The sequence below is a fragment of the Schistocerca nitens genome, chromosome 9 (genome assembly GCF_023898315.1).
Source record: "Schistocerca nitens isolate TAMUIC-IGC-003100 chromosome 9, iqSchNite1.1, whole genome shotgun sequence".
In the NCBI taxonomy this organism is placed as follows: Eukaryota; Metazoa; Arthropoda; class Insecta; order Orthoptera; family Acrididae; genus Schistocerca; species Schistocerca nitens.
In genome coordinates, this window is record NC_064622.1 from 38,706,531 (window position 1) to 38,994,888 (window position 288,358).

Here is a 288,358-nt window from a genome sequence, read left to right on the forward strand (position 1 = left end):
AATCTACATCCTTCTATATCTGCTTAGTGTATTCATCTCTTGGTATCCCTCTACGATTTTTTCCCCTCCACGCTGCCCTCCAGTGCTAAATTTGATATCTCCTGATGCCTCATAAGATGTCCTACCAATCGGTCCTTTCTTCTTGTCGAGTTTTGCCACAAACTCCTCTTCTCCCCAATTCTGTTCAATACCTCCTCATTAGTTGTGTGATCTACCCATCTAATCTTCAGCATTCTTCTGTAGCACCACATTTCAAAAGCTTCTATTCTCTTCTTGTCCAAACTATTTATCGTCCATGTTTCACTTCAATACATGGCTACACTCCATACAAATACGACTTCCTGACACTTAAATCTATACTCGATGTTAACAAATTTCTCTTCTTCAGAAACGCTTTGCTTGCCATTGCCAGTCTACATTTTATATCCTCTCTACTTCGACCATCTTCAGTTATTTTGCTCCCCAAATAGCAATAGTCCTGTACTACTTCAGTGTCTCATTTCCTAATCTAATTCCCTCAGCATCACCCGACTTAATTCGACTACATTCCATTATCCTCGTTTTGCTTTTGTTGATGTTCATCTTATATCCTCCTTTCAAGACACTGTCCATTCCGTTCAACTGTTCTTCCAAGTGCTTTGCTGTCTCTGACAGAATTACAGTGTCATCGGCGAACCTCAAAGTTTTTATTTCTTCTCCATGGATTTTAATACCTACTCCGAACTATTCTTAAGTTTCCTTTACTGCTTGCTTAATATACAGATTGAATAGCATCGGGGATAGGATACAACCCTGTCTCACTCACTTCCCAACCACTGCTTCCCTTTCATGCCCCTCGATTCTTATAACTGCCATCTGGTTTCTGTACAAACTGTAAATAGCCTTTCCCTCCCTGTATTTGACCCCTGCCACCTTCGGAATTTGAAAGAGAGTATTTCATTCAACATTGTCAAAAGCTTTCTCTAAGTGTACAAATCTTAGAAACGTAGGTTTGCCTTTCCTTAATCTTTCTTCTAAGATAAGTTGTAGGGTCAGTATTGCCTCACGTGTTCCAACATTTCTACGGAATCCAAACTAATCTTCCCCGAGGTCGGCTTCTATCAGTTTTTCCATTCGTCTGTAAAGAATTCGCTTTAGTATTTTGCAGCTGTGACTTATTAAACTGATAGTTCGGTAATTTTCACATCTGTCAACACCTGCTTTCTTTGGGATTGGAATTATTATATTCTTCTTGAAGTCTGAGGGTATTTCGCCTGTCTCATACATCTTGCTCACCAGATGGTAGAGTTTTGTCAGGACTGGCTCTCCCAAGGCCGTCAGTAGTTCTAATGGAATGTTGTCTACTCCCGGGGCCTTGTTTCGACTCAGGTCTTTCAATGCTCTGTCAAACTCTTCACGCAGTATCTTATCTCCCATTTCATCTTCATCTACATTCTCTTCCATTTCTATAATATTGTCCTAAAGAACATCGCCCTTTTACAGACCTTCTATGTACTTCATCCACCTTTCTGCTTTCCCTTCTTTGCTTAGTACTTGGTTTCCATCTGTGCTCTTGATATTCATGCAAGTCGTCCTCTTTTCTCGAAAGGTCTCTTTAATTTTCCTGTAGGCAGTATCTATCTTACCGTTAGTGATACGTGCCTCTACATCCTTACATTTGTCCTCTACCCATCCCTGCTTAGCTATTTTGCACTTCCTGTCGATCTCATTTTTGAGAAGTTTGTATTCCTTTTTGACTGCTTCATTTACTGCATTTTTGTATTTACTCCTTGCACCAATTAAATTCATTACGCCTTCTGTTACCCGAGGATTTCTATTACTTGTTATGTATCCCACAAAATTAAAAAAAAAATGATACGACTGTTCTAAGTCGAATGTTTGTGTGGTGGTACACATCACGTAGACGACGACATTGAAAATGCTTCTTGCTGCTAACCTTAATGATAAAGCGTAAGATTGTCATTAGTGCCTTCTGTGTGCTGTCTCCCCATAACCTTATAATTCTCAAGGTCGTGGATCGTAGCTATAAGAGAGTCAGCTTGGTGACGCCTGACAGTATAGCTGTTACGACTGATGCAAAAGAATCAGCTTTACGTGAAGATAATGGCTGCAATCGGACTTCGTAATTTTATAGACTCTATGCTCGGATGATGTGCATGTAATTTGGAAACGATACCACTCTAATGGCAGGAGATCGTCACGCCACCCAACAACCGACTTCCAACTGGCTTAATATGCTGAAATCACATAAAATATTTTGACTTAGTAGCGCAGGACATTCGTTAAACTCCTTTGAAATAAAACAGAACGCAATTTTTAATAATGTATAATTAATTCATTGTCAGAAACGGTGCATCGTTTTCTCAATCTCAGATCGATAAGAGATAGAGAGAGAGTTATGTAACAAGCGTTCAGGGCAAGCTTTAATAAACGAGTTGACACTTGAGTACGTCAATTTTTAAAACAGATGATTCACGAAATTTGCGTAGAGATGTACTCTCTGGAGAACAATTACGTCTTTATCTTGTCATTGCTCTCTGGAGAATACACTACTGACCATTAAAATTGCTACACCAAGAAGATGACGTGATACAGACGCGAAATTTAACCGACAGGAAGAAGATGCTGTGACATGCAAATGATTAGCTTTTCAGAGGATTCACTGAAGGTTGGAGCTGGTGGCGACACCTACAACGTGCTGGCATGAGGAAGTTACCAACCGATTTCTCATACACAAACAGCAGCTGACCGGCGTTCCCTGGAGAAACGTTGTTTTAATGCCTCGTGTAAGGAGGAGAACCGCGTACCATCACGTTTCCGACTTTGATAAAGGTCGGATTGTAGCCTATCGCGATTGCGGTTTATCGTGTCGCGACACTGCTGCTCGCGTTGGTCGAGATCCAATGACTGTTAGCAGAATATGGAATCGGTGGGCTGCAGTCATGGACTGTGCGGCTGGTCCCGTCGGAGGTTCGAGTCCTCCCTCGGGCATGGGTGTGTATGTTTGTCCTTGGGATAGTTTAGGTTAAGTACTTTGTAAGCTTAGGGACTAACGACCTCAGCAGTTAAGTCCCATAAGATTTCACACACATTTGAACTTTTTTTTTTTTTTTTTTTTTTTATTTTGAATCAGTGGCTTCAGGAGAGTAATACGGAACGCCGTGCTGGACCCCAACGGCCTCGTATCACTAGCAGTCGAGATGACAGGCACCTTATCCGCATGGCAGTAACGGATTGTGCAGCCATGTCTCGATACCGAGTCAACAGATATGGACGTTTGCAAGGCAACAATCATCTGCACGAACAGTTCGACGACGTTTGCAGCAGCATGGACTATCACCTCGGAGACCATGGCTACCGTTACCCTTGACGCTGCTTCACAGACAGGAGCCCCTGCGATGCTGTACTCAACGACGAACCTGGGTGCACGAATGGCAAAACGTCATTTTTTCGGATGAATCCAGGTTCTGTTTACAGCATCATGATGGTCACATCCGTGTTTGGCGACATCGCGGTGAACGCACATTGGAAGCGTGTATTCGTCATCGCCATACTGGCGTATCACCCGGCGTGATGGTATGAGGTGCCATTGGTTACACGTCTCGATCACCTCTTGTTCGCATTGACGGCACTTTGAACAGTGGACGTTACATTTCAGATGTGTTACGACCCGTGGCTGTACCCTTCATTCGATCCCTGCGAAACCCTACATTTTAGCAGGATAATGCACGACCGCATCTTGCAGGCCCTGTGCGGGCCTTTCTGGATACAGAAAATGTTCGACTGCTGCCCTGACCAGCACATTCTGCAGATCTCTCACCAATTGAAAACGTATCGTCAATGGTGGCCGGGAAACTGACTCGTCACAATACGCCAGTCACTACTCTTTATGAACTGTGGTATCGTGTTGAAGCTGCATGGGCAGCTGTACCTGTACACGCCATCCAAGCTCTGTTTGACTCAATATCCAAGTGTATCAAGGCCGTTATTACAGGCAGAGGTGGTTGTTCTGGGTACTCATTTCTCAGGATCTATGCACCCAAATTGCGTGAAAATATAATCACATGTCAGTTCTAGTATAATACATTTGTCTAATGAATACCCGTTTAACATATGCGTTTCTTCTCGGTGTAGCAATTTTAATGGCCAGTAGTGTAATTACGTCTTTACCTTGACATTACGTTATAGTGATTTCCTTCAAGCTCTTCACGCTACTGTATCCTCCGTATGTCTCTTCATCCCTGCATAACTGCAGCACCCTACAACCGTCTGATTCTGCGTAGTACATCACAGCTTTGGTCTCCTTCCCCACACTTCCCTTCATATCTCAGTACGCATCCTACCGAATCATGTCTTCCTTTACTTGAGTCGTCCCTTAAATTTCTGTTCTTCACACACCCATTCAGTGCGTCTCCGTTATTATAAATGAAAAATGCAATATTTTCTATGTGATGCACCCTCAACTTATTTCATTAACCCTTTTTAGCCTTCCAAGTCCATCATCGAACTTCAACTGATTGTCGTCGTCAGAGTGCGTACCATACCGATGAGCAACCCAGATGAAGATGATTCACACGGAGAATGAGGAGCAATCACAGAGTAAATGTTCTCTTTGCAAATACAGTAAATGCGTAATTGAAAATTTTAAAGTTAAAAGTTAACAGAGATAAAGGGAACAAATTGGAAGAACACTAGCACTGTTGCTGTTGTGGTCTTCAGTTCGAAGACTGTTTTGATGCATCTCTCCATACTACTCTATCTTGCGCAAGCCTCTTCATCTCCGAATAATTACTACAACCTACTTCTTTCTGAATCTGCTTGGAGCATTCATCTGAGTCTCCCTCCACGACTTTTTCTCAGCACAACTAGCTCAAATAGTAAACTGATGATCCCTTTATGTCGCAGAATGCGTCGTATCTACCGATCCCTTCTTTTGCTCAAGTTATGCCACAAATCTCTTGTCTCCACGATTCTATTCGGTACTTCTTCATTAGTTACACATCGACCCACCTAACCATCAATATTCTTCTCTAGCACAAGGTTTCGAAATCTTCTACTTTCTTTTTGTCTACAATTTTTATCGTCCGTGTATCGCTTCCGTACATGGATACACTTCCGACCGTCAGAAAAGAGTTCCTAATACCTAAATCTATATTCAATGTTAACAGATTTCTCTTCTTCAGAAATGCTTTTCTTGTCATTGCCACTCTGCCTTTTTTTCCCCCCTCTATCTCGGCCTTCATCGGTTATTTTGTTGCCTAGACAGCAAAGCTCGTCTAGTGTTTTAAGTGTCTCGTTTCCTAATCCGACTGTCTTTGCATCACCTGATTTACTTCGACTCTATTTCATTATCCTTGTTTTGGTTTTTTTTATGTTCATCTCATATCAAATGGCTCTGAGCACTGTGGGACATCCGTGGTCATCAGTCGTCTAGAACTTAGATGTACTTATACCTAACTAACCTAAGGACATCACACACGTCCGTGCCCGAGGCAGGATTCCAACCTGCGACCGTAGCAGTCACGCGGTTCCAGACTGAAGCGCCTAGAACCGCACGGCCACACCGGCCGACATCTCATATCCTCTTTTCAAAATAGTCATTTTTTTATATACTGGATATTCAGTGTACAGATTGAATAACGTCGAGGATAAGCTACAATCATCTCTCACTCCCTCCTCAACTACTGCTTCTCTTTCATGTCACTCGACTCGTATAATTATCGTCTGGTTTCCGTACAAGTTGTAAATAGCCTTTCGCTCCCTCTATTTTACCCCTGATACCTTCAGAATTTCAAAAAGTGTTTTCCAGTCAACATTGTCGAAAGCTTCCTCTAAGTTCACAAATGCTATAAATGTAGGTTTTCCTCTCCTTAACCTATCTTCTAAAATGAGTCGTAGGGTCAATATTACCTCACGTGTCCCTATATTTCTTCGGAATTCAAACCGATCTTCTCTGAGTTGTGGTTCTTCCAGTTTATACATTCTTCTGTAAAGAATTCCTGTTAGCATGTTTCAGCTGTGACTTATTAGACTGATAGTTCAGTAATTTTCACACCTGCAGCAGCTGCTTTCCTTGGAACTGGAATTACCACCTTCATCTTGAAGTCTGAGGGTATTTCGTCTCTGTCATACATCTTGCACACCAGTTGGAAGAGTAGTGTCATGGTTCTTCCACTTTTCAGGTTTCCCTTCTTAGCTTAGTACTGGTTCACCATCTGAGCTCTTGATATTCATATAGCAGCTACTCTTTTCCCCATAAGCTTTTTTTAATTTTCCCCTAGTGAAATACGCTTCTAAATCCTTACATTTGCCCTCTAGCCATTCCAGCTTACAAAGGAACCTCCCCATCGCACCCCCCTCAGATTTAGTTATGAGTTGGCACAGTGGATAGGTCTTGAAAAACTGAACACAGATCAATCGAGAAAACAGGAATAAGTTGTGTGGAGCTATGAACAAAATAAGTAAAATATAGAAACTGAGCAGTCCATGCGCAAGATAGCCAACATGAAGGATAGTGTGAGGTCACCAGCGCCGTGTTCCCGTGGTTAGCGTGAGCATCTGCGGAATGAGAGGTCCTTGGTTCAGGTCTTCCCTCAAGTGAAAATTTTACTTTCTTTATTTTCGCAAAGTTATGATATGTCCGTTCGTTCATTGACGTCTCTGTTCACTGTAGTAAGTTTACTGTCTGTGTTTTGCGACCGCACCGCAAAACCGTGCGATTGGTAGACGAAAGGACGTGCCTCTCCAATGGCAACCGAAAACATTTGATCGCAAGGTCATAGGTCAACCGATTCCTCCACAGGAAACACGTCTGATATATTCTATACGACACTGGTGGCGGCATGTGCGTCACATGACAGGAATATGTTGTCGACCCACCTAACTTGTACACTTGGCGAATGGGTAAAAAGATTCTTCTACCTTGCCCTATTTAGGTTTTCTTGTGGATGTGATAATCACTCCCAAAAAAGTGATCGCATCGGACGGACGGACAGATAATAATTGTCTGAAAATAAAAAATTAAACTTTTCACTCGGGGGAAGACTTGAACCAAGGACCTCACGTTCCCCAGCTGCTCACGCTAACCACGGGACCACAGGGCTCCTTAGGTCTCACTTTCCTTGATGTTGTTATTTTCAGCATGGACTACTCAGTTTCTATATTTTGCTTATTTTTTGTATAGTTCCACACAACGTCTTCCTGTTTTCTCGATTGTTCTGTGTTCAGTTTTTCAAGGCCTATCCACTGTGCCAACTTAGAACTAAATCTGATGGGGGTGCGAAGGGGAGGTTCCCTTGTTAGCAATTTCGCACTTCCGGTCAATCTTATTATTTAGATGTTTATATTCCCTTTCACCTGCGTCATTTGCTGCGTTTTTCAATGTTCTCCATTCATCAATTAAGTTCAATGTTTCTTGTGTTATCCAAGGATATCTACCACGCCTTGTCTTTTTGCCTATTTGAACCTCTGCTGCCTTCACTATTCCATCTTTTAAAGTTAACCATTCGTTTTCTACTGTACTCCTTTCCCCCGTTCTAGTCAACCGTTGCTTGATGCTCCCTCTGAAGCTCTAAACAGTCTCTGGTTCTTTCAACTAATCCAGGCCGCATCTCCTACTTTTTCCAATTTCTTCTGTTTTAATCTATAGTTAATAACCAATAAATTGTGATCAGAGTAAAAGTCTTACAATTTAAAATCTGGTTCCTAAATCTCTGTCGAACCATTATAGAGACAATCTGAAACCTTCCGGTGTCTGCTGGTCTCTTCCATGTATACAAGCTTCGTTATCATTCTTAAACCAAGTGTTAACGATGATTAAATTTTGTTCTGTGCAAAAAAACTGCCAGGCTGCTTCCTCTTTCATTCCTTTCCATCAGTCCATATTCACATATATTTCCTTCCCTTCCTTTTCCTACTATCGAATTCCAGTCACCCGACACAATTAAATTTTCGTCTCCTTTAACTATCTGAATAATTTATTTTACCTCACCATACATTTCTACAATCCCTTCGTCATCTGCGGAGCTAATTGATAGGTAAACATGTACTACAGTGGTAGGCGAGGGCTTCATGTCTATCTTGGCTACGATAATGCACTCACTATGCAGTTCATAGTAGCTTACCCACATTCCTGTTTTCTTAATCATTATTAAACCCACTCATGCATTACGCTCACTTGGCTTTTGTATTTATAGCCCCGCATTCACCTCACCACAGATCCTGTTCCTCCCGCCACTGAACTTCACTAATCCCCACTATATCAACATCTAGCTGCCCATTTCCCTTTTTAAATTTTCTAACGTACCTGCCTGATTAAGGGATCTAAAATTTCACGCTCCGATCCGTAGAATGCAAAATTTGTTTCTCCTGATGACGACACCCTACTGAGTAGTCCCTACCTGGAGATCAGGATGGAGGACCATTTTACCGCAGAATATTTCACGCAAGAGGACGCCATCGTCATTTAGCCATACAGCAGAGCTGCAGGTCCTCAGGAAAAATTAGAGCTGTAGTCTTCTCTGGCTTTCAGCTTTCCGCAGTACTATCACAGCAAAGCTGGTTTGGTTGATGTTACAGAGCCAGATCAATCAATCATCCAGACTGTTGCTTTTGAAACTACTGAAAAGGCTGCTGCCCCTATTCAGAAACCACACGTTCCTCTGACCTCTTCAATACATACCCCTCCGTTGCGGTTGTACGTACGGTACGGCTATCTGTATCGCTGAGGCACGCAAGCCACCCCACCAACGGCAAGGTCCACCAAAACTCGGGAAAAAAGTGTGTGTGTGTGTGTGTGTGTGTGTGTGTGTGTGTGTGTGTGTGTCTGTGGGTTTGTGAGCAGAATTAGATTCAATGGCGATACGGTAATACAACTTAATAGCCTATACAACAATGTACATTAAATTAACCATCACAATAAAATAAAATTTAAGCGATACAAGAATAAAAAAGAACGTTTGAAGAGTTATTAGCTTTTTACGTATGGGAGCTGATGGACCAATGGAGTAAAATGCAAAATTGGCAGTTACAACAGGAAATACAAAAGCTAAATTACTTATCAGTGGTATGAACAATTTCTCTCATTGTACGAAAAATGTAGCTACAGATAAACTCGTTAACACCTCTTCATTACTTTTCCGATCTACCCATATAATTATCAGCATTCTACTGTATCTGTACATTCAAAAAACTTTAATTCTCCTCTTCTCTGTATTGTTTATCTTCCAATTTCCACTTCCGTCCAAGTTGCCTCCACAAGCAAATATCATTAGAAAGGACTTATTTTTCAGAAATCCTTTTCTTGCTGTTTCCAGTCTCCATTTTATATCCTCCCTGTTTCGTCTATCGTCAATAATCTTTCCGCTCCAATAACAAAATTCATCTACCACTTGTAGCGTCCCATTTCGTAATCTATTGCCTTCAGTAACGCATCTACACCTTATCTCTTTTGAACACACTTTCTGTTCCGTTAAAATGGTCTTCGAAATCTTTTGCCATCTATAACAGAAACGACAAACCTCAAAATTTTTGCTTCTTGTCCCTGAACTTTATTCCCTTCAGATGTTCCTCCTTGTTCAACTTCACAGTAAACCTAATGTACAAACTGAATAAAATCGGGAAAGGCAACAATTCTGTCAAGTATCATGTGCATCAAAAATACTTACAAGAACACAAGGCTATTACAACTGATGGAAACGATTTCACAGATTTGCTGCAACTATATCATTTGTTATATTGTCACAGGGCTTTGCACACGCATAGGGAACTCAGAAAGCTTATTTGACATATTAAAAACGCTCCATATGTGTCCCCTACTGATTCTGCAGATATCAAGTCGATAATCAAGTTCTTCCCACGTTCGGCGTAACGTTTGTGTTCAGATGCGTTGTTGATGAGAACTCGCAGTTGTAGTAGGTTTGTTGACAGAAGAGGCCTAAACACTGAAACTTTCACCTAAATGCACACAAAACACTCTCATAGGGTTTGATACGGAGAGTTTGGAGTCCATGAGCTCAATTGCTGTTCATCAACCCACCAAGACCGATCCATCGGTTTCTCAATTTCCTACTTAAGAGTTCACGAACATCATGATGGAAGTGGAATGGAGAACCACCGTAATGGTAGACGAAGTCCTCCCTGTCGGTCTCCAGTTGTGACATCAGCCAATTTCCCAGCACGTTCAGATACAAGTGTCCTGTAACGGTCTTTTGACAGAACAAAATGTTACTGTAACACTGCACAGAACACATTAACTTTTGCTAAATCGCGAACGTGCAGGATGAGAGCTTGGGTATTCTCTGTCCCCCAGATTCGCACATTCTGCCTGCTCACTGCACCACTCACAAAAAAATTTTGCTTCATCATCGAAGATGAGTTTCTCACTAAAGCCATCCTCTTCCATAATCTGTTGCAAATTTGCCGAAAATTCAAAGCGTCGAACTTTGTTATCGGAAGTCAGGACTTGTAACAAATGCAAGCAAGCATTAAGGTTTCAGATTCAGTCATTCCCATAATTTCTTCCAAGCAATCGTTTATGGTACGTTGGGCTCTCTACTTGCTCTGTTTGTCGACTTCTGCGGGCTGGCTGTGAAACTCACCCGCGTGCGATCAACCGTTTTTTCACTCGCTGAGGACCGATCCGTCGACTTCCCTATACAGAGGCATCGTGAAGCTTTAAATTACGCATACTGTCGCTGAATGGAGCTGTCAGTTGGTAGAACTTTTTGAACTTCTTTCTGGAGTCGTTACAGTGTTACGGCAGACTGAGTGGAATCCAACTCTAGCGCAAAATACGCTTTCTCTGAACCTGGCGCCGTCTTGCCAAACTGCTCATTGCTGCGCTTTCGTGGCAGAAAATTGAAGTGCAGCTGCAAGAATATATATCTTTCAGAGTTTTTCTATATGAATGTTTAATTTTGTGACAATGTGTCAATTAATGTACCTAGAATGAATTTATGAAAGAGCTTCAATTATTTATAAGACTCCTGTACCTTATCGAAGAACGAAAGACAAAATCAAAAGTAGATTATGTAAAAAGTATTCTGGATTTAGGCGTAGTAAGGACACTCCAGGAGCGCTATGGCTAACAACATAATGCTGTCTTAGCTAAAAAGACGGAATCACACACTCAAAGTTTTCATTTAGGTGCTTAGGATCACAAAGTCTGTTCAGTTGTTACTAGTTCCGAAATTTTTCATTTGGCTATTTGGCATCAGAGAGTGCGAAATACAAGAACAATCACTCTTCCTTCCGATCTACCCTTGGGTGCTTTCCTCCTAATACTGAAGACGAACTCAAAGTAGTTTCATGACGTAATCACTTGTTCTTTTACTAGCAAGCCTGAAACGCTCTGATTCTGGGGGCATCTTTCGGCGTGAAGCACCATACATGGGACAAAGGTGACGAACCAGATTTCTGGAACAGAAAACGTCCTCCGGTTTCATTCATTACGAAAAATGACCAGTGGAACTTGACTGTTTGTAGAGCTCTATACTTAACAGCCAAATCGCAGTGAAGTGGAAGTGGGGTGGAGGGGTTCCCAACTGCCCATGCAAGGAAGGTAGTTACAAGCTCTGACAAGTTAAAACCGAGGGATACTTCGCAAAATTGATTGGAATCAGGTGATCTCAGCTACTTTTAACTAATGTAGGCAGTTATAAGAGTCGAGGGGCATGAAAGGGAAGCAGTGGTTGGGAAGGGAGTGAGACAGGGTTGTAGCCTCTCCCCGATGCTATTCAATCTGTATATTGAGCAAGCAGTAAAGGAAACAAGAGAAAAATTCGGAGTAGAAATTAAAACCCATGGAGAAGAAATAAAAACTTTGAGGTTCGCCGATGACATTGTAATTCTGTCAGAGACAGCAAAGCACTTGGAAGAACAGTTCAACGGAATGGACAGTGTCTTGAAAGGAGGATATAAGATGAACATCAACAAAAGCAAAACGAGGATAATGGCATGTAGTCGAATTAAGTCGGGTGATGCTGAGGGAATTAGATTAGGAAATGAGACACTTAAAGTAGTAAAGGAGTTTTGCTATTTGCGGAGCAAAATAATTGATGATGGTCGAAGTAGAGAGGATATAAAATGTAGACTGGCAATGGCAAGGAAAGCGTTTCTGAGGAAGAGAAATTTGTTAACATCGAGTATAGATTTGTCAGGAAGTCGTATTTGTATGGAGTGTAGCAATGTATTGAAGTGAAACATGGACGATAAATAGTTTGGACAAGAAGAGAATAGAAGCTATTGAAATGTGGTGCTACAGAAGAATGCTGAAGATTAGATGGGTTGATCACATAACTAATGAGGAGGCATTGAACAGAATATGGGAGAAGAGGATTTTGTGGCACAACTTCACTAGAAGAAGGGACCGGTTGGTAGGAAATGTTATAAGGCATCAAGGGATCAAAAATTTAGCATTGGAGGGCAGCGTGGAGGGTAAAAATCGTAGAGAGTGACCAAGAGATGAATACACTAAGCAGATTCAGAAGGATGTAGGTTGAAGTAAGTACTGGGAGATGAAAAAGCTTGCACGGGATAGAATAGCATGGAGAGCTGCATCAAACTAGTGTCAGGACTGAAGACCACAACAACAACAACAACAACAAGACTTCCATCACCGGTATCAGTTTCAGTACGATTCAACTGAGTATACTGGCGTGTCAGTGTATAAAATATTTAAAATACTAAAATCACTGACACTTTGGCGGTACTGGAGCCACTTTGCTAAGGACTATTTTTCACGATAGTACACAGAAAAGCATTTTCATATTTCAGTTTGTTCCTGGAGGTATATTTGCCAGTCAAAAATATAAAGCCTGTCCTTGAAACTATATTTGTTTTGTGTGCACCGCACAAAATATGAAAGGCACTAACCGAGCTTAAGAAATCTTTTGGCTGTCGCATTAATCTACATCGGATCGATTGACTGAGAAGTGGATTTCTCCCTTTGAATTCTGGTTCTAAGATGAATATGTGCCACAATGGAATAACGATATAAATAGGTTTGCCCTAGCAAATGAGTCCTGGCTGTTGGCTCTTTCGGAATGCACTAAAATTGTATAAAGAAATATGTGTGCAGATTGACGTCAATTTATTACAATATTCTCTGTGGTCACATACATGAACAGGAACCAAAATTAAAAACAAGTAATCGTGATTGATGAAACACAAAACAAAGAAAACAGCAATTTGCAAATATAGAGCAATTCTTAATTCTAAACTAACGATAAGTTGATTCTTGACAAAGTCCAAGAACAGTAGGTGAGAAGAAAATGATCGTCATCTCACAAGTCATTCCTACAGAGACCTAATCGCGAATGGAATGTACAATGGTTGCTGTGATTGTGTTAGAAAAGCTTACGTTAACTACGGGCAAGTAATGTAAACTGACCATTTTCTGATGAGCCCTCGGCTGACTATCCACATGTAAAAAGTCGCCGAACCTATCAAAAACAAAACCGCGTGCCTACAATCACCTAACAAGTCGGATTCACGGATCGTCCGTGCTGCAAGTTCTCACTCACATTCACGGGTTGAGGTGTCGAACACTGCTTGCGGATTTGTCGGCTGGCCATAGCTACACATCAGCAATTGAATACTGTGCTCTGTCTCCCGGAAACCAATCTATCTCCCACTGCATCTCCAAGCCGGAAGTTGGAGTTAGTCATCCAAATCTGAAGTCCGCAGTGGAGGATCGGCAGGTCTGAAGGGAAGACCGAAGTGAAGTGCTCTAAAATTTGCTATCTCGTCTCTGTTCCACGTAAAGTGCACAAAAACTTCGCCAATCAGAAGGTTCCACCGATTGTTGTCCCAACGAAATTATAACTGCAAAACTGTTGATTTCTCCTCTTAGGAAAAGCTTAATACTCCCGCATTTACAGTTCTGAGAATTTGCCAGCATAACTCGCACAGTCTCATACTTTTTTTTAGATCAACCAATGAATTACTCCTCCTCCCCCCCCCCCCCCACCCACCCTTCTAAGAAAAGACTGGCCTGACTCGAACTGGAGTGCCTCTGGCAGACACAACTGTGTCCCCAAGAATTATCAGATTCAGAACTTAAATACGTTCTGAATCAGGACTGGATAAAAAAGGAGAAAAAACGGATGGGTCAGTTTATGTTTGGCGCTCATTTAATAGAAAGTGATACAATCAGTACAAGTGAGAAGTGAGACACCTTTTCGTGCTGAGAGAATATCTCTTATTAATATGTGTAGTTTCTAAATTTCCGTTTCCTTACCTTTCAATTTTGTTTTGGTCAACCAACCCACCAGCATGTCGTAAAAGGACAGGCACTCACCGTTTATAGTGAGAATACAAAATTAACCTTTTGCAAGTTGAGCTAGGTTATCACTTAGAACACGAAATGCCGGTACATCAAACGATGCACGTTGATCACATAAGTACAATTAAATTTTCTAGTTAAAATATTTCCCTAAAGAACACCATGTAGTTGCGGTATGTTTCTACGCTTCATATACTGCTTGATGGTCGCCGTCCTTCCATAGTTTTGGCACTGTCATGCCCAAAAGTATTCGAACGACCGGCTGGGTGTTCAGCTCTCTTACTGGTCCTCTGGTCTCTTTTCGGTACAGTCGTCACAGTACTGTACCAAATCGATCCTGATGTAAATTATACTACGATATTGCAAATATCAGCAAAAACATTATCTGAGATGAGATAGATGTTAACGCCGGTAAACTCGAACTTATTGTAGTAAGCAACATTTAAAAAATTTCCCACTCTCATTTTTATCAGATAAAACTAATATCCTAACTCCGTCACAAAAATCATTTTGTAGTCAAAATTAGGTGTTTTTGTGAATAAGAGATTTTGTAACAAGATATGGATTTCCACAGTTCTATGATAATGAGATATATGTATCGTCTCTAGTCGTTCGTGTGGTGAGCAGTTTTGCTTAAAATGGATAACGACCTAATCAGTTACATAAACCGTGATTAACAGCGTCCAGCACTCTATGCAATCCTCAATTTCAGAACTGTATCACTAGTAATTTCACTGTACTCATGAGAATACTCGGATCTATGCACACTTGGAAATTCACCTATTGCCCCTCTTCTCTGGCATGAAGTGACAGTAATATCTATTCATGATCAACTAGGTTTCTTTTTTCAAAGCTGACACTCAAAGCATTGCTAAAAAAATACCACCGTGCCTCAGTCAGACTCGAACAGCGATCACCAGTGTCACGTAACAGTTCTGGGCAGGAATGTACGTGATAAAAACCTTTGCACTGAATCGCGATCCCAATCCAGCAACTAGTGTCACAACTGCCGCTCGTCATTGGTTCTGTTACGGTAAATTTTATAAACATAGCACCAAAACCTTCGGTAAGACAAGTCACCTCCCCAGAGAATGAGTGTGTTTCACTTTCGCACCATCTTTAATTAGCTAGTGGGCTAAAGCACAAGTGTGTTTTTTGCATTTTGAACTTCCTTCATAGGGCCGCCGACTCGGATTGTTCAAGATGGCCGGTATCATTTAAACATAGCTCAGCTCAACTAGTATTTTAATCTACCCCCATAGAACGCTGTTTTGGAGTTTTCAAGATGGCTGCCATCATTTTAACTTGACAAAGAACAACCATTTTTTTTTTAAATTTCCTGTCGTTAAACTCCATCTTGGATTTTTCGGAATGATCACTAAGACGTTAAAGGAGAAAGTAGGCGACGGGGTGTTGTGCCAGGACTGGCGAGCTATGACTACTGTTATTTATGTGTACATAACGTTTTTTCGTTAACTAATTCTCTTGTAGTATCATAAAATTATGTTGCCAATCAATCTTTCTGCTAATATCTAAAGGTAACTAAACTCCACTTCACTGAAGAATAATTTCACAATTATTTCGTTCTATTTTTTTACGGGTGACTAACTGTTTTGGCTGTTTCGGTGTAAGACTTTAGCGGTGTATATGAGCTACCGTGCCGGCATCATCTGAGCTACCAAAGCACGACTCACGCCCCGTCCTCACAGCTTTACTTCTGCCAGTATCTCGTCTCCTACCTTCCAGACTTTACAGAACCTTGCAGAAGTAGCACTCCTGGAAGAAAGGATACTGCTGTGACGACGAGGCGCGAGTCATGCTTGGGTTGCTCAGATGGTGAAAGGCAAAGTTCCCGAGTTCGAGTCTCGGTCCAGCACACAGTATTAATCTGCCAGGAAGTTTCTCTATCTAGATTAAGTTCCAAAGACAACGTACTAATAATGCACATAAAAACGATCAGCGTTCCTTGAACACTGCATTCAGAATCCCTGGATGCAATGATAAACTCCTAGACCACTTTTAAGGCGATTGCTCCATCATGATTTTGTGCTCATGATGTTCGACATCTGCGATTTCTTGCACTTTACAACGCAATTGACTGCCTTCCCGAAAGCCGACGATCTAAAACTTGTGGCCTTAAATGCTGCAACGACCGCTATTAGCGTCCCGGACGCAGCAGCGTGTGTTGAGATCAGCGCCACTTGTTGGCTGCAACGGTCTGGTGTCGCTCCGCCACTCCCGAGCCAAGAGCTTACCTCACGCTAGCTTCCCACGCCCACACACTTGGCTGCTCGTGAACGATACGATGTCAGACCTCCTGTCGTCATCTCCACTTTCTATGCTGGAAACTCGCCGAACGCCGAATACCACTTTGAGTTTTCTTTCGCAGTACAAATTTCTTGGTTGCTACGATCACTTAAACTACAGATTGGCGTATCTGACTCAGCAACAAATAGTCTTTGTTGTGCAATATACAACTAATCATCACATCAGTCTGAGTCAATCGAACAGAAAAGACCATTATAAGTCCAGAAATTGAACTATGTTCACCATATCTTTCGTTGAGCCATCCGAGCTTCTAATGGTACTTGAATTACGTAACCATTATGGCACCTCACCTCAACCTCTCGATACCGGCAATATTCTACTGTGTTTCTGTAAAATAATTAACATATTTCTGTGACAACATTCAGATTTGATTTCATTAATGTAGAGGTACTTTGATACATCGATATGTTTATATTGCAATGATATTATTCTTATGCGTATTCTTTCTTTTGTCACTGTGATCTTTGACGTACTTGTAACTCCGATTTTTGGGCGCGTAAGCGGTTATTAGAGAGTCAAGTCTTGGTCGTCATGTTGAAAAGACATAAATTGTCGTCAGTTTATGAAATGTGAACTTTAACATTGAGGAAGATATTTTCAAGTATGTTTTATATTGTGAAGTGATGTTGCAACAGAAGCAATAAAAAAGAAGTGTAACTTAAATTCGGAGTGCTGATTACTATTTTACATCACGATTGTCCTAACTTGCAAAAGTTTCATCTTCAAGAATCGTTTATGAAACACATCTATAAAACTTTTGAATATCGCAGAATAACGCCTAGGCCTCTTTGCATCCGAGCTTGGAATCATCACTACCTAGATTTTCGACGATTGACCCATGAGTTCACAACGAGACGAGAGTGGGAAACACGAAAATATGAGTGCCTAGTTTATCCATTATTTCATGAAATGACTTTATTAACTGTGCTCTAATGACACCTGCACATAATATAACTTTGTTGTTGCCCGAAAATGCAATAGTTAACGGCGTGAGCAACACTACAATTATAATTAATTTTTGACCTTCGTTGTGGTAGGGTTGTTAGAAGCTTCCACAGTTCTCACTAAATTGTCATATTTCATCTCCATCAGAGAAATATTAATGTTCTAAATATAATTTTAACTCATTTGGCATCTGCTAGTCCTATAAACGGCTTTCTTGAACTTATTCAATCGCTATGCATGCGGAACTCTTCGGGAATGATCTTCACTGATTGCTGACATTTAGATCTGTTGTTGTTTGAGTCATAAGTGCTAAGGTTAGTTCGATGTAGTTGTCCATTAATGTCACTCGTAACGAATTTGGGTCTAGTAAATATGGCGACCCTAGGTTTGTACCGCTTTGTCTGCTGGGTACATACGCTAAATGGTCTGTAGATCACTTAGGGAATCAGAGGAGACGAGAAAATTATTTTTTCAGTTGCACCTCGTCAGTGCCTCGAGTATCGCATGATTACGATAAGTAGCTTCTTATTACGAGCTGTCTCGTTCCTTCCTTTATATATGAGTGTGTGTACTTCGCAAAGTGTCATATAGTGTCTCGTCGAATGCACACCGTTAACAGGTATCATTTTACCACTTTCTCATTTGATGCCCTGTTGCCGCACTGCAAACCTTTACTTGTGTGTTCCACAGATCTTAATTAGGAAAACTGTTATGTGAAACAAACGCTGCATATACTTCTTACAGTACTGTATTTCTATGCCTGCATGATATCCATTTGGTGATTAGCATCAGACTTCTGATTTAGGTTCAACAATTCCTCTACACAGAGTAGAGAAAGCTGGAAAGAAGAAAACTTGTAATTGGATTTGAAGCATAGCTTTTTTCAGTCACATGAACCATGGACCTTGCCGTTGGTGGGGAGGCTTGCGTGCCTCAGCGATACAGATAGCCGTACCGTAGGTACAACCACAACGGAGGGGTATCTGTTGAGAGGCCAGACAAACGTGTGGTTCCTGAAGAGGGGCAGCAGCCTTTTCAGTACTTGCAAGGGCAACAGTCTGGATGATTGACTGATCTGGCCATGTAACAACAACCAAAACGGCCTTGCTGTGCTGGTACTGCGAACGGCTGAAAGCAAGGGGAAACTACGGCCGTAATTTTTCCCGAGGGCATGCAGCTTTACTGTATGATTAAATGATGATGGCGTCCTCTTGGGTAAAATATTCCGGAGGTAAAATAGTCCCCCATTCGGATCTCCGGGCGGGGACTACTCATGAGGATGTCGTTATCAGGAGAAAGAAAACTGGCGTTCTACGGATCGGAGCGTGGAATGTCAGGTCCCTTAATCGGGCAGGTAGGTTAGAAAATTTGAAAAGGGAAATGGATAGGTTAAAGTTAGATATAGTGGGAATTAGTGAAGTTCGGTGGAAGGAGGAACAAGACTTCTGGTCAGGTGACTACAGGGTTATAAACACAAAGTCAAATAGGGGTAATGCAGGAGTAGGTTTAATAATGAATAGGAAAATAGGAACGCGGGTAAGCTACTACAAACAGCTTAGTGAACGCATTATTGTGGCCAAGATAGATACGAAGCCCACACCTACTACAGTAGTACAAGTTTATATGCCAACTAGCTCTGCAGATGACGAAGAAATTGAAGAAATGTATGATGAAATAAAAGAAATTATTCAGATAGTGAAGGGAGACGAAAATTTAATAGTGATGGGTGACTGGAATTCGAGTGTAGGGAAAGGGAGAGAAGGAAACGTAGTAGGTGAATATGGATTGGGGCTAAGAAATGAAAGAGGAAGCCGCCTGGTAGAATTTTGCACAGAGCACAACTTAATCATAGCTAATACTTGGTTTAAGAATCATGATAGAAGGTTGTATACATGGAAGAACCCTGGAGATACTAAAAGGTATCAGATAGATTATATAATGGTAAGACAGAGATTTAGGAACCAGGTTTTAAATTGTAAGACATTTCCAGGGGCAGATGTGGACTCTGACCACAATCTATTGGTTATGACCTGTAGATTAAAACTGAAGAAACTGCAAAAAGGTGGGAATTTAAGGAGATGGGACCTGGATAAACTGAAAGAACCAGAGGTTGTACAGAGTTTCAGGGAGAGCATAAGGGAACAATTGACGGGAATGGGGAAAAGAAATACAGTAGAAGAAGAATGGGTAGCTTTGAGGGATGAAGTAGTGAAGGCAGCAGAGGATCAAGTAGGTAAAAAGACGAGGGCTAGTAGAAATCCTTGGGTAACAGAAGAAATATTGAATTTAATTGATGAAAGGAGAATATATAAAAATGCAGTAAATGAAGCAGGCAAAAAGGAATACAAACGTCTCAAAAATGAGATCGACAGGAAGTGCAAAATGGCTAAGCAGGGATGGCTAGAGGACAAATGTAAGGATGTAGAGGCTTATCTCACTAGGGGTAAGATAGATACTGCCTACAGGAAAATTAAAGAGACCTTTGGAGATAAGAGAACCACTTGTATGAACATCAAGAGCTCAGATGGAAACCCAGTTCTAAGCAAAGAAGGGAAAGCAGAAAGGTGGAAGGAGTATATAGAGGGTCTATACAAGGGCGATGTACTTGAGGACAATATTATGGAAATGGAAGAGGATGTAGATGAAGATGAAATGGGAGATACGATACTGCGTGAAGAATTTGACAGAGCACTGAAAGACCTGAGTCGAAACAAGGCCCCCGGAGTAGACAACATTCCATTGGAACTACTGACGGCTTTGGGAGAGCCAGCCCTGACGAAACTCTACCATCTGGTAAGCAAGATGTATGAAACTGGCGAAATACCCTCAGACTTCAAAAAGAATATAATAATTCCAATCCCAAAGAAAGCAGGTGTTGACAGATGTGAGAATTACCGAACTATCAGTTTAATAAGCCACAGCTGCAAAATACTAACACGAATTCTTTACAGACGAATGGAAAAACTAGTAGAAGCCGACCTCGGGGAAGATCAGTTTGGATTCCGTAGAAATACTGGAACACGTGAGGCAATACTGACCTTACGACTTATCTTAGAAGAAAGATTAAGGAAAGGCAAACCTACGTTTCTAGCATTTGTAGACTTAGAGAAAGCTTTTGACAATGTTGACTGGAATACTCTCTTTCAAATTCTAAAGGTGGCAGGGGTAAAATACAGGGAGCGAAAGGCTATTTACAATTTGTACAGAAACCAGATGGCAGTTATAAGAGTCGAGGGGCATGAAAGGGAAGCAGTGGTTGGGAAGGGAGTAAGACAGGGTTGTAGCCTCTCCCCGATGTTATTCAATCTGTATATTGAGCAAGCAGTAAAGGAAACAAAAGAAAAATTCGGAGTAGGTATTAAAATCCATGGAGAAGAAATAAAAACTTTGAGGTTCGCCGATGACATTGTAATTCTGTCAGAGACAGCAAAGGACTTGGAAGAGCAGTTGAACGGAATGGACAGTGTCTTGAAAGGAGGGTATAAGATGAACATCAACAAAAGCAAAACGAGGATAATGGAATGTAGTCGAATTAAGTCGGGTGATGTTGAAGGTATTAGATTAGGAAATGAGACACTTAAAGTAGTAAAGGAGTTTTGCTATTTGGGGAGCAAAATAACTGATGATGGTCGAAGTAGAGAGGATATAAAATGTAGACTGGCAATGGCAAGGAAAGCGTTTCTGAAGAAGAGAAATTTGTTAACATCGAGTATAGATTTAAGTGTCAGGAAGTCTTTTCTGAAAGTATTTGTATGGAGTGTAGCCATGTATGGAAGTGAAACATGGACGATAAATAGTTTGGACAAGAAGAGAATAGAAGCTTTCGAAATGTGGTGCTACAGAAGAATGCTGAAGATTAGATGGGTAGATCACATAACTAATGAGGAGATACTGAATAGGATTGGGGAGAAGAGGAGTTTGTGGCACAACTTGACCAGAAGAAGGGATCGGTTGGTAGGACATGTTCTGAGGCATGAAGGGATCACCAATTTAGTATTGGAGGGCAGCGTGGAGGGTAAAAATCGTAGGGGGAGACCAAGAGATGCATACACTAAGCAGATTCAGAAGGATGTAGGTTGCAGTAGGTACTGGGAGATGAAGAAGTTTGCACAGGATAGAGTAGCATGGAGAGCTGCATCAAACCAGTCTCAGGACTGAAGACCACAACAACAACAACATGTATTGAGGTTGCATAATCAAAATGTTTTATACCTCTGTATGAAACATCTTTTCTTTACCAAAGCTGGACTCACTAGAAGGTAATCCTACTATATTTGTGAACGTATCTGTTACTTCCAGACTTAAAATGTTTGTCGCTAGCGAATTTCATCCATCAATAAATACATTATGAACATGATGTTACTGTCTCCAACTACTTAAACGAGTATATATGAAGTGTATATGCATGAACCTCAAGGATAACTGTAACCACTTTTTTCCTTTTATGAATACTTTCACCAAAACGAGGAGTTACCGCAAAATATTTTCTCATGCAACGTCAGTGTTGGAAAAAATGGAAAATACAACCATGTTTCCTTCGTTTCAGCGTAACTGCTGTAACTTACAGCGTCAACTTAAATAGTAATGATTAACCTAATTTGCCGTAGTAATAGTAAAGCGTGGTACTTTTTCCTGACGACAAAACAAACAAAATTGGTGCGTTAGTGGTACGTTTTTCCTAATAAATGGAATAGCAGTTCAGTGTTTCCACAGTTTTCGTCCACAGTCCTTTGCTTTTCGCCACATTAGCAGCGAGGTCACAGTGGCACGAAAACCGAAATTCGTGATAACCAAAGACAACGAAAACCGAGATGTTACTATATTTGCAGAAGACAGTGCCACTCGCTGTCCGTTAACTTTAATATTGTTTATAAATAGTCTTTCAATACCGGTAGGCCCACATCGAATTTCAGGGTTATTTAAGTTCCTCATACTCGATATGTTCCCGATGTCTGGACACAGACTCCGAAGTTATCATACGGTACAATCATTAACTAGGTCAAATAAAACAAGGAATGTGACTGTGTTTTCAAATGTCTAGATCCAGTTAACATATTCAATTCACTTGACAGCTTCCAGTTGTAATAGATGACATCAACAGGTACAGTAAATTAGCATACAGGAGAAAGCGAGACACCACACTCCCCCCGCCGGACTTTACTCGCTACTGAGAAGAACACACATGTTGCACGAATTCTTTACCGTCCTTGGCTCAGTATTCCCAAGACTGAAAGCGTGCACATCTCGAAAACGTATGAACTCTGTCCTGCATCTATCGTGTTTTGAATGTGCGCGTGTTTTATTGGTGAGGTGGACTTTAGGAGGCGGATTGGCATTTTTTATATCACATGTGAGAACATGCTAAGAACCACGCCCAAATTGGATGGTGCAGCCTACCATACTGACGACCGTTATGCTGGCGTACTGCAACTATCATGTCCGACTCACCTTGCTGGGCGAGATGTGTTCTACACGCTTTGCAAAGCGGGAAGCCATAAATGTAATTATTGTAAAATAAAATAATGATTTATTACACAGACTGTTCACCATAACTGAATTTTTCCATACTGGTCAATGAACGTAATCTGAAACTATTGGTTGGCTTCAGATATAACGAAAATTAAATGTGCTAAGAAGTGAGTACAAGGAAACGGAAGGGTCTCTGATGTGTCAGTGTCTCATGCTTCTCCCTATGAATGTGTATGTAGAACAGTAGATAACACTCTTTTTCCGTCAGTGACGTAGAACGTTTCTACGCTACAGGCCGCCTGTTTATTTACATCGTGAATTCACTGACGACTGATACACTGCCATTATTCGGTTGAGTTGCATGCCTGATCTGAACTAACTTACCGGTTCTTATATGTTTAAACACCAACCAGTTATCCCAATACTTAATCCGGTCTTATCCATTACCGGCCCATGTGAGCTCTGTAACTTAATACTCCATCATGTTTCTGGAGTGCACCTGGGACAGTAATATTTCTGCTCGTGATAACCCTACAGCCATCTTCGATATTAGTCGGTGACTAAATTAAAACCGCCTGATACTATGATGTACTGTGCGGTAAATGAGCATCCGACAGATGTAAGTCAGCACAAGAGCGCCAGTCATAGATAAAACTTTTGTGTCTAAGCATAAAACAGAACACGTGCTTAGTCAGCCAGTCCACTGCAATTACTAATTATGTAGTTAATTATCGAAACGGATTGTAAGTGTTGGAATACCACGCAGTGAAGACTCAGAACAGCAACTCCCCTTCTAGAGCAGACGCGAAATGATGGATTTCCGTGGGATGTCGATCTGGTTGAGCACGTTGTTTACTCTTTGTGTTTTCACGGCGTTCTTGGCCACTGGATGCCAATAGGACGAGACAGTATCTAGTGTCTTCACTCTTCCGAAATCAATGGAAACACAAGTGGAATTATAACGTTCATTTACTCCATATTTGTCGAGGAGAGTGTCGTTGATGTTCGATGCAACGTTCTTGTGCAGTGCGTAATGTTCGCCCGATGTACCTTTTAACATACTTACAAGGAAAGGAATCAGCACCCCCCTGTCTTACAGGCAGATCATCTTTCGTGGACGTCATCTTTGGTTTGTGATGGCGCTAGTGTTCAAAGCATGTGAAAGTGATACTTTTCCGTAGTTTCTCTGCACAAAACGCGCTTGCTGCAGTTTTGCCTTGAAACTAGCAGGGTGTGATCCTTTCGAAATATCGGCGGTTATTGATAACGACATGTGGCTGCATTCCCGTAAGTTGTTCGAAGATTGTATACACTGGCGAAAATTCAGGTCTCAATCTACTATTATATCTTCCTTAAATTTGCCGCGAAGTAATTACCCTGTAAGAAAGGTGGAAGCGACGTGAAAGGTAACGAGTCATCTGGAACTGTTTAGTTTTAAAGTAATTACCCATAAACTGTCTCACCTATGAGGCTCAATATTTGGCCACCAATAGGTTACTCACTATTTGTATAAAAGTCAACGCCTTTCACACGTGCTCCAATTAGCAGACAACTTGCTGGACCGAGACACGTGTTCCCCGCTTTAGAGCTCATTGAAACCACTCAAAACACGTCTGCGCTCTGAGAACAATTATTGTTGTTAGTTTTCACTGGCTGGCGTTCCTCTATTATAATATTTAACCGTATAATACTATTCCCTCTATTTTAATAATTAACCATATAATACGTAAACACTATGGACCATTGACATGCCGCTTGTGTTGTGTCCTTATTAATAGTCGCCAGCGACAAGCAGGAGCATGAGATTTGCAACGTATTTTAGGTGAACATGGTTCAAATAGTGACTAGACGAAACTTCATTCGTCCCACCATAAATATCAATTCTTTAGGTGCTCTGTCAGATGAAACTCATGAAATACTAGTTCACTTCACTACATTAATGAGTAAAAGCTATACTTAACTTTAACACACTTCGTTGCCATAGGATAATCGAAATTTACAACTGTCATTGTCTAGCAAAGTATCATCTGATGCAATAATTAACAAAACGTACCTCATTAAATATTGTTCACCTTATTACATTAATGAATTAAAGATTTACTTAATTCCGACACATGTCTTTGCCACAGGAGTGCCAGATAATGTACGACTGTCATTGACTAGCAAAGCATCACTTGATGCGCTAATTAACAAACTGTTCTCTTGATGTACAATGTTCACCATTTACTAAAGCACAAGTTCATCAGAAACCTTAACAACTCGTTGGTTCTACATTATGATCTTGTCTGCTTTAGCTGAGATTTATTTCTCTTCGTCTGCTCCTTTTAAAGGCATCCATTGTGTTGTCAATCTCCTCCGCCTCTCATCAAAACTCCTCTTGATATGTTCCGCCGTTTGCCATTTTAGAGTTTTAGCCTGGATCAGAGCATCGTTACTCCTGTCTCGTTTTCTTAAAATCTGTTTCTATGTTCCTTCGTGGTATGTTTAATACACTACACTGCAGCGTTTCCTGTGTTCTTCTGATTTTATTCGCCGTATGTTTGTGAAATACTTGGCCTAAAACTGATAGAGAAGGATGGGATGTGGTGTTAAAGTTCCTGATCACTATACTCTCCGGTAATGTCCTGGACTAAGTTGCAAATCTCTCCATAGTGTTTTATAGAATGACGGCAGATGATATTTAATGGTGATCATCGTCAGATGGGAACATTACGCCCAGTGGACCCCTTGATTCTCATCAACAGAAGTAGACTTTACGTCGGCTCTGCGTTTTATACATCCCTTCTCTCATCATCATATACACAAACTTTACACCACACTGCACCCAAATTCACTACCGTCACGTACTCTCAACAGATGCCCTTAAGACACAAGTCTCAGACATCACGAGGTAAGGGTGTGCGCACACGAACAGAAGCCTTTCCGATTAGGAGGGTGAACCTACCCCTCGTGGTCTCCTGCCAACAAGGCTGTACGATTCTTTCCTTTGGTACATTAATTGAAGATTTTTTTTCATTTTACAAATTCCAGTAGGTCTCTGTCTATTACAGATCTGTCACCAATAATTTCTGCATCTACTCTTAGTATGGGTACCATTTAGCACTTACTGAGCGTTGTCCACTGAGAGAACTTGTTACGTACATGCCACGTGTATTAAGGTCGGGTGTTCCTTACCTCTATCAGCGGTTCTTCCAGGTCATTAATCATGCTCTTTGCCTACAAATGGTTAATTTGTTGGTCAGCTTGATTACTCACTTCGCTGAGTTCTTTTAGCCCCTTCTGCAGTTTATCTGAGTGATCTACAAAGAGCACTATGTTATTTGCAAATCTTAAGCAGATGAATTTCTTACTTGCAATTGTAATTCCTTTGCCCAAGCACACACTAAAATTCCAAAAGCAAGTTGTAAAATTTGATATAATTATTTTTGGTGTGATCGTACCTTCATTTCTGATTATTCTTCCAATGTTAAATTTTTCATCTATTATCTTGCACTTTTCTCTTGAAATGCACATACTTTATTTTATACCTTCTCGTTTTAAGTTTTGAAACCTGATTTTATCAAATAAATAGTCAAAAACCTTTCCATAATCAACGACGGCTATGCATAATGTTATTTGGTTATAGTTTGTACAGTAATCAGCACCCGAAATACTTTTTCTCAATTTTGCTTGTTGTTAAGTTTTCGTCTGTGACACTGTTGAAGCTACCCTGTTTTACTTTACTATACAATTTATGATCTTGTGAGATCTGATTGATTGAGTGGTATGCTGTAGGGTCAGATTTATATCCATTTCATCTTGAAACGTTATGTGAGACGAGAGCCATTCAAATGGTAGTGTGGTAGTAGTCGTTATAATTTCGTTGAATTAGACTTTTAGATAAGGGGCACATTACTGTGTGGCCTGCTTTAATCATTTCTGATGTCATACCACGCAGATCAGGGCTTCCGTTACTTTGAAGCTATTCCGTGCGTTTCTGATTTCTTTGAGTGTCGTTGAGAATAACACGAAGTGGTAACAAAAGCTCATAGTCAAGAACAAAGCAAAAATAAGGAAAAAAGAGGAAGAAGATGAGAGTTTTGTCGACTGTGATGAGCTATTGCTACATGAGAACTAAGGCACTTAAACTAGTTGTCGTTTATAATAAGTATTAATGTGGCAAATAAACAAATCACTTGTTGCTTGGAGCAAACGTCTTTGTTTGAAGGCAACTGGGCGATTTGCGTGTTGATGTCGCTCCTTGTCGGCCCTTGCCTTGATACTGAGTTTCTCTCTCTGCCACTAAGTACCGCAAGAAGAGAGATGTAATGATTATGGTTTTCTAAAGCAGAATCTTAATGATTTTTACTACATTCACTTGTGTTGCATCAATATCTACTCTACGAAACCCACAAGACGCTGTGTTGTGGAGGGTCTATTCCTGAATGTTGTGTGGGGAGAAACGACTGTCGTTAAACCTCCACATATTCTCTAAACCTTGATTTTCTACCCCCGCGCATTTCACGAGACACATGAGCGACGAAGTAATATGTTACCAGACTCATCTTTCGGAATTTTAACAGCAAATCTCTCGGTGATACACAACACCGCATTTGTAGCGTCTACCAATAAAGCTTGTTGAGTGTTTCTGCAATGCTCTCGTGGCGACTAAGTGATTTCCAAATGAAACGTGTGGCCGTTCGTTGAATCTTCACTATCTTTCGTATTAAGACAATCCGGTAAGGATCCCAGATTGACAGGGAGTACTCAAGTATCGGTTTTACAACTTCTTTGCAAGACAATTCTTTCATGGATAAATTGCATTTCCTTTAGGTCTTTCATTGAATCTTAGCCTGGCGTCAGCTTTCCCTACAATTAGTCTTATGTGGCCAGACCACCAGAAGTAGCAGGGTTTCTCAGAGGTTTTTTTACAGCTGTTACTGTTTCCAGTGGTTTTTTGCCAATATCATAGCTGAACAGCAATAGTTCTCTTGATCTATTTATGTGCAATGGGCCTACATAACGTTTATTTACTTTCAGGTTCAACTGTCAATCGCTGCTCCGATCTTCGATTCTGTGCTGGTCTTCCTGCATTTCGCTGCAGTGTTCTGGTGTTGCAACAGGTTAGCTTACGGACAATGGGACTTCCGACGGTATCAACTACTTCATTAATTTATATATCAAGTAGTAACGGAAGTTAGGATGATTTCAAAATTAGCTTGACATCTATTGATTCGACCCATTAAGAACAATGTGTTAAGTTCTGTCAACTACGAATTCCTAAATGCGTTATAAATCTGACCTGATGGTCGACATTTTTTTTTCCATCAAACCAAAGTGTGGCACCATGTAGAATGCCATATTACATGAGATTAGACGAGATCTGCTTCTCGTTCCACAGATCCATAGTAAGGAGGGCATCAAGTATATGGCACCTGTCATAAACTACACTCATGCTCATAAATTAAGGATAATGCTGATACATGGTGAAACAACGCTCTGGTGGGCGGTTTGCGGGTTTGAATCACCTCGGTGTATGACCATGCGGTGCATTTGACCTGCGGTCTTCGCACGGTGGCGCTGACAGCAGTCCACATATGCACAGGTGTGTTGGTGCATGTCAGAGTACGGTGCACCGAGTAAGTGTGCAGACGTTTTCAGACATGCTAAAGGTGACTGTGCGTTGAAAATGGCTCAAAGAGCACACATTGATGACGTCATGAGGATTAGAATAATTGTGTAACTGGAGGCCCGTCAAACAGCAGTTCGTAGAACGGGCCCATCGTCTGCCACAAAGTGTGATCTCAAGATTATGGCAACGATTCCAGCAGACAGGAAACGTGTCCAGGTGCTACAGTATGGGATGTCCACAGTGTACAACACCACAAGAAGACCGATATCTCATAATCAGTGCCCACAGACGGCCACGGAGTACTGCAAATTCAAAAATGGTTCAAATGGCTCTGAGCACTATGCGACTTAACATCTATGGTCATCAGTCCCCTAGAACTTAGAACTACTTAAACGTAACTAACCTAAGGACATCACAAAACACCCAGTCATTACGAGGCAGAGAAAATCCCTGATCCCGCCGGGAATCGAACACGGGAACCCGGGCGCGGGAAGCGAGAACGCTACCGCACGACCACGAGCTGCGGACGGAGTACTGCAGGTAGCCTTGCTCGGGACCTTACTGCGGCCACTGGAACAGCTGTCTCCAGACACGCAGTCTACAGACGACTGAACAGACATGGTTTATTCGCCCGGAGACCTGCAAGGTGCATTCCACTCACCCGTCGTCACAGGTGAGCCTGTAAAGCCTGGTGTCAAGAACACAGTACATGGTCATTGGAACAGTGGTCCCAGGTTATGTTCACGGACGAGTCCAGGTATAGTCTGAACAGTGATTCTCGCCGGGTTTTCATCTGCCGTGAACCAGGAACCAGATACCAACCCCTTAATGTCCTTGAAAGGGACCTGTATGGAGGTCATGATTTGATGGTGTGAGGTGGGACTATGATTGGTGCACGTACACCCCTGCATGTCTTTGACAGAGGAACAGGTCAAGTGTATCGGGACATCATTTTGCACCAGTATGACCGCCTTTTCAGGGGTACAGTGGGTCCCACCTTCCTCCTGATGGATGATAACGCACGGCCCCACCGAGCTGTCATCGTGAAGGAGTACCTTGAAACAGAAGATATCAGGCGAATTGAGCGGCCTACCTGTTCTTCGGACCTAAATCCCATCGAGCACGTCTGGGATGCTCTCGGTCGACGTATCGCTGCAAGTCTTTATACCCCTAGGACACTTCAGGAGCTCCGACAGGCGCTGGTGCAACAATGGGAGGCTATACCCCACCAGCTACTCGACCACCTGATCCAGAGTATGACAACCCGTTGTGTGGCCTGTGTACGTGTGCATGGTGATCATATCCCATCTTGATGTCGGGGTACATGCGCAGGAAACAGTGGCCTTTTGTAGCACATGTGTTTCGGGACGGTTTTCTCAACTTATCACCAATACCGTGGGCTTACAGATCTGTGTCGTGTGTGTCGTTGTTGTGGTCTTCAGTCCAGAGGCTGGTTTGATGAAACTGTCCATTCTACTCTATTCTGTGCAAGCCCCTTCATCTCTGAATACCTAGTGTAACCTACATCCTTCTGAATCTGCTTAATTTATTCTTCTCTTGGTCTCCCTCTCAGCCTAAATTGGTTGTCCCTTGATGCCTCAGAACGTGTGCTACCAACTGATCCCTTCTTCTAATCAAGTTGTCCCACAAATACCCCTTTTTCACAATTCTATTCTGTAGCTCCTTATTAGTTACGTGCTCTATGCATCTAATCTTCAGCATTCTTCCGTAACACCACATTTCGTAATCTTCTATACTCTTCTTGTCTAAACTATTCATTGTCCATATTTCACTTCCATATATGGCTACACTCCAAATACCTTCTGAATGGACTTCCTGAGACTTAAATCTTCTTCAGAAACGCTTTCCTTACCACAGCCAGTCTACATTTTATATCCTGTCTGCTTCGACCATCATCAGTTATTTTGCTCCGCAAATAACAAAACTGTTCTACTACTTCAAGTGTCTCATTTCCTAATCTAATTGCCTCAGCATTACGTGATTAAGTGGACTACATTCCATTATCCTCGTTTTGCTTTTGTTGATGTTCATCTTATATCCTCCTTTTAAGACACTGTTCATTTCGTTCAGCTGCTCTTCTAGGTCCTTTGCTGTCTCTGACAGAATTAAAATTTCGTCGGCAAACCTCAAAGATTTTATTTCTTCTCCATGGATTTTAATTCCTACTCTAAACTTTTCTTTTGTTTCCTTTACTGCTTGCTCAACATACAGATTGAATAACGTCAGGGATAGGCTACATCCTTGTCTCACTCCCTTCTCAATCACTGCTTCCCTTTCGTGCCCCTAAGTCAAAAAAATCATTAGAAAAGTATTAACGAACTTGTCACAGGACCATTCAAGTGTACAATGCACTGAGATGCATGTGATAATTTTTATGCAATTGGAGCCACACATCACCAGAAAGATAATCACAACATTTATTTACCACATTATTTCATATACAGGTCAGATTTTACGTAATACTTACATTATTCGATATTATTAACAATAAACCGACGCAAAAATGTCGCAACAGCAAAAGGAGTAGCGCCGCGTAATCGGAAGCTGGTACGCAGGTTTCTACATCGGAAAGATGATGTCTATTTAGATTTCGAGCCAGTTGCGAAAGAGTGGCGTTAATACAGCCACTATGGGGATACAAATCAGGTATGCTTCAAACACACGCTGTAATGGTCGTGATCATTAGTTAGCTTTGAGACTGAACGTGGTGACTTGATGTCAGTCAAGAATACCATTACCATCCCCTCCCTGAGTTTCTACGAGGTCGCGAAATAGGACTACATAGGGCTGGATGTTCCTTCTATGATACGGCAGAAGGAATAAGAAGGAATGTAGCCACTGTACATCCCGGCTGATAGCGGTGGTCACGGGAAAGTATCGTCGCAAGAAGACCGGGCTTTACGCGACTACGTGGCACTACTGTGAGGAAAGACAACAGTGGTCGGCGTGTGGCTGCGACGCATCGTACTACGCAACAGCAATTTCATCAGCGGTTGACACCACAGTGACACAACGAACTGTTACAGATCGGTTACTTGGCTAAAAATGGCTCTGAGCACTATGGGACTCAACTGCTGTGGTCATAAATCCCCTAGAACTTAGACCTACTTAAACCTAACTAACCTAAGGACGTCACACACATCCATGCCCGAGGCAGGATTCGAACCTGCGACCGTAGCGGTCTTGCGGTTCCAGACTGTAGCGCCTTTAACCGCTCGGCCAGATCGGTTACTTCAAGGATAGCTTCGAGGCAGATGGCCGGTAGCGTACATTCCTTTGATACCAAATCACCGCCATTTGAGACTTCACTGGTGTCAAGCGAGAGCTCATTGCAGGGTGGGGTGGACGTGTGTCATGTTTGCTGATGAAAGGTCGTTCTGCCTCGGTGCCAGTGATGGACGTGCATTGGTTAGAGGCCTACTGAGGGCCTGCAAACAACCTGTCTGCATGATAGACACACTGGACCTGTACTTGAAGTTATCGTGTGGAGTGCGGTTTTGTATGATAGCAGGAGCACTCCCACGCCTATCCCAAGCACCCTAACACCTCATATGTACGTCAGTCTGGTGATTTTACCAGTTGTGGTGCCATTCATGAACAGAATATCGGGAGGTCTTTTCCACCGTCATAACGCCCGCCCACACACCGCTGTTGTAACCAGACATACAGCACAGGGTGTCAACACGTTACATTGTGCTACTCGACCACCACCACTGTCTCCAATCGAGCACATGCGGGACATCACCGGTCGGCAACTACAGCGTCATCCACAATCAGCGTTAATCGACACTACACTGACAGACCAAGTGCAACAGGCATGGAACTACATCCCAAAAACTGACATCTGATACCTGTACAACACAATACATGCGCGTTTGCATACTTGAGTTCAATATTTTGGCGGCTGCACCGGTTATTAATGTACCATACTTTCACGTTTGCAATGGCTTATCTCCTGCTTACGTTAACCTGTGATGTTACAAAGTTAATCACTTAAATACACTACTGGCCATTGAAATTGCTACATCAAGAAGAAATGCAGATAATAAACTGGATTTCATTGGACAAATATATTATACTAGAACTGACATGTGATTACATTTTCACGCAATTTGGGTGCATAGAACCTGAGAAACAGTACCCAGAACAACCACCTCTGGCCGTAATAACGGTCTTGATAGGCCTGGGCATTGAGTCAAACAGAGCTTGGATGGCGTGTACAGGTACAGCTGTTCGTGCAGCTTCAACACGATACCACAGTTCATCAACAGTAGTGATTGGCGTATTGTGACGAGCTAGTTGCTCGGCCACCATTGACCAGACGTTTTCAATTGGTGAGAGATCTGGAGAATGTGCTGACCAGGGCAGCAGTCGAACATTTTCTGTATCCTGAAAGGCCCGTAGACGACCTGCAACATACAGTCGTGCATTATCCTGCTAAAATGTAGGGTTTCGCAGGGATCGAATGAAGGGTAGAGCCACTGGTCGTAACACACCTGAAATGTAACGTCCACTGTTCAAAGAGCCGTCAATGCGAACAAGAGGTGACCGAGACGTGTAACCAATGACACCCCATACCATCACGCTGGGTAATAAGCCCATATGGTGATGACGAATACACGCTTCCAATTTGCGTTCATCGCGATGTCGCCAAACACGAATGCGACCATCATGATGCTGTAAGAAGAACCAGGATTCATCCGAAAAAATTACGTTTTGCTATTCGTGCACCCTGGTTCGTCGTTAAGTACGCCATCGCAGGCGCTCCTGTCTGTGATGCAGAGTCAAGGGTAACCGCAACCATGGTCTCCGAGCTGATAGTCCATGCTGCTGCAAACATCGTCGAACTGTTCGTGCAGATGGTTGTTGTCTGTTGACTCAGGGATCGAGGCGTGGCTGGAGGATCACTTACAGCCATGCGGATAAGATGCCTGTCATCGCGACTGCTAGTGATACGAGGCAGTTGGGATCCAGCACGGCGTTCCGTACTACCCTCCTGAACCCACCGATTCCATATTCTGCTAACAGTCATTGAATCTCGACCAACGCGAGCAGTTATGTCGCGATACGATAAACCGCAATCGCGATAGGCTACAATCCGACCTTTATCAAAGTCGGAAACGCGATGGTACGCATTTCTCCTCCTTACACGAGGCATCACAACAACGTTTCACCAGACAACGCCGATCAACTGCTGTTTGAGTATGAGAAATCGGTTGGAAACTTTGCTCATGTCAGCATGTTGTAGGTGTCGCCACCGGCGCCAACCTTGTGTGAATGCTCTGAAAAGCTAATCATTTGCATATCACAGCATCTTCTTCCTGTCGGTTAAATTTCGCGTCTGTAGCACGTCATTCCAAATTTTCATGGCTCTACCTTAATTACTTTTTTCTGTTGCGATTTTATTCCGTCATTATGCATACACATCAGTTAGGTCTACTAACGAATTCGTTAATGGAGTAAGGGTGTTGGCCATCAATAATTCCCTTAGTCTGCTCTTAAACTGGATTTTATGTGTAGCTGAACTCCTTATGACTGCTGTAAAGCTATTGAAAATGTGTTTTCCTTTATAAGGCGCACATTGCCAGACCTAAGTAAGGGATCTTAAACATTTGTCAGTAATGTTTTTATTTCTAGTATTGATTCCATGAACCGAGCTGACTGAAAAGACATGTATTGCTTATGACACATTTCGTTAAGGAATACATATATTAGGAAGAAGTAAGTGGTATCCCATTTCCTTGAACCTCTACAGGACGTTCTTGAGTTGGCACCACAAATAATTCGTATTTTGTGCTTGTGGACGTCCAGAACCTTAGCTTGACTTAAAACTGGGTGGTTTTGTCAACGGTACTCTTCATGTATGAAGAGGGCGAAGTGCGCTTGACAATTTCTCTGTTAACAAATCTATGTAGATGTTTACACTGAGGATTTTAGTTGTCCAAGTTTGCCATTCATGTTCTGTAATTCTACAAAAGCCTGAAGTCAGGGTGAAACCTTCCCGTCTCCTCTACATATCTCTTTTGTTACGCAACCTTCCCTTCTACAACAACTTATGAAACCTTCCCCTAGGAGTTCTATCTCTTGCTTCATAATAACAGATGAAATCTTCCCTTTGAAATTAATTCTCTTTCTCAATCTTCGCATACAAATGTAAATGATTTCGATGAAACATAGACTGTGTCGTCGCCATGGCTCTGTCATTACCTGCAATAACCCAAAACGGTTCCTTACCTTTTTTACTGTTACTGGATCGCCATCTGACTGCTACATCGAACTGCGACATGAATATACTTACTCTGTTTTACTATACTCTATTATCTGCTGGTGATCTGTCATAATAAGTGGCTGTATTTATTATCAAAGCTGACGTTATTCTTTAATAGCAAAACTGACGTTATTGTTTAATTAATTTGACTGAAGTTACGTAATTCATAGTTGAACTTTTTCTTGACAACAGCCGGCCGGAGTGGCCGTGCGGTTCTAGGCGCTACAGTCTGGAGCCGAGCGTCCAACACGGTCGCAGGTTCGAATCCGGCCTCGGGCATGGGTGTGTGTGATGTCCTTAGGTTAGTTAGGTTTAATTAGTTCTAAGTTCTAGGCGACTGATGACGTCAGAAGTTAAGTCGCATAGTGCTCAGAGCCATTTTCTTGACAACAATAAAATTTTGCAAAGTTTTACGTTGATGGTTTTTGGGATGGATTATAATATGTAATGCAATATTGCTGACAAAAATTAATTATATTCTGAATGAAATGATTTTACAAACGTTCAAATGGAGACTTACATTTTCAAGAATCTTACAACTAGCATTGCGCAAACATACCTTCACTAGTCTTGAGTTTCTCAAAACAATAATTCAATAATATTAGTACCTCTTATGATAATAGTTAGCTGATGTCTCTGTACATCAGTTTATAATCTCTTCTAAATCATAGCTGGTGGCAGGCACACCGCTCCTCTCAACCTCTCGCTTCAGACCTGCTACCGACTCGCTTCACATCTCGCTTACTACTTACTTCCTACGAACGCTTAAGTGCGGTCTCTCCCTCCAACAATGCTTTCTGGTGCAGACAATCCCTGCTACCATTACAAAATGTATCAGTGCGCGGTCTTTCCCGCTCTTTTCTTAAAATGTACCCACACGCGGTCTCTACCGCCCTTTTTAAAATTTTATCATTGTGCGGTCTCTCCTGCCAACATTACTTTGGTGCTGACATTCCCTGCTACCACAATTATTTCCAACATGACAAATATTAATTATTCCTATTTAGTCTATTAAAAAAATATAAACATCTTTCATAAATTGTGGCTTGACAATATACATTAGAAATACACACGTCTTACAAGGGTAGGTGTGTACTTGAAAGCAATTTGTTTGAGAATGCTGCCGCAGACAATTAACTGCAGCGCACGTTGCCAACGTCATTCGCGGCACGTATGTGGAGGCGTGCGTGTTGGGTGGATGCTCAGCAGAGATCTACCGGCGCATCTCTGGCGTCGGCCCCCGGCGTGTCGAAATGCGCGACCGGAGTCTTCCCTGAGACTTTTGTGAGCGGCGGAGACGCAGGTGCGTGGATGCCCAGACAGAGCCGGTAATGGCCGAGGGCCCCCAGCCGACAGTGGGCGGCCGCCCTCGCGTGTCGCAATGCCGCGCCGCGGCTGCCAGGGGCTCGACTACAGACGTCGCGCCGCTGTCGAAACAAACTCCTTTCGCGAAATTGCCGCCCACTCCTTAAGCGTCGAGGTGCGCAAGTTCCACCGATCACGGCTGCCAAAACTACACACCTGGAAATGGAAAAAAGAACACATTGACACCGGTGTGTCAGACCCACCATACTTGCTCCGGACACTGCGAGAGGGCTGTACAAGCAATGATCACACGCACGGCACAGCGGACACACCAGGAACCGCGGTGTTGGCCGTCGAATGGCGCTAGCTGCGCAGCATTTGTGCACCGCCGCCGTCAGTGTCAGCCAGTTTGCCGTGGCATACGGAGCTCCATCGCAGTCTTTAACACTGGTAGCATGCCGCGACAGCGTGGACGTGAACCGTATGTGCAGTTGACGGACTTTGAGCGAGGGCGTATAGTGGGCATGCGGGAGGCCGGGTGGACGTACCGCCGAATTGCTCAACACGTGGGGCGTGAGGTCTCCACAGTACATCGATGTTGTCGCCAGTGGTCGGCGGAAGGTGCACGTGCCCGTCGACCTGGGACCGGACCGCAGCGACGCACGGATGCACGCCAAGACCCTAGGATCCTACGCAGTGCCGTAGGGGACCGCACCGCCACTTCCCAGCAAATTAGGGACACTGTTGCTCCTGGGGTATCGGCGAGGACCATTCGCAACCGTCTCCATGAAGCTGGGCTACGGTCCCGCACACCGTTAGGCCGTCTTCCGCTCACGCCCCAACATCGTCCAGCCCGCCTCCAGTGGTGTCGCGACAGGCGTGAATGGAGGGACGAATGGAGACGTGTCGTCTTCAGCGATGAGAGTCGCTTCTGCCTTGGTGCCAATGATGGTCGTATGCGTGTTTGGCGCCGTGCAGGTGAGCGCCACAATCAGGACTGCATACGACCGAGGCACACAGGGCCAACACCCGGCATCATGGTGTGGGGAGCGATCTCCTACACTGGCCGTACACCACTGGTGATCGTCGAGGGGACACTGAATAGTGCACGGTACATCCAAACCGTCATCGAACCCATCGTTCTACCATTCCTAGACCGGCAAGGGAACTTGCTGTTCCAACAGGACAATCCACGTCCGCATGTATCCCGTGCCACCCAACGTGCTCTAGAAGGTGTTAGTCAACTACCCTGGCCAGCAAGATCTCCGGATCTGTCCCCCATTGAGCATGTTTGGGACTGGATGAAGCGTCGTCTCACGCGGTCTGCACGTCCAGCACGAACGCTGGTCCAACTGAGGCGCCAGGTGGAAACGGCATGGCAAGCCGTTCCACAGGACTACATCCAGCATCTCTACGATCGTCTCCATGGGAGAATAGCAGCCTGCATTGCTGCGAAAGGTGGATATACACCGTACTAGTGCCGACATTGTGCATGCTCTGTTGCCTGTGTCTATGTGCCTGTGGTTCTGCCAGTGTGATCATGTGATGTATGTGACCCCAGGAATGTGTCAATAAAGTTTCCCCTTCCTGGGACAATGAATTCACGGTGTTCATATTTCAAGTTCCAGGAGTGTATTTATTAGTATGCCGACAGTCACTGAAACCGATTCATTTCTTTAGATGCGTGTGTGCAGCATGCAATTCGGGAAGGCAGAGCCATTGGTCAGCCTACTACTGTTCGGCGTCTTTCAAAAATATGATGGGCACAGGGTTGTGAGGGGCGTTACTGCTCAAGTTATGTGCCAGAGGAACCAAAATTGCAATTTAACCACAGCTACTCAAAGGAGATAGGAAGCTATGGATCTATGCCGATCAACACACTTGTGGTTGGTACAGAATTTTAATTTCAACTAAAGAACAAATATCATTATTACACTACTGGCCATTAAAATTACTTCACCAAGAAGATGACGTACTACAGACGCCAAATATAACCGACAGAAAGAAGATGTTGTGATATGCAAATGATTAGCTTTTCACAGCATTCACACAAGGTTAGCGCCGTTGGCGACACCTACAACGTGCTGACATGAGGAAAGTTTCCTACCGATTTCTCACACACAATCAGCAGTTGACCGGCGTTGCCTGGTGAAACGCTGTTGTGATGCCTCGTGTAAGGAGGAGAAACGCGTACCACCACGTTTCCGACTTTGATAAAGGTCGGATTGTAGCCTATCGCGATTGCGGTTTATCGTATCGCCACATTGCTGCTCGCGTTGGTCGAGATCCAATGACTGTTAGCAGAAGATGGAATCGGTGGGTTCAGGAGGGTAATACGGAACGCCGTGCTGGATCCCAACGGCCTCGTATCATTAGCAGTCGAGATGACGGGCATCTTATCCGCATGGCTGGAACGGATCGTGCAACCACGTCTCGATCCCTGAGTCAACAGATGGGGACGTTTGCAAGACGACAACCATCTGCACTAACAGTTCGACGACGTTTGCAGCAGCATGGACTATCAGCTCGGAGACCATGGCTGCGGTTACCCTTGACGCCGTATCACAGACAGGAGCACCTGCGATGGTGTACTCAACGACGAACCTGAATGCACGAATGGCAAAACGTTATTTTTTTGAATGAATCCAGGTTCTGTTTACAGCATCATGATGGTCGCATCCGTGTTTGGCGATATCGCGGTGAACGCAATTTGGAAGTGTGTATTCGTCATCTCCATACTGGCTTATCACCCGGCGTGATGGAATAGGGTGCCATTGGTTACACGTCTCGGTCACCTCTTGTTCGCATTGACGGCACTTTGAACAGTGGACGTTACTTTTCAGATGTGTTTCGACCCGTGGCTCTACCCTTCACTGCGAAACCCTACATTTCAGCAGGATAATGCTCGACCGCATGTTGCATGTCCTGTACGGGCCTTTCTGGACACAGAAAATGTTCGACTGCTGCCCTGGCCAGCACATTCTCCAGATCTCTCACCAATTGGAAACGTCTGGTCAATGGTGGCCGAGCAACTGGCTCATCACAATACACCAGTCACTTCTGTTGATGAACTGTGGTATCGTGTAGAAGCTGCATAGGCCGGTGTACCTGTACACGTCATCCAGACTCTGTTTGCCTCAATGCCCAGGCGTATCAAGGCCGTTATTACGGCCAGAGGTGGTTGTTCTGGCTGCAGATTTCTCAGGATCTATGCACCCACATTGCGTGAAAATGTAATCACATGTCAGTTCTACTATAATATTATTTGTCCAATGAATACCCGTTTATCACCTGCATTTCTTCTTGGTGTAGCAATTATAATGGCCAGTAGTGTATCATTCAGTTCCTTTTGACGGAAAACCAGAGCATCTCAGATATTCATACGAGCTTGTAGAATGTCTGGGAGACCTGGTAGTGATCCAAAGCACGGTGAGTCGTTGCTCGAGGCGTCAGTTATCGTACCATCGTAACAATGTCGCGCAAACCTCTGCGGTCTCCCGCGTATCGGCCGGCCGCGTGCAGCTGTGACTCCTGCAGTGTCGGAAGGTGTGGACACACTTATTCGAGGTATTAGACGGATCAGTATCAATCACCTCTCTTCACAGCTGGACGTCTCTGTTGGTACTGATGACACACTCGTCCATCAGTTTGGGTACTCAAAGGTTCTTCGTCCCGTAACAGAAGACGAAGGACCATCTATGCGGAACTGTTTGCGCGTTACGAGGCTGTTCGGGACGATATTTCGCGAACACGTCACAGGCGATGAAGCACGGCTTCATCGTTTCGAAGCGAAAAACAACCGCATTTCATGGAGTGGTGAAGCTCTTCCGAAGAAAAAGTTCGAAGTCGTACCGTTAGCTGGCAAAGTTATGGCAACGGTCTTCTGGGACTCTGAAAGAGCTATTCTGTTTGATCTCTTCCCTGACGGTGCAACCATCAAAAATCAAATGTATTGTGCTACCCTCAGGACATTGAAGAAACGACTTCAGCGTGTTCGTAACCTCAAAAATGTAGACGAACTTCTCCTCTCCATGACAACGCAAGGCATCACACAAGTCCGCGCATCCGAGGGGAGCTCATAAAACTTAATTACACTGTTCGTCATGTTCCCCCCTTCAGTCCGGATCTCGCACCTTGCAGCTCCAACTGTTTGGCCCAATGAAGGATGCACTCCACGGGAAGCAGTATGTGGGTGACAGTGAGGTTACTGGTGCAGCAAGACGATGGCGTAGATGTCGAACAGCAGAGTGGTACCATGCGAGCGTACAGGCTCTCTCAGTACGGGAGGCGTAAGGCCGTAACACCGAACGGAGATTATTTTAAAAAATAAGGTTTTGTAGCCAAAAGAGTAGAAAATAACATGGTTAGTTGGAATACCGAATAAAAGCAACTTGATTTCAGGAGAAAGATACGTTACTTACTGAACGCCACTCGTTCTTGATCCGTTTCGGATCAATGAGAGTCCATGAACTGTCTCTCAACTACAGCTCAAAAGCTCGCATTAAGACTTAGTCCTTGAAGCTGCAAATGTTCTGGGATGTTGTGCCTGCTCGAAATAGCTGAAACTAGTTGCACAGCGTGTCGGCAGCTCGACTACGCGTCGATGGTATCTCTTCTAACAATACCACCACTTGCAAAGTAGGTTAGAAATCAGATTAATAATTTTGCTGACGCAGCATATGTTCGCATCATTGGGCAACAACAAAGTTATTGACTGTGGATGATATCGTCAGAATGAAAGTAATGAAGTCACTGTAAAAAAGACATGAATTTAGCACTTATCGTGAATGGATTCCCACGTAGATTTCGTCGAAGTTGTTATGGCTCATCTTGTTGATTCTAGGGTGATTCCCCTTTGACTGCTAGAAGGTCCAGATCTGTATTTTAGCAATATTTGAAGACCTAACAAATGTCTTCAACTTTTGTGGTCCTGTCCTCCTCAGTTGCGCGTAATACTACGGTATATTGATAATTTTCACTTATGTACCGTCTGACAGCAACTGAATACAATTTTAGTGCCATACGCGTTTCGCCTTTATTTTCTGCAAGGCATCATAAGTGGCAGGTTGCGTAGACAGTTTCTTACATATTACGCTCCTGTTGCATTTTTGGTGTTGTTCTTCTTCCTATGAGCGCCAATTTGCTATTTTTTCCACATTCCACAGCACTATGCACTGAACGCTTGTTTTAATGCAATGTTTTCAGTTGCTGTCAGACGGTACATAAGTGAAAATTATCAATATACCGTAGTACCTAACAAATGTGTTTTTCAGGAAACACTAAATGATCAAACAATCCCAGATCAGAAAAATGGTACGGTAGAAATAATTTTTGACTTGGTGTTTACGATTCACATTTTTATTAAACTTCTTGTAAATTCACATATACTTCTTCTTAATTGTCACATCATCAAGAAAACAGTTTTGTATCATTCTTCATATATTTAATTTCCACTTCAACCAAACACAAGACTTGACTGTTCTTTTACAAAGCGAAGTAAGAACTTAACTTCTGCAAAGTGAAACAAAGACTGCGCTGTGCGCATTCGCGCCAAAACGGATCGAATAAGTCAAAGATTATGACAGTCGCACAGAAATGAATATACACAAGAACCATATCATTGTAATATATCGATACATCGGAGTACCTATACATTAATAAAACCAAATGTGAATATTGTCACAAAAATATGTCTGTTACTTCACAGAAAAGTAGTACGCTATTACTGGTATCGAGAACTGGGGTTTGAGTGCCGTAATGGTCACGTAAATAAAGAACCATTACACTCTGAAATCTCTTGGAAAACGTGAGAGGTACTTACCTCGCTCGGTACCATTGGTCACCGCTGTCCTATTCCAGTGGGCGCCACACGAACTTACGTGTTCAGCAAAAGGTGCGAGCAGTGATGATCTTTCTTGTCTTAAATAGGTGCATACTATTCGCTTCCAATGGGATCTTATAACTTCTTTATTACCCTGCAGTCTTCTGACAGTCTCACGCTGTCTGTCATGAATTCCTCACTTGTGCCAATCTCTCTGTCTTAAGCAGCCTGTATATGATTAATAATATAATCCATTATTATTGCCGCTCTACATCGACTCCTCGAAAATGCTGTCAATTATATTGTCAGTAGCATTCTGCAATAATAATGTGGTTCGAAATATTGGACGATAAAAACACTGCTGCGATGATAATTGCAAGCAGAAAAAAGTTGGATGATAAACTGGTTAATGGAGCATCAAAGATCATTCACGAAAACTTGTTGAAAGAACTGAGGATGAACCAAAAAAAGTTATCATAAATTTTTGTGTGTTGATGGTCCAGCATTTGACATATTAATGGAAATGGTTCTCCCCATATACAGGTACTTCTGCCGACTTCCATGCCCCATCATCAAAAAATAAAATGGGAGACCAAATTCCACCAAGTCAGCGCTTACCTGTTACTCCACGATACTAATACTGGTAATTTCCCTCAGGGGCTCAGCATTCATTTGCTGAGCACGGGCTTGGCTACCTCTTGGTTATTGAGTTGGGGACTGGTAAGCGCCACCAGTCCCCTGTCGCCGTAAATTCTGATATTCAGCGACCATCGTGCAGCGCGACGGTGGAACGTTGTGTGTCACTTGCAACAGGTATCTCTGTTTGCCTGCCCAGATCGCGACAATGGTGAAAACCTCTGTAATAAAACCTCAGTCTTAAGATGTGGTGAGCGCCGATGAGATGCATGTCTGTTGAGTTGGAACACTCGTTAGTGGGCAACCTCTGGGGAACCTGCCACACCTCATTTGCATAAGGCTTATCTAGGCACGCGGGGGTCTTTCAAGGTCGACTTTTATTTCCTTAGCTGCTCGTGGGACGAGACTGATCCTTCCAAGTTTTCTCTTCCACCTCCCAGCGGAATGCGTGGGCCGCTGGTAGGTACTAACACCCAAACAAGTAAGAGAGCTCCTGTAGCCAGTTCTGTAGACTCTGGGATATTAAAGAATACAAGTGGGTTTAATAACTAATGCTTGCTAGTTGCCAGAGTGTGTTTTTATTGATTAAACGGAAAGATGGGAGTTCTGAAAGAGTCTCACCTTCTTACATACAAAAGGGTTTAGAGGGAATTGCAGGTACTTTCAAATCAGTTACGTGGTTACAAAATGGGTCACTTTTGCTGGAAACATCAGGTTCCCAACAAGTAACAAACCTGCAGAATGCCAGGACCCTTGCGGAATGTGACATTGAGAGTGAGCTCCACGTCACATTAACCTACAGTAAAGAAATTGTGACCTGCAGAGATCTGGTGGACATCCCCAAAGAAGACCTTGAAGTTCAATGGTCCCAAGAAGGCATTGTAGATGTGCAGGATATTATGAGACGGGTGGAAGGCGATATGATGAAATCTGACTCTTTCATGTTAGCTCTTAATAACACAAAACTGTCCGGAGCCGCGCGACTGCTACGGTCGCAGGTTCGAATCCTGCCTCGGGCATGGATGTGTGTGATGTCCTTAGGTTAGTTAGGTTTAAGTAGTTCTAAGTTATAGGGGACTGATGACCACAGATGTTGAGTCCCATAGTGCTCAGAGCCATTTGAACCATTTTTTTAACACAAAACTCTCAGAACATATTAGGACTGGTTTTCTTCGCTTAACCTGTGGCCCTATGTCCCCAGTCCAATGCACTTTTTCAATTGCCAATGATTTGGGCACACCACACTTGGATGTAAGGGAGATGCCATTTGTGGCAAATGTGGTAAGGCTACCCATGAAAGAGTCGGATGTTCATCCTCTCGAATGTATGTGAACTGCTCTGGGGCTCATCCTACCTGGAGCAGGGACTGCTGTGTCTTCCTTGAAAAACAGAATATACGGGGATTAAAACCACACGATGGTGAGGCCAAGAAGATTTATGAGACTATGCAGCCCCGACGATCGCTATATCTTTTGCGTCAGTTGTCAAACAGCCAGTAGCGAAATCTGATGCAGCTACACAAATGGAGGTAGGTAGTGTTAGCACTAGTAACTTTGCTTGTCAGTGTACTTGTGCTGCTGCAATTACTTGGCAACCTATACTTCCTCCCAAAACATCGGAAAAGTCTGTGGTCGGTAACGTTGTGGAGCACACTGTGTCCCAGAGGGTTCAGTATGGTCCATTGTTCAGCGCTGCCGCTACGATTAACGTGTTTGTGGCTCTGAAGCCTACCCACTGCAAAAAATCAGATGCCAAGCGTCCCCCACTGACGGGGATGGGGAAGCAAACAGTCCTACGATGTCGAAGTCGTACTACCTGACGTCTCTCTTGACTCTTTGGTAGAGCTAATGGAGCTCTATGTCGAACTGGGGCAATCATCTCGCCTCAAGACTGAGCCTTTACCCATTACAGGCTCCCCTCCCAAACGGAAAGACAGGATGATAGTGCAGCCCCAAAGACAAAATGGTTCCCATAATTCTGCGGAATCTTAATGGGTTCACGGCACATACAGTGCAACTGAAACTGCTTGTGCAGGGATGGCCCCTGTACCTGTGTTTACAATAAACTCATTTTAAAGCCACTGACAATCCTGTGCTACAGGGCTATACCCTTCACCAAAAGGATGGCCTGACTGGAAACAAGGCCAAGGGAGGGGTTGCTGTGTTTGTCAATAACACGAATCACTCCTCCGCTCTTCCTGTGGCTACTGACCTGCAAGCAGTTGCTGTCGAAATTCATGGGTCACTGTTTGCTCGCTGTATCTACTTCCGATAGTTGCAATAGACTCTGAGGCTCTCATAGATCTTTTGAAACAACTCCAGCGCCCATTTCTTCTACTGGAAGACTTCAATGCCCATCATACCTTGTGGCGCTCGACCTCTACTTGCCCTCAGGATCGAGTTCTGGAGAGCCTGATGAGTCTCACGAGTTGTGAACCTTCAACACAGGTACTCACCCTCATTTCTGCACTGCTACTGGCTCATACGCAGCCATTGACCTCTCTCTCTCTGCTCTCTGTCCCTCCATACTCTGGTCAGCGAGAGGTCACTGACGACATTCATTCCAGTGACCACTTCCCACTCCACATTCACCTACTGGATGGAGCACTACCTGAAGAGAAGCCACCAACCTGGATGGTCAAGAGGGCTAACTGGATGCTGTTCAGCTAGCGTTTGAACATCACGCCAGCGTCCAGGAATGGGAGGACAACATCACGTGAGTGATCCATCATGCCACTGAATTATCCAGCTCAAAGTCCTTAGGTCATCTTAGGAGACTACGTGTGCCTTGGTAGCCAGATGAGTGCCGTTCAGCCATCCGGGACAGGCATGCGGCCCTTCGACGATTCAAATGTCGCCCTACAGCAGAGAACCTTGTTAAAGCAATTATGGTATAAAGCAACAGAGCAGTGTTACCCTCTGGGTGGAATTTTGTTATGTTGACTGTGTTGTACCTAACGGGGGTGAGTTATCGGAAATAAAAGTCAGAATTACGTAAATATTCGAACAGTAACAAACAATATGTTTGCCTAGCTATATTGTTTAAAGAATAAGGAAAACGGTCGCCAGCCTAATTAGGCAAGAGAATGATTAACGTTCTCGTTTAAGAAAGTAGTATGAGTAACTTTAACGGACAAACACAACCTTGACTTGGCCACACGCCAGTGCAATAAACTCTGACACATACATATGTTCAGGGTAAGATTGAAGCTAACAGCTAGAGCAGCACAAACTATTTGCATAAATATAACAAATAACGAAACACAGTATTACTTTCAGTGCTTATTCAAACTGAATGGTCTTTATAACGTTATTATTACTATTCACTGCAGAATCATTAATTGGACATAGGTTCAGTATTATTGTTCAAATATTTTTCTAGCTGACATAAAATTATAAATGGAATTCCTGCATTTTTATGAACTGGTTACAGGTTAAATATCTCTCAACTAAATACTATTCTATTTAGAACGAAAGTTAATTCAAATTCACCAACAGGTTACTTCTCACTGTCTTTGGAATAAATAAATTATGGTTTTCATAAATAGTGGTCTTCCCGTTACTTGTTACCTAGCATTAGCACAACAGACAAACTGTGGATCCTGTTATACTATTAATACGCACTTCCAATACACAAGAGAGACAAACACTTAGCAAACATGAACATATAACTTTCCACAACTGCAGTTTCCATTTTGACTACAATGAGACACAAAATTAACATATTTGCAAGATACTGACTCACCATCTCCGATTTACAACAGGCAGTAATGTGATCAGTTACTAAGCAAAACTTTATAAGCCTCAGTTTTAAGGATTTTAATTTTTAAAAGAAATTGCAAATTATCTTTATTACCACAGTTTTCTACTTTCAAGTAAATGATTAAATAGGTGACTGAAACTTCACAAGACTACATTTACTGCTTCCCACAATTTCACTAAATCCACAGTAAACCTGAATATTCCCTTCTCATCAAAGATCAAACAACGTTATGTAATTAACTGTCTAACTTTGAGGCTTTCATTTTATCCACAAAATAGGACACTCGGTAATCATAGTTTAAATGGAGAAGAACCTGAGAGGTGTTGTGATAGGGAAAAAATCAAGGTAGGTACATAAATTCAGTTATAAGTTACCTCATATTTGTGCACACTAAAACACTCGTTAAGCTGATCCTTCACTGTACATCATTATAGTATTACGTTGCAATGATTGCGCAATGTGGTGGTAACTGCATGTTGGTAGGTGGATTTGCAGGCTGAATTGCTGGACTCTGGCCCTTCTTGGTGGCGATGATGGATAGCAATTCTAGAATCGTTCCAGCTATTTATCCATCCATCCGAGGCACTGGACAGTGGCAGAAAAAGCCTCTCTCGGAACCAGCACAATATACAACTTTAACATGGGCAGTGCTCAGTTTGGTAGCTCGTCCCCGACTGACTGTTGTTCCACCTTTTCTACCTAGGCGAACCACAATTTGCGCACGCTACACAGTTCCGTTCCCGAGGGGGACCACTACACCTTTTACATACAAACTAACTAAGAACCCTAAGTGAAGATCAGCAGTTTACATAACAGCAAACAAATACAATAAATAAAACAGAACATTTGCACATATTGACATTTCTACCAAAAATTATTCACACAAAATTTCAATTATATACAGTAAGTTTTGTTCCCTCCAAATGGGACAAAGAATTTAAATGACAGATATACTACATTGCATAGAATCAAACCACGACATGAGTATACAATTTTATGTTATCGATTCAAACACATTTACAGATACTCAATGTTATAACATTAAACCAAAGCAAAAGGCAAAATAAATCCGTACAGCATTAGAGCTATGGTGTTACAATGTGTCCCTGGACTCTTATCAACTGTTCCACTTGTTCTTCAAAAATGTTGAAAGCCATCAGGAGGTTCTCTGGTAAACGCAACCCTTTACCAATAGCAGCAGTGCTGAAACAGCAATGTCGCCAAACAGCGTCCAGAGACATCGCTCAGAAGCTGGCACAGAATTCTGCACAAACTGCTGCCAGTGACAGCTAGGATCTGGCGTTTCGTCGCTGCCGTGCGACTGTAAATAGGGAGTAACTGAATTTGTTTCCAGCACTTCTGAGACTTCTCCATGTGGGAGCTGGAATCAGCGCAGTCTAAGACTCGTAATGTTGCACCTGGTCACAACCAAATCTGGTACTGCATGCTACGACATTTGCCAGCTACGTAAAAGGAAATCCTCTTACATGGCAGACAGGTAACTTTCTCCAATTCTGGGAGAGAGGCACTTTTGATACGTCACTTCAAACTAGGAAAGTACTGCACATGTCCCTGTAGCTACTGAAGTATCGGCTTCAAGACCGGTGTAGGCAAGACCCTGGAGCGAAGCTTAACCATCGTCTTGTTTGGTTGTTACAGGCCAGGCAACTAACTCCTTGGCTTCTCTCAGTGTGGATCCCAGAGATTTCTCTACACTGTCGACAACCTGACCCTGCTAGATGTGGCTAATCAGCAGGCTTCGTGCATAAACATCACTGCATCAGCATTTCCTTCAATATCATTAATGCATATGATATTACTTGGAGACACTGTACTCTCACACAACACGAACGCAAATAAATTTAACATATTGCGTATATACAGGGTGTTACAAAAAGGTACGGCCAAACTTTCAGGAAACGTTCCTCACAGACAAATAAAGAAAAGATGTTATGTGGACATGTGTCCGGAAGCGCTTAATTTCATGTTAGAGCTCATTTTAGTTTCGTCAGTATGTACTGCACTTCCTCGATTCACCGCCAGTTGGCCCAATTGAAGGAAGGTTATGTTGACTTCGGTGCTTGTGTTGACATGCGACTCATTGCTCTACAGTACTAGCGTCAAGCACATCAGTACGTAGCGTCAACAGGTTAGTGTTCGTCACGAACGTGGATTTGCAGTCAGTGCAATGTTTACAAATGCGGAGTTGCCAGATGCCCGTTTGATGTATGGATCAGCACGGGGCAATAGCCGTGGCGCGGTACGTTTGTATCGAGACAGATTTCCAGAACGAAGGTGTCCCGACAGGAAGACGTTCGAAGCAATTGATCGGCGTCATAGGGAGCACGGAACATTCCAGCCTATGACTCGCGACTGGGGAAGACCTAGAACGACGAGGACACCTGCAATGGACGAAGCAATTCTTCGTGCAGTTGACGATAACCCTAATGTCAGCGTCAGAGAAGTTGCTGCTGTACAAGGTAACGTTGACCACGTAACTGTATGGAGAGTGCTACGGGAGAACCCGTTGTTTCCGTACCATGTACAGCGTGTGCAGGCACTATCAGCAGCTGATTAGCCTCCACGAGTACACTTCTGCGAATGGTTCATCCAACAATGTGTCAATCCTCATTTCAGTGAAAATGTTCTCTTTACGGATGAGGCTTCATTCCAACGTGATCAAATTGTAAATTTTCACAATCAACATGTGTGGGCTGACGAGAATGCGCACGTAATTGTGCAATCACTTCATCAACACAGATTTTCTGTGAACGTTTGGGCAAGCATTGTTGGTGATGTCTTGATTGGGCCCCACGTTCCTCCACCTACGCTCAATGGAGCACGTTATCATGATTTCATACTGGATACTCTACCTGTGCTGCTAGAACATGTGCCTTTACAAGTACGACACAACATGTGGTTCATGCACGATGGAGCTCCTGCACATTTCAGTCGAAGTGTTCGTACGCTGCCGGCCGAAGTGGCCGCGCGGTTCTGGCGCTGCAGTCTGGAGCCGCGAGACCGCTACGGTCGCAGGTTCGAATCCTGCCTCGGGCATGGATGTGTGTGATGTCCTTAGGTTAGTTAGGTTTAACTAGTTCTAAGTTCTAGGGGACTAATGACCTCAGCAGTTGAGTCCCATAGTGCTCAGAGCCATTTGAACCATTTTTTTTGTTCGTACGCTTCTCAACAACAGATTCGGTGACCGATGGATTGGTAGAGGCGGACCAATTCCATTACCTCCACGCTCTCCTGTCCTCAACCCTCTTGACTTTCATTTGTGGGGGCATTTGAAAGCTCTTGTCTACGCAACCCCGGTACCAAATGTAGAGACTCTTCGTGCTCCTGTTGTGGACGGCTGTGATACAATACGCCATTCTCCAGGGCTGCATGAGTGCATCAGGGATTCCATGCGACGGAGGGTGGATGCATGTATCCTCGCTAATGGAGGACATTTTGAACATTTCCTGTAACAAAGTGTTTGAAGTCACGCTGGTACGTTCTGTTGCTGTGTGTTTCCATTCCATGATTAATGCGGTTCGAAGAGGAGTAATAAAATGAGCTCTAACATGGAAAGTAAGCGTTTCCGGACACATGTCCACATAACATATTTTCTTTCTTTGTGTGTGAGGAATGTTTCCTGAAAGTTTGGCCGTACCTATTTGTAACACCCTGTATAGGAAAACAAATCCATTATTGTATAATTACACTATTGATGGAAAACTGTTGTAACAGTATCTACTGTAAAATATCTAGGAGTCACTATCCGGAGCGACCTTAAGTGGAATGACCATATAAAAAAAAACAGTATGAATAGCAGATGCCAAACTGAATTTCATAGGAATAACCTTACGGAAATGTAACTTCTTCACTAAGGAAGTGGCTTAATAGGAGCTTGTTCGACTGATTATTGAGTAATTTTCATCAATCTGGGACCGTTACCAGGTAGGAATGACAGAAGAGGTATAAAAGATCCAACGAAGAGCGGCGTGTTTTGTCAGCGGACCGTTTTGTCGACGCCAGAGCATTACAGAGATGTTCGGATAACTCCACTGGCAGACGCTAAAAAAGGAGCATTGCGCATCACAGAGGTGGTTGCTTTTCAGATTTCGAGGGAGTACTTTCCGGGAAGAGTCGAACAGCATATTACTTCCTCCCACATACATCTCGCGAAATGACTGCGACCAGAGAATTCGAAAAATTGGACCTAATAAAGAGGCTTACCGATAATGTACACTGAAGAGCCAAAGAAAGTAGTACACCTGACTAATATCGTGTGGGGACCCCGCGAGCACGCAAAAGTGCCGCAACACGACGTGGCATGGACTTGACTAATGTCTAAAGTAGTGCTGGAGGTAACTGCCACGTTGCAAGACATCTCAGATATGTTCAATAATGTTCATTTCCGGGGTGTTTGGTGGCCTGCGGAAGTGTTTAAACAAAGGTTAATGCTCCTGGAGCCACTCCGTAGCAATTCTGGACGTGTGGGTTGTCGCATTGCCCTGCTGGGACTGCCCAAGCCCGTCGGAATGCACAAGGGACATGAATAGAGGCAGATGATTAGACAGGGTGCTTACGTAGGTCTCACCTGTCAGAGTCGTATTTAGAGGTATCAGGGGTCCCATATCACTCCAACTACATATGCCCCACGCCATATCAGAGCCTCCATTAGCTTGAAGAGTCCCCTGCTGACATGAAGGGTCCATGCATTCATGAGGTAGTCTTCATACCCGTACACGTCCATCCACACGATATAATTTGAAACAAGACTCTTCCGACCAGTCAACATGTTTCCAGTCATAAACAATCCAGTGTCGGTGTTGACGGGTCCAGACGAGACGTAAAGCTTTGTGCCGTGAGTCATTGAGGGTACACAAGTGGGCCTTCGGCTCCGAAAGTCTGTATCGATGATATTTCTTTGAATGGTTCGCACGCTGACATTTAAAGTTAAAATCTTCTGGGTTATTAGGCCGCGTCATGTTTCTTCTAAAATGTTCGACGTTTCCACCCCTCTGCTGGGATCTTCCTCAGGATCTTTTGCTGTCCACTACTGCTAGAACACTGTCAGAGACGAGTGTGGCGCCCACATATAAAGGGGGAACTTTCTGGCGTTCGTGCTGGAGAAATGATAGTATTGGTTAAAATACATGTGGCTAACATTGGTGGGCCATAGTCATAGGCTAACACAGACGAAGGGGCGTTGGTAGCTCATCTTCTGTGGATACCATTGGCGGTCATCGTCATTGGATAGAAAGGCACTGTTCCACACTTATGCTGGAGAAAGGTTATTGGTTGAAATGCCTGCTACCGCTATTGGTTGGTCGTCATCAGTGGCTAGATTCGAAACGGACAGAGCAAGAGAGGGGGAATGTTTACCCAAAATATTATTGTCCGCCGAGGTAACTTGCAGCGCGTTGTTTATGCCGCTCACACACCGTGGCAACGTATTTACTTCCTTGATGGCGGGGAGCCACGATGCCGGAAGCCTATAGCCGTCCTCTCTATTGAAATTAGATGAATTCTTAGAAATTTCAACCGCTTCTCGGAACTTTCTTCTATAAATGTTTGTTTCTTTAGCCAGTACACGTACCTTATTAAATTCGATGTCAGAGCCACAGTTCTTGTCATGTTCCGCTACTGCCGATTTTGCACTTTGATTTAGCCGCATGTGCCGTTCTTGTTCCTTAATACGTTCTTTGACAGTTCTTCCCGTTTCACCTATATACACTTTGCCGCAGCCACATGACACTTGATAGACGCCTGCATTGTGGAGGTAATCAGATGCGTCCGTTTCCCGTAGGAAAAGGTCTTTTATTTTGTTTTGACTACAGAAATATGTCTGAATACCATTTTTCTTTAAAATTAACCCAGAAGATTTTAGCTTTAGTGACAACGGCCACGAGAGCCTGCAGACTTATATAAAAAGCTGACATTTGTTGATGCCTCAACATTGAAATCTGCAGCAATCTGCGGAACGGTTGCCCTTCTGTCACTTTGAACGATTCACTTCAGTCGTCGTTGGTCCCGTTCTTGCAGAATGTTTTTGCTGCCACAGCGATGTCGTAGATTTGATGTCTTGGGGAGAGCTGATTGTCACGATACACTCGTGAAATGGTCGTATGGGAAACTGCCCACTTGGTCGCTACCTCGGAGAGGCTGTGTCCCACCACGCGTGCGCCGACTGTAACACCATGTACAAACTCACTTGAATCTTGATAACCTGCCATTTTAGCAGCAGTAACCGATCTAACAACTGCACCAGACACTTGTCGTCTTATACAGGCGTTGCCGACCGCAACGCCATATTCTGCCTGTTTACAAATCTCTGTATTTGAATACGCATTCCTGTACTAGTTCCTTTGGCGCTTCAGTGTACATTCCAACGCATCCTTCCCGTGTGGATCAGGGAACATGGTATCAGTCGATGGCACTAGATGTACTTCCTGCCACTCACCGTCAGCTGGCAGGTGGATTATTGATGTAGAATTGCTACAGGCAACAAATTGTAGAGTTCGGCGAATACGTTCTGGGCACGGAGATGGAAGATAACAATTCATTTTCACGTTTTACGTTCGCTGATGTGGCTACGCTCCAGTGGAAAACGGAACCGTCACAAAGTAAGAACATGAGAAACGCATGTGTCGCATAGACGCATACCACAGTCGAGCACGAAAGGGAAACTCGAAAACTTCATATGTTTAGCGTCGTTTCCCGAAATAATATTAATGTTCCGTTGGTTTTATCAGAAAATACTGTCACAGAAATCAAGGTTGGGACGATTTGGACTTTCATCTGCATGTTTGTTGTGGCCCGGTGGCCGACCATTTGTTAAAGGTAAAGGAAAATTTTGATACCATTCATAAATGTCAAGAGTACACCTACGCTGCATGTAAATTTGAAAACGATAACTTTTTAGTCTCATTCGTAAGTTCAAGCTGACTCAAAGATTCCGTCTTTATTGACGTTGAAGATGTAATGTTGTGAAACTGGATGATTTTTTTGATACACCTTGTAGTTTATAAAGAGCATGGCGTCACTGCAGTGACCGGAGAAGAAGGCTACTGCTTTCTATCCGTGTCGTACTCCTCCCGAGTCGGCTGATTTTATTCAAGAAGGTGAAAACGGAGACAGGCGTCACGTAAAGTCGGCTCAAGAAATGCGCGGAATCGGGGATCGTTCGTCGTTGGCGTCCTCCCTCAGTGAATCACCTTCTCGTGGAAAGCCCCCCTATCTCGTTAGAAAACATGGCGACTGGCGGCGCGGAAGATCTGCTGGGGGCGCACCTCCGCGCCAGCTGAGTCAGTCTCTTTCGGTGCGCCCAGCCGAATTATACAAGAGGGCCTTCTCCGAACCAGCCGGCGGGCTTTCTATAGAGTCGAGCTGCATGCCGATGGACGCTGGGCATTGTCTGCCGTTTCCGGTGTCGGGACGCGCGCTGCGAGTCGTCGCCTCCTAATACATCGATATCTACGCGAGTACTCTGCAACCTGCAGTACAGTACGCGGTGGATGGTACTACGTACCACTATTAGCAACTACGGTTATATTCCATTCACGTACTGAGCAAGCAGAAATGACTGTCCACAGGACTCGGTATGCGTCCTAATATCCATTATTCTCGGGTCCCTAGGCGAAGCATACGATTGTGGTGGCGGCAGCAGAATTTTCCCACTATGTACCTCGAATTGCACTTCTCTAAATTTGCGGAACACTTTTATCTTGAGAAAAAAGATCGTCTTCCTCCCAAAGACGCCGAATGCAGTTTCCCGAGCATCTCAGTTCCCTTTTCATATGACTATACGGACTAGATAGGAACCTACAGCGCGTATTTGAATTCATCCGATGTCATCTATTACACCTGTTTGATAAGCACTTCGAATGCTCTACAATGAACTCAAATGATGCCCCGTACTTTCCCAGAACCCATCCAACAAATATAAAGAGTTTTGTGCATCTTCCCTAGTACTGATTTTACGTGTTCCACGCATTTTGTTTCGCTTAATACTTCTAACAACAAATATATGTATGAAGTTATTTATATACACTACTGCCCATTAAAATTGTACACCAATAAGAAATGCAGATGATAAACAGGTATTCATCGGAGAAATACATTATAATAGAACTGACATGTGATTAAATTTACACGCAATTTGGGTGCATACATCCTGAGAAACAGTACCCAGAACAACTAACTCTCGCCGTAATAACGGCCTTGATACGCCTCGGCATTGAGTCAAACAGAGCTTGGATGGCGTGTACAGGTACAGCTGTTCGTGCAGCTTCAACACGATACCACAGTTCATCAAGAGTAGTGACTGCCGTATTGTGACGAGTCAGTTGCACGGCCACCATTAACCAGACGTTTTCAATTGGTGAGAGATCTGGAGAATGTGCTGGCCAGGGCAGTAGTCGAACATTTTCTGTATCCTGAAAGGCCCGAACAGGACGTGCAACATGCGGTCGTGCATTATCCTGCTGAAATATAGGGTTTCGTAGAGATCGAATGAAGGGTAGAACCACGGGTTGTAACACATCTGAAATGTAACGACCACCGTTCGAAGTGGCGTCAATGCGAACAAGAGGTGACCGAGACGTGTAACCAATGGCACCCCATACCATCACGCCGGGTGATACGCCAGTATGGCGATGACGAATACACGCTTCCAATGTGCGTTCACCGCGATGACGCCAAACACGGATGCGACCATCATGATGCTGTAAACAGAACCTGGATTCATCCGAAAAAAATGACGTTTTGCCATTCGTGCACCCAGGTTCTTCGCTGGGTATACCATCGCAGGCGCTCCTGTCTCTGATGCAGCGTCAAGGGTAACCGCAGCCATGGTCTCCGAGCTGATAGTCCATGCTGCTGCAAACGTCGTCGAACTGATCGTGCAGATGGTTGTTGTCTTGCAAACGTCCCCAGCTCTTGACTCAGGAATGATGTAGCTGCACGATCCGTTACAGCTATGTGGATAAGATGCCTGTCATCTCGACTGCTAGTGATACGAGGCCGTTGGGACCCAGCACGGCGTTACGTATTACCCTCCTGAATCCACCGATTCCATATTCTGCTAACAGTCATTGGATCTCGACCAAAGCGAGCAGCAATGTCGCGATACGATAAACCGCAATCGCGATAGGCTTCAATCCGACCTTTATCAAAGTCGGAAACGTGATGGTACGCATTTCTCCTCCTTACACGAGGCATCACAACAACGTTTCACCAGGCAACGATGGTCAACTGCTGTTTATGTATGAGAAATCCGTTGGAGGTTTTCCTTATGCGAGCACGTTGTAGGTGTCGCCACCGGCGCCATGTTGTGTGAATGCTCTGAAAGGCTACTCACCTGCTAATCACAGCATCTTCTTCCTGTCGGTTAAATTTCGCGTCTTTAGCACGTCATCTCCGTGGTGTAGCAATTTTAATGGCCATTAGTGTATGAAGAGTTCTGTGCATCTTCCCTAATACTGATTTTACGTGTTAGACGCATTTTGTATCGCTTATTACTTCTAACAACAAATATATCTATTAAGTTATTTATATATTCATCGTAGGGTGAGAAGAGAAATACTAGACAGTTATTTACAGCAGGTACACACAATTTCAAGTTCGTATTGCGTTCATAGCTCTATGTCCAGCTTTTAAATCCACTCAGAAGTCCGTGCAGATGAATTCCGAGGGAGCATTCAAATGTTATGTGATGAACTGTTAGCTGCTCCTTCTTGCAGTCACATTCAGGGGCGAACTTCCATCCCCACTGGTGCAGCAGTGCTCCACGTCTGCCCCGGTCAGATCTGGTCCGATTCAGTATGCACCAGTGTCGTTGGTTCAAATGGCTCTGAGCACTTTGGGACTTAACATCTGTGGTCATCAGTCCCCTAGAACTTAGAACTACTTAAACCTAACCAACCTAAGGACATCACACACATCCATGCCCGAGGCAGGATTCGAATCTGCGACCGTAGCGGTCACGCGGTTCCAGTCTGAAGCGCCTAGAACCGCACGGCCACACCGGCCGGCAGTGTCGTTGGGTTGGATTAAAACCTGCTGTTCATTGCCAGGTAGTTTTGATTAGATGGTGTTTCTTCAGGAAAGATTATTTCTGCCATTGGTTTTTCCAGGCTTCTTCTATGTTGTAGCTTCAGGCTGATTGCTGAGCGCCGCAATGGTTTTCTAGACCGCAGTCACTGTGATTCTGATGATTTAATTCCCAAATTAAATGGGAATTCTGGGTTGTATTTTTATTCTTGTCCACACAATAAGCAATGACTTTAAACTTCTTATAGAGCGTCGTGGAATATTAGTAAGGATCGGATGCCAGTGCGTGTTTGTGTGACGAATACACCCTCCGACGAGGCGCATTGCTTGACTGAGCTGTGTGTCGATTATTTTAGTGTTAGCGTTGTTTATTCAGGTAGAACAGAAATATTCTGCGAGTGAGTACCAGAGCTAGAGCTGAAAATGTTGTCCTGATACCCCACGCGATTTCTGTTAACTTCTTGAGTACAGTGCTCCGAACTTTGATTTTAACTGTCCTAGTCCGAAGATACAGGGTGTTTCAAAAATGACCGGTATATTTGAAACGGCAATAAAAACTAAACGAGCAGCGATAGAAATACACCGTTTGTTGCAATATGCTTGGGACAACAGTACATTTTCAGGCGGACAAACTTTCGAAATTACAGTAGTTACAATTTTCAACAACAGATGGCGCTGCAAGTGATGTGAAAGATATAGAATACAACGCAATCTGTGGGTGCGCCATTCTGTACGTCGTCTTTCTGCTGTAAGCGTGTGCTGTTCACAACGTGCACGTGTGCTGTAGACAACATGGTTTATTCCTTAGAACAGAGGATTTTTCTGGTGTTGGAATTCCACCGCCTAGAACACAGTGTTGTTGCAACAAGACGAAGTTTTCAACGGAGGTTTAATGTAACCAAAGGACCGAAAAGCGATACAATAAAGGATCTGTTTGAAAAATTTCAACGGACTGGGAACGTGACGGATGAACGTGCTGGAAAGGTAGGGCGACCGCGTACGGCAACCACAGAGGGCAACGCGCAGCTAGTGCAGCAGGTGATCCAACAGCGGCATCGGGTTTCCGTTCGCCGTGTTGCAGCTGCGGTCCAAATGACGCCAACGTCCACGTATCGTCTCATGCGCCAGAGTTTACACCTCTATCCATACAAAATTCAAACGCGGCAACCCCTCAGCGCCGCTACCATTGCTGCACGAGAGACATTCGCTAATGATATAGTGCACAGGATTGATGATGGCGATATGCATGTGGGCAGCATTTGGTTTACTGACGAAGCTTATTTTTACCTGGACGGCTTCGTCAATAAACAGAACTGGCGCATATGGGGAACCGAAAAGCCCCATGTTGCAGTCCCATCGTCCCTGCATCCTCAAAAAGTACTGGTCTGGGCCGCCATTTCTTCCAAAGGAATCATTGGCCCATTTTTCAGATCCGAAACGATTACTGCATCACGCTATCTGGACATTCTTCGTGAATTTGTGGCGGTACAAACTGCCTTAGACGACACTGCGAACACCTCGTGGTTTATGCAAGATGGTGCCCGGCCACATCGCACGGCCGACGTCTTTAATTTCCTGAATGAATATTTCGATGATCGTGTGATTGCTTTGGGCTATCCGAAACATACAGGAGGCGGCGTGGATTGGCCTCCCTATTCGCCAGACATGAACCCCTGTGACGTCTTTCTGTGGGGACACTTGAAAGACCAGGTGTACCGCCAGAATCCAGAAACAATTGAACAGCTGAAGCAGTACATCTCATCTGCATGTGAAGCCATTCCGCCAGACACGTTGTCAAAGGTTTCGGGTAATTTCATTCAGAGACTACGCCATATTATTGCTACGCATGGTGGATATGTGGAAAATATCGTACTATAGAGTTTCCAAGACCGCAGCGCCATCTGTTGTTGAAAATTGTAACTACTGTAATTTCGAAAGTTTGTCCGCCTGAAAATGTACTGTTGTCCCAAGCATATTGCAACAAACGGTGTATTTCTATCGCTGCTCGTTTAGTTTTTATTGCCGTTTCAAATATACCGGTCATTTTTGAAACACCCTGTATATAGGAGATGGCGAACTGCGGATATTCATTAATAATTTCGTGGTCAGATCCTTTGTCTCTGATGTGGACATTATCTTCCATTTATTCTCGTTTTAAAGACAACTGCCACTCATTATAACCAACTGTATATTTTTCTTTGTCTTTCTGCACAGGAAGTTTCGAGGTCGATCCATCAAACGTCTAGGGGCAATGGAAAACAACTTTTCTTAGAGACAAATGTTCGCCAACGCTTCTGGGCGATGATAGGCGTCTTTTTAAGGTTCCATACCTCAATCGGAGTAAACGGAATCCGAACAGCATCAGTGTTTTGTCCGTCTGTCTACACGTGTCTCTCTGCCTGTCCCACCGTTAAAACGCTTTTTCTCTGGAACAAGTATACGTGTAAAGTTGTAATCTATTGCACACATTTAGGTTTACGATTCCTTGGCACTGTAAAAAATTGAAGACCCTACGTCAACGCAATCAAAATATACGACCAGTTATGTCACATAATTTGGTGCTCGCAAAATTACTCGTCAAACCTTCGTGTGCTTTCCTTAGTCGTAGAAACTTGAAATTTGGCAAAAACCAAGGTTTAACAGTACAACCAAAGGAAAAACTCCATTAACGTAAATTTGTAATTACGTCACACTCTCACACGATCTTTTTTTATGATTTATTATCTGACCATCTGTCTGTAGACGGGTAGACGTTTCAAATAGAAATTTGTGACATTTATGACACATACTTAAGTCTATGGCCCTTGGTAACGTAATAAATGTGAGCTTCTAAGTCGGTGCAACCAAAACATACGGCCATTTTGGTCATATAATTAGATACTCGCGAGCTCACTCACCAAAACCTATACAGTACTTCCCACTGGCTATAGTCATGAAATTCGGAAGAGGCAAGGTTTCACAGTACAACCAAAGGGAAAAATCTGAAAACTGTAAATTTGTAATTATATCACACACAAAATTATTTTGTCGTTTGTTACCCGACGTCAAACGTGAAATTAAAACGATCAGTAGTTCTGAATTCAGGTTAAGTGGGACGCAATGGTAAAAGTCAAACATCAGGCAAGGAATGACTTTATTGCTCATATAGCGCGTTTCGGAATTTATCAGTGATCGTTTATCTAGGAGAGATTATTGCGCGTGAATATGGCGTTTCCTGTTGAATGCGGAACAAACATTCAGACTAGTTAGACTTTTACCATTGCGACCCAGTCAGCCTTAATGGAGAACTACTGATTATTAAAATAACTGTCCACTGCTTCATGCATGATTTTATGCTACATTTATATTATTGAAATTAAAACGTTCTCGAAAATCTTGGAGATCCTGGGACCGATATCTCGCCATTATCAATGTCGATAACAGGCAAAACTGGTCTAGATTCTCGAGTCGCGGAACGGATGAACTGTCTGTATACACATAATTAAGTTTGCACGGAACAGTGAGTGCGCGAGTCCTCATTGTACCTCTGGCCAATCTTTATTCACTTCGTTGGCCCTGGGACGACGGGATGTCACCAGACTAGAACGGTCTAGTACACAGCCGTGCTCATCTGCATACTGGCTACCGCAATAAACTGACAGAGTCATTTTCAACAAGAAAATCTTAACGATGAGTTTCTCTAAACAGAAGCTAATCACGAAACTGCCGTACATCCCTTCACGCCGAGAAGATGGCTAGATTACAGATACTACTCCTTGCAGCATGCCTACACCCTGCCACCTCTCAAGGGAATAAACAATATTAAAAGACATGCGAGACTTTCTAGCAAAAGTCTTTCCCCACGACATGATCTACGTAGCACCCATAGGCATTTCACGGAAAGACATTGAAACACCCTGTACATTTTTACGATCGTCCAGCCATGGTAATTTTCTGTAAACTGTGGACAGCACCGTAACCTGTGTACGTCTGATGCGGCTGCAGGCCTTATATGATAAATCGTTAATTCACACTGAGAAATTAGCGGTCCTATTGGGGCATACGCTATCTCATTTTCTATGCTGAACATTCGCCGTCCATTACGACGTACTGGGTTGTATTATTTGTAAATTCATCTATACAATCCCATATTTGTGAACATACTACATACGATCGCATATTCGTTAGTCGTTGACAATATATCGCACAGTCGCACGCCTTTAGGCAATCTTTACCAGCCTCTGTCATTTGGAAGATGAATAAAACAAGCCCTGATTTACTCGATCGATTTTTCTTGAACACATGCAAATTCTTTGACAGAACCTTCCTTTTACTCCAAGAAAATATTAACGTTTTAACTTATTATGTATTCTAGTGTCCTACAGCAGACAGACGTAGTGATATTCGTGTCTAATGTTCTTCCTTTACTTTAGCCTGTCTGTTAATAGGAGTAACTTGTATATTTTCACTCACACGGAACTGTTCACTCTGTGAGTGTGTGGGTTTCATTTTGTCAAGTTGCGCAATGGATTGATCCAACAAGTACCCTTTGGCTCCTGCAAGAAACAATTTCCACCTCACACTACTACAGAAGTCAGACAGACGCTCCTGATGTACCAACAAGAACTGCTTGAAAAACATTCAGCAACAAATATCTTCTGGAGTCATCCGCTGTAAGGAAAAGACACAAAAATATTCTATATATTCTTACGTAACTAGTGGAATGTTTGGGTACAGGAGTATTGCTAGTTAGTGTAAGAAAAACATTAAACGAACGAAAAATATTATTTATTACAAAAAATTCTGAGAACTCAAGTGAAACTTTTTCTTATAAAATAATAACAAATTTCCGGGTTCTTTTAGGAACAGTGGATTGCCTCTTATGGATAGGAATGCTATTATTTTACAAAGTATGGGAAGGTTCTTTTCTCCCTTTTCTTTATGAATGTTATTTACTTGGCAGAATGGCTGAGAGCCGCACATACACAACTTGAATAACTTTTCTAGATACGGTCAAGGCTGTCGCATGAGAAATGTAATAGAGTGTACTGTTATGAAGGACAGATGGGGCTCGCATACGCTGTACCCCACAATACCGTGAGCTGCGACGACTGCAGCCTGTGTCGCTCGCTGCTGACAAATAACACAACCATCTCCTTCTGTCTGGATTGACCTTCACCAATCAAACTTTCGCTTCGCCTTGATGAAGTCAAAGACTCCTATCCGCCCCTAGTCTAACTATTGGCATGGTACACCAGTCATATAACCAATCCATCACGATGCCACTCAATACTCATTCACAGGCGTTTAACTAGTGCTCTGTCGGCGTTCACACCACACAATAAGTGTGGCGGCCAACACAGTGAACAATGCTTAATCGCAAGGACTCAATATAGAGTCGCACTCCGACTCGCTAATGACAGAGGTGCTCTCCCAGTCAAGTACTGAGGAGAGACTTTGTTCCTCGATCTTTGCATACATGTACGAGCGCACTCGCTCTCGTTGCGTGTTCCCACTCCAAGAGCGACAACGGAATGGCCCCTTTTTCTGGAAAAGTTGCAAGGGTATATCATTTGCTGTCTTCCCTCTCTCCTCTGGCTATTTGCGTCAGAAATATTCCGCCAATCAGCATTGCTCTTTTAAACGGGAGAATGACGTTTCGTTTGAGTCGACCAATGCGGAAATCTGTAGCATCTCCGTTAGGCATATTCTGTCCTCCTGTGAGAACTCCGTAACTACGCAGTTGGTCCGTGAAAAAATGCGTCTTCTGGGCGCTCCCACACAATGTAGCGGAATTTGCTTTTATGTCGAACACGGGGGTCGTTATCCCTTTGCTTGGGCAAAAGCTGTCTTCTGTCTGGGCAGTCGCTTTGGCCAAAGCAGGTATGTTGTTGACCCAGCCCTCCCCTGAAGGGATGGTCTTCACAGCGGGCTGGTTTCCTCTTTAGAATGAAAATTCCTGGGGCCATCATGTTGTGTACCCGAGCCTCGACTTTTACAACCTCGGTGTGCACTTGCGATTTACTTATTAGATTTGCATATTGCTTACGTGAATTCATACAAAATTGGCTCTACCTTATCGAGTATGGGTTCGAATGAAGCGTCTTGATGTGCAGAGTACGATTGTGAGGTCGAAATATGTAAGAAATGAAGGTCAGGGTTCCACGCCACCTTACAACTGCTTAAGAAATTCACCATATAACTGACCTAGGAGAAGATAACTGGGAAACGTATTCATTGTAAAAAGCAATTGGAGTTCAACCAGTTCTTGATGTCTCTTAACTTTGAGTAGTCTTGATCTCAGTGTTGAGGATGTTTACTTCAATAGCTCTCCTTTGTGAGAGAATATGGTGGCCAAACATTGGCAGTTAATGAATGTTCAGTTTTGACTGCACATTTCTTTCAAAATTCTAATCACCGAACATCTACACATGACACATTTCAGTAACCATCATCAGATCTGTGACATAAAAGAAAGAAAAGTACATTCGACTGAGGTTGCTTGATTTGACCTACTGAATATCAGAAGCATAAAGGTGAAGAAAGGTAGCATAAATTATGCAAAAATTCTCAAGAAATAGATACCCACAGTCTCTTCATTATGTACTTCCTTGTGCAAACGTAATGCAAAACTGACTACAATAAGAAGATCCTACCGCTGGTGACAAATGGCGTCGTAACTATCTGAGAGATGGATTCTCAGGTTGGGGCAGGATAAGGTTATGATTGTGGATGGGGTGGTAATCAGTTACTCTCGGTTGCACAACAAATACGTAAACCTTATTTAAAGAAATTAAAATTTTAAAACAATCTCTTAAAAAAACACAATTGACTGTATGACTTCTGAAGGCCTTATCACAGAAAAAATATTCCACAATTTAGGGCTGAAGGCCACCAACAATAACCTCAAACAACAAACGGCTGAAGGCATGAAATAGAAGTCAGGAAAACAGTTCCAAATAGCACTTTTAAAATAAATCCCTTGCTTTTAAAACAAATTAGCTTAAAAAACTTACTCTTACACGGCTGAAGGCCTCATCACCAAAGAAGTGAAATTATTGCTCGGCTTAAGGCCACACCAACAATAATTAGAAAATTACAAATGTCCTTGAAACAAACATCACACTCTAGGGAATCCAGACAAGCGGTTTTCAGCAAGTGGCACAAGGGTCGGCCTGGGAAGGTAACTCAAACATAAGATAAGGTGAGACAGGCAGCCAAGAGTTGCACTCACGTAACACGATGGCAGCTCAAACTAGGGGGAGCTTAAGCGCCGGCCGACCGACTAACCAATCCGCCTAACGTCCGACCACCGGTACAACGATGGAATATTTTTAGGCAAGGGCGAAGAGACAGACAGCACTACGTCTTCAGAAAACACCCAAGGCCGAAGAAAACATTATAACCAAGGTAGACCTCCCCAAAAAAAATCCACTGTACAATACAAGAGGCTAACGAACTATACGCCGTATCGGACAGCATCAACACGACGAGGAGAGGTACGCTGCCGGAAAAGTACTTCATTAACCTCCAGGGCAGGTAAGTGGGGCGTTAGCGGCCGCAAGGTAGAAAATACCGCTGGTTGCACTTCACTAATAAGACTAATACTAAATGCAATGATGAATAACCAATAGAGAAAGACGGCTCGAAACACTTCACTCGTTGCCGCCACGCTCAGTGGCCCTGGGAGCAACAACCCGCCAACCAAAGGCGAGGTCTCAGAACAGTCGAGGTTGCATTATCATTTAACTCTTCACTCAGCTTAAACGTCCAGGGTTCGGCGTGCAACGAAGTCGTCGCTCTCGCAGTTGTCTCTCCTAGATCCGGCAGCGGCAGCACGCTGCCAGCGCCCCAGCTTGCCCTCGCGCTGCACGTACCTGCTCAGTGCTGCGCCCCCAACCGACCTCATCTCCGTTCGCAACTGCCCACTACACACAACGCGGCCCGGAAATACTAGCGGTAACTCAAAAGATAGTACCACAGTACTCGTATGGATAAGCGCTGCTGCTGCCACTCATGGGCAGGCAAGCCAGCAACTTAGTGACGCCAGAAAGTCGAATAAGAAACGAGATGCCATAACCGCAATGACAAGATGCCAAGCAGTAAACGGCATCAACACGAGCCACGCACGGCTCACTAACAATAACTCAATTGAAAAATAACTTTTAACAAAAAAAAATGGTTCAAATGGCTCTGAGCACTATGCTACTTAACTTCTGAGGTCATCAGTCCCCTAGAACTTAGAACTACTTAAACCTACCTAACGTAAGGACATCACACTCAACCATGCCAGAGGCAGGATTCGAACCCGCGACCGTAGCGGTCGCGCGGTTCCAGACTGTAGTGCCTAGAACCGCTCGGCCACCCCGGAAGGCTACTTTTAATAGATAAGAACATATTATGTTTTTATAAATTGATACTGTGAAGTGTTTTCTTAATTAATGTACATTCTTTGAAATGTAAAACTCTAATCAGAAGACGATGTCTGCCACAGTAGCAAATAAAGGAATCGGATACATACACGTCAGAAAAGATTTAGAAGAAATCTGTATAGAACTGGAAGACGGAAAAATCCGAGATCTCTTCAAACCAGCTGTAGTGGCGTTTGGGACTTTCGCAGATGAGAAACGAACAACCGGTGCCAATAAACACATGAACGCTGTGCTACACACAGTACAACGGTGGAAAAGAGCTGTCTTAAAAGAAAAACGAAAAGCTGGTAGCAACTGCCATTGTAAGGTTATCGTGTGGTCCTTAAATGATCGACTTAATAAACGTACATTCATACAAATGGAAAAATGGAAAAAGAAAACTATATGAAGCTCAATAAATCATACGGTAAAAAATATCCATGTGCAGTAAAATATCTTACAGCTCCAAAACAATAGTACATACGTTAGCTGTGACAGAAGTGCAACAATAATAGGTATAAAATATCATGTGATGCCAACGCATGTTGCAGTGTCTGACCTCAATATAAAAGAATGGGAATTAAAATATAATATGCATAAAATATTTGAACTTCAAACTATTAATTTATACCAATCTCAATAGTGCGGATAATGCTTTATTTATGATTTTGAAACTGACGTTCTGTTAGTTGTGACGCGATCTGGTGCCAGTAGTGCCTTCTTCAAACTGTAACTGCTCAATGTAGTCAGAGTGGATGTTACGTTTTTACAAGGAAGCGTTGTTTTCCAAATAGGGTATATTTATTTGAGGGACATTTTATTTCATTTTTCATATTACTTTATTCATTTGTCTCTTAGTTTTTAATATTCACCAGAACAAGACAAAAATGACAAAAATGGGTCAAATGGCTTTGAGCACTATGGGACTCAACATCTGAGGTCATCAGTCCCCTAGAACTTAGAGCTACTTAAACCTAGCTAACCTAAGGACATCACACACATCCATGCCCGAGGCAGGATTCGAACTTGCGACCGTAGCGGTCGCGCGGTTACAGACTGAAGCGCCTAGAACCGCTCGGCCACACTGGCCGACCTAAAATGACAAGCTTGATTCGATTGAATTTGCTCCTTTTTATATATTTAGTGTAAATATATTCGGAAAAGGATCGTGTGCAATTGAAATATCTTCACAACTTTTAGGCCTTCAATAAAGTAATCGACAGGTGCTGACAAATGGCTCTGAGCACTATGGGACTCCACTGCTGTGGTCATCAGTCCCCTAGAACTTAGAACTACTTAAACCTAACTAACCTAAGGACAGCACACACATCCATGCCCGAGGCAGGATTCGAACCTGCGACCGTAGCAGTCGCACGGTTCCGGACTGCGCGCCTAGAACCGCGAGACGACCGTGGCCGGCCACAGGTGCTGACAGACAATTGCATACGATCCCGGAAAAGTCGTGTTTACTATCGTCTGCAGTTTGTTTATTTGAACGAAGCCATTGATGGGGATACACTCCTCCGACACACGCAGTACGAAGGTAAATAAAAGTGACTGATTACAGTCATTTCTGTTTTTCAGTTGCCTCTACAACTTATTTAAAAATAACTTCGATATATTATTAAGGAAACAAGATTTCTCAATCACATTTCTGTGCTGTTAATATTCCTAGGTCAAGTTTCGTTAGTATTACTGTGACCGCAGTCAACGCTTCATGAACGTTTACAGCTTGTATTTCTTGTGGGACGTTAACATCTTGTAAAGCAATGACCACGTTGTTCTGCTTGATTTAACATGTTAATTGCGCAGTTGACTGCATAAAAGTCATCACCCTAGTCAATTAGATTGTTGTGAAAAACTAGCAGAAATAGGGAAAAATCAGAAACATTCGCGCGGGCCTTGCATTCTAGCTGCTGTTACGTCCTGTGTTTAGTGAGTACAAAGCGCGACAACTTGGCTTTCTTCCAGGAGAGGAATACAGAATTTCCGTTTAGCAACGCATTATGTAATCTCGCGTTATACATCGGATTCGTGCGTCTGCCCCTCACTTCATGTATCACCAGACGGTGACTAGGGACTTTCTTCTCTGAAGCAATATGGGACTGGCCGTACGAACATGAGCGGCATGCTTAATATATTCGCCGTTCATGCTGTATCTAAAGAGGAAGCGTGTGTAATGTCCAAATAAAGTTTAGTTCGGACTGTTCTTTGAGTAACAATGAATCGCTACTATCGAGCAAATGCGATTACTTCCTCTACGAAAGATAGTCATGAAGTTTTAATTATCACCTCGAAAACAAAATGCTGCGACCATGTAACTTGACTTTACTTGCTCTGTTTACTGTTACGGTTCGCATATGGCGACCGTCAGTACGTAATTTTTAACCCCATGTACACAATAGAGACCGGAGATTTTATCGATCGATGTAGGTGAGCGAAGAAGCGAAATTACCAGTGGGGAATTTAATTTATGAAACTTCCTGGCAGATTAAAACTGTGTGTCGGATCGAGACTCGAATTGGGGATCTTTGCCTTTCGCGGGCAAGTACTCTACCATCTGAGCTACCCAAGCACGACTCACGCCCCATCCCCACAGCTTTACTTCTGCCAGTATCTCGTCTCCTATCTTCCAATCTTTACAACAGCTCTCCTGCGAAACTTGCAGAACTAGCACTCCTGAAAGATAGGATGTAGCGGAGACATGGCCTGGGGGATGTTTCCAGAATGAGATTTCCACACTGCAGCGGAGTGTGCGCCGATATGAAACTTCCTGGCAGATGAAAACTGTGTGCCGGACCGAGACTCGAACTCGGGACATTTGCCTTTCGCGTGCATGTGCTCTACCAGAAGTAAAGCTGTGGGGAGGGGGCGTGAGTCGTGCTTGGGTAGCTCAGATGGTAGAGCACTTGCTCGCGAAAGGCAAGGGTCTCGAGTTCGAGTCTCGGTCCGGCACACAGTTTTAATCTGCCAGGAAGTTTCATATCAGCGCACACTCCGCTGCAGAGTGGAAATCTCATCCTGTAATTTAATTTATGTTAATTTTTGCAAAAAATTATTGCAGAAACTGTTCATTGTAATAAAGCCACGCAATGCCTAGAGGCGCTAGGCAAGATGAAATTACCTGGGACTCGCCACTCGGCTGCGTTAGCGATGACAGCGGGGAGATAATATAGCGACAGTCAAAGAACGTCGGGCTGCTACTTCTGCAGAACGTGGAAACGATGTTAATAATCCCATATCGAAATTTTCACTCTACATCGGAGACTGCGCTGACCTGTGACTTTCTGGCAGGTTAAAACTGTGTGCCGCGTCGGGTCTCGAACCAGTGATCTGTGCCTTTCGCGGAGTAAGTACTCATTGACTGAGCTACCCAAGCACGACTCACGACCCATCCTCGCAGCTTTACTTCCTCCATTACCTCGTATCTTTCCTTCCAGATTCGATAGTTCTCTTCATTTGCCCGCAGAAGGCAAAGGTCCAAGATTCGAGACCTCGTCCAGTATACAGTTTTAATCCGCCAGGGAGTTTCACAACAACGCACACTCAGCTGACTGAAAAATTAATTCTGGGAAAAGCCAGGCTATTGCTAAGCCACATCTCCACAACATTCTTTCTTTCAAGAGTGCTTCTACTGCAAGGTGTAAAGGAGAACTTGTATGAAGTTTGGAAGGTAGGAGATGAGATACTGGCGGAAGTAAAGCTGTGAGGATGGGTGCTGAGTTGTGCCTGGGTAGCTTTGTCAGTAGCGCACTTGCCCGCGAAAAGAAAGGATCGGAAGTTCGAGTACCAGTCGGGCACATAGTGTTAATACGTCAGGAAGTTTCGGTATTAATACCGTTGTACGGCAGTCTTGCTCATATATTCTTAATCGACTGCCGTACTACTACATTTTTTTCCAGGCCAGATTCTGACGACTAATATTGCCACCGAATTTCTACAATTTACTTTAAAATAGTGAGGGAATATATTGCGCATCTTATATTTTAAAGAATATTTGCAAAAATTATTTACAGCATTTATATTCTTATGATTGCTAGTTTTGTGTTACTGAAGCGATAATGCTCGCAGTAATTCTTGATTTGAAGTTCGGAATTGATGTTGTTGTTGTGGTCTTCAGTCCTGAGACTGGTTTGATGCAGCTCTCCATGCGACTCTATCCTGTGCAAGCTTCTTCATCTCCCAGTACCTACTGCAGCCTACATCCTTCTGAATCTGCTTAGTGTATTCATCTCTTGGTCTCCCTCTACGATTTTTACCCTCCACGTTGCCCTCCAGTACTAAATTGGTGATCCCTTGATGCCTCAGAACATGTCCTACCAACCGATCCCTTCTTCTAGTCAAGTTGTGCCACAAACTCCTCTTCTCCCCAATTCTATTCAATATCTCCTCATTAGTTATGTGATCTACCCATCTAATCTTCAGCATTATTCTGCAGCACCACATTTCGAAAGCTTCTATTCTCTTCTTGTCTAAACTATTTATCGTCCACGTTTCACTTACATACATGGCTACACTCCATACAAATACTATCAGAAACGACTTCCTGACACTTAAATCAATATTCGATGTTAACAAATTTCTCTTCTTCAGAAACGCTTTCCTTCCCATTGCCAATCTACATTTTATATCCTCTCTACTTCGACCATCATCAGTTATTTTGCTCCCCAAATAGCAAAACTCCTTTACTACTTTAAGCGTCTCATTTCCTAATCTAATTCCCTAAGCATCACCCGACTTCATCCGACTACATTCCATTATCCTCGTTTTGCTTTTGTTGATGTTCATCTTATACCCCCTTTCAAGACACTGTCCATTCCGTTCAATCACTCTTCCAAGTCCTTTGCTGTCTCTGACAGAATTACAATGTCACCGGTGAACGTCAAAGTTTTTATTTCTTCTCCATGGATTTCAATACCTACTGCGAATTTATCTTTTGTTTCCTTTACTGCTTGCTCAATATACAGATTGAATAGCATCGGGGACAGGCTACAACCCTGTCTCACTCCCTTCCCAACCACTGCTTCCCTTTCATGTCCCTCGACTCTTATAACTGCCATCTGTTTTCTGTACAAATTGTAAATAGCCTTTCGCTCCCTGTATTTTACCCCTGCCACCTTCAGAATTTGAAAGAGAGTTTTCCAGTCAACACTGTCAAAAGCTTTCTCTAAGTCTACAAATGCTAGAAACCTAGGTTTGCCTTTCCTTAATGTTTCTTCTAAGATAAGTCGTAGCGTAGGTATCGCCTCACGTGTTCCAACATTTCTACGGAATCCAAACTGATCTTCCCCGAGGTCAACTTCTACCAGTTTTTCCATTCGTCTGTAAAGAATTTGCGTTAGTATTTTGCAGCTCTGACTTATTAAACTGATAGTTCGGTAATTTTCACATTTGTCAACACCTGCTTTCTTTGGGATTGGAATTGATAAGCTGTAGTTAATTCAGTGTGGAGAAATAATTAAGAACAGTGCTAAATGCGCGTTGTTTCGAACTGATAAACATTTTTAGAGAATTAAAACTTTTGTATTCATGGTACAGGAGCGAGCTTTAATTCTACAGAGTCAGATGCAAAACGTTTTAGTAAGGGTCGTCATTTTAATTAACCATTGTGTATTCGCAGGGGATCTATTTTACGCCTATACTACGGGTGATCTCAGCTGGACGAAAAGTAATATTCTTTGCTACTCCAGGATCTGGAGTGTTTGAAGCTAGACAGAGAGTGTAGGAACGTTCAATATTGACCACCCGATAGGCAGACCAGCACAGAAGTCACCCTCCAATGTGACAGATTTTCCCCGTGACAGATTTTCCCCGCCGATGTAAGACTTGGCGGAGCTACACATGGCTGTATTTTGGTTAGTTAGAGACCTACCTCGAAAGTTACCTCGTCGTTCTGGAAACACTTGCGCCAAAGTTGTTGCTAATCCGCGGAAAGAGAAACCGTAGCTGGATGCCATGTCAGTAGATGGGACGGCGGGATTGGGGGCCAAAATTTGACAGGCCAAAGATGCAGCTTATCTCACTTTGTCCTGTGCAGAATGAGCTGGGATTTTGTCGTGGAACAGAAGCAACCCACAGGACAGCTTCCTGTGGCGCTGCGTCTGGACAGCGTCCCGTAACCCTGTGTGATTTCGGCCGTATACTCCGGTGACAGCTTTTCCTCATGCAGGGATAATCTGTTTACGCCACATCAAGGTGGTCCGAAAAAAACAGGCGACTGTATCGTTCAGCGCTGAAAGAATATGGTACTGGCATGAGGATCTCCAATTCATCTCAGGACAACATCCCCTACACCGCCTGACTGAACGGTAGTTCATTGGTCAAGCGAGGTGCTTGCCCTCGTGTTGTTTACAGTGTACGCGAAACCTCGTGTCTGCGAGCAGGAATATCTTCTTTGTATCTGCGTCCAAAGCCATTCTGAATTTCATAAATAAAGTCAGTTTCCAGCTTGGTATGTTGTATTATTTTGAAGTAAACGTTTTCTTCCATTATTAACAATTAGCTAATTTTGCTCCCTTTGGGGCATTGTCTAGGTATCTGGCGGTAAAAAAAGAACAAAATTTATGGTCAGCTTCAAGTAAAACAAGATATAATAAAAACGAAACCTTAGGCAAAAACACAGGAGTGCAAGTGGCAGCTACTTACATAACAACAATAGCAATAATACCTATATCAGCTTAGATCCACAGAGAATTGCCTGAAAAAGCAAACATTTTCTTGTTTAACAACTATTCACGTTACACCATCCTCCTACTGCAGGCAGGCTCACTGCGAAGAAATTACCGCTCTTCAGGCATTACACTACACTACCGGCCATTAAAATTGCTACACCACGAAGGAGACGTGCTATAGACGTGAAATGTAACCGATAGGAAGAAGATGCTGTGATATCCAAATGATTAGCTTTTCAGAGCATTCATACAAGGTTGGCGCCGGTGGCGACACCGACAACGTGCTGACATGACGAAAGTTTCCAAGCGATTTCTCATACACAAACAGCACTTGACCGGCGCTGCCTGGTGAAACGTTGTTGTGATGCCTCGTGTGAGGAGAAGATTCGCGCCCTTCCATCGGCATGATGAAGATATCGGGATTTACCAGACCATTCAATGCTCTGCCACTGCCCCAACGTCCGGAGCTCGTGGTCAATTGCCCATTCCAGTCGTAGTTGCAGATTTCGTCTTGTTAACATCGGCACATGCACGAGTATGCGAGCACGGAGGCGCATCGGTAGGAATGTTCAGTGCACTGTGTGTTCAGACACACTTGTACTCTGCCCAGCATTAAATTCTGATGTTGGATGCTCCACAGTTAGCCGTCTGTCCTGTTTTACCAGTCTGCCCAGCATACGACGTCTGACATATGTAATGACGGGTGCTCGCCCAACCCCACAATGTCTGAACATGGATTCACCTTGGTTTCGCCACGTGTTGAAGACACTCACCACACCACTCCTTGAACATCCGACAAAGCCGTGCGGTTTCTGAAACGCTCGTGCTGAGCCGCCGGACCATCACAATCTGACCTTGACCACAATCAGATAAATCGTGATCCTTCCCGATTCTGCACACAGACAGCATGCTCACTGATACCACATAGACCGCAACGTATGTCTGATTAGCAGTCATTACTCATCAGGTGACACTGCTATCACCTGGATGGGTTGTATCGACAGATGGTCGGAGTTCAAAAATCTTCTGGCTATCCGGTGCATATTAGGCCGCATTTCCCATAGAGACCTCATACACGGAAAACTAGCTGATTGTAACACTGAACAGCTTTGTGGAATAGAAAATAGGAAGACTAAAATTTATCTATCAGTTCTTGACAAGATATGTACAAGGCATCCTCGTCATATAACACTATACGACACAATCCGTTTTACTTTAGGCCCATCGTTGTGGAGTTTGAAGGTAACTGCAACTGGTAGAGATTTATTCAGAAGACACTTAAGTTAACACTGTGGCGTCATCGAAGCAAAGAAGTCCACACCAGTCCACTTGACACAGTTGAAGAACTGGAGCAGCAAACTGTAGTCTATTGAAGATCTACGAGATCATCTGGAGGTGTCTGACAGAATTCGTAACTTACTCCTGGGACGAATGCAGCATTAGATCCAAATAAATTTACAAGAGTACAGTTATGAGAGTACAGTAAACTATAACATGTAACGTCATAAGGTGCCATTGTATTTCTTGTTAAAGTGGTCAAAAAATGAAATCAGAGCACAGTTAGAAGGTCACTTGTTGGAAACATTACATTTCAAGTGCATTTATTCTACACTGAGGCGCCAAAAAAACTGGTTTAGGCATGTGTATTCAAATACAGAGATATGTAAACAGGCAGAATACTGCGCTGTGGTCGGCAACGCCTGTATAAGACAGTGAGTGTCTGGCGCAGTAGTTAGATCGGTTACTGCTGCTACAGTGGCAGGTTATCAAGATTTAAGTAAGTTCGAACGTGGTTTTATAGTCAGCGCATGAGCGATGGGACGCAAAATGTCCGAGGTAGCGGTGAAGTGGGGATTTTCCCGTACGACGATTACACGAGTGTACCGTGAATATCAGGAATCCCGTAAAACATCAAATCTCAAACATCGCTGCCACCGGTAAAGGATCCTGTAAGAACGGGACCGACGACAACTGAAGAGAATCGCCGAAAGTGACAGAAGTGCAACCCTTCCGCAAATTGCTGCAGTTTTCAATGCTGACCCAGCAACAAATGTCAGTGTACCCTTGATGACTGCACGACACAAACTTTACCCCTCGCCTGGGCCCCTCCAACACCGACGTTGGACTTTTTATGACCGGAAACATGTTGCCTGGTCGGATAAGTCTCGTTTCAAATTGTATCGAGCGGATGGACGTGTACGGGTATTGAGACAACCTCATGAATCCATGGACCCTGCTGAGCAGTGCACTGCTCAAGCTGGTGGAGGCTCTGTAATGGCGTGGGGCGCGCGCAGTTGGAGTGATATGGGACACCTGATACGTCTAGGCACGATTCTGACAAGTGACACATACGTAAGCATCCTGTCTGATCACCTGCATCCATTCATGTCCATTGTCCATCCTGGATGACTTGGGCAACTCCAGCAGGAAAATGCGACACCCCACGTGGCCCGAATTGCTACAGAGTGGCTCCAGGAACACTCGTCTGAGTTTAAACACTTTCGCTATTCCTCAGACATGAACATTATATACTGTATCTGGGATGCCTTGCAACTTGCTGTTCAGAAGAGATCTCAAACCCCTGGTACTCTTACGGATTTATGGACAGCTCTGTAGGATTCAGGGTTGAATTCCCTCCGGCACTAATTCAGACATCAGTCGGGTTTATGCCATGCTGTATTGCTGCACTTCTACGTGCTCGGGGGTTGGTAAGACATGATTGTAGAATTTTGGAGCACGTATTGTAACACCCCGCCCGTCACTTACCTGGTTTTGGCGTGTGTTCACCCAAGCTAATTGACAAAGAGATCAACAGAGAGTGCAAAACTACCGCAATATCGATTACGCAAAGAAACTAATAAGGCCCTGTGATTCCTGACTGAACTGTGGTGGCAGTGTTGACATTAATTGATTCAGAATTGATCACTTTTAATTAAAAAGGGGTGCACATTGATGTTATATGCAGCTATTGAACACCAGATGCAAATGTTGAACATAAAATTAATTAAGAACGTGACTTGGGATTTCCACTACTTGATTGAAAGCACAAATTTATTTTAACACATGACCTTCAATCATCACATTACATGACTCTCCTACCAGGCAGTGGTAATAAATTGCGTTTGCGTGAAGTAAAGCTCAATAACTCAAAAGTAATTCCTATCGACTGGCCCAGGCATAATGTGAAGTGCGAGAAGAATTCTATACACGGCCCATGAAACCCTCGTGGAAACTTTGACGACGTGATCCAACAAATTAGTCAGTGGCCAGAGCGGGCGCAATATCACTGAATTCAGCGTGGCAGAGTGGCGTCGTTGTGTGGACGTCGGCCAACCTCGTGGTGCTGCAAGGCTGCGCTCATCTATTCACACCTAGCTATCTTGCTCAGTACATAGCTGAACCAAAACTTTCTATCTCCAAGCTCAATCGTTCCCTTTGCTAAGTCCTAAACTGCAGAGATGCTCACTCTTTCTCAGGCAAGCTGAGTCAAGAACGCCATGTTTGCACTCTAGGCAAGCTGGGAACGGAAGACCTCTACTTAGACTTCTGCCAGTCTGCTCCTCGCCTCGGTTTTTCCTCCAGCAAAATCACTTTCGCCAATTGCAGCACAAGTCGCGTTAATTATGCGTCGCTTCCCAGCGCTGACCAATGCCTGCTCTGGGAAGTGAACAAATTCCCACAAAATTTCCCTTCCTCTCAACTTCTATTTAGCTCCCCCCCAGGCCACCAATCAAGGTTAGCGTCTGCACAAACACCAAGTTTTCCGGAATTCTGACTCCCAGGAGAGTACTTCAAATTCCTTGGTCCTACGTTCCCATCGGAGGCCAGTGTATTTCATGCTGTCGCTCTTCACCTGATTTACTTCAGGCTCTGCGGACCATGAATTCACCATGGAGTTGCTATAGTCATGAATATGCATATTTTGTCCTCTGTTGACCGCTCCACTGTAGCTTTGCGCGGCTTCCTCGCATGTTTCACAGAAAATGGGACAACGGACATTTATCAACAGGCGTAAAATTCTCCATCTGTTTCCCTGTACAGCAGCATGGAGTCGGGGTCAACCACCCACTCAATGTCACTCATCTTAAGGCAGCTGGAGGCCGCACATCGTTACCGCTTTCTTAGAGCTTGAGCCGCCCTAAGTTGCCTATTGTTGCTTCCCTTTTCAGGTGTGCCGCAGGGGAGTGTAATAGGACCGTTGCTATTCACAATATACATAAATGACCTTGTGGATGACATCGGAAGTTCACTGAGGCTTTTTGCGGATGATGCTGTGGTGTATCGAGAGGTTGTAACAATGGGAAATTGTACTGAAATGCAGAAAGATCTGCAGTGAATTGACGCATGTTGTAGGGAATGGCAATTGAATCTCAATGTAGACAAGTGTAATGTGCTGCGAATACATAGTAAGATAGATCCCTTATCATTTAGCTACAAAATAGCAGGTCAGCAACGGGGAGCAGTTAATTGCATAAATTATATGGGAGTACGCATTAGGATTGATTTAAAATGGAATGACCATAAAAAATTAATCGTGGGTAAATCAGATGCTAGACTGAGATTCATTGGAAGAATCCTAAGGAAATGCAATCCGAAAACAAAGGAAGTTGGTTACAGTACGCTTGTTCGCCCACTGCTTGAATACTGCTCAGCAGTGTGGGATCCGTACCAGATAGGGTTGATAGAAGAGATAGAGAAGATCCAACGAAGAGCAGCGCGCTTCGTTACAGGATCATTTAGTAATCGCGAAAGTGTTACAGAGATGATAGAGAAACTCCAGTGGAAGACTCTGCAGGAGAGGCGCTCAGTAGCTCGGTACGGGCTTTTGTTGACGTTTTGAGAACATACCTTCACCGAGGCGTCAAGCAGTATATTGCTCCCTCCTATGTATATCTCGCGAAGAGACCATGAGGATAAAATCAGAGAGACTAGAGCCCACACAGAGGCATACCGACAATCCTTCTTTCCACGAAGAATACGAAACTGGAATAGAAGGGAGAACCGATAGAGGTACTCAAGGCACCCTCCGCCACACGCCGTCAGGTGCCTTGCGGAGTATGGATGTAGATGTAGATGTAGCAGCAGCGTGGTTCCACCGGACTGAAGCGCCTAGAACCGCGCGGCCACAACGGCCGGCTAGTGAAATTAGTGCTCCATTAGATGGCCAGTTGTGGGAAACCTTACATATCGAGTACATTTATTATAAATAGGAAAATATTTGACAGTCAAGTCAGTGGTAGTTCATAACTAAACATTCGCTAGTGATTAATAGCTCTTTTGCAGATTCATGTATACTGGATCGTTTTCGCTTAAATTATCGTAAACTTTCAACCATGCCTGTTTTCAATATTAATTATCATACAGCTTCTACTTGTTGATATGAATTTTGGAGAAATAAAGATCGAATTTGAAGTTAACTTTGAGGGGAGAGGGAGGTGGGTAAGGCACAGTTTCTGTTGCCCTGGAGAGCTTAGTGCTTAGTCTACCCCTGTGGGAGTCTGCTGAGCAGGAATCGTTAGCGCTAGGATTTCACCCGCACTTGTAGTGAATGTTAAATTAATATCTTGCTAGGTCTTAAATTTTGCCACATAGTTAAAAGACACGTCACAAAAAACGTGCACAATTTGCCTCAGCTGTGCCAGGTACTTCCACAGCAAACACAAGAGAAAACAATTTAGCACTGAATTCTTTAAATACGAGAACTCAGTATTCAGATGAATAGCCTGTGAAGAAACATACTTCTATGTGAGAAAAAGCACCCAAAGCTACAACAGGAGAAACCTACCCTCAAAGAATAATTTGCTTGGAGAAAGAGGAACCACAGTATACTTCACACTTAAGTTTCAGAACTCAGACAGTATATGTGAAACAAGCACCAATGTTCACTATACTTCCAGATGGCATCAAAATTACTTTGTTCTTGCTAGATCGATCCAAGCTGTTATTCACTGAATAGTTTTGCTGAAAAGTTTTAGGGGTGCCGGCCGCGGTGGTCTCGCGGTACTAGGCGCGCAGTCCGGAAACGTGCGACTGCTACGGTCGCAGGTTCGAATCCTGCCTCGGGCATGGATGTGTGTGATGTCCTTAGGTTAGTTAGGTTTAAGTAGTTCTAAGTTCTAGGGGACTGATAACCACAGCAGTTGAGTCCCATAGTGCTCAGAGCCATTTGAACCATTTTTAGGGGTGGAAGAAGAACTAGCACAGCATGAAGGACTTTTTACAGCTGTGAAACACTGCAGCATTTATTTCCTCCATAACTGCTCTGTGACAAACATACACGTCATCATTATTATTATTTTTTAAAAATGGTTTGAATGACATTTACGAAATTAATAAATCTTTAGGTTAAAAGCAGATAGGACAAAGAATTGACAGATTATTTTTCTGAGACGTTTGCAACAGCATATATGCCACTAATCACACAGAAACAGCCACAATTCATTATAACCTGGTTTATAATGCGGAGGTATGGCATTGGAGGAATTTACAAGTTAAAATTCACCCATTACCCATGCTAATACTACGAAATACGGCATATAAGCAAATATCTTACTGCTTTCATTAGGCATTTCTACTTTATGGCATTCTTATACTCATTAATTTTCGTGAGGTACTATGAGGGCCTACATAAACAAAACGATTTTCACTTATTTCTATATAACGCTGATTTTAGACAACAGAGTTAGTCGACTGCATCCGTGGCTTTACTACCGACATGACGGATTCAAGACCACTGTTTCCGTACTGTATGCTTGCTCTGCTGTTTCCCTCAAATAAACGTGTGATAATAAGTGAATTAGTTAATGAAAATTTGTCGTTATTGCCCTTAAATAACATCACGTTATTTTTTGTTTTCTATTGCTGGCGATGCTTTCAATTCACTGTAAATACTTTTATATCTTTAATAATGCACATTCATATTATACACTCCTGGAAATTGAAATAAGAACACCGTGAATTCATTGTCCCAGGAAGGGGAAACTTTATTGACACATTCCTGGGGTCAGATACATTACATGATCACACTGACAGAACCACAGGCACATAGACACAGGCAACAGAGCATGCACAATGTCGGCACTAGTACAGTGTATATCCACCTTTCGCAGCAATGCAGGCTGCTATTCTCCCATGGAGACGATCGTAGAGATGCTGGATGTAGTCCTCTGGAACGGCTTGCCATGCCATTTCCACCTGGCGCCTCAGTTGGACCAGCGTTCGTGCTGGACGTGCAGACCGCGTGAGACGACGCTTCATCCAGTCCCAAACATGCTCAATGGGGGACAGATCCGGAGATCTTGCTGGCCAGGGTATTTGACTTACACCTTCTAGAGCACGTTGGGTGGCACGGGATACATGCGGACGTGCATTGTCTTGTTGGAACAGCAAGTTCCCTTGCCGGTCTAGGAATGGTAGAACGATGGGTTCGATGACGGTTTGGATGTACCGTGCACTATTCAGTGTCCCCTCGACGATCACCAGTGGTGTACGGCCAGTGTAGGAGATCGCTCCCCACACCATGATGCCGGGTGTTGGCCCTGTGTGCCTCGGTCGTATGCAGTCCTGATTGTGGCGCTCACCTGCACGGCGCCAAACACGCATACGACCATCATTGGCACCAAGGCAGAAGCGACTCTCATCGCTGAAGACGACACGTCTCCATTCGTCCCTCCATTCACGCCTGTCGCGACACCACTGGAGGCGGGCTGCACGATGTTGGGGCGTGAGCGGAAGACGGCCTAACGGTGTGCGGAACCGTAGCCCAGCTTCATGGAGACGGTTGCGAATGGTCCTCGCCGATACCCCAGGAGCAACAGTGTCCCTAATTTGCTGGGAAGTGGCGGTGCGGTCCCCTACGGCACTGCGTAGGATCCTACGGTCTTGGCGTGCATCCGTGCGTCGCTGCGGTCCGGTCCCAGGTCGACGGGCACGTGCACCTTCCGCCGACCACTGGCGACAACATCGATGTACTGTGGAGACCTCACGCCCCACGTGTTGAGCAATTCGGCGGTACGTCCACCCGCATGCCCACTATACGCCCTCGCTCAAAGTCCGTCAACTGCACATACGGTTCACGTCCACGCTGTCGCGGCATGCTACCAGTGTTAAAGACTGCGATGGAGCTCCGTATGCCACGGCAAACTGGCTGACACTGACGGCGGCGGTGCACAAATGCTGCGCAGCTAGCGCCATTCGACGGCCAACACCGCGGTTCCTGGTGTGTCCGCTGTGCCGTGCGTGTGATCATTGCTTGTACAGCCCTCTCGCAGTGTCCGGAGCAAGTATGGTGGGTCTGACACACCGGTGTCAATGTGTTCTTTTTTCCATTTCCAGGAGTGTATTACTATCCAGATAAACTTAAGTATCTTATCATTACTGAATCTCATCACAGTGTAACATGGACTGTGACGATAACAACTTTGATGTAGCTTCCAGTTTGTGGAACTGGCGGCTGTTTAGGGGAGGGCCTTACACTATGGACGGGCGTGGAGGGGGGTGAATGGGCGGCACTTGTTCCGGGTGAAATCCTAGCGCTAAGGACACGTCTGCCGAGCCCCTTTGCACACGTGAGTTGCGGAAGGCCGCCGGTAGCAGCTGTGCACTCCTTAGCGGCTGCCGGCGAACGCCTGCGTCAGCGCCGGGTTGAATAACCGCCGCTGGCTGCCGGCAACAGTGGGTGTCAAGGCAACGCTCCCCCTCCCCCTCCTCACTGGTGTGAGGCCCGCTGCAGCGACGATGCGGTGTGGGGAGCGAGAGGTGGGCGCGCCCACCGGCACCTGCTAGCAGAGGAGGAGGAGGAGGAGGAGGAGGAGGAGGTAGGCAGTGAAGAGCAAGACGGAGCGAGGCGCGCGGAACCGCGAGGGAGTGAGACGGAGAGGCCGCAGCGATCCTTCCCACCCCCTCCCGCCCTCCGCAGCACCCACTGCCCTGCGGCGCCTTGTTACTCTTGTTTTACGAAACGGCGAACCGAGGAACGGGTTTTAAAAGCTTTAGGCCAGCCGTCGCGCTAGACACAATATTGGCGTGCGGTCTGCGAGCAGGATCTCCGACCAGCAAGGACTTCGCACACCACTACAGCGCACGAGCTTTGCTGTCCGCAGGACCAAGGACGACAAGGAGCACATTCCCGTAGAGGGTACACGTTGCCATGGGGATACAGGTAAGGGCTCCCTTCCTTACTCGTCAGTATATCTCACTGTGTTTATTCCATATATGACTCTACAGAAAGCATCTAAGATTCCTAATGTGGCACACAAGTAGTGAAATATTTAAAGTTTGTTACGAACTTCTAACAAAAGTAATTAAACAACGTAATCGCTCTAAGAACGATGAATTTCCTTCTTTGCTTTTCAGACGATGCGTAACAATATTGCTGATGACCTATCAGTGTAGTGAAACCTTTTATTTTAGTTTATAATTTGTGGGTAAGCCCATCGCTAAATAAATTAACCGCATTTGCACATTTGGCAAGACAGTTGTTTACAATGTATTGTTTTCTTTGCGGTAGCTGCATTCATTTGTCCATACATCACACGAAACCAGCTGATCACGGCTTCTGTGTACATATTCGGATGATTAAATTGACATAGAGAAATATAAGGTGGCTCACTGAAACATGTATATTTTGTTTACGAGTTATAGCTAAATAAAGCAAACTCACGTCACTTGTTATTTTTATACAGGTTCAAAGTCCCACTTCGAAGAAATTGTCATAAAATTTCTCAACTACAAAAATAGCAATATTTCTTGATATTGGCTGGTTCAAATGGCTCTGAGCACTATGGGTCTTAACATCTTAGGTCATCAGTCCCCTAGAACTTGGAACTACTTAAACCTAACTAACCTAAGGACATCACACACATCAATGGTCGACGCAGGATTCGAGCCTGCTACCGTAGCGGTCGCGCGGTTCCAGACTGAAGCGCCTAGAACCGCTCGGCCACTTCGGCCGGCTTTCTTGACATTTCAGAGACGTATTTAGACTCCCATATACAATCTCTTACCTACATACAACACGTTAATGTTGTTACTTGGCAAACTGGCTTTTGCAACACAAGCACAGCTGCTTCCATCTCATTGGATACTTAGCATTTTTCTATCTTCGGAAAACATGGTCACCACGTGAATATACAGTATTACACTTTTCCTGTCGCCACCCTTAAAAAGTACTAATATTATATATTTTTCACTCATTAGAATTGAAATTTTGCACTAGAAATTATAATAATTACAGAGCTTTAAACTTGTTTAAAAATATAATTTTAAATCATAGCACATGACATCAGTTGACATTTTTAATAATTTTAATATTCTTCACAGGAAAGATATCTATCCAGCTTCTCTTCAAGCGTAGTAAGCTAGCTTCCAATGTCAAATGGCTTTGAGCACTATGCGACTTAACTTCTGAGGTCATCAGTCGCCTAGAACTTAGAACTAATTAAACCTAACTAACCTAAGGACATCATACACATCCATGCCCGAGGCAGGATTCGAACCTGCGACCGTAGCGGTCACGCGGTTCCAGACTGAAGCGCCTTTAACCGCACGGCCACACCGGCCGGCTACTTCCAATGTCAGATTACTTTTGTGGGTAATCTGAGGGACTTTTTTAAATGTCATGCTCACTACGATAAGAACGTTAACGTAAATATGAAAATATTCTTGGTAGTTCGTAGTATGGTTCAGTATACTTCCCCCTGTCCACCTCCAGTTAAGTGGTTTGTCTGTCTTTAATGACAGCTCTCGACAAAACAATAAACTTGCCTTCCTGATCACAAATATTTTCACGTCTTTGTAGCTGCAGGGTAACGGACAGTAACTATACTCATAGATAATAAATAAATAACAATGAAAAATAAGCACCACGAAGGAATTATGCGAATGGGAAGGAAATCGGTACATGTACAGACAAATAAATGATTACAATTGAGAAAAATTGGGTGACTCATTCGTGAGAAAGAGCTTCCAAACTTGAGGACGTCAGTAAGCGTTGGTCCACCTCTGGATCTCATGCAAGCTGTTACTCGGCGTGGCACTGATTGACAGCCGGCCGAAGTGGCCGTGCGGTTAAAGGCGCTGCAGTCTGGAACCGCAAGACCGCTACGGTCGCAGGTTCGAATCCTGCCTCGGGCATGGATGTTTGTGATGTCCTTAGGTTAGTTAGGTTTATCTAGTTCTAAGTTCTAGGGGACTAATGACCTCAGCAGTTGAGTCCCATAGTGCTCAGAGCCATTTGAACCATTTGAACTGATTGACAGAGTTGTTGGACGTCCTCCAGAGAGATTTCGTGCCGAATTCTGTCCAATTGGCACATTAAATCGTCAAAATCTGATTGGTAGGCCTTGCCCATAATGCTCCAAACGTTCTCAATTACGGAGAGATCTGGCAACCTTGCTGGCCAGGGTAAGGTTTGGCAAGCAAGCTAGAGACCCTCGCTGTGTGCAGGCGGGCATTATCTTGCTGAAATGTAGTCCAAGATGGCTTGCCACGAAGGGCAACAAAACGGGGCGTAGAATATCGTCGACGTACCGCTCTGCTGTAAGGTTGTCGCGGATGCCAACCAAATGGGTGCTGCTATGAAATGAAAGTATACTCCAGACTACCATTTCTGGTTGTCCCGTATGGTGAACGACAGTTAGGCTGCTATCCCACTGCTGTCTGGGGTGGCTCCAGATATGTCTTCCCTGGTCATCGGAACTCAATTAGAACTGGCACTCGTCAATGAAGACAAGTCTACTCCAGTCCATAAGATTCCAGGCCGAATGTGGTCGACACCACTGTAAACGTACTTGTCGGTGTACATAGGTCAATGGTAGTAGGCGCAAGGATAGCCGTGTGTTCAGCCCTTTTTCTCTGAGCCATCTATTAATGGTCCTTGTGGTCAGTAAAGCGCCAGCTGCACGTAGGATCGACGATAATGATGAATCTGGGGCTCTGATTTCCTCTCTGACGAATGCTCTGTCTTCACTCTCTGCCGTCGCCCGCTTCCTTTTGATGCTGTGTTCGGCCATGGTTCAGGCTTCCCTGACAGCACTATCAAATGGTTCAAATGGCTCTGAGCACTATGGGACTTAACATCTGTGGTCATCAGTCCCCTAGAACTTAGAACTACTTAAACCTAACTAACCTAAGGACATCACACACATCCATGCCCGAGGCAGGATTCGAACCTGCGACCGTAGATGTCGCGCTGTTCCGGACTCAGCGCCTAGAACCGCTAGACCACCGCGGCCGGCGACAGCACTATCGAATAGTGGCATCTTTCCTTTTCAAATGTCGAGCGTTTCGCCGATCACTCCAGCCGGCTTCTTTAGTCCCAACTACACGACGTTGCTTCTGTTGTGTTGGCTGAAGAGCCAACACCGTGTTACGAATGGAGGCCGAAATGCACGCGTTTTATCTCACGCAGGCTGTCGTGAGGTTAGAAGATACATACTGACGTGAGGTCTGGAACATGACAAGGAATTAGAATTCAGAAAGCGGACGTAATTAGTTTGATACTTAACTCTAATACATTAATGATGAACGTCGCTCTTGACGGTACATGATTCACAACATTGTGTGTTCAGAATTCATTCTAATTACTGAATATGGCGCCTTGCTAGATCGTAGCAAATGACGTAGCTGAGGGCTATGCTAAACTATCGTCTCTGCAAATGAGAGCGTATGTAGGCAGTGAACCATCGGTAGCAAAGTCGGTTGTACAACTGGCGAGTGCTAGGGAGTCACTCTAGACTAGACCTGCGGTGTGGCGGCGCTCGGTCTGCAATTACTGATAGTGGCGACACGCGGGTCCGACGTATACTAACGGACCGCGGCCGATTTAAAGGCTACCACCTAGCAAGTGTGGTGTCTGGCGGTGACACCACAGCTCCCTCTTCCGTTCATCTTTGCTACATGCCCAAATTATTGACACTGTGGCTTTACGAGTTCTGATGAATTAGGGAAAATCTCATTGAAACTACATTCTCACTATGCGAATCCAAACACTTTCTTTTCGCCGGCCGTTATGTCACCGAATGAGCAGTCAAGGAACATCTCGTTTCTCGCTTTTAAGCGTCAACGTCTTCCTCGAACTCCGAGTTCATTAAGACAAACTGGAGAAACTCTTTGGAGTATGGAATCTAGGAGGAAGGTACTGGCAAAGCAAAAAATTGATGTGTTTCTCGACAGGTCACTCTGTAGGATTGAGACCACTTAAAAGAAAGTGTTTGTGTTTGGCTCCCGACCGCTCGCCTTCTGTTAATCACGGACTTTCATGAAAAGAAGCGGTTCTAGGCGCGCAGTCCGGAACCGCGCGACTGCTACGGTCGCAGGTTCGAATCCTGCCTCGGGCATGGATGTGTGTGATGTTCTTAGGTTAGTTAGGTTTAAGTAGTTCTAAGTTCTAGGGGACTGATGACCACAGATGTTAAGTCCCATAGTGCTCAGAGCCATGAAAAGAAGTACTGTTCAGGAATGTGGCTCCTTCAGTGATATTAAAGCTTCCACTGTGTGGGCTTGAGTATCTTGTGTCCCCAGAGAGTTAGTATCCTTGCAGGGAAGCTACATTTGAGATAGTTACCCAAAAGCCTCGCTTCATAAGTACGGTGATATCATCTTCATAATTGTCAGCAAATGCGATTTCCGTGTAGCGGCATCTTGTAAAATAAAGTTTTCAGCTGTAAGTACAGATTAACAACGAAATCATATAACCAGTTTACCGGTTTCTGTAATTACCATAATTGAATACAACAATTCTGTGCATGAGAAAAGAATTAAAGGATGAAAGTGACCTATTGTACTTTCTGTAACTAAATATGGTTTCCGAAACAAAGACAAACTTGTAACCTGTGTGTATTTCACGTTTTGATTTATGAACGTGCAAAATAAGATGTTAATTCGAAGTCAACTCAAAAACTGAGTCTTCGTCGAGGAGTGAGTTAAAGATTCATGCTGATAATTAGTAGGCGAATATGGAAAACAAGTTTATGTACAAGGGAACAAGCTCCACTGAAAGATATTAATATGACCGAAATGAGAAGGAAACTGAAATGGTCGGGATGTGAAGCCAGGTGGAAGTAAGTTAGACGCATCAAGGAAGTTCTGTGGTAGATTTAAAGAGGTAAGAAAAAATAACGAGACGGGAACCTGACGGCAGGTGAGTATATGACTTTAGAAAAATAACGCTGGAGCAACGTGAGTGCTTACGGCACAAGAATGAAAAGTATTGAAAATGCTAAGGCAGGCGTTTCTTCATCTGCACTATCTGATCACCCTTATGTAATGCGATATTTCTCACTAGATGTTAGGAGAGTCGTATCCGCCAGTACAAAAGGAGCGGGAGAGAATTTTGTTGTCAGTAGAGAAGACGTAGCAGCAGATTGGGACGGACAGGAGAGCTCACTGCCTTCGAACGTGGACTACTCAATGGATGTCACCAGGTAACAAATACTCCATGAATATTTCAACCCTTCTAGAACCGCACTAGTCGACTGTTGGTGACGTGACGGGGGCGTGGGAACGCGAAGGTACAACCGTAGCTAAACCAAGACCTGACCTCACGTACTGACATACGTGGGCCGTCGAGTATGTCAGAAGGTTGTTTGTACACTACTGGCCATTAAAATTGCTACACCAACAAGAAATGCAGGTGATAAACGGGTATTCATTGGACAAATAAATTATACTAGAACTGACATGTGATTGCATTTTCAAGCAATTTGGGTGCATAGATCCTGAGAAATCAGTACCCAGAACAACCACCTCTGGCCGTAATAACGGGCTTGATACGCCTGGGCATTGAGTCAAACAGAGCTTGGATGACGTGTACAGGTACAGCTGCCCATGCACCTTCAACACGATACCACAGTTCGTCAAGAGTAGTGACTGGCGTATTGTGACGAGCCAGTTGCTAGGCCACCACTGACCAGACGTTTGCAGTTGGTGAGAGATCTGGAGAATGCGCTGGCCAGGGCAGCAATCGAACATTTTCTCTATACAGAAAGGCCAGTACAGGACCTGCAACATGCGGTCGTGCATTATCCTGCTGAAATGTAGGATTTCGCAGGGCTCGAATGAAGGGTAGAGACACGGGTCGTACCGCATCTGAAATGTAACGTCCACTGTGCAAAGTGCGTCAATGCGAACAAGAGGTGACCGAGACGTGTAACCAATGGCACCCCATACCATCACGCCGGGTGATACTCCAGTATGGCGATGACGAATACACGCTTCCAATGTGGGTTCACCGCGACGTCGCCAAACACGGATGCGATCACCATGACGCTGTAAACAGAACCTGGATTCATCCGAAAAAATTACGTTTTGCCATTCGTGACCCAGGTTTGTCGTTGAGTACACCATCGCAGGCGCTCCTGCCTGTGATGCAGCGTCAAGGGTAACCGCAGGCATGGTCTCCGAGTTGATAGTCCATGGTGCTGCAAACTTCGTCGAACTGTTCGTGCAGATGGTTGTTGTCTTGCAAACGTCCCCATCCGTTGACTCAGGGATCGAGACGTGGGTGCACGATCCGTTACAGCCATGCGGATAAGATGAGTCATACGAGGCCGTTGGGATCCAGCACGGCGTTCCGTATTACCCTCCTGAACCCACAGATTCCATATTCTGCTAACAGTCATTGGATCTCGACCAGCGCGAGCAGCAATGTCGCGATACGATAAACCACAATCGCGATAGGCTACAATCCGACATTTATCAAAGTCGGAAACGTGGTGGTACGCATTTCTCCTCCTTACACGAGGCATCACAACAACGTTTCACCAGGGAACGCCGGTCAAGTGCTGTTTGTGTATGAGAAATCGGTTGGAAACTTTCCTCATGTCAGCACGTTTTAGGTGGGTGTCGCCAAAGGCGCCAACCTTGTGTGAACGCTCTGAAAAGCTAATCATTTGTATATCGCAGCATCTTCTTCCTGTCGGTTAAATTTCACGTCTTTAGTACGTCATCTTCGTGGTGTAACAATTTTAATGGCCAGTAGTGTAAAAATCGCATGAAACCAGCGGAAGGAATCACTCGTCAGCTCCAAAGTCCTAGCAAGACACCTGCTAACACTATGACTGTCCTTAGAGGTACAATGGTCGCACAGTTCCTCATAAGCCACACATTTCTGTAGACAGTACTAAGTGACCCCAGAGGTCGTGTAAAGACTGACGCCACTCGACAGTGGATAACTGGAAACGAGTGGTCTGGAGTCACGAATCACGCTATAGCCTGTGAGAATCCGATATAACTGTTTGCAATTGATGAGTGCTTCAAGAACGGCAGCTGCCGTCAAGCACAGTGCCAAGAATGAAGCACAGAGGTGGTTCTGCTAACGTAATGAGGTCTTTTAAATGGTCAGATGTAAACCACATACTGAGCTTAAGGTAAAAGAAACGAACGCTAAATGTGTAATGATATGAACACATTTTACTGCATTAAGTACTATGTACAGTAGAGAAACAATTCGAAGTCGACAACTGTCTCAATATGACAATTCAACCTGTCATAAACGAACATCTGTGACTCAAGGTTTTTGGACAACAATATTCTTAAAATGGACTGGCCTTCCCAGATACCCTAGAACCCAATCGAATGCCTTTGGCATCGATTTTCCTCCATACTCTAAGGTACAACGTCAGTACGTACTCTGGTTTAGACTTGATGAAGACTGTGTTGCCATTCCTCCAGATACTTACAGACACCTCCCAGCAGAGTTCAGGCCGTAATAAGGCCGAGGGGAGGGCTCACCATATTAATGTCCACTTATAGGTCTCTCAACACTTTTGATCAGGTGATGTAAATCTATACTCTGCAAGCCACCTTACAGTGAACGGTGGATGGAACTTGTGGTACACAGCAGTGTATGTCGAATTTCTGCGTCTGCTACTGATGATGACAATGGTGATGCTTCTAAAAACCTCCGATGCTATGCTGTATAGCTAAAAGTCAAACCCAGCGAAGTATCATTCTCCATGGCTATCCGCGGAGAGACTCAAGCAGCATTCATTGTAACACTTCATTACAGTTACATAAGCTAAAAAAAAGTGATGACGCTGAAGTTCTCACGACGGAGAAAGCACTGTTGAATAGGAGAAATGCATCGTCACTGGTGGATTTGGCCTGATAAGAGAGGTGCGAGTAGAGTTATTTATGCACAGAGTGTGTTTACCAGTATGTTCACTCCACTAATCTGGGTGGACTGTGGAATATTAGGGTGTAATGTCCCGGCAACGACGGAGTCATTAGGGACAGAGTACAAACTTGCCTAGAGGAATGAAGTCGGCTTTCTCTTTCAGCTTGGAGCACGACGGTATTTGCCGTGAGCGATCGTGGGAAATGCCGAAAAGCGCAAGCGTTTTGGACGAAAGGGGATCTGAATGGCCGCCGTGCTGATTGCGGATATAAGGAAATAAGGTGCGCCGATATAGATCCTGCCTTGAGGACACGACATTGTGGTCCATATAGTTTCTTTCAAGAAATGTGTGTTGTGTGCGCTGTTTCATCCATAGTAACGTTAATTTACCTTTTCGTGTCCAGAAACCAGTCATAGTCTTTCGGCCCAGCATTGGACTACTTCCAGGGCATCTTTCTTGTCCAGCGATATATCGTCGAGGATGATTCTGTAGGGACAGTTTTGACGGGCCAGGTGTTACATATCTTGCACAGCACCACAGTCGCACTTGGCGTCTTTCACGTTACCCTGACCCCACCCGATCACGTTTGTTTCTACTGGGGCCACTCCTGTTCTCATGCAGTTCAGTTTGTTGTGCTGCCACCAGGCACTACCTATGTGTTGGATAGTCATGTGTTGGTTCTTCAATGGCCTTATTTAAGAATCTTGTACGAGATCTGAGTCGTCCAGTCTCGCGCGTAGTGCCAAAGAGAGGACTTGATCATCATTTTGTACTGCATGGTAGACTGTATCGATCTGAAACTCATCCCTCAACAAGCTGGTTTCAGACCTTGCAAGTGATGTACCAGTCAAATCCTGTAACTAACAGAAGAAAAAAACTTTCAAATGTGTGTGAAATCTTATGGGATTTAACTGCTAAGGTCATCAGTCCCTAAGCTTACACACTACTTAACCTAAATTATCCTAAGGACAAACACACACACCCATGCCCGAGGGAGGACTCGAACCTCCGCCGGGACCAACTGAAAGAACATAATAACACCAAAATGATATTATGCTAATCATGTGCACATTGAACGCTGACTGGCTGTACACCTTTGCATTTGACGTGTTAAGCGAAGCCAAAAAAGTCGTCAGTGGCTCCTTACCGAACGAGCTATTTGGAGCCTCAAGCGATATTCACCTAATGTGATAACACAATGCGTTTATTTTATTCGTCCGTCAGACTAGCGTTTTCTATTAACCCGAGGAACTACTCTTTTCGGCATCAGACGTGGTTCACTCCATTATAGTTATTTCAAGCTCAGTTCAAAGACGTTACATCACACGTAAAATACAATTCAGCCAATGAGCGGCTGCACAAGAATGTAACTGCGTCACGTGAAGTAAGCAACAATGTGTCAGTTACAATTAATAAAACGTTACGGGCTATTACGCCGTGGTAGACCGCAGCCCGTGGTCGTGCGGTAGCGTTCTCGCTTCCCATGTCCGAGTTCCCGGGTTCGATTCCCGGCGGGGTCAGGGATTCTCTCTGCCTCGTGATGACTGGGTGTTGTGTGATGTCCTTAGGTTAGTCAGGTTTAAGTAGTCCTAAGTTCTAGGGAGCTGATGACCATAGATGTTAAGCCCCATAGTGATCAGATCCATTTCAACCATTTTTTACGCCGTGGTCGAATGTATTTCAGTTTAAAACCTGACTTTTCGCATCAATCTGCGGAAGACATTTTCAAGGGGGATCGTAGCTTTATTGAATGTCCGATTCACACCCTGGCTTGCTACTGACTACAGTAAAAATCCGCTTCCGCGAACTTCCGCACAGTGGCGTGACGTCAAATGTTTTGAATACACGAGGTTGGTCGTTGTCGACTGCCGTCGTCCGCTATTGCTATTATCCCATAGTGGAGAACTGGTACACATCTTCTTCAACACCGGAAACCAAATGTCATTCAATTTCACGCTCTCCTCCTTCCTACTGAAATTTCCGGCCGTTGTGGCCGAGCGGTTCTAGACGCTTCAGTCCGGAACCGCGCTGCTGCTGCGGTCGCAGGTTCGAATCCTGCCTCGGGTATGGATGTGTGTGATGTCCTTAGGTTAGTTAGTTTTAAATAGTTCTAAGTCTAGGGGACTGCTGACCTCAGATGTTAAGTCCCATAGTGCTTAGAGCCATCTGAACCTACTGAAATTCCTCGGGTGTTTTGCAATCTTCTTGGCATCTCTGTATAGCCTCTCAGGGTAAGAGATTGCAAAACACCTCAGGAATTTCTGTAGGAAGGAGGAGGGCGTGAAACTGAATGACAATGGGATTCCGGTGCTGAAGAAGATGTGTACCAGTTTTCTACCATGGGACGATAGCAACAGCGGATGATAACAGTCGACAACGTCCGATTGCGCTCACGTATTCGAAATATGTGACATCACGCCACCGCGCAGAAGCTCCCGGAAGCAGAATTTTGCTGTAGTCAATAGCCAGACAAGGTGTGAATCGGACAATCAACAAAGCTACGATCCCCCTTGAAAATGTCCTCCGCAGCTGGAAACGAAGGGTCGGGTTTCAAAGTGAAATCTATTCCACCACAGCACAATAGCCCAGAAAATTTTGTTAATTATAACATGTCCGGCCATGAAAGTTTACATTTTACAGTGAGTCAGTTGCATCTTAAATGTAGCTACGCTGTGGTTAATTTACTGAACATACGTTTTAGCCATTCGACAAGAGCCCACTGACCCCCGCAGATAAAATAATTTTGGTGGGTAGTCAACTACTTGAGATGTCAATCATTGAATCTACAGGCCAGTTGTCCCTGTGGTAAACTGCGGTTTCGTATTGTAGACAAATCCTTTACAATTCTTTTCCCAGCCAACTTGATTTGGGTTTCCCGGTTAGTAGCACAGGCGAATTCCGAATGAGTCTTTCGGCAATTCGGTAAGCATAGCTTCCCACAAATTTATCATATTGAGCTACTATACTTCTCCCACTACACCTCTGTCTAAGCAAAGCTATACACGAGAAAAACTTGATGGAAGCTTTCTCCACTGTTGAAAGATCTAACATTCTTTTATTTAACAATATCCTACATCTTTAAGAAAAAAAAAACACTCCGTCTACAGACCACAAGTGGCTCATCGGGACCATCCGACCGCCGTGTCATCCTCAGTGGAGGATGCGGGTAGGAGTGGCGTGGAGTCAGCACACCGCTCTCCCGGTCGTTATGATGATATTCTTGACCGAAGCCACTACTATTCGGTCGAGTAGCTCCTCAATTGGCATCACGAGGCTGAGTGCACCCCGAAAAATGGGAACGCGCATGGTGGCCTGGATGGTCACCCATCCAAGTGCCGACCACGCCCGACAGCGCTTAACTTCGGTGATCTCACGGGAACCGGTGTAGCCACTGCGGCAAGGTCGTTGCCGACATCTTTATGAAACATCCTTTAATTTTTTCTGCAAAGGACGGATTTCCAGCGCTATTAGGGAGAGTCTTTAATGCAAGTTAGCGCCACTTCATCCTGTTATCCTACACGATCTAAACCAACACATACTGCTAGCATCCAGTGCAATTATCATTATAGAATCAATGTAAATTGACACTCTTGGCGCAGAATCATACTACGACTTCACTGGCGGCTAATTGCTGCCTGTCGACGGTATTGTCATTCGTGCCCCTCCATTCATTAATCACTGACAATCACTGGAATATCAGAAGCAGCCATAGGACCTTCTCTAATTGCCATTAATTGTACAGTAGTTAATTTAGTTCTTTTGCAAAGCCATGTAGAGCTGTTTTGGACACTGTATCTGCTGTGATTTGAAGTATGGTCCATTTATCTTTAACTCTGTTTCAACTTCGTTTCTACCTGCTTGTGATCCTACAGGTGACAAATGGATATATACATGGCACTCAAATTTACGTGATCGGGAGTTCCTTTTGGAAAATCATACAAGCAAGCTAGTCAGAGAAACACAGCATAGAGCTTGTTCAGTTTAAGGACAGGTTGCTTAATATCAAAAAATGGAACGGCACAACAGTGGAAAAAGTGAAATATTTCTCCTACCCAGGAAGTAAGGCGTAGCGGGGAGGCCGAAAATGCAATGTGTACCTATCAGATGTAGATTAGCCCGGCCGAAGGATATTTTCTTGAATAAAATGGCTCCATTGATATCAGATATGAGTATGGATATCATTAACAATTTCCTGAAATTGTGCATCTGGAGCAAAGCGTGAAGGTGAAAGCTCGTCCTTCGTAAAGCTGAAGAAGAAACGGAAGCATTTGAAATGTAGTATTGTTTCGAATTGTTACACATTAATCGGACAGATAAATTAAGAAACGAGGAATAACTGTAAGGGACATCTGAGGAAAGAAGTGTTTGGAAGATCCTTACCACAAGAAGGGACAACTTAGTGTGGCATCCTATACATCATCCAGAAATAATTAACTTGGTCTTGCAATGAGAAGTAGAGGGGAAAAAAATATTAAAGACAGACCAAGAACAAACTAAACAAAACAAATTGTAGATGACTATACATACGACAGCACAAGTTGGAGATAAGAACCAAAACAGTCGAAAGAACAATGACTGTATCAAACATGATTCAAGAGCATTTTCGCCAGATGCTGCTGAACACGAATAAGCGAGCGACGAGATCCGTTACTGTTCCACTACGCTACTGGCGATAAATCACTAGGAATAGTAAGAACCATCAAATATCTGGGAATAACCGTCCGAAGAGACGTTAAGTGCAATGAACACATAAAAACAGGTGTAAGAAAGAACATGTTGGGTTGAGATTCTAACAATACCACCATTTGCAAAGTGGGTTAGAAATTACATTAATAATGTTGCTCACGCAGCTTACGTTCGCTTTATCGTGCAACAACAAAGTTATTGACTGTGGATGGTATCGTCTGAATGGAAATAATGATGTCACTGTAAAAAAGTCATTAATTTCGGCACTTATCTTGAATGGATTCCCACGTAGAATTCGTCGAAGTTGTTGTGGCTCATCTTGTTGATTCTAGGGTGATTCCACTTTCACTGATAGGAGGTCCAGATCTGTATTTTAGCAATATTTGAAGACCTAACAAATGTGTTTTTCAGGAAATTCTTAATGATCAAAGAATCCCAGATCAGAACAATGGTATGGTAGAAATAATTTTTGACTTGCTGTTCACGATCCACATTTTTATTAAACTCTTGTAAATTCACATATACTTGTTCTTAATTGTCACATCATCAAGAAAACAGTTTTGTATCAATCTTCATACATCTAATTTCCACTTTAACCAAACACAAGACTTAAGTGTTCTTTTACAAAGCGAAATAACAACTTCTGCAAAGTGAAGCAAAGACTGCTCTGTGTGCATTCGCCCCAAAACGGTTACAAGTAAGTCAAAGATTATGACAGTCTCACAGAAATGAATACACACAAGAACCATATCACTGTAATATATCGATACATCGGAGTACCTACACATTAACAAAACCAAATGTGAATATTGTCATAAAAATATTTCTGTTACTTCGCAGTAAAGTATTAGGATATTACTGGTTTTGAAAACTGGGGTTGGAGTGCCGCAATTGTCACGTAAATAAAGAACCATTACAAGATTCACTGGAAGAATCTTAAGAAAATGTATTTCATCCTCAAAAGAACAGGCTTAGAAAATATATGTACAACAGATTGCTGAGTATTGCTCATTAGGCAGAGATACATGCTGGGTAGCCTTAATGGAAGAGATAGAGAAGATTCGAAGAAGAGCGATACATTTCGTCACGGCATCGTTAAGTAAGTGCGAGGGCGTTACGGAGATGTTCTATTGACAGACGCTACAAGTGAGGTGTTCTGCGTCACGGAGAGGTTCGCTCTCGCAAGAAGAGTCGGACGGGCAACATATTGCTTTCTCCCGCACTGATCTTGCGAAATGAAAACGACAAAAAAATCACAGAAATTGGAGTTCCTAGGGAGATTTATCGACACCATTCGCCAGTGGAACACGGAATGAGGGAAAAAGCAGTGGTGCCACAAGTAACCTCCGCCACACACTATAAGGTCACTAGCAGGGTGTAGGCTTACATGAGGACGTGAACTGCAAGTGGTAAGTAGTTTGTTGTTTTTGTGGTCTTCAGTCCTGAGACTGGTTTGATGCAGCTCTCCATGCTACTTTATCCTGTGCAAGCTTCTTCATCTCCCAGTACGTACTGCAGCCTACATCCTTCTGAATCTGCTTAGTGTATTCATCTCTTGGTCTCCCTCTACGATTTTTACCCTCCATGCTGCCCTACATTGCTAAATTTGTGATCCCTTGATGTCTCAGAACATGTCCTACCAACCGGTCCCTTCTTCTTCTTCTGAAGTTGTGCCACAAACCCCTCTTCTCTCCAATTCTATTCAATACCTCCTCATTAGTTACGTGATCTACCCATCTAATCTTCAGCATTCTTCTGTAGCACCACATTTCGAAAGCTTGTATTCTCTTCTCGTCCAAACTATTTATCGTCCACGTTTCACTTTCTTTCAAGACACTGTCCATTCCGTTCAACTGCTCTTCCAAGTCCTTTGCAGTCTCTGACAGAATTACAATGTCATCGGCGAACCTCAAAGTTTTTATTTCTTCTCCATGGGTTTTAATACCTACTCCGAACTTTTCTTTTGTTTCCTTCACTGCTTGCTCAATATACAGATTGAATAACATCGGGAAGAGGGTAAGTAGTACCCACCGCAAATGATGAGACTCCGTACAGATGTGTTGGTCAGTCTCTAGTATGCCAATAAATAGCGTCACGTCGCTCTCCTTAGTTCTAAGACCACAGTGAGCGCGTAAAGATGCTTAGGAAGTAATGTACCCCACCAAGTATGTATGGTGGTAAGAGATTTCGCCTGATTTCATACAATCCCGCATAACATATGTGTCATGCGTTCCTTCTTCGTGATAACTCTCGGCCGCACACTGTAGAGGCAATAAAGAACCTCCTACAGCGTTTTAGATGCCAAGTGTTCGATGACCCACCATAAAGCCCCGACTTGGCTCTTTCAGAGTTCATCTCTTTGGAAATTAACCGCTGTCTATGAAGATAATATTTTGGGACAGACAACGAGATACAGTCCAGCGTAGATAATTGTCGGAAATCACAGGAGGCTGCCTTCTATGACGAGGGTACTGAAAAGTTGGTACAACGCTACGATAAATGTCTAAGTCGAAGCGGCGACTATACAGAGAAGTATCAGGGAGGTGTAGCTAACTGTTGCAAATAAAACAGTTTTGATTTTCACTGGTGTTTCCTTTTCCCGATCGATCGTTCCTTACTTTCAGAATAGCCCTGCTAAGTTTTGTCGTCACATGACGCCGCTTATGGCATTTGCCGCTATGGGGGCGAATAAGCCGTAGCGGAGTGTGGCAACTGTTCTCCGTGGGCGTGCTGCTATGTTTTGGCTGCGCCGCTGCCGGGTTGGGCAACCGCGCCGTGCGTCTCGAGTTGGCCCCCGTTCGTCAGTCTGCAGACGGTCCGCACGCGCGACTGCACGCGTTTACGCAACTCGGATTGCTGGGCCACCCTTCAACCGGCTTCCTTGAGTGTGATGTCGGACGTTACGTGTTGGCTGAGAGCCCTAGGAGGTTCTTACCCTGGCTGCCTCTACTGCTGCGAACGTATCGCCCGCAGAATTTTTCACGAGGCACAGATTGTACAACGTGTTGTAAAAGCAATCATCCTGCTTCATAAGTCAGTATCTCCCACATGAATGAAGTTTTAAAGTTGGGCTGAATTTTAGATTCTGCAGCGAAACTAAACCCTTACTTAGGCGTAACATGTAAGTAGCCTGTTCACATTGTTGCCAGTAGGCGTCTTCATATTGCTGCTGGCTCACTTTCGGTACCCAGGATGCATCCAGTCAGTACGGTGACATCAGTGCGACAAAAACAGTTTCCCAACCAGTGTCTTGAAACTCCTGGTGCCATTGTCGAACGCCTTGAACTATATCAGGTACTGTGTCTATACACTGGACTCCGGGTAATCGTAACTGAATGCCACCTGCAGAAATAGAGAACGCAAAATGTCACTGCTAGTTGTCTTACGGTTATCTCGACTCGACACTTGGGTAATGAACTAGGGAGCAAGCGAAATAGCAGGAAACGGAGCCTCTAGCGGCAAGCACATGAACCGGGAACATATACCTAACACGAAGGTGAAACTATGTCGTCGATTCATAAGCTAAAATTTATCGCAAGTCTATATCTTCATTCATACAGAAGATAAACTCATATGAAACAGAGCGAATCTTTTTTTGGAAATTTGTGGTAAGGTACCATGGGACCCTAGGCTTACAAACTACTTAACCTTACTTAAACTAACTTACGTTAAGGACAACACACACATACACCCATGCCCGAGGCAGGACTCGAACCTCCGACGGGGGCAGCCTCGCGAACCGTGACTAGGTGCCTAGACCGCACGGCTACCCCGCGCGGCCGAAGCATTTTGAAATATCCTTTGGCTATTCCCTATATATACCATTACCACCTAGAATTGGCGACTGCTACGTATCTTTTACTCGTTATCATGTACCTAATGAAGAATTCAGTCTCTTAAATTGTGAGTAACTCGTATAACGGTTCCTATGGACTCTACACGTAATACAGTGAAGAGCCAAAGATACTGGTACATGTACCTAACATCGTGTAGGCCCCAAGCGAGCACGCAGAAGTACCGCAACACGACGTGGCATGGACTAGACTAATGTCTGAAGTAGTGCTGGAGGGAACTGACACCATGAATCCTGCAGGGCTGACCATAAATCCTTAAGAGTATGGAGAGGGAGGGGGTGGAGCCCTCTTCTGAACAGCACTTTGAAAACATGGGGAGTTTGGTGGCCAGCGGAAGTACTTAAACTCAGAAGTGTGTTCCTGGAGCCATTCTGGACTTGTGGGGTGTCGCATTGTCCTGCTGGAATTGCCCAAGTCTATCGGAATGCGCAATGGACATGAATGGAGGCGGCTGGTTAGACAGCATGATTACGCACCTATCAAGTGTCAAGTCGTATCTACCCGTATCAGGAGTCCCATATCACTCCAACTGCACACGCCCCACACCATTACAGAGCCTCCACCAGCTTCAACAGTCCCCTGCTGACATGCAGTGTCCATGGACTCATGAGGTTGTCTCCATATTCGTACACGTCCATCCGCACGATACAATTTGAAGCGAGACTCCTCCAACCAGGCAACATGTTTTCAGTGATCAACAATCCAATATCGATGTTGACGGGCCCAGGCGAAGCGTAAAGCTTTGTGCCGTGAGTCATCAAGGGTACACGAGTCACCCTTCGGCTCCGAAAGTCTACATCGATGATGTTTCGTTGAATGGTTCGCACCCTGACGTTTCCTGATGGCTCAACATTGAAATCTGCAGCAATTTGCGGAACGGTTTCCCTTCTGTCACTTTGAACGATTCTCTTCAGCGTCGTTGGTCCCGTTCTTGCAGGATTTTTTTCCGGTCGCACCGATGTCGTAGATTTGATGTTTTACCGGATTCCTGTTACTCACGGTACACTCGGGAAATGAAAGAAATAGCGTGAACCCGCGAAAGCATTCATTCACGAGTTTCCTAAATGCTACGATCAGTCCTGCTAGCACAATGACTGTGTCTAGGGAGTTATAAAGAATGGATTACAACGATATAGCCATTCGTGATAACTCACATATTTCTCTAGCCAAAGCTGAGTGACAGTGAGATGTTGCAGAGAGTGACACCACTTGACAGGGAAAGATTGGAAACGGGTGTTTTGGAGTGATGGATCACACTATATCCAGTGGCATTCCGCTGGGAGGGTTTTGGTTTGGCAAATGCCTGGATAGTGTTGCCTGAGGTCATGTGCGGTGCCAACAGTGAAGTACGGAGGTATTCTTACGGTATGGAGCCCTTTTTTCATGTTTATGTAGCTGTCCCTCATGGCGCTTAAGGAAACGTCAATGCGGAAAGGTAGTAACACGTTTACAGCACTCTGAACTGCGTAGAGTAGAGTAAAAGTTCGAAGACTATCATTCTTTGCATCAGCATGACAATGCACCGTGTCATAAAGCAGCATCTGTGAGGCAGTGGTTTGTGGATAAAAACATTCCGAAAATCGACTATCCTGCCCAGAATCTTGGCCAGAACTTAATGGAATATCTCTGCGATGAGATCGAGTGTCAACTTCGGTCCAGACACCAGAGTGCGACATCACTCACTCCTCTGGTTTCTGCTGTTGAGGAAGAATAGGCCGCCATTCCCCCACAGACATTCAGACACCTCACTGAAAGTGTCCCCAGCCGAGCTGAAGCCGTTATAAAGGAGAAGTGTGGGCACAGTCCACATTAGTGTCCACTAATAGGCGTCCGGATACTTCAGAGCAGATAGTGTATACTTGCACTGCCACTACAGTATAGTGGCGCGGTGCATCTCGAGCCACACAGTGCGCCTTGTGTCCAGTTTTCTGGCTGTCAAAATGCCTCGATGGATCTTTCACAGCTTAAACTACGCGCGAATTTTCACTTTACGGCAATAAGCGCCGACAATGCACAGTTGCGCATCGCAATGGGGTACATTGCAGTCGAGTCACTCGAACACTCAGACGTTATCAAATGGTTCAAATGGCTCTGAGCACTATGGGACTTAACTTCTGAGATCATCAGTCCCCTAGAACTTAGAACTACTTAAACCTAACTCACCTAAGGACACCACACACATCCATGCCAGAGGCAGGATTCGAACCTGCGACCGTAGCGGTCTCGCGGTTCCAGACTGTAGCGCCTAGAACCGCTCGGCCACTCCGGCCGGCTCAGACGTTATCGCCAGACACGAAAAAATGAGTATTGTCGTAGCGCTCGTGCATACTCTAAAATACCAACTGATGGCAAATAGGTAAAAATAATGGCTCGCAGATATAGGCAACAGAGCTGCGTACTATCTTTTTGGAGACAGTTACGAGGGCTACGCCAACCTAGAAAGTACGCAGTCGCCTTCGAACGATCAATTTGGCCTCTATGAGTTCATTTCGACCAACGGTACAAATCACCTTCAACAGTGGTTCAAAATGGCTCTGAGCACTATGGAACTTAACTTCTGAGGTCATCAGTCCCCTAGAACTTAGAACTACTTAAACCTAACTCACCTAAGGACACCACACACATCCATGCCAGAGGCAGGATTCGAACCTGCGACCGTAGCGGTCTCGCGGTTCCAGACTATAGCGCCTAGAAACGCTCGGCCACTCCGGCCGGCTCAGACGTTATCGCCAGACTCGAAACAATGAGTATTGTCGTAGCGCTCGTGCATACTCTAAAATACCAACTGATGGCAAATAGGTAAAAATAATGGCTCGCAGATATAGGCAACAGAGCTGCGTACTATCTTTTTGGAGACAGTTACGAGGGCTACGCCAACCTAGAAAGTACGCAGTCGCCTTCGAACGATCAATTTGGCCTCTATGAGTTCATTTCGACCAACGGTACAAATCACCTTCAACAGTGGTTCAAAATGGCTCTGAGCACTATGGAACTTAACTTCTGAGTTCATCAGTCCCCTAGAACTTAGAACTACTTAAACCTAACTAACCTAAGAACATCACACACATCCATGCCCGAGGCAGGATTCGAACCTGCGGCCGTGGCGGTCTCGCGGTTCCAGACTGTAGCGCCTAGAACCGCTCGGCCACTCCGGCCGGCCCTTCAACAGTGGTGCGCGAATAACGTTGGTAAGGAAAGACCTAGACTAGAACTTGGATTATTGGCATCCGGTTATCTTCACTGAAAGTGCTGGATTTATTTGATGCCTGATTACTGTTGTAGGAGGAAGATCCAAGCACATGATAATGAGCGGTATCTCGTTAGGTTTTTATTTTACAGAAACATGTTTCTAGTATCGCACCGTCTCGAATATTTTACAGAAGAATGTAAAGGCTGATTCGAACGGCTTCGAGGAAGGTCAGTTAGGGTTCCGAAAAAATGCAAGAACACGCGAGTTCATATTGAACCTACGATATTTCGCAGAAGTGTGATTGATGAAACGAAAACCTACGATTATTGCATTTGTAGAAGAGAAAAAGGTTTTGGCACTGTTGACTCCAATACTGTCTTTGAAATAGTCCAGGTAGCACGGGTAAAATACAGGGAAGGATACATTATCTACAAAATGTACAGAAACCAGACTGCAGTTTCAAGAGTTAGATGGTATAAAATCAAAGGTGTAAGAGATGGATGTAGCCTTTCCCTGATGCTATTCAATATGTAGGTTGAGCATTCGGTATAGAACGTCGAGAAGAAATTTAAAATTCAAGGAGAAGACGTAAAACCATTGCGCTTTGCTGGTGAAATTGTAATTCTGCCAAAGACGGCAAAAGACTTGGAAGAGCAGCTTAAGGGGATGGACAGTGTCTTGAAAAGAGGTTATAAGATGAAAAGCAATGAAAATAAAACAAAAGAAATCTAATGTAACCGAACTGAATCAGCTGATGCTGATAGAATTATGCCAGGAAATGAGACACTGAAAGCAGTCCATGAGTCCGCACTATTTGGGCAGTAATATAAATTATGGTGAGAAAAGTATGGAGGATATACGTGGGTAGTCCCAAAAGTAAGGTCTCATATTTCTCTTATAAGTACATAGACATGTTTATTTCTACAGCGGTTTACATCAGTTTACAACTTGAACATTTAGCTATTTTTCGACATAATCACCATTTCTGTCGATGCGTTTTTGTAGACGCTGTGGCAGTTTTTGTATGCCCATGTCATACCAGCTCACAGCCATGCTGTTCAGAACGTTATGAACCTCTTCTTTCACCTCGTCGTCGGAGCTGAAACGCTGGGGCCACAATTATCGCTGACAGGTACTGTGAGACTGAAAAAACTCAAATGGGGAATTCAGAACTGTAGAAGGGGAATGTTGAGCAAGGCCGTACACATTCTCCATGACAACGCTCGCCCACACATCGCTCGGCAAACCGTTTCTCTCCTGCAACAGTTTCAGTGGAACATAATCACTCTATATTCGTGGCTTGGCTCCCAGTGACTATCACCTGTTCCATAGGTTAAAAGAACATTTGGCCGGAAAGCGATTCAGCTCCGACGACGAGGTGAAAGAAGTGGTTCATAACTTTTTCTGAACAGCATGGTGGCGAGCTGGTACGACATGGGCATACAAAAACTGCCACAGCGTGTACAAAAATGCTTCGACAGAAATGGTGATTATGTCGAAAAATAACTAAATGTCCAAGCCGTAAACTGATATAAACCATTGTAGGAATAAACAGGTCTACGTACTTATAAAAAAATAGGAGACCTTGGGGGATTACCCTCGTAAAATTCAGACTGAGAACAGTAAGAAAATCGTTTATAATGAAGAAAAATTTGTTAACATAGAATACAAATTTGAATGTTAAGAAGTTTTCATGAAAATATTTAGAGTGTAGTCTTGAAAGGAACTGAAACGTGGGCGATACGCGGTTCTGACGAGAAGAGGACAGAAGGCTCAGAAATGTGGTGTTACAGAATAATGTTGAAAATTAGGTTGGTAGATCGAATAACTAATGGGGAAGTACTGAATCAAATTGGAGGGTTAAGAAATGTGTGGCACAACTTGATTAACATAAGATATTTGTTGATAGAACATATTGTGAGCCATCAAGGGATCAGTAATTTGGCACTGGAGGCAAGTGTGGAATACCAAGGCTGGAAAATGCAATGTAGTTTGCATTATTCATGCGGAGATTAAGAACCTTGCACAGTACAGACTATCGTCGAGTGCTGATGAAACCAGTGTTCGAATTGAAGAACGCAGCGAAAACAAGATTTATTCTTGCAGCCCCTAGTCCACACGAGATAGCAGATAAGAAAGAGCCGCAAAACTTTCATGAGCTGTTTGGAAATCCGCGAATTCATAAAGGCAAGACGAGGCGTGGTTGATTATTACCATGAAAGTCACGAACAGTTGCTGAAAAAGAGAGAGTTGCGCCTTGTATGACAGCAGGGCGTTTGTGAGTCCCGTTCAACAGAAAGGGACGTCCACCTTTCTGTTTGGAGGCAGGAAAAGTTCACTTTCGCTCTCGTTTCTGGCAGAGATGCAGCATCAGCCGCGCGTCCTGGCTCTCTACTGGAGTCGATGCGCTGCTATCCAGGCGCGTTGAACATCATTTCACAAAACCATTACCGATATCTTTCTTGATTTTTAAAGAGTAATTTTGGCAGCTAATATTCTGTGGACGAATTTTTAATCACAGGCTGTCCGCTAGTTCTAATTGAATGACGATAGACAACAGTTTGTGTTACACACATATCTTTCAGCTGTGTAATCTGTAACTGCATGAAAAGTTCGTACAGAACCACCTTCGCTCCCTTTTCTCAAAATGCCTCTACCGTCTACGGATGAACGAAGAACATAACTGAGCTTTGCTTTTAGCCGAAACTAAACGCTCCTGACGACACTTTCAAATCCAAGCAAGAAATTACGCGTGAAGGGAACTGCCTATATTATTATTAGCAATGAATGACACACATGTAGCATTCTTGGTCTACTTTGTTTTCTTTATGTAGTAGTGATGACTTATGTAAAGGTGCTTTTAAATTACCGATACCAGTCACAAACTTTGACAACTATTCTGTTATTTATTTAGCACATGTTTCGGGGGAATACCTCATCTTCAGGCTAAATGGCATTACAAAAACAACTTTACAATAGGGTCATACTTATGTTACATAGTCTTTTATATAAAAGCTGTGGACATGCTTTGGAATAAGAGGAAACTTAGTAAGAGGTGATGTCACTTTGGAAGCTGGACTGATGTTTGCACTAAATGTTATGTAATGGTCACTAACTTTGTTCCTCTGACGTGGCAGTCTCGTTGTGAGGCGCTGACGTGTTTCCATTTCCGTGGCTGTCTTGACTTTCTTGGTAACTGTTCGCAAATTTTCACTAACATAACAGTAACGTGGAAACACAATCACAAAACTGTAGTGCAGTGGACAAGATGGCGGTCGAATACAGTTGGTTTCGATTTGACTATCTATTCATGGATCTATGTGGTGTCAGATGTATATTTATCTTCTGCACGTCTTGTTATCGTATTACAGACGTGCAGAAGATATATAAACACGCGTCAGTGCATTGTGGTTCAGATGGCTCTAAGCATTATGGGACTTAACTTCTGAGGTCACCAGTCCCCTAGAACTTAGAACTACTTAAACCTAACTAACCTAAGGACATCACACATATCTGTGCCCGAGGCAGGATTCGAACCTGCCACGGTAGCGGTCGCGTGGTTCCTGACTCTAGCACCTAGAACCACTCGGTCACTCTGGGCGACAGCGCATTGTCAATGGATGTGCGAACATTACGGAAGGCTAACTGCTCGCTGTTGAGAGGAATGTCGTTACACGTATTGCCAAATGCATTGAGGTTGACGGACATAATTTTGCGCATTTATTGCATTAATGTGGTTTTTACAGGTAATCACGTTGTAACAGCGTGCGTTCTCAGAAATGATAATTTCACAAAGGTACATGTATCACATTGGAACAACCGAAACAAAATGTTGAAACTTGCCTACACTGTGTATTTTAATTAAAAAAAACCTACCTGTTACCAACCGTTAATCTAAAATTGTGAGCCATATGTTTGGGACTATTACAGCGCCATCTATCAAAAAGCGGAAAAAAGTAGTCCAACTAAAACATTCATATTTCTTTACGTACTACACGAATATGTAATAAAAATGGGGGTTCCTATTTAGAAAAACGCAGTTGATATCCGTTTGACCCACGGCAGCGCCATCTAGCGGGCCAACCATAGCGCCATCTGGTTTCCCCCTTGAAGCTAGTCAAGTTTCGTTCTTTGCAGTTCTTTCGTTTGGCGCTTATGTCGTGAGATATTTGCCCCAGTCACAATCAATGTAGCACCCTTTATTTCAGTAGACCACCCAGATTCAGTTTCCCATTTTTCTCTGAAATCGCTTAAAGCGAATGTCACATGACCGTCTTATCAAAAGAATTATTTCCTTCCCCTTTTTTCCCAATGTGATGTCCTACACAGTCCTTCTCCTTTTCCTTGAACACATCCGCACACTATGTATTGTCTGCCGCCTTGATCCCCCTCACCCCCTGGTGTCTCACTTCCTCTCCACCCCCAACCAGTTGCCGCGCCTTTACCGTTGTGTCCCACCCTCTCTCCATCTTCACACCCTCCGCCGCCTTTCCCAACACAACTTCCACCGTCTACCCCTCCCGGATGATGAGCTTCGCCCTGACATCTAACCTTCCTACCAACTCTAACCAAATCTTCCTGCCTCCTCCTCAGGGCTCCCTCTCCTCCCCCTCCCTCCTCCTGAGCGGCTTTCCCCTCCTACTCCCCCTCCATCCCTTGTGCCTCCTTTCAGTGTCTCTGCGCTCCCTCCTGCCCTGTCTTCCCTCTTCCTCTCCCGCCCCACGTGTATCCTGCCTCTTCGTGAACCCACTGATGCCCCTCCTCTCTTCATCCCGCCGCTTCCCCAGCTGCCCCATGCTCTCCTCTCCTTTTCCATCCTCTCTGACCTTTTCCCTCGGTACGTCTCACCTGGCAGTTTTATTCTTCGTCGTGTGTGCTCCATGTGGGTTTTAAGTGTGTTGTTCCGGAGTGTTTTTACTACTGTGGCCGACTTTTATCCTGTGCCTGTGCATTCCGTGTCTTCTCTGTGTTTTAAGAATCGCCAACTGTGTTTTTCTTTTTTCTTTAACTTTCTGGTGACTTTTTTAACTGTCCCCCATGAACGTCTCCATGTCAGTCTATTTTTACCTCCATTTTCTGCCATTGCTCTGTTTTATGTTCCCCTTTTTTATCGCCTTCTGTATGTAACATTTTATTCTTACTTTATTTGCCATGTCACTCGACTGAAGAGCGGCGGATTGTGCCGCTGACAGCCCTCCCCTGCCCATATGGGGCAGGGGAATGAAGTCACAATAAGGGAAAAAAAATCCTACGCAGTCCGAAATTAATGGTTCAAATGGCTCTGAGCACTATGGGACTTAACTTCTGAGGTCATCAGTCCCCTAGAACTTAGAACTACTTAAACCTAACTAACCTAAGGACATCACACACATCCATGCCAAAGGCAGCATTCGAACCTGCAACAATAGCGGTCGCGCGGTTCCAGACTGTAGCGCCTAGAACCGCTCGGCCACTCCGGTCGGCTCTGAAATTACTTAGTCGTAGATGGGACGTTAAACCATAATCTTTCTCCCTTTTGAAAGTAGGGAAAAGGGATAGGTGTCAGAATAGTGAGTAGGTATGTTGTGACGCGGTGGGCAGCGCTGCACCAGCACAGAGTATCGGGATGCAGCACGGCGCGCTTCCGCTGCCACCGGCAAAGTTCCGCGAACCGGCCGCGGCGCCCTCGCGTGCGGCGGTTGCCGGGATACCAGCAGACGACCAGCATCGCCTGCCAATGCGGCCGCCGCCTGCCTGCAGGAAGCGGGACCTCGGCGTGACACAGCGATCCACTGTCCAGGGCAGACGCGCCCCCTACCGTACGTCTACGTACGAACTCCGCCAGCCACCACACGGTGCATACCGGACGCTCCCATGTGCCACCGTGATATGTACCACCTTCCTTACGTAAGAATTCATAGTAGTCTCCTCGGATAGAATGGGTAGCTCTGAGGGATGAAGTAGTGAAGGCAGCAGAGGTTCAAGTAGGTAAAAAGACGAGGGCTAGTAGAAACCCTTGGGTAACAGAAGATATATTGAATTTAACTGATGAAACGAGAAAATATAAAAATGCAGTAAATGCAGCAGCAAAAAGGAATACAAACGTCTCAAACATGAGATCGACAGAAAGTGCAAAATGGCTAAGCAGGGATGGATAGAGGACAAATGTAAGGCCGTAGAGGCTTGTCTCACTAGGGGTAAGATAGATACTGCCTACAGGAAAATTAAAGAGACCTTTGGAGAAACCAGAACCACTTCTAGGAATATCAAGAGCTCAGATGGAAGCCCAGTTCTAAGCAAAGAATGGAAATCAGAAAGGTGGAAGGAGTATATAGAGGGTCCGTACAAGGGCGATGTACTTGAGGACAATATTATGGAAATGGAAGAGGATGTAGATGAAGATGAAATGGGAGATATGATACTGCGTGAAGAGTCTGACAGAGCACTGAAAGACCTGAGTCGAAACAAGGTCCCGGGAGTAGACAACATTCCATTAGAACTACTGACGGGCTTCGGAGAGCCGGTCCTGACAAAACTCTACCATCTGGTGAGCAAGATGTATGAGACAGGCGAAATACCCACAGACTTCAAGAAGAATATAATAATTCCAATCCCAAAGAAAGCAGGTGTTGACAGATGTGAAAATTACCGAACTATCAGTTTAATAAGTCACAGCTGCAAAATACTAACACGAATTCTTTACAGACGAATGGAAAAACTGGTAGAAGCCGACCTCGGGGAAGATCGGTTTGTATTCCGTAGAAGTATTGGAACACGTGAGTCAATACTGACCTTACGACCTATCTTACAAGAATTATTAAGGAAAGGCAAACCTACGTTTCTAGCGTTTGTAGACTTGGAGAAAGCTTTTGACAATGTTGACTGGAATACTCTCTTTCAAATTCTAAAAGTGGCAGGTGTAAAATACAAGGAGCGAAAGGCTATTTATATTTTGTACAGAAACCAGATGGCAGTTATAAGAGTCGAGGGGCATGAAAGGGAAGCAGTGGTTGGGAAGGGAGTGAGCCAGAAGCTATTTGAACAAGTGATTTATGTATTGCAGTAATACATTGTAGAGCATACTACTGAGTTCGTCTTCAGGTAGTGTCCGCGATTGTTATCTGTGTATATCTGTCGAAATTCAGTCTCTAGATCGCTTTCCCTTATTTACACAAGACAGGTTCGGCGTTCAGCTGCCCATCGCTCTTCAGATAATTTTTTAAGTGGGATAGTAACCCGCCGGATACGGAACTGAAACTTCACGGTCGTAACTACACTACTGGCCATTAAAATTGCAACACCAAGAAGAAATGCAGATGATAAACGGGTAATCATTGGACAAATATATTATACTAGAATTGACATGTGATTACATTTTCACGCAATTTGGGTGCATAGATCCTGAGAAATCAGTACCCAGAACAACCACCTCTGGCCGTAATAACGGCCTTGATACGCCTGGGCATTGAGTCAAACAGAGCTATACTAGAACTGACATGTGATTACATTTTCACGCAATTTCGGTGCATAGATCCTGAGAGATCGGTACCCAGAACAACCACCTCTGGCCGTAATAACGGCCTTGATACGCTTGGGCATTGAGTCAAACAGAGCTTGGATGGCGTGTACAGGTACAGCTGCCCATGTAGCTTCAACACGATAACACAGTTCACCAAGAGTAGTGACTGGCGTATTGTAACGAGCCAGTTGCTCGGCCACCATTGACCAGACGTTCTCAATTGGTGAGAGATCTGGAGAATGTGGTGGCCAGGGCTGCAGTCGAACATTTTCTGTATTCAGAAAGGCCCATACAGGACCTGCAGCATGCGGTCTTGCATTATCCTGCTGAAATTTAGGGATTCGCGGGGATCGAATGAAGGGTCGTAACACATCTTAAATGTAACGTCCACTTTTCAAAGGGCCGTCAATGCGAACAAGAGTTGACCGAGACGTGTAACCAATGGCATCCCATACCATCATGCCGAGTGATACTCCAGTATGGCGATGACGATTACACGCTTCCAATGTGCGTTCACCGCGATGTCGCCAAACACGGATGCGACCATCATGATGCTGTAAACAGAACCTGGATTCATCCGAAAAAATTACGTTTTGCCGTTGGTGACCCAAGTTCGTCGTTCAGTACACCATCGCAGGTGCTCCTGTCTGTGATGCAGCGTCAAGGGCAACTGCAGCCATGGTCTCCGAGCTGATTGTCCATGCTGCTGCAAACGCCATCGAACTGTTCGTGCAGATGGTTGTTGTCTTGCAAACGTCCCCATCTGTAGACTCATGGATCGGGATGTGGCTGCACGATCCGTTACATCCATGCGGATATGATGCCTGTCATCTCGACTGCTAGTGATACGAGGCCGTTGGGATCCAGCACGGCGTTCCGTATTACCCTCCTGAACCCACCGATTCCATATACTGCTAACAGTCATTGGATCTCGACCAACGCGAGCAGAATGTCGCGATACGATAAACCGCAATCGCGATAGGCTACAATCTGACCTTTATCAAAGTCGGAAACGTGATGGTACGCATTTCCCCGCCTTACACGAGGCATCACAACAACGTTTCACCAGCAACGCCGATCAACTGCTGTTTGTGTATGAGAAATCGGTTGGAAACTTTCCTCACGTCAGCACGTTGTAGGTGTCTCCACAGGCGCCAACCTTGTGTGAATGCTCTAAAAAGCCAATCATTTGCATATCACAGCATCTTCTTCCTGTCGGTTAAATTTCTCGTCTGTAGCACGTCATCTTCGTGGTGTAGCAATTTCAATGGCCAGTAGTGTAGGTTCGACGGGTATTGTGGAAACAAAAGAGAGCAACCAGGAGACAGTTTGGACAGTTTCGCCGGCCGAAGTGGTCGTGCGGTTAAAGGCGCTGCAGTCTGGAACCGCAAGACCGCTACGGTCGCTGGTTCGAATCCTGCCTCGGGCATGGATGTTTGTGATGTCCTTAGGTTAGTTAGGTTTAACTAGTTCTAAGTTCTAGGGGACTAATGACCTCAGCAGTTGAGTCCTATAGTGCTCAGAGCCATTTGAACCATTTCTTTTGGACGGTTTCATTTGAACAAAGGAGTGTCGATTTATCGAGTGTACCAAAACGCACAGGACTGTTTCAAGTTTTATAAAGTTTTTCCAAAGGACGTAACAACAGGTTCGATTTATCGTGAAAATCGAATTAGCGAAGTTCGTATGAGCAGGAGTCACTCCAGGACCTTGTATCGTTTCTACTATGCTTACAGCCCAATGTGAGCCTGCGTTATCCGCGATGTACCGGAACAGCGGTAGAGGGCGCGTCCTCTGGTTCTCCGTTCTGCCGCTGACTAAAAACGCGTCCTTGGGCATCGGGCACAGCCGTTAGCAGCAGAAGCGCGGATGCGGAGCGGTGAGCCGTGGCGTTCACCTGCGGGGAATGCGGCCGTTGCGCCGGCCTTGGCGAGGGTCGAACTCCTGGGTCGGTGACCGAGCCTCGTGCTAATGGCGCGAGGCGAAGCGAGAGCAGTTGATGGTCGACTCTGCAGCTGCTGCCTGCCCCAGCAGCGCATGGTTATCTCAAGAAGCGAACTGCAATATATGCGCAGTAAACCACTGCCAAGAAACAGCGAACCTCCCCAGACAACATGTTGGTCACCCCATTAAGGGGGGTAGGACGTCTAACGGGCCATCTTGGAGTACGCCACAGGACATTTTAGTTTCCACTGTCTATACTTTCATAAAACTTTGTCAGCATGACCAGGAAGGATTCAGGACTCACAATCATAGAAGTGGAAGTTCAAAAAAATTACAATAGAATTTTTTTTACATTTGGAAGTTCATCATTTTTTCACTTCTATTGGCTCCGTTTGTTGCTATAGGTACACGTTTCTTCATAAGTAAGAGAGTTTCTTCGATGAATTTTGCACAGCATACAAGCCATACTTGCAGGTGTATGAAACCCTAGAAATTATTTAATTTATGAAAAAATGAATGTGCTGTTACATTTTAAACTTCATGCTTAGAAAAAACTCAAATTTTATAGTTAATTATCTCCATTTTTACCACAGTTTTTAATAGTTTTGGAAAATTCTCGAGTTTCATACACCTGTAAGTATGGTTTGCATGCTGTACAAAATTCATCGAAGAATGTCCCTTACTTATGAAGAAAAGTGTACCTATAGCAACAAATGCAGCCAATGGTAAGTGAACAAAAGGTGAAATACAAATAAAAATTTTCTTATATTTTTGAACTTCCACCACTATAAGGGTAAATCCTGAATCCTTTCTGATTATTCTGACAAAGTTTTATCAATTTATTTTTAAAAGTATAGACAGTGGAAATTGAAAATTCCTGTGGTGTCTCTCCTGCTCCAAGTCATCCCGTTTGACGTCCTACCCGCCTTAAAGAGTCCATTATTCGCTTGCTAACATTGTAAATAGTACAGCACTGGTGCCATGCTGTATGAGAAGCTATACTGCTGAGGCAAGTCATAGTGCTGTGGCTGTGTCAGTCGGTTGAATGGATTCAGCGCAGTAACGTGGGTCGGTATGACGGTGAGACAGAGGAGCAAAAATGAGACTACAATATTATGTAAAGGACAGTTGCTACTCAGCATTATGGCGGATATGCTGAGTCGCAGAAAGACACAACAACAAAAATTGCCACAAAATGAGCTTTCGGCCAACAAAACCTTTGTCGAAAAAGACAACAGACAGACATACAGACAGACAAAACACACACACACACACACACACACACGCACATACATACACACATGCGCGCACGCGTACGCAAACGCAACGCTTCAGCTGACAAAGACTGTGGTCGTGTGTGGTGGTGTGCGTTTGAGTGTGTGTGTATGTGTGTGTGTGTCTGTGTGTGTCGTCTTTTTCCGACAAAAGCTTTGTTGTGCCCATCTGCGACTCAGCGTTTCCGCTATATGGTGAGTAGCAACTACCCTTTTCATAATACTGTTATATTCGTTCCCGCATTTTCCATCGTTTGATTAATAATTCTTGACATTATAAGAAGCGGCGAAAGCGATCTTAATGTAATTTGTTGAATTTTAAAAAATTCAAAAATCTTTTAATTTTTAGATGTGGATTGCAGAGTTCCTAGATAACGGAACGCAGCATGTCATGCTCAGTGGAGAGAAGTCTTCTGAAGTAAGAGTGATTTCAGGTGTGCCGCGGGGTAGTCTCGTAGGACCGCTGCTATTCACAATGTATACAGGGTGTTACAAAAAGGTACGGCCAAACTTTCAGGAAACATTCCTCACACACAAATAAAGAAAAGATGTTATGTGGACATGTATCCGGAAACGCTTAATTTCCATGTTAGAACTCATTTTCGTTTCGTCCATCTACGCTCAATGGAGCACGTTATCATGATTTCATACGGGATACTCTACCTGTGCTGCTAGAACATGTGCCTTTACAAGTACGGCAAAGCATGTGGTTCATGCACGATGGAGCTCCTGCACATTTCAGTCGAAGTGCTCGTACGCTTCTCAACAACAGATTCGGTGAGCGATGGATTGGTAGAGCCGGACCAATTCCATGGCCTCCACGCTCTCCTGACCTCAACCCTCTCGACTTTCATTTATGGGGGCATTTGAAAGCTCTTGTCTACGCAACCCCGGTACCAAATGTAGAGACTCTTCGTGCTCGTATTGTGGACGGCTGTGATACAGTACGCCATTCTCCAGGGCTGCATCAGCGCATCAGGAATTCCACGCGACGGAGGGTGGATGCATGTATCCTCGCTAACGGAGGACATTTTGAACATTTCCTGTAACAAAGTGTTTGAAGTCACGCTGGTACGTCCTGTTGCTGTGTGTTTCCTTTCCATGATCAATGTGATTTGAAGAGAAGTAATAAAATGAGCTCTAACGTGGAAAGCAAGCGTTTCCTGACACATGTCCACATAACATATTTTCTTTCTTTGTGTGTGAGGAATATTTCCTGAAAGTTTGGCCGTACCTTTTTGTAACACCCTGTATAAATGACCTTGTGGATAACATCGGAAGTTCACTGAGGCGTTTTGCGGATATTGCTGTAGTATATCGGGAGGGCCGCCCATTGTGGCCGAGCGGTTCTAGGCACTTCAGTATGGAACCGCGCGACCGCTACGGTCGCACGTTCTAAGCCTGCCTCGGGCATGCATGTGTGTGATGTCCTTAGGTTTAAGTAGTTCTAAGTTGTAGGGGACTGATGACCTCAGATGATAAGTCTCATAGTGCTCAGAGCCATTTGAACCATATATCGAGAAGTTGTAACAATGCAAAATTGTACTGAAATGCAGAATGATCTGCAACGAATTGACACATGGTGCAGGGAATGACAATTGTATCTCAATGTTGACAAGTGTAATGTGCTGCGAATACATAGAAAGAAAGATCCTTTATCATTTAGCTACAATATAGCATATCAGCAACTGGAAGCAGTTAATTCCATAAACTGTCTGGGAGTATGCATTACGAGTGATTTAAAATGGAATGACCAGATAAAACTAATCGTCGGTAAAGCAGATGCCGGACTGATAGTCATTGGAAGAATGTTAAAGAAATGCAGTCCGAAAACAAAGGAAGTAAGTTACTGTACACATGTTCGCCCACTGCTTGAATACTGCTCACCGGTGTGGGATCCGTACCAGATAGGGTTGATAGAAGAGATGGAGATGATCCAACGGAGAGCAGCTTGCTTCGTTACTGGATCATTTAGTAATCACGAAAGCGTTACGGAGATGATAGATAAACTCCAGTGGAAGACTCTGCAGGAGAGTCGCTCAGTAGCTCGGTACGGGCTTTTGTTGAAGTTTCGAGAACATACCTTCACCGAGGAGTCAAGCAGTATATTGCTCCGTCCTACGTATATCTCGTGAAGAGACCATGAGGATAAAATCAGAGGGATTAGAGCCCACACAGAGGCATACCGACAATCTTTCTTTCCACGAACAATACGAGACTGGAATAGAAGGGAGAACCGATAGAGGTACTCAAGGTACCCTCCGCCACACACCTTCAGGTGGGCTGCGGAGTATGGATGTAGATGTAGATGTAGATGGTTTTACACAAGACGATGCCTAGCTACTTTTGGTTGTAAGCAACAACCATTTTCTGGTCTGTAAACGAGCGAAATACAGAAAGTCGCCTTACAACCTCTTTAAAAAGTAATATTCAAAATAGCAATGTTCGAAGAAATTCCAAAACACAAAAGTGAAACCTACTAATCTGGTTAAATGGCAGAACATAAGAACGTAAGTAAAAAGCGTATATATGCAGGTTGATCTAAAATTACGTGCACACTATTTCAGAGAAAGCATTTACTCAGAGTTTTCGTTACGCAGAGTCTCAACGTGACCACCACCACGATTAACGCTCTCAAACTAACGTTCAACTGTAGAATATAGTGCCAGAAAACACACAGTTTTGTGGAAATGTTGGATATCACGCCTCTTATTCTATCCTTGACTTCTTTGAGGTCTCTCACTTTTGTATTACACACGCGATCCTTTGTCATACTCCATAAGCGAAAGTCATAGGTTGTGAGATCCGGAGATTGGAGAGGCCATAACAATCATCTGTCGTGACCAATCCAACACTTTGGGAACGTCTGATCAAGACAAGAACGAACGGAAAGAGCTAAAAGGGGCGGTGTACCATCATGTTGGAAATAGTCTTGGAGGAGGAGCTCATGGCGAAGCAAAACCGAGGTTTTCATCTTTAACTACCCTTCTCGTCTAAGATGTTGGTGCATGTTATCGATGGCAAACTCTTCCAGCATTTGCAAGTAGTCACGTGCATTCACCTATGGGACTGTAAAGAAAAATCGGCCAAGTACAACGGTAGGGGTCACGGCACAGCACACATTTACCTTCGGCGATGTACGTTCATGATCACTAACGATGAACGGTACGTGTATTTTAAATGCCGCAGAAAATTGTGTTATGACGATTGTTATTACCACTGGTATGAAAGGTAGCTTCGTGAGTGACAATAATTCGTCTAACAATGCCTTGCTGCATCGCATTGTCCGCTGTGGAATCCCTCTTTCCAGACTGCAACGTCTCGTCGATTCTGATGGACTCCGTAGCGTGGCCTCCTGCACTTAACCAATGTATGCTTCACTTCTTCCAGCTTCTTGTCGACCCACATTTCAGTAATAACTGGCTGCTGCTGACCCAGCTGCTACAAACTTCTGGTAAATGCGAAAAATTCCTAAATGAGTTGGTGGCCGTCTATCTGGAAATCGTTCCACAAACGTTAATCGCAGTTCTGCTGCCGACTGCACAGCTTCCATAATTTTGCAATCACTCTTCTCTGCTCCATTGTAAGTCTGTCAGCCTCGGATTTTAACAATTTGGAATAAAAATGTTGGTATAAATTTGACTCGCCCCATTTTACAGTCGGCTATACAATGTTACAACAACAACAACAAAATTTGAGCTTTCGGTATAACATACCATGCTCATACTAAACAAAAGAATGAACGCAAGTTGGATGTCCCAATGTGCCAGTAACAATCACCATGCGGTGACTTGCATTTCTGTGGAACGCAACGACAAAGTTGAGCCTGGCTGTACACTGTAGGAATACACGAGAACAAGCAAATATTCTAACAATTTTTTTACATGCAAGTAAAATTAAAAATTTTAAAATGAATGGGGGGAACAAAGCTAGAAACCTATCTCTCATCGTGAAAATGTCAACGTGTCACCTACGGAACTAATATACGATGGAACTGTTATCTGTAAATGAATACAAAGATTCCACTGTTGCTCTGAAAATTTAAGAGCATATCATCCTCATATAAGATGCAGACCTGAGAAACTGGTTGTACAACGAAAAATCACATCAAGCATTAACTCGCAAATTTTATGGAAGGAAAGTTCAGTGAGAAAACTTTTATGCACTAGTGCAAATACTGAAAATGTTTCTACGTACACCTTTGTGTCGTTAATATTACTTTGTAAAGAGGTTGTCTACAGATATGTAGATGGCTCTTATTTGCAACTAATTTTAATTTTCTTATGTAAATTCGATCCAGTCATTAAAAAGAGTTTTTTCAAATCAAATTTTAACAGGAGCTAACATGTTTGGAAGTGTTCAGGGCCACACCGTGAATGAATTTGCCCGATATGTTGGTGAATCAACTCAGACTGTCCAAAGCTTCTACTCGGAATGGGGTACCGCTCTCAGAAATGTAACGCGGTAGAAGATTAATAGTCGTAAAAAGTACTTAACAGACAGGGACCAGAGGAATTGTCAGTAAAACCCTCTCTGGAACCAGACAGGAACTGGTGCTGTCAGAGAACCCAGCACATGTCTATGTGAATCAGCTCCAGAGCGAACATTGCAAATGGAACGCAATGCAATGGACATTCGCCGGCCACTGTGGCCGAGCGGTTCTAGGCGCTTCAGTCCGGAACCGCCCTGCTGCTACGGTCGCAGGTTCGAATCCTGCCTCGGGCACAGATGTGTGTGATGTCATTAGGTTAGTTAGGTTTAGGTAGTTGTAAGTCTAGGGGACTGTTGACCTCAGATGATAAGTACCATAGTGCTTAGAGCTATTTGAACCATTTTGAGCAATGGACATTCGCAGTCGGATATCTCGCGAAAGGCTATTGCTCACAGTGATACATATAAGTGCACGGTTTCAGTGGGCTCAACAACTCAACAACTCGTCAGTTGCTGATTGGATGCGTTCATTGGATCCAGCAAGTCATGATTTTGCATCTGTTCAAACGTTGCAACGCGTGCAGTCCAGCGACGTACCAGTAATACGTTTACCCCACAATGTCTGAAGCTTTCTTTTCATGTGCGTCAGCAAACTAATAAAGAAACATCACACAAACGACAATGAAAGATTTTTTGATGGTTCACTAAGCCATAATTGGAGGTCTACGTAAGTGGGCGTCAAGTCTCACTTTTCGTGAGACCGTGCTTGTCCTTGCTTCGTATATTCTCTCCCCCCCCCCCCCTTCTTCATTAAAAACATTTTTTCAGCAATGCATTTATTTTATTTGAAATAGTAAACTGTATGTGCCAATGCACACAGGAATAGCATTATTAATATTAATATTCTTGAGATATATGATTTCTATTACAGGTTTTTGCTAATACTCTAAAACAACTTCATAAATACAAGAAAATGTTAGTCATATAATAATTTCTGGCAAGTAATAATTTACTACTCTCAGTAAATAATTCTTTACGGTGCGTTTTATCATAAGCTTCAAAACAATTATTTTTCACAATTCATGAATACCTTCCACATTTGACCGACATGCCCCTATCTTGAAACTTCGGACAGGTTTCCTTTATTTTGAGGTATTTATTGATTCGACAAATTTTGGAAGTTGGCCAACCTAACTTCTGTAAATGGCTGCAGCACAGCTTTTCTTGGCCTTTTTTTCACATTTTCTTCATCATCTACATCGTCACTGTCAGAGGAATTCAATGTAGAAGGATATCCTAGCTAATGGTGCGACACCTTAACGCTCTTAATGTATACAAGGCAGTTTCTTCAAGCTCAGTAGGACAATCTTCAGTCAAAAACGAGAATTCGCTATCTTCCTAATCAGATAATTCCATATTGCTATCATTGAAAAGAGCTTCTAATTGCTCATCAGTTAATATTTTATGCATTTTTGTTGAGTGTAAAAGAAACAGTTATTTCAGTATTCCATTACCGAAGACCAAATTCAAATTATTAAAAATGCATTGTGACCTGCGGTCCACATATGAGGGTCTTCGAAAATGGGTTATTTCATGGCAACGAACAAAATGAATAGAAATCTGAACTAATTCTCAATATCTAGAAAAGTCAGCGTACGTTAGGAAAAAATTTAGATTGTCGGTCTAATATTTAGGCACAGTAATTACTTACATACTTTTTCGATTTGTACAAGTAACCATCGTCTGCACACGAAAAGCTGTAAACTAACTTTCCAAGGTTCTCCGCTTTGGTTTTAAAACTAAAAACTGGATGTCGATACTCTCTAACCATCGGTCTATAAGCGTAAAAGTACATCTGTATACAGAGGCAAGAAAAAGAGCAAAATTCCACGGATATGGACTGAGAGAGCGAAGAAGTTAGGCCAGAGGTGGTTCTATGATTTTTGTGGGTGCTTTTCGAACCATGACTTGGACTCATTAATTCAGGTTACCGCACTCATGAACCACAATTTTTATATTTGCATTATCGTTGTCGAAGTGTTGCTCCTCTCTTCTATATCGTCATGATGCTGTAGGCACGCTTGTCCTCTAAGACGAGAACAGCCGTCTTTAGTGGGCTGCAGGCATACGCTCCTTGTTTGACAAACAGTCATCCAGTCACGCGTCGACTGGTTCACTAGCTCACCCGATCGGAATCCCATTGGAGCAGCTGGTGAAAAGTAGTAATCAACAAACCCAACATTTTGTGGCTGTACGGAATCCAATCATCAATGTGTGGCTTTAGCGGAATATGGTAAACCGAGAGAAATTTGTCAACTCCGCTTCGCCGAATTTAGACCGTTATCATAGCTAGCCAGTGTGTTACTCAGTACTTGAGTAATGTCTCCGGAAGGTGGTTAATTTTTCGTTCGATGTGTTCATCGATGGATCTTAGAAATGTTATGGTTCTTCCTTTCTTTCCTTCTTTCGCTGGCGCCTTGTCCCGCAGTTTCGCAGGATTGGCACGGTTAGTCTGCGAGTCGTGTAACTGAGGCGGAACGTGGGGACCAGCCCGGTATTCACCTAGCGGGATGTGGAAAACCGCCTAAAAACAACATCCAGGCTGGCCAACGCACCGGCTGACGTCGGTAATCCACCGGGCGGGTTCTATTCGGGGCCAGCGCGCCTACCCGAGTCGTAGCATAGCAAGCGAGCACGTATGTCAAACAAACAAAGCGACAGCGCCGTAGTGGAGTCCGATAGGTGCTGAAACACCACTCTATGGCTGCCAGTGCCGTTATATTAACGGCAGCTTACAACTTAATGAATGGCGGAAGTGGAAAATCTGTTCATTCTTTACTAACAAAGAGAGAGGAGATCATAGTGCGACACTGGAAGCTTCTCATTCGCTTGGAAGCTGCTTTACATTATGAGTACCCAACCATCTAAACCGTATTTGCTGTCAATACCTGTCCACTTCCTTTAGCTCTAGCTCTGGTGTCCCAGGGACGATCTACGATGTTTATTCCTGTAGCCTCTGTCGCCCACATGAAATATATAGCCAGATAGCAACATGTTATCGAGGCAGGCTGATGGTGCAGAACGTGTTACTTTAATGTCCAAGTAACAGGTACGCAGCATTTAATGCGACTGGAGTCGATACTCATTTATATTTTTTGATTTCCTTCAGTGTGGGTGGAGTGCTGAGGAGAAGGACCGTTCTTCAGTCAAAATTGTTTTGACTATTACAATGATGTTAAAATATGGAATAAAATTATTGCTTTAAATCTGTACATGGAAGAAACGTTTAACATTTTCAATATGTTAATGTGTTAAAAAAAAGACTAAGAAGACTGGTAATTTGTACACTAGTTAAAATCTTGTAGTGAAAATGATATGAATCCTGGTCTGAAATTGTGTTTTTGATCATGTATGGAAAAATAACAAGTTTATGATATAGGTGAAAAGACGATTCTGTAATGGGGCAATAAAAAAACCGTAAGGGGCATCTCAAAGTGATTTGAAGGGACGTTGTAGATTATAACTGCTAAGAAAAGTATAAGTTCGGACATACTAAATGGTTTTAAAATGGAAGTTATCTGATGTTTCGGTTGAAGAGAATGGGCAATCATCCAGGACCATTACAGATGTGATATGGGTGTAATGGCGCAGCTGGGTACCTAGGTTAGAGACGCAGGATATACGAGTCGTGTTTTTTAAGTAAGTACCGCTTTGAAATTAAAAAAAGATGTGCTAAGATATCGCAATAATTTTCTTTTTACATGAAAGCCTGTACCTTAATCTACGCACTGACGCCATTACAGTCTGATTCTTCCTTGTTTACGTTGTGTACTGACTGTTTAAGATGCCTCCGATACTCCCCTGAGTTCCGCCGACTGTGAAGTATGGGGCTGTTATAAGATTTCTTAGTGCTAAAGGCCTAAAAGCGATCATATTCATAATGAGATCTGTGCAGTTTACGGAGAAAACATTACTGTTGATGGAATGGTAAGAAAGTGGGTGAGAGCATTTAAAGATGGCCGCACAAATGTGCGTGATGAACAACGGAGTGGGCGCCCTTCGGTCGTTAATGAATGTTTGGTGCAGGAAGTGGACAATAAGGTGAGAGAAAACAGACGCTTTACGATTTCCTCCTTGCGGGATGACTTTCCTAATGTTTCTCGTAGTGTTTTGAATGGCTTTGTGACCGAGCACTTGAATTACCGAAAATTGTGCGCACGTGGGGTTGATGAATGTGCATGATTTCCTAAGCCAAATTGTTACGGGCGATGACATATGGGTGACCTACGCCACACTAGAATCAAAGCAACAGTCCATAGAAGTTGAGCAAGGGCATCGTTTTGCTGCAAGACAGCCGGCCGGAGTGGCCAAGAAGGTTCTAGGCGCTACAGTCTGGAACCACTCGGCCGCTACGGTCGCAGGTTCGAATCCTGCCTCGGGCATGGATGTGTGTGATGTCCTTAGGATAGTTAGGTTTAAGTAGTTCTAAGTTCTAGGGGACTGATGACCTCAGAAGTTAAGTCCCATAGTGCTCAGAGCCATTTGCTGCAAGACAATGCCCGTCCGCATGTGGCAAATCAGACCAAAGATCTCATCAGATCTTTTCGATGGGAAACTCTAGATCATCCTCCGTACACCCCTGATCCTGCGCCCAGTGACTACCATCTGTTCCTGCACTTGAAGAAACACCTGGGCGATCAGCGTCTTCAGGACGATAACGAAGTCAAAACAGTGATGGTGCAGTGATTAACAAGTTAGGCGGCAGACTTCTATGAGGACGGTATTCAAAAACTGGTACGACAGTGTGACAAGTGCGTCAGTATTGATGGAAATTATGTAGAAAAGTAAAAAGTGGTTCAAATGGCTCTCAACACTATGGGACTTAACATCTGTGGTCATCAGTCCCCTTGAACTTAGAACTACTTAAACCGAACTAACCTAAGGACATCACACACATCCATGTCCGAGGCAGGATTCGAACCTGCGACCGTAGCGATCACGCGGTTCCAGACTGAAGCGCCTAGAACCGCACGGCCACACCGGCCGGCTGTAGAAAAGTAGATTAAGTTACCGGCTTTCATGTAAAAATAAAATTATTTGGTTATCTTAGCACGTCTTTTTTTAATTTCAAAACGGTACTTATTTAACAAACACGCTTCGCATAATGCTGGAATTGGATTCTATAGTTCACATGCTGGGTTCGGAAGCATTCTGTACGGAGGACGTGTCCCGCTGGGTGCTTTGGCATAGGGTGCGAATCGAGGAAGACAATCGAGTTCAGAATGCAAGGCCGACTGCATGTCTCTCGAGAATTTCAAGGAACTGGAAAATTTTGGAGGGGGAAACGTCTAGCCAACACTGACGTAGGGTATGATGGGACAGATGAGGAATTAAGAAAAAAATGGTTCAAATGGCTCTGAGCACTATGGGACTCAACTGCTGAGGTCATTAGTCCCCTAGACCTTAGAACTAGTTAAACCTAACTAACCTAAGGACATCACAAACATCCATGCCCGAGGCAGGATTCGAACCTGCGACCGTATCGGTCTTGCGGTTCCAGACTGCAGCGCCTTTAACCGCACTGCCACTTCGGCCGGCCGAGGAATTAAGAGTTGAGGATGACAGAAGGATGTAGGCACCAGGTGTTAGTAATTGTAGTACTTTTTGTGCTTTATGGTACATGGTGAGGAAGTATGAATCAACAAAAAAATGGTTCAAATGGCTCTGAGGACTATGGGACTTAACTTCTGAGGTCATCAGTCCCCTAGAACTTAAAACTACTTAAACCTAACTAACCTAAGGACATCACACACATCCATGCCCGAGGCAGGATTCGAACCTGCGACCGTAGCGGTCGCGCTGTTCCAGACTGTAGCGCATAGAACAGCTCGGCCACCCCGGCCGGCCTATGAATTAACAGTTTAGTTCTAACTACTTTACTGTGCAAGTTAAGGGAGTGGTATGGCTGGAGATGGAAAGATGGAATTCGGGACAATGGAATCGTCGAGTGTTGCGGCCAAAGATGGCGGCTTTTCTTTTCTTCTCTATAGCTGTTACACAACTCAAACAGGAGAGTCAGGTGAACTTGGAAAGATGCATTTGCCAAGTGCGAGGATGTGCAGAAGTCGAAACTGTTAATGGGTACATTTTTTATATGTGTACATACAGTTTTTCGATGAAAGCACTGCCAGATATATATTTATTGTATTCTTTTAAGAAGTGCCACATCTTGTTCGATGAAGACGACAGAACAGTGTTGACAATGTGACGTGTTTGTTGTAGCGATGGTTACTGTTGGCGCTGGTGGCTGTGGCGGCGGTGGGGGCCCGACCCGCGGAGGACGCTGCTGAAGAGCCGGAGCCTTCCACAAGGACCGCCAGAGCGCAGTACGGCAGCCTCAAGTAAGCGCTCCCTCAAGCGGACGATGGACGAACTAACTGTACTAACCCACGGCCGGTGACGGTTAGTCTGGGGGCGGTAGGCTGCCAATACTTGTTGGAATTATACGCTGCTAGTCGACTACTCCCGGTACAGTATGATCTGAGATAGTAGAATATAAATTGCTTGAACTGATGCTTCCAGGAGTACAGGAGGTAACAGTGTAACCCACGTGTATTAACTTACTGGATCGATGATTGCAGAACCACACGTACCATAAATCTCGATGTGATTACGTAGGCTTTCCAGGCGTAATAAGTCTTGAAAGTCTCTTCAGGTTTTGCTGCCGGATCCTAAAATCAACTTGACTCGACGTTTCGGCGATCCAACTGGTCGCCATCTTCAGGAAAATGCTTCCTCTGCTGATGAGTCCCGCTGAGAACTGACGCCAGGTAGCAAATCGACGTCCTATATAGGCCACCGTTCAGTACACGGCGCATGCGCCGCCTATCACGGTTTCTGGCTTCCAAAACAGGGAGGTGGCGCCGTCCTTAGTGAAACACTGCTGGCAACGATATATCGCAATCAAGGCCGCACCGAAGAACGTTCAGTTTTGGTGCGAGGTAACACAGGATTCCACGTCTTGCTAACAAGGGAACCTCCCCATCGCACCCCTCTCAGATGTAGTTATAAGATGGCACAGTGGATAGGCCTTGAAAAACTGAACACAGATCAAATCGAGAAAACAGGAAGAAGTTGTGTGGAACTATTAAAAAATAAGCAAAATATACAAACTGAATAGTCTATGTGCAAGATAAGGAACATCAAGGAGCACATGAGCTTGTAGCGCCGCGGTCCCGTGGTTAGCGTGAGCATCTGCGGAACTAGAGGTCCTTCGTTCAAGTCAAGATCATACTTCACAGGATCATTTCTGTAGTATGTCTTCAACTCTCTCTAGTTCAAAGCTTCAAGTCTTCCCTCCAGAGAAAATTTTATAGCCGACACGGTAGCTCAGCGTGTTTGGTAATAAAAAAAACTGAGTTAATTGATCATCAACGAACTTAAACGGATGTTTTACGACGTCCGCCCTGAGCAGATGCAACGAACGAAGCGAAGAAAATGAGATTATAAAGAAAAAAAAAAGTCCTCTCTCAGATGAAAAATTTTTTTCGGTTTATGTGACAAACTCTTATGTTTTCATCACTTTTTAGTAGTGATTATCACATCCACAAGAAAACCTAAATCGAACGAGGTAGAAGAATCTTTTTACCCATTCGCCAAGTGTACAAGTTAGGTGGGTCGACAACATATTCCTGTCATGTGACGCACATGCCGTCACCAGTGTCGTATAGAATATATCAGACGTGTTTTCCTGTGGAGGAATCGGTTGACCTATGACCTTTCGATCAAACGTTTTTGGTTCCCATTGGAGAGACACGTCCTTTCGTCTACTAATCGCACGGTTTTGTGGTGCGATCGCAAAACACAGACACTAAACTTATTACAGTGAACAGAGACGTCAATAAACGAACGGACAGATCTTAACTTTGCGAAAATAAAGAAAATAAATTTTTAACTCGAGGGAAGACATGAACCATAGACCTCTCGTTCCACTGCTGCTCACGCTAACCACGGGACCACGCCGCTCCTGAACTCGCAGTAGCATTGATGTTGCATATCTCAAGCATGGACTATATTTTGCTTATTTTTTCATAGTTCCACACAACTTCTTCCTGTTTTCTAGATTGATCTGTGTTCAGTTTTTCAAGGCCTATCCACTGTGCCAACTTATAACTACATCTGAAGGGGGTGCGATGGGGAGGTTCCCTTGTAAGAGGAAACCCATTGTCTCTGTTGATTAAATTGTCGGCCAACCTAATTTCAATCGCCTCTTTATAGACACTGTTGCAAAAACCTGAAACGTTGGCAACCACAACAGTTTCCTCAAATTTCATATTGTGTCCCTCATTTAGGCAGTGTTCTGCTACCGCCGATTTTTCCGGCTGCTGTAGCCTTGTATGACGGCGATGTTCCACACACCTGTCTTACATTGGCGTACATTGGCCGTTCTATTCGCACAGTGTGTGGAACATCGCCGTCATACGAGGCTACAACAGCCGGAAAAATCGGCGGTAGCAGAACACTGCCTAAATGAGGGACACAATATGAAATTTGAGGAAACTGTTGTGGTTGCCAACATTTCCGGTTTTTGGAACAGTGTCTACACTCCTGGAAATTGAAATAAGAACACCGTGAATTCATTGTCCCAGGAAGGGGAAACTTTATTGACACATTCCTGGGGTCAGATACATCACATGATCACACTGACAGAACCACAGGCACATAGACACAGGCAACAGAGCATGCACACTGTCGGCACTAGTACAGTGTATATCCACCTTTCGCAGCAATGCAGGCTGCTATTCTCCCATGGAGACGATCGTAGAGATGCTGGATGTAGTCCTGTGGAACGGCTTGCCATGCCATTTCCACTTGGCGCCTCAGTTGGACCAGCGTTCGTGCTGGACGTGCAGACCGCGTGAGACGACGCTTCATCCAGTCCCAAACATGCTCAATGGGGGACAGATCCGGAGATCTTGCTGGCCAGGGTAGTTGACTTACACCTTCTAGAGCACGTTGGGTGGCACGGGATACATGCGGACGTGCATTGTCCTGTTGGAACAGCAAGTTCCCTTGCCGGTCTAGGAATGGTAGAACGATGGGTTCGATGACGGTTTGGATGTACCGTGCACTATTCAGTGTCCCCTCGACGATCACCAGTGGTGTACGGCCAGTGTAGGAGATCGCTCCCCACACCATGATGCCGGGTGTTGGCCCTGTGTGCCTCGGTCGTATGCAGTCCTGATTGTGGCGCTCACCTGCACGGCGCCAAACACGCATACGACCATCATCGGCACCAAGGCAGAAGCGACTCTCATCGCTGAAGACGACACGTCTCCATTCGTCCCTCCATTCACGCCTGCCGCGACACCACTGGAGGCGGGCTGCACGATGTTGGGGCGTGAGCGGAAGACGGCCTAACGGTGTGCGGGACCGTAGCCCAGCTTCATGGAGACGGTTGCGAATGGTCCTCGCCGATACCCCAGGAGCAACAGTGTCCCTAATTTGCTGGGAAGTGGCGGTGCGGTCCCCTACGGCACTGCGTAGGATCCTACGGTCTTGGCGTGCATCCGTGCGTCGCTGCGGTCCGGTCCCAGGTCGACGGGCACGTGCACCTTCCCCTTCCGCCGACCACTGGCGACACATCGATGTACTGTGGAGACCTCACGCCCCACGTGTTGAGCAATTCGGCGGTACGTCCACTCGGCCTCCCGCATGCCCACTATACGCCCTCGCTCAAAGTCCGTCAACTGCACATACGGTTCACGTCCACGCTGTCGCGGCATGCTACCAGTGTTAAAGACTGCGATGGAGCTCCGTATGCCACGGCAAACTGGCTGACACTGACGGCGGCGGTGCACAAATGCTGCGCAGCTAGCGCCATTCGACGGCCAACACCGCGGTTCCTGGTGTGTCCGCTGTGCCGTGCGTGTGATCATTGCTTGTACAGCCCTCTCGCAGTGTCCGGAGCAAGTATGGTGGGTCTGACACACCGGTGTCAATGTGTTCTTTTTTCCATTTCCAGGAGTGTATAAAGAGGCGATTGATTTTAGGTTGGCTGATAATTTAATCAACGAAGACAATGGGTTTCCTCTTAGCAAAATGTGGAATCCTGTGTTACCTCACACCAAAACTGAACGTTCTTCGGTGCGGCCTTGATTGCGATATGTCGTTGCCAGCAGTGTTTCACTAAGGGCGGCGCCACCTCCCTGTTTTGGAAGGCAGAAACCGTGATGGGCGGCGCATGCGCCGTCTACTGAACGGTGGCCTATATGGGACGTCGATTTGCAACCTGGCGTCAGTTCTCAGCGGGACTCATCAGCAGAGGCAGCATTTTCCTGAAGATGGCGACCAGTTGGATCGCCGAAATGTCGAGTCAAGTTGATTTTAGGATCCGGCAGCAAACCCGAAGAGACCTTCAAGACCATAAATCTTTCGTCACACATTTTATAGCATTAATGGATTTGACTGACTTTAAGACACATGATGTGTGTAACAATCACACCAATTCAGCAGCTTGGCTCGAAGACATAGGCCCATAAAAAACTCTGATGACTGCACGAAATGTCATTACTTTTTTCCTAATTTTTATTATTTGAAACAGCAATTCAAACTAAATTCATAAGCTTATCGTGTCAAAGCCGTTTTGTCTATAGGACGCGTGTATATAAAAATATGAAATTATCTCTCACATTGAAAAGAGACATTCAGTTTCCTCGTTCTCCTGTAAAATGTACAAACACGGACTTACTTCATTTCTGCAATCAGCGTTTCAGATATTTGGTTATTGGGATGTATCTACTGAATATTCTGTCCTAAAACTTACTAAGTGAATATAATTACCATTAACAATGTCCTTGATGAAAGAAAAAACAAAACTGAAGCATTGTCCTTTCCATACACTCATAAAATGTTCATAGAATCGCGTATTTTTTTCTACAGTTTGTTCACAGGATTATTTGAACGAATCATTGATTAAAAATACCAGATAGCAATAAAAAATAGACAATCGATGTAACACTTTTTAATTGAATACAGGAACGAACAGACGACCGGATAATGCTCTTGTTTATCGAGTAAACTGCATGCACGCTGTTGACACACATTTTCGCCGGTTTTCTCGAACGAGTACCGGAGGAAAGTGAATGGCACAACAGATTTTTTTCTGTCGGAGTTCACTGGGGCTGCTCTTCGAGATGACGTTACACAACGACAAATTTTGTTTCTGTCGCTGACCATACACATCCAGTAACACACCAGGGTATCGGTCGACACGGAAGATCTTTAACACTAAAGGTGAGTTGTGGTTGACGTTTGCATTAATTTTAACATCTAACTTTCACGCAGAACTAACAGAAATTCGGAGAACTGTCTCTTACTTCTTATTTCTCTACATTTTGGGGTTTTCCTTATGAAATACGTCCATTTGCATCACCAGTCATGCATCAGGTAGTAGCTGATAATGACTACCATTAACGAAATAAACTTCCAAATACTTATCGAGTAAGAATCTTTCATATTAGGAAGGCAGATCTTTGTTGATGATCCTACATGAAAATGGTTACATGTATTTCACCATACTGCCTCAGGTGATCGACCCAATTCGTTTACAAGTTTAGTATTCACTAGATACAGAGTATAACACAAAGAAAGGTAGAGGTAAAATTAAGTGGTACTCTTACCCGCTTAGACAACGAACCGCGAGCGTAGTTTTCTTGCATCTGTACTGCAACATCATACAAGCTAGAATTTGCAACAAGGCACAGTTTCTAAACTGATACCTTATATGGGATATTGCACTTTATTGCCATAGCGATACCATTTCAAGCGAATATACATAAACTGTAACGTCACCCAGTATATAGACCACATGTTTTTAGCCAGACGAGCGTTCGTCGAGATCTCATTGTAAACGCATGGCAGAACCGTACAATTTATTACAGTCGAGTTAGTGTAGGTAATGAATTGATCGCACGTACAGTAGATGCTTTTATTCACCGAAGCTACTTACTGCACCCATTAGTGCCCGTCACCATTCAAGATATGCGTAATTCAGACAACAAACAAGTTATCGGTAAGAATCTGTTCAAATTAAGGTCCTATTCTACTTCATAACTTATGAAAGAAATGCCCTTGATGAGTCTTCATTTACCGAGAAACTTCGACTAGTTAAAAAGGATTGTTTGTTGCGTGTTTTGATGTGAGGAACTCTTGCTGTCGATCGTTACCATAAAAATGCACATACGTCAATTTTTGTTTTCGTTCGTTCAAAGTGTTTCGAATTTTCCACAAATTATTTCATTTAGATTCGAATCCATATGATGCCGTTGTGCGCAAAACCAGTTGTAATCGTGATCCGTTGCAATAAAACGATGGATTTCACGATCGATTGCTGTTCTTTTCTTCATGCCTGTAAATAATTTCTCCAGTAAGACATGTTCGAGCAGCGAAAAATTCGAAGCACTGAATTAAAAGATTGGGAAGCCAAGCATAACAAAATTAAAATCAGTAATTTGTTACATCTGCCGACGTTATTGTGCTATTTCCAAGCCGCTCAAACATACTGAGCATACAGATCACTTCCTCAGATACCTTATACGCTAAAAGTCGTAAATCTTTAACACGCAAAACAGAAATTACTTGTTTGACAGACAGATGATGTATCGGCCTACAGCAGTCCTCCACTCTTCAGGTTTTAGTTCAAAATGTGTGTGAATTCTTTATGGCACTTAACTGCTTAGGTCATCAATCTCTAAGCTTACACACTACTTAACCTAAATTATCCCAAGGACAAACACACACACCCATGCCCGAGGGAGGACTCGAACCTCCTCCGGTCAGGTTTTAGTCTACCTTATGTTATTCCAATAAGGTAGTAGATCTTTTTTTTACTCTTCTAACTATGCTTGTGTCGCTGTCAAGTTCCAAATCTCAAAAGGTTCTCATTTTTCCCGTAAAAGAACTTTGTTACTTTCACGACTTGGAGCTCACACGTCAGAAGCAAACCTCAGAACTTTACATTTGAGTACCAAACAATCAGGAGAAGTACTACGAAAGAAGAAGAGCCCTCCTTCGGCAGCAGAACTAACATGCACTATATGAATTTGTGTATGTTGTTTTCTTTTCTGCCAATCTTTACGTTTTCCACGAAGCAAAAATTCTTTTAGTCGTAAGCATAAGATTTTGCTCTGTTTGAATCTGTGTATGTTGTTTGCTTTTCTGCCAACCCTTAGGGTTTCTATTGAAACAAAAATTTGTTAAGTCGTAATCAAAAGATATACCTAAATACAATCGATCAATTGACATTCTTGAATATGAAAGGTTCTTACTGAATGTGTAGGACATACCATGTACACGATTCACAAGAAAATTAATTCTGTGTGTTACAATCAATTGTGTTAAATTATTTATAATCATTTCGAAGTTGACATTTGTAGTTAACATCAGTTGGTTTTGATTTCTATCTATCTTATCGCTTCTTCTCCACTGTTCTCGTTCACATATAGCGACCAGTGAAGTGGACTAAAACTTCTGTACTAAAGTAGTGTTTCTCCGTTGCTTGCAGCGGAGTCGATGCGGTGATGGACCAGAACGTTCAGGAGATGGCTTCCCAGCACGCCGAATCAGCGGAGAATGGTGAGCGGTATGCTGGAGGTTATCAGGAGACCACAACCCTCCATCCTTTGGAGGGCGACGGCGAAAACCTGGTGGCGGATCACCGATCCGGAAGACAGCTACCGCCCGACAGAACTGGACAGAACCCGATCCTCAGTTACCTGCTGCAGAGGGCGAACACCAACACTACTGGTTATTCAAGTGGCTCTAGAGGGGGTGTGAGGCGAAGGATAACGCACCAGGAGACTATAGTTGACCCAAGGCAGCCATTCCCCGTGGCAGTGAGCAGTGTTCCACAGGGGCAGATAGTCGGCCCACAAATTTCTGGAGTTCCAAGCACAGGGCAGAATAATATCGGCACCAACATGCAGGTGGTTCCCCCACAGACCTACCCTGCCGCTGGTTCTCCTGTTCAGAGCCCGAGTAGCCAGAATTTCATCGCACAAAGCGGACAAACGTATCCTGTCACCAGTCAACCGTCTGGCAGCGTACGCAACGACGGGAAAGTGCCTGACGTTAACCTATTTACCACCATGAATTTCTACCCGTCGATCGTTGCAGGGCAGCCGTATCCGTACGCATCAGCCGTAGACAGCAACAGACTCGAAAGTGGCGTGCAGGGACGCATCAGTTGGCCGTTTTCCGATTACTTCCCCATTATTATTAAAGATCCGATCAGCCATTTTTACAACGCCTTCACCACCATGGTCGAGTACGGACCAGAGTCGGACGTCTGCGGAGGAGACTTTGGGGACGAACGGGACGAGAGCAAGAAGAGCGGCAAGGGCAGGCACCGAGGGAGGACAGGTCGCGCAGATGCCACCAGTTTCACTGACGAGGAAGAAGGGTCTGGCTCGCAGGGTAGCAGCGCGGAGGTCGCGAAGCCAGTGGCCCTGTCCACTGTACAGTACGGACCCGTGGTGGCCCGGCTCTTAGTGCAGAAGGGAGGTGTGGCCATTGCCGGTCCCGGAGGCTCTGCGGACAGCGGGATTGGAGGGACATCCGTGGTAGGTCCCGGAGGGATCGTCTATGCCAGGCCCAACGGACTCGCAGTCTTGGGTCCTGGAGCCAAAGTGATCAGCCTGCCCGTGGGGTCCTCGGAACCCAGGAGTGCCAGAGATCCCCTGCCAGCCGGAGCAAGAATACTCGCTGTCGGTCCAACTGTGTATTTCCATTCAGCCACTCTCTAGTAATCTACACTGGTTCATCAATACCTGTACATAAACATTCACAACTGTGCCTGCAACAAGAGAATGTTATTTATTAAGAGCAACTATTTTAATAAATGGCAGTCACTGTGCTATAATTGCACTTGACTTAACATTTGTTGTTGTTGTTGTTGTTGTCTTCAGTCCTGAGACTGGTTTGATGCAGCTCTCCGTGCTACTCTATCCTGTGCAAGCTTCTTCATCTCCCAGTACTTACTGCAACCTACATCCTTCTGAATCTGCTGTCTGTATTCATCTCTTGGTCTCCCTCTACGATTTTTACCCTCCACGCTGCCCTCCAATGCTAAATTTGTGATCCCTTGATGCCTCAGAATATGTCCTACCAACCGGTCCCTTCGTCTTGTCAAGTTGTGCCACAATCTCCTCTTCTCCCCAATTCTATTCAGTACCTCCTCATTAGTTATGTGATCTACCCATCTAATCTTCAGCATTCTTCTGTAGCACCACGTTTCGAAAGCTTCTATTCTCTTCTTGTCCAAACTATTTATCGTCCATGTTTCACTTCCATACATGGCTACACTCCATACTAATACTTTCAAAAACGACTTCCTGACACTTAAATCTATACTCGATGTTCACAAATTTCTCTTCTTCAGAAACGCTTTCCTTGCCATTGTCAGTCTACATTTTATATCCTCTCTACTTCGACCATCATCAGTTACTTTGCTCCCCAAATAGCAAAACTCCTTTACTACTTTAAGTGTCTCATTTCCTAATCTAATTCCCTCAACATCACCCGACTTAATTCGACTACATTCCATTATCCTCGTTTTGCTTTTGTTGATGTTCATCTTATATTTGTTACACACTCATAAAAACACGGAATTTCGTCTCAAGTATACTCAGCAGAACGTTACATATCAGCCAAAGCTAGAAGTTTAAATAGTCTCAAAAAGTGTACTTAAGAGAGCGAGGTTATTACTCTTTCATCTGGAAGCTCCTTTATAACAATTCATTTTGTACCTGCTTCCCAGTTACTTCAATCCTAGGTGTGCTAGGTGTGTCGTACTTCGTACGTATTTTTTTCGTTATAGTAAAAGCAAAAGCAAAGAAATATCTCTTCGATTATTTTCAATGTCATCACTTGTCTTTTCATTCCTAACGGTGCTAGGGGTGCCTTTCGTATATAGTGCACGGGTTTCGTTCGAATATGTATAATAATTAAAATTAAAGTTGAAACTTCATACCTGAAAGTTTAAATTTCGTCCGTTAATACCAAATATAAACTTTCAAGTCATTATGCTGTTCTTTGGCATTGTCTGTTAACTAGTGCAAACTCAGTAAACCATTAGTAAACTCTGCACGTGCCTGGAGTCACACCCTGCTTCTTCGGTAAGGCCACACTTCTTTGCCATCTAAATCTTCCCACTGTAACTCGAAACTTTTCAATGTGCCCACAGTCTTTGGTGTAATACAAACTCTGACACTTTCATAGTTCGATCACAAATCTAGATGTAGCTACGAACCCTCCTCATCTTATAGAAAAAATGGCTGACGAGGTTGAGTGGCTACTTTGCAGTAGAAACTTATGGATTGGTAAGTCACATTTTGTATGTATTGTCAGTGTTGCTAGACGTGTGAGATGATGAGGACTTATGTGTACCATCGCTAGGCGTACATGAGAGAGCCCCAGAGACTATTGGCGTCACTTCGTTGAAGTGTATGTCGGTGTTCTTAACATCTGTGTTGCGTATCCAGACGGCAGCGCAGTATTCCCTTATATTTTAGCCGAACTGAGGTTCTCAGGGTCTTAACATTACTGCCTCGAATTGTCCCTGCCACTGTTTGACATTTTCTTTCTCATTTTCGACTTACACCTTCCACATGGTGTCTCTACTAGTGTGTGCGATTTAATTTAACTCTCAGACAATATGACTGAAATATGACTGATTGGTTCGCTCTTGACGGTTCTGTCCATTTCCCCGTTACTCATGTGCATCACTGAGTACAGAGTCAAATTCACTATTAGGTTCGATTTTTTTTAATGTTTCTATGGGGTTAATAAGACGAATTTCAGTGTCTTCAGATGTCGTTGCCTGTAGCTATGGCCAGATAATCGGCTTACGTATATGCCCGAAACTGAGTTTTGGCGTACCGTGCTTGAAATACACATGTTTGAAGAACACATGTGACAATAGTGATATCTGCTGCAGGTCCTTTATCTATGTGTTTTCTGCTCTCCTTGTGCCAATGAACTACAAATTTCCATTTCCTTTAACATTGTCATACGCATGAGGTTTTTTTTTTCCATTACCAACCAATTCATCTCTGCTGCGAATATCAACAGACATAGCTATTGGTATTTGTAAATATGGATTCAGTCCAGACTGCCCCCTGGCGCTTGTTCACTTCCATGCGTACGTTATTGGCCCCCAGTTCTTTTTTACTTAGTTCTTTAGTTAAAATAGTTTCTTTAATTTTGCCAACTGAAGAACATTTACGAATATTCCGAAGTCTCTTTATTGTTCATCTTTTAGATAGTTACTGATGCTTTTCGTTGTATCTCCAAAATTCATGTTTTATGTTTCAAACACACAGCTAATGCCTCAGATACTTTTGTTGCTCAGGTAGACGACGACTTTCCGTTATGTTTTAGCTGTAGAACTGAGTGAAAGAATTGCTTGCTTGAAGTGGCCGTAAATGAGTGAACAGCATTTCAGGAAACCGGGGACTTCGCTCTCTGCATTCCCCTCATTTGAATTTTAAGGCCCAATAAATGTTTCTTCGAAAATTTTGTCGTTGTTCAGAAAGAAAAAAATCATAGAAATTCTCTCTTAACATCGGAAAACGAAGAAAATTACTTTGGTAATAGTTGGATGTAGCGGATTCCTGGCGACATCGGTATTTGTCCACCAATCTTTCTCAATCCTGAATCACCCATAAACATCATCTTGGGCCTAATTCTTCTGTACCATACTATGACGGCATTGCCTGCAGGGAGAGTTGATTTGGAAGAAGGGTTAGATTTAGTAATATCTTCTCACCCATCGCTCTCTATCACTCCCTCGTCGGTTGCACATAATCCTTACATCCCAAAAATAAATCCAAAACTGGTACTCACATACAGTGCACCGGAAATCAATCAGAAGTATCTCTTAGTTGACGAAATTCACAGTTAAAGTATTTGGAAGAAACATTATCGTCAAAGGTCTCTTCTTACTTTCATTGTTTGCTCAGCTGTTGAGCACGTTGGACTTGGATTGATTCTCTTTCACGTTCTACATCTACATCTACATGTATACCCTGCAATCCATCATACGGTGCGTGGCGGAGGGTACCTCGTACCATAACTAGCATCTTCTCTCCCTATTCCACTCCAAAACAGAACGAGGGAAAAATTACTGCCTATATGCCTCTGTACGAGCCCTAATCTCTATTATCTTATCTTTGTGGTCTTTCCGCGAAATGTAAGTTGGCGACAGTAAAATTGTACTGCAGTCAGCCTCAAATGCTGGTTCCCTAAATTTCCTCAGTAGCGATTCACGAATAGAACGCCTCCTTTCCTCTAGAGACTCCCACCCGAGTTCCTGAAGTCCTGAAGCATTTCCGTAACACTCGCGTGATGATCAAACCTACCAGTAACAAATCTAGCAGCCCGCCTCTGAATTGCTTCTATGTCCTCCCTCAATCCGACCTGATAGGGATCCCAAACGCTCGAGCAGTTCTCAAGAATAGGTCGTATTAGTGTTTTATAAGCGGTATCCTTTACAGATGAACCACATCTTCCCCGAATTCTACCAATGAACCGAAGACGACTATCCGCCTTCCCCACAACTGCCATTACATGCTTGTCCCGCCTCATATCGCTCTGCAATGTTACGCCCAAATATTTAATCGACGTGACTGTGTCAAGCGCTACACTACTAATGGAGTATTCAAACATTACAGGATTCTTTTTCCTATTCATCTGCAATTATCTATATTTAGAGTTAGCTGCCATTATTTACACCAATCACAAATCCTGTCCAAGTCATCTTGTATCCTCCTACAGTCACTCAACGACGACACCTTCCCGTACACCACAGCATCATCAGCAAACAGCCGCACATTGCGATCCACCCTATCCAAAAGATCATTTATGTAGACAGAAAACAGCAGCGGACCTACCACACTTCCCTGGGACACTCCAGATGATACCCTCACCACCGATGAACACTCACCATCGAGGACAACGTACTGGGTTCTATTACTTAAGAAGTCTTCGAGCCACTCACATACTTGGGAACCAATCCCATATGCTCCTACCTTAGTTAGGAGTCTGCAGTGGGGCACCGAGTCAAACGGTTTCTGGACGTCAAGGAATATGGCATCCGTCTGATACCCTTCATCCATTGTTCGCAAGATATCATGTGAAAAAAGGGCGAGTTGCGTTAATATCAACGTGAAAAACCAATGCAAGTGCTGGGCGCCGGCCGAAGTGGCCGTGCGGTTAAAGGCGCTGCAGTCTGGAACCGCGAGACCGCTACGGTCGCAGGTTCGAATCCTGCCTCGGGCATGGATGTTTGTGATGTCCTTAGGTTAGTTAGGTTTAACTAGTTCTAAGTTCTAGGGGACTAATGACCTCAGCAGTTGAGTCCCATAGTGCTCAGAGCCATTTGAACCATTTTTTTTTGCTGGGCAAAACTAGAGTGGAAAACGCAGTTTAGTACAGCAGACAGCCTATCTGTACTATTTTTCGAATTTTTTTAGTGATACCAAGAATATAATGGCCAGGATGAATCTTTCATATTGCAGTGGGGTATAGACTGGGCTAGTACTCGGCGTCTTTTCTTAAGCGGGCAATGCTCTCTGTGACAGATCCAATTCTGTCACCACTCCCTCCCCAACATCTCTCAGGACATTTCAGACATAATAAATCTGTGAGGTACTTCATAATGCTAGACTCGGATTGTAAAATACTATCCAAGTGTGAAAAATGAAGCGTATTTATGTTCTGAAATACTGTAAAATACCCTATTTTCACGACTGTTGATTTTAATTTTGTAAATATAACTTAATTGTATTTATTTAATAGCATTGTAATGCTTTATTATATAAAATTTTCTTCAGGAATAAAGAATTGTCTATTCCTTGTACATTGTGCCCTTCTTTTTGTGATTTTCATTCCTCGTCCTCACATCTGCTACAATAACCAGCATGAGTTCGTAAAAGGAAAGACTAGCGCATGTCAAGCATGTTGCATCCGTAGTGGTAGTCTAACTCCATGTGGCAAGGGTAGTGTTGTTCAGTCCCTCTGGCGCGCTGACGCAGTGAAGGGAACACCTGTGCCTGTTGTTCCCCAGGTCCGAGCCACCGCCGTGGGGCTTCCTCTACGCACCACAGCAGTTCAGAGCTCAACAGCCGGTGGCGATCTCAACTGTCATCCACCGAATACCGTCCGTCTACCAGCCGCAGCTCGCGCTCCAGCCAACGAGAGCTGCACAGAGTTTCCAATGGAACCCCCCCAAAGGCGAAGGCTACACCAACCTGTACACCATCGTCAACGGGGAGTTAGTCACCCCCATCAGACACCCAGTGTATAACGTACCTCTCACTACCTCCCGGTTACCGATTAACAGGTCTCCATTTTCCCATTTTCCATCTACGATCTATAGCCAGCATGAGAACGATGGTCCCTTGAAGCAGTTAAGTGAATCCTTCGCAATTCAGAAAAGTTCAGCATACTGGGGCTCCGTTCAGAGTGAAGTGCCACGCGCATCTGGAGGGATATTTACTCCATTTAATGAAGCAAGGTATGATTACACAAAAACCCAAAGAGCACCGCACCGTGTGGGCAATTTTGGTGTTCTGGGGAAACACGGGTTTGGCAACATATTCCAAAAGTCGAAACCGTTAGAGGCTATAGTAAGAAAATCAGATGATGTACCGAGAAATTCAGATTACGTGGCGCCAGGAGGACCCAGCCCTTCCAAAGGAAGTGATGCAGAACGGAACTTGGACGAAAAAAGTTTCACTAATCAAAGCTCTGAGATTGAAGTGAAGTTGGAGAAAACGTCCAATAAATCTGATACATCAACAGACGTTAGTCATCCAATGGATCAGGGACTAGTACCACAAACAGAGAAATTGCCTGATGACAGCAAAGAAGTCACAAACCAGAAACAGCCAGCTCTTTTGGGACCCGCCCTGTCAAAGCTACGTGAGATCCTCGACCGACAGCCAGAGTGGAATGACTCGCAATACCTCATGGACTGGCGCAAGAACTACACCGATCCGAACAGACCGCCTGGCACGACGACGCTGATTCTGAAGCCGGAAGCGGAGGCTGTGGCTGGCTGCAATGGTACCGCCATAGCGAACCCCATCTCACACGCCGTGGTGCCCATCGGCCAACCGGTGGACGTCCACTTCGAACCCAGGGCCGTGGCGGTGGCTGGTCCCGGCGGAAAAGCCAAGGCGCATTCAGACCTGGTCGTGTCCTTTGTAGCAGCAGCTGTGAGTGAGGAATCCGACGAAGACGTCACCACGTCCTCACCGAACTGATGTTTCGACGACGACGAAATGTGCGTGATTCCTTCCGTCCTTAGCAGGAGCTATGTACAGATGACCTGATCATTAGAGCCTATATCTGAAAGGTCCAAAAATACTTCCAGCTCTCTCCAGCTACGAGTTTGCGGCATGACACAGGATGTATAACAAGAGTTCTCGTGAACACATGCCACTGTTTAGTGAAGGACAGTGAAGATCTACAGACATCTAACTCATAATTACTCATGATCAAAGAAGAAACATTTCTTTATAACAATATGGTCGGCATTCCTCAGAGTTCGTGGTTCTTCTGTTCTGTATAGCATTTTTATCACCGGTGTACTCAGATGCTGCTAAACATGATTGTAGACAAGCCTGCTCCTTGGACTCCAATCAGGTTGTGAGGTTTGCTGACAACAAGCCTCTGTTTACGTCCTAGATTCATTTCCATTTTCGACCAAGCCCTCTCTTGCTCTGTTCACTTAGATCAAAAGAAAAGTGTCTCGAAACTTAATTGTCTGGATACCTAATCAGTCGGGATTCAAATAAGAATGCTAGAAAACCCAGTAATCAATTCATTAAGACAGCGTGTCATTAACTGGCGTTGTCCAGTTACTTATTCATTCTAGTATTACATTAAAAAGCAAAAGGAAAGGAATATGTCTTCGATTACTTTGAATGTCATCACTTGACTTTCCATTCCTAGCGATTCTAGGGTTGCCTTTCTTATATAGTGCCCAAGTGTGTTGTAAAACTGACTGCAGTTTCTCTAAGCTTTCGAGGGTTATCCTTACACTTTTTTTTCCTTCCAGCGCAAGGAGTGTGCTAAGCCCACAGTATTTGTTGCATCAGTAAGTCGTATGTGTAGCAAAGTTGATAAAAATAACTCCAAGCGTTTCGATTTCATGAACTACATGTCACTCTGTACAATCACCAACATTCCTACTGATTAAATGTCATCAGCACTGTAACGAATCAGATTATAAACTCCAAACACAATGCACTTGGCACTAATACCGTTCGTTTTCTACTATTTTTTGTTGTCACTGCTTCAGCCCTTATCCTACCATAAACGACCCCTACCTGAAAAAAATATTTTACACACAGTAAGTCATATCAATAACTAATTTGATTTAAACTGCTCCTAGTATTTCAGAGTTATCCACACTATCACCAGCGTCCCATCCCCACAAATAAGACAACTGTGCCCTGGAGCTGATAAGTGTACCAAGACGGTTGAATATGATCGACGTACTCTAGAGCTGTATTCGAAAGTAAAATGGATTTAAGATGTAAATAATGGCATTGTTGGAGTATTGAGAAAAGAGTGTCTCACATCCTGATTGGTGCATAGGAAGCAAGCGTATTTAAGACCGTTTACTGACGGCTGTTAAGTCAGCGGCCAAAAAGTTGTGAAATAAAAAAGGGAAAAAAAACCTGTGTCTACACAGATGACTATCTGGAAATTTTTCTCCTGCCTGTTGGAAAAGACAGAAAACTCAAGTCTCTTTCATTTCTGTTTTCTCAGATGTATGGCATTCCTTCATTTATGTTCTCTCAGATATATGCCGTCTATCTGTGTTATTAAGATGTGTGAGAATTAGTCAAGATCTTGATAAGTAAATGTCATTGCGTAATGTGAACTGAGGACTGCAAGATGTAGCAACAATAAATCGAACAACCAGTTACAGCAGTTATTGTATCCGTTTCAGATGAAAGCGAGATCATTTAGTTCGTTTTATCTGATTTATGGCGTCTTTCTCGAGCGGCTTAATATGCTAGCAAAGACTACACGTTGTCTAACGTTGTGATAATTATCTCAGACTCTGTAATATAATGAGAGACAATTCTACTCAAATGTCGATGACCTAATAGTGCTATTGCTCAATATTGTATCGATGAAAGCTATATATCTAAAAGTATTTTATAAAAGAGTTCCTATCTACTGTGAATAGTGTGCAATATCTTTAATTAGTTACGCAATTTATGTAGTTGAATCTAATTTAGTTTTCCGTTTTAAAGTATTGACAGCAGTCCACGTTACGTGGACAGAAAGAAGTCTAATTTAGCATTTGCAAAAACGTTCTTGCCCCCGAAGGATGCGATTTATTTTTCTTTTTGCAGATCAAAATTATATACTTTTATTTACTTTTATTATCCTTTTTACCATCTACAATATAATGTAAAAAATTGACATTTTTTTAAATATTTCATTCACATGGTTTCTTTTTTATACTCTCAGTGTCTTCTGATTTATAAAGTTTTATAACCGTTGATTTTATACGAATAAACAGTGTTATCACGGCATTCTAAATTTTACTTTAGATTGTAAGCTACCAAGTCATTTACCTTAATGAGTATTAGATGTTTATTAAATAAGAGCTACCAAGCAGCTGGTATGAGAATGGTACGTGCAGTTAACACCTACTCCAGGAGATATTGAATAAGAAAAGGGCTTTGCGTATGAAAAAGACAACATTGTAGAGTGTCAAAATAAAGTCTTCGATAATATGTTGACAATGGAAAAAAATTACATACCAAATTTACTCTTAACTGTACCCCTTCAGACAGATGCGGTGTAAGTTGTTCCCGAAAGAGGTGAACTGTTAAACCGAAACAGGCCAGACTGCCTAAGCCTTGAAGATTATACGAGTAAAACTTTGAAGTAATCCTTCATTCAACCATCACAGTAAGGAATATTTTTTATAGTAAGATCTCTTAGAAAACTATGTATAGGGTTCTTCAAAAATCGCCCCGGTTTTGATACGAGTATATCAAATTATGAACTTTATTTTTCTTAAAACGTTCACAAAATACATAGACATGTTCAACACACCTTCTCACCTGTCACATCATGTCTGGCATATGAGCAGCTCCTCTATGCAGATAGGCAAGAACCGTCCCCAAATGTCTCTATAATGGTCGAATATCAATAATTGTGTAACACTGTCGAGCCTATCATTGTTCAGAAATCGTATTATAACGTAGCCCACACAGTGAGACGACTCCGTTCCAGTCAAGCTGCTATAAGTGCAACATAACAGTTAACAAATAATACTGTTTCTACTAACGCTGTATACAAGTATTTTGCAACTTGTAGCAATAGGGAATGTCTGCTATGTAAGTAGTTTTATCAATCGCTGCCTCCGTGACTCCCCTCCTTTCGTAGAAACGCAGATACAGCATTTTTTATATGATACCTACCATGTGAGAGCAACATATTTGGATGGAAGGGTAGCTTAGGTCTTTTCCCAGCTCCCTCAAGCGAAATGCGAAATTTCATCTAAATAGGACTTCACCCTTGCCACAGCTATAGATAGGTCTCCAAAATAGCGAAAATAAGAGCACTAACAAATTTCGTTCATGTATTTATAAGAGGGCGTGCTGAATTTTTATTATTCTGTTCTGAATATCGGTTGATGTATTACATGTCACAGCAACTGCCTTGCCGCAGTGGATACAACGGCTCCCGTCAGATTGCCGAAGTTAAGCACTGTCGGGCGCCGCCGGCACTTGTGGGGGAGACCATCTCGCCCACCATGTGCTGTTGCAATTTTTCTGGATGCACTCACCATCGAGATGCCAAATGAGGAACTACCCGACCGAATAGTAGCGGCTCCGCTCAAGGAAAACCATCATAACGACCGGGAGAGCGGTGTGCTGGCCACACGCCCCTTCTACCCGCATCCACAAGTGAGGATGACACGGTTGTCGGTTGGTCCCGAGGGGCCACTTGTGGCCTAAGAACGGAGTGGGTTTTTATTACATGTCATAGATTTACTGACTTTGCCGCTACGCTGGCGCCAGTTGCAACCCTCTACCGCTAGGGGGCTCCGAGGTGTAGCGTTCAACATGGCGGCGAGTAACGTAAGTTTGTCGGTACGCGAGAAACTGAAAGCATGAATTCAAAGAATCCCTCCACACATCATCCCGACTTGGTGTCATCCGATTTTCATCTGTTTCCAGAACTTAAAGAACACCTTCGAGGACTTCACTTTGTTAGTGATGATCTGGTGGAAGGAGACGTCAGGTAGTGCCCTGTCAACAAAGCCAAGCATTCTATAGTGATGGATGGTATCAACAGACTGGTATCTCGTTTAAAGAAATTTGTGGGTTGCCAGCGTGACTATGTTGAGGAATATATACGTAGACATGACGAAATAAAGAAGTAGAATCTTGATAAAGTGTGTTTCATTTAAAAAGCTTTACGATTTATCACATAAAAAAATCGGAGCCATTACTTTTCAGCACGCCGTCGTAGCAATAGCACAGGAACCGTGCTTTTCACTTTCAGTCGTAATGCCTTATTGGTTGGGAGACCTCGGGAGATACGTTTAGCAGATGGTGATTAACTACTGTGTCAGTACGTTTTACTGTTGGTTCTATACTGCGTGTTATTGCTATGGCAGTTACTGTTTCTCTTTTACTTAACGCTACAGTCAGAACGTTGAACTGCAGATTGTTGCAAGTAATTTTATGATATATTGAGTTAATCATATAATGAGAAACAGTAGTTGAAAAAATTATCAGCAGCTCTTGACGGTTCTGAAATACGATATCTTCACTATACAGATGCCTGGAATGAAATCCAGGACGTAGGAGGCGCAGTCTGATGGTCTGTAACTCCACGCAACAACTTCTCCTTCTTTTTCCGACCAAATACCGGCGGCGAAAATTTCTTCCGCCACCAGGATTTTCTGACAACGAAGGCGATTTAAGACGTAGTCTGTAGATAGAGTTCCTGCTCCTCAATGACTGTCTATGGCGCTGTAGGTAAAACTGAAAAATTTATTGTACTTTACAACCTCATTCTACCGGTACGAAAAGAAAAGGCTCACTGTCAACCAAAACCTTAGAGCTATCGGTTTCTAAGCAAAATGAGTGTTCTAAGTAAGTGTACGGAAATTTAATCAGTCAACATTCAATACTACATTAGGGTTAATAGAGAAATCACTGTTGCTAATTCTGCAGTTTGGTTGCTACCAGTGCCCCAGTGCGATTGGGACTCAAAATACTCGTAAATGACAAACTCTATGATACACATCATATTATGGGTCATTTACTATAATTCATTCTATTGCAGTGTGCCCCTGGAACAATTTGACATGAGACCAGGGCTCTTTACTTCTCCTCAACAACAATCACAGTATCCCAAAATAGGTAATTTTGCACACTGGCAGAGAAAAACGAGGTACTGGTGCACCGCACATTGTTCTAAACATTGTACACAGTTTCTTGAAACACATCAAACAAGGATATAAAGTTGTCATTTTATGATACTACCAACAGTTCTAACGAAGGAGGACGCAGATTTTCGGATTGTGGTTCTCTCTACTGAGAATCTACTTGCAATGAGGTAAGTGAATTAAATAACATGATACACATAAACAAGATTTTCTTAGGTATGTTTCTTTTCAGTAAAACGACCCGGAATTGCTTATCCGATTCTATACGGTTCAGACAGGAATAGACGAAATAAAGCCATGTGAACGGAACTATGATCCCAATGCTGAATCAGTCTTCCACTGTGTAGCGGAATACGCACCGTGCATAAATTTAGAGCTCATTTAAACTATGTGCCTGACCAAGACTCGAAAGCAGAACGTCGCGTTACGTGGCCTGTTCGGATACTGATCGACTTACTCGGCACGGCTCACGAACCGCTCACACAGCTTCGATTCTCTCAGTATCCCTCTATTATTTCCATACACCAAAGAAGCGCTTAAAATCCTTATGAGAACTATAACTTTCATCATATTATTTTGATATTTAAAATAAATCTTATCTCTTCAGGTCAAGTTAAAAATAGGAAAAAGTGAAAAACCTTAAACAACAATGGTAGTAATACTTTCTAGTGCTCGGTTCCCTTAGACTGAGATGAGGACCTAATCCCGATACCGTTCAGAGGGAAGTGGTTATATAATATGGTGATTCGGCGTTTCTTTAATCGAATTTGTGTTGCCGAGGCTACACAGACTGATGATTCAGTGCACGTATTAAGTGGGCGTAACTTCTTCTTCCGACACGGCGCGCTGTTCAGATGGTTGTGTTTCGTTTCCTTTATGTATCTAGTTAGTTTTGAAACTTTTTTATATTCAGGGCTGAGACTCATTGCGATCCCTCTGTTGATTACCTAAGTAAATTTAAGATCCTACACCGTCAGACTGAAATTCTTAAAACAATAGTATAGAAAATACCCAGGTTTCTAAACATAACTATTATACACTACTGGCCATAAAAATTGCTACACCACGAAGATGACGTGCTACAGACGAGAAATTTAACCGACAGGAAGGAGATGCTGTGATATGCAAATGATTAACTTTTCAGAGCATTCACACAAGGTTGGCGCCGGTGGCGACACTTACAACGTGCTGACACGAGGAAAGTTTCCAACCGATTTCTCATACGTCAACAGATGTTGACCGGCGTTGCCTGGTGAAACGTTGTTGTGATACCTCTTGTAAGGAGGAGAAATGCGTACCATCACGTTTCGGACTTTGATAAAGGTCAGATTGTAGCCTATCGCGATTGGGATTTATCCTCTCGCGACACTGCTGCTCGCGTTGGTCGAGATCCAATGACTGTTAGCAGAATATGGAATCGGTGGGTTCAGGAGGGTAATACGGATCGCAGTGCTCGATACCAACGGCCTCGTATCACTAGCAGTCGAGATGACAGGCATCTTATCCGCATGACTGTAACGGATCGTGCAGCCACGTCTCGATGCCTGGGTCAACAGATGGGGACGTTTGCAAGACAACAACCATCTGCACAAACAGTTCGACGACGTTTGCAGCTGCATGGACTATCAGCTCGGAGACCATGGCTACGGTTACCCTTGACGCTGCATCACAGACAGGAGCGTATGCGATGGTGTACTCAACGACGAACCTGGGTGTACAAATGCCAAAATGTCATTTTTTCGGATGAATCCAGGTTCTGTTTAAAGGATGATGATGGTCGCATCCGTGTTTGGTGACATCGCAGTGAACGCACGTTGGAAGCGTCTATTCGTCATCGCCATACTCGCGTATCACCCGTCGTGATGGTATGGGGTGCCATTGGTTACACGTCTCGGTCACCTCTTGTTCGCATTAACGGCACTTTGAACAGTGGACGTTACATTTCAGATGTGTTACGGCCAGTGGCTCTACCCTTTATTCGATCCCTGCGAAATCCTACATTTCAGCAGGATAATGCACGAGCGCAAGTTGCATGTCCTGTACGGGCCTTTCTGGATTCAGAAAATGTTCGACTGCTGCCCTGGCCGTCACATTCTCCAGATCTCTCACCAAATCAAAACGCCTGGTCAATGGTGGCCGACCAACTGGCTCGTCAAATACGCCAGTCACTACTCTTGATGAACTGTGGTATCGTGTTGAAGCTGCATGGGCAGCTGTACCTGTACATGCCATCCAAGTTGTGTTTGACTCAATGTCCAGGTGTATCAAGGCCGTTATTACGTCCAGAGGTGGTTGTTCTGGGTACTGATTTCTCAGGATCTATGCACCCAAATTGCGTGAAAATGTAATCACATGCCAGTTCTAGTGTAATATATTTGTCCAATGAATACTTGTTTATCATCTGCATTTCTTCTTGGTGTAGCAATTTTAATGGCCTGTAGTGTATTTAGGCAGTGGAAGGACCCACCAGTTTCGCTGGAGAAAGTTTGCTACACCAGTGGCGTTGATACTACACTGTGAAAGTGGCCCACAACAGTCAATCTTGGACGTTGCCATCGAAAGCTTCGGATTTCATCCAAATTTGACACGGCAAGCAAACACAGACCTTTTTATGCAAGGTAGGCCGCTTTATAATCTAAATGTGGAACTGATATGGATTGACGAAGCGGTAGACAAATAGATCAACGAGATGGGTACGGTCACAGATCGTTATAGGTGCAGAATGAATTTTTGATCGTTTTTCTATCGTTGCTGTCGTGCTTGTGGCCATGTGGTACGAATCAGGTCTAACACACATTAATTCTCGTCATTAACGACACCTAAGAATTTTGAATTTTCGACCCTATTTATAATTTCGTGACCATACGTTACGCTTACCAACGGTAAACTACCCCTAAATGTGCAGCACTCCATATGTTGTGTCTTTTTTAAAACTGACGGTGAGACCATTCGGAGAAAACCAGTCAATGATATTTTCAAGAACGTTGCTTACCATTTTCTCTGTTTCTGTATATATGCTTGGATTAATTACAATACTGTCCGCCCCTGCCAGCTGTTTCATTGTAGCCATTTTTGTTACTGGTTGTAGTGGTTAATAAAAAAATGAAAAATAGGAGAAGAGAGACCGTGAAAAAGGGAAAGAATGAAAAGCTAATCAGACTTCGATTACAGAAAATCTATCGGACTTCGTTATTCAGAAAAGCTATTGTTGGGGTGGTCCTTGTGGCGTTTTTGAGCAAAAGTTAAACCAATTTCCACTACAAAATTTTTTGAAAAGGAACAGAGAACAACAAAATGTAACTGACAGGGGGAAATGGCGTAGCTTTGAGTTCATTCTTTACCAGGTTAACTTGTCTTCTTTCGGGCGGCGTCCAGATCTTCAAAAATCTCCATTTTGCGTGAAAAGTCTGCTCCGAAATCTTGCAATCGTCCAGGAATTTCTAATGTATACAAAACCGTCTTGATCTTAAATACAATTTATTTTAGTTGCTTCTCTCCATCCTCCGAATTTCATAATAACTTCCACAATGTCTACACATTACAATGAGACTAGCTATTAAGTTTTTTACGTCAGCATCAGATCACGTCTGCCTTCAGCTTCGGCTAACAAGAGACAATTGAAAACGGATAGAAAAACAAAAAAGGTTACAATTTTTGGTATTTTCTCTGCCGTCGAGCGCTCATACCGCTGCGACGGGATATTTTTTATCCGAGGGAACGAGCGTAGCGCGGCGAAATTCAAAGTCCCGCTACATGGTTTTGTGGAAAAAAAAGAGTGGTCAGCCCGACGGAATGTCATACCTACCGGCCCGGGTTCGATTTTCGGCTGGGTCGGATATTTTCTCTGCTCAGGGACTGGGTGTTGTGTTGTCCTTATCATCGTTACTTCATCCCCATCGACACGCAAGTCGCCGAAGTGGCGTCAACTCGAAAGACTTGCACCAGGCGAACGGTGTACCCGACGGGAGGCCCTAGCCACACGGCATTTCCATTTCCATTTCAATTACAATACTAGTGTCATCTACAAAAGGACTGATTCCTTAAAACTGCATAGTAAACTCTTAAGTTTTTGAACTGACAGCTTAGTCTCTCTAAGTTTTGTATCAATTGATATTCTTTGCAACAACGTTACCGTTGTGGGGAAACATGCATTTGCGTTCTGCACACGGAAGACGTTTACAAGTGTTTGACGATAAATCTGCAGGTACCGCCTTCTGTTATGCCCCTTCCGGAACAGGTGTCTATTTAATACATGTCATGTCTGGCCGTTCTGACTACTACACACTTGGCATCGGGCTGGCATAAATTTCCGCTAAGGCGCAGATGTGAATCGAACCGCCTACACTTACGGCGTGATTCACGGCGCGTGGGGCGAATGCAGGACACGACGTCTCCACTGACACGACTTCACTCTCGATCAGACCAAGAGTAACATTTCATACAGTATCAAACGGCACAACGAAAGTTTGAACAATGCAACTTGGTTTCATAGGTCTTTCGGCAGTTTTCTTATTGATCTGTCCTCTCTTTGTTGGCTAACCGTGAGACGAAAGACGCAGATAATTTATAAAAGTTCGTATGTCGTCTGAGCGCATTTCGGTAGGAAACTCAATTCTAAGATTCCATTATGGTGGTCATCTCATGATCAGTGATCAGGCTGCCACACTACCCTGTCTACAGTATCAGTCTGTGTATCACATTTTAATAGGTAGTGTATGCATAATAGCCGGCCGGAGTGGCCGTGCGGTTCTAGGCGATACAGTCTGGAATCGGGCATGGATGTGTGTGATGTCCTTAGGTTAGTTAGGTTTAAGTAGTTCTAAGTTCTAGGGGACTGATGACCACAGCAGTTGAGTCCCATAGTGCTCAGAGCCATTTTGTATGCATAATAACATTTATTTAATTTACGTAAGGTGGATGTTGAGTTTAAGTTTGGAGGGTTTCTTTTTGTTAACAGGGGCTTATCGTAGCCGAAACATTCATCTCCCTGTACATTCATCCCTGTACAGTCACTTAGTGGCTAAAATCGGCACTGTTGAGTTGCACGTGTCCTCTTAGTTCAACAGCAAGTCTCGTTCCCGGCGGTACCTTCGCGTTTAGTGGGCTCTCATCTCACGTGGGTTTAATAATCATCAAACAGGTGTCTTTTCCTTCTGTCAAATTGTCGAGCCTGCAGTGGTAGTAAAGAACGCTATCTTCAAGTTACGTAAGGATTATTTCATGAATTCCCATGTTTTCTCTGTCAGTAATAATTTTTTTCTGAGACGAATACGAGAAGCAGTTGGTAATTTTCCATTATAAGCGCATTTGTGAATGTATAAATGGATGAAAAATTCTGTTGCAAAAAAAGAAACCCTCGCTCTTACTCTAGACCTAAACTCCACATCCACCTCACTTACAAAAGACTCGCGGGCTTCTTAGCGTACGACCGCCAGACTGGCACACATTCGATGTACCGGGTGATCAAAAAGTCAGTATAAATCTGAAAACTTAATAAACCACGGAATAATGTAGATAGAGTGGTTAAAATTGAGATACCTGCTTGGAATGACATGGGGTTTTATTAGAACAAAAAAAAAAGTTCTCAAAATGTCCGACAAATGCGCGTCGTTTGGTGATGATCGTGTGCTCAGCCACCACTTTCGTCATGTTTGGCCGCCCAGCTCCCCAGACGTCAGTCCGTGCGATTATTGGCTTTGGGGTTACCTGAAGTCGCAAGTGTATCGTGATCGACCGACATCCCTAGGGATGCTGAAAGAACAACATCCGACGCCAATGCCTCACCATAACTCCGAACATGCTTTACAGTGCTGTTTGCAACATTATTCCTCAACTACAGCTATTGTTGAGGAATGATGGTGGACATATTGGGCATTTCCTGTAAAGAACATCATCTTTGCTTTGTCTTACTTTGTTATGCTAATTATTGCTATTCTGATCAGATGAAGCGCCATCTGTCGGACATTTTTTGAACTTTTGTATTTTTTTTTGTTCTAATGAAACCCCATGTCATTCCAAGCATGTGTGTCAATTTGTACCTCTCTATCTACATTATTCCGTGATTTATTCAGTTTTCAAATTTATACTGACTTTTTGATCATCCGATAGGTTTTGCTTGCGGGACCCATCGAGGTGTCTTTCGCAATGCCAGCGGAGCGTCTCTTTGCACTCCAAATAAACCAGTTCTATAGAAGATGCGACTACATATGCAGAAAATACACTCTAACAATAAAAAGATATGCACCACGATGGAGTTATGCAAATTAGTGACAAATAGATATTCGTATAGGTTTCGAGAGAAAATGTAAAACTGTAAACTATGGTGGTCGATGGAAGAACGTGTGACCCTGCAGCTCAATTTCGCCATTCAGATGGCAAGAATAGGTAAACAGGGGACATGTCGATACCATGGCATGAAGTCTTTGCGAATTTCATTCCGTGCACTCAGTTGGACAGCAACTGACTGGCGCGTGGACAGTATCCCTAGATGGCCTTTGAGCGAGGACGTGTAGCTGGGTCCAAAGAAGCCGGTTGCAGTAACCGGTGAATCGCTCAACATTTGAGATTGGCAGAAATGGATGAACCGTGGCCGAACACAGTGTCAGGAAGAAAGCAGTCAACATAGAGAGATGACAGAACGAGAGCACTGAGCAATCGTCAGAGATGCACTCAGAGTCCCGGATTCATCAAATGGTTCAAATGGCTCTGAGCACTGTGGGACTTAAGATCTGAGGTTATCAGTCCCCTAGACTTGTTGTTGTTGTTGTTGTGGTCTTCAGTCCAGAGACTGGTTTGATGCAGCTCTCCATGCTACTCTATCCTGTGCAAGCTTCTTCATCTCCCAGTACCTACTGCAGCCTACATCCTTCTGAATCTGCTTTGTGTATTCATCTCTTGGTCTCCCTCTACGATTTTTACCCTCCACTCTGCCCTCCAGTACTAAATTGGTGATCCCTTGATCCCTCACAACATGTCCTACCAACTGATCCCTTTTTCTAGTCAAGTTGTGCCACAAAATCCTCTTCTCCCCAATTCTATTCCCCCTAGAATTAGAACTACTTAAACCTAAGGACATCGCACACATCCATGCCCGAGGCAGGATTCGAACCTGCGACCGTAGCAGCAGCGCGGTTCCGGACTGAAGCGCCTAGAACCGCTCGGCCACAACGGCCGGTCCGGATTCACCATTATCATCGATCCGACATCGCTTGCAGCGCCTGTCCTGGGCTCGTGACCATATTGTTTAGACCCCAGATGACAGTAAAACTGTTGCGTGATCAAATGAGTCTCGATTTAAGATGGTAAGAGCTTATGGTAGGGTTCGACAGTGACCAAAACGATCATGAATAGGCGGTTCATTCAAATAGGGCTGAGTTCATGGCCCACCTTGCTTCTACTGTATTGACCTCTGAATGCCAACAAGCCCGTTGGCAGTGGTGTCCGACAGATTCGGCCAGTAATCTCATTCACCTACCCCAGTAAAAGAGATTACAGGTGGAATGTGTCTTCAGTGACAATCCGGACATTGGTGGGATACCAACCTGACTGTCGCCGGGCATACGGCCCGAAACCTGGAATGATGGTATGGGGTGCCGTTTCACTTCATAGCACGGCCCCTTTGTTTGTTATCCGCAAAACCACTACAGTACAGACGTACGTCGACGATACTCTGCTCCCGGTGTTGTCGCCCTTCATCGCAAGCCATTCTAAGCTAAAAATTTCAGGAAGGCAATGCCGGTACGCCCGCCTATTGTGAGAATTTCTACTGCTTGTCCTCGTGCGTTGTAAACCGTAGCCTGGCCAACAACGTCCCCGGATCTCCTCACAAACTCAGAACGATTGGAGCATTACGGGCAGGTCTCTCCAACCAGCTTTGGATTTTGAGTACCTAACGCTCCAATTGGGCAGAATTTGCCACGACATCCCTCAAGAGGACATCCAACAACTCTATCAATCAATACCAAACACAGAAGGTAGACGATATAAAGTTAGTTCGTAGTAAAAGTACTTCTGTTACTGATAAATCAGATATATGTACTGTATTTAACAATCATTTTCTGAGCATTGCTGGCGAATAAAATAAAAATTTAGTTTCTACAGGGGTCGTATAACCCTCTTGGCAAATGCCTTTCCGGGATTGAGATCTGAAATACTTCTCAGTGATACAGACAAGGGGGAGTTGAGTCAATAATTAAATCACTAAAAACTAAGGACTCTCATGGATAGGATTTAGTGCGTAGTGGAATATTAAAGTATTGCACTGCACATCTTAGCCCTGTACTAAGCTATACTTGTAACTTTTCCTTTAAGGACAGTCAGTTTCCTGAACGATTAAAGTACTCAGTAGTAAAGAAGCTTTATAAAAAGGGAGAAAGGGATAATGTAGACAATTTTAGATTTATTTCTATGCCACCAGTGTTTGCTAAAGCTATTAACAAGTTTGTGTACATAAGGTTAATTGACCATTTTATATCACAAGATTTGCTATCAAATGTACAGTTCGGCTTTAGAAGTCGTTTAACAACTGAAAATGCAATATTCTCTTTTCTCTGTGAGGTACTGGATGGGTTAAACAAAAGATTTACAACGCTAGGTATTTTTTTTTATTTATTAAGACGTTTGATTGTATTCGTGTTGACCACAAAATATTGCTCCAGACACTGGACCCTTACGGAATACGGGGAGTAGCTCACAATTAGTTCACCTCTTACTTCAGTAACAGCCAGCAAAAGATCATTATTGAAAGTGTTCAGAATGGCTGTGATGTGGGGTCTGAGTGGAGTACGGTTGAGTAGGGGTGCCACAGGGATCAGTGTCAGGGCCACTCCTGTTCCTTATTGATATAAATGATATGCCCTCTAGTATTACAGGTAACTCTAAAATATTTCTGTTTGCTGATGATACTTGCTTGGTAGTAAAGGATGTTGTGTGCAACACTGGCTCGGTTTCAAATAGAGCAGTTCATGCCATAAGTTTATGGCTTGTAGAAAATAAACTAACGATAAATCACTGTAAGACTCAGTTTTTACAGTTTCTAACACACAATTCAACAAAACCTGAAGTTTTAATTTCGCGGAATGGGCATATGACTAGTTAAACTGAATAGTTCAAATTTCTACGTGTTCTGATAGATAGTAAACTGTCGTGGAAAACCCACGTTCAAGATCTTGTTCAGAGACTTAATGCTGCCATTTTTACTATTCGAATGGTCTCTGAAGTGAATGATCGTCCGACACGAAAATTAGTCTACTTTGCTTATTTTGATTCACTTATGTCGTACGGTATTATAGTTTGGGGTAATTCTGCCCATTCTAAAAGGATATTTTTGTCTCAGAAACGGGCGGCTCGGTCAATAAGTGGTGTAAGATCACGAACCTCTTGTCGAGCACTGTTCACGGGTCTGGGTATTTTGACATTGGCCTCTCTCTCTATATATATATATATTCCTCACTGTCATTTCTTATTAACAATATTAGCTTATTCCGAAGAATAAACAGCTTTCACTCAGTTAATAGTCGACAGAAATCAAACCTGCATTTGGATCAGACTTCCTTAACTCTTGTGCAGAAAGGCGCGCGGCATACTACAAGCTACCACAAGAATTCAAAAATCTTTACAGTAATCTACGCGCTTTCAAATTGAAACTGAAGAGTTTGCTCATGGTTCACTCCTTCTATTCTGTCGAGGAGTTCCTTGAAAAATTAAGCTGGTTCTTGTTGATTGCGTTTACTTAAACTTACGGCTTAATATTTTTCGGTTTCATAAACATTTTACTTTTGTCTGTTATTACTTTTATGTTGTAATTTCATGTACTGACAAGCTCCATGACCTTTGATGTGTGCTCATCAATTTGGTCCTACTGAACTCGACGTGTAAATAAATAAATAAAATAAATAAGGATCAGAGATGTACCAACACGTTACTGAGTTTCTCAATTTCTGAAGCTCTTTCTCTTGAATAAATCTTCCAGTTTTTCTGAAATTGTACTCATCTACCGATTTCCGACGAATTCTGATAATTCCTTAGTGGCGCGTCGTTCCTCTTTCTTTTTTTTTCAGAGACAAACATAATGAGCAGTTCATAATTGGAGCTTACAAGCGCCTTTGAGGAGATACAGAGGACTGAACTTTTTAGTGTGACAAACCTTTCTTGCAGAAAAAGAAGCCCTCACTCTTACTCGCTTACTCGAGACGTTAACTCCACGTCCATCTCACTTACAAACCGCTCTCAGGCTGCTTAGAGCACCAGGCCAAGGGCTGTCAGTCTGGTACAGTTCTGATGTAGGTTTCGCTATGTTAGCGGAGTACCTCTTTGCTATCCAGATAAACAAGATCTGTAGTGGTTGTGACTACAGGCAAAGAAAATAATTATACAGGATGAACCCACAACTCTACGGCAGAATTCCGGAGAATGTTTAAGGATACCTTCCCCTGTATTTTGTTACAAGCGAAACGCGGTCTGCGGTGGCTCGATACAGAGTATTAACGCGATTTTTATTTTCTGGCTTATTATTTTTCTGTGGGAATAACTTAACAACAATAAAAGAGTACGAGTTTGTTATTTTAGGTCCTGAGGTGTTGGTTATGCCTGAAAAACTCCAGAGGAGACGAGTAAAAATAAAAAGTTAATGAATTATGATACGGATTATTTTTAAAATACCAGTCAATTACCTCCCGAAAGAATTCAATGATTATCTCAAAATGTCAACGTCCTTCATGCATATCTCGTAATGGCAGCGGCGTTAAAATAAGAGAAATGGGATCTGCTATAGTAATTTGCTTTCAGTCGTTCTTCCCGTGAGCTATTCTCAATGTAGGAGTGGAAGGTTCGAGAGAGATATGGAGACATGATGGCTATACTGTCTGACCTTCACCACACACCGGACTGTCACTTTCAACACAAATTTGGATTTGAAACTGTTGCCCATTATTGATTTTTCGAAATCAAACAGACCAACTCGGACATAAATGAAGAAACGTCCACTTGAACCTTCAGACAGTACCACGAGACATCAATCATCTTTTAAATTTTTGCTGGACTTGGCTATTCAGAAAACGATAGAGGAAACGGTAGTACAGGGATGTATGTACTTCAAATGATAGAGTTTCATTCATCACTGGCTACGAAATGTTCACAAGTAGATGATCCCATGATAACATGAAGCTCCGTGATGAAACACGAGTCATGCTCAGATAGCGTAACTCTTGTCCCGTTGCCGCCGTAAAGTAGGGATCCGGGTTGAGATCCTGATACGACACACATTTTAATCTGTTGCATATAATCACAAAAAATGAGCCTCGTTGTGCCATTCAAGACAGAAATGTTCTATGCTATGATACAAATGAAGTGTGCAGTGGTTAGAAGAAGAGAAATGTGATGATAAACTGAAGTTTTTTTCTTTGTCTTCGTTGTTATGCCTCGCAGTTATGTAAGTAACATAGGTATGTAACGTCTTTTGCGACTGGACTAAATAAGACATTTATTACACTGACGTAAGTAAGGTTTTCATTACAGCCGCAAAAGATTGCATATATCCTATATTACTTGTGAAGTTTTCAGTTCGTATGATACACGCCGTGTTCCGAAGTTTTAGATAATCGCCTTGAACCTGCCATAAAGACTCAACATCATTGTGGACTTTCATAATGGCCTCCAGACGTCGAGCGGATGCTTGTGTGCACTTAAAACGAAACCCATCCCACTTTTCGGGTGAGCTACATTATGTCTAAATGTGTGTATACTACAGCTGAGTTCTGTGAGTTTAATACGACAAGCTTGTAAAAAGAAGCGGAAGGAAAGAGACCGTTATACTAAATGAAAATGTTTACATGAAAATCTTGGGTATCAGCTACAACTTCCTTACGAATCAACAGCCGAAATTGCACTGTATTAAATATAAAAAGTGTTTCAACTATGTTCAGATAATTATGTAAATTTGTTATACGGATCTATTTAATCCACAACCGTAACTGCATTGTATTAGATACAAAAAGTATTTTAACTATTGTCAGCGGATTGTGTAAATTTGTTATACGGATGTATTTGCTGCTACTCAATTAGGACACAATCGATTAAGCAAGCATGCTCTTCTGTATTCACGCCCCGTTGAACTTATTTTCTGTTGCTAATGAAATGTCGTTTAAGTGCAACGCCCTAAAACACTGTGGGAAGTTCAGAATTTAACCCAAGACACTGGGGCACAGCTTGCTGATGACAGATCCCTAAACACCACCTTTCTTCATTCGTTCACAAAGACCTATTAATTAAATAGTCATCCTCCAACAGAAGTCGCACCAGCTGTTAGCGAGCACACACAAGAGCCCTTTACCTACTTGGGCTAAAGGCTACTTTAAAGCCTTTGGTACTACTTTTGGAAGTAGATACATAAACTGCATAAACCTAAATATTGTGAACTTCAATTAGATACACGCGAGATAACATCACAAACATAAAATTTATCAGTGCCGTGGTCAAATATCACACAATACGGTATATATATTATAGCAGAATCCTCTTGTTGTGTACATAGTTCCGCGTAGTCAGCGCTTACACAACTTTCCCAGTAGAGCGCGCCCCGCTAAGCACAACAGCGCAGGCGCAGCGCTCGTCCGTCTCCACTCTGCGAGATGGCGCTGCCTTAGACACGGACCAAATTCTGCTTCCGCCGATCCGCGTATTAATATGTAACGCAGCCAATGAGATTGCTGCTAACATAGAACCTTTTCTCCTCGCGGATCACACTCGCGCAGTGATACTTGAACGCGCGAGGTATTATAACGAGCGTACAGACCTCCGATTAGTCAGTTTGCATTTGTCTGCATTAGTCTGTACCAGTCTCTGCATTTGTCTGTACCAGTCTATAGTCAAGTTTCAGTCTGCGCCTAATAAGATTATCATATTCCTGTACATAGCCATGAAGAGAAATGTATAGACCCTTTGTCAAGTATCAGAGATATGTGAGAATAAGATTAATGTACCAAGACCAAAGGAACTTCAGATTGTCAATTGTAAACAGCATCCAGAATGAAATTACGTAATGTCTATGCTTTTTATTATTTTAATAAATGTGTGTGAAAATTAATCAAGTTCTGTTTAAAGTTGGTCACCGTCAATCTGCTACTCTAAGCGTGCAAGTGGCATTTCTATCGTCTGACCCAACGGCAGAAGATAAACACGCCACGATAAGACCACGAGACATATTGCTGACACTCGCCTACTTCGTTAGAGCGACAAGTCAAATAATCTGATGGTGTGTGTACCGAAGGTCTTACAGTATGTACACCGCACGAGGTGCACAAGTAAAGCAGGCAAAGCCGGCCGAAGTGGCCGTGCGGTTAAAGGCGCTGCAGTCTGGAACCGCAAGACCGCTACGGTCGCAGGTTCGAATCCTGCCTCGGGCATAGATGTGTGTTATGTCCTTAGGTTAGTTAGGTTTAAGTAGTTCTAAGTTCTAGGGGACTGATGACCTCAGAATTTAAGTCCCATAGTGCTCAGAGCCATGTGAACCATTTGAACCGAGCACCACAAAAATATTCACTATCAATTTACTGTTAAGATTGAGCACACTTCACATGAGACGCGAGTCACCGAATCAGGCAGATGACTATTGGAGCCTATGGCCTCACTCCTCATAAGGAACAAAGCCAATCTTGTCTCTCACAGCACGCTAGATCGTTTAAAACAGTACGGAATAAGAAAGAAGAGCTACAGCTATTGAGATTCCACCCACCTGCCTATTGATGGAGGAGGAAGTGCGTCACCAGGTGGCGATCTTCCAGACACCTGCCGTTCTGACGCAGTGCCGTAACCACCTCCAGCCGCCAACAGCAGAGATGACCTCTGCCACTGGCAGAGATCTCGGCTGTGGAGGATGTCTTCGGCGATCATGGATCTAGCGGGTGCTGTGGAGCGTGTGTCACGTCCAGAAGCGAGACACCAGATGGCTGTTGCTGGTAGTCGGATCTTTCGGTAGTTGAACGTCCCCCTGCAACACATGCCATAACTCCATTTCACCAAGACAAAAGTTTTCCTAGAGATCAGTCTTTCGATTGGTTTGCTGTGTCCATCTTTTCCATTTCGACTACAATTATTATTTCTTGAATTTGTCCCCCTTAGACGTTTTTCTACAAATGCTCCTTCCAGCGGCAGGTTAAGTGCATTGACAAAGAAAGGAGCACCCACGAAGAGAGGCTTAGGAAACGATACTCCATGGTCATGAGCGCATGTGACGTTATTTCAGTGATTACACTTGTCCGTATGAGTCACTTATCAGAGTGATGTAAACCCCCTCTGGCCTAGAAGTATGCATTTGTTCGGTTGGGAAAGGTGTAATAAAGACGTTCTATCCTCTCTTGAAGTATGGTGACCCACAGCAGTTGTAACAAGTCCTTGATAGGCCTATCTTGGATACTGGCACTTCGACTGAGTTGATGTCCAAGCTGGTCCCACACACGTTGTAATGGGGACAGATCTACATCTGCACGTCTACATCTACAACTACATGGTTACTCTGCAATTCACACTTAAGTGCCTGGCAGAGGGTTCATCGAACCATTTTCATACTACTTCTCTATCATTCCACTCTCGAATGACGCGTGGGAAAAAGGAACACCTAAATCTTTCCGTTCGAGCTCTGATTTCTCTTATTTTATTATGATGATCATTTCTCCATACGTAGGTGGGTGTCAACAAAATATTTTCGCATTCGGAAGAGAAAGTTGGTGATTGAAATTTCGTAAATAGATCTCGCCGCAAAGAAAGCCGCCTTTGTTTCAGAGACTGCCACCCCAACTCGCGTATCATATCAGTGACACTCTCACCCCTACTGCACGATAACACGAAACGACCTGCCCTTCTTTGCACTTTTTCGATGTCCTCTGTCAATCCTACCTGGTAAGGATCCCACACCGCGCAGCAATATTCCAGCAGAGGACGGACAAGTGTAATGTAGGCTGTCTCTTTATTGGGTTTTTCGCATCTTGCTAAGTGTTTTGCCGACATCTGAGGATCTTGCTGGTCACGGGAGTATCTCCACATCACCGAGACAGTTCATAGAGACACATGCGTGTGTGGACGAGCGCACTGCTACCGAAAAACGGCATCACTACACTGTCGCTTGAGTGGTAACACATGACGACATAGATGTCCGTGACGTATCACCAGCGTTCCGTCAGTCAATACCAGCTGTGACCTGTAGTCATACCCTATGGCTCCCAACACCATACTCGCCGATGGTGGTCATCTGGGGTCGCGCAGAACCGCGATTCGTCACTGAGCACGACGCGGTGCCATTCGTCAGCACTTCCTGGTCACGGTACCATGCCAGACGTAGCCGTTTGTGTTAGCAGCAGCCTAAGCATGTCACGGTGACTCCGACTAATGATGCGGGATGGTACACAATGTTGCAAGAAGTCCACTCTTGTTCTCGGAAGGCGGAAGAAGATGCTAAAGGGCTACGATATATGGTGATACTGTCTTGTTGTGGTCAGATGTGGTAGAGTGAAACCCTGACGACGATTATGCCTGCTATGACGTTCATATACAGGGTGGTCCATTCATCGTGACCGGGCCTAATATCTCACAAAATAAGCATCAAACTAAAAAACTACAAAGAACGAAACTCGTCTAGCTTGAAGGGGCAAACGAGATGGCGCTATGGTTGGCCCGCTATATGGCGCTGACATAGGTAAAACGGATATGAACTGGGTTTTCTTTTTAAATAGGAACCCCCATTTTTATTACATTTTCGTGTAGCACGTAAAGAAATATGAATGTTTTAGTTGGACCACTTTTTTCGCTTTGTGATAGATGGCGATGTAATTGTCACGAACATATGGCTACAATTTTAGACGAACAGTTGGTAACAGGTACGTTTTCTAAATTAAAATACAGAACGTAGGTACGTTTGAACATTTTATTTCGGTTGTTCCAATGTGATACATGTACCTAAGGCAGCGCCATCTAACGGGCCAACCATAGCGCCATCTGGTTTCCCTCTTCAAGCTAGACGTGTTTCGTTGTTTGTAGGTTTTTGTTTGACGCTTATTTCGTGAGTTATTAGGCCCGGTCACGATCGATGGACCACCCTGTATAGTCCTACATCGGGCCACTGTCAGACTAGAACGCGCATCAAATCAGTAAATTGCAAAACTGGACCAGCCAGCTAAATGGACATCCACAAAGAGATCCCTTTCAAATTCATTAATGTGCTGACAACGCTGTCTCATACGAGTACGGAGCAACTCCATATCCTTCACGACTATCGATCAACACCTGACGCTGCTCAAGCGCCTTACGCATCTCTCATCCCTGGGTACAACACTAAACACGAACAACTCTGATGACCATTCCACCCGTCAAAGAGAATTGCAACTCCAATAATTTGCATATCTGTCAGTAGTGTGAATGTGTACGAAGCTACATTGTCATCCGACCATATCTTCCGGGTCTACATTATTTGTCTCATAGTATATTTATGGATGAGGTAACACTAAAGCACCGCGTATAAACCTCTCCTGTTCCTTAATTAGTCACACACAAACGCACACACACACACACACACACACACACACACACACACACACACACACACACACATGCATAGATGCGCGCGCGCGTGCGCGCAAACAAACAAACAAACACACGTTATCGTCACAGATGTATGACGTGTACGAGGCGAAGTCTTCACGAGTCAGATATTCTGATGGCACTTCACTTATAGAGATTGCTTTGCTGGCAACACTGCATCGAAAAACAGCATTAAGTTTACACGTACGCCGCCTTAGAAAAGTGCTGTACTTTGCAAAACAAAATATCCGTGTCTTGAGGACATTTCCTTAATACTACAAGTCACTGTGATGTTTGAAGGACGGTATGTTAGAGAGAGGCAAACCTTTTTTTCTACTACGGAAATTATTTAAAGCAGGTGTGGTCACCACAATTGAGGATCACTAAGCTGCCATTGTAATTCAGCTACATGACACGGAGTTTACTTCCATTACCGCTACACAGATAAAACCGCCAGAAGAATAAGAATTACGAAATTTAGAAGTGAAAAGTGGCACTTGATATAGTAGCCATACTGGGAAAGTGTATAAAGCCCAAGATGACAGATACGAGATAAATTAGCTGCAAAGTTTAATTGCGACGAGAAAATGTGGTATATCCACCCAAGGCGGACAGGCCTTGGCAGAGAGGCCGGACGAAGTGTATCTGACAGGTTATGGAATGGAGGGAAAAGACTTCTGCTGACCATCTAGCTGAATGGTATGTGCTTAGGCCAATAGGTGGCATCCCCACAAAGCACTCGGGGACTGTGGACTAACAATCCGCGTCCCCTAAGTTGTATTGTTTAGGAAACTTCAATGCTCATTTTATTGTTTCGTTATTAACTTAATTCTCTTATTATCTATTTCTTGCAAATAAGGGCATCGCCGTCACAGAACACAAACACTGCGCTGTTCAGTCTTCTATATCACTCTGTTGGAAACTAGTAAGCAACAAACTTACGATTTTGTTGCATGAAAATTATCACATTTGCAACTGAAAGTGAGCTATTGTTTAACAGTAAAAAGTACGAAATAGAGTGTGTTGTTTACAGACAACAGATAGGTTCTACATGAAATACTTCTTTTCCCTTACAGTATTTTTTAAAAATAAACTTTCTTTCATTTATTAAGTTGGTGCGTAAGCTCAAAGCGTTTTTGTTTTGCGTATTGGTATTCCTGTCGCTGTAGCTTTTTTTATCGATTGTCATTTTTTATCTGTAGTTCACTGTTGCTATACTAGTTTACATATTGTGATTTTGTCATTTGGAGATAGTCAGTGGAGCTGTGGACGCTAGAAAATGGAGCACCAAAGCAGAGAAATCGGAATACTTACGACGTATTCTTCTGATTGAGTTCAGTAGAACGGTGTCAGCAGCGGAGGCAGTCAGACATTTGTGCCGTGTATGGGATAATGCCATTGTACGGAGCACGTTAGAAAAATGTTTTTTTTTTCGTTTTAAGGAGGATCTTTTGACATTAGTGGCTCTTCACGTCCAGGAAGACCTTCAGTGTTTGATGAAAATCGTTCAAACGCATTAATCTACAATGATTCACGTCATTTACTCAAAAACTGGCAAATTTGATAAACTGTGATCATTCCACCATCATGCTACACTACTTGCCATTAAAATTGCTACACGACCAAGATGACGTGCTACAGATGCGGAATTTAACCGACAGCAAGAAGATGCTGTGATATGCAAATGATTAGCTTTTCAGAGCATTCACACAACGTTGGTGCTGGTGGTGACACCTACAACGTGCTGACATGAGGAAACTTTCCAACCGATTTCTCATACACAAACAGTAGTTCAGCGGCGTTGTCTGGTGAAACGTTGTTGTGATGCCTCGTGTAAGGTGGAGAAATGCGTACCATCACGTTTTCGACTTTGATAAAGGTCGGATTGTAGCCTATCGCGATTCCGGTTTATCGTATCGTGACATTGCTGCTCGCGTCGGTGGAGATCCAATGACTGTTAGCAGAATATGGAATCGGTGGAATGACAGGCATCATAACCGCATGGCTGTAACGGATCGTGCAGCCACGTCACGATCCCTGAGTCGACAGATGGGGACGTTTGCGAGACATCAACCATCTGCACGAACAGTTCGACGACGTTTGCAGCAGCATGAACTATCAGCTCGGAGACCACGGCTGCGGTTACCCTTGACGCTGCATCACAGGAGCGCCTGCGATGGTGTACTCAACGACGAACCTGGGTGCACAAATGGCAAAACGTCATTTTTTCGGATGAATCCAGGTTCTGTTTACAGCATCATGATAGTCACATCCATGTTTGGCGACATCGCGATGAACGCACATTTGAAGCGTTAATCGTCATCGCCAAACTGGCGTATCACCCGGCGTGATGGTATGCGGTGCCATTGGTTACACGTCTCGGTCACCTCTTGTTCGCCTTGACGGCACCTTGAACAGTGGACGTTACATTTCAGATGTGTTACGACCCGTGGCTCTACCCTCCATTCGATCCCTGCGAAACCCTACCATTCGGCAGGATAATGCACGACAACATATTCCAGGTCCTGTACGGGCCTTTCTGGATACGGAAAATGTTCCACTGCCGCCCTGGTCAGTACATTCTCCACCAATTGAAAACGTCTGGTCAATGGTGGCCGAGCAACTGGCTCGTCACAATACGCCGGTCACTACTCTAGATGAACTGTGGTATCGTGTTGAAGCTGCATAGGCAGCTGTACCTGTACACGCCATCCTAGCTCTGTTTGACTCAATGCCCAGGCACATCAAGGCCGTTATTATGGCCAGAGGTGGTTGTTCTGGGTACTGATTTCTCGGGATCTATGCACCCAAATTGCGTAAAAATGTTATCACAGTTCTAGTATAATATATTTGTCCAATGAGTACACGTTTTTCATCTGCATTTCTTCTAGGTGTAGCAATTTTAAGGCCAATAGTGTACTCACTAGATTATAGTGACCACCTATTTAGACTTAAGAAACATGCACAACTGATTTTCGCATCACTGGTTTCTCGCGGTATGATGCAGACAATCAGTGACGGTCACCCTCAGGTACGTGGGTGGCTTTGCTTGTGCCTACCTAGGAAGACTAACGTCCTCCAATGTGTCGGTTCTGCATGCAGGACCACGGTTCCCGACTGCCAGCGCCAGTGGAATATGTGAGTTTTTCCGTGTTTCGGTAAGCACCCACAGTTCATTGCGTCACTCTACCGCGATATCACGTCACCCGAAGCGGCCTCTCGCCGAATGACTCCTAAGTAGACAGCGTGTGTTCTCTGCGTTAGGGTTGATCGTCACCCCTGCGTCAACACTGTTAAGTCACCAGCATCCTTTGGGTTGTGGAGCCCACAGATCCAGACGTCGTTCGGTTGTCTTCTCGTATCAGTCACGGAAGCTGCACAGTAAAAGTGTCTACGACTCGTAAGTACCGTATTACAGTACTAGGGGTGTTATGTAATACCAGCATTAAAACACTAATGCACTTGAAATTTTGTAATATACTTTTGATGGGGTTCTTGATGCAATTCTTGGGCTTTCTACATCTATCTACGAGCTTACTCTGCTATTCACAATAAAGTGCCTGACAGAGGGTTCAATGAAGCACCTTCAAGCTGTCTCCCTAACGTTTCACTCTCGAACGGTACGAGGGAAAAACGAGCACTTAATTTTTTCTGTGCGAGCCCTGATTCTCTTATTTTATCATGGTGATTATTTCTCCATATGAAGGAGGGTGCCAACAGAATGTTTTCGCAATCGGAGGAGAAAAAGTGGTGATTGAAATCTCATGAGAAGATCCCGTAGCAACGAAAAAACGCGTTTGTTTTGATGATTGCCACTCCATTTCACATATCATGTCCTTGACACTATCTCCCATATTTCGCGATAATACAAAACGAGCTGCCCTTCTTTGTACTTTTTCGATATCATCCGTCAGTCCCACCCGATGCTGATCCCCCATCGCGCAGGAATACTCCAGAATAGGGCGGACAAGCGTGGTGTAAGCAGTCTCCTTAGTAGACCTGTTGCACCTTCTAAGTGTTCTGCCAATGAATCGCAGTCTTTGGTTTGTTCTACCCACAATATTATCTATGTGATTGTTCCGATTTAGGTTATTTGTAATTGTAATCCCTAAGTATTTAGTTGAATTTGCAGCCTTCAGATTTGTGTGACTTATCGCGTAATCGAAGTTTAGCTGATTTCTTTTAGTACTCATGTGAACAACGTCACACTTTTCCTTATTCAGGGTCAGTTGCCACTTTTCGCACCATGCAGGTATCTTATCTAAATCATTTTGCAAGTCGTTTTGATCATCTGATGACTTTACAAGACGGTAAACGACAGCATCATCAGCAAACAATCTAAGACGGCTACTCAGATTGTCTCCTATGTCGTTAATATAGATCAGGAACAATAGAAGGCCTATAACACTTCCTTGGGGAACGCCGGATATTACTTCTGTTTTACTCGATGACTTTCAGTCTATTACTACGAACTGTGACCTTTCTGGCAGGAAATCACGAATCCAGTCGCACAACTGAGGCGATATTCCATAGGCAGTCAGTTTGGTTAGAAGACGCTTGTGAGGAACGGTGTCTAAAGCCTTCTGGAAATCTAAAAATATGGAATCAATTTGACATCCCCTGTCGATAGCACATATTACTTGATGAGTATAAAGAGCTAGCTGTGTTTCACAAGAACGATACTTTCTGAAACCGTGCTGACTATGTGCCAATAAATCGTTTTCTTCCACGTACTTCACAATGTTCGAATACAGTATATGTTCGAAAACCATACTGCAAATCGACGTTAGTGAAGTAGGCCTGTAATTCAGCGGATTACTCCTACTTACCTTTTTGGGTATTGGTGCGACTTCAGCAATTTTCCACTCTTTAGGTACGGATCTTTCTGTGAGGTAGTGGTTGTATATAACTGCTAAATATGGAGCTATTTTATCAGCATACTCTGAGAGGAACCTGACTGGTATACAATCTGGACCGGAGGCCTTGCCTTTATTAAGTGATTTAAGCCGCTTCGTTACTCCGAGGATATATACTTCTATGTCTCTCATCTTGGCCGTTGTTCTTGATTGGAATTATCCCATTGGTATTTATTACCCATCTCGATGGCACCCTCGCGTTACCAAACGGAATCAACAATTTTTCTCTGTTTTACATCTATCTTACAGAATCGGAAGATGTCCATCGAGTGGTTGAAACCAGTTAGGCTGTGTAATGTTCTTCTAATTGTATTCCGCGAAATGCGCAGAAATGTTCGAAACAAATTATTCACTTCAATTGTTGAAGATTCTAGACAGGCGAATATTTCCCAAGAGCAGAAAAGGTAATTCTTTCGTAGGTACGCTCTAATGCACCAGAACTCTCTCACTGAACCTAGCCCTACATACTTTAAATCTGTTATTGTCATAATCACAAGAATTTTTGACACTGTAACTGGTACCACCTGCACAGTAGTCGCCTTCAGACTGAGAAGAATTTAAAAAAATCTGCCGAACTTCCTACTTTACAACACGAGAAAAGTGAAATAGTGTCACATGTAAGAGAAAACGCTGCATATAATGACACCAGGTGCTCGTAAATCCTTACCATTCTGAATTACTATAGCAAAGCAGAAACTTTAACTCAGGGTGTTCCAAACATTTAGGATAAAACTTTTGTAAATTCTACGAGATCCTAAATTGAGAACTTTGACACTTCTTCTCTTCGATAGCGCTTAAGCCGTCTAGGAGGAGTTCCGCTGTACTGAAGTTTAGGCAATTTTATCCTATTTCCTTTTTCTGCCGGGATCTCTTCCTGTCGCCTCAGTGGTTAGTTACCTGAGGGGAGCGAAGTCGCGTGCGTCACTTGTTCGTAACTTGTGTAAACTTTGTTCTGTGCCTGTCTGTATTTTGACTGTGTAACGTAAACCAAGCGAGCAAACGTATCCGGGATAAAAGGAGGCGGAGAGTATTGCGTTCTCAGCAGAGAAGAACTGTCAGCAGAATGGGTCGGTCAGGAGAGTTCAGTGATTTTGAACGCTGAATGACCACCGGATGTCACCTGAGGAACAGATACATTTCATCCTTTCCAATACTGCGCAAGACAACTGTTGAGGAAGTGATCGTAAAGTGGAAACTCTGAGGATCAAACCGCAGTTAAAACAGGCCCGTCAGATCTTATGTAGGGCTGACGGTCGGGCACTGTAAAGCAATGCGGAGGGCAGTTGGAAAAAATCGCATGAAATCAGCGGAAGATATCATTCCTTAGTTCCAAGGTGCTAACAGCAGTCCAGTTAGCACCATTATTCAAAAAATGTTCAAATGTGTGTTAAATCGTATGGGACTGAACTGCTAAGGTCATCAGTCCCTAAGCTTACACACTACTTTACCGAAATTATCCTAAGGACAAACACACTCACCCATGCCCGAGGGAGGACTCGAAACTCCGCCGGGACCAGTCGCCAAGTCCATGACTGCAGTGCCTTAGACCGCTCGGAGCACCATTATTGTGCGTAGGGAGTTGAACAGAATGGGGTTCGATGGTCGACCACTTCCTCATAAGGGACACATTTCTCCAGTCAGTGCTAAGCTAAGCTTGAGGTGCTGCAAAGAGCGTCACCACTGGACAGTGGATGGTTAGAAACGAGTGATTTGGGGTGACGTATCATGCCATGCCCAGTTGCAATCTGACAACGAGTTTGGGTAGTGGTGATGACATCGTTTCCGAGCCACCACAGGATGCCTCGCCTGTTGGGCCAGTGGCCGATTCTCCGGCAAGGTCCCGACAGTCACAGAGGGCGGGCCTATTAGTTATAGGGAGCTCCAACGTTAGGCGGGTTATGGAGCCCCTCAGGAAAATAGCGGGTAGGTCGGGGAAGAATGCCAGTGTGCACTCGGTGTGCTTGCCGGGGGGTCTCGTCCGTAATGTGGAGGAGGCCCTTCCGGCAGCTATTGAACGCACTGGGTGTGACCGGCTGCAGATAGTAGCACATGTCGGAACGAATGACGCCTGCCGCTTGGGTTCTGAGGCCATCCTTGGTTCCTTCCGGCGGCTGGCTGATTTGGTGAAGACAACCAGCATCGCACGCGGAGTGCAAGCTGAGCTTAATATCTGCAGCATAGTGCCCAGAGTCGATCGCGGTCCTCTGGTTTGGAGCCGTGTGGAGGGTCTAAACCAGAGGCTCAGACGACTCTGCGACTATAATGGTTGCAAATTCATCGACCTCCGTTATTGGGTGGAGAACTGTAGGGCCCCCCTAGACAGGTCAGGCGTGCACTACACACCGGAAGCAGCTACTAGGGTAGCAGAGTACGTGTGGCGTGCACACGGGGGTTTTTTAGGTTAGAGGGACCCCCCCTTGGGCGAAACGATAAAATACCTGACGGCTTACCAGAGAGAACATCAGCATCGTTGATAAAGAACGTCCGTCCTCAGAGACCAAAAACAGGAAAAGTTAACGTAATATTGGTAAACTGCAGGAGTATCCAGGGCAAGGTTCCTGAATTAGTATCGCTTATTGAAGGAAATAGTGCGCATATAGTATTAGGAACGGAAAGTTGGTTAAAACCGGAAGTGAACAGTAACGAAATCCTAGACACAGAATGGAATATATACCGCAAGGATAGGATAAACGCCAATGGTGGAGGAGTATTTATAGCAGTAAAGAATTCAATAATATCCAGTGAAGTTATTAGCGAATGCGAATGTGAAATAATCTGGGTTAAGTTAAGTATCAAAGGTGGGTCAGATATGATAGTCGGATGCTTCTATAGACCACCTGCATCAGCAACCGTAGTAGTTGAGCGCCTCAGAGAGAACCTGCAGAACGTCGTGAAGAAGTTTCGTGATCATACTATTGTAATAGGGGGAGACTTCAATCTACCAGGTATAGAATGGGATAGTCACACAATCAGAACTGGAGCCAGGGACAGAGACTCTTGTGACATTATCCTGGCTGCCTTGTCCGAGAATTACTTCGAGCAGATAGTTAGAGAACCAACTCGTGAAGCTAACGTTTTAGACCTCATAGCAACAAATAGACCGGAACTTTTCGACTCCGTGAATGTAGAAGAGGGTATCAGTGATCATAAGTCAGTGGTTGCATCAATGACTACAAGTGTAATAAGAAATGCCAAGAAAGGAAGGAAAATATATTTGCTTAACAAGAGTGATCGGGCACAAATCGCAGAATATCTGAGTGACCACCATCAAACGTTCATTTCTGAGGAAGAGGATGTGGAACAAAAATGGAAAAAATTCAGAAACATCGTCCAGTACGCCTTAGATAAGTTCGTACCGACTAAGGTCCAAAGCGAGGGGAAAGATCCACCGTGGTATAACAATCATGTACGAAAGGTACTACGGAAACAAAGAAAGCTTCATCATAGGTTTAAGAGTAGTCGAATCATAGCTGATAAGGAAAAGCTGAACGAAGCGAAAAAGAGCGTAAAGAGAGCAATGAGAGAAGCATTCAACGAATTCGAACATAAAACATTGGCAAACAATCTAAACAAGAACCCTAAAAAGTTTTGGTCATATGTAAAATCGGTAAGCGGATCTAAATCCCCTATTCAGTCACTCGTTGACCACGATGGCACCGAAACAGAGGACGACCGAAGAAAGGCAGAAATACTGAATTCAGTGTTCCGAAACTGTTTCACTGCGGAAAATCGTAACACGGTCCCTGACTTCAGCCGTCGCACGGACGCCAAAATGGAAAATATTGAAATAAACGATATCGGAATTGAAAAACAACTGCTATCACTTAGTAGCGGAAAAGCATCCGGACCAGACGAGATACCCGTAAGATTCTACAGTGATTATGCTAAAGAACTTGCCCCCTTTCTATCAGCAATTTATCGTAGATCTCTGGAAGAACGTAAAGTACCTAGCGACTGGAAGAAAGCGCAGGTCGTTCCCATTTTCAAGAAGGGTCATAAATCAGATGCGAATAATTATAGGCCTATTTCGCTTACGTCAATCTGTTGTAGAATAATGGAACATGTTTTGTGTTCTCGTATTATGACGTTCTTAGATAATACAAATCTCCTTCATCATAACCAACATGGATTCCGCAAACAGAGATCATGTGAAACTCAGCTCGCCCTATTTGTCCAAGAAATTCACAGTGCCGTAGACACTGGCGAGCAGATTGATGCCGTATTCCTGGACTTCAGGAAGGCATTTGATACGGTTCCGCACTTACGTTTAGTGAAAAAAATACGAGCTTACGGAATATCGGACTAGGTTTGTGATTGGATTCAGGATTTCCTAGAAGAAAGAACACAACATGTCATTCTTAACGGTTCAAAATCTGCAGATGTAGAGGTAATTTCGGGAGTACCGCAAGGAAGCGTGATAGGACCTTTATTGTTTACAATATACATAAATGACTTAGTTGACAACATCGGTAGCTCCGTGAGGCTATTTGCAGATGACACGGTTGTCTACAAGAAAGTAGCAACATCAGAAGACTCGTACGTACTCCAGGAAGACCTGCAGAGGATTAATGAATGGTGCGACAGCTGGCAGCTTTCCCTAAACGTAGATAAATGTAATATAATGCGCATACATAGGGGCAGAAATCCATTCCAGTACGATTATGCCATAGGTGGTAAATCATTGGAAGCGGTAACGATCGTAAAATACTTAGGAGTTACTATCCGGAGCGATCTGAAGTGGAATGATCACATAAAACAAATAGTGGGAAAAGCAGGCGCCATATTGAGATTCATAGGAAGAATTCTAAGAAAATGTGACTCATCGACGAAAGAAGTAGCTTACAAAACGCTTGTTCGTCCGATTCTTGAGTATTGCTCATCAGTATGGGACCCTTACCAGGTTGGATTAATAGAAGAGATAGACATGATCCAGCGAAAAGCAGCGCGATTCGTCATGGGGACATTTAGTCAGCGCGAGAGCGTTACGGAGATGCTGAACAAGCTCCAGTGGCTGACACTTCAAGAAAGGCGTTACGCAATACGGAGAGGTTTATTATCGAAATTACGAGAGAGCACATTCCGGGAAGAGATGGGCAACATATTACTACCGCCCACATATATCTCGCGTAATGATCACAACGAAAAGATCCGAGAAATTAGAGCAAATACGGAGACTTACAAGCAGTCGTTCTTCCCACGCACAATTCGTGAATGGAACAGGGAAGGGGGGATCAGATAGTGGTACAATAAGTACCCTCCGCCACACACCGTAAGGTGGCTCGCGGAGTATAGATGTAGATGTAGATGTAGACGAATGCGTAAAGGTCGCTACCTGTCATCATACACTACTGGCCATTAAAATTGCTACTCCACGAAGATGACGTGCTACAGACGCGAAATTTAACCGACCGGAAAAAGATGCTGTGATATCCAAATGATTAGCTTTTCAGACCATTTACGTAAGGTTGGCGCCGGTGGCGACTCCTACAACGTGCTGACATGAGGAAAGTTTCCAACCGATTTCTCATGCACAAGCAGCAGTTGACCGGCGTTGCCTGGTGAATAGTTGTTGTGATGCCTCGTGTAAGGAGGAGAAAGGCGTACCATCACGATTCCGACTTTGATAAAGGTCGGATTGTAGCCTATCGCGATTGCGGTTTATCGTATCGCGACATTGCTGCTCGAGTTGATCGAGATCCAATGACTGTTAGCAAACTATGGAATCGGCGAGTTCAGGAGGGTAATACGGAAAGCCGTGCTGGATCCCAATAGACTCGTATCACTAGCAGTCCAGATGATAGGCATCTTATCCGCATGGCTGTAACGTATCGTGCAGCCACGTCTCGATGCCTGAGTCAACACATGGGGACGTTTGCAAGACAACAACCATCTGCACGAACATTTCGACGACTTTTGCAGCAGCATGGACTATCAGCTCGGAGACCATGGCTGCGGTTACCCTTGACGCTGCGTCACAGACAGGAGCGCCTACGATGGTCTACTCAGCGACGAACCTGGGTGCACAAATGCCAAAATGTCATTTTTTCGGATGAATCCAGGTTCTGTTTACAGCATCGTGATGGTCACATCCGTGTTTGGCGACATCGCGGTGAACGCACATATGAAGCGTGTATTCGTCATCGCCATACTGGCGTATCAGCCGGCGTGATGGTATGGGGTGCCATTGGTTACACGTCTCGGTCACCTCTTGTTCGCACTGACTGCACTTTGAACAGTGGACGTTACATTTCATATGTGTTACGACTCGTGGCTCTACCCTTCATTTGGTCCCTGCTAAATCCTACATTTCAGCAGGATAATGCACGACCGCATGTTGCAGGTCCTGTACGGGCCTTTCTGGAAGCTGAAAATGTTCGACTGCTGCCCTGGCAAGCACATTCTCCAGATCTCTCACCAATTGAAAACGTCTGATCAATGGTGGCCGAGCAACTGGCTCGTCACAGTACATCACCACTACTCTTGATGAACTGTGGTATCCTGTTGAAGCTGCATGGCCAGCTGTACCTGTACACGCCATCCAAACTCTGTTTTACTCAATGCCCAGGCGTATCAAGGCCGTTATTATGGCCAGAGGTGGTTGTTATGGGTACTGATTTATCAGGACCTAAGCACCCAAATTGTGTGAAAATGTAATTACATGTCAGTTCTAGTATAATATATTTGTCCAATGAATACCCGTTTATCATCTGCATTTCTTCTTGGTGTAGCAATTTTAATGTCCAATAGTGTATATAGTGACAACGGTGAGGTACGGAGAAGATGGTCTTACGGTACTTTTCCGTCGTTACGGTGTCGTCCCCTTTTAGTGCTGAAGAAAACGCTAAATTCCGATGAATATCGCCACATTTTATAGCACTGTGTACTGCGCACAGTGGCGGAATGGTTCAGAGACGTTATGTCACAAAGCAGCATGTGTGAGGCAATGGTTTATAGACAATAACAGTCCTGAAATGAACCATCTGAACCCAATGGAACACCTTTGGGATGTGCTAGAACGCCCACTTCACTACAGACTCCAACTTGTAACATCAGTAAGTTCTCGGGTTCCGGTTCTTGAGGAAAAATGAGCTGCCATTCCTCTACAGACATTCAGAAATCTCATTGAAAGTCTTCCCGCATATTCTAAGCTCTCATAAACGCGAAGGGTAGACACATCCGATGTTCGTACCCCGTGAAAGATGAGCGGATACTCTTGATCGTATAACAAGCCACCGTACAGTGCATGTAGGTAGGTAAACTGTACCAGTGTTAACGTATTTCTGTCCTGTTCTGTTTCGGTATCGAGGGAGAAAAACGATTGTCGCTTTCATCTCCTCACATCCTCTCATGCCCCTATGAATGTTCCTCTATGGTATCGGCTGAATAGTTATTCAGTTTTCCTAAAGCATCCTGTATTCTAAATAGATCGTACAGGAATGTGCTAGAATAATACCGCCTTTGCCGGTCTCGGTGGCCGAGCGGTTCTAGGCACTTCAGTCGGGAACCGTGCTGCTGCTACGGTCGTAGGTTAGAATCCTGCCTCGGGCGTGGATGTGTGTGATGTCCTTAGGTTAGTTAGGTTTAAGTAGTTTTACGTCTAAGTCCCATAGTGCTTAGAGCCATCATCAACACCGCGTTTCTAGCAAAAACTGCTCATTGCATTTTCCCTAACGTCTCTTTTAGATTTTCGAATAGGCTGTACCCAACTGCTACGATCCCAGCTTCGCTTATTTGTATCCGTCTGAATCCTACTATCATTCCTATTTGATAGCTACTCTAAACGCTGGAAGGATATGATAGAATTGCTCTTACTAGTGAATTGCAATTTCCTTTATAGATTCATTCACTTTCCTCCCCTCTCTATTCCTTACTCAATTAATTTGTCTCATCTGAATTCGCATCTTAGTATTGGCACTAAAGATTGAAACGTTATTCACCGCTATTTTTTTGTAATAGGATAACATCGGATGCTTTACCGAAGTTATCGTTATTGTCTTGTACGAGGGCAGTTCAATAAGTAATGCAACACATTTTTTTTCTGAAACAGGGGTTGTTTTATTCAGCATTGAAATACACCAGGTTATTCCCCAATCTTTCAGCTACACAACACTATTTTTCAACGTAATCTCCATTCAATGCTACGGCCTTACGCACCCTTGAAATGAGGGCCTGTATGCCTGCACGGTACCATTCCACTGGTCGATGTCGGAGCCAACGTCGTACTGCATCAATAACTTCTTCATCATCCGCGTAGTGCGTCCCACGGATTGCGTCCTTCATTGGGCCAAACATATGGAAATCCGACGGTGCGAGATCGGGGCTGTAGGGTGCATGAGGAAGAACAGTCCACTGAAGTTTTGTGAGCTCCTCTCGGGTGCGAAGACTTGTGTGAGGTCTTGCGTTGTCATGAAGAAGGAGAAGTTCGTTCAGATTTTTGTGCCTACGAACACGCTGAAGTCGTTTCTTCAATTTCTGAAGAGTAGCACAATACACTTCAGAGTTGATCGTTTGACCATGGGGAAGGACATCGAACAGAATAACCCCTTCAGCGTCCCAGAAGACTGTAAGCATGACTTTACCGGCTGAGGGTATGGCTTTAAACTTTTTCTTGGTAGGGGAGTGGGTGTGGCGCCACTCCATTGATTGCCGTTTTGTTTCAGGTTCGAAGTGATGAACCCATGTTTCATCGCCTGTAACAACCTTTGACAAGAAACTGTCACCCTCAGCCACATGACGAGCAAGCAATTCCGCACAGATGGTTCTCCTTTGCTCTTTATGGTGTTCGGTTAGACAACGAGGGACCCAGCGGGAACAAACCTTTGAATATCCCAACTGGTGAACAATTGTGACAGCACTACCAACAGAGATGTCAAGTTGAGCACTGAGTTGTTTGATGGTGATCCGTCGATCATCTCGAACAAGTGTGTTCGCACGCTCCGCCATTGCAGGAGTCACAGCTGTGCACGGCCGGCCCGCACGCGGGAGATCAGACAGTCTTGCTTGACCTTGCGGCGATGATGACACACGCTTTGCCCAACGACTCACCGTGCTTTTGTCCACTGCCAGATCACCGTAGACATTCTGCAAGCGCCTATGAATATCTGAGATGCCCTGGTTTTCCGCGAAAAGAAACTCGATCACTGCCCGCTGTTTGCAACGCAGATCCGTTACAGACGCCATTTTAACAGCTCCGTACAGCGCTGCCACCTGTCGGAAGTCAATGAAACTATACCAGATGAAACGGGAATGTTTGAAAATATTCCACAAGAAATTTCCGGTTTTTTCAACCAAAATTGGCCGAGAAAAAAAAATGTGTTGCATTACTTATTGAACTGCCCTCGTATTTATTCCCAATTCAAGTAAGCTGCACCAAGTGGAAATTTTCTGCTAAGGTTTTCATGCTCGCCTTACAACCGCCCAACGACGATATTCACAAAAGGTTTTTATGCTTGCGTATGATGTCATTCCTGGAAATGGAAAATCTCCTCTGTGGGAATCGACATGGGTTCCGAATACAACGTTCGCATCAAATCCAGCTCGCTCTGTTTCTTCAAAGGCACCCAGGAAGCAGTAGACAGGGGCGAAACAGTTGTGACTGAAGTCATGGGATAATGATATGCACATATACACATGATGGTAGTATCGCGTACACAAGGTATAAAAGGGCAGTGCATTGGCGCACCTGTCATTTTGTTCAAAAAATGGTTCAAATGGCTCTGAGCACTATGGGACTTAACTTCTGAGGTCATCAGTCCCCTAGAACTTAGAACTACTTAAACCTAACTAACCTAAGGACATCACACACATCCATACCCGAGGCAGGATTCGAACCTACGACCGTAGCGGTTGCGCGGTTCCAGCCTGTAGCGCCTAGAACCGCTCGGCCAACCCAGCCGGCGGGAAATAACAGGCTGAACGCGAAATGGTAGTTAGACCTAGACGCATGGGACATTCCGTTTCGAAAATCTTGACGGAATTCAGTATTTAGAGATCCACAGTGTCAAGGGTGTACCGAGAATATCAAATTTCAGGAATTACCTGTCACTGCGAACAACACAGTGGCCGACGGCTTTACTTAACGACCTGCAGCAGCGGTATTATGGTTGACAACGCGTCATGTCACTGGGCCACAATTGTTATCGACTGAAAAAACATTGTGGACAGTTCGAGCAAATGATTTGGCCACCCAGATCGCCCGACATGAATCCCATCGAACATGCACCGGACATAAAAGAGAGGTAACTTCCTGTACAAAATCCTGCGCCGGCAACACCTACGCAACTATGGACGGCTACACAGGCAATAGGACTCAGTACCTGTTAGGGGTACTTCCAACGACTTTTTAAGTCCAAGCCACTCCGAGATCTACATCTACATCCATAATCTGCAAGCCAACTGACGGTGTGTGGCGGAGGGTACCTTGAGTACCTCTATAGGTTCTCCCTTCTAATCCAGACTCGTATTCTTCGTGGAAAGAAAGATTGTCGGTATGCCTCTGTGTGGGCTCTAATCTCTCTGATTTTATCCTCATGGTCTCTTCGCGAGAAATACGTAGGAGGGAGCAATATACTGCTTGACTCCTCGGTGACGGTATGTTCTCGAAACTTCAACAAAAGCCCGTACAGAGCTACTGAGCTTCTCTCCTGCAGAGTCTTCCACTGGAGTTTATCTATCATCTCCGTAACGCTTTCGTGATTACTAAATGATCCTGTAACGAAGCGCGCTGCTCTCCATTGGATCTTATCCATCTGTTCTATCAACCTTATCTGGTACGGATCCCACACCGGTGAGCAGTATTCAAGCAGTGGGCGAACAAGCGTACTGTAACCCACTTCCTTTGTTTCCGGACTGAATTTCCTTGGGATTCTTCCAATGAATCTCAGTCTGGCACCTGCTTTACCACCCATTAATATTATATGGTAATTCCATTTTAAATCACTCCTAATGCCTACTCCCAGATAGTTTATGGAATTAACTGTTTCCAGTTGCTGACCTGCTATATTGTAGCTAACTGATAAAGGATCTTTCTTTGTATGTATTCGCTACATTGAGATTTAATTGCCATTCCCTGCACCATGCGTCAATTCGTTGCAGATCCTCCTGCATTTCAGTACAATTTTCCATTGTTACAACCTCTCGATACACCACAGCATCATCCGCAAAAAGCCTCAATGAACTTCCGATGTTATCTACAGGGTCATTTATGTATATCGTTAATAGCAACGGTCCTACGATACTCCCCTGCGGCACACCTGAAATTACTCTTACTTCGGAAGACCTCTCCATTGAGAATGACATGCTGTGTTCTGTTATCTAGGAAGTCTGCAATCCAATCACACAATTGGTCTGATAGTCCATATGCTCTTCCTTTGTTCATTAAACTACTGTGGGGAACTGTATCGAACGCCTTGCGGAAGTCAAGAAACACGGCATCTACCTGGGAACCCGTGTCTATGGCCCTCTGAGTCTCGTGGACGAATAGCGCGAGCTGTGTTTCACACGATCGTCTTTTTCGAAAGCCATGCTGGTTCCTACAAAATAGATTCCTACTCTCCAGAAAAGTCATTATACTCGAACATAATACGTGTTCCAAAATTCTAAAAGATATAGGTCTATAGTTCAGCACATCTGTTCGACGTCCCTTCTTGAAAACGGGGATGACCTGTGCCCTTTTCCAATCCTTTGGAACACTACGATCTTCTAGAGGCCTACGGTACACCGCTGCAAGAAGGGGGCAAGTTCCTTCGCGTACTCTGTGTAAAATCGAACTGGTATCCCATCAGGTGAAGCGGCCTTTCCACTTTTGAGCGATTTTAATTGTTTTTCTATCCCTCTGTCATCTATTTTTATACCTACCATTTTGTCATCTGTGCGACGATCTAGAGAAGGAACTACAGTGCAGTCTTCCTCTGTGAAACGGCTTTGAAAAAAGACATTTAGTATTTCGGCCTTCAGTCTGTCATCCTCTGTTTCAGTACCATTTTGGTCACAGAGTGTCTGGACATTTTGTTTTGATCCACCTACCGCTTTGACATAAGACCAAAATTTCTTAGGATTTTTCTGCCAAGTCAGTACACAGAACTTTACGTGCTGCCCTACGCCGGGAAAAAGACACGATATTAGGAGACATCCCATGATTTTGGCCAAATACCGAGAAGAGTAGAATGAATAGTCGCGAGTTGTCATTTCACGGGATGCATGTAGGAGGAAATAACATATCGGCCAACTCTTCGCTCACGGTATTTCATCGCTGAATTTCACCAAAGTTCGATGGAAACGAAATTTGTATCCCTCTACCACAGGTAAGTGGCTTCCTTTCTCACTAAACACCGTTCGACGCCCACTCCACGCTCCACGGTAGCCAACTAGCGCCGTGCACGCAACTGATATGTTTGCGGTTAGCCGTGTATTCTTAGGTGTTTATTGTAGCGTCTCCAGTGCACCATCCGCAGCCTAATATCCGCCCTCGTAGTTGTTTGGAAGCAGTCCAAGTATCCACGTTGCACCCAGAGTGTAGTCAGCCACCTGGCCGTGTGGGCGCGGAGTGTTCCCTGGCCTAGGCTTATATAGAGCCCGTCCGTGACCTTGGCGGTCAGAGTCAAGTGCGGACCACGCCCTGCCGTTAGGAGACCGCAGGAGCGCCGCCGGGGCGTTGACACCGCGGATCAGCGACCTGCCAACGGCCACCCGGGCGGGCCGCTCGTAAACCAACTCTGCTCTCCCGGATCTGGAGCCAGCAATCACCTAGCGCGGTGCTTCACACGGGGACGTAATGGCAGCGGTCGCGCATGTATACGACAAGCACTCTGAAGCATCAGCATCGCACCTGCGGAAATCACACCTCAACGATTCTGGACTTGGAGGCCACCGAACTAAACAACTGTTATTTCGGCTTCACTTAAAACTTCCGGGCTGATAGGCCGTGGTCGAACTATAAAACTGTCTCCTAACGTTTCGTCTCCGACTGCGGGAGACATCATCGGAGGTAAAGCGGCGAACTGCGAATAGGACTCGAGGAGGCGTTGATTATATAGGCAGTACAGAGGGCGCCACTGTCGATCACGTGGCGTCGGCTATGAGATTGTCTCTGGTAATGCCAACATTCACGATTGAAAGTAATCGATCGTCACGCTTGCGGTGCAACGCTGACATCCAAATTTTATCCAGTTTAACACCTTCGTCTTTCCTGTTAAAATTATTACGATGTTTATCAATCTCGATAGCCTCTCTATACAAGCGTGCATAATAATGCGAGGTTTTTGATATGACGCTCGTCTCGCTGAATTTTATTTCATGATCACCTTCCTGGTAAACATGTTCCGCTACGGCCGATTTATCCGTGTGACCTAGGCGGAAATTCCTCTTATGTTCGACATGACGGGTGTTCACACTTCTCTTTGTGGTACCGATGTAAACCTGTCCACAACTACAAGGAATTTTATATACCCCCGGTGTAGCCAAAGGGTGCCGTGCATCTTTTGCCGACCTTAAGAATTCTTTTATGTTCCTAGTAGGTCTGAAAATAGTTTCCACCCCATACTTGCCTAAAACTTTCCCAATGCGATCTGTGACCTTGCTAATGAACGGAAGAAAAACTTTGCCCCTGGACGACTGTTGTCCGTCGTTACTCCTGATTCTCTGCCTAGAGCGAAGTGCTCGATCTATATCCTTGCTAGAAAAGCCATTCTTCACGAAAGCTGGCCGTAGATGTTCAATCTCACCTTTTAAATAAACAGGTTCACAAAGTTTGTGCGCCCTGTCTACCAAAGTTTTCATTACACCTCTTTTTTGTCTAGGGTGGTGGTTTGAATCTTTGTGCAGATAACGATCAGTATGTGTGGGCTTTCTATACACCTTATGGCCCAACGTTCCGTCCGGTCGTTTAATCACAGACACATCCAGGAAGTTCAATTGCCCATTCCTTTCTGTCTCCATAGTGAACTGGATTTTCGGATTAATGCTGTTTAAATGTGTCAGGAAGGCATCCAAATCCTCTGCTCCGTGTGTCCATACTACGAACGTGTCATCGACATAGCGATACCATCTGGCTGGTCTCTTACTGGCCGTCTGCAACGCCCGTTGTTCAAAAGTCTCCATAAATAAGTTAGCCACAGCAGGAGACTTTTGAACAACGGGCGTTGCAGACGGCCAGTTTTATAGTTCGACCACGGCCTATCAGCCCGGAAGTTTTAAGTGAAGTCAATACCGGCCGTGAAAGTTTACATTGTATGTTATTTCGGCTATTATTACACACACATCTGTCTCCAGACGATCTACTTCGAAACACCCCTAAAGCAACACACGGACCGGCGTTCTGGTACCACTATTATTTCACCCCTTTCCCGCTCCACTCACGAGTGATGCTTGGGTTGAACGCCTATTAGTCAACATCCGCAAAAGCTATAATTTTTACCGTAGTGGTCATGTGGGAGGAAGTACGAGGCGTGATTTTTAAGTAAGTATCGTTTTGGAATTTAAAAAGGACGTGCTAAGATATCTCAATAATTTTATTTTTACATGAAAGCCTGTACCTTAGTCTACTTTTCTACATAATTTCCGTCAATATTGAGACACTTGTCATAACGTTGTACCAGTTTTTGAATACCCTCCTCATAGAAGTCTGCCGCCTGACTTGTTAACCACTGCATCACCACTGTTTAGACTTCGTCATCGTCTTGAAGACGCTCACCGCCCAGGTGTTTCTTCAAGTGCCGGAACAGATGGTAGTCACTGGGTGCAAGATCGGGGGTGTACGAAGGTCAGCAGAAACATACCACAAAAACTGGGAAGGATAAGTAGAGAAATCATCGACCTTCCCGGAACCACCGTCCTGGCACATAAATTGAGGGTTTTAGCGAAGCCACATTAAACGTTAACATCGAGCGCCGCACAGGGATTTGAACCGCTATACTCCCGGGCTCGAGTTCGAGGCCAGGGCCTTAACCACTTTGTAATCTCGCTCGGTAAGCCGTGCGTACTTTTTGAGAAGGGGGCGTTCAATACAAGCACAGCAGAAGCCACGTCTAACTGAAGAAGAAGTGAAGCCGGTCTGCAGGGACATTAGCGATGGTGTACAGCAGCACACAGCCGGCAATTACGGGGCCACCGCTGTGACCGCCGTCGTTATAACCGCACCGGCAACCACAGACCGCTATCTCATCACCACAGTGGTGCTCTCGCTTAATTTATTAGCTGTTCCTTTGCTTCGTAACGCTCGGCAATTGAATATTCGACACCATTACGTTTCTAAGGTTGGTTTATATGAAATAATAACGTATACAGTACTGAATTATTTGCATCTAAATTCATCCGTAAGCTCAGTGATATACAAGAGGAGATGGAAGTCTTAACATCGAACAGTAGTAAATATACTCACTCCACAACGCGACTCAGCTGAAACAATGGTAACTCTTACGACATTCAGCCAATAATAGTATTTGTACTACGTAATGTCCTGCAGGGATGTAGAGACTTCTAGAAAGCTGTTCGATGAGATAAAAACTGGAATATTTTGACGATATGGATTAGGATGATACAGGACCACCCACCATAGCAGGCGGAGTAAGGACTGCAATAGCTGGAGAACATAAAACGTTAGGGGCAAATATGAATTCACGGGAAATACGAAAGAGATGTTTTGGAATACGTGATCGTTCCATCATTAACTCTAATGTTTATTTTTCAGTACAGTTTTGAAATTACAGAGCTTAGACCTTTGTTAGTACTTTTCCAACATAACCGAAATTATTAAATTATCCTTAACGTTTAACATTGGAAACACTAAACACGATGCTCGAACCAATACGTTAGTTCTCACAAGATATTGCCTTAGAACGTCAAAAATATCCGGTCATTAGACGAACGTCAAGATACTACAGGCTTTTGTCACTAAAACCTGGGAGGCATCTGTATCAAAATGTCAAGATCATCAATATAATAAGTGAACACTATTCGTTGATTGTCGATGAATGCATCTGGAGGTCTTTCCTTACAAAAATGCGACATTCGAATAAAAATCCTGTCAAGCAAATATGTCTATGTGTTATCATAACCACGTCAGAACGTAAAATATTTTAGTCAGTCTGCAAGTGTTATACACACATCAATAAAAGTTTTACATCACCTCAGTTCCGAGAGATCCGGAACCTGTACAAATGGCTCTGAGCACTATGGGACTCAACATCTGTGGTCATCAGTCCCCTAGAACTTAGAACTACTTAAAACTAACTAACCTAAGGACATCACACACATCCATGCCCGAGGCAGGATTCGAACCTGCGACCGTAGCAGTCACGCGGTTCCGGACTGCAGCACTAGAACCCCTAGACCACCGCGGTCGGCCCGGAACCTGTACAGAAAATTGGAATATAGATCAACATAAACATCATTTCCGCCCCTTTTGCATGTTGTACCACCATACAGCGAGAACTTCAGAGGTGGTGGTCCAGATTTCTGTACGCACCGGTACCTCTAATACCCAGTAGCACGTCCTCTTGCACTGATGCCACTGATGCATGTGTTTATTCGTCATGGGATACTATCGACAACTTCATCAAGGCACTGTTGGTCCACATTGTCCGACTCCTCAACGGCGATTCGGCGCAGATCCCTCGGAGTGGTTGGTGGGTCATGTCGTCCATAAACAGCCCTTTTCAATCCATACCAGGCATGTTCGGTAGGTTGATATCTGGAGAACATACTGGCCACTCTAGTCGAGCGATGTCGTTGCCCTTAAGGAAGTCATTCACAAAATGTGCAAGACATGGGCGCGAATTGTCGTCCATGAAGACGAATGCCTCGCCAGTATGCTGACGATATGGTTGCATTATCGGTCAGAGGATGGCATTCACGTATCGCACAGCCGATACGACGCCTTCCATGACCACCATCCACCCGAAAACAGCAGGAAACCTCCACTTGCTGCACTCGCAGGACAGTGTGTCTAAGGAGTTCAGCCTGACCGGGTTACCTCCAAACACGTCTCCTACGATTGTCTGGTTGAAGGCACATGCGACACTCATCGTTGAGGAGAACGTGATACCAATCCTGAGTGGTCCATTCAACATGTTGTTGGGCCCATCTGTACCGCGCTGGATGGTGTCGTGCTTGCAAAGGTGGACCTCGCCATGGACGTTGGGACTGATGTTGCGCACAATTTGAGTCGTAACAGGACGTCCTGTGGCTGTACGAAAAGCATTATTCAACATGGTGGCGTTGCTACAGTAGTAGCCCTTGGGCGGCCTGAGCGAAGCATGGCATCGACAATTCATGTCTCTCTGTATCTCCTCCATGTCCGAACAACATCGATTTGGTTCACTTCGAGACGCCTGGACACTTTCCTTGTTGAGAGCCCTTCCTGGCACAAAGTAAGAATGCGGACGAGATCGAACCTCGGTATTGACCGTCTAGGGCATGGTTGAACTACAGACAACACGAGCCGTGTTCTTCCTTCCCGGTGGAATGCCTGGAACTGATGCTCTGTCGGACCCCCTCCGTCTAGTGGGCGCTGCTCATGCATTGTTGTTTACATCTTTGAGCGGGTTTAGGACACCTCTGAAGAGTCAAAGGGACTGTGAGTGTGACACAATATCCACAGTCAACGTCTATCTTCAGGAGTTCTGGGAACCGGGGTGACGCAAAACGTTTTTTGATGTGTGTATATGCTCACTCGTTTACGGAGAACGATCACAGATCCCTCGTCCAGTTAAAAAATCTATGTGGTCTAGGAATGGGCAGACTTAGACCTATAGCTGAACCTGAAGTTCCTTTTGAAGCAAAATTTTACCATGCCAGCGTCTTTATTTTACCAACACGCGAAGATGAGAATCATACATTCCTTGAAAGAAAGAAGTAGAATCAAAAGCGAAATTTGTGGCTACAAAATATGTTTATATGTTAAGTGTTAATATTGTAAGGAAGTAATTCGTTAGACAGCTGAAGGACTTAATAGCGCATATTATCAAAACCACTGTGAATGCACTACTGTCCGAAACAACATCTTTAACTACCGTCTGACTGCAAGCATCTTCCCAACAGTCTGGAAGCAGGGACTCATGTCATTAGCCCAGAAGGAAAATGTCCCAACGAACCCTCCAACTACCGTCCCATGTGCCTTTAACCGTTAACTCTAAGGATTGTACGGAACCAAATGATCCGCATAAAGTTCAGGAAAGGAAGAACTACACGCTATTAACATAACATATAATGCCTTCATTAGACGTTTAGTCTCCCAGTGCTATGTCTATAGTGTTACACGTAACTTACGTATTATCAAACACCCCTAGCCGTCCCTACGATGTTTTTTATTATGTGGATATCAGCCGCCGGTGCTTCACTGCACAATCCTCTGGCCGCAGCTGACCCTGAGGGGATTAACTCCAGTCATATACAGATTCCATCAGTGGTCAATATCTATGAACTTTTTTTCGCAGGCAACTACGTAGATGATGGTAGGAGACACAACATCGTCGATGGCCACTGATGGTACCAAGTAGACGATTGATGTTAATTAACCCCCTCAGCGTCAGTTAAGGCCTGGAGATGGTGTACTGAAGCACCTAAACTGTTGACCATATAATCAATAACGTCGTAAGGACGGCTGTAGGTGTTCCATTTCATTACATAAGCGAACGGCCAAAGTCCTTAAACCCGTCACGAGGATGAAGATACAAAAGCTTTACATATTAATTGTCACATTTCTTACTTTGTCATCTTCATCACTTATCTTTCAAAAATAATAAATTTATATATTGTTGATTTAAACCCACTAAGGAGTGCTTTAGTTCTTCTTCGATGCTCTAGGTGGTGGGGCACAAGACTCTACCATAGCACAAAATTCGATCTTCTACCTCAAGATCAGAGATCCTAGCCGAATGCAAGTCCTTTAGTACTTCATTAAGCCACAGGCTTTCAGTCTTGTAGCTTTTAACCAATTAGAAGATCTTCTTGCTAAGCCTATTGTTGTTCATTCGTTGTAGGTGCCCATAGAACTTGAACCTCCTACATCGCATACTGGTGTTGGCTGTTTCTAACTGGTGATACAGTTCAGAATTAGACTTCAGTCGGTAGGTTCCATCTGGGAACAATCTCGGGCCATGAATTTTTCTGAGGATACGTCTTTCGGCTCACTCCAGGTCATCCATCGTACCTTTTCTGTTCATCGAGAGGGTCTCTGAGGCATACAAAAATGGTTCAAATGGTTCTGAGCACTATCGGACTTAACATCTGAGGTCATCAGTCCCCTAGAACTTAGAACTACTTAAACCTAACTAACCTAAGGACATCACGCACATCCATGCCCGAGGCAGGATTCTAACCTGCGACCATAACGGTCACGCGGTTCCAGACAGAAGCGCCTAGAACCGCTCGGCCACCCCGGCCGGCTTGAGGCATACAGAAACTGTGGTCTGCAGCAGTTCTGTAATGACAGACCTTAGCATTCTTCTTGTTACGCCTTTCTAAGATGGAGGTGCCGTCTCTACCAATGGGGTGGACCCATTCACCAAGATAACGAAAGCGATTGGCCCTCCCAATCGTTCCATGTATAGTCGTCAAAGGGGTGGTACTGGAGTGGCTGTTCTCAAAGTATTCGGTCTTGTCATACGGTATTTGTAACCCTGACTTCACTGCTATCTCATGCAGGGCTTGGACAGTAGTGACAGCATCCTTAGAGTTGTTGGTTAAGATTGCAATGTCATCTGCGAAAGCAAGGCATTTATATTATAAGTTTGATGGAAATAATTTTTCCATCTATAACACATTCAGCTGTTTAGCTGTCGGTGTCACCATACCATCCTGTATGATTAAAAAAAAAAGCGAAGCACCCTGAAAGAGAGGAAGAAACGAAATGGATCTACACGGTTGACAGGTTATGCGATGTTATTTCAGTCATTACAAAACAGAGTCAAATATACAAAGAATTTGGCAGGATGAAGCCACTTACCACTATGACGCTGCACCCCATATGCAATGGATGCATGAACTATTTCGATTGCGGAGGGAGTTATAAAGCCGTCGTATCCTCTCCTGAGGCACGATGGCCCACAACTGATGCAGCTGGTCATGGACATGCTATATACAGGCGCTGGACTGGTGTTGACGTTCGAGGTGGTCTGACAAATTATTCATTGTCCAAATATAAAGCATGGTTGCGATTCAGCGACTGTACGGATTAGAAGAGATTGAAAAAAATCAGCCAAACATTTTGAACGATCAATTGCAGTTCGCGAGTAATCACTTCTTTAATGGCTTGAAACCGCTGCTAACGGTCACATATCACGTGTTTACCGACCTCTGCTAAGATCGACGAATGTGCCGTTTTCCTCAAAATACTTCCTCTCAACAGCTGAGCTATTTGCGTTTCACATCACTGGGTTTCATTTTCCGTGGCCTTTTCAGCACATGTTGCTAAAGTTGGTATTGAAAGAAAATTTTATTTCGTACTATGATTTACATTTTATAGCATCAGTACAGTTAAGCAAAAGGTTCTCATTTTTTATGTTCGATGTAACTTTACCCATTTCACTCTTTCTTCCACATTTTTGTGACAGAACTAATTGTTTGGTTTACAGTTATTATCTTACGCACGCTAAATTTCACGGCAATGTCACTGGTTCATAAAATTTTTACAGATAATTTCATGTTCAATGTATACTTCTTAAATTTATTGCACTTATTACTGGCCTTCTATAAGAAATTTTTATTTGCTTTAATGTAAAATTATGTCACTTTACACGGTCAAGAAGCAATGCTCACCCGCATGTGTATAGCGCCCACTGCATTCCAATTTTTCATTGTCGCTTTATAACACTATCACTACCTCTCGTTTATGTTCTGAAACTATGTTGTTAACCAATTATGGTATATAGAAGCAGTACAATGTTACCCTCTCTAAGGATTTTTGTAGTTTTGACCGTGAAGTGCCTAAAGGAGGTTGCCTGTCGGACATGAAATTTAGAATTACGTAAATACATAACTAGAAACAGATACTGTTTAGAAACTCTTTTCATTAATCAAATTCCTCTAATGATAAAGAATACGGTCGCCAGCCCAATTAGGCATAGAAATGTGTGACATTCCTTTTTAAAGAAAAAGTAAGCAGTTTTAGTGGAAAGACATAGCCGATACTTTTCAGGTACGAAAGTGCAATGAACCAAGCCACAAGCATATCAAGCATATAGAAATGGTAAAGTAGGTACTGACAGTCATAACAGAAGAAACCTATTTTCATAAACTCATTAAATACTAACACACATTAGTATTCAAGGCCAAGTCAAACTAAATAGATTCACTCACATTACACATGCAAGTCACTGTTGAACTGGAAATTGGCCATGGCCTAGTCTTCCTTCAACAGATATTTTCTGTACAGTACAAATTTAAATACTATTCACATGCAGTAAGATTCACACCATTCTTTAAAGTCAAAGAAGTAACTTTTCTCATAGATAATGACATTCCTAGTCACTTTACCTTCAGTGAGGATAAAACAGTAAGTGAATACTCATAATTGATATTACACTTTTTTAGAACACAATGATCACAGAACTCAACATAAATATGAAGAGTAGTTATAACTTTTCATAATCAAGTAATTTAGTGTATTTCAGCTACTTTCAATGTGGGTGAGGGGGAGCCTTTAATCTTGACCACTGTAGTAATGCAAATTAAACACACTTTCATAATGCTTCAGTCCATAACTGCGCGACTGCTACGATCGCAGGTTCGAATCCTGCCTCGGGCATGGATGTATATAATGTCATTAGGTTAGTTAGGTTTAAGTAGTTCTAAGTTTTAGAGGACTGATGACCTCAGATGTTAAGTCCCATACTGCTCAGAGCCATTTGAACACTTTCATAAACAATCTAAAGAATGCCAACTATTCCTAATTAGGCTGGCGACCGTATTCTTTATCATTAGAGCAATTTGATTAATGAAAACAATTTCTAAACTGTATCTGTTTCTAGTTGTGTATTTACGTAATTCTAAATTTCATGTCCGATAGGCAACCTCCTTTAGGCATTTCACGGTTAAAACTAGGAAAATCCTTACAGAAGGTAACATTGTACTGCTTCTATATACTATTATCGGTTAGCAAAATAGTTTCAGAACATGAACGAGAGGCAGTGATAGTGTTATAGCTTAAGCTTCCGTACTGTTAAGCAGAAGTTTGCTTTCTAGTGACGTTGTTTTAGCTCCTATTTGTTCTTCTTTCCCCATGCATTTCTAACAGTGGTCTTTTGTAAATGGAACTCTACCTTCTGCTCGATGAATTTACGTACAGTATTACTCTGTCAGCAAATGTATTAAGAGATTTTATACATAATGTATAACTGTAAATTGATTGCATTATGAGTAGCCTTGCAGATGAATTTTTCATTCTCACGTTAATGAAAAATGCTGTTACTTAGCACAAGCAAGGCGTAGTTCTTACGTGCATGTATTTAGCACCCACTGCATCCCGATTTTTCCTTATCGCTTGAGCCTGTACCTGTGAGCAGTTGACCTTTGTCTCTCGCATGATGAATATTTACGTTATGCATATATTTTATGCTTTGGACTCCTGTTATAATTTTATGTAGACAAGAGCCTTTACCTGTAGGCGAATACATTTGTGCATTTATTCTGACGTAAGGTGAGTGTAATCTGTCTGCTGTCGTATGTGATGTTTCTGGCTTTTGTTTCGGTTTTATGTATGACAAGAGCCGCTCGGCCTCAGCTAATACAATTTAACATCATGTTATGTAACAATTGAATGCGCTTACCTCATAAGTATTGCTCTATTATTAATATTTTGTTGTGTATGTAAAAGAGTTTTGAACCGTTTATATACATTTTTAGGGTCCATTCCTTCTGAAAAATATAATTTTATAACTATCGAAACCTTGGTCAACAGCTAAATAAACCTTTAGTTTGCAACTGGTTGGCTGGTTTTTTCAAGCTCTTCTTTTTCTATTGTAGACAGATCCGGGGATCATGCTCACCGTGGAAGTACCTCAGCATCGCGGAGGTAGTTTGTAGAGACACGACCATTAATGGACAAGCACTGAGCAGTTGAAAAATGGCGCAATAATCCTGTCACATGAGGGATAACACAAGACGACGCAGCGTGTCCGTGACGTAATCTTATGCCGTCAGAGTTCACTCAGTCGCTATTAGGCGTGGCCTGAAGTCAAACGCCATGGCCCCCAACACATTGCCGCCAGGAGTAAAACTGTTGTGTTTCTTCAAAACATTGGAAGGATAGGACCTCTCCTCAAGTCGCTCTCATATTCGCCGACGACCGCCAGAACCGCGAGTCATCACTGAACACAATGCGGCGACATTCACCAGCATTACATGCTCGCTGGTCATAGCACGATTCCAAATGCTTCCGTTTGTGTTGTGGTGTTAATGGCAGCCAACATACGGAACGATAATTCCCTGCTGTTACAAGACGACATACAAGTTTACAGAGAGTCCATTGCAGATACGGAGGGATCACGACGTGATCGGTTCAAACCAGGGTGATGGTCAGACTTGGTAGGATGAAACCTAGACAACTAGTATGTCTGCTTGGCCGTTCCTGTGCAGTCGAACATCAGGCCAGTGCCACGATTGAAAACACTTCGGATCTGAATAGTGCACAACTCGGCCAGCCGGCCAAATGGAGATCCACTTTTCACAGCCAAAAGGTGCTGACCACGCTGTCTCACATGAGCATGTTGCGTCGTCGTTTCCTTCACAGTGATCAATCAATATCTGGTATTTGTCACGTCTCTTATACACCTTTTCAGGGCTGGTAACCACAGTAATGCTATTACACTTGTCACAGAGAGCTGAAACTCTAATCATTTTCATAGACCACTGGTCATTAAAGTTGCTACATCACGAAGATGACGCGAAATGTAACCGACAGGAATAAGATGCTGTGATATGCAAATGATTAGCTTTTCAGAGCATTCACACAAGGCTGGCGCCGGTGGTGACACCTACAACGTGCTGACATGAGGGAAGTTTCCAACCGATTCCTCACACACAAACACCAGTTGACCGGCGTCGCCTGGTGAAACGTTGTTATGATGCCTCGTGTAAGGAGGAGAAATGCGTACCATCACGTTTCCGACTTTGATAAAGGTCGGATTGTAGCCTATCGCGATTGCGGTTTATCGTATCGCTACGTTGTTGCTCGCCTTCGTCGAGATCCAATGACTGTTAGCAGAATATGGAATTGGTGGGTTCAGGAGGGTAATACGGAACGCAGTGCTGGATACCAACGGCCTCGTATCACCAGCAGCCGAGATGACAGGAATCTAATGGCTCTGAGCACTATGGGACTTAACATCTATGGTCATCAGTCACAGGCATCTTATCCGCATGGCTGTAACGGATCGAGGAGCCACGTCTCGATCACTGAGTCAGCAGATGGAGACGTTTGCAAGACAACAACCATCTGCACGAACAGTTCGACGACGTTTGTAACAGCATGGACTATCAGCTCGGAGACCACGGCTGGGGTTACCCCTGACGCTGCATCACAGACAGCAGCGCCTGCGATGGTGTACTGAACGACGAACCTGGGTGCACGAATGGCAAAACGGCACTTCTTCAGATGAATCCAGGTTCTGTTTACAGCATTATGATATTCGCATCCGTGTTTGGCGACATCGCGGTGAACGGACAGTGGAATCGTGAATTCGTCATCGCCATACTGGCGTATCACCTGACGTGATGGTATGGGGTACCAACGGTTACACGTCTCGGTCCCCTCTTGTTCACATTGACGGCACTCTGAACAGTGGACGTTACATTTCAGATGTGTTACGACCCGTGGCTCTACCCTTCATTCGATCCCTGCGAAACCCTACATTTCAGCAGATTAATGCACGACCGCATGTTGCAGGTCCTGTTCGGGCCTTTCTGGATACAGAAAATGTTCGAACTGCTGCCCTGGCCAGCACATTCTCCAGATCTCTCACCAATTGAAAACGTCTGGTCAATGGTGGCCGAGCAACTGGCTCGTGACAATACGCCAGTCACTACTCCTGATGAACTGTGGAATCGTGTTGAAGCTGCCTGGGCAGCTGTACCTGTACACACCACCCAAGCTCTGTTTGACTCAATGCCCAGGCGTATCAAGACCGCTATTACGGCCAGAGGTGGTTGTTCTGGGTACTGATTTCTCAGGATCTATGCACCCAAATTGTGTGAAAATGTAATCACATGTCAGTTCTAGTATAATATATTTGTCCAATGAATACCCGTTTATGATCTGAATTTCTTCTTGGTGTAGCAATTTTAATGGTCAGTAGTGTATTTGCTAATGTTGTGTCGACGCACAAGTTACACTGACATACGACCGTGTCTTCGCCGTGCGGGATTAGCCGAGCGGTCTAGGGCACTGCAGTCATGGACTGTGCAGCTGGTCCCGGCAGAGGTTCGAGTCCTCCCTCGGGCATGGGTGTGTGTGTTTGCCCTTAGGATAATTTAGGTTAAGTAGTGTGAAAGCTTAGGGACTGATGACCTTAGCAGTTAAGTCCCGTAAGATTTGACACATTTTTTTTGACCGTATCTTCTGAGTCCTTCACTTGCTTTGACAGGCAGTGTATTTGAAATGCTGGAGAGGTGCGTTCCAGCACTGGTGGTAATCGCGATGTGTTGGCTCGCTGTGCAGGAAAGAACACCGCAGCGTAGCGGATGAGCAGCAAGAGGAGGAGGACGAGCAGGGACCGCTGCGCTACTACGGCGGCGCCTCGGGCATCTGGGACCCGACCACTGGGCGGCGCATAGAGGAGCACAGGGCGCCGTCCGACACGGTCGCCATCCAGCCGCCACCAGAAGGTAAGGCGGCGAAGCGTCCGGAACTGTCCCAGCAAGGGGGCAACAGGCTCTGGGGCAGTGAAGTCGCGCCACAAGTCTCTACCACCAAACGGCAACTGATAATACCTTTTTTTTTTTTTGCATGTTTCAAATTGTCTATCCCGTTTTATTGTTTCCTTACTACCGGGTTGCTATAGTTAAAGTGCAGCTACTCACGGAGGTCCAGTGTGTGCTGTAACTATAGTATGGCAGTGAAACTTGGTGTATATACTAACGCTTTAATGCAGAACCAAATTACGCTGGAAAAATATCACTTCCAATTTTTACCACCAGGCGCAAATCTGGCGCTATGGATGCAATAAAGAGGTATGAAAATGTTTCCATATGTAATGGATTAGGAATGTTATTAGGGCAGAAAGGTCAAGCAATTGAAAAAGACTTGCTGATTTTATTATTAACCACCGCTTGCTCAATACGTATGTTTCTGTATAGGGTCAACCTTAAACAAAACACATTTTTTTGTTTTTTAACCAAAACATGCTTCACTGCAGTTGCAGCATTTTCAGTGGGCTTTTATTTTCCAACTGTTAAAGATAAGGAGTGTTCTTTGCTGTTTGTATATATGTAGCTAGTAGTTTTTAAATCGTAATCATAGATATTCGAAAAAAACACGTAAATCACGAATTCATACCTTTAACCACATGGTGTGGTTTTTCTTATGTGTTGTGTTCTACAGTGACCGTTTTTTTGCACAGTCTGTCATCTGTAACCACTTACGAGGTGCGGCTAGAAAAAAACCGGACTGATGCTGGAAAAAACATTTATTTACAATTATTTACAATTTCATGTTATCTCCTTCAATGTACTCTCCTCCTCGGTCTCTACACCGCTCCATACGAATTTTCCACTGTTCATAGCAATGCTGCAGATCATTTTCGGTAAGTCCATACATTACTTCCGTCGCTTTTTCTTTTACTGCTTCAACAGTCTCAAATCTAGTTCCTTTCAAAGCTGACTTGACTTTAGCGTAAAGAAAAAAGTCACAGGGGGCCAAATCAGGTGAGTAGGGTGGATGATCTAAGATGGGAATGTTGTGTTTTGCCAAAAACGTCTTCACTGACAACGCACTGTGAGCTGGGGCATTGTCTTGGTGAAGGATCCATGACTTTTTTTCTCCACAAATCGTTCCGTTTTCTCCGTACTCGCTCACGTAGGGTAGCCAGGACGCTAATGTAGTAATGCTGATTCACTGTTTGTCCCTCTGGTACCCAATCAATGTGCACAATCCCTTTGATGTCAAAAAAAAAACAATCATCATTGCCTTGAATTTCGATTTTGACATTCGTGCTTTTTTTTGTCGTGGAGAACCAGGAGTTTTCCAATGCATCGATTGGCGTTTAGTTTCGGGATCGTAAGTAAAAAACCACGATTCATCGCAAGTAATAACATTTTGTAGGAAGGTGGGATCACTTTCAATGTTTGCCAGGATGTCAGAACAAATCATTCTTCGGCGTTCCTTCTGTTCAATTGTGAGACGCTTGTGAACCATTTTTGAACACACTTTGTTCATGTTGAAACTTTCATGAAGAATCTGCCTAACACTTTCCTTGTCAACTCCTGTTAACTCAGACACTGCTCTGATTGTTAAACGGCGATCTTGTCGAACAAGTTTACCGATTTTTTCAATGTTTGCATCAGTTTTTGCTGACAATGGTCTGCCAGTGCGAGTGTCATCACTGGTGTCTTCGCGGCCATCTTTAAATCGTTTAAACCACTCAAACACTTGTGTTCGCGATAAACAATTATCGCCGTACACTTGTTGTAACATTACAAACGTTTCACTTGCAGATTTTCCTAGTTTGAAACAAAATTTGATGTTAACACGCTGTTCTTTCTGTACACTCAACATTTTCCGACGCACAGACAAAACGTCAACTACTTAAAACAGACGCCACGGGCAGACTGAGTGCAGGAGGCAGATGAAACTCGAGCAGTAGGCGGAGCGAGAGTCACGTGACAGGCCACGCGACTTTCAGCCTTATTGCATTCGTTTTATTGTTTCACCAGTACTAGTCCGGTTTTTTTCTAGCCACACCTCGTATAGCTTAAAGTAGACAAATTGTTTAAGCCAAAATTACGATTTTAAAACTTGTTATTTCTATGTCCGAAATTATTTAATTCTATGTGTGTGTCTATTTACATAATGTTTCACTTACGTTTTCCTTTTAATCATCTTCATCACCGTCGAACACTATATATTGAGTTACACCTTCAATTGTTCCACTGCCCGCCGTGTTTGTTTTTACAGCTGGTAAAACAGTGAAACAGTTACAGTACAGTGACAACTCAATATATAGTCTTCGGCAGAGATGAAGATGATTAAAAGGAAAACGTAAGTGAAACATTATGTAAATAGACACACACATAGAATTAAATAATTTCAGACATAGAAATAACAAGTTTTCAAATTGTCAAATTTGTCTTCTTTAAGGTATAAGTGGTTGCAGATGACAAACTGTGCAAAAAACGGTCACTGTAGAAACACAACACATCAGAAAAACCACACCATGTGGTAAAAAGGTATGAATTCGTAATTTATGTGTTTTTTCAAATATCTGTAATTACGATTTAAAAATTAATAGCTACATTTATACAAACAGCAAAGAACACTCCTTATCTTTAACAGATGGAAAATAAAAGCCCACTGAAGATGCTGCAACTGCAGTGAAACATGCTTGGGTTAAAAACAAAAAAATGTCTTTTGATAAAAGTGGACCCTATCCAAAAACATACATATTGTATGTATAGGATTCGAACCTGCGACCGTAGCAGCAGCGTGGTTCCGGACTGAAGCGCCTCGAACCGCTCGGCCACAACGGCCGGCTTACAACATGCACACTAGAGACATTGATGAGATGCTGCATCCGACGTGATCAACTGCTGCTCGCAGCAGTTCCAGTGGAATGCGAACAACGTGTTCCAATATAATGGCCTTCAGATCTGGTAAACAGCGAATGCGTCCCTGGTGAAGGCAATATTTCAGACATTCACAGGTACTAAAGTCACATGGATTCACAAAAGGTGATCTTGCAGGCCATGTATCTGGAACACCTCTGGATGGTGGTGGTGGTTAGTGTTTAACGTCCCGTCGACAACGAGGTCATTAGAGACGGAGCGCAAGCTCGGGTTAGGGAAGGATTGGGAAGGAAATCGGCCGTGCCCTTTCAAAGGAACCATCCCGGCATTTGCCTGAAACGATTTAGGGAAATCACGGAAAACCTAAATGAGGATGGCTGGAGACCGGATTGAACCGTCGTCCTCCCGAATGCGAGTCCAGTGTGCTAACCACTGCGCCACCTCGCTCGGTGAACACCTCTGGAGATAACACTTTTGTGGAAGACTGCATTTAGCAGATCTTTCGCTGGGCGAGCGGCATGAAATGCTGATCCATCTTGCATGAAAACAGTGGTTTCCACACAGTTGCGCTCTTCCAAAGCAGGAAACTAATGCTGTACAATGAGGTGTCTCGATAGCGTGCAGACGGCACGGTATACCCGTCAGCCGTTCAGGGTGTATTCTCTTCAAAGAAGAACGGAACGAGTACAAAGGTGCTTCTCAATCCACACCACGCAGCCGTGTGTGGCGAGTGCAATGGCTCTTAGTGCACAACAGGCGGTTTAACAGCGCTCACAGCACCCTGTACTGCAAAATGCGCCTCGCAAATCTATACAATATAGCCCGGCCTTATATCATCCGTGCCAGAGAGCGAAGAGCAAATTCAGGACGTTCTACATCTACATTTATACTCCGCAAGCCACCCAACGGTGTGTGGCGGAGGGCACTTTACGTGCCACTGTCATTACCTCCCTTTCCTGTTCCAGTCGCGTATGGTTCGCGGGAAGAACGACTGCCGGAAAGCCTCCGTGCGCGCTCGAATCTCCTCGGGACGTATAAGTAGGGGGAAGCAATATACTCGATACCTCATCCAGAAACGCACCCTCTCAAAATCTGGACAGCAAGCTACACCGCGATGTAGAGCGCCTCTCTTGCAGAGTCTGTCACTTGAGTTTGCTAAACATCTCCGTAACGCTATCACGTTTACCAAATAACCCTGTGACGAAACGCACCGCTCTTCTTTGGATCTTCTCAATCTCCTTTGTCAACCCGACCTGGTACGGACTCCACACTGATGAGCAACACTCAAGTATGGGCCGAACGAGTGTTTTGTAAGCCACCTCCACGTTGCCGCAGATCATGAGGCTTTAATTGCTGCTCTGTCTGACTCTTGTCTGGGTATCAGTGCAAACAGACCTCAAAACCTTCCGCATTGTTGACCATGGTATGGACATTTCTCGTGACATGGTACGAGAACTAGCACAACCCGGGCAACGTGGTTTTCAAATTTCATTGTGATGTTCTGTAAACCATTTAATAACACCGACCCTCTTCTCAGACCTTTCAGTTAGCGATACTCTCTCAACGCAGCTTGTAATTGCTACCGTTTACATAAATTAGCTTAACTAACAATGCACGGTCTCTATTCTCCATAAACACACCGTTCACTCACTTTACGGCTTGTTAAATGACAACACAAATTTCATACCGTCATACAAACAGCGTTCAGCGCCAGATGTGGACCTGGTGGCCACAACTGGAACTGAATTTTTCCAGTGTAAATCGGTTCCGCATTAATGCAGTACCGTATCTACTAAAGTTTCGCTGCCATACTATAATTATAGTCCACAATGGACCTCCGTGAATGCCTGTTCCTAAATTATAACCACATGGTATTTTGGTGTTAAACTGATTTCTGTTATTCGAACTTCTGCACTGAGAGGCCGTGGTCGGAATATAAAACTATACCATAGTGTTTCGTCCTCATCTGTCGATTTCTCTCTTAAGATGTCTCCCGTAGATGGTAACGAAATTTCAGTCAATAGTTTGGTATACCGACCACTGCCTTAATCATTTGTCATTTAATTTTGAATTTTGCGTTCAATTCTGGAATCTGACTTCAACCACAAACAAATATTTGTTCACATCTAAAATGCCGGCGCTACTCAGATGAAGTGATTGACCCAAGAGAGAAAGCCGTGGAGTGCCACAACAAACCAGAAAGAAGACTGGTTACGAAAATGAAATAGTGAACAGTACGGTCTAGGTTTTACACAATCTTATAAATACATTCGCAAGTTATAAATGAATGGTAGCTTGAATCCAAAGGAATCTCATCTACTGTGGAGCAATGTCTACTAAAAGCGTTTTCATATTCAAACCCATGTGGTAAACAACTGCTACACCACCTTTTTACTAATTTATTTAATACAGTAATTATTAATCTGCCAGAAAATAAAAATCATTATTGGATAGCTATGCGCGCTATAAATTTGAGTCCCTCGCCGCATTTTTGTTTATGTATGAAGGCTAATCTCAGGAACTACTGAAGGGATTTTGATACAGTTTTCACTAATAATTCACAATAAAGATTTGTGTGTATAATTACGTATTAGAAACAAGTTATCCGGCTGTTGATACTTAGTGCTACCCGTATGAAGCCGGGTGGGGCCACTATTTATGTCATATAGTAGTAAATAAGAATATAGGAGAAAATCCTCTTGTTTCATGATCGTGTGAAATAACTTTCATCTTCATGAAATTTTGCGTGACTATGAAATTTTGTCAATTTGTATCTTTCCATGGATAACAGTCTAACATTTCATGCTGGCAACATTCTGTGTTTCTTTCACACTGAAAAGATTTTTTTTTATTAATCTTATGGGACTTAACTGCTAAGCTCATCAGTTCCTAAACTTACACACTACTTAACCTAAATTAGCCTAAGGACAAACACACACACCCATGCCCGAGGGAGGACTCGAACCTCCGCCGAGACCAGCCGCACAGTCCATGACTGCAGCGCCTCAGACCGCTCGGCTAATCCCGCGCGGCTGAAAATATTATATTTTCAGACTAGCTCTGGTGCACTCAGTAGATCTCCCTCCTTCGATTACCAGGATTGCGCAGCAACTATTCATCATAGGGACTTGGATAATGACAGCGGTACACGCAAAGAAAAGAAGTATTTAAACGTATGTAAACATCCGATGTATCAAGGATAGTCGCCTGATTGGACATATGACATAGTTCCTAACTAACTCTACCTTCCGTTATGAAGCCAGAACCTGGACTGGTCATACAAACTGCAACTGATACATGTATTGCTGCCTGCGTAAATCCTTTTACCAATTCGATTACTTTTTATTAAAATTAACTTTTGGCTGACTTTCAGCGTATCATTTGGGTATTTATTCACTTTTTGACTGCGGGCTTATCACTTGAATATTGTCATACTCATGCAGCAGTGCACAGTGAAAGATTTGCGTCAAGGAATAATGTAGAGATTGCTAATCGCCTCTCGTGTCTATCCCCAATTCCTACAGGAAGTTTCACTCACTGTCCTATAGCTTCCTGAAATCACAAGTACGCAATATCGTGTTATCTGTAATCATCTGGGTTTGTAGTACTACTTATAAACTTCTAGAAAGCGTCCCTTAGCAAATAGAATGAAATAAAACTACATAAAGCAAGTATAGCTGTAACAAGACTAGTCACATTTAGAAACCGAAACAGTCTGAATTACGGGTCCTAAAACACACCAAAGGGCGGCCAAAGTGGCCGTGCGGTTCTAGGCGCTACAGTCTGGAACCGAGCGACCGCTACGGTCGCAGGTTCGAATCCTGCCTCGGGCATGGATGTGTGTGCTGTCCTTAGGTTAGTTAGGTTTAATTAGTTCTAAGTTATAGGCGACTGATGACCTCAGAAGTTAAGTCCCATAGTGCTCAGAGCCATTTGAACCATTTTGAACACACCAAAGGATTGTTGCGTTCCAGTATCAGTACATCTCAAATCCTGCATCATTGACTGCACGTCAAAACAACATCCGTTGCTGTAATTACAAAAATAGCCTTTCTCTCCCAGGAATCTCGTAGAGTTCAGCTGGCCACAGCTATGAATTTGGCTGCCTTTCACGCAGTGAAGGGGACCTTCACTATGGAGACGTCCGGCGTCGAGAAAGGTTCCGTGCTGTTATTACGTTCCTAAGGCTCCTCTCACCGCATTTTTGACAATTACTGGCGAAGTGTGTCTCTACCGGAAGAGCTCTGTATTCCATCAACCAAACAAACTAAATACAAATCAACTCAGACGCTTTTCTCGGTCATTACCTGGAAGAACGTCAACATGATCGCAATATCGCGGCCGCGAGCACTTACGCTATCGGCCGCAACTTACTCTCCTACCATTCCCACAGATATATTGTCAACATATTAACAATATTGGCATGCTTGTCACTCATTCAGGCAATGCAATATTACATACTCCTCAAGTACGATTATCCGCAGAATCGTAACTAAGTGAACATATTTCAGATGATGTAACAGGAAAAAATTTGTCTGTATTATATTTCACGGTCTACAGATAATAACATTACAACATTCTTCTCTGCATTCACAACGGTTATTTCAAATAGTACGCTATACATCACTATTTATTTCATGTTGTGTTTCTGTTGGCATTTCTCTTGCATTCCATATGGCTTATCACCAGTACAATCATAGGGTTCCCGTCTTCTCGATACTTTAATTTATTTGACTATCTGTAGCATGATAATAATTCCAATCGCAAAGAAAGCAGGTGTTGACAGATGTGAAAATTACCGAACTATCAGTTCAATAAGTAACAGCTGCAAAATACTAACGCGAATTCTTTACAGACGAATGGAAAAACTGGTAGAAGCCGACCGCGGGGAAGATCAGTTTGGATTCCGCAGAAATGTTGGAGCACGTGAGGCAATACTGACCCTACGACTTATCTTAGAAGACAGATTAAGGGAAGGCAAACCTACATTTCTAGCATTTGTACACTTAGAGAAAGCTTTTGACAATGTTGACTGGAATATTCTCTTTCAAATTATGAAGGTGGCAGCGGCTAAATACAGGGAGCGAAAGGCTATTTACAATTTGTATAGAAAGCAGATGGCAGTTATAAGAGTCGAGCGGCATGAAAGGGAAGCAGTGGTTGGGAAGGGAGTGAGACAGGGTTGCAGCCTCTCCCCGATGCTATTCAATCTGTATATTGAGCAAGCAGTAAAGGAAACAAAAGAAAAGTTCGGACTAGGCATTAAAATCCATGGAGAAGAAATAAAAACTTTGAGGTTCACTGATGACATTGTAATTCTGTCAGAGACAGCAAAAGATTGTAAGAGCAGTTGAACGGAATGGACAGTGTCTTGAAAGGAGGGTATAAGATGAACATCAACAAAAGCAAAACGAGGGTAATGGAATGTAGTCGAATTAAATCGGGTGGTGATGAGGGAATGAGATTATGAAATGAGACACTTAATGTAGTGAAGGAGTTTTGCTATTTGGGGAGCAAAATAACTGATGATGGTCGAAGTAGAGAGGATATAAAGTGTAGACTGGCAATGGCAAGGAAAGCGTTTCTGAAGAAGAGAAATCTGTTAACATCGAGTATAGATTTAAGTGTCAGGAAGTCATTTCTGAAAGTATTTGTATGGAATGTAGCCATGTGTGGATGTGAAACATGGACAATAAATAGCTTTGACAAGAAGAGAATAGAAGCTTTTGAAATGTGGTGCTACAGAAGAATGCTGAAGATTAGATGGGTAGATCACATAACTAATGAGGAGGTATTGAATAGAATTGGGGAGAAGAGAAGTTTGTGGCACAACTTGATTAGAAGAAGGGATCGGTTGGTAGGACGTGTTTTGTGGCATCAAGGGCTCACCAATTTAGTACTGGAGGGCAGCGTGGAGGGTAAAAATCGTAGATGGAGACCAAGAGATGAATACACTAAGCAGATTCAGAAGGATGTAGGCTGCAGTATGTACTGGGAGATGAAGAAGCTTGCACAGGATAGAGTGGCATGGAGAGCTGCATCAAACCAGTCTCAGGACTGAAGATCACAACAACAACAACGTAGCACGATAAACAAAACAGTGCACTAGTCACAGTCACCTTTATGGTACTGATACACCCTTTGAAATTCATAGCCAGTACTTGAGTATGTTCCCCAAATACTCATGTGAATAGCTCACAAAGCTGAGATTCGAGATAATGACAGTATATTACGTCTTCATGAGTGGATAGAGAGGAACAAAGACAAAAGATGATCTCTTGTGTTCTTCAGGGTAGTGTAACGAATAACATTAATACGTATCTAACGCTTTCGAGAGACGATTAAATGCTATTTGAAAAAGCAATACAAAAATATCCATTCAGATCTCCGCAAAATATCTGCATTTTACGCACATCGACAATTGCCTGTTAATAAATAACAACTTAAGTCTGAAAAATACAACAGTGCGAGAATACAAGGTGGTAACGTTACAATAGATCTATCATTGGTATGAGAAATACAAGGTTTATGTACAGAGGCAGGATATTCTGGTATCGCTGAATATTTGTCAGATATCGCCTACAGAACATTTATGCTACCCATACTTGAATATTGCTGAAGTATGTAGATTGTTATCGATTTAAAGGAACGTGGGACAGGGAACGTAAGCACAGAAAACGACGGCGGGAATGTTCAAAGACTATTTGAGTTGCAGGAACTTGAAAAAAGATACCTAAACATTTTCTAAAGTGTTCTTAGGTACAACTGAGTACCGTTTCTATGATGAAATCTTCGAGTGGTTTTGAGCTTGGAAGATAAGCGCGCCGGACAAAAAATTAATCACCCCAATGACGTAAGGGTAATACAGTAACAACACTTACGCTGATGTGCAAAAATCATGGGACAGCGGTAAGCAAATACACAGGGGACGGTAGTACCGCGTCCACACGGTATGACAGTGCATTGGCGGAGCTTTCATTTGTACAACTCAGGTAATTCGTTCGGGAAGTTTTTTGACGTGACTATGACCGCACGACGGGAATTGACAGACTTTGAACGCGGAATGGTAGTTGGAAAACGACGCGTGGGACATTCCATTTAGGAAATCGCTAAGGAATTCAATATTCTGAGATCCACACTGCCAAGAGTTTGCCGATAGTACCAAATTTCAGGCATTACCTCTCACCACGGACAACGTAGTGGCCAATGGCCTTCACTTAACGACCAAGAACAGCAGTGTTTACCTAGAGTTTTCAGCGCCAACAGAGAAGCAGCACTGCGTGAAGTAAGCACAGAAATCAATGTCGGACGTACGACAAACATATCCACCAGGACAGTGCGGGAAAATCTCGCGTGAATAGTATATGTCAACTGATGATCGACGTTAGTGCCTTTGCTAAAAGCACAAAATTTCCTGCAGTGCCTGTCCTGAGCTCGTGACCATTTCCGATGAACCCTAGACGACTGGAAAACCGGGGCCTTATCAGTTTCCAATAGTTAAGAGCTGATGATAGGGTTCGAGTGAAGTGCAGACTTTACAAAGCCATAGACCCAAGTCGTCAGCAAGGCATTGTGCAAGCTGTTGGTGGCTTTATGGTGGTCTGGTTATGTTTACATGGAGTATATTGGGTCCTCTTGTCCAAATGAATGACCGGTTATTATTACGTTCGGCTACTTGGAAACCATTTGCAGCCATTTATGGACTTCATGTTCCCAAACAACAATGGGTGTCACCAAGCCACAGTTATTGGCGACTGGTTTGAAGAACACAATGGACAGTTAGAGCGAATGGTCTGGTCACCCAGATCGCCCGACATAAAACTCACCGAACAATTATGCGCTGTAGTCCAGAGGTCGGTTCGTGCACAAAATCGTGCAACAGCAACACCTACGCAATTATGGACGGCTATGGAAGCTGCACGGCAAATATCTCTGGAACAACAACAGATGCTGAAGACGTCTTTCACAGGTATGAGTGTAAGGCATAGGGTCATGAAAGTAAATAATATAAGACATTCTAATACGTAAGGAAATGTTATTGTTAACACAAACTTATGGTTTTTTAAATGGATACTCCATGTTATTTTTTACACTATCAATAAAATTAAAAATCACAAATTGAATGGCGTTGATGGTGTCGCAATTCTTCAATTACATTGCGAGAAATTGCAAACGAAGTTGACGCTTGAAATAAACAAAATGCGCCGCTATTGCACATCTCGACACGGAAGCGTGAACCCTACGATGCTCGTAATGGCGATGTGATTGACGTACTACGATGCAACAAACTCTGTACTTATTGTTATTTACACTGTTAATATGTGAACCGGATACAATACAAATGTCCCATCACACACAATGAAAATAAGGAAAGATTTTGCGTGCTTTACTGATCTTACTACAGTAGTAGAATGGACTTAACGGTAACGAAGAACCCAATATCATCAGCCAGGGTACTCATAATTAATGGCTGACCAAGATCTAACAGAGAAGTAAACGGTAGTTGTACGTAATTCTGTGAGAGGATATCTGTATCGTTTCGAGTCCATTTACCAACAGTGTAAGCACCAGTAAGTACAGCTTTTGTTGCATTCTTGTAAGTCAATCACATCGCGTTCACGAGCAACGTGGGATTCACACTTTGCATCTAGGGATGTGCAGTAACCGCGTTTTTCGTTTCTTTCGAGCGTCAGCTTCACTCTGCAGTTTCTCAGTATGTAACTGACGTATTGCGATGCAACTAATGCCATTCTTTTTCTGATTTTTCATGATATTGATTGTGTAAGAAATAATACAGGGTGCGCATTAAAAAAAACTTAGGTTTTCGTTGAAAATAATATTTTCTTACGTTTTAGAATGTCTCATATGCCAGGATCAAGTTTTCATTCCGCAGTGGAGGGTGCGCTGATGTGAAACTTCCTGGCAGATTAAGACTGTGTGCGGAACCGAGACTCAAACTCAAGAGCTTTGCCTTTCACGGGTAAGTGCTCTACCAACTGAGCTACCCATGCACAACTGACAACCTCTCTTGACATCTTCACCTCAGCTTTGGAAGGTAGGAGACGAGGTACTACGTTCGTTCAAAATGGCTCTGAGCACTATGCGACTCAACATCTGAGGTCATCAGTCCCCTAGAACTTAGAACTACTAAAACCTAACTAACTTAAGGACATCACACACATCCATGCCCGAGGCAGGATTCGAACCTGCGACCGTAGCAGCCACGCGGTTCCGAACTGAAGTGCCTAGAACCGCACGGCCACCGCGGCCGGCTACTACGTTGGTACCTCAGTCTGTAGAGCACTTGTCAACGAAAGGCAAAGGTCCGCCTCGAAGTTTTAATCTACCTTCATGAACCCCTACCTTACATCAATACACGTGAAAGTTGTTTTTCAATATCTATCGTTGTTACAGTATGATGATACATGCTGAAACAACGCTCTGGTGAGCAGTTTGCGGGTTTAAATCACCTCACGGTATGACCATGCAGTGCATTTGACCTGCGGTCGTCGCACGGTAGCGCTGGCAGCAGTCCACATACCCAGAGGTGTGTTGGTGCACGTCAGGGTACGGTGCAGCGAGTAAGTGCGCAGACGTTCTCAAACGTGCTAATGGTGACTGTGTGTTGCAAACACGTTGCAACACACGTACTGATGATGTTATGAGGGGTAGGATAGTAGGGCGACTGGAGGCTGGTCAAACATAGCAGGTCGTAGCACGGGCCCTCCGTGTGCCACAAAGTGTTACCTCGAGATTATGGCAACGATTCCAGCAGACAGGAAACGTATCCAGTCGCTACAGTACGGGACGTCCACAGTGTACACCACCACAAGAAGACCGATATCTCACCATCAGTGCCCGCAGACAGCCACGGATTACTGCAGGTAGCATTGCTCGGGACCTTACCGCAGCCACTGGAACAGTTATCTCCAGACAGACAGTCTACAGACCACTGAACAGACATGGTTTATTCGTCCGGAGACCTGCAAGGTGCATTCCAATGACCCCTGGTCACAGGAGAGCCCATAAAGTCTGGTGTCAAGAACACAGTACATGGTCATTGGAACAGTGGTCCCAGGTTATGTTCACGGACGAGTCCAGGTATAGTGTGAACAGTGATTCGCGCCAGGTTTTCGTCTGGCAACCAGGAACCAGATACCAACCCCTTAATGTCCTTGAAAGGGACCTGTATGGAGGTCTTGATTTGATGGTGTGGGGTGGGATTATGATTGGTGCATGTACACCCCAGCATGTCTTTGACAGAAGAACTGTAACAGGTTAGGTGTATCGGGACGTCATTTTGCACCACTATGTCTACCTTGTCAGGGGTGCAGTGGGTCCCACCTTCCCCCGGATGGATGATAACGCACGACCCCACTGAGCTGCCATCGTGGAGCAGTACCTTGAAACAGAAGATATCAGGCGAATGGATTGGCCTGCCTGTTCTCCAGACCTAAACCCCATCGAGCACATTTGGGATGCTCTCGGTCGACGTATCGCTGCACGTCTTCGAACCCCGACGACACTTCAGGAGCTCCGACAGGCACTGGTGCAAGAATGGGACGCTATACTACAGCAACTGCTCGACCACCTGATCCAGAGTATGCCAACCCGTTGTGTCGCCTGTGTACGTGTGCATGGTGATCATATCCCATATTGATGTCGGGGTACATGCGCAGGAAACAGTGGCGTTTTGTAGCACCTGTGTTTCGGGACGGTTTTCTCAACTTATCACCAATACCGTGGTCTTGCAGATTTGTGTTGTGTGTGTTCCCTATAAGCCTATGCTATTAGTGCCAGTTTTGTGTGCGTGTGATAAGGCAGAAATGTCTCCCCCTTGAGAGTGGCGCCCGTGGTTGCAGGTTCTTCGGTGGCGGAGGCGCGCCCCGTGGGGCTGAGCATCGCGGGGATCGGCGGCGTGGCGGCGAGCCGCCCCCAGGGCATGGCGCTGGTGGGCCCCGGGGGGCTGGCCATCTCGCGGCCCGTCGCCACCGCCATCGCCGGCGTCCCCGTGGGTGAGGCCATCGTGGGCGCCGGAGCGGGCGTTGGCGGCGGCGGAGGTGGCGCCGGAGGCGGCAGCGGCGGGGACGACGGCGACGGCAGCGCTGGCAGCGGCTCCAGGTACTAACTGCCGCAAGTAGTGGCTCTGGCGTCGCCTCCCGTACTTCACACCTGAGACTATATGGTCTGCGCCGACTTGCTGCCCCTTTCGAACGGTTGAAACCAAATGAAAGTTATATCTAAATATAGAGATACGTGTATTCTGCAGCCCATCAAAGTTATTTAGCTAAAACTCTGCTTATGTGTAAAATCCGAAGGCTTTCAAATCTATGGACTACGGCAGCCCATGTCTCCGATTAAATGATACTGTGTAACGATACCACCCAGCAGGTTTATAAGAGTTATAAATTGGATATTATTTGACAAAATATTGAACATTTGGTCGAAGAACTATATATCAACGCATGCGATAGTTTCAGAACGGGTTTCTGAAAATTCAAGTTACTGGGTTTGTATACTGTCTCCCCTTATTCGCCATCGAAGTACAGGGTAACCCAAAAGTCCTTTAACATTTGAAAATTCAATATTTCACGAAGTAATGTAGTTAGAGAAGTAAAAATTGACACGAATGCTGGAAATGTCATAGAACTTTAACAAAACCAAAGTGCTCAAAATGATCTGCCGATGCTGCTTCATATCATACAAAGTAATAAGCAGCATAATAATTTATGTATTTTTAGGAAAGGCGATTTTCCTTGCAACAAATGCTCAGCGTTTTGGCCGTCATTCACCAGCAACACGTGTAGTCCAGGGATAATGTGGTCAACAACACTAAACAATATGTCAAAGATATTGTGACAAAGTGCCGTCGCAAGTTGTCTTTTAGCGTCACTATTGAGGTTGGACGATCGCGATAGATTTGCGACTTCAGGTAGCCCCACTACCAATAATCATACCGTTTGAGGTCTGGAGTTGTGGGAGGCCAAGCATGAGGGAAATGGCGGCTCCGCACGCGGTCCCCAGCAAACGATGTGTGCAGTAGATCTTTCACACGTGTACCAGTATCGGGTGGAGCGCCATCCTGCAAAAAAGGCGGAGTTTACAGCAGGTGTTTATCAGCCAGGCTAGGAATAATCTGTCTATCTCACTACAGTTCATTTTATATACTGCTCTCATGTGGCATCACTGACGTCGGGCTGTCCATCGCCATTTGCTAGCCGGTTTATGCACTCGTTTTTGCTGTTAATAATACCCCATGTCATTTCAGACATGAGTGGTACTGTTTACCTCTCTGCCTACATCATTGCGTCAATTATTGCCTTTTCAAACATCACCGAACTTTTCGGTGACCCTGCACAAATGGTGGAATTTCAGTGAAATGATTAAAACATCACGTAATGGGGCACTATGCACACTTGGTCGAGCCACCTCATTTTCGATATGTGCACGCTGTAGTAGTCCACCATGTAATACCATAGTGATCACATTATCCATATCATTTCCACGAAGTCTTCCATTTCGTTTTGTTTTAATCACTTTACTGAAGCTGTGGCAGTGGCATGGGACTAAAACGCACTTCTACACAGTAACTGTTCCGTGAAACACGGTTATTTTAGTTCTGCGTGTGTTAACATGCACTGATTCAAGCACGTTTTCAACTTTTCCCCTGTTAGTAGACCATTTCTGACCCTTCTGAATCTGATGGTCATAACTGTCTTTCTTGCACACTAACTTGTGCTTCAGTAATCTTCAGATAAGTTTCACATCAATGCAAGGCTTTAGAGATAAACAAAATTAATACGTGGTAGAACAGACAGATCTCGTATATTCGATTTTCAATCTCTAGAGCTAAGGAATTCCCCTTGTAAGTGTAGCACACGTATGAGGGGATAACTGTCTCTTTCCTAGCAATACAGCGCTTAGCGTTCGTGTAGTTGACTACTGTGTTGGTTTCCTATGTAATCGCGACTTACACTAAGTAGCTTCCCCGACATGCTGAGAAACTATCACAATACTGCGGGACGAATAACAAAGATAAAAGACAACAACACAAAAAGTATCTTTTGTATACTACACGAGAGCACCGCCATTGTTTTTACCTTGTCCTAAATATTTACTTGACGATGGCCTCTGATATTTCACCTGCTTAACAACATTGTCCAACTAAAAGGTCTCGGTATTCATGTAATATCGGAAGTTTCGTCGCACCAAAATGTATAATGACCACGAAGCCATCCACTATTAAATTATTTCAGCCATCTCCTCTTCGCTACCCCACCACAGTCTTCAGCTATTCGATAACAGTACTATCTATCACATACATTCCCGTTTACTTAAATACCTGAGACTCAAGAACAGACGACATGCAATTTCCAAGCTTCTTTTATGGTGACGGCACGGATTTTAGAGCAGCTGCTTGTCAGAAATAAATCTTGCCTTATTCACGCACGATATCATGTAAATAGTAGATACCAGCGACGAGGTACAGCATAGCTTCCTAAATTTCTGGAAATAGTGTTAGTTTTTAACGAATATACAATCATGCAGAGAATCTTTACGGATATGCTTTTGGTTCTGTGAACTGTTGACTTAACATAATCGATTACTTCGTAATGGACAGCAGCTGTTCATCGACAGACTATTAGATTCATTGCGGACATAAAAATGCTATCGTTGAAAGGTCATAAAGAGATACAGGAAGGCTTAAGCAAAGTTTTCATTCAGTTATAGTCATTATCTTGCATTTATCCAAATTCAATGAGAGCAAGAAAAGATGCAATAGTAGAAAGTTACACGATTACGATCTGCAGAATGTCCCAGAAATTATGCGACAAATTTCGAGGGGTTGTAGAGGCTGTCTTGAGGGGCAAATAGAGGAGAGGAACCCCTATCTGCAAACGTCATCCACGATGGTACAGAGCATCGAAGTTATAGGCTGCGGCCCCTGCCACTAGGCTACCCCTTCGGCAGAAAACGTGACTCTGTACGCTCACGGACTGTAGGCGGAACGTCTCCCGATGTTGTTTGTTATCGCCAGTGGAGAAAACGGAGCTAGTTGATGCGTAGACAGGCCTCGCCTCCTATCATTGCTATGATCTGTTGTCTTGGTGGATGATGGTTCTGTACATGGGTAGCCACCTGCAGTTTATTTTTCACTGTTTACCGAAAAACATTGGAAATTTTTAAAGGATTCCAGGAGAAAAATAAACTGCAGATTGAAACTCATGACTGAAACCACCATCCACCAGGGCAACACAGCATCGCATTCATACAAGACAAGGCCTTTGAGCGCAGCAGCTAGTTCCATCATCTACACTGGCGATCGGGGCAGTCAGTCGCGATCACTGAATAAGAAACAACGTTGGGAGACTTTCCACCTACAGTCCGTCATCTTACAACGTCACGTTTGCTGCTGAAGCGGTAGCCTAGTGTTAAGCGCCACAGCCTATAACTTCGACGCCCTGTAGCGTCGTCGGATGACGTTTCTGGACACGGATTCCTATCCTCGATTTTCTTCTTAAGACACCCTTCACAACACCTCGACGTTTGTAGCGATACACACTCTATATCTGGAGCATGTCACGCCATTTGGAGTATTTAGGAGCTCCACAAATATGTCATATGAAATGAGACGAACACATAAAATCTATAGTTGGGTAGACCAATGGGCTAATTGCGTTTATTGGAGGGGGTATGGGAAAATGCAACGCCTTCCTTCGCGAAATTGAGTACTTTTGGCACGAAGAGTGACACAAAAGGCTGTTGTTCAAGATCCATATGCTGTGCATATTAATTTCTAGATCAGACGCCTCATTTCCTATTGTACTACACCATCGAACTGTCGTACCCCACGTCACTTGACAATTTTCTACGGTAGTGCATCGATGACTTTGTAGAACAGTTGAAGGTGGCTCTAGGTGACTAATAAATTTTACAGCCGCTTTGTTCCTGCAATCTCCTGCGACCTTGAATTGAAATTAATCGCATCGTGTGTAAGTGTGGGTTGCTAAGACTATCGCACGGTCTACGTCGCAGCGAGAGCACATTATCGATATTTATATTCTCGTTGGTATAAGAACGACTCTAAAACACCCTCGTCGGCGTCTTTTGAGCCATGTATCAGGAATTGGCTAACAAACGTAGTTCTCTCAAATACAGTAATACCTTCAGCGTCCATGTTTACAGCTGCTATTCTGTTGTTTCCGGAATGAATGCTCACTGTTTTTCGATCACCTCATCTCACTGCATCAGCAAAATGTTTGCGACTATTTCCACTAACTGCGTTAATTTGAAGCACTCAGTCCCAGTTGCCGTCAGTATACTTAGGCCCAAAGTAACTAATCTCAGAACAAGTATCGATAATGTTAATACTGATGTATGTGCGATACCAAACTAGGTTAAAATGTAATCTTAAGTCTCATTCTAACAAAAGACCCAACTGGTCCTTGGGCTTGTTGATGATTCACGGCTCAGTAGTCAGAAATTTTGGAGATCCTTCTCATTCTTATTCCTAAATAAATTCCATTCCCTTAGCAAATACTCATGTAAAAAACCTTAACTGAACTGAATACTCAGCTGCATCTAAGAAAACATTATCATCCCTCCACTTCCTACATAAATATTAAGATCTGTTCCTTTTGGACCTAAAAAAGAATCTTCTACACCGCTTGTACATTTAATTGTCGTTTACAGTGGTGTTGTCTTGCAAGGTCTTTCTCACGTCACCAATGGGAAGTGTAACACATAGCGAGAAAATACAAAATATGGTGGGAACTTCAAAAATTTTAGGTTACCGTAATAATGAGAATTTAAGCAGGAAAAAACACTTTTTAGAATTCCTAAAACAACTTAGTTAAGCCACATTAGCACGTAGAATCATTGTAACCCTTGGGAAGAGCAAATCAACAAGTTGACATATTTTGCATGTTTTCATTTAGTAATGTCATATGGAACAATGTTCTGGGGTAACTCATGTTAAGGAAAGAAAGTATTCATTTCTCAGAAATGTACTGTAACAATAATATATAGTGCTCACCCACAGTCGTCTTGCAGACGTCTGTTCTGGAGACGAACATGCTGACTACCACTTCACATTACATTTATTCCTTCATGAAGTTTTTTGTAAATAATCCACTACAATTCAAAAGGAACAATAATGCACATAATTACATACGAGAAGGAACAGTGACGTTCATTACTCCACATTAAGATTTCATTAAGCAGCAAGAGGTTTGCACAGCGCTGCAACTCCAACTGTTTATAAACACTCAGTAACGTAAAATGTCTGACAGAGATCAAAGTAAATTTGAAAACAAACTGAAAACGTTTCTCCTTGACATCTCCTTCTATTCTGTAGAAGAATTTCTAGTAATATAATGTGTATAAGGTTGCGGGTAGAAATTATCAAACTACATCTGTGTATTGAAAACAACTTATCAGTTTTCAGCTTGAACACGTATTTGCAAATAATGTGAATGTAAAATGACTCGTTGCACATCAGTTCAACTTATCGTAAAAATGATCCATGTAACATGAAGTAAGTAACGCAGGAAAGCTCACAGTGCTCGCAGCTGGTGAACGCTTGAGTACTTTATATGTGTGATGTATGTCATTTTGATCATTCATCATCTACCTCGGTTACCCCACTAAAGTACAGACAAATGCAAAGATTTCCACACACTCTTATTTAACGTCTAACTAATATGTACAGTCCCTTAAATCTGCCTTCGATGTTAACTATCATATCGAAACAGAATAACAAAAGTCACGCAATCATACGACCGCCTTCTCTGAATCTTTCTCGGTAGCTGGTGTCGGACTTTGGGATATACTCCCACATTAAACAGGATTTTTATTATGGTATGTTTGTGTCTGATCTGCGAAATATTAGTAGTAGTAGTAGTACTAGCTTTATTCATCTGTATATCTCTTTTTACAATGATATAGGACATGTCCAAGTATTAACTCATTTAGACCAATTTAAAATAAACTAATTCGTATACACATATATTTACAGACTTCTGTTTAAAGACGATCATTAGATTTACTCCTGGTATAAAATACATTTTTATAAATAACTTATTAAATAATGTAATGCCACACTGTTCACTCATATCTCATTATCAGTCGCTGCACACACTATACACACATTGTTTCATAACACTTCACTCACTAAACACACACACACACACACACACACACACACACACACACACACACACACACACATTGGTGATCTCTGGGCCATTTTCTGTACCGTGACTTCCCATTTGCTATCCTTAAAAACTGAGTCAGCATTCCTCCATAATGAGTGGGATATTGAGCTCAGAAAGAGGAGTAGGTGTTAGTATTGTGCTATGCATAGCTTGGGGTAAGTATCTCTAGAAAGGAAAAAAGAAAGGAAAAAACATAAAGTGATGGTATTATGTAGAATTTGGATGTTTTATAATCATTATTTTTATTATTTTTTGTATAACATTTTTTGTCGAACCCCTACCTTTTTAAATAAGTGTATTTCTTCAGTCTCTGTAATCTCTTTAGGTAACTTTTTGTGCTGTTTTATTCCTTGGTAGAAAATGATATTTTGAGTTTTATGTTTATTTTTTCTTGGTAAATGTAAGTTGAGTCTGTCTCTTGTTGCATGGTCATGGACAGAGCTGTTTGTGCAGTAATTACCAATGTTATTTTTGATGTGTACAACTGACTGGTAAATGTATTCACATGGAGCATTTAAAATCCCCAGTTTTTTGAACATATCTTCACAATGAGCTCAACTAGTATTCTTGTTATTATTCTTATGGCTCTTTTCTGGAGTTTGAAACTTTTGTTCATTTTTGTGCGTTTGTTCCCCAAAAAAAGAACGCCTTAACTAAGAATTGAGTGTACATATGAATAATATGAAACTAAAAGACACTGCATGTTACACACTGATGATAGGATTCTAAGAGCATAACATGCTGATGACATTCTGTTTGCAAGTACCTTTGTGTGTTCACACCACTTCAACTGAGAATCAATGTTCATTCCTAGAAATTTTGTATTTGTTACACAGTCTATAGATGTGACATCTACATTTAATTAACATTGTCATTTTTCCTCTTCAAACTCAAATTCATGGCATTAGTTTTCTTTATGTTCAATGTCACTTTTTTGCATATTGACCAATCATAAACTCCCTTTAGAGTTTCATTTGCTTTCTCAGCAAGGAGATCTCTTGTTTTCTCAGTGACTATAATATTGCTGACATCAGCGAAGAGAATTTTTTCACCATGAGTTACACTACTGGGAAAGTCATTGTTGTATATTAGGAGTAGTATTGGTCCTAATATGCTATCTTGTGTAACCCCTATATTAATGTATTTTAATTCTGATAAGTGTTTTACTAAATGTTTAGATGTATTTGAAGTATGTGTTATCTCTACCCTTTGTATCCTATCTGTTAGGTATGAGCGAAACCAGTCATTAGCTACCCCTCTTATGCCTAATGCTTCTAATTTGTTTAGTAGGATCTTATGGTCGACTGTATCAAAATTCTGAGAAAGATACAAAAATACGCCTGCGACACACTCATCTTTATCAAGAGCATCAAGTACAACTTTTGTGAATTCTACTATGGATGACTCCGTATTTTTGCCACTTTGGAAACCAAACTGTGATTCGCTTATAAGATTGTATTTATTCAGGTAATTCATTAATGGGTCTTTCATAATTGCTTCTATTATTTTTTAGAATGGTGACAGCAGGGAAATTGGCAGGTAATTTTCTATGTCTTCTGCATTACATTTCTTAAGCAATGGTACAATTCTTGCCTCTTTTAACTGCTCTGGAAATGACCCTGATGTGAAGGATTCATTTATTATATTTGTTAAGGGGCCTTGTATAATCCCTGTGCATTGCTTCAGTACACACATTGGTACTTCATCTAAGCCTACTGACATTTTATTTTTTAGGTTTTGAACAGTTTTATTGACGTTATTCTCTGTGATTGGAAGTAATGCCATTGTATTTAGCGCATCGTTATTTACAGGTGTTATATTTGTTTTGGGGAATTTTTGCTGCAACTTCTCTGCAGTACTTGAAATTTGCTCATTCACATAATTTGCTAAGTGTTGTGGATCATTTATTACCTTATCCCCCTCACTTAGCAGTATGTTATTCTGCGTTTTTTGCTTCTCCCCGTTTCCTTTTTATAACATCCCAGACTGCTTTGCTTTTATTCTCTGCAATATATATTATTTAGTCATTAAATGACTTTTTGCAGCAATCAGCACCTTCCTACAGATCTTTCTATGACAGAAATTTAAGAATTCTGGATCATTGCAAAACCTTTTCATGGAACTGAGATGTTTAAGTGTTTGGGAGGACTTCTTAATACCTGCTGTTATCCATCTGTTTTTGTGAGATATTGATACAGACTTGTATACTTTTGGAAATGCTTTTTCAAAGTGCAATTTAAACAATGTGGAGAATTTCGAGAATTTCATATTCACATTGGTTTCCTTTTACACTTCATCCAAGCTTTGTTTCTCTAGTTCTTTTGAAAAATCTTTTATTTTGATTTCTGATAGATGTCGTTTGTAGGCTTGTAGTATATGGAATGATTAGATGTCTGATTTTACTGTTGTTATTTGGCAGAAATGGTCTGATAGTCCGAGAACTTTTACAGCTACATCACATTTTTCCCTGTCCATATTTGTGGCCACCCAGTCAGTTACTGATGCAGTCATTGTAGTAACCCTTGTTGCACTACTGACTAATAGTGACATGCCAAAACTTTGAAGGATGTTTATGAAGGTGCTGCTGGATTCATTTATGATATTAGTGTTGATATTAATGTCCCACACAGAATTATGTTGACCTTTGTACTTGAGACTTTATCTAGAACGTCCGTTAAGTGATTGAAAAAAGCGTCCACGCTACCACTGGGAGATCTATACACTCACAAAATGATTAATTTCTTGGTGATATCAAGCCCTGTTAACTCAATAGCTGATATTTCAAAGTGTTTGTCTTCACTTACTGCACTGAGGTCATGTCTTGATTTTAACTGTGTTCCTTTCCTGATATAAATGCATGATCGTCCACCCCTTGAAGTAGTTCTGCAGTAAGAGTTTGCCTCTTCATACAATGACAATACTATATGTTGGATTTCTGTCTCTCTACACAAGTGCTCAGTAATACAAGCTACTGTGCATTTCAAAGAATGCTCAACTTCTAACAGTTGTATTTTTTTATTGATTGCATGTTTTGATGGAGGATTCTTAAGTCTGTGAAATGCCCCATGTTACTCTTTCCAATGGTTTGTTTCTCTTTGAAACATCTGGTATATGTGATATTTGAAGTGTTAAAATCTGTTTTGTGTGTGATTGTTTCAACATCTTTTAAACCGCTGGAGATACTCTTTAGACAGGGGAACCGGTTGTCTGGATTTATCCTAAAAAAGACCTACTTCTCCTACCTATGACAACAGGTATTTGACCATGTGTGGCCCGAGATACACCCCCTATACTTTCATGAATCAGCTGTACCAATCTTCCCTTCCCTGTCCTGCTTAGGTTTAGGCCATGCCTAGTGAAACCCCATCTGTTGATAGTCTCGAAGGGCACCCGTGAAACATGAGCAAAGTTGGTTGTCCTCAGAGCCATCCCTAACCCCACATTGCTTCACCTCACAGCTACATCAAGGTGTGGTCGATCATGACGCCGGAACAGCTAAAAAATGTGTACATTGGTGCCATGACTCAGGGAAGCTATCTTGTCCAGGTCACCACCTATGTCATATTCCCCATCCCTGTCCAAACTGTTTCCCGCCCCACCCACTATCACTACATGGTCCTCTTTTCTGAAGTCCTTACATAAAGACCCTACGTCCTCTACCACATGACTTAGCCCGGCATTTGGCTTGAAGATACTGGTGGCCAGGTACGCTGCCGCTAAACTTTCCGGTGACTGATGGCCTACACCTCGCCCATGGCTACTACCTAGCAGCAGCACTTTCTTCTTCCTGACACTTTGTACATTTCTGGGCTTCTTGGCCTCGGTTGAAGTGTGCTGCACATTTCATGCTTCTCGTTCTACCTGATTCTCTTCTCCTTAACTCTGCAGTGGTAGATACTTGTTTTTTGTATTGATGATGAAGCAGTCAGATCGGGCGCTCTATCTTCCTATCCTCCTACCAGCTGCCAGTTCCTAGCCACCGTCCTCCCCCTATCTCTCTTGATGCTTATGAGTTCCTTCCTTGCTTCCTCTAACTGTGCCTCAAGGGCACAGATTTTCCTTTCCTGTTCCCCAATCAAAATGTTCCTTCTGCATACTCTGCAGTTCCAGGAAAGAGCCTCTTCTGTTCTCCCAGCATTCTCCCCACTGCATATACCCCAGTGAAAATATTTCCTACAATATTGGCAACAAATCCCTCTACTCACTACCCTATAACATCTAACACATTTCTCACTCATGGTCAGTTTCGAAAGAATAATTAAGTTTAAAGAATGTTTCAAATTTTTCAAGGACGCGAGATTGGCAGTGTGTAAATAAAAAATGACACAAAGGTCTTATGTGCGGTGGTTGTTGTTTTTGTACTGATTTAGAGATAATATGACAGAAGAATGAATTTGTAATTACTTTGCTTTTAGAGAATCTGCGTTACAGGCGTGTTTGGTCAGGTTTTTGAAGGTCCTTTTAAAGGGATTTCTTATAATGGCTGAGGCCAGAACGTCTTAGGTTGCGTAGGTCATGAAAATGAAAAGTGACAGTGATCACCATGAAGATCTTCATTAATGCTGTTACGTTTATGGACTCGTATAATGATTTTATGTCACCTTTGCCATTTCAATATCTGTTCTATATTTAAAGCACTCCTTACTCCCCTAAAACTAACTGCCCTTCTTCCACTGTATCTTTCTAATTCATGAATTCCCTAGCCAAAAGAATATATATAAGTTTCTCTGTCTTAATACTCGTTGTGTCATTATATTTCACTTTTTTCCACTCACTGTAACTATTTTTCTTTATATTGCATTTATTATTATTAGCGGTAGTAGTAGTAGTAGTAGCAGCAGAATTATTATTGCTGTTACTTTATTATCAGTCTTGTTATTCGAAAAGCCTCAGATGCATACAAATTACGTTTCAAAACGTGTTTCATTTGCGTTGCTTCCATTTATACTACGGTTTATAGAGTTATAAACATTTTAGATCTAGTAGGAATTAGTGAAGTGGCAGGATGAATAAGTTTTCTGGTCAGCTGTGTACGGAGTTATCAACACAAGTCCTTTAGGTTAAGCGCAGGAGTAGGAATTATGGAGACACTGGCAGGTATGACAGTCATTTAGAAACTACATATTGAAATATAAAACACATGAAGAAGCATAAGTGGCTGACCTGATTTATCAGTTTTACAATGCTGATTAAAGGTATGGGAATTGCTGAAAATTTGAACAATGAAGGTGGGACCTGGGAAATTGAAACAGCCAGAGGCTACTGAGAGGTTTAAGAGGAACATTAGCCATGGACTGAGTGAAATGTCTGAAAGAAATACAGCGAAAGATGAATTGGGAGCTTCTTGAGATCAAAACGGCGAAGCCCATAGAACTCTTCGAATAGTAGGCGAAATATTACATTCATGATAAGAGAAAATACAAAAATGTAGTAAATGAAGTATCCAAAGGAGAATGCAGATGTCTAAAAAATGAGATTGACTGAAAATTGAAACATTCACTAGAGTAGTAACTAGAGGGAAAATTGTGAGCTGTTGGAGCGTGCATGTATATGTGAGCGATATATCATGTATAAGAAACTAAAGGAACATTTGGGCAAATAGAAACAATAGTGCATCAAGAGCTCGATTGGCAAGAAAATGCCAAACAAAAAGGGAAAGTTTTAAGAAGGTCTACATAAAGGGAAGAAACTTGAAAATAATCTTATGGAAATGGAAAAGAAAGTGGGTGAAGATGAATTTGAGGTATAAGATAGAGCAGGAGGAATTTAACAGAGCACTGCAAGACTTAAGTCGAAACAAGGACCCGAAGCAGACAATTTACCTCAGAGCTATAAGATCCGTGGGAGACACAAACATGAGAAAACTATTCTACATAGTATATGCGATATGTGAATACGCTCAGAATTCAACAAGAATATAATTACCCCAATACCAAAGAACGCAGGTGCTGCCAGGTGACAGTTTCGGTTCTGCACAAATGTAGAAATACGTAAGAAATACTGGCTTTACAACCAGTTGTAGCAGATAAGTCGACTAAATGGAAACTCAAATGTTGATTCAGAAAACAATTTCACAACTGTAAGAAAATGAGACACCTACAGCCGTCCTGTCAGTAGTGAACGGCCGTGGTCCCCCAGACCTCCAGTAAAAAGAATGGATATTCAAAAACAATTTTAGAATGTTGTCTGAAATACATTCTGTGATATATTGAAGTTATAAAGAATGAGGACAGGGAGTGACAGGTTGTATCCAATTAGTACAGATACCAGATGCAATTATAAAAGTTGAAGGACCAGAAAAAGCATCAGCGTTTGAGAAGAAAGTGAGACAGGGTTGTAGTATACGTGCATGTTACTCAGTCTCTATATAGAACAGTCAGTAACCAAGGAGAAATTTGCAAAAAGAACTAGAGAGAGGAAATACAATTTTGAAACATTGGCGATGAAATTGTAATTCGGCGAGTAACGCCAAAGGTCTCGTAAGACCAGTTGGTGCAGTGGATATTGCCTTCAACAAAAGTTAAGCACCACTGGTTGAATGCAATGGAATTAAATTACGCGTTGCTCAGGAAACAAATTATGGACAGAGTCATTAAAAGTAGCTGACACCTTCTGTCACTAGACGATGATAATAACTAATGATGGAAGGAGTAAACAGGCTATACTGGCACCAACCACAAAATCTTTTCTGAGAAAACGAAATATGTCAACATGTAATACAAATTTCAAAGTCAGGAAGGATTTTTTTGAAAGTGTTTGTGTGGTGTATAGCCTTATATGAAAGGGAGAAATGAACGATAAACAGCACAACTAAGTTGAGCACAGAGAGTTTTCAACTGTGGTGCTGTAGAAGAATGCTGTGGATTAGATGGATAAATCGATTAACCAATAAGAAGACATGTATCGCATTGGGAGAAAAGAAATTTATGGCGCAGCTGACAAAAAGACTGGATAGGCTGATGGGACATATCCTGAATCAACAAGGAGTAGTTTATTTAGTAATGAAGGAAATTTTGTGGGATGAAAATTGTAGATAGAGAACAAGGACTAATTACAGCAAACAGGCTCGAGTGGACATTGGTTAAGAGCACTTACGCAGAGATGAAAAGACTTTAGCACGAGAGATAAGCGTGGAGAGCTGCGTCAGACTATTCTTTCTACTGAAATCCGCGATAATTATATAAGTATTATTATTTTAAAGAAAACTTTTGTGAAGACGTTCTGGATGCGTGAGAGCCTGATCCAGTGTAACAGAGGGACTGAACTTCATGTAAACAGTTTAAATGAATAAATGAATGTGCTAAAAATAGTTTTCTGATCTTGAACGCATTTCACATTTGAAGCCTTTTGTCCTCTATTTTAATGTTAACATTAATTTAGAGAACTAAAGCTTTTTACTCTCCAAATAACGATATAATGCAATGAAACCTGCAGTTGACATGAAACTGACAGCTCTAACATCAATTAATTGTCTCACGAGGACCAATGTTAAACTTAAAAACGAAGTTTGTTATGGATACTAGTCTTTTTCTCGTTTTTGCTGTGTAAAATTTCCTACCTAATTTCGACTGCTGTATGATTCGTAAGGAAGAGAATCAGAGAAGTTGCATAAGTAGCACAATTAATCGTGCTTAAATCGATGACTCTGAGATTCAAACTTACAAATGAATGATTAGGAAACGTCTTTAAATGTACATAGTTACCAGATTCAAAGTTATAATTTACGAATGAGGTCATCTGTAACCCCCAAAATAATTATTTGTTTGATAAAATAAACAAATTACTTTGAAAAATTACTTTGAAAAAAAATACTTTGTACGAAAACTTTATAGATTATTCTTCGTTGTAATCTGTAGGTGATTTGCTCATTTGTTTTATAATATATTTTTAAGGAATTACTGTACTACGTAGTGTTTTCCTGTGCCTTTTGCTTCCCAAATCTCCATACCCCCTGGTTTTCCTTTTGAGGCACATTTCTAGGGGACTTCTGCGCCCAGGCACCAAGTATAGATGTTCACGCCTCTTTTCAGTTTCTTATTTTAGCTAACGGTTCCATGTTAATTTCTTTTCTAATATAAATTTTTCTCTTTGCTTCTAATAAGATATAATCAAACGTACTTGTTAAAAATTTCATATCATCTGATATTTTCGTGAATAGTCTCTTGCAGTATGTATTCCATTTTTGGTTCTACCATCAAAATTACAATTTTTCTCTTCAATAATAATCTTTGATTTTATTAATTATTTTCCATGAAATGTTATTTTCTTTGTTAAGTTTTTTATTTTATTTTATATTCATGTTTACGGTCAAAAGAGTATTATGTACGATGTTTGGATCACCAGCATAGTGTCTAAAATTCAGCTATGTATTTTTCCCCTTCACATTTTCGGAATCCCATTCAGTTTTCCATGTTTCAGACATGTAGCGTATGTTTTTATTAAATAGTGGTGTAACACTGCGCACTCGAGTCCTCTATGTGGGAACCTGATCTGTAGACTTCCCAGTACTATATAAATAAACTTGTTCATTTCATGTTCACTGCAAACTGACGAGGGAGTTGGCAGTCCTTCAGTCATTAAATGGCACCTTCTTGTCACGAGTATAATAACGCCCATTTTTACTGTTTCTCTGTGCAGGTACAAGGTCCGCACCCGCGTCAGTTCGAGCAGCCCGCAGGAGCTGGCCGTGGGGCCGGGCGTGGCTGGTGCCGCCGGGAAGTACAGCATCATCCCCAGTTCCGTCTCTAAAGCGGCGCAGCCGCTGCTCCTGCTTCCACTCAACTATTACTACTAGCCCCTGCCGTGCAGGCAACACTTCGCACGTAACTGTGCAACGTGCGGCATACTCATCGCCGTCCTGCAGAATTCTTCCACACGAAAAGCAGACAAAGCGCAAATGAATGTTCTGACATCATTAAATGTCCGCTAAGCTGCGCATTCATCCAGCAGTAGTTCCCTTGGTGGAAAATTAGGACACTGGCATAACAATTCATTTAATCGTTCGGCACGTACGAGTTATAGTGTTTGTTTAGGCGACAGTCGTCATGTTTTACGACGTACCGATCTAATTCAAACACAGAATATGTTGTGCAATTCGTAGTGATACGACAGAATGTACATTTACAAATTTCTCTTTCCGAAATAAATTTTTTTTAAGAAACACTGAATGTCTCATACAATACTATTTCTCGTGAACACGATAAAAGGAGAGGCACAGAACAGTTAACAATCACTGTCTCTTATACCTTCATACCTTTCCAGATTATATATATATATATATATATATATATATATATATATATATATATATATATATATATATATATATGTTTGCTATTAGCCAAAAGACGTAATCCTTCAAAAGTTTCCAAATTTCATTCGTTCTGCGAACAAATGCTGTAAAATAAAATAAAACATTTTTTCACGAAAATCTTCCCTTCGACTAGACATATCCCCAATGATGAAAAGTGCTTTGCAGTTCCTCAAATATTTGATCAGATGAATTAATCCACTTCTTCTCAGATTCAGGCGGTGCTAATCTTGAAACTTCCCGGCGCACTAAAACTGTGTGTAGGACAGAGATTCGAACTAGGGACCTTTGTCTTTCACAGGCAAGTGCTCTACCGACTGAGGTCCCCAAACACGACTCACGACATGTCCTCACAGCTTTACATGCACAAGTGACCTACCGAATATTTCTTTTTTTCCATTGATCTATATCTTCACTTTCTTCGTGGTGCTTTCTATATGGGGTTTAACGAGTATAAATGCAGATGTTTTTATGTATTATCTTAATTTGTTGGTTGTTTTTTCTCTGCGTTTAATAGACTTCCCACAGACACAACACACAATTAACTACTTGATGTTTTCTGCTTGGTCGCAACTGCACCACTAAGTGGACTACCCCTGTCACTGAAGACTAACAGTTTTGCGTTCACACCTTCACACTTTAACACCTGACCTACTGCCGAAGCGAAAAATAAGCATTATGGCTTGCTCTTGTCACTTGAACTGAGGGTACTAACCAACCAAAAAATACACTTCACGAAATAGCTATTTTTATTAGCCTCCAGATGAAGTAGATATTGATGTAATGTTGTCCTCAGCCACCGTTAGATATATCTGCACTTACACCCGGTACATTCTGTATATTTTGTTAATGTTTGATCCACTAATCAATAGCCCTTTTCTTCTTATTCTCTGTGTTTTCTTTATTTTTTCTTTTATAAAGACCTGTAGAAAAATTTTTTATCTCAAAATATGGCATATCCACTCAAAATATCGCATACTCAATTAATTTTCTATGACAGATATTTGTAGAAATAGGTTTCCTCTCACTAATTCGTGTATGTATCTCTAGGTTCATTATTTCGTCTGTCCATTTTATTTTTACTATCCTTCTACAGTACATCTCAAATCTCTCCAACATTATTGACTCATACAGTGCCATATTTCACATGTAACATTTCACCTATTTACTTTGCTCGACTACAACTTTTCCTACTCAGTCTTTCTGTGAATACATACTGGGCATTGGAAATTCGACTTCGGATTCATTGACAGGTTAAGCACGACTTTCTTTCAGATTTCTCAGGTATCGTGGCTCGTTTAACATTTTCAAGAAGGTTGATTGATCTCACTCTTACTTTCGGAGGCATATTATTTTGACATTTCCCATGTCCTTTGTATTCCTTACATTAATTTTATACCATATTCTCAATCAATGTCAACTACCCTCTCTGTCAGCTCCTGTAAGGTTTTTACAAGTTTGGCTATAAATATTGCAGTATCTGCATATTTCACTTTGTTTGTAACTCTCCCTGTTATTCTGTAATCACCAACTTCTGCCAATAACTCTCTCATAAAGTGCTCTCCATATACATCGATTGGTTTAGGAGTCATACAGCAACCTTGTCGCAGCCCACTCATAGTTACAACCCCATCAGTGTCTCTAACAGTCAGTCGGAATTTACTTTTTTTTTCCATATGCTGATTGTTAATACGTCTTCACTCTCTCAAATCTACCTCATTTTTTTCTGTTTCCCATCAATTTGGCATAACTGGCATGGTTAAAAACTTTTGCTTTCAGGGAGCACACAGTGCCACGTATATCTCTAAAACCAGTTCTTATTTTAGAGTCTCAACGATCCGAAAGCGTGCTGTATCACTTTTACTTCTTTTAGCCCTGACACATATTTCTTTCACCGCTTCCCTGTTACTTTCCAAACGTTTAGATGCAATGCCTGCAATGAATTTCGCGGTATGAGAGATAAAGGTAATGGTCCTGTAAACATTGCAATTCTCTTTTTCTGTCCTAATGCGATCATTGTTACATGGAAGAAAGAATTCTCCCTTTCCTACTTTGATACTCGTCATTGCCAAATATTAGGCAAAGTATTTTTACTCTACTGTCTGTTAATTTCTCCAGCAAATCAACTTTTATAACACCATAATCTGCAACGTTTCTCTCTGGTAATATTAAAAGAAACATTCCTGTTCATTTCATCAAACTAATAGTGGAGAATATTAATAAGACCTCCTTTACTGCAGTTTGAGTCCAGAAGGGAAGTAGTCTGAAGAAAGTAATGTACTCGTAGATGGTCTGTCCTTTGTAACAAGTTGGCCACAAGGGGATCCCAAAAACCTATTAAAACGCAGTGAAACTCCCAGGCACTCCCAGGATAAGAAAATGCTCGCTTTCAGAAAGACTACATATTTTTCAATTGGTTTGTATATCATCAGCACTTTGTCCGAGAACTTCATGAATGTGAATTTACAGCTTATTTCACGAACACAGTGGTAATATGACCAGGACCGCAGCAGATATTTATTCTCTCTTTGAAGCTTTTTCCATTAATGTCACCTTTATCTGTTTAATTATTTACAGACCTAGTTAATCAGGAAAGATGGTGTCCTTGCTTTAGGGAAGCATCTTGGGCAACTCGGATAACGAAACCTCATAAACATACTGACCTATTGATGCACATTAATTTAAATGAAATGAAGAACAATACAGAAGCAGAGTTGAATATCTAACTGTGACACTGATCTTTAATCTACGGGTTCTAATTCATGGCGGGAAGGCATTTGTTTGTACGGCACGAGAAACATGATTCCGATTAGTAATTCTATAATGCGGCTGTTTCTACTTCTTCTTGTACGCTGCATACGACTACAAGCTCTGTGGGAATAATGCGGCGAAGTGCACCTGCTGGTAGACAATACGTCTCTATTTAAAAGCAGATATTACATTCATTTTGCATGTATGTAATTCTTTGAACTTCCGTTCTCTGCAGAAATTAATGCTAAGGATGGACCACTCATATGAACCATAACGAAATTTTGCTGTTACTTGTATGTTCCACTACAGACAGAGATATTTAGTACGTAAAATCTTAGTTGTCGACCTACAGGAGCTCGGTTTATTTACGATTACTGTGAGAGATAGGAGGGCCACGTATTTTATGAACGTTAGTGAAACTCGCAGTAATGTCACACCGTCTTCTGCGAAGCCTCTGTGCCCTTTAGGAATGGAGTTTCACTTGAGGTTTTTGACAGGAAGTTACTAGGTCAGATAATGTAGTTAATGAAACTTTTGCGCCTGATGTGTGGCCTGTCTCAGAGAAATACCATGTAATTAAGATCGTCTCATAGCAGTTCAAGGCCCTTCAGTTTATAGACCCTCATCAGATACACACACACACACAGAATACCTTTGTGATCAGTCAAAAGCCCAATCTCCCACCTAATAGCGAAACTGGAGGGTTGAACATAATACAGACGTAAGAAGGCAATAATTAAGTTAATTAAGAATTTAATATGTCAGCACGACAAACACATATCGACGGTGCATCTGTCACACAAACAATACACTCAAGACCAATACAGATATTATCTAAGTGTTTAGGAACATTGAATGTAAATACTATTTCAACGAGAGAAAATCAAGGACAAAACGTGAAAGCATGAAAACAGCAGAAATTTCGATGAATTACATCTTTTCCTGTCGTTGGCCGCAAGGTGTGTCGTAAGTGGCTATTCCATCTACGGTGAGTAGTAATTAGTCGATTCTTAAGTGCTGTCCATAGCGATGGTCCGCTAGTGAGGATCTTCTGAACTGGACTGGACGATATCAATCTTAATTTGGATATTCGAATTCTTTAAAGAAGTGAGATTCATCTAAGGTTTTAAATAGAGCTTCGAAAACAGAAAAAACTTTCTAGAAAGATGAGTACCATAAAAGACTGCAGGAATTAACTTCAAATTGCGTGTATAATAACCTCCATTTATGGAAGAGACCAACTGAGCTATTCTAATCCACCCATTTTATCTGATCGCTCCAACACTTTACTGTTTCTACTACATCTAGATTTTATGTTCTTCCTCGTCTACCTCTTTCCACGTTTCTTCCTTGTTCAATCTCTCAGACATAGTTTCGATAAGTGTGACATCGGTCTCTTTTTTTGCACGCTTTTCCATTTTAACAGCTGTTTTTTTTTTTTCAAAAAACGATGGTTCTTCCGATCAAGGTAAGATGTATACCATCAGATAACCTCAAAGTTGTTTTGAAAGCTACAGTGGATTTTCAGGCATGGTCATATCGACGGTGTAATGCTGATTTCACGATATAATTTTGGTAGAAACTGATTTAAGTACCTTCCCTAGGTTTATTTTTAAGATTTCTGTTATTAGTTTCACATGTCCGCCTCAGTTTACTAAGCTTAATTTCTATATCTGTGTCGTAGCCATACGTCACCTCATATCGTAGGTAAGTAAAGTAGTTCAGTTGTTCTAAAATCTTGTGCTACCTCATTCTATAGGTTCTAATGTGTTCACTCCCCCTGAAGGCCATTTTCTTTGGTTGTGTTGAGATCTCCATGTTTTTCAGTAAGTGAATTCTTTCTGAAGGCTTGCTTACCATCTTGTAGTAAATTTGGTTTTTTGGTAGGTAGTTTATTTTTTTAAAGTTTAGGGGGATAGGAACTCGTGAATGAGACTACCCCTGATTTTCGATCCGAAGTAAAATTGCCAAAAGAAAAATTTATTTCTATGTGAACAAATTTCTATTAAAGTTTTCTAAGTCGCCAAAAGAAAGTGTTTTTAATGCAGTATTGGGAACGTAACTTTTCACGACCGTATCGGACAATATGGGTCAATTTACTACAGAAATAACAACCTTGGATAATTTTTGAGATTTAACAGAGTGAATTTGCTTTTAGAATCCCTTTTTACCTAATTTTACAGTAGGCTGTGTAGATCTTCGTTTTCTCTTGATAGCTGCTGGTCAGGCTATTGTCTCCGTTGATTTTCTCCCTCCGATTCTTGAAGTAGGTAGGTATGGAAATGATTTTTTTCTATCTCTTGATCTTGCTGTTTTTCATATTCATTTATTGCTTGTACTTATTTACGACCATACGAAATTGAGTTGCAATGAAATCTGACATTATCGAATCTTCAAACTGGTCAATATCATTTACAAGAATACATCAGTCACTTGCACTGTTCCTATGAACTGCTCTACGTGTTATCACAGTAAGAGATCTTAATTGCAACTGCTGCCGCTCTCGACTGACGGACGTCTATCAACGCTACCGCACCTCTTTGGTCGGAGATAGCAATGCCTTGTCTTCGCTGCTTCCGACCAAAGAGGGCGTTTACAAGAAAATTTATTTATTTATTTTAATATTAATTTACAAAAATGATAATTTAAATAATTAATTGCGTAATTTCATTTGAAAAAAAAATAAACATTTTCCTTTTTCGTTATTTGTGTCAGTGGGGAGGCGTCTGTTCCACTACAATCTGCTACGATCTCTCCAATGTCAGCAAACATTAATTCATTTAAAATATTTCTCCTGTAGAGGTATATATATTTCTAAAATTCTGTTTTCCATATATGCTTTACGTCATATAGGTAAACATTGAATTTAGTTGAGGAATTACAGCGGCCTTGTCACTCTCCTTTGTTAGATGGTATCTCCTTAATCATTTTTACTTTGAGATCTAGAGCAATAGTCATATTCTGATATAAAACTTTTACTGCATTCAGTGGATGTATCAGATATTTGCGATTCATCGCCACCTTCATAAACTTCTGTCTATTAATATTGTCAATAGCTTTTCTAAAATCAATAAAAGCAATTTGTTTATTATATTCTCACCAATTTTGTATGATCTACTGTAAAATAAAAATTGCATCTATCGTGGACCGTCTTCTCCAGAAAAGCATTCGTTTCTCATGCAATAATTATTTCTGTTACGTCTGGTGTTTAAAATCTTAGTACATATCTTGTATGTCGAGTTCAGTACACTTATACCTCTGTAGCTGCTGCATACGCTTGTGTGTGTCCCTTTTCTTAAAAAGGGAGTTTTTTCATTTTTGGATTAATGTAAGAGGCAAAGTCTCCCAGTATTTTACTATTTATATTACATACAGGTTCTCCAAAAGGTCCTATAAAATTCGTTACCGGGATATTTTCTACTCTAGCACCGAAATCATCAGTCATAATAATCTGATCAGTATACTATACCATTCTGTAGTTCTTCATAGAAGGTTCTTCTGGTGCAAACACGCTTCTAACTGTGACGTTGCCGCCGCTCAGTTTCAGTCTGACTGTAAGTATATTCTTGTGCTTACATATACGCAATATTTGATGTCTTTTTCCCATTTCTTGTGCAGGACGTCTTTGCTTTCTCTTTCCTTTGTTCAACACTACTATAGAAAGTAATGAAATCTGCTCATATTTGATGCCTCTCATTTCCATCTTCGTTTCTGTGATTGTTAGAACACCGATATTCATGCCTTTTACTATACTTGCAAATTCTATCTCTTTTTTACAAATTGCTGTAACATTCCTGGCTGCTACATTGATGTATCCGTTGATCAATTTCCGTTTATCTATGGAAGCGAGACTGAGTTAAATCCAAAAAGCAGGCACAAGATACAGGATTCCTGAGAAGAGTTAAGGGTTGCAAAACGGAAGACCCATTAAGGAATCAAGATATTAGAAGCGAACTAAAACTTTTTTTTATAAATGATAAAATTCTAAGTTATAGAACAAATTAAAGTGAACACCTGGAAAGGACTGGAGAGTGAGACGATCCCCTTAAAGGCAGATTCTATTGAGTTTTATTCACTATTCTGTGTTTCCACTTCCACTGTCAATCGAACAATCAGATTTGCCTCTTGGTACAATTACCTTTCTGAATCCAGGATAATCATAGCATAGGTACAACAACATTTGTGAATCCAGGATAATCATTGCCGAGTACCTTCTGATTTTCAAAAGTCTGTATCTAGATACAAGATATAAAGCAGTCAATTCAACCATCCTCACATTCATTTGCACGTCGTCACAATCTAATGGATAGAACGAAGTGTAAACTATCTATCTACGGTTTATTTATATTGTTTTACTGTGTTATATTTCTTTACAATTTTTAACTATTTAGGGTAAAATTTTTCTCATTGGGAAACGGAAACACGACATGCTATTCGCGTAAACGTGGTTGAGAAATAGGTATGGAAAATAATCCTAAAACGTAGTAATATTGAACTATATATCCAACCAAAGCCCAACGAGCATTTCCGTTCTTCAAATTTTCTCTTAAAATACACTCATCAGAGAGACATAGGAATTACGTATCCCAGCTGCAATTTTAACAAACCACAGACGTAAACATGGGATTCAACAGAAAAGGGACTAAAATACTTCATTGCTTTATAGCCAACTGCACCCTTAGTTAAAACTGAACAGAGACCAGGAAACACAAAATTAAAGTGACCACATTAGATGTGAACATGTTTTTCTTCGACAGGTTTGCAAATAACTCCCAGAAAGACCATATGATATTCTTCGTTCGAGTTCTTATATTGAGTTGTTTTGCTAACTAGTACCGACGTATTATAAAAACAACAAGTGTAGCCAATACAAAATAATCACCTGCGATGATTATCCATAATGAATTTGATTTGCACATGCGAATACTATCTGTCTATTGACATATGAGAAATGTAACACAATGAAACCATTGGCTGTTGTACCCTCAGGCCTCTCGATGCACACGTGCGAAGGCGGTAGAAATTCCTGTCCTAATTCTCCATGAAGCTGCAGACATCGCAATAGAAACATTTACATACTTAGTAGAAGAAAAAAATCTTTGTGGAATTGCGGGTTACAGGATATTACGACTTATCATTATCCTGCTGTTTAACCGTTGTTCTGTTTCATCACTTATATATGATCGTTTCCTTAATAACATGTGCCACAAACTACATGTTTACGCCCACTATAAAATAATTCTTTCTATTTTAGACCCAATTATATCATATTAAACATCAATACTCCTGCTGTTGCCAGTCACGATTTTTATGTCTTTGAATTTACTTGCTCACGGTCTGTTGCGGGAAATAATTCTTAGAAGATGATGTCGTAAATATGATTTTTGATGTGTGTGTGAGCCTAGCTACATCGTTGTGAAAGCTTCTGTATAAAGAAAAAATGTTAAGATTTATCCTGAATGACGTTTCTTAGAGAAAGAGGAAGTAATTTACTTCCGTAGAATCAAATGTTGTATTGTATAAAATCTCACACGTGTTATTCACGACAAAGTAATTCACATTTGCACATCAAAAACATAAGCATCAGCAACGCACGTTTTTCTTCGACAAAGATTTAACAGTTCTATAATTTTTGTGGCGATAGTAGGTGCTGAAATCACTTCATTAATTTTAAATACTACAAATTTCTTTTGTTAATATACGACTTACATTTATTATCCTGTAAACAACTATTACTGACGGCTATAGATTACGTGAATAGGTACTAAAACCTTTAAAATTTACTAAATTAACAAACACTGTGAAGCAATGGCGCCATTAAAAAGAAAGAACACGTCATAAAATTTACTTACAGAGACAATGAGTAGGAATCCGCAGAACCTTTCAGTCTACCGGATAATGTAGAGACCTTGAAAGACTAATAACAAATCTACAGTTACGTGTACAAACCCAATATTGCCTGGAATTTCAAATGTTTATACCTGGAAAGAAAACTGTAGTTTACTATCTCAGACAGCAGAGTAAAGTATAATAAAATGCTTGAAACACATGATAAAAGGGAGAAGACACACAAAAATATTAAACTGTAAAAACATAAAAATGATAAAACAGACGTTCTGTGTGGAATTATTGCTACTGATAGAATTACAAGAACGTTGACAGTTTCAGCAGTTCAGTTCAAGCACGCAGACATCTTCGTGTGGTATCTAATGTTTTTGCACATTCCCATATCTCTTTCTTCAAATTAAATCTATATCATCAGTTTCTCCAGAATTAAACCACTGCGTGTACATATCATCGGCTTGAAGCAGCAGTCAATTTTAGAAAAACTGAATTTTTCTGATCCCACTTATGTTATAATCAGTTCAGGCAATTAATTGAACTGGTTCGCACGATTTTAATAGATCTCATAAGCACTAAAACACTACGAACTTTGCCATGTTTTCCTAACTTTAAAATCCTGAAAGTTAAATTTTTAATTATATTGTGAATTCATAATTATTCGATAATTTTAGATACATATCAATCGTGGATATGATTTGATAAATATGCTAGGTGTTTTTAATCCCAAATTCAAAATTTCTTCAGTCCTGAAATGAAAAATGGAACGCAAAAGTGAACTGACATGCGGAAGTCATAAGTCTTTTGTTGAAAAAAAAAAAAAAGAACGGAGACAACACGCGAGTCACATGAAAGACATTCATCGCTGTAAAAACATTGTCATTCTGCTTTCAAATAACCCTGTTTCTTATTAGACTTAATCATTTGATACGCTGAAATACTTTCCGAAAGAACATTAATCAAAGTGCTATCTCGTGTTACTCCTCATACTGAAAACTGATAGTCACCGAATCTGAATAAGATCAAAAATATCGTGGCTCGGTTCTTCCTTCCTATATCCTTGCAAAAAGAGATCTACGGATGAATAAAGCTACTACTACTACTACGTCTGTTTATTTAACGTCTCCACAGCATGCGTGAGACACATGACTTACAACTAAAATACGGATTAAGAGCGACTGCTACGGTAAAGGTAACGAGGTAGAAGGCTAGTAACACAATGTAAAGTCAACGGTACAAAATAGACATTACTGGATAATAACGTCGTGGGCCTTCTGCGAGCGGATCATATTCTCTCTTAGCCATTTATCGAGATTCGGCAACAAACAAGACCACCTGTGGCGATGAGTCAGCGCGCGGTCGACGCCGCTACATCGCTTCTCAGATATCTGAGAAGCCACTTCAAGGCCATCTGCAAATGACGTCTCCTAACCACCTCCCGCAAAATGCACTACGGTGGAGGGCGCCCGTACAAGGCGTGTGGCTTATCTACACCTTGGCTAACAGGTAGAACATAGTTAGAAGTTGACTTCCAAACCAGGCTTATAGGACGAGATTCGCTGAAATACTTTCCGAAAGGACATAAATCAAAGTGCTATCTCGTTTTACTCCTCATATTGAAAACTGACAGTCACCAAATCTGAATAAGATCAAAATATCGTGGCTCGGTTCTTCAGTTAAGGTACTTTGACATGTCCTACATCCTTGTAAGAAGAGATCTACGGATGAATAAAGCTACAACTACTACTACTTTCACGAATGTAGTAGGTACGAGAGAAGTAAACTAGACTTGTGCTTAGCAATGCAAGGTAGGTTGAAGAAAAAAAGTCAGGATATCTTTCTGTCATTTGTGGACGTAAGAGAAATACTTCGACAATGAAAGGTGAAATAAGATGTTCACCGTTCTTAGCGCTAAATACAGAGACAGATGAATAGTGTACCTCATACACAAATCTTAAGTAGAGGTAACAAAAGTTTAAGCTCAAGAAAGACAAATCCCTGTTAAGAAGAGTTTAAGGCAGTGTTACGGTTTAGCCGCAACGTCAAAGATACTAAGAAAACAGCAAAAAAAATTTTCGAAACAGAGACAGAAGTTCAAAGACAATAGACACGAATGTTAATGTTCGCAGATGACACATGCAGCTGATTTGGCACGTATTTGGGAGACTTAGATAACCTATTGATACAAATCGACGGCATGTTCAGCGCAGGATGAGTTTTAAGATAAACGAAGGCGGTAGTGATGACCAGTTTTAGAAAGGAGAATAATGAACAGTGTCACAGAACATCTACAGAAAGTTCCTTTCGCAGTTACTTAACCTTCTGTGTTGTAGAACACCAGCAGTTTCCTGTAATTTCTTTGTAACAGGGAGGTTAGAATGACGCAACAGCTCCATCACGATAACGTCTTTGCTTCTTTTGAGAGTAGATGTATCAGAAGTGATAGTAAGCTACTCCGCACACATTTGTCGATTAAAGCAGTGACACTTGTGGCAAGAAGTCTCGTCGGAGATCTGTGACCATCTTTAGCTCTGAATGGAAATACGCTAGCCTTCGTCACCAATATAATTTTTATTAACACCTCAGCACGACACATTTCAGGAGGCCCCATCCTCAGCCTCCAAGACAATGGTTTGTGGATAGTAACGTTCCTGAAATGGACAGTGTGGACGAAGTACCGACCTAAGCACAATGGAATACCTATGTGATGAGTTAGAACGCTCCAGACGCTTCGCTCCAGATACCCAGCGTCCAACATCACTCATCACTACCTTCTCTGTTTTAGGACCTTGAGGCTGCCACATTCTCCACGTACATTCAGACATCTCACAGAATGTTTATCCAGCAGTGCTTTACGAAGGAAGAGGATGGTCACATCTCATATTAATGCCCACTAATACGTGTCAGGATACTTTTGATCAGATGGTGTATAATGTGGCAGACGATCAGTTGTATAAGGCGACAAAGACTGTATATGATTTTTGGCAGAACTTGTGATGGAAGTACGGCGAAACGTGTGATGATGACATGTTAATAAAAGTTATGTTGGTGACAACGACTAGTGTATTTCCGTTCAGAGCGATTCGACAGCGGAATAGTAACGAACTGCGTGCATGACAACAGTATAGGTACATGAATTCTTTCACAGAAGTTGACGTGCGTGCACCCACAAGAGGGAAATTTTTCTTTCTCGTAGCGAGAAGTAATTGCTATTCAGTGATAGCAACAGTTCCGTTACGCGGAAGGCAATGCTACCCGAAATGTACTCAGGCTGACATTTCGACAGTCTATTTCGCAACACTGAAATGATTGCGTTCTAAAATACCACATTACTTACCATGAGTATTATCTCAAGAGAAACTAATTTTCTTCATTAGTGACCACAGACAACAACTGCGGATGGTGGTGTGTTCAAGGTAAATTTTGCAGTTTCTGCTCTGGCTTCTTTGCGCTTTTTCTCCCTTTTGTCTATTACATTCAAAACGTCTTAGTACTACATTCGCCTTATATCTTCAGGCCTCATCTCGCACGTTTTTTGACGAAGGCTTACTTGCAAAATATTACGTAAGTTTTCCCTTAAGACGTTTTTAGTCAATGACGTGGAAAACATTGTACTACTGTTTTAACTCTACATTTAGTGCAAATTACGACAGGAGTTCATAGATATTGCTGTTCTGCTGTTTACTCCATTTTTTTAAATTCAGTCATTTCCATATCTTAGAGCATTTGTGAAGCGTTTACTCTGACCGCCGCCTATGTGATTCATGAATTTTTCGGCGTAACTGTAAATTTGACAGATAAGGAATGTGACTCATTAGGATCCAATAGGCATGCTGGTTATTACTAGAGAGGAACGACGGTGTTAGCTGAAATTAGTTCCGGTAATATTTCGTGTAGCAATCAACAGACCAATCGAGGAAATCTATCAAGTAGTATTGGACTAATTTATCTTATACCCGTTAAATTACTTTGTGGATATGGGAAAGAGGAAGATCGCAAGATGGCGGGAGCTACAACGATGTCGAGGAATGTGTGTCAGGGTCTCAACCACCGTCGACTGATACGAGACGACAAAAAAGTCACAACAAGAAATATGAAGCAAAGTTGGGAGCATGAAAGAGAGAGAATAAACCATTCATTTTCTATTGTTCCAGTACCTCATCCAATGGTTCTTTGTGTCTAATGCTTCTGAATGAGAACAGCAAGTTCTGTTTGAAAAGCTCATGCATTAGAGAGTGTGTATATATTCTTTACTTAATTTATTTTTATAAAATAACACGCTACACAATATATTTTTAAAACATTTCGAGAACATTTATTTGGTCTTCAGTAAGAATGGACGTCTTCATAAGAAAGAAGAAGTTATGGTGTTCATAAAACGGTAAAATGACAATACTCATATGGTTTTCTACTCTCTCTCTTCGTTGGTTGGATAAAGCAGAAATGTTCAGTGCAAATTTATGAGATTATTTACATGGTTCTTTTGTTTTCTAGTTCTGCGTCATCTTATTCCCACGTTTCTGTTAGATTCTTCGTTTCATTTCGTTCCTATCCCTAGACTCAATCTCAGATCTCTTCTTCCTTTGTGGTGTTACTTCACTACTGAATTCATACGTTTTGTTTACCTATCTCGTGCGACATTTATTCCTTTGTGTAGTTCATTGCTCTACCTTTGATTTTAAGTATCATTCATCTTTCCTCACTGGTTACTGAAACTGCTCCACTGTCCTTGACACATGATTCTTTGTGGGTACAGCCAAAACGAGTGTTTCTGATCAAGATTACTCACTGAATGGCAATGTTGAAGTCTTTCACATTGAACGTAATATTTTCAGGGTCCGGCTTGACAAACAGACGCCATATCAGTGCTGTGTAGGTTACAGACCTTAAGCATAATTTTCACCTGTAATAATAACATTTAAATGAGAGCTTATATTACATTTCGTATACAACGAGTGAAATAATGCAAAGCGTTTTGTGATGGTATAAAAACTCCCTTAGCTTGCCCTCGCGATCTTGGAAAGAAATTTCTAATAAGCTATTGTGCAAACTTATAACGATCAATAGTAGAATGAAAATTGGTTCAAATGGCTCTGAGCACTATGGGACTCAACATCTGAGGTCATCAGTCCCCTATAGCTTAAAACTACTTAAACCTAACTAACCTAAGGACAACACACACATCCATGCCCGAGGCAGGATTCGAACCTGCGATCGTAGCGGTCGCGCTGTTCCAGACTGTAGCGCCTAGAACTGCTCGGCCACTCCGGCCAGCAATAGAATGAAGACTGGTACCCGACCCCCTTAGTCAGTAAATATTGTCACACAACGTCACATATAGTGGGACTGCTTTCTATTATTAAATACCTGTAATGCCGAACCAGTATTTCTTTGTTGGTCTTTAGGGACGTACATTACACGACGCACGAGCTGTGCATCTACATCTACATCTACGTGATTACTCTGTTATTCACAATAAAGTGCCTGGCAGAGGTTTCAATGAACCGCCTTCATGCTGTCTCTCTACCGTTCCACTCTCTAAGGGCACGCGGGAAAAACGAGAACTTAAATTTTTCTGTGCGAGCCCTGATTTCCCTTATTTTATCGTGATGATCATTTCTCCGAATGTGGGTGGGTACCGACAGAATGTTTTCGCAATCGGAGGAGAAAACTGGTGATTTAAATTTCATGAGAACATCCCGTCGCAACCAAAAACACCTTTGTTTTAATGATTGCCAGTCCAATTCACGTATCATGTCTGTGACAGTGTCTCCCCTATTTCACGATAATACACTCCTGGAAATTGAAATAAGAACACCGTGAATTCATTGTCCCAGGAAGGGGAAACTTTATTGACACATTCCTGGGGTCAGATACATCACATGATCACACCGACAGAACCACAGGCACATAGACACAGGCAACAGAGCATGCACAATGTCGGCACTAGTACAGTGTATATCCACCTTTCGCAGCAATGCAGGCTGCTATTCTCCCATGGAGACGATCGTAGAGATGCTGGATGTAGTCCTGTGGAACGGCTTGCCATGCCATTTCCACCTGGCGCCTCAGTTGGACCAGCGTTCGTGCTGGACGTGCAGACCGCGTGAGACGACGCTTCATCCAGTCCCAAACATGCTCAATGGGGGACAGATCCGGAGATCTTGCTGGCCAGGGCAGTTGACTTACACCTTCTAGAGCACGTTGGGTGGAACGGGATACATGCGGACGTGCATTGTCCTGTTGGAACAGCAAGTTCCCTTGCCGGTCTAGGAATGGTAGAACGATGGGTTCGATGACGGTTTGGATGTACCGTGCACTATTCAGTGTCCCCTCGACGATCACCAGTGGTGTACGGCCAGTGTAGGAGATCGCTGCCCACACCATGATGCCGGGTGTTGGCCCTGTGTGCCTCGGTCGTATGCAGTCCTGATTGTGGCGCTCACCTGCACGGCGCCAAATACGCATACGACCATCATTGGCACCAAGGCAGAAGCGACTCTCATCGCTGAAGACACGTCTCCATCCGTCCCTCCATTCACGCCTGTCGCGACACCACTGGAGGCGGGCTGCACGATGTTGGGGCGTGAGCGGAAGACGGCCTAACGGTGTGCGGGACCGTAGCCCAGCTTCATGGAGATGGTTGCGAATGGTCCTCGCCGATACCCCAGGAGCAACAGTGTCCCTAATTTGCTGGGAAGTGGCGGTGCGGTCCCCTACGGCACTGCGTAGGATCCTACGGTCTTGGCGTGCATCCGTGCGTCGCTGCGGTCCGGTCCCAGGTCGACGGGCACGTGCACCTTCCGCCGACCACTGGCGACAACATCGATGTACTGTGGAGACCTCACGCCCCACGTGTTGAGCAATTCGGCGGTACGTCCACCCGGCCTCCCGCATGCCCACTATACGCCCTCGCTCAAAGTCCGTCAACTGCACATACGGTTCACGTCCACGCTGTCGCGGCATGCTACCAGTGTTAAAGACTGCGATGGAGCTCCGTATGCCACGGCAAACTGGCTGACACTGACGGCGGCGGTGCACAAATGCTGCGCAGCTAGCGCCATTCGACGGCCAACACCGCGGTTCCTGGTGTGTCCGCTGTGCCGTGCGTGTGATCATTGCTTGTACAGCCCTCTCGCAGTGTCCGGAGCAAGTATGGTGGGTCTGACACACCGGTGTCAATGTGTTCTTTTTTCCATTTCCAGGAGTGTACAAAACGAGCTGCCTGCCGTTCTTTGTACTTTTTCGATGTCATCCGTCAATCCGACCTGATGCGGATCCCACACCGCACAGCAATTCTCCACAATAGGGTGGACAGCGTAGTGTAATCAGTCTCTTTGGTAGACCTGTTGCACCTTCCAAGTGTTCTGCCAATGGATCGTAGTCTTTGGTTTGCTCTACCCACAATATTATCTATGTGATCTTTCCAATTTAGGTTATTTGTAATTGTAATGCCTAAGTATTTAGTTGAATTCACAGCACTCAGATTTGTGTAGCTTATCGCGTAATCGAATTTTAGCTGATACACACTAAGCAAAATCGCAGCGTGTACTATCGCAACTTGACAGATAACACTAAGCTTCATCCACGTACAACGAGGCTATAGACAGAACATGCAGTAATATTCTGACTATGAATTTAAAATTCGCTGCTTGCATACGCGAATAACAACGCAATTTCAATATTGTTGGCTACAGCTATAAACATACCAAATGATTAACTGACGCTGTTACTGTTCGAACCATTAGTATGCATTTCATGAAACGGAGGAAAGTTTTCGCGTAACACACTTTTAGCTGACGCAGCTTGCAAAGACAGCCCACTGATAGGTAAGAGCTTCGTTTTGAATACGACGCTGCGTAAGAGTCTGGCTTAGGACGTGCGGTGTCTAATCTAATAACTGACCTGTCGCTTCTGCTTGATGCTTCATCCAGGACCGTTTGGTAGTAATTATCGTATTATTCCTGGCTTCAAGTATAGAGTGATTGCAATTGCGTTATAATAGAAGCGGCCATGCTAGTTGTTGGGACAATGGCAGGACCATCCGGACCCCACATTTTCTATTGGATTGCACCCCTATTGTGACTGCCGTTTTAGCCAATGCATCTAACACTTCTCAATATTACTCGTAACAATGAACCGCGAGCAGATCCAGTAAGAAAGGATGTTTGAATTCTTCTACATCTGGAATTTACGCATCAAAGTGGTTCAAATGGCTCTGAGCACTATGGGACTTAACATCTGAGGTCATCAGTCCCCTATAACTAACCTAAGGATATCAGACACATCCATGCCCGAGGCAGGATTCGAACCTGCGACCGTAGCAGCAGCGGGGTTCGCGACTGAAGCGCCTAGAACCGCTCTGCCACTTTACGTATCGATTTATACGTTAATACACTGCATACATACATCGTTTGTATCGTTAAGACATCGCTTAGAAACATTTTGCTAGGTGTAATATCAAGTATACACTGCGGATAGCCAGTTTTTTGTTGCAAAACCGTGAACTCCTATCATTTATTGTTGACAGGCGATCAAGCGACACTTGATACATTAAGAGAGTAGCGAAAAAGATTTATACTCACCACCCCAGGTAACTATTGTTTCAAGGGACTCACATCTAATTCAGGAGGTTTTATCTTTCGTCCATTACACCGCTCCTAACATGAACGAGTGAAAACCATACATATTATAAAAATGTAAGTTACGTAAGTTACCACATCTCCTTATAAACCACTGGATCGATTTCAATCAAACTAGGTACACGTATCACTTACCGTATGAGAATCATCGTTGTAGTAGTAAGAAGCACCTACCTAACAAAGGGTTAGGCGTTAGGTGAAGAGCAGAGTAGCCCAAGACGAGCGAATACCCATATTTTAGTCATCCAGTATTTAAGAATGAGAGCACTTGGAGACTTTCAACAAACTTTACACATAATTTCAAGCCTTTACGAAACTTCTTCCCGCAGACGACCCCCATAAAACGATAAAAAAAAAAGTCTGTCGCTTACTACATTTTCACTCTTCAAGCAGTAAGACTGCCGCACGAAGCAAGACGTTTTAATTTACTATTTCTCCACTACTAACTGCACTCGCGACACATTTGGCAGACATTTCTCATATAGCACCGAATGACCGGAAAGCTATATCACTGAACGACTTATAGTTGATGAGATATGACATCATAAACACTGAGATGCACGAAAAAATGCTGCAGGGTGCAAGATGTTTAAATTTATTACTTCGTTGCTGACTAAGGGTATCTGCAGACAGTATTCACAGCTGTCGCTGAATGTACCTAAAAAAAATATATCATCTAACGAAACATAGTTTAGATGATATGACGTCAAGTACTGAAATGCATGAAAAACTGCCTCATTATGAATGATAATTTAATTTATTACTTCTTACAGACTTTGAAGGTGGCCTCATTGTGGCTCTGCATATGGCCGACTGAGTGAATCTTGCAGTATCGAGAAATTCAAATGGTTGAAATGGCTCTAAGCTCCCCTAGACTTAGAACTACTTAAACCTATCTAACCTAAGGACAGCACACACATCAATGCCCGAGGCAGGATTCGAACCTGCGACCGTAGCAGCCGCGTGGTTCCGGACTGAAGCACCTAGAACCGCTAGGTCACCGCGGCCGGCGCAGTATCGAGAATTATGGGGGACTCGGATGAGACGGGTGCGCGATATTGCACTGTTTGGGAACGTGAGGCTAGGTTTACTCGCCGTATAGGTTCCACTCGACCTCATCTGACCACCACAAGGGAGCCTTGTCGTATCGTGGACAAAGCACATCATCACCTGCCATCCAGAGAACAAGTAATGGGCTGCTTGCAACATTCCGTGTGACCCGGCACTATTGGTCGGAAAGATCAACAGCCGGAACAGGGAATTACCGTCGCAGAGGTTGGCTGCCGTGAACACGACAACACAAACGGCTGCGTTTGGTGTAGTACAGTGATCAGAAAACATAACTCGTTAACGAACAGCATTACACTGTATTCAGCGATGAATCGCGATTCTCTCTACCCCAAATGACCATCGTCGGCGAGTTCGGCGGCGGCCTGGCGAGAGGTCCCATTGTTCCAATGTTTGGAGAGACGAAGAGGTCTTACTCCTGGACACGTGGTATGGGGAGCCACAGGATATAGCCTCAGGTCACAGGTGGTAGTGGTTTAGGGAAACAGACGGCATAACGGTATGGCACGGACCTCCTGCGTCGTATGGTCTTACCTCCCATGCGAAAGTTTCGTTTTGCCATTCTGCACAGAGCACGTCCTCATATGTCATGGGGGCCTCTGCGAAGTGTCTGCGAGACGTTGAGGTGCTTGGTGACCAACAAGATCCCCAGATCTGTCCCCGATAGAAAACGTGTGTGATCAGCTCGGACGTCAGCTCCGTCCCAGATATCCAAGGATATCAACGACCAGTTGTAACGGTGTGGCCCAGTTTCCCTCAGGAATGGATACAACGGCTTTATAAGACCCTTCCCAACAAACTAGAGCGTGCATCTGGGCCGGAAGGAATAGAACGTCATCTTCATGACAGGGTTCATACTGCAAAGTTAGTTAAAAATTTGACTATATCCCCCCGTCGGACGTTCGAGTCCTCCCTCGGGCATGGGTGTGTGTGTTGTCCTTCGCGTAAGTAAGTTTAACTTAGATTAAGTAGTGTGTAAGCCTAGAGACGATGACCTCAGCAATTTGTTCTCATAGGAACTTACCACAAATTTCCAAATTTACAAAAATTTGACTGTGTCTTGTAATCAATAAGATAACTTCACATACTCTCTCAAATCATGAAGTCTCACAATTTTAAACATGACTGACAGCAGCAGTATGGCTTACTTTCAATAAATGATGTACACAGCCAATCAAATGCAGAAAGTTTACTGTAACAAGCCTTGACCAGGTTTCAGTATCACAAAGTATACATTCCTCACATTGAATAAATTCATGAATCAAGTTTTCAACATTTACAAAATAAACATTTAACACACCCAGTACACTACAGCTCTGGATTGAAGTACGTGGAAAAAATGACACTTACTTAACTTACATTACGTTACAATTAAAATCGTACGTTATGAGGCGAAACGCTCAAGTCAAATAGCAGAAATCATAGGCTAATGCCTCCTTGCAAAACAGCAAGAATTATTCCACAGATGCAGTTCATTATAAGAACAGCCCATGGACTAAACACTTGGCAACTAATTGCGGAGCCAAGTTAAGGTAGCATAAAGCACGCCACCTGCTGGCCGCTCGTACCGTGATAATCACTCAGCCGTGTGAAATTCGTAATTGAAGCGGTAATACATAATTGTAACGTACATGTAAGTCCTTAAACTGAATAAACTGTACATAGTGAAAAAGCAAGGACGTTATAAAAGAGGGTACAAAGGGAATAAAGTGATTTTTGTAATGACTGCCACAATACATAGCACAAAATGAATAAAATGCTTAATTACATATACCTGCTGAATAAAATAATTAAGAATGTTCTTTAGCAGGATATTAACAAGATATTACTATACGTAAGCAAGGAAAAGTATTATTTATGTAAATCCTGCATAAATAGATAATAGTACCGTCTAGCGTGCTGTCAGTAAGGAACAATAAATAACGTTTCCGACACGGAAGCGAAAAGAAACATGAATCATAACATCACGGCCGGCCGGTGTGGCCGTGCGGTTCTAGGCGCTACAGTCTGGAACCGCGTGACCGCTACGGTCGCAGGTTGGGATCCTGCCTCGGGCATGGATGTGTGTGATGTCCTTAGGTTACTTAGGTTTAAGTAGTTCTAAGTTCTAGGGGACTGATGACCACAGATGTTAACTCCCATAGTGCTCAGAGCCATAACATCACGCAGTTGGAAGCAACAGCTTAAAAGCGTTAAAGAAACTTTCGTTTCCCAACTGTAGTTGTTCAATTAAAATGAAACAATCTCTCGTATGTATAAAGGACTCAAGTTCTTCCAAGACATCAAGCTTCCATCATTTCTTCCCTCTATGCAGACTAGTCACTTCGCCTAATGCTTTAGGCTGTGACTCGATATTAATAAGTGCTCTGTGAAATTGCTATTGTGAACATTGGTACCATTCTTCGCTAACAAGTTTTCCACGTATCTTATGTTGAAGGCCTGCCCGTCTGTCCGATATATTAAGTTTCGTTTCGCTTCTTCATCCCCTTATGGGAGGCAAGCATTCGTTGTAGTGCTATGGAAATATCATTTATTTCCATTTATTCGACATAACTGTTTCAGTGATCATCCATATTATCTTCTTCCAATTCCTCTTCCCGTTCGATAATTCTGTCACGAGTGCACACGCCCCTAAAAGACGTAGGCCGTTATGCCCACAAGGCTTAGTGCTAATCCAGGCACTGACTTGGGTACGTGTGCAGCGTGTTGCGACTAGCTCGAGAATCTAACGCTTTTTGGAGGCAGAGTGTGTAGCGCTGTCGTGAACCGATACCGTGGACGCTCGCGTCATTGAAGCTGAGCCAGCGATGCCGCAAGCGCAGATTTCTGCGCCGCCGCGAGGCGAAAATGCAGGCAGGTCGACTGCACGCGGCCTCGCTCACAGCTGACTAATCCCAGCCACTCTCAGAGAGAAATGGACGCAGCGGAGCCGCCAGTTCCTGGACCGAGCGACGTGTCCGCCATCCGAGAGTCCGCTGGAGGCGCCATGCAGTCGCAGCTTCTACTCTTCGAATAGCACGCTGAATAAAGAGTCCTCTGCAAGCTAATGTGTGAGTCCCAATCGTCCATTTCAATAGCGTCTGAAATAGATGAACACAAACACGCAGTAAGAAAATCAGATTTACACTTAAAGGTCGGTTTGATCCCTGTGCGGACCCAAAGTCGTACGTTCTGAGCTTTACTATAAATCAGGAAAGCAAACCTTGTGATTCAAATTGTACCTGATTTAGAATTCTTTGTGACAGACCCATTGTCTCAGCAAACCACGCACATTCTTCCTCTTGTATTTCTCATCCAATCTCAGTTTTACCTGGTGATCAAAAAGTCAGTGTAAATTTGAAAACTGAATAAATCACGGAATAATGTAGACAGAGAGGTACAAATTGACACACATGCTTGAAATGACATGTGGTTTTATTAGAAACAAAAAAAAATACAAAAGTTCAAAAAATGTCCGACAGATGGCGCTTCATCTGATCAGAGTAGCAATAATTAGCATAAAAAAGTAAGACAATGCAAAGATGATGTTCTTTACAGGAAATGCTCGATATGTCCACCATCATTCTTCAACAATAGCTGTAGTCGAGGAATAATGTTGTGAACAGCACTGTAAAGCATGTCCGGAGTTATGGTGAGGCATTGGCGTCGGATGTTGTCTTTTAGCATCCCTAGGGATGTCGGTCGATCACGATACACTTGCGACTTCGGGTAACCTCGAAGCCAATAATCGCACGGACTGAGGTCTGGGGACCTGGGAGGCCAAGCATGACGAAAGTGGCGGCTGAGCTCACGATCATCACCAAACGACGCGCGCAAGAGATCTTCCCCATTCTGATAATACAGCTTCACTAAAAGCGCCTTTTCAGGTAACGTCAACATGCTGCGACTGCTGGCGCATCTGACTCTCTCTCTCATTACAGCTCCTTTTATACACTATTGTCATGCGCAGTCACTGACGTTTTGCTGTCCAGCGCCACCTGTCGGACATTTTGTGAACTTTGTTGTTGTTTTTTTTTCTGTTCTAATAAAACCCCATGTCATTCCAAGCACGTGTGTCAATTTTTACCTCTCTATCTACATTATTCTGTGGTTTATTAAGTTTTCAAATTTATACTGACTTTTTGATCACCCGGCACATTTCCCATAGCTCGTTTCTTCCTTAGTTGTTTATTTCCACGTTATTCACACTTGTCATTATGGAAACGGAAGTCCAAAGTAGAGAGGGAAAACTTTTTAAATTTTTTGTTTATTTGTGGTTCAAGTAAAACATGAAGTTGTCACTTACGGATCATTGAAACACCGTTTAAATCCTTCTTTGATGCACCGAGTTAAACGGAATTTGTTCAGTATTCGAAGCACAGATAGCCTAAGCTGCGAAGGTGTTGCTTTTGCTTTCCATGTGTTGGGCGCAATTACTTTGTGATCTGGGCGTCCTGACAATAGTTTGTAATGATTGTAGGGAGCCACAGAGTACAAGGGAAAACTGTATGAGAGGAATTTTCTCTGTCTGTTTATTTATTTAAGAATTTCTACTAACATTACTTGAAATAAGTATATTTTATACGCTGCCAGAAATAAATTAGAACACCTTGAAAGACGATGTTGATTATGATTAAAAAACAGAATAAACCGCCTGGGAGATAGTCGAATAGTGATGGGAAAAGCCGACCGGTTATAATCAATACCGGTATTTTAGTTCTGAACAACTAGTACTTTTCGGTATTTTTTTAGTATCGGTTACAACAGGTGCTTAATTTTTTATAATAACAGGGTAAATAAAAGAAATATTAATTAGCAATAGTAGCAGTAGTAAAATTTCTAATTCTGAATAAACATCTTTAAGGAACGAGTAACTTTTGTTCGTAAAATATGCATTGCTTTGAAATATTGCGTTGTTATAGAAAATGGGGAAAAGAGATTATCGATACTTTAATAACAATGCCGACAGGAAAGAGCAACAAATACATTCATAAGAACTGGTACCTCATTGCTGACTCAGTAATGTACCTGTTACCATGTAGCGTGGCCTATTAGAAGGTACGTGTGTACATGCAACGTGCGAGACTGCCCCATCTGGACTGTATGGTAGTTTCTCGCTGTGGTCGTGAGAGATCAGTTGCTTTACAGAATAACACCAATGTTTGATGCGGTATCAGTGAAAAGCTTAAAGTTCATTCATAGTTTACAATAAAAATAGAGAGAAACGGCGGTGTGGGATTAGCCGAGCGGTCTAAGGCGCTGCAGTCATGGACTGTGCGGCTGATCCCGGCGGGGGTTCGAGTCCTCCCTCGGGCAAGGGTGTGCGTGTTTGTCCTTAGTATAATTTAGGTTAAGTAGTGTGTAAGCTTAGGGACTGATGACCTTAGCAGTTAAGTCCCATAAGATTTGACACGCATTTGAACATTTTGAGAGAGAAACTGATCTCTGCCTGTGTATACACAAGATGCCTTTATCTGAAGACTGACAAATTAAAACAAAAAATAGAGTTTTTGAAAGAGTTTTTGAACCTCCGTTTTCACCCTCTAGCACTGACTATGTTTCCCGATTACAACTTGATTTATGAGCGGAATTTTAGACAATCACAGTCAGTGGGAGAATACTGGTGATTTTTTGTGGTAGTCAGCCTGTTATCACTTTTCGAGAAATATTCGCTAAAAGTCAAACATTTTGAGTCTATGTTCGATATGAACGTTATTACAGCAAACAACAGAAATAAAAAACCGAAACTCGGTCATTTCATAAATCGGCTTTTTGAGCGTTGCTGTTGGAACCAATAGATGTAACCGAAAATCGTTTGTTTCAGCGATAGCCGCCATCGCTATGATCGAAACACTGGCAACAAATTCAACGTCTCCCGCCAGCAGATGAGGTAGTAACATAGCTACCACGGCACCACCTGTATCTACCGTTTAACAGGGAATGCCCATGGCCATAAGGCTGAGAGTGTTGGAGGCGTGTAGAACAAGCAGGCACCGTGCCGCCAGGACACACTCGTGTGCGGCTGGTCCCGGCGGAGGTTCGAGTCCTCCCTTGGGCATGGATGTGTGTGTTTGTCCTTAGGATCATTTAGGTTAAGTAGTGTGTAAGCTTAGGGACTGATGACCTTAGCAGTTACGCACCGTAAGATTTGACACACATTTGAACATTTTGACACACTCGTGCTTCTTACAGCCAATTTAGAGGGGTCAAATGTGGCGCATGAGTAGTGGGTCGTATTGAAGAACTGCCACACAAGCTGGATGTTCTAGGCCAGTTGTCCAGCGATGTGGGCAACAGTAAACACAAGAGAGCATTCTCATACGAGTAGACTAGGTTCTGTGCGTCCAGGCAGCACAGACGCCCCCCCCCCCCCCCCCCAACATCGTCGCATTTTGGGTGCAGCATCTCGTACAGCTACCACAGCACAGTTAACAGCAAATGAGATAGCCCAAGGTCAAAGCGAACTGCTGTGAACCGGCTACTACCAGTGAGACTATGGTCACGCACATGTCTAGCCCTTCTTCAACTCATGCCGCAGCATCGACTTGCACAACTCGACTAGTCCCGTCAGAGGATCATCCGGAGGATGAGAGTGAAATCAGATTCCACCTGCGGGCAAGTGACGGTTGTTCGCAATTAAGATGCACTCTTGGTGACCGCTCTCTCGAACAGTGTATTAGTCCCAGACACCCTGGTTCCAAACTAGGCCTTATGGTCCTAGATGCGACAAACTAGAACTCTCGCTAAGCTTCAGTATTTGTGGAGGGATCACTGGCCAGTGCTCGGTATGTGTTGTTCGATCCATTCTGCAGTCACTGTTGCCACACGAAGGTGAGGTTCTGTTCCAACAGGATAATGCTCGCCCACCACAGCCCATCGAACTCATCGTGCTCTAAAAGATGTGGAGCAGCTTCCCTGGCTGCCACGATCGCCGGACTTGTTCAAATGTGTGTCAGATCTTATGGGACTTAACTGCTAAGGTCATCAGTCCCTAAGCTTACGCAATACTTAACCTAAATGATCCTAAGGACAAACACACACACCCATGCCCGAGGGAGGACTCGAAACTCAGCCGGGGCCAGCCGGACAGTCCATGACTGTAGCGCCCTAGACCGCTCGGCCGGACTTGTCTCCAGTCAGGGAGACACGGGACATGATGAGGCGGCAGGTGTCTCTCTCGGTTCATCAAAACGCAACCTTACGGATCTAGGCGAAAAGAGAAAGCATGTGTGAAATAACATATCTCAGGACATATTTATGCTAGACTACATGCCAGAGTAAATGTCTGCATTGCCACCAGTGAAGGCTACAGCGTGTAGTAATATGCGTATTTTAGTATGGGCTAAGCTATTGATCACTAAATTCCGTGTACTCCATATGTATTGTTTCTACAACGAATTTGAATTAATTGGTAAACTTGGAATGGACGTTCTAACTTTTTTTCATCAGTCTCTGTTGTGTACTCGTATGCTATATGTCACGCAATTTTTCTATTACTTTGAAATTAATATTAACGTGAAATTAGAGCAACACGTGGATGTGTAGGAAAGTTGAAATGGCGTTTGTTGGACTGGTCCTAGTGTAAGGTGGCTTAATTATTCGTGTAGCGCCATCCTACATCTTTTGTTCATATTATTATACTCTAATAGTACTCCCCATGCCTACTAACGTAACGAATGGGTAACTTAGATGTTCTTTTCATAATTTGTAATACTACTTGCAAAATGCAAATGTAATTCCATATTTTGACTACTGTCAAGCTAGGAATTGAATTAGCTGTTTACTTCAGTTTGTGAGAAGCTGTATTTTTCCGTTTCTTCGGAACAGCGGCCTAACAGAGAGAGACGTCGGAGGGACGCAAGCATTCGACCTTTGCCACAGAAATTAACATGTAGCTTTAAGTGGTCTTCAGCTCCGATGCTGTTTCAAACCACAAGTTTCCACCAACAAGGGGCTGGCCATGTCAACGCTACAGGAGGTAGTACGCCGGGCGGGTTAAAAGTGTTCGTGGAAAGACACGATGCATACATAGAGGAATGTCTTTAGTTAATGACAGCGTAGGTTGTCAGTTTTCCGTGGGAACCACAAGACGCAGCTTCTCTACGTCTGCTCTGGACCGTGACTAGAAAGACGGTTAGCATCTGCTACAAAGTAAACAAAATGACTCGCACTTGCTGTCGCTCTTTCGAAATCACGAAATTTCACTGCAGGGGTTGGTCACAAACTCGGTAAACCTTGGCCAGAGAATGGATGGCGCGTGGATTCATTACCGTCATTGGTGGACGACTTGGAGCTATCCCGAAACTTGGGGAAGAAGCTAGAATCTTAGTTTAGACACACTCTGCTTTGTCCCTCAACGAATGACGATTCTCTTGGCATCCTCGCAGGCCGTTCACGCGAACATAGGCCCAGTATGCTGTTAATTGCCACTCACAGCCGGCGCACGTTCTGCCGAATACCACACATTTATGTACTGAGATTCTGCAAGCAACGATTTTCTGTGGAATAGTTCAGGAGACGCGGTGTTTGATAACTTTTCTGAGTTAGTAGTTTCCGTAACTGATGACATCACGTAGATCTTTGATTTGCAGGACGCACTTTCCATCTCTGAGCTTTCCAACATTCTCTTCACTTGACCATTGGCAGTATTTATTACGTCATACTAAAGTTGGTGAAGAATCATAACTGTTCCCTACCTTTGTATTCATTGCTGTCTTGCCGAAGGTGTTCCCACCTGAATGCTCGTTAAGGCAAATAAATAGGATCTTATATAAGTGCGCGTTTCATTTGATAGTCGGATGCCTCCGTTAACTAAAATATGCTATCATGTGGTGGTTCAACTGTGTGTTTCATTCGTAACTCTTAACTTTTAAAGGTTGGCTTATTCTTGTCAAATTCAGGCTTCGTAAGACGTTATCCGTTGCACGACTTGTTTCATTACTTTTTAAAAGTAAATTCGCATGACTGCATATGGAGGTTCATTCCGCTTTCCGATCACGGGGACCTTAATTTTGCGTCTCAGGGGTACGCAGACTACAATCACAACCATCCCGGCGGGCCTTTGTGTCCGAGCGGTTCTAGGCGCTTCAGTCCGGAACCCTGCTGCTGCTACGGTCGCAGGTTCGGATCCTGCCTCGGGCATGGATGTGTGTGATGTCCTTAGGTTAGTTAGGTTTAAGTAGTTCTAAGTCTAGGGGATTGATGACCTCTGATGTTAAGTCCCATAGTGTTTAGAGCCTTTTGAACCATCTGAACCACAACCAGCCCGCCTCACTTTAGGTACGATGTGCGAGAGCACAAAGATTATACAAAAAAGACATTAGTGTATGGGGAACATTGAAGTGACAAAACTCATGGAATAGCGATATATATATATATATATATATATATATATATATATATATATATATATATATATAAGGCAGTGTACTGCCGGCAGTGTCACTTGTACTCACAAGGGAACCTCCCCATCGCACCCCCCTCAGATTTAGTTATAAGTTGGCACAGTGGATAGGCCTTGAAAAACTGAACACAGATCAATCGAGAAAACGGGAAGAAGTTGTGTGAAACTATGAAAAAATAAGCAAAATATACAAACTGAGTAGTCCATGTGCAAGATAGGCAACATCAGAGATAGTAGGAGTTCGGCAGCGCCGTGGTCCCGTGGTTAGCGTGAGCAGCTGCGGAACGAGAGGTCCTTGCTTAAAGTTTTCCATCGCGTGAAAATTTTAATTTTTTATTTCAGTGTATGTGACAAACTCTTATGTTTTCATCACTTTTTGGGAGTGATTATCACATCCACAAGAAAACCTAAATCGGGCAAGGTAGAAGAATCTTTTTACCCATTCGCCAAGTGTACAAGTTGGGTGGGTGGACAACATATTCCTGTCATGTGACGCACATGCCGTCACCAGTGTCGTATAGAATATATCAGACGTGTTTTCCTGTGGAGGAATCGGTTGACCTATAACCTTGCGATCAAATGTTTTCGTTTCCCATTGTAGAGGCACGTCCTTTCGTCTACTAATCGCACGGTTTTGCGGTGCGGTCGCAAAACACAGACGCTAAACTTATTACAGTAAACACAGACGTCAATGAACGAGCGGACAGATCATAACTTTGCGAAAATAAAGAAACTAAACTTTTCACTCGAGGGAAGACTTGAACCGAGGACCTCACGTTTCACAGCTGCTCACGCTAACCACGGGACCACTGCGCTCCTGTGTTCACGCTATCCTTGATGTTGCCTATCTTACGCATGGTCTACTCAGTTTGTATATTTTGCTTATTTTTTTCATAGTTCCACAAAACTTCTTCTTGTTTTCTCGATTGATCTGTGTTCAGTTTTTCAAGCCCTATCCACCGTGCCAACTTATAACTAAATCTGAGGGGGGTGCGATGGGAAGGTTCCCTTGTTAGGTGAGTCATGCGAAATGCTCTCCGACTGATTATGGCCACTCGATGGCAATTAACAGACTTTTAACACGGAGTGGTAGTTGGAGCAAGAAGCATGAGATTTTCCATTTCGGAAATAGTTAGGGTATTCAATATTACGAGATCCGCAGTATCAAGAGTGAGACGAGAATACCAAATTCCAGGCATTATCTCTCACCACGGACAACGCTCTGGCCGGTAGCCTCCACTTAACGAACGAGAGCAGCGGTGTTTGCGTAATGTTGTCAGTAGTAACAGAGAAGTAACATCACGTAAAGTAACGGCAGAAATCAGTATAGGACGTACGATGAACGTATCCGTTAGGAAGTCCGGCCAAATTTGACGCTGTTGGGTTATCGCAGTAGACGTCCGACTCAAGTGCCTTTGCTAACAGCGCAACATCGACTGCATCGCCTCTCCTGGATTCGCTGGGTTCTTGTCAATATCGGTTGGACCCTAGATGGCAGGAAAACCGTGGCCTGGTCAAATGAGTCCAATTTCAGTTGGTAAGAGCTAATGGTAGGGTCTCAGTGTGGCGCAGATTCCCCGAAGCCATGAACTCAAGTTGTCAACAAGGCACTGTGAAAGCTGTTGGTGGCTCCATAATGGCGTGTGCTGTGGTTACATGGAACGGACTGGGTCCTCTGACCCAAACGAACCGATCATTGATAGAAAATGGTTACGTTCGGATACCTGAAGATCATTTTCAGTCATTCATGAACTTCATGTTTCCAAACAAAGATGGAATTTTATGGATGGCAATGCGCCATATCACCGGGCCACAATTGTGCTCTACTGGTTGAATAACACTCTGGACAATTCGAGAGAGTGATTTTCCATCCAGTTCGTCCAACATGAATCCCATCAGACATTTATGGGACAAAATCGAGAGTTCAGTTCGTGCATAAAATTCTGCACCGGCAACACTTTCGCTATTGTGGCATGGCCCAGTATTTCTTCAGATGACTTCCGACGACATGTTGAGTCCACGCCACAGTGGGCTGCTGCATTACACCAGGCAAAAGGAGGTCCGACACGATATTAGGAGGTATAAGATGACTTTTGTCACTCAGTGTGTAAGGGCGTTTGTGGGACGACTTAGTGGTTCGATTTGTAAGAGGGACTTAAAAAGCTATAGTGGGTGCACAGAATTCCACCGACAAGCTTTCTATGGTACTTCAAGGATACCTTCTGAGTGTTTTGGTATAAGGTAACCATGAGGTCCACTGATAGTTATGTATGTATCGATGTAGATGTAACTATAATTATTCGGCTGCTGTGATGACCCACGTTTCTGTGTAAATACCTTTACAACAGTTGCAAGACGTCGTCGTCTCCTTACCTTCATTGCTTACATATTCCGCCCTCATAATTATATTCCGCACATCAAGAGGCTTCATTCGAACCCAAACTCGATAAGATAAAGTCAATTTTGTATGAATCCATGTAAACGATATGCAAATAACAAGTAAATCGCAATTGCGCACCGAGGTTGAAACACTCGAGGCTGGCGTACACACACACATTCAAGACACGATGGTCACAAAAGCTTTTAGTTCGGGAAAGGCAAACCGCACACCAGGAGGCCGGTCTCTTCAGAGGACGAGTCAACCTATCTACGTCGGCCGGCGACCGCCCGTAGAGCAGACAGGGTTTGCCCAAGTGACAGGGAGAACGCCCCCATGTTCGGCTTAAAAGCAAATTCCGCTACATTGTGTGGGAGCGCCCAGCCTACGCATTTTTTACAAACATAGCACGAAGTTTCAGAGGTTTTCACAGGGAGACAGCAAACGCCAAACACCGATGCTACGTATTTCCGGATTGGTTGCCTTAAACAAAACGTCGTTCTCCCGTTTTAGTAGAGCAATGCTGATTGGCAGACGATATTCTTGACGCCTTGAGCTGAAGGAGTAATGGAAGAGACCGAAAGATATACCCCTTCACATCTGGCATGGAGAGGGGCCGTTCTGTTGTCGCTCTTGGAGTGAGAACATGTAATGAGAGTGTGTGCGCTCGTATGTGTACTCAAAGAGCGTGGAACAAGTCTCTCCTCAGTACTTCACTGGGAGAGCACCTCTGTCGAGAGCGAATCGGAGTGCGACTCTATATTGAGTCCTTGCGATTAAGCGGTGTTCACTGTGTTGGCCGCCAAACTTATTGTGCGGTGTGAACGGACAGAGTTATAGTTAAACGCCTGCGAGCGAATTTTTGAGTGGCATCGTGGTGGACTGTTTATCTGTACCACACCAATAGTTAGACTAGGGGCGAATAGGAGTCCTTGACTTCATCAAGGCATAGGGAGAGTTTGATTGGCGAAGGTCAATCCAGATAGAACGAGAGTTATCTTATTTGTCAGCAGCGAGCGGCACAGACAGCAGTCATCGCAGCTTATGGTATTGTGCACTAGAGCTCTTGTAAGGCCCATATATCCTCCACAACAGTACACTTCATTGCATTTCACATGCGACAGCCTCGACCGTACCTAGCAACATTCTAACGGATAATTATTCAAGTTGAGTAGGTGTGGCTCTCAGCCATTCTGCCAAGTCAATAACAATTTTAAACTTTGTATAGAAATTTCATTAGTGAATCGTATCCTATAAGAGGTAACTTCACATTCTGAAAGAACCCGGAAATAACTTTTTCAGTTCATAACTAAAAGTGCCATTGTGATTTCTCAGAATTTTGGCAAAAAAAAATAATTTTCGTTAGTTTCATGTTTTTCTCACACTAACTAGCACTACTCCAATACCCAAGTATCCCACTAGTTACGTAAGAAATTTTGTGAATTTTTGTGTCATTTCCTTACAACGGACGACTCCAGAAGATATTTATTGCTGAAAGTTTTTCAGGCATTTCTCTTTAGAACGTTAGGAGCGCCTGTCTGACTTCTGTAATAGTGTGGGGGTGGAAATTGCATCTTGCAGGGCCACAGGGTAAAGGGTACATCTCAGATTAATCCGTTGCGCAGAATGACAGAATAGCACCCACACGTTCGCTCACACAGTGAAGAAGGCTGTAACATAAATTAGGCGAATTGCACAACAGGCAATGCAGAGTACTTCAACAACCGTCAGATGAAACACGCACACTTCTAGCATAGTGTGTTCAATATGTTGTCAGTGCACAGTACAGCAGAGGGTAAGGACAGTAGGGGAAGACAGAGGTTGGAATACATGCCACAAGTAATTCTGCTCTGAGATGGAGAATTAATGGATGGGTATGGTCTGATGGCCGATTTGCTGTAGGACAGTAGACACTGTATTTTCTTCTGCTGATAGCTGTTGTTATGTTTATAGCATCCATCTCTTAAAGTCAGTTTTTCAGTTGCTTGTATCATCTCTTGCGCTATTCTCTCTCTCTTTTTTTGTCTTTCCTTTCACTTCTATGTACCTACGACACCTATCACCATTCTCTTCTGTTTAGTAGTTAGTACTGTGTCTGCATGGCCCCAACTATTTTCTTCTCTGTTACCCTTTCCAGCTCGTATTTAATTACATTCACACTTCTAACTAGCAAACAAACTAATTAACTTCTTCCTACTAGTCTATTCTTTTTGAAACCTCTGCATTTTGTTCTTTATTTATTAATACATCCCAACATATCCATAGCTCAAATGCTTTCAGTTCCTTTTCTTCTTTTTAGTTTACTTTGTATACAGGCTTGTGTTTCAGACACATATTCCCAGGAATTTATTTCCTAATTCCATGTCAATATCTTGCACTAGCAAAGAAAGGTTTTTTATTCGTGTCCTTATGTCGCTGATTTCTTTTTGTTTCCGTGTAATAAAGCGTCATCGACTGGAGGTTTCTTTCACATCTACTGTTCCTATAGCTTCCCCAACATTGACGTAAAATCTGATTCTTCTTTGTATTTTTCTTCTCATTTTCTCCTTAGATCTTATTTTTGTTTATTGTTCGTTGAAGGGCTCAGAAGGTGGAGGTCGGAACCCTGCACGCACAATAATGCAAAAAGAAGGTCATTTGTGGCAGATATGAGGACGAAGTACAACTATTGTGCACACACAAGTGTTTTACTGCAGACCGTTCAGTGAACGTGGAACATGGGGCTCTGCAGCAGACAATCCCGATTTCTGATGAAAGGTGGGCTCCATGTGGTTCCCAAGTCGTGCAGCGACCGTAAACCATAAAATTACCAATTATGCAGCAACCAGTCGCAAAATCATGTTTTATCTATTCACTTTTGCAGATCGATTTCAACTGATTAACAGCCATCATCTGTGCTTTCGACCAATATGTGCCCTGAGTAGGTATACTGTCTTAAGCAGAGATCAAACATAAAATGATCACTTTATGTTTGACCTCTACTTAAGACAGTATTACTACTCAGGGTTCAAATGGTTCAAATGGCTCTGAGCACTATGGGACTCAACTGCTGAGGTCATTAGTCCCCTAGAACTTAGAACTGGTTAAACCTAACTAACCTAAGGACATCACAAACATCCATGCCCGAGGCAGGATTCGAACCTGCGACCGTAGCGGTCTTGCGGTTCCAGACTGCAGCGCCTTTAACCGCACGGCCACTTCGGCCGGCTACTACTCACGACACATATTGGTTGAAAGCACCGATGATGGCTGTTAATCAGTTGAAATAGATCTGCAAAAGTGAATAAATAAAACATGATTTTGCGACTGGTTGCTGCGTATTTGGTAATTCCCGATTTCTCTCACGCCGACCCATTGATTGACATCGTCAGTTACGATTGCAGTGAACACGAGATCATCGAAATTGGATCGTGGGTTAATGGGAACGTATCGATTGGTCAAGTGAATCCAGTTTCTTGTTACACCTGGTCGATGGTCGTGTCCGGACACGATATCAACCAGGCGAACGTCTGCTCGAATCACGCACCGCGCTATTGACGCAGGCCTGTAGCGACAGTGTTATGCTAGGCAGGGCATTCGCGTGGACTTTCGTTGGACCTGTGGCAGTAATCAAATGCACCTTACAGTGGTGGACTACTTGAACATTAGTGCGGACCACCTGCGACCCTTCATATCTGATGTCTTCCAGCAGAATAACTGTACGTGTCATAGGCACAAAATCGTGAAGTTGTTGTTTGAGAGGCATGATAATGACTTGCATAGATGTTTTGGCCAACAAAATCCTCCTCATCTGAGCTCAGTGCAGCACATCTGGAAGCCATCTGGCGCCAGCTCCGCGCCCTCGAATCTCCGCCAGGCAATTTACGGGGTAGATAGGAGGGTTGGAACTTTAATAGTGGAACTATTTATTTACAGCTCGTACGAAGTAGATACGTGTTTCAATGTTTTACTGACCTTCAAAGTAGTCATCAGTATTGTGTAAGTTCCAACCCCCGTATTCGTGGCCACATAACTTGTTTTTAAGTGTAGTTGCATGAGTAGGACTAAGAATAATATGTTCATTAATGTTAACACTTATCACGTATACACATGCTGTAAACTGACTCGTTCCACATCATTTCGATTAAAGAATCATTCAAATGATCTATGGAGCATGTAACTATTCAACTCCGAAAACTTACCAAGGACCTTCACGTTTTTAATATAAAATAAAGGAAAAATTGTAATATTTTATTTCAAATTGTTGCCACTCATCTAGGCTTACCTAAATTTGGCGATACTTATGTAACATTTTATTTAGTGAAGGTCGTAAACTTATTCCTTCGAAACTTAAATTTTTTTATTATGTATATCGGTTTTATGTTTGTAGTATACCACACCAGCTATTGGTTTCAATTGTGTTCTGTTCTGATTATTGACTAAAGACTATCTCTGTAACTTGGTTCACGGAGCTACCTAACGACGCACATTTCATGCTGTCAGTATATGAGTTAGTACTCCCTAAAAGTAGCACACATGTATTTTGTCAAGTTGTTCACGATATGCTGACGTCTGCTTAATCACATAGCATAGAAGTTTGTAAAGCTACTCTTAGACTTGACTTGCTATCTATGATTACTGCTAGCACCACCTACCCGCCTTCGTTTACCTCTTTCATTGCTTATTCGCCACAATCAGTGTAGCACTGATTGTATTCGAGTAGACAACGGCGCTGTCAAAAATACACCTACATTAGATGAAATTTGTATTCTATTCAATCTGTGTGCTCAATTTCGTGATCTTTGAACTAAAGTTTGTTTTTAATGTGAGTACGATACTAATTGAAATTTCTGTATGTTGGAGTAGTTAGATGCATACTTATGTAGATATTTTCCATTGTTAATTTACATGTACACCTCATTCCCCAGCTTCAGTCTGACCATGAAATTTTGAAATTGTGCGCTCAAGACCTTTCTATATTTCAAAGTTGTATCTAACTTGTCTTTCTTTTAACTCTATAATTAAAACTGCGAGGACAGATTGACTTTCGAAGTCGAAACCTATTCTTACGTGGTCTATGCTATTACAAACTGAATTATCCACGCAAAGTGCGAAACCGGCCTTCAAAATACTGTCATTACATCACTTGCCTCTAATTCTTGATATTCCTCATTCACCAGTCCTCCTCCCCTGTGTTAGTCTCCTAATTTCTGCTACGCACGTTTCTCATATCGAAAGTTTTCCACAATCTGTACTGGATACTCCATAGTTTCTAAACCTCTGCAATCTTCAATATTCCATAGAAATGTGGAGCCTTTCCGTCACCAACGTTGCCCTGTCGAACGTCTGAAATGACTCTCTTCGTCGATACTGTATAAAGTAAAGAGAAATTTGTTTGTAGAAATTCTGTAAAAATTGTTCTGCAATCACGAGGAACTTAATTAGTCGTCTGGTTTGTATTGCTTCAGGAAAACTAGTGGGATGAGCTGCTACGCAAAAACTGCATTCTCCAGAATAGTATAGCAATGGATTCAACATGCGTACAGATCATTCACTGGAATGAGAGCGAACTATGTAGATAGAATCATCACCGTTAAGTCCATGAATAGCGGTAATGTAGGATAGAGCAGAAATGAGTAAAGAGGTAAAAAGCTGCAGGACACTGATCTTCGCTAATTGTAGTACGACCTCTATCGACCTCTCGTACAATTAAAGATATCTAAATTGTTCACAAATTGAGAAACTAGTGATAAGTGTACTGTGAGAGAGCGGAGATTTCCACTATCGAAACAAAGCAGCGCATCAAATTTCTACATGGCTCCTTCGAAACTCAGTCCTACTCCTGGATCTCCTCGCCGTGCAGAAGAATTGCTTACACACACACACACACACACACACACACACACACACACACACACTGGGCGACCTTGAGTAGTGCATCCGATTACTTCAGACGCCAAAACAGTGAAGACTGTACTTACATAGTAATAGCTTTGAGGACATAATTTTACGTAACGGTCGCAGAGACGTAAGGACAAAATAGATCGAACAAAAATGATGGAAAAATTTGTGGATGGCCCACTGCGCTAGTGCTGTCACATTTCGGAACAAAACTAGCGAACGTGCTATTACGAGGAGCAGTCAAATAACTAGAGAAACACTATTTTTTGCCGGACGGTGTGGCCGTGCGGTTCTAGGCGCTTCAGTCTGGAACCGCGTGACCGCTATGGTCGCAGGTTCGAATCCTGCCTCGGGCATGGATGTGTGTGATGTCCTTAGGTTAGTTAGGTTTAAGTAGTTCTAAGTTCTAGGGGACTGATAACCACAGATGTTAAGTCCTATAGTGCTCAGAGGCATTTGAACCATTTTTTAAACTATTTTTTTACTGGAAGCAGTTTGTATTTATTCCGGTTTTCAACACACCATATTATTCCCCACTCTTCTGGCTGCAAAACTTCATTTTTTAATGTAATCTCCGTTCAATGCGACGGTCTAACGTCACCGCACTGGGAGGGCCTGCATAACCGCATGGTACAACTCTACTGGTCGATGTTGGAGCCAGTGCTCTGCCGCATCAATAATTTCTCCAAACATCCACTTCTTCCCGAGGATGATCCAGGAAGAACAGTCCAATGAAGTTTTATGAACTCTTATCGGGTAGCAACAGAGATTTCCAGCTGAGCAGGGAGAAGTCTGTCATCCGTCGATCACCTCGAATGAGAGCATCCACACGTTCCAAGTAACTACATGTTCCAACGTTGCAAGAGTTACAACTGTGTGCGGCTGGCTATCACGCGGGAGATCGGACAGGAATGCGTAATGATGACAGACGCCTCGCCTAACGACTCACCGTGCTTTTTTCGCTGCAAGCACATATGAAAGTTTGTGATGCTATGGTTTCTGCCAAAATAAACTCCATGACAGGTCTCTGCTTGAAACGGATCTCCGTTACAGACGCCGTTCTGAAGCGCAGCCACCTATCGCAACTTCATGAAACAACGGGGAGTGAAGTGGGAATACTCTGTGATGTCCTACAAGAAATTCCACATTTTTTCAGTCGGCAATGACCGACAAAAAAAGTGTTGCATTACTTATTCAACGCCGCTCGTTTAGATTTGTTTGAACAAGTAATAATTTTACCTTTTTTCAATGGGAGTCGTTACGGTTACTACATATAAATGCTGGGGACTGGGAATAATTTTTATATCTACACTATGTTTGTAAGTAGGCTGTTTAGGTTTTTATGTTGGCCACGCCACGTAGAGCTCTGTATGAAAATCACTAACTGTGCTGTGTGCTGTCTGTGGCAGGTTGGCATTGTTGGAATAGTCGCCATTGTAGTGTTGAGCAGTTGGATGTGAACAGCGCGTAGCGTTGCGCAGTTGGAGGTGAGCCGCCAGCAGTGGTGGATGTGGGGAGAGAAAGGGCAGAGTTTTGAGAGCGGACGATCTGGACGTGTGTCCATCAGAAAGAGTAAATTTGTAATATTGGATATCATGAACTGATATATATTTGATGACTTTGGAACATTATTAAGGTAAATACATTGTTTGTTCTCTATCAAAATCTTTCATTTGCTGTCTATGCCTATCAGTAGTTAGTGCCTTCCGTGGTTAGAATCTTTTATTTAGCTGGCAGTATTGGCACTCGCTGTATTGCAGTAGTTCGAGTATCGAAGATTTTTGTGAGGTAAGTGATTCATGAAAGTTATAAGTTATTGTTAGTCAGGGCCATTCTTTTGTAGCGATTATTGAAAGCAAGATTGCGTTGCGCAAGTCTTGATCAGAATAAGTAAAGAGAGGAATGTCTGAGTAGGTTCAGTTCTGCTGAGCTGTTTGAAAATCAAATAATGTAAGAGGTTTATCAGCACAGTAATTCACAATTTTTTCAGAGGGGACGTTTCATGTTAATCAAATCTCTTATAGAAAAAATAAAAGATAAAACTGTAAGGCGATTGCCAGTATGATTATTTCCACAAAGACAAAAACGACTCTTTTGCGATCCTTGTTTCAGCTTCAAGGGGAACACGTAAGTGTGTACTACAGAAGGAAGACATTAGAAAGAGAAATGTAAAAAAAAAAAAAAAAAAAAAAAGTTTCCATACATGTGCGAAGCAGATTTCAGAACAAAGAGCAAAGAAGACTGAAAGTCAGTGTCCCCCGTAAAGTAATATACAAAAGCTTTCAGCATAACGACATAGTCTTTGAGGAAATTGTCACTGGTTTTAGAGAGCTGATAAGAATAGAAATCATGAAAGCAATTACTGTAACATGTAGTTCAGCTAGGCCTCTGTGAAAGAGCTTTGCTGCTTACATTTCATTTTTGACTGGTCTAGTCTTTAGAAATAATCTGTATTCTGTAGAGAAATACTGCATTCATTTGAAATTTCCGAGAAGATTAAAATTCAAACGCCGTAATCGGGTCACAGAATCTTATGACCTCACAGATGACCGGCTTTCAGTCTTCTACCTTACAAAATCCTACGCTTCTGTTAAGCATTTTCTCCCTTGTTTCACGAGTACTAGTCGACTGAGGTATGCAGGAGAACGTCTATGAAGTTTGGAAAGCAGTAGAAGAGATAGTGGCAGTGAAGCTGAGAGGGCAGAGGAGGGGCGGCGAGGAGAAGGGGAAACGAGGAAGATTTTCTGAATCGTACGTACATATTCGATAATAGTATTGCTCGCGAAAGCAAGATGCCACGTTTTACTCCCCATGCAGCAGACAGTTTTAATCTGCGACACAGGTTTTTGTTATTCATACTCTCATGTTGCACAAAGGCTGTCTCTCATACACTTCTTTCATTAACAGTAGCTCTAAGCACTGCGGGACTTGACATCTGAGGTAATCAGTCCCACTAGAACTTAGAACTACTTAAACCTAACTAACCTAAGTTCATCACACACATCGATGCCCGAGGCAGGATTCGAACCTGCGACCGTAGCAGTCGCGCGGTTCCGGACTCAAGCGCCTAGAACCGCTCAGCCGAAACGACCGGTTTTCTTTCCTTAAGATTTAGTAGTGATTATCTCGCCCTCGTTACTCCTGGCTGATAATACCACAACCGACGAAAATGGTAATAACTGCACAATTTGTTTGCGATTGACGTTTGCCAAGAAACATGTTTTGCGATAACTGTCGTTGACGTTCGTCATCACGCGGGCAATTTCAGCTAATACGTCTACATCTACATCTATGTGATTACTCTGCTATTCGCAATAAAGTGCTTGGCAGAGGGTTCAATGAAACACCTTTATGCTGTCTCTCTATCGTTCCACTCTCGAACGGCACGCGGGAAAAACGAGCATTTAAATTTTTCCGTGCGAGCCCTGATTTCTCTTATTTTATCGTGATGATCATTTCTCCCTGTGTAGGTGGGTGTCAACAGAATGTTTTCGCAGTCGAACTGCTGATTGAAATTTCATGAGAAGATCCCGTCGCAACGAAAAACGCCTTTGTTTTAATGATTACCACTCCAATTCACGTATAATTAAAAACGAGCTGCCCTTCTGTGTACTTTTTCTATGTCATCCGTCAGTCCCACCTGATGCGGATCCCACATCTCACAGCAGTACTCCAGAATAGGGCTGGTAAGCCTAGTGTAAGCAGTCTCTTTGGTAGCCATGTTGCACCTTCTAAGTGTTCTGCCAATGAATCGCAGTCTTTGGTTTGCTCTACCCACAATATTACCTATGTGATCGTTCCAATTTAGGTTATTTGTAATTTTAATCTCTAAGTATTTAGTTGAATTTACAGCCGTCAGATTTGTGCGACTTACCGTGTAATTGAATTTTAGCTGATTTCTGTTAGTACTCATGTGAATAACTTCGCACTTTTCTCAATTCAGGATCAAATGCCACTTTTCGCACCATACAGACATCTTATTTAAATCATTTTTCAAGTCGTTTTGATCATCTGATGACTTTACAAGACGGTAAATGACAGCATCCTCTGCAAACAATCTAAGACGGCTACTCAGATTGTCTCCTATGTTGTTAATATAAATCAGGAACAATAGAGGGCCTATAACAATTCCTTGGGAAACGCCGGATATCACTTCTGTTTCACTCGATGACTTTCCGTCTATTACTACGAACTGTGACCTTTCTAACAGGAAATCACGAGTCCAGTCTCTCGACAGAGGCGATATTCCATAGGCACGCAGCTTGGTTAGAAGAAGCTTGTGAGGAACGCTTTCGAAAGCCTTCTGTAAATCTAAAAATATGGAATCAATTTGACATTCCCTGTCGATAGCATTTATTACTTTGTGAGCATAAAGAGCTAGTTTTGTTTCACAAGAACGATATTTTCTGAATCCGTGCTGACTATATGTCAATAAATCGTTTTCTTCGAGGTACTTCATAATGTTCGAATACAGTATATGATCTAAGCCCCTACTGCAAATCGACGTTAGTGATATAGGCCTGTAATTCAGCGGGTTACTCCTACTTCCCTTTTTGGGTATTGGTGTGACTTGAGCAATTTTCCAGTCTTTAGGTACGTAGCCTCTCCCCGATGTTATTCAATCTGTATATTGAGCAACCAGTAAAGGAAACAAAAGAAAAATTCGGAATAGGTATTAAAATCCAAGGAGAAGAAATAAAAACTTCAAGGTTCGCCGATGACATTGTAATTCTGTCATAGACAGAAAAGGACTTGGAAGAGCAGCTGAACGGAATGGACAGTATCTTAAAAAGAGGATATAAGATGAACATCAACAAATGCAAAACGAGAATAATGGAATGTAGTCGAGTTAACTAGGGTGATGCTGAGGGAATTAGATTAAGAAGTGAGACACTTAAAGTAGTAAAGGATGTTTGCTATTTGGGGAGCAAAATAACTGATGATGGTCGAAGTAGACAAGGCAAGGAAAGCGTTTCTGAAGAAGAGAAATTTGTTAACATCGAGTATAGATTTAAGGGTCAGGAAGTCGTTTCTGAAAGTATTTGTATGGAGTGTATCCACGTATGGGAGTGAAACATGGACGATAAATAGTTTAGACAAGAAATGTGGTGCTGCAGAAGAATGCTGAAGATTAGATGGATAGCTCACATAACTAATGAGGAGGTATTGAATAGAATTGGGGAGAAGAGGAGTTTGTGGCACAACTTGAAGAAGGGATCGGTTGGTAGGACATGTTCTGAGGCATCAAGGGATCACCAATTTAGTATTGGAGGGCAGCGTAGAGGGTAAAAATCGTAGAGGGAGACCAAGATATGAATACACTAAGCAGATTCAGAAGGATGTAGGCTGCAGTACGTACTGCGAGATGAAGCAGCTTGCACAGGATAGAGTAGCATCAGACCAGTCTCAGGACTGAAGACCACAACAACAACAGATACGTATCTTTCTGTCAGCGAGTAGTTGCTGTAATTGCTAAATATGGAGCTATTTTATCAGCATTCTCACAGCTTCTGTGCAATAATTCGTTTCCTTCTGAATTTAAACACCAAAAATTTTGGTTTACACGCTTGTTGCCTGCCACTCTGTCGCACTTCTTTACTAGCGAACCCTCTACTTGCTGGCCGTTTCAAGTGCTGGGCACCCCTGCAGAGCAGCCTTGCCGGACACGTCCTGCGGGTTGCAGCACGCCACGCCACGCCAGGGCACAGCACGGCGCCTCACCCACGCCAGGCCGCAGTCCGTCCGTCCAGAGGCAGCGACCGCCTTGCGCCATGGCGGGCAACGCCAGGCTACGTACGCGTCCTGGCTGCTGAAGGCCCGCGTTGGCCAACCTGCCGCTCTGGCCGTCTTATTTCATACGCGCCGGACCCAGACGCCTGCAGCGGAGGCGCGATCGCCAACGCTGAGTTGGCAATAACGATTAAGCTGACAGCGAGAAGCCGGCCGCGGTGGCTGAGCGGTTCTAAGCGCTTCAGTCCAGAACCGCGCGACTGGATTCCGGAAACAGCGATCGTGTGAGACCCAACTCGCGTTATTTGTTCATGAGACCCAGAAAATATTAGATACAGGCTCCCAGGTAGATGCTATTTTTCTTGACTTCCGGAAGGCGTTCGATACAGTTCCGCACTGTCGCCTGATAAACAAAGTAAGAGCCTACGGAATATCAGACCAGCTGTGTGGCTGGATTGAAGAGTTTTTAGCAAACAGAACACAGCATGTTGTTATCAATGGAGGGACGTCTACAGACGTTAAAGTAACCTCTGGCGTGCCACAGGGGAGTGTTATGGGACCATTGCTTCTCACAATATATATAAATGACCTAGTAGATAGTGTCGGAAGTTCCATGCGGCTTTTCGCGGATGATGCTGTAGTATACAGAGAAGTTGCAGCATTAGAAAATTGTAGCGAAATGCAGGAAGATCTGGAGCGGATAGGCACTTGGTGCAGGGAGTGGCAACTGTCCCTTAACATAGACAAATGTAATGTATTGCGAATACATAGAAAGAAGGATCCTTTATTGTATGATTATATGATAGCGGAACAAACACTGGTAGCAGTTACTTCTGTAAAATATCTGGGAGTATGCGTGTGGAACGATTTGAAGTGGAATGATCATATAAAATTAATTGTTGGTAAGGCGGGTACCAGGTTGAGATTCATTGGGAGAGTGCTTAGAAAATGTAGTCCATCAACAAAGGAGGTGGCTTACAAAACACTCGTTCGACCTATACTTGAGTATTGCTCATCAGTGTGGGATCCGTACCAGATCGGGTTGACGGAGGAGATAGAGAAGATCCAAAGAAGAGCGGCGCGTTTCATCACAGGGTTATTTGGTAACCGTGATAGCGTTACGGAGATGTTTAATAAACTCAAGTGGCAGACTCTGCAAGAGAGGCGCTCTGCATCGCGGTGTAGCTTGCTCGCCAGGTTTCGAGAGGGTGCGTTTCTGGATGAGGTATCGAATATATATCTTCCCCCTACTTATACCTCCCGAGGAGATCACGAATGTAAAATTAGAGAGATTCGAGCCCGCACGGAGGCTTTCAGACAGTCGTTCTTCCCGCGAACCATACGCGACTGGAACAGGAAAGGGAGGTAATGACAGTGGCACGTAAAGTGCCCTCCGCCACACACCGTTGGGTGGCTTGCGGAGTATAAATGTAGATGTAGATGTAGGTTCGAATCCTGCCTCGGGCATGGAAGTATATGATGTCCTCAGGTTAGTTACGTTTAAGTAGATGTAACTTCTAGGGGACTGATGATCTCAGATGTTAAGTTCAAATGGTTCAAATGGTTCTGAGCACTATGGGACTCAACTGCTGAGGTCATTAGTCCCCTAGAACTTAGAACTAGTTAAACCTAACTAACCTAAGGACATCACAAACAACCATGCCCGAGGCAGGATTCGAACCTGCGACCGTAGCGGTCTTGCGGTTCCAGACTGCAGCGCCTTTAACCGCACGGCCACTTCGGCCGGCAGATGTCAAGTCTCATAGTGCTCAGAGCCATTTGACAGCAAGGAGAACGTCCTAAAAACCTTGCCGTTGCTCTTCCGGAAACCAGAATCTACTCTGTAGGAATCAGCATGGGTTTCGAAATAGACGGTCGTGTGAAACCCAGCTCGCGCTATTCGTCCGCGAGACTCAGAGGGCCATAGACACGGTTTCACAGGTAGATGCCGTGTTTCTTGACTTCCGCAAGGCGTTCGATACAGTTCCCCACAGTCGTTTAATGACCAAAGTAAGAGCATATGGACTATCAGACCAATTGTGTGATTGGATTGAAGAGTTCCTAGATAACAGAACGCAGCATGTCATTCTCAATGGAGAGAAGTCTTCCGAAGTAAGAGTGATTTCAGGTGTGTCGCAGGGGAGTGTCGTAGGACCGTTGCTATTCACAATATACATAAATGACCTTGTGGATGACATCGGAAGTTCACTGAGGCTTTTTGCAGATGAAGCTGTGGTGTATCGAGATGTTGTAACAATGGAAAATTGTACTGAAATGCAGGAGGATCTGCTGCGAATTGTCGCATGGTGCAGGGAATGGCAATTCAGTCTCAATGTAGAAAAGTGTAATGTGCTGCGAATACATAGAAAGTTAGATCCCTTATCGTTTAGCTACAAAATAGCAGGTCAGCAACTGGAAGCAGTTAATTCCATAAATTACTTGGGAGTAGGCATTAGGAGTGATTTAAAATGGAATGATCATATAAAGTTGATCGTCGGTAAAGCAGATGCCAGACTGAGAATTATTGGAAGAGTCCTAAGGAAATGCAATCCGAAAACAAAGGAAGTAGGTTACAGTACACTTGTTCGCCCACTGCTTGAATACTGTTCAGCAGTGTGGGATCCGTACCAGATAGGGTTGATAGAAGAGATAGAGAAGATCCAACGGAGAGCAGCGCTCTTCATTACAGGATCATTTCGTATTCGCGAAAGCGTTACGGAGATGATAGATAAACTACAGTGGAAGAGTCTGCAGGAGAGACGCTCAGTAGCTCGGTACGGGCTTTTGTTGAAGTTTCGAGAACATACCTTCACCGAAGAGTCAAGCAGTATATTGCTCCGTCCTACGTATATCTCGCGAAGAGACCATGAGGATAAAATCAGAGACATTAGAGCCCACACAGAAGCATACCGACAATCCTTCTTTCCACGAACAATACGAGACTGGAATAGAAGGGAGAAACGATAGAGGTACTCAGTGTACCCTCCGCCACGCACCGTCAGGTAGCTTGTGGAGTATGGATGTAGATGTAGACCAGACACGCACTGAGGAGACCATAGTTATGGGATTGCGATGTGCACAGTACAGATGGCGGTAGTATTGCGTATCGCATACACAAGGTATAAAAGGGCAGTGCATTGGCGGAGCTGCAAAAAAAAAAGTGTTCAAATGTGTGTGAAATCTTATGGGACTTAACTGCTAAGGTCATCAGTCCCTAAGCTTACACAATACTTAACCTAAATTATCCTGAGGACAAACACACACACCCTTGCCCGAGGGAGGACTCGAACTTCCACCGGGATCAGCCGCACAGTCCATGACTACAGCGCCTTAGACCGCTCAGCTAATCCCGCGCGGCGCAATTTACCCCATTTTCACTTTGTTAACGTAATAGCCATTGTTCCATTTCAAAAAGTATATATCCTCACAGAAAATAATCTTTCTGCGTATTATTACAATCTGTTAATTGGCTAACAATAGGAGTTCCTGTCCACCAATCCATTGTGTGAAACGGCACGTCAATAGCACTTTCCACTTGTGTAATATGTGAGGTGCAAGTTTTAGATTACTGAACAGTATATTGAGGGTGTTCCATAATTCGTGTTACACACTTCTAGAGATTGTAGTGGGAATTAGCAGATCAAGTTTTACATAGGAACCCTTGTCTGGAAACTGCATCCAGCGACACTACACGGCGTCAGAGTTACAGGCGGGCCAAATATCTCACGAAATAAGCTTCAAACGAAAAAAACTACAAAGAACGAAACTCGTCTAGCTTGAAGGGGGAAACCAGATGGCGCTGTGGTTGGTCCGCTAGATGACGCTGCCATAGGTCAAACGGATATCAACTGCGTTTTTATTTAAATAGAAACCCCCATTTTTTATTACATTCGTGTAGTACGTAAAGAAATATGAATGTTTCAGTTGGACCACTTTTTTCGCTTTGTGACAGATGGCGCTGTAATAGTTACAAACATATGGCTCACAATTTTAGACGAACAGTTGCTAACAAGTAGGTTTTTTAAATTAAAATACAACACGTAGGTACGTTTGAACATCTTATTTCGGTTATTCCAATGTGATACATGTGCCTTTTTGAACTTATCATTTCTGAGAATGCATGGTGTTACAGCGTGATTACCTGTAAATACCACATTAATGCAATAAATACTCAAAATGCTCAATAAATGCATTTGGCAATACGTGTAACGACATTCCCCTCAACAGCGAGTAGTTCGCCTTCCGTAATGTTCGCACATGCATTGACAATGCGCTGACGCATGTTGTCTGGCGTTGTCGGTGGATCACGATAGCAAATATCCTTCAACTTACCCCACAGAAAGAAATCCGGGGACATCAGATCCGGTGAACGTGCGGGCCACGGTATGGTGTTTCGATGACCAATCCACCTGTCATGAAATATGCTATTCAGTACCGCTTCAACCGCACGCGAGCTATGTGCCGGACATCCATCATGTTGGAAGTACATCGCCATTCTGTCGTGCAGTGAAACATCTTGTAGTAACATCGGTAGAACATTACATAGTAAATCAGCATACGTTGCACCATTTAGATTGCTATCGATAAAATGGGGGCCAAGTATCCTCCCTCCCATCATGCTGCACCATACATTAACGCGCCAAGGTCGCTGATGTTCTACTCGTCGCAGCCATCGTGGATTTTCCGTTGCCCAATAGTGCATATTATGTCGTTTTACGTTACCGCTGTTGATGAATGATGCTTCGTCGCTAAATAGAACGCGTGCAAAAAATCTGTCATCGACCCGTAATTTCTCTTGTGCCCAGTGGCGGGACTGTACACGACGTTCAAAGTCGTGGTGATGCAATCCCTGGTGCATAGAAATACGGTACGGGTGCAATCGATGTTGATATAGAATTCTCAACACCGACGTTTTTGAGATTCCCGATTCTCGCGCAATTTGTCTGCTAATGATGTGCGGAATAGCCGCGACAGCAACTAAAACACCTACTTGGGCATCATCATTTGTTGCAGGTCGTGGTTGACGTTTCACATGTGGCTGAACACTTCCTGTTTCCCTATATAACGTAATGTCGTCCAGGATACCGAGCAGCAACATAGCACACGCCCGTTGGGCATTTTGATCACAATAGCCATACATACATCAACACGATATCGACCCTTTCCGCAATTTGTAAACGGTCCATTTTAACACGGGTAATGTATCACGAAGCAAATACCGTCCGCACTGGCGGAATGTTACGTGATACCACGTACTTATACGTTTGTCACTATTACAGCACCATCTATCACAAAGCGAAAAAAGTGGTACAACTAAAACATTCATATTTCTTTACGTACTACACGAATATGTAATTGAAAATGGGGGTTCCTATTTAAAAAAAAAAAACGCTGTTGATATCCGTTTGGTCTATGGCAGCGTCATCTAGCGGGCCAACCATAGCGCTATTTGGTTTCCCCCTTCAAGGTAGACGAGTTTCGTTCTTTGTAGTTTTTTCGTTTGACGCTTATTTCGTGACATATTTGGCCCGGTCACTACCAATGGACCACCCTGTATACAGGGTGATTCCGTGATGATTTCACAAACCTTCTAGGATAATGGAGAAGGATAAGAGTATCAAGTAGAGGTAAGGGCCCCTGTACCGGAAACGAAAGAGTCGAAGCTATAGGCGAAAACCTTTCTGATACCTCTGACACTGGAATACATGTACTGGTACTTATCTCGGTAAGATTGTAGGGTGGGAAACTCCCAGAGATGGTTCAAATGGATCTAAGCATCATGGGACTTAACATCTGAGGTCATCAGTCTCCTAGACTTAAAACAACTTGAACCTAACTAACCTAATGACATTACACACATCTATGCCCGAGGCAGGATTCGAAACTGCGACCGTAGCAGTGGCGTGGTTCCCGACTGAAGCGCCCAAAACCACTCGGTAACAGCGGCCGGCCGCAGAGATGGTAGTACGAACCAAAACAAGATAAAATGTGCAGTAAATATGGGCTCCAAAATACGGACCTTGAGCTATATGAGCACTTGTTCAACAGAGGAGATGTGTTTCACAGTAGCGAAGACGAAGTAATGCTCGTAGAACTTACGGTATAGGTTTTAGAGCCACTTTTTCCTGAGAATTTTTTATTTCTAGTGTCATGTACTTTCATGTATACGTGTTTACGCCATTAATCATGTTTATGGTACACCTCATATATAATATCACCAATCCAGATAGAGGTGACGGATCAAAATACTCGTCCCACTTTAAGACTGCTCCCTGTGAAAATCACGCTAACATGAACGAAACGTCGGTTGTTTTACAATAACAATTGATATATTGGTGCGACACTTCGATCATAGGAATTTTAATGAAATTTACTACGTCCGTGGAAGCCAACAAGCCTTCAACAAACACGCGGAACATGACAGCCTTTCGTCGTGTAACATCCACGAGATAAATTTTAGCTACAGTGCGACGAGAGGAAATGATGCCTCTAACAGTTATAAACATTATGAATCCGACATATGAAAAAACAGTGAAATATAACGATGATACATATTAATTATTTATATAATATTTTATGATGTAATAGGACATATCGATGTGTATCATACAAAGACAATGATAATTGTAAACTCCTTTTATGATCTGCGTTTGTCTTCTTTGTTTTTACCTTTTGTTGGTTGGCTTTTGTAGGTTGCGGACGCAAGACGTATGTCAAACTGAGGTCTGTTAAGAAATTGTAATTATTTGTTAATCATCACTTGACAATAGAGTTCATTATTATTATAAATATGAGTGAATAATTATTTGTAACTTTAATTCCTCTCTCAATAGGCATTATCTGTGTTAATTATTTCTTTCTGCTGCAAGGAGCGCAGCCATTGATGATAGCGATTTGTATCGCGTTTTTATCTGTCTTTCTTACGAAAGTATCAAAGGTTTGCTTGATGAAAATTGGTCTAAATAGTGCACAATATAAAAGTAAAGTTTGATCGGCATTAGTTCATATACTTATCCTGTTAAAAGGAAATTTGCTCTAACAATAGAGTCTCTGTCAGTATTCGGCCACCATCTTAACAATTATCTCAGCGACAAATTCAAATAACGCAACTCTGCAGACATTAATACCGAAGGTAATTAAAATGTGTAAAAATAGATGTGCACCATTGGTCCTGAACACATTTTAATGACAATAATTCGAATCAGATTGGTTCTTTAAAAACAGTGGTCATAGCACGATCCATATGACAAACTTCTTCTTGCTGATGTATGGAGCCGAAATTAATTGCGCACTAGTTGCGAAGAATATTGTTTCAGGTAACATACGTCAGTGTTGTGCGTGGCTGATATTCGTTGGTTTTAATGATCATTTTGCTGAAGATAACTGTTACCATCATAATCAATAGTTGCATAGAATCTGTTGTATGAACTGTGATTTAGTGACACTTACTCAACTTACAGACGACACTTTAACACAACGTTAACTTGGAGCTCTTTAGCAACTTGACCAAATCTTTAGCCTGGAGAAAAACTATTTAGTAATTAATCACTGTAATAAAATACGATTATCATTTTCATTTACAAATTAGTTAAATACCAAACCACTTAATAACACAGCGAACGCCACAGCCACTTAGTTTCCTTCTAATTTCTCGTAGGAGGAACGAAGAGCTCTAGTCTTTCACTAATAACGGCTTTCACACTCTCGTACAATAACACAGAAAGAAACACATATTTATACAACTGGAACATCAATTGAGTTTACAGTATGGTGGATTATGTGTGTTCTTCTTTTATTAGTATTATTTCATTAATCAGACGAAGACGCTAGCTGACGTGGCGATCCAAATTACCCCTTCCTCAGGACCAATCCACGGGCAGTGGGCGGCGTGCACTGGTGAGTGCGTGACTGCTTCTGGCCGCAGACGTGTGGGCGTGGCGTGTCGGACGATCACGGCCCGAGGTGAGGCGAGGCGCGGTCGTGCAGAGCGCTGACTCAGTCGGTGGGTCCCTGGCAACGCTCGGGCAGCGAGGAATTCCGTTCTGCCGCACCTGCGGTCTGACCCCCTGGCTGTGCCTTCCACGTATCGCTACTTAATTCTCTTCCCAGAAGCGACCCGACCGATTTGTTTCTCGTGCAGGACCGCGAATTTGCAAGTCTCCGACATACCCAGAGCAGACAAAGGAACACCTGACTGAACGACTGTAAGCTGAAAGTCAAGCACTGCTTCCCTGTTGCGATGGACAGATCGTCGCACGTTACCAGACATCGGGAATGTCGTCTACCTGTAACGACACTGCTCTATGTTTTCTCTAAATATCTCGAATTTTTGTCGGCTACTTCGCATTAGCTTAGTCACGTCTGCAAACTTGAGTGACCTTGTTACGACCATTAGATGTTACCGTAGCTACAATTTTATTTGCAGCTCCTTGTGTTGGCCGTGTTTGCAGTTAAAATTGTTGGATGTGAAGTCCGCCAGTTATGCAAAACACCGTTTTTCTCAGTACCCAAACATGTTTCGGCACCACTGTGCCATCATCAGTGGGTTTTCGTTTTTATTTATTCTGCAATGTGAACATTTCTGTTAAATTATTATGAAAGTATGTGCATCTTTAGTTTAAACAACAGATCGTTTCTTTTTGTAAATACCTTTACATTTGGTTTGCATGAATTTTCTGGATCATTTGTGTGTTCATGACTACAGGTAGCTTGTCATCTGCAACCAAACGATGTTGATGACAAAGTTTATTGCTGGAAGTTAACCTATCTTCTAAAACGTAATTTAGTTTTTTGCGATGTTTTCGCGCCTATATTCGTTATTAAAAATGTTAAAATGTGTTTGAAATCTTATGGGACTTAACTGCTAAGGTCATCAGTCCCTAAGCTTACACACTACTTAACCTAAATTAGCCTAAGGGCAAACACGTACACCCATGCCCGAGGGAGGACTCGAACCTCCGCCGGGACCAGCCGCACAGTCCATGACTGCAGCGCCTCGGCTAATCTCGCGCGGCATATTCTTTTTTACTTACGTTTACGCGTGGCAAGCACTTCCATTCTCCGCATCATGCTGAGGTGTTGTGATGTACACGTAACTATAACAAGTATTTTCCACAAACAACAAAAAATGCAAATAACAAATAACGAAATACAAATTTGGCGCCGAACTCTCTGGTGAACAAATGAACACTGACTGGGCCGGGACACATAACAAACCACAATCACACTGTGTTCTGGTGAAGTGAAAAGTGTTTACTTCGTTATTTGTGGAAAATACTTGTTATACTTACGTGTGCATCACAACACCTCAGCATGATGCGGAGAATGGAAGTGCTTGCCACACTAAAACGTAAGTAAAAACGCATATAAAACATCGAGGAAAACTAAATTACATTATAGAAGATAGATTAACTCCCAGCAAAAAAATTTCTCATCAACATCGTTTGGTTGCAGATGACAAGCTACCTGTAGTCATTAACACACAAATGGTTCAAATGGCTCTGAGCACTATGCGACTTATCTACTGAGGTCGTCAGTCCCCTAGAACTTAGAACTACTTAAACCTAACTAACCTAAGGACATCACACACATCCATGCCCGAGGCAGAATTCGAACCTGAGACCGTAGCGGTCGCGCGGTTCTAGACTGTAGCGCCTAGAACCGCTCGGCCACCTTGGCCGGCTGACACACAAGTGATCCAGAAAATTTATGCACACCAGATGTAAAGGTAGTTACAAAAAGAAACGATCTGTTGTTTGAACTAAAAGTGTAAATAATTTTATAATCATTTAACGCCGGCCGCGGTGGTCTCGCGGTTCTAGGCGCGCAGTCCGGAACCGTGCGACTGCTACGGTAGCAGGTTCGAATCCTGCCTCGGGCATGGATGTGTGTGATGTCCTTAGGTTAGTTAGGTTTAAGTAGTTCTAAGTTCTAGGGGACTGATGACCATAGCAGTTGAGTCCCATAGTGCTCAGAGCCATTTTAATCATTTAACAAAAATGTTCACATTGCAGAATAGGTTAGTTAGGTTGAAGTAGTTCTAAGTTCTAGGGGACTGACGACCTCAGATGTTAATTCCCATAGTGCTGAGAGCCATTTGAACCACTGATGATGGCACAGTGGTGCTGAAACATGTTTGAGTACTGACAAAAACGGTGTTTTGCATGACTGGCGGACCTCACATCCAACAATATTACCGTAGCACAAGTTACACAGTCGATAAGACTAATAAAATTCACGCTTCGGCACTTACGAGAATTTCTTTTAAGGAAATCGAATTTTTGATAAAAGTGCATCATATGTACAACATTTTCTGACGTTTTAGTCGATTTTAGGGGGATGGAGTTGTTCTAATTAATAACGCAGCATTTTCCACTAAACTAGTACATTCTCACATTGCGCATTTTCCCTTTGAAAATGAATAATAAAGGGACAAATTTTGGAAATAGGCCATTGAATTGAACGTGAAGTAGTCGGTGAAGTTTTCTTCCCAAGAATGACTTTTAGGACCAGAATGAAACTATCAAGACATTTACCATCATTCATTTATGCAATAAAACTAACGAAGCTTCTTAAATAGAAATAGAGTTATTGGTATTGTCTCATTAGTTTTACTTCAAGCTTGAGAAACTAAGTTGATCAATGGATATTGAAATGTGACCTTCCACAGATGATGCGTAATTTTCTTATTACATTAAGCGGACTGAATTTTATACTGAAATAATACTTCCTTGTTAGCAAACTGTGTCTCAAACGGATTTATAAAAATTGAAGCAAGGTACTTGTAAAAGTTGGTAGCACAAGACAAGACTCAATTGGTCTCTGTCAGATCCTGCAAATGCCTGTCATATATGAATTTGTGGGAATATGAATTGGAATGTAGCTAAAGCAGGTGGTAGGCAGTTTCATAGTTTGGATACTGGGGACATACAGTCTTGAAAGATTACTCACGAAACCCCCGTGTGACACAACCTAGAATAGTTCCCAGCTGTGTGGCATCTATACCCTCATACGTCTAACATGGGATAATGAACGTAAACGAAGAAGGGCACCACAAATAACTACAAGGGTGTATGTCCCACGGAAGAGCGCGACGGAAATGCTCAAACATCAGAATTGGTAGAGGCTTGAAGACAGGCATAAGCTATACTGCAGAAACATACAAGCAAAATTTGGAGAAGCAACAGCGAGTGAGAAGTCTAGAAATGTATTACGGTAGCTTGACAACTGCTCCCCTGTCCATGAGTGGCTGCAGATGGTCTCCAAGTCGCCGAACATAACCGTTCCCAGTCACACCATCATGGAGTCACCAGCTGCTTTGACAACTTGGGTCCAATGTTTCTTGGTATTCGTGCCACAATCTATCCCTACCACCAGCTCTTACCAACTCAAGTCGGAATTCATCTGAGCAGGTCACGGTTTTCCAGCGGTCTGGGGCCGGCCGCGGTCGCCGAGCGGTTCTAGGTGCTACAGTCCGGAACCGCGCGACTGCTACGGTCGCAGGTTCGAATCCTGCCTCAGGCATGGATGTGTGTGATGTCCTTAGGTTAGTTAGGTTTAAGTAGTTGTAAGTTCTAGGGGACTCATGACCACAGATGTTAAGTCCCTTAGTGCTCAGAGCCATTTGAACCATTTTGAACCAGACACCTGGAATCCAAGCGATAGTGTCACGAGCCCAGGAGAGGCACTGCAGCCGACTTCGTGCTGTTAGCAAAGGCAATCGAGTCGGTCATCCGCCGCCATAGCCTATTAACGGAAAATTTCGACACACTGTTCTAATAGATACGTTCGTGGTAAGTACCACGTTGATTTCTGCTGTTATTTGTTGCAGGGTCGCTTGTCTGTTAGCACTAACAACTCTATACAAGCGCCGCTGCTCTACATCTACATCTACATCTACATCCATACTCCGCAAGCCACCTGATGGTGTGTGGCGGAGGCTACCCTGAGTACCTCTATCGGTTCTCCCTTCTATTCCAGTCTCGTATTGTTCGTGGAAAGAAGGATTGTCTGTATGCTTCTGTGTGGGCTCTAATCTCTCTGATTCTATCCTCATGGTCTCTTCGTGAGATATACGTAGGAGGGAGCAATATACTGCTGGACTCTTCGGTGAAGGTATGTTCTCGAAACTTTAACAAAAGCCCTTACCGAGCTACTGAGAGTCTCTCCTGCAGACTCTTCCACTATATCTATCATCCCCGTAACGCTTTCGCGATTACTAAATGATCCTGTAACGAAGAGCGCTGCTCTCCGTTGCATCTTCTCTATCTCTTCTATCAACCCTATCTGGTACGGATCCCACACTGCTGAGCAGTATTCAAGCAGTGGGCGAACAAGTGTACTGTAACCTACTTCCTTTGTTTTCGGATTGCATTTCCTTAGGACTCTTCCAATAATTCTCAGTCTGGCATCTGCTTTACCGACGATCAACTTTATATGATCATTCCATTTTAAATCACTCCTAATGCGTACTCCCAGATAATTTATGGAATTAACTGCTTCCAGTTGCTGACCTGCTATTTTGTAGCTAAATGATAAGAGTTCTATCTTTCTATGTATTCGCAGCACATTACACTTGTCTACATTGAGATTCAATTGCCATTCCCTACACCATGCGTCAATTCGCTGCAGATCCTCCTGCATTTCAGTACAATTTTCCATTGTTACAACCCCTCGATACACCACAGCATCATCTGCAAAAAGCCTCAGTGAACTTCCGATGTCATCCACCAGGTCATTTATGTATACTGCGAATAGCAAGGGTCCTACGACACTCCCCTGCGGCACACCTGAAATCACTCTTACTTCGGAAGACTTCTCTCCATTGAGAATGACATGCTGCGTTCTCAACTCCTCAATCCAATCACACAATTGGTCTGATAGTCCACATGCTCTTAGTTTGTTCATTAAACGACTGTAGGGAACTGTATCGAACGCCTTGCGGAAGTCAAGAAACATGGCATCTACCCGTGAACCCGTGTCTATGGCCCTCTGAGTCTCGTGGACGAATAGCGCGAGCTGGGTTTCACACGACCGTCTTTTTCGAAACCCATGCTGATTCCTACACAGTAGATTTCTTGTCTCCAGGAAAGTCATTATTCTCGAACATAATACGTGTTCCAAAATTCTACAACTGACCGACGTTATAGAATAGGTCTATAGTTCTGCACATCTGTTCGACGTCCCTTCTTGAAAACGGGGATGACCTGTGCCCTTTTCCAATCCTTCGGAACGCTACACTCTTCTAGAGACCTACGGTACACCGCTGTAAGAAGGGGGGCAAGTTCCTTCGCGTACTCTGTGTAAAATAGAACTGGTATTCCATCAGGTCCAGCGGCCTTTCCTCTTTTGAGCGATTTTAATTGTTTCTCTATCCCTCTGTCGTCTATTTCGATATCTACCATTTTGTCATCTGTGCGACAATCTAGAGAAGGAACTACAGTGCAGTCTTCCTCTGTCAAACAGCTTTAGAAAAAGACATTTAGCATTTCGGCCTTTAGTCTGTCATCCTCTGTTTCAGTACCATTTTGGTCACAGAGTGTCTGGACATTTTGTTTTGATCCACCTACCGCTTTGACATAAGACCAGAATTTCTTATGATTTTCTGCCAAGTCAGTACATAGAACTTTCGAATTCATTGAACGCCTCTCGCATAGCCCTCCTCACACTACATTTCGCTTCGCGTAATTTTTGTTTGTCTGCAAGGATTTGGCTATGTTTATGTTTGCTGTGAAGTTCCCTTTGCTTCCGCAGCAGTTTTCCAACTCGGTTGTTGTACCACGGTGGCTCTTTCCCATCTCTTACGATCTTGCTTGACACTTACTCATCTAACGCATATTGTACGATGGTTTTGAACTTTGTCCACTGATCATGAACACTATCTGTACTTGAGACAAAACTTTTGTGTTGAGCCGTCAGGTACTCTGTAATCTGCTTTTTGCCACTTTTGCTAAACAGAAAAATCTTCCTACCTTTTTTAATATTTCTATTTACGGTTGAAATCATCGATGCCGTAACCGCTTTATGATCGCTGATTCCCTGTTCTGCGTTAACTGTTTCAAATCGTTCGGGTCTGTTTGTCACCAGAAGGTCTAATATGTTATCGCCGCGAGTCGGTTCTCTGTTTAACTGCTCAAGGTAGTTTTCAGATAAAGCACTTAAAAAAATTTCACTGGATTCTTTGTCCCTGCCACCCGTTATGAACGTTTGAGTCTCCCAGTCTATATCCGGCGTTAAGTAAAGGCATTACCTCTCACCACTGTCTAGGCACAATCTTGAGACTGTGGATCTCGGAGTACTGAATTCCCTAACGATTTGCGCGATTTCCGAAATAGGATGTCCCGTGCTTCCATCTCCCGCTACCATTCCTGGTTTCCGGTCGTGCGGTCATAATCACCTGAGATCAAATGACAGCTACTCCATTGCACTGTCCTTTTATACTTTGCATCTTGTGTACTGCCATCTGTATATTGTATGTGCATATCACTATCCTATGACTTTTGTCATCTGAGTATAATGAATATCTGAAAGCGTCATCCGGGTGTCCATTTTTAATAAAAAGACATACCCATTAGATGGGTAGATCACATAACTAATGACGAGGTATTGAATAGAATTGGAGAGAAGAGGAGTTTGTGGCACAACTTGACTAAAAGAAGGGATCGGTTGGAAGGGCATGTTCTGAGGCATCAAGAGATCAGCAATTTAGTATTTGAGGGCAGAATTGAGGGTAAAAATCGTAGAGGGAGACCAAGAGATGAATACACTAAGCAGATTCAGAAGGATGTAGGCTGCAGTACGTACTGGGAGATGAAGCAGCTTGCACAGGATTGAGTAGCATGGAGAGCTGCATCAAACCAGTCTAAGGACTGAAGACCACAACAAAAGCAACTGCAAAAAATTTCAGATTTAGAGCTATTGTTTTAGCGTAGTAAAAATTTATTTGCGAACAGACGAGTTACCGAGTCAATCCATAAAAATTTGGGACTGAATTAAAAAACATTAGAGAAAATTTAACATGGTAGTTGTAATGCTTCAAGTATTTTACATACTCTCCATCGCTAGAGTACAACGCACAGGAAGCTCATACAAACATGTGACTGTGTCAAAAAAGTTGTTCCTTGGGATGTTATTCAATGATACCGTCACAATGGCTTGAATGGCAGATGTCACCAAACGGTTGCACCTTTATGTGGATTTCTGTTCTTTGTCGTTTTGTGGTAGGCTCGTATTGATTAGACCAAGTGTCGTAACAGCGCTTTTTTCAAAAAATAATTATCCGTATTTTCCGTTTCAAATCACGGCAGACGTACAGGCTTTCTTTTCTTTCTTTTTTCGGAGGCAGTATTAGCGGGACTGTCAGTTTTTGTACACACATCACACACATTCTCTTATTCAGAACATTGTGCAGAATATCTTGAACACTTGTTTCAGAAATGTTGCTCCACTGCGATCTGTGACACAGTAACTCTGACATATTGCGGTCGCATGTCCACTATTTAAAACTGCCTGCTCACAAATGACAGGTCGAATGCATGTCTCTTGTTTACAGTTGTTAATTTCAGTTCCCACAGTTGCTACCGCACTGACGTAGCTCAGAATCAGTCTCGGAACTTTTTAGACGGACGGTGAATGCCAGTAAGCATTATGAAAACTTGGATTTCAGGCATTTAAGACATTCTGTAACGAATCAAGTAATAACATTAGTAAAACGTTTGTTACTGAGCAAAAAATATTGAACTGTGACAATTGAATATTGTTGTTGTTGTGGTCTTCAGTCCAGAGACTGGTTTGATGCAGCTCTGCATCCTACTCTATCCTGTGCAAGCTTCTTCATCTCCCAGTACCTACTGCAGCCTACATCCTTCTGAATCTGCATAGTGTATTCATCTCTTGGTCTCCCCCTACGATTTTTACCCTCCACGCTGCCCTCCAATACTAAATTGGTGATCCCTTGAAGCCTCAGAACATGTCCTACCAACCGATACCTTCTTCTGGTCAAGTTGTGCCACAAACTCCTCTTCTCCCCAATCCTATTCAGTACCTCCTCATTAGTTATGTGATCTACCCATCTAATCTTCAGCATTCTTCTGTAGCACCACATTTCGAAAGCTTCTATTCTCTTCTTGTCCAAACTATTTACCGTCCATGTTTCACTTCCATACATGGCTACACGCCATACAAATACTTTCAGAAATAACTTCCTGACACTTAAATCTATACTCGATGTTAACAAATTTCTCTTCTTCAGAAACGCTTTTCTTGTCATTGCCAGTCTACATTTTATATCCTCTCTACTTCGACCATCATCAGTTATTTTGCTCCTCAAATAGCAAAACTCCTTTACTACTTTAAGTGTCTCATTTCCTAATCTAATGCCCTCAACATCACCCGACTTAATTCGACTACATTCCATCATCCTCGTTTTGCTTTTGTTGATGTTCATTTTATATCCTCCGTTCAAGACACCATCCATTTCGTTCAACTGCTTTTCCAAGTCCTTTGCTGTCTCTGACAGGATTACAATGTCATCGGCGAACGTCAAAGCTTTTATTTCTTCTCCATGGATTTTAATACCTACTCCGAATTTTTCTTTTGTTTCCTTTACTGCTTGCTCAATATACAGATTGAATAACATCGGGGAGAGACTACAACCCTGTCTTACTCCCTTCCCAACCACTGCTCCCCTTTCATGTCCCTCGACTCTTATAACTGCCATCTGGTTTCTGTACAAATTGTAAATAGCCTTTCGCTCCCGGTATTTTACCCCTGCCACCTTTAGAATTTGAAAGAGAGTATTCCAGTCAACATTGTCAAAAGCTTTCTCTACGTCTACAAATGCTAGAAACGTAGGTTTGCCTTTCCTTAATCTTTCTTCTAAGATAAGTCGTAAGGTCAGTATTGCCTCACGTGTTCCAGTATTTCTACGGAATCCAAACTGATCTTCCCCGAGGTCGGATCTACCAGTTTTTCCATTCGTCTGTAAAGAATTCGTGTTAGTATTTTGCAGCTGTGGCTTATTAAACTGATTGTTCGGTAATTCTCACATCTGTCAACACCTACTTTCTTTGGGATTGGAATTATTATATTCTTCTTGAAGTCTGAGGGTAATTCGCCTGTTTCATACATCTTGCTCACCAGATGGTAGAGTTTTGTCATGACTGGCTCTCCCAAGGCCGTCAGTAGTTCCAATGGAATGTTGTCTACTCCGGGAGCCTTGTTTCGACTCAGGTCTTTCAGTACTCTGTCAAACTCTTCACGCAGTATTGTATCTCCCATTTCATCTTCATCTACATCCTCTTTCATTTCCATAATATTGTCCTTAAGTACATCGCCCTTGTATAGACCCTCTATATACTCCTTCCACCTTTCTGCTTTCCCTACTTTGCTTAGAACTGGGTTTCCATCTGAGCTCTTGATATTCATACAAGTGGTTTTCTTATCTCCAAAGGTCTCTTTAATTTTCCTGTAGGCAGTATCTATCTTACCCCTAGTGAGATAAGCCTCTACATCCTTACATTTGTCCTCTAGCCATCCCTGCTTAGCCATTTTGCACTTCCTGTCGATATCATTTTTGAGACGTTTGTATTCCTTTTTGCCTGCTTCATTTACTGCATTTTTATATTTTCTCCTTTCATCAATTAAATTCAATATTTCTTCTGTTACCCAAGGATTTCTACTAGCCCTCGTCTTTTTACCGACTTGATCCTCTGCTGCATTCACTACTTAATCTCTCAGAGATACCCATTCGACTCCTACTATATTTCTTTCTCCCATTCCTGTCAATTGTTCCCTTATGCTCTCCCTGAAACTCTGTACAACCTCTGGTTTAGTCAGTTTATCCAGGTCCCATCTCCTTAAATTCCCACCTTCTTGCAGTTTCTTCAGTTTTAATCTACAGGTCATAACCAATAGATTGTGGTCAGAGTCCACATCTGCCCCTGGAAATGTCTTACAATTTAAAACCTGGTTCCTAAATCTCTGTCTTACCATTATATAATCTATCTGATACCTTTTAGTATCTCCAGGGTTCTTCCATGTATACAACCTTCTATCATGATTCTTAAACCAAGTGTTAGCTATGATTAAGTTGTGCTCTGTGCAAAATTCTACCAGGCGGCTTCCTCTTTCATTTCTTAGCCCCAATCCATATTCACCTACTACGTTTCCTTCTCTCCCTTTTTCTACACTCGAATTCCAGTCACCCATGACTACTAAATTTTCGTCTCCCTTCACTATCTGAATAATTTCTTTTATTTCATCATACATTTCTTCAATTTCTTCGTCATCTCCAGAGCTAGTTGACATATAAACTGTTGTGTCTAGTTCATACAGTCTAGACACAATGAGGTAGCTAGGTGCACGCTAAACTAACGCAGACGGGCTTGAAGTTCTGGAACATGAGACTTATTAATGCACTAAAGAAAAGGACGTAGTTTTATAATACTTAACTTTATTCTCTTGCTGGAATACATCTCTCTTGAATATTAGTACGCTATAAGCACTGATACAAATGGCGCCTTGCTAGGTAGTAGCTATGGACTAAGCTGAAGGCTATTCTATCTGTCTCTCGGCAAATGAGAGGAAAGCTTCGTACGTCTGGTCGCAAGCTATGTCGTCCGTACAACTGGGGGCGAGGTCTAGTCCGTGTCTTGTGACCTGCCATGTGGTGGCGCTAGGTTTGCGATTACACAGTGGCGACACGCGGGTCCGACATGTACTACAGGACCGCGGCCGATTTAAGTTACCACCTAGCAAGTGTGGTGTCTAGCGGTGACACCACATAAACTTGTACTACTGTAGTAGGTGTGGGCTTCGTATCTATCTTGGACACAATAATGCGTTCACTAAGCTGTTTGTAGTAGCTTACCCGCGTTCCTATTTTCCTATTCATTATTAAACCTACTCCTGCATTACCCCTATTTGCCTTTGTGTTTATAACCCTGTAGTCACCTGACCAGAAGTCTTGTTCCTCCCGCCACCGAACTTCACTAATTCCCACTATATCTAACTTTAACCTATCCATTTCCCTTTTCAAATTTTCTAACCTACCTGCCCGATTAAGGGACCTGACATTCCACGCTCCGATCAGTTTTCTTTCTCCTGATAACGACATCCTCTTGAGTAGTCCCCGCCCGGAGGTCCGAATGGGGGACTATTTTACCTCCGGAATATTTTCCCAAGAGGACGCCATCATCATTTAATCATACAGTACAGCTGCATGCCCTCGGGAAAAATCACGGCCGTAGTTTCCCCTTGCTTTCAGCCGTTCGCAGTACCAGCACAGCAAGGCCGTTTTGGTTATTGTTACAAGGCCAGATCAGTCAATCATCCAGACTGTTGTCCTTGCAACTACTGAAAAGGCTGCTGCCCCTCTTCAGGAACCACACGTTTGTTTGGCCTCCCAACATATACCCCTCCGTTGTGGTTGTACCTACGGTACGGCTATCTGTATCGCTGAGGCACGGCAAGGTCCATGGTTCATGGGGGGGGGGGGGGGCAATTGCATAAAGTGGAATTAAACCCGTATCGCTTCCAGCTGGCGCAAATTTGCACACAGCTCGAGAACTTCCCAACCGGAGACCGGAATGATGTCATTTGCTTACAAAATATGGCTGACATACTGTGTTGTGATCGTTGTACCTCCATGTGTTGGCTGTTTTCACAAAGGGGGATCAGGTAATTCGACATTAACGCCAGGATTGGTGGGGATTCGTGACGCGCAAGTTTCAAACTTTTTCACATCCTGGAAGGTTAATGTACGACCAACAATAACCAGTGATAGGTCATCTTATAACATTTTGAAATACACAAAGATTTTAGAAGACGAAAATAATGAAAGTATTGTCTTCTTCATATAATTCACTTGCTGAGACAGCGTTAATCTGTAGGCATATCATCATACCAATGACATTACTCAAGAGTTCGTACTGAAGAAGATTACAATATCTGAGTTAATAAATAATGCATTTTAATGCCCAGCATTACTGTTAACGGTCTCGATAACTTAGCTATACTTTTAGTGTATGAAACATATTAAAAATGAAAGTATCCATTCAATACCAGTAACGTAGTAATATAACAATGAATCAGTTTCAACATTATGATGATCTATGAATCAGAAACCTTTTTATTTTGTGAAATGTTTATTACAGATCTCTCATAGTTGAGGTACGTATGTTTTGGCGACTAGTTTGGAACCTAATGGTTCATTCTCAAGCCTGATCTACTGAGACTGCACTGAAATAACCTGAGGTTCGTGATAGCCATCTCAAATTGGTAATACATGCATCACACAGTAACGGAAGATAAATGTCACAATACACGTATGTCCACTATAAATGTCAGAATCAAATTCACTCTGTGGCTGGCTTGTAACAATCACTTCCTAATATAGAAATTTTTTTCCGGATTCGGGACTATTTAACGGTTGATGAACAGTTGTCAGGGTTTAACTACAAAGTTCTTTTCCACACGGGAACACTAAGATTACCATTCGGTAGGCGGTTGATGAGATTACCTGTATCAATAGAAGTCTAAAGTCATCCACTGTCTGTCTGTTAGCCTCCACCGGTAGCTAACAAACAATATTATGATCTTTGTGTATCTGCAGATGCGGAAGTGAAATGCAGAGCTAATGATATGGAATTTAAACTACTGGCCATTAAAATTGCTACACCACGAAGATGACGTACTACAGACGCGAAATTTAACCGACAGGAAGAAGATACTGTGATATGCAAATGATTAGCTTTTCAGAGCATTCACACAAGGTTGGCGCCGGTGGCGACACCTACAACGTGCTGACATGAGGAAAGTTTCCAACCGATTTCTCATACACAAGCAGCAGTTGACCGGCGTTGCCTGGTCAAACGTTGTTGTGATGCCTCGTCTAAGAAGGAGAAATGCGTACCATCACGTTTTCGACTTTGATGAAGGTCAGATTGCAGCCTATCGCGATTGCGTTTATCGTATCGCGACATTGCTGCTCTCGTTGGTCGAGATCCAATGACTGTTAGTAGAATATGGAATCAGTGGGTTCAGGAGGGTAATACGGAACGCCGTGCTGGATCCCAACGGCCTTGTATCACTAGAAGTCGAGATGACAGGAATCGTATCCGCATGGCTGTAACGGATCGTGCAGCCACGTCTCGATCCCTGAGTCAACAGATGGGGACGTTTGGAGGACAACAACCATCTGCATTAACAGTTCGACGACGTTTGCATGGACTTTCAGCACGGAGACCATGGCTGCGGTGACCGTTGACGCTGCATCACAGACAGGAGTGCCAGCGATGGTGTACTCAACGACGAACCTGGGTGCACGAATGGCAAAACGTCATTTTTTTCGGATGAATCCAGGTTCTGTTTACAGCATCATGATGGTCGCATCCGTGTTTGGCGACATCGCGGTGAACGCACATTGGAAGCGTGTATTCGTCATTGCCATACTGGCGTATCACGCGGCGTGGTGGTATGGGGTGCCATTGGTTACACGTCTCGGTCACCTCTTCTTCGCATTGACGGCACTTTGAACAGTGGACGTTACATTACAGATGTGTTACGACCCGTGGCTCTATTCGATCCCTGCGGAACCCTACATTTCAGCACGATAATGCACTACCGCATGTTGCAGGTCCTGTACGGGCCTTTCTGGATACAGAAAATGTTCGAGTGCTGCCCTGGCCAGCACATTTTCCAGATCTCTCACCAACTGAAAACGTCTTGTCAATGGTGGCCGAGCAACTGGCTCGTCATAATACGCCAGTCACTACTCTTGATGAACTGTGGTATCGTGTTGAAGCTGCATGGGCAGCTGTACCTGTACACGCCATCCAATTTCTGTTTGACTCAATGCCCAGGCGTATCAGGGCTGTTATTATGGCCAGATGTGGTTGTTATGGGTACTGATTTCTCAGGATCTAAGCACCCAAATTGTGTGAAAATGTAATCACATGTCAGATCTAGTATAATATATTTGTTCAATGAATAGCCGTTTATCATCTGCATTTCTTCTTGGTGTCGCAATTTTAATGGCCAGTAGTGTAGTTGTAAGACATGTTATTTTTGAACTTGTTCCAAACATTAAACACTGTGTTTTCTGCTAGATAAAGTTAATGGTGACCGGAAAGCATTCAGTACATCTAACGTATTTCGTTTTATATCAATTCAGGTGCTCCCATCAGCCACAGCACCGGTACTCGTCTTAGGGTGTGCGTGCAGTGTCTACATCCATCTTTGGAAGATGTGATTTTTAATAAGCTTTTGTCGTATTCCTTTATCAGCCATTAACGTCACGCAGATTTCATTCTCATAGACGAGCATTTCTGACGTGAAGAGCGCACGTTTTCTACTTGTGAGATACGTGTACTTAAGCAAACACAGCAGGATGTTTATGGGTACTTCAGGAGTCCGGACGTTGGTTGATACCTTATTTCCAAACAAGCAGAAAATTGATGGCCGTGTACGTCTTCGCGATTTACAGACGTCCCTCCTGAGTGTTGGACGGGCAGGGTCGTAAACCTCTGGGGCACAGCAGTAAACTAGCTGCGAAATTACCCGCCCGCCAATCAGAGGCTCGCACTGGAGCTGGAACTGAGCCGTGCACAGTCGCGCGAGTGCCTGGAGCGCAGCGGCGCACTGGGAACCTCCACCCACACACAGCACGCCACGGGGAGCCGCGAACGACGCACGAGTAAAAGACCGGCCGCAGTCGTCATTCTGATAGCACATTATTCCCCATTCTGCTCACACCAATATTCAAGAGAGGTAGTAGGAGTAATCCACTAAATTACAGGTCCATATTATTAACTCCGACATGCAGCAGGATTTTGGAACATACATCGTGTTTCAAATTATTCCTGAGCAAAGTCAAGTGTGTCTTGCCTATCAAATATGTCTATCACTTGTTGAAGGGAGGGATTAACTAGTTTCAAAATCTGTTCCCGTATGCGAACATCAGAAACGTTCTGTGCTATTGCATCACGCACCATAGTATCTGAATAAGGGAGTCCACAGTCACATTCAAATGCACAATCCCTAGTAAGTCCTTGCAAAGTTGCAACCCACTCCCTATTAGTCACACCGGCCGTACGTTTTGTACGAAAGAACGTATACCTGTTTGCAACGACATTTACTGTTTCTTTGAAATAGGCATCTAAAGCAGACAAAATTTCTTCGTATGACAGAGTTGCTACGTCGCGCCGGGGAAACAATTTCACTATCACACGGTAGGTGGACACACCTACACACGAAAGCAAAAACGGCTGCCGCTCATTACCTTGAATTCTGTAGGCGGCGAGATGAAATCCAAATTGTCGGGACCATTCTGTCCAGCTTTCGTCGGCCGCGTGAAACGGACGAAATGGTGGTGCAACTGCGTGTTGTGGCGGCGGTAGCGATGAAACGGCGGCGGCCGCATCGCTTTGCAGCGCACGTTGACCCTGGACGAGCTGTCCAAGGGCATCCAATAAGGCCTGCGTCTGCTGATTCTGCAAGCGATAAAATTCGGACAGTACATCTGGAGAATGTGGCGAAGCCATGACACAAGCAAATTAGTGCAAAGTAGAAAGAACACTACACTCGTCGCCACTTATGCTGTGTCTAGACAAGACAGTCTAGACACAAGGGAGGTAGCCGAAAGGGCACGCGTCAACTCAAGCCGTCATGCGTTAAGTCTGGAACAGGATACGTTATGAATGCTATAAAGAAAAGAACGGAGCTTCTCGTATACTTAACTTTTATTCACTTCTGCGGTACATCGCTCTTGATAATACAAGTGAGACTCTCTCCAGATATGGTTAATGGCGCCTTGCTAGGTCGTAGCCATGGACTTAGCTGAAGGCTATTCTAATGGTCTCTCGGCAAATGAGAGAAAGGCTTCGTACGTGTAGTCGCTAGCAATGTCGTCCGTACAACTGGGGGAGTGCTAGTCAGTCTCTCGAGACCTGCCGTGTGGTGGCGCTCAGTCTGCGATCCTGACAGTGGTGACACGCGGGTCCGACATGTACTAATGGACCGCGGCCGATTTAAGCTACCACCTAGCAAGTGTGGTGTCTGGCGGTGACACCACATTTATAGCAAGCTGCTACTCATCATACCAACTAGAAATCTTGTCCAAGTGATCATCCTCCTACAGCTGCTCAACGACCATACCTTTTCTTGCACCCCAGCGTCATCAGCAAACAACCAAAGATGACCGCTCACACTGGCCTCTAGATCATTTATGTACATAGAACTTATTTCGTATGCACGTGCCTTCATTAACAGACTGTAGTGGTGCAAATGCTTACCGGAACTGTAGGAGTCTGCCTGTTGCTCAAAATGGTTCAAATGGCTCTAAGCACTATGGCACTTAACATCTGAGGTCATCAGTCCCCTAGAACTTAGAACTACTTAAACCTAACTAACTTAAGGACATCACACACATCCATGCCCGAGGCAGGATTCGAACCTGTGACCGTAGCAGCAGCGGGGTTCCGGACTGAAGCACCTAGAACCGCTCGGCCACAGCGGTCCTCAGTCTGCCTCTTTCCCTCCGTCCATAGTACGCAGGATGTCATATGAGAAAGGGGCAATCTAAGTTTTGTACGACCGATGCTTTCTAATACTGTCTTGTTTCGTGGACACAAGTTTTTCGTCTCAAGGAAATTTATTGTATTTGAAATGAGAATTATACAGCAAACCGATGTTAAGGATATTGGTCTGTAATTTTGAGGTTCCGTTCTTTTGCCCTTCTGATATACAGGAGTCACTCGAGCTTTTTCCAAGTCACTTGGAACTTTGCACTGGGCAGGAGATTCACGATAAATAAAAGCTAAGTAAGAGGGCAGTGCCTTAGAGTACTCTTTGTATACCGGAGTCAATCCGGACCTGGAGACTTAGCTGCTTTCATCTCTTTCAGTAGGCAGATGAAGGAACACGAGGAGTAGGAGACCTCACCTACGTCTTCCTCTTACTTCTGAAACTGTCTTTCTTTTTTTGTTTGTGAGAATTTTTGGTGTCCCTTTTCTGCCTGCGCCTTTGACAGTGGTCTGTCTCGACGCGCAGCCTCGATACGGCCCTGCATGTGCCACTATGGCATTAGTGTAACGCGAGTACCTCCTCCATGGTAAAAGTGGAACAACCGTAGTCAACTGCCGTGCACAGCTGTTAACCGAGAGATGGCTGGCCGTTGATTACAGTCGATAGACGGACCACAGAGCGGAAAACCACCCACAGTTATATGCAGCGCAGCTGGTCCATCCATAACCATCTCCTCCGTACTGGGTAAAGAAGCCAAATGTGTACTTTTAATGAGAAAATGCACCGCCCATCGGTCGCGAATTATAAGGTTTTAGGAACACTCTACGAAACAGTGTACTTTTGTGAGCCTTAAGATCAATTGACGTCCTACTCGGGGCAGATGGATCACTACGGTACGAAATGTGCATACCTTTGACCTTGAACTGCGCATTGTCTATTTCAGCTGTTCATTCCGAGCGATTTGGCGGAGTGGTTAACACGTGGGAATGCCCTTGGGACCATTTTCATTCATTGTTACTGCAAGTAAATTTCCAAAAATTATCCAAAATAATCTTAAGAATCCTTTAATTTTTTAATTAATGAAAATTCTTCAAGGTCGCCATCAGCTTTACACAGGTTCGTTTATTAGGCATCACACCGTTACAGGTTCACCTTCAGGTGATTTTCTGTGGTGATAAAATACTGGTAACACACAGAGTATAATAGGCAGGTTCTTACTCAGAACGTTTCACTTTATGAATCAGAAAGAATGTACAATATCCCAATGTTCAAGTTGTAAACTGATTAATTGCATAACATCTTAATAGGTTAAAAGTAACGTGTTCCTTTTTAGAGCTACTATACATTATGTATTATCAGAATTTTACAAAAACATTTTTTGTATTCGGCACACATTATCACCTAAAGACGCACTTATTTGGGTGTGAAACCGGTTGTGTTACTAGTAAAGGACTCTGTATACAGTTAATACGCCATTGAAGAATTTTCATTCTCTTTAAAAATATTTAAAGGATTTTTAAGATTACTTTGTACAGTTTTTGGAAAATTCCTGCGAGTAACTATGTATAATCTAAAGTGTGGTTGCCCCAATTACAAAATAGTCATCTTAATAAAGTTTTAGCGCGATTGTCCCTAAATCGATTACAGTGACTGCCGGCATGGTTCCCGTAAAAATTATACGATCAATCTCTTCAACAGCCTTCCCGTATCCTAATATGTGATCTTTCGTAACGTAGTCCGCCGGCCGGTGAAGCCGAGCGGTTCTAGGAACTTCAGTCTGGAACCGCGCGACCGTTACGGACGCAGGTTCGAATCCTGCCTCCGGCATGGATGTGTGTGATGTCCTTGTGTTAGTTAGGTTTAAGTAGTTCTAAGTACTACGGGACTGATGACCTCAGATGTTAAGTCCCATAGTGCTCAGAGCCATTTTGAACCATTACGTAACGTAGTCCTCTACAAGACTGTACGCTTGCTCATCTGTGCACACTTGCTGAATGCAGAATGACTCCAGTCTTACAAACTGTGTAAACGTGGTAGTCAATGAAACATGCTGATCTATAATATGATGAAATTGAAATATGACATATAGTTTTCCGCTTTATAAGCAGCTGTGAGACTGAACCTCGTAAGAACAGGTTCACTTAAGCATCTAGAACTTGATGAATGAAGGATTCTCAGAACAATAATGGCATCTCGAAGGAGGTGAACTACTGAAGAGTGAACCAAGAAATATACAACCAGATAAAGAGAATTTAGTACTCTGTCAATAGAAGAACGATCATCTTCTTCGGACACGTCCTTGGAATGCCTCAGGCGGAGGTTGGCGCATCAGATGATGGAGTTTCTTGTGAATAAGAGAACCAAAGTACTCTGGATCAAATTAGTGTAAACGTTTCTGGAGGAAATACTAAAAACAGAAATTTTCGTCACATGTCTGTGGACAAGCTTCACTCGGTTTGAAAAAAAATATAAAAAGCGACGTCTCGACAGTTGAAATAAGAAACATACTAATTACAGGAATAGGGGAAAGAAATACAGTAGAAGAAGAATGGATAACTTTGAGGGATGAAGTAGTGAGGGCAGCAGAGGATCAAGTAGGTAAAAAGACGAGGGCTAGTAGAAATCCTTGGGTAACAGAAGAGATACTGAATTTAACTGATGAAAGGAGAAAATACAAAAATGCGGTAAGTGAAGCAGGCAAAAAGCAATACAAACGTCTCAAAAATGAGATCGACAGGAAGTGCAAAATGGCTAAGCAGGGATGGCTAGAGGACAAATGTAGGGATGCAGAGGCTTATCTCACGAGGGGTAAGATAGATACTGCCTACAGGAAAATTAGACAGACCTTTGGGGAAAAGAGAACCACTTACATGAATATCAAGAGCTCAGATGGAAACCCAGTTCTAAGCAAAGAAGGGAAAGCAGAAAGTTGGAAGGAGAATATAGAGGGTCTATACAGGGGCGATGTTCTTGACGACAATATTATGGAAATGGAAGAGGAGGTAGATGGAGAAGAAATGGGAGATAAGATACTGCGTGAAGAGTTTGACAGAGACTGAAAGACCTAAGTCGAAACAAGGCCCCGGGAGTAGACAACATTCCATTAGAACTACTGACAGCCTTGGGAGAGCCAGTCCTGACAAAACTCTACCATCTGGTGAGCAAGATGTATGAGACAGGCGAAATTCCCTCATACTTCAAGAAAAATATAATAATTCCAATCCCAAAGAAAGAGGGTGTTGACAGATGTGAAAATTACCGAACTATTAGTTTAATAAGTCACAGCTGCAAAATACTAACTCGAATTCTTTACAGACGAATGGAAAAACTGATAGAAGCAGACCTCGGGGAAGATCAGTTTAGATTCCGTAGAAATATTGGAACACGTGGGGCAATAG

At 43.2% G+C, this 288,358-nt stretch overlaps 2 protein-coding genes and 1 pseudogene across 2 annotated transcripts; all 3 read left to right on the forward strand.

Moving 5' to 3' along the window:
* Positions 1 to 80,556: 80,556 nt before the first annotated feature.
* Positions 80,557 to 218,624, forward strand: LOC126202959 (translation initiation factor IF-2-like). The gene is made up of 5 exons (XM_049937079.1): positions 80,557 to 80,715; positions 121,832 to 121,950; positions 189,180 to 189,346; positions 203,104 to 203,362; positions 218,095 to 218,624. Exons 1-5 carry the CDS (start codon positions 80,704 to 80,706, stop codon positions 218,249 to 218,251), a joined length of 714 nt encoding a protein of 237 aa, XP_049793036.1. The 5' UTR covers positions 80,557 to 80,703; the 3' UTR covers positions 218,252 to 218,624.
* On the forward strand, positions 122,834 to 122,935 carry LOC126204704 (small nucleolar RNA U3; annotated as a pseudogene).
* Positions 129,117 to 135,436, forward strand: LOC126202958 (uncharacterized). Its single transcript, XM_049937078.1, has one exon. It carries the CDS (start codon positions 129,130 to 129,132, stop codon positions 130,351 to 130,353), a length of 1,224 nt encoding a protein of 407 aa, XP_049793035.1. The 5' UTR covers positions 129,117 to 129,129; the 3' UTR covers positions 130,354 to 135,436.
* Positions 218,625 to 288,358: the final 69,734 nt, after the last annotated feature.

Coding starts and splice junctions, on each gene's coding strand:
- LOC126202959 (XM_049937079.1), top strand. Junction 121,951..189,179: donor GCGCAGTACGGCAGCCTCAA/GTAAGCGCTCCC, acceptor CTCGCTGTGCAG/GAAAGAACACCGCAGCGTAG. Junction 203,363..218,094: donor AGCGCTGGCAGCGGCTCCAG/GTACTAACTGCC, acceptor TTCTCTGTGCAG/GTACAAGGTCCGCACCCGCG.
- LOC126202958 (XM_049937078.1), top strand. CDS start 129,130: ATGGACCAGAACGTTCAGGAGATGGCTTCCCAGCACGCCGAATCAGCG.